Source organism: Oenanthe melanoleuca, chromosome Z (genome assembly GCF_029582105.1).
Source record: "Oenanthe melanoleuca isolate GR-GAL-2019-014 chromosome Z, OMel1.0, whole genome shotgun sequence".
Classification (NCBI taxonomy): domain Eukaryota; kingdom Metazoa; phylum Chordata; class Aves; order Passeriformes; family Muscicapidae; genus Oenanthe; species Oenanthe melanoleuca.
Window position 1 is genome coordinate 43,664,201 of NC_079362.1, and position 288,358 is coordinate 43,952,558.

At 40.2% G+C, this 288,358-nt stretch overlaps 8 protein-coding genes and 1 non-coding gene across 18 annotated transcripts in view; 6 read left to right on the forward strand and 3 right to left on the reverse strand.

Moving 5' to 3' along the window:
• Positions 1–24,318: 24,318 nt before the first annotated feature.
• Positions 24,319–43,559, reverse strand: ACER2 (alkaline ceramidase 2). 4 transcript variants are annotated; one of them, XM_056513272.1, is made up of 7 exons: positions 42,770–42,914; positions 41,949–42,078; positions 37,009–37,123; positions 35,974–36,115; positions 32,188–32,325; positions 28,157–28,294; positions 24,319–27,477 (listed from the first exon to the last, which is right to left on the reverse strand). In XM_056513272.1, the coding sequence occupies exons 3-7, from the start codon at positions 37,082–37,084 to the stop codon at positions 27,291–27,293; spliced, it is 681 nt and encodes a 226-aa protein (XP_056369247.1). In that variant the 5' UTR covers positions 37,085–37,123; positions 41,949–42,078; positions 42,770–42,914; the 3' UTR covers positions 24,319–27,290. The 4 variants fall into 4 exon arrangements, with proteins under 4 accessions (XP_056369247.1, XP_056369248.1, XP_056369246.1 ...); XM_056513273.1 differs by lacking the exons at positions 41,949–42,078; positions 42,770–42,914 and adding an exon at positions 43,462–43,559; XM_056513271.1 differs by lacking the exon at positions 41,949–42,078 and having other exon boundaries at positions 42,770–42,942.
• A 64-nt stretch (positions 43,560–43,623) lies between these two features.
• RPS6 (ribosomal protein S6) lies at positions 43,624–48,649 on the forward strand. Its single transcript, XM_056513275.1, has 6 exons — positions 43,624–44,162; positions 44,890–45,021; positions 45,852–46,062; positions 46,326–46,472; positions 47,564–47,721; positions 48,478–48,649. The coding sequence occupies exons 1-6, from the start codon at positions 44,157–44,159 to the stop codon at positions 48,571–48,573; spliced, it is 750 nt and encodes a 249-aa protein (XP_056369250.1). The 5' UTR covers positions 43,624–44,156; the 3' UTR covers positions 48,574–48,649.
• Positions 48,650–51,213: 2,564 nt separating this feature from the next.
• DENND4C (DENN domain containing 4C) lies at positions 51,214–122,652 on the reverse strand. Of its 3 annotated transcripts, XM_056513478.1 has the most exons (34): positions 122,478–122,652; positions 113,513–113,653; positions 102,759–103,086; positions 96,706–96,958; positions 95,663–95,732; positions 94,319–94,488; positions 92,748–92,989; positions 91,848–91,914; positions 91,150–91,208; positions 89,677–89,821; positions 89,165–89,340; positions 85,554–85,654; positions 82,261–82,479; positions 81,144–81,289; positions 79,928–79,963; positions 79,569–79,699; positions 78,621–78,753; positions 77,956–78,162; positions 77,161–77,289; positions 76,288–76,432; positions 75,808–75,954; positions 73,496–73,621; positions 72,479–72,619; positions 70,061–71,208; positions 68,341–68,521; positions 66,581–66,690; positions 64,539–64,714; positions 63,361–63,543; positions 61,743–61,932; positions 60,554–60,799; positions 59,109–59,226; positions 57,427–57,580; positions 56,285–56,349; positions 51,214–55,629 (listed from the first exon to the last, which is right to left on the reverse strand). In XM_056513478.1, exons 3-34 carry the CDS (start codon positions 103,067–103,069, stop codon positions 55,493–55,495), a joined length of 5,862 nt encoding a protein of 1,953 aa, XP_056369453.1. In that variant the 5' UTR covers positions 103,070–103,086; positions 113,513–113,653; positions 122,478–122,652; the 3' UTR covers positions 51,214–55,492. The 3 variants fall into 3 exon arrangements, with proteins under 3 accessions (XP_056369453.1, XP_056369452.1, XP_056369454.1); XM_056513477.1 differs by lacking the exon at positions 113,513–113,653; XM_056513479.1 differs by lacking the exons at positions 75,808–75,954; positions 113,513–113,653.
• Positions 122,653–147,931: 25,279 nt separating this feature from the next.
• PLIN2 (perilipin 2) lies at positions 147,932–161,041 on the forward strand. 5 transcript variants are annotated; one of them, XM_056513067.1, is made up of 9 exons: positions 147,935–148,077; positions 150,096–150,152; positions 150,233–150,428; positions 151,085–151,167; positions 151,673–151,958; positions 152,277–152,461; positions 153,230–153,364; positions 154,091–154,381; positions 159,819–161,041. In XM_056513067.1, the coding sequence occupies exons 2-9, from the start codon at positions 150,123–150,125 to the stop codon at positions 159,951–159,953; spliced, it is 1,341 nt and encodes a 446-aa protein (XP_056369042.1). In that variant the 5' UTR covers positions 147,935–148,077; positions 150,096–150,122; the 3' UTR covers positions 159,954–161,041. The 5 variants fall into 5 exon arrangements, with proteins under 5 accessions (XP_056369046.1, XP_056369042.1, XP_056369045.1 ...); XM_056513069.1 differs by lacking the exon at positions 147,935–148,077 and adding an exon at positions 148,119–148,373; XM_056513068.1 differs by lacking the exon at positions 147,935–148,077 and adding an exon at positions 148,398–148,960.
• Positions 160,158–175,663, forward strand: HAUS6 (HAUS augmin like complex subunit 6). The gene is given in 21 exon segments (XM_056514571.1): positions 160,158–160,188; positions 160,339–160,385; positions 160,902–161,078; positions 161,423–161,502; positions 162,408–162,503; positions 163,227–163,315; positions 164,291–164,407; positions 164,973–165,120; positions 168,257–168,284; positions 168,286–168,323; positions 168,442–168,493; positions 168,682–168,778; positions 168,781–168,867; positions 169,576–169,666; positions 170,308–170,354; positions 170,927–170,985; positions 171,630–171,809; positions 172,655–172,799; positions 173,111–173,708; positions 173,710–173,936; positions 173,939–175,663. Coding segments are annotated over 21 exon segments (2,544 nt in total). The 3' UTR covers positions 174,049–175,663.
• Positions 170,696–170,827, forward strand: LOC130265663 (small Cajal body-specific RNA 8). The gene has a single exon (XR_008842658.1). It is a non-coding gene; the product is annotated as a small Cajal body-specific RNA 8 (non-coding RNA).
• Positions 175,664–194,945: 19,282 nt separating the features above from the next.
• LOC130265473 (uncharacterized) lies at positions 194,946–196,922 on the forward strand. The gene has a single exon (XM_056514572.1). It carries the CDS (start codon positions 194,946–194,948, stop codon positions 196,920–196,922), a length of 1,977 nt encoding a protein of 658 aa, XP_056370547.1.
• A 16,834-nt stretch (positions 196,923–213,756) lies between these two features.
• Positions 213,757–214,512, forward strand: SAXO1 (stabilizer of axonemal microtubules 1). Its single transcript, XM_056514573.1, is given in 5 exon segments — positions 213,757–213,966; positions 213,969–214,113; positions 214,116–214,248; positions 214,250–214,448; positions 214,450–214,512. Coding segments are annotated over 5 exon segments (750 nt in total).
• A 10,709-nt stretch (positions 214,513–225,221) lies between these two features.
• Positions 225,222–288,358, reverse strand: part of ADAMTSL1 (ADAMTS like 1) — a 176,650-nt gene continuing 113,513 nt past the window's right edge. Inside the window, exons 17-30 of the mRNA XM_056514574.1 lie at positions 276,003–276,213; positions 270,301–270,480; positions 268,668–268,821; positions 266,270–267,410; positions 260,456–260,583; positions 257,162–257,290; positions 252,781–252,960; positions 250,842–250,976; positions 237,863–238,063; positions 236,676–236,856; positions 233,467–233,674; positions 230,157–230,266; positions 229,063–229,283; positions 225,222–227,323 (exon numbers count right to left, since the gene is read on the reverse strand). Of these exons, the coding sequence (XP_056370549.1) occupies positions 227,217–227,323; positions 229,063–229,283; positions 230,157–230,266; positions 233,467–233,674; positions 236,676–236,856; positions 237,863–238,063; positions 250,842–250,976; positions 252,781–252,960; positions 257,162–257,290; positions 260,456–260,583; positions 266,270–267,410; positions 268,668–268,821; positions 270,301–270,480; positions 276,003–276,213 (3,286 nt within the window). The 3' untranslated portion in view covers positions 225,222–227,216. The remainder of the gene's footprint in view (positions 227,324–229,062; positions 229,284–230,156; positions 230,267–233,466; positions 233,675–236,675; positions 236,857–237,862; positions 238,064–250,841; positions 250,977–252,780; positions 252,961–257,161; positions 257,291–260,455; positions 260,584–266,269; positions 267,411–268,667; positions 268,822–270,300; positions 270,481–276,002; positions 276,214–288,358) is intronic.

Sequence of the window (288,358 nt, forward strand, 5' to 3'; positions counted from 1 at the left end):
ATCAAGTTCCCTTACATTTTTTTTACTGATACATTTATCACAAGATGGTTTGAATGCCATTCTTAACTTTGACACCTTGTTTAAGGTGCACAGTCTGTTCTCCTTGCCAGCTAGGCTTTTTCCTTTTTTTTTTCAGTCTGTCCTTGGGTGAATGATGCATTTAAATAAAAGAATGATCTTCAATAAATTTCAACAAAAGAAAGTAAAAAATACTAAAATTTTCCTATAATCAACCAACTTTTCCATCTTCACAAGTTACAAAGCATTGCATTACACATAGACATTATTACTTAATATTTCACTCACAGTAGCCCCAGGAAGTCATAATCCCCAATGAATTAAGGTGGTTTTTGTGAGGTATCCTGCCAACACTGAAGGTGTGAACTCAGAAGAGAGGTTTTTCATTCAACTTTAACCTTACAAAAGCCTTAAAATTTTAGATTGGAAACAAAAGAAATTTGCAGATAGCCTAGAAGCTGAGAATGATGATTGTCCTGAGACATCCATGCCTGCCAAACAACAAAAAAAACAAGGTCAAACACATGCTACAAAAACCAAAGTTGGTGTAGGCTCCAAGTCACAGAGGCACATGTGGAATGTTTTAAAATTTAGGGTGGAGATAGAGTGTTTGTAAAAAGACATTTAGGCTTTATCTGAGAAGTAAACATGCATACGTACACACAGAGGTGTTCATAGTTTAGTTCTATGGGTGTGTTTTCTTACCCTGCTGCTTGCTAACATTTGATCCCTGCCTCAACTGCAGTGACTTTTGTCAAGTGGAAGATTTTAAATTCTTCAGTACCACAGCAGGCCTTGATGGTATATGACTGGGTTGAGCAGAGAGAAAAGGAAAACATATTGTATATCCACCACAATCCTGCCTGGGGGAATGAAGGCAAGTTGCCTTACTATGTGTCCACACGCAAGTGCTTCTCTGCCTTACCAGTGTGCCTAAAAAAACATTTACTATCACTTGTTCCTTTACAAGTAGTTGTATTTGGAGTGTTTATTGACAAGCAGAAAAGCAATATGCATGTTAAAACTGAGTTGGAATTTTCCTTCCCTGGAAAGACTTCAGAATTTCCCTTTAAAATAAGAAATTTCCTCAGAGAAATAAATATTTGTTCCAGAAACTTGCAAAGAATACAGAGAGCTAGACTACAGATTTTAGCCCTGAAGAGATGTTTTTTTCATCCCTTCATCTCTTATTTATGCAAATTTTCACATCATGGTTTGAGCAACATATATATTTTGTGGCCAAAGGGGCGTTTTTTGGCAGGCTGATAAAGTACTGGCAATTAATTGTAAATCTACAGTATTGCCTCTGAAGCATCAAACCCAAACTGAACCATTTTTTGTTAGCTAAATATGAGGATAATCAGAGAAGTTACCAGCATGCTGTAAGTTTAAAGCACTCCAAATAGGATATTTGAACAAGAGTTTTACAATTAGTGAAACTTAGAATGAGTAAGTGGTGTCCCACAAACCTGTGGTTGCCTGCAAACACCTTTTTCCTGTCCACCAGCAATGATGAGCAAATACTGGCCCTCACCTACAGCTTTCCACGAACAGCTGCTAAAAATGTGGAGCTGCATGTGCTGGTTCTGCTGTGTTGGAGTATTGCCTGCAGTGGGGCTGTGTCAGAGTCAGAGAGCAGGTCTGGCTTGGGCTTGCTGTCTGAGGCAGAGGAGGAAGAGGGTGGGAGGGTGTGTTTGTGGGCACTGCCTGGCATGGGAAAACATGCCTCTTCACCAGACCTTGCCTTTGACACCGTGATCCAGAGAGCAGGGCATGAGGGAAGATGTCAGAAAAACTGATATAAAAAATCAGTTATAATTCATGTCTAAAAGGACACGTAACTGATGGTTTTCCCTCCTGCCTCTCTGCAGCCCAGTTTAATTCTGCTGTAAAATGAAGGTATACAACCCTGAGTAACATCCTCTAGGGGACACTGTGGAAGCAGGGAGGCTGGACTCCAACCTTACAAATTCAGTGATTCTGTGAATGGTTCAGCACACTGTATGGTAACCGGGAAAAAAATGCTCCCCTGCCCACTCCTCACCCCCATTCATTACCTATTCTTTGTTACTAACTAGTATGAAGAAAAGGGAAATTACTCCCAGAATTGTCAAATTCCCTGTGAAGATCTGGACCTGCTCTTATCATGTGCTGCTTGCCTGCCTGCCTTGATACCATGCCATATTGCTGGTCAGAATTTGCCTCTGACAGCAGCAACCACTCTTGTCCATTTGGTAGCTGGATTTTCAAGACTAGGAGATTGTAGTCTGATCCTCTGGAACTAGGACATACTGCTAGCCGAAACTAGCTCTAAAGAGTTTCACTAAAGTCCACAAAGCACCAGACTGTTGAAGAAAAATCAATTTGAATGTTGGAAACATTAGCTTGTTCCAGGCTAACGTGCTGTAGAATTCAGCATTTGTGCCTCAGTCAAAAGTATGAGTAAACCCATTTGCTGTTATATTATATAATGAAGTTTTGAAAAATTATTCCTTAAACTTCATTTTGCTTTCAGAAGAATAACTTTCAGCAAAGCTTTTACCAGAAATTGGCTGAAAACAGAAATTGCTAAAGGTTCATGATTGCTAATAGGCAATTTAAAAAAAAGAAAAAAATTTCCTGGACAACTTTTCCCCACCATTATCATCTGTCCTGCTAAAAACCTATTTAAAACATGCCAGAGTGTTGTCCTGAAAAGAGCTGGGGCAAGCATGATGGAGCAAAATCTCCCCTGTCCTCAGGCCTGTTTTTACTGCCCTGACTCCCTTGACATTCCTGTTCTCTCTGTTCCTCTCACTGCCCAGCATCCAAAATAACTCCTGTCACAAATGGTGCCCCAGGAAGTGGAGGCAGCTGATGCTCAGAGCAAGAAGGTCCCAGGCCTTTTGATGCCTCATAAGGCTCAGTCAGCAGAAAGGACCCTCACCAACAACTAAATCCACAGCCCTGGAATCAAACAGCCATGATGTAACTCAGGTTCTTTCTTCGAGACTTTATATATTCCTGGGATTTTTCACCTTTTCTCATCTTAATAAGTGTCTCAGTAAGTCTTTTGTATTTTTGTAACCCATCAGACCCCTGAGAGAAGCGTGGGTTTTGCTCACAGAAGAGAGCAGTGTAAGGGGCTCATGCCCACAAGATGCCCCTTCAGGTGCTCTGCCAGCACAGCCATCCTCCAGGCAAGGCCAGTTTGTCCCAGCTGGCACCCAGCTGAAACCCCTTCCAGCTGTCTGTGGTATCACTTGGCAGCTAAACACAGAGTGGCAAGGTCAGCTCTGCAGGCACCACCAGGCACTGTGGAAGGAGCAGAGAGCAGCTGGCAGGAGCAGAGCATCTTCAGCTGTTTCACAGTGGGTTTGTGCAAAGTGTGGGTACCAACAGAGAGGTGACCCTATGTACATGCACCCACTGCCTCACCTGCCCTGGTGAGCTCCACCATTCCTGCCCTACTGAAAGAAGTTTACTGGCATGAAGGTACTTTGACACCTCTACCATTACTGCTAAAGTAATAAAACCCAACATCACCACCTTGTGAGCAGACATTTCTGGGAAAGGGCAAAAAAAAATAAAATCTCTTAGCCACCAGGTCTGCCACAAAATCAGGCAGAGATGAGCACAGTGATCTCCCAGAGAAACACTAATCTTCCAGAATGTCAGGGGAGGTAGATGGACTGAAATACAAACAGGTCATGTCCTCAGTCCATGAAAGGTGGCTTATCTGGATTAATAACTGGTGCTGGCATGGTTGCTGAAGCTTTCATTTTCTTGGAATTACCTTAATAGCAAAGTGCCTGGTAGCAGGTGTGCTTGCGGACATTTGCAGGCAATTATGTCTGCTGACAAGGAGATATAATAAAACCCTTAATGCAGGAAGAGAGCAAGGCACAGCCAGGCAAGGACATTAAGCAGGGCAGTACATCTCATCGTGTCCTTGTTCCAAATATATACTTAGCATTACAGCAGCTGTTCTCCAGTCAAAACCCCTGCTGGCCTTCATTGCAACAAAAGCATCCTCCTCTGGGCTGATTTCAATGCTGAATGCTGAAGAACAAGGGCAGGGATAGAGATCATAAAGAGTGCAGTAAATAGTTATTATATTTGCCAATTCAGGGCAGCTGCCTGAACAAATCTCTAGGCTCCTGCACCAGCCCAAGGTACAAGAAAGAGCAGCTGGGGTTGAATGGAACTTTGCCTTTCGTCATGGCCCATGTAGGGAATGTCTGCCCACAACACTCCCATGGGGTGAATTTGCTCAGCCCCACCACATGCCTCTGAAGAGCTGTGGATCGTATTTTCCTTCTAGACTGAGATCCAACAGATCTCCTTCTGTTCACTATGTGTTCTGGTTGCCATGCCAAGCAATGGAGTGAATCCCATCATTTCCTGGGGAAGGTCTCTGCCCCTCCAGGAGGGCTCTGGGTGACAGCACACGTCTGCTCAACATTCCTAGCCACAGGAACCCACAGTGCAACACACAGCCTGCCAGCAGGCTGCAGGGAACAGCTCCTCCAGACTGGCTGCATCTGAAGGCCTTGCTGATTTTGATCTGTGGACCACCAATGAGTCAGCAGCCGAGTGAAAATTCCATGTCTTTGAGAAGCTTGTCAAGCTACACAGAGCTAGAAACTGCAAAGGAAGGAAGCTCAATAAACCTATCTCTTTCTCCTATGGGGCTGTCTGGTTTTAATCTCAGTTAATATGCAGCTTATTTGAAAGAAATAAAAACCAGGAAAGTCAAATTAATATAGGAAAATAATTTTTCTACTCTAAACTGTACTTCCTCCTCAATTTCTCATATACTGGGGGCAGAGTTAGTCTGAGAAGATAATATCTTTCTTCAGCACCAGAAAAAGCAGTCTAACCACAACTAGGTGAAATCAAGTGAGTGCATTTAAATTGGCCTTTCTGTGCAATTGGGAGACAATATCTGGGCATGAATCTGTTGCTTGGAAGTTTGGCTTTGCATGCTAATGTGGAGGTATTGTCACTGAAACTGTGACTGTAGCAGAACAACTGTGTTTTTATTAGGCTGGTAGCATTTTTCTACCATAAAAATCAAATGCTGCTGGAAACCACTATATATTTAACTTTTCAGGGCAACATATGGTAAATAGCAGGGCTCCTGCCAAAAGAGGTTTGAGGTAGATGTTGGAAATGATACAACTTTTAATATTTTTTAATGTAACTTTAGTCATGGCTTTGTTCTCCTTTGCCCAGGGGCAGGGGAATTAAAGTTTCTGTACAGAAGATTCTGTTCACAGGGAGCCTGGTGAGCTTAAGATCTATGAATGGGAGTAGGCAGAAGATAGGAATGAACATTAATGAACACTACCCAAACATCACCACCTGGAGAGGTTAGAGACACCTGGTCTGTGTAAAGATTGATGACAGAACCAAAGAATGAGGACCAACGTAGCATTGAAGGTGAAGGGATCAATAACCAATAGGAGATTGAAAACTAAGCACTGTGTGATTTAAGATCAATGTATGAGAATTTCTTTGGGTTTTACCTGTATAGGTACATGAAAAGCCTGGTAAAGAACCATGGAATGATTTCAACTGCACATCCTGGCAAGAATAAAGTAATGCCTTTATTTTCTAATACTGAAAAAATGCTGTTGGAGAATTTGTGTTTTTCCTATGCTTTCAGTGACAATTTGGCTGATAGCATTTCTGCTGCTGACTTTTCTTTAATCTGATCTCACAAGCTCTAACATGCATTTCAGCTTTCTGTCCATAGTAGCGTAACTAAGAACCCACGAGGAATGATGATCTTCCTGAGACACCTAGCTTAAAATGATATTGTACATTTTTGTAATTGACAATGACTGTCTGAAGGAAGGTTTTTCTGCTGTGTATAAACAGTGTTCAGTCCTTGAAGCTGAGAGTTCTCCTAACTGTGAGATGTTATTTGGGTCAAGGGCAATATGGGAATCATAGGATTCACAGAAAGGAGGAGAAAATGCTCCCTGAGCAGCTGCAGAGAACAATATATTCACTTTACCTTCAGAGCTTTTGTCAGGAGGACAACTGGGGAAAGTTCAGGCAGAAGACTTCAATGATAGAGCACTCTAAAGCCCTCAGATCAAAACCACAGACAGCACAGCTGTGCTGCCTGAATTATGATCATCTTGTAGTTGCAAATAGGTCAGGAAGAGAATGCAAAAGGGAAAGAGTTTTCTTCCTGACACAGTCCTTTGTCTTGTTTCTGTCAGGTCTACAGTCCTTTGTTCCTTTTAACTGGTCTGCATTACTCCTACTGGAGTCTGTATTCCCTTAATTTTGTAGTGCAGCCTGAGTTAGCCAAGCTAGCTTATTTCACAGGCTGAACAGTGTCTACTGCCTTTGCCCTCAGTGATTGCAAAATCTCAATGGGCCTCACAGTGGGAGATGAAGTAGATGCATGAAGAGTGAGCCTAAAAGAGTGACTTTATGTCTTACTTGCTGGACTGTTGCTTTCAGAGATTGCATAAAGAGAACTAAAAGCAAGATAAATCCATTAGTGTCAACGAAAGATTAAAACAACACTCAGATGGTTATAATTTGTGCAGTACTTCTTCACGAACAAAAGGCCTAGGGAGATGGTACAGAAGTTCAAATTCATTGTATTGCTGTAGGGAAAAAAAGAGATAAAATGTATCCTGTGGAATGGTAATTGCTGATTTCAGACAATTACCCCAGTCTTCCAAAGTGTAATGAAAAAATATCCAGAATGTATGACGTCTGTTGCAGTCAAAACAACAGGGGATCAACAGAAATAGATTTACCAGTATCTCAGCTGTCCCTCTTTGTTTTAAAAGTCTGGTGTGATTTCCTTACAAAACATGACAGGATACCTGCCTCTTCAGTGATGACATATTCTTCTATTTTACTTATTGTCTAGTTTCACTCAGCTTTGACAGAAAGGTGAAGACCCCAAAGGTACTCCAGTTTCCATGAGCTACATGGAAGCAGCTACCTTAGTGCAGAACACATAGTCACTATCAAGTGTCTCTGCTTAAAAAGAATGACCTGCACTTTTAAGCATAGAGAATTCATGGGAGGGAGAGCCAGAGACATTAAAAATACCTTAACAAATGGAGGCTTTTCAACTGTTTCAATTTGCCTCAATGGAGGCTTGTGTGTGTAAGGCAGAGAACTGTTCTGAGTTCAACTTCTTCAGCTTGTGGAGCTCCCCATGTTCACTTTTCCTGACTGGCTGGCTGGCTTTTACAGCAACTAAAGCCTTTTCTGTAGCAGCAGTCATGCAAGTGTTGGTTGGGCTTAGCAAAACCACAGGGTGTTGGAGGGTATGGTTCTGAAGACACAGACTGCCTGCTACCAGCTCCTGCCAGAGTCCCCAGGCTGGGGCTGAGGTAGGCACAGCCCCGTGGCACTGGCAGGTACAGGCAGGCAGCAAGGAGTGGAGGATGGGTTGTTATCCCAGCATTTGTTCCCCAGCAGGGCTAACAGTTTAGCAGTGCTGCATATGCAGTCAGTCTCCTGGGTGGAAGAACTACATGGATTTTTGAACAAGAGAAACCCAACCTGCATATCATGCATCATGCAAGGGAGTACCAGATTCAGAGCCAGCAAGACATGCTGAGAGCCTTGAGAGGATAGAGGTCAGCAGGGGAGCATCTGAAGGGCAGCTTTAAGAAATTCCAGCCACTCCAGACAGAAAGTCAGCCTCACTGGGGGCCCAATTTAAATGTCCCTATGCCAATGCAGACAACATGTGGAATAAACAGGAGGAACCAGAGACGTGTGCCTGCCCCCTGCGATGCTATGGCTTTATGGCATCACACAAACATGGTGAGATGACTCCTATGACTGCAGTGTTGGAATGAAAGGAACAGGCTCTTTAGGAAGGAGGGGCAGGGGAGGCAGGGAGGCAGTCTTGCCCTCTTTGTCAGTGACCATCTGTAGTGCATGGAGCTCCACCAGGAGCTGGATGAGAGTTAGAGCCTATGGGTCAGGAGTAAAGGGAAGGCAGGTACAGGTGACTTTTTAGTGGAAGTCTGATACAAGCACCTGAGCAGGAAGACTGAGCCAATGAGGCCCTCTAAGACAGAGAGGGGCAGCCATACATTCACAAACCCTGGTCCTCATGTGTAACTTCAACACCCTGACATCTGTCAGAGGGACAGGAGAGAGGGATATGAGCAACTTAGAAGATTTCTGGAACGCCTTGATGACAAATTCCTCCTCCAAGTGACAGAGGAGACAACAAGGAGAGATGCATGCTGAACCTCATTCTCACTAGTGAGGAGGAGCTGGAGGGGAATGTGAAGCTCAAGGGCAGCCTGGGTTACAATGACCATGCAGAGGTGGAGTTTGAGATCCTTGGACAGGGAGGAGGGCACACAGCAAGCGCCCTACCCGGGACATCAGGAGAGCAAGTTTTGGTCTCTTCAGGGATCTCCTTGGTGATGTGGAAAAAACCTCTGCAGGGAAGAAGGGCCAAAGAGATCTGGATGATATTCAAAGATTATCTCCTCCAGGCTAAAGAGCAATGCATCCCTACAGAAAATGAGGGAACAATGCCAATAAACCTGTATGAATAAGCAAGAACCTCCTGGATGAATTAAAACACAAACAAAGCTATAAAGGTTGCTAACAGAGGGTGGATGCAAGGAAAGGTAGCCCGGGAGGAACACATGAAATTGTCCAAACAGGCAGGGATCTGGTTAAGAAAAACTGATGGATGTCTTTCTGGCCAAGGACATCAAGAATAACAAAATCAGCAATAAAAGAAAGACCAAGGAAAATGTGAGTTCTTTCAGAAAGATATGGGAGACTTGGTTACCCAAGACATGGAGACAGCCAAGGTACTTGGCAGCTTTTTTGTCTCAGTCTTCACCAGCAATTGCTCCAGTTGCATAAGGTGAAATCAGAGATTGGGAGAATGAAGAACTGCCTGCTCTAGAGGACTGGGTTTGAGGCCATTTAAGAAAAACAAAGGTTCACAAGTCCATGGGATCTGATGAGATACATCTACAGGTCCTGATGGAACTGGCCAAGGGAGTGGCTAAGCCACTATCCATCACATTTGAGAAGTCACAGCAGTATGGTGAAGTTCCCACTGAATGGAAAAGGGGAAACACCACCTCCTTTTTTAAAGGGTAAAATAGTCATGCATTACATCCTGGTCTCTCAATTGGAAAGACATGGATTTGATACATGGACTACTCAGTGGATAAAGAATTTTCTGGAGTTGCAGTCAATGGCTTCATGTCCTGGTGGAGACCAGAGATGAGTGGTGTTCCTCAGGTGTCACTATTGATAGCAGCTCTGTTTGTTGTGGATGGCAGGATTGAGTGCACTCCCAGCAAGGCTGCTGACAACCCAAGCTGTGTGGTGCAGTCAACATGCTGGAGGGAAGGGAAGCCATCCAGAGGGACCCAGACAGGCCTGAGAAGTGGGCTTGTGTGAACCTCATGAAGTTCAACAAAACAAAATGCAAGGTTCCACACCTGGGTCAGTGCAACACCAGGTACAAACACAGGCAGGGTGGAGAAGGACTCGGGGCTGGTGGTGGATGAGAAGCTCAGTATGACCTGGCAGAGTGTACCTGCAGCCCAGATGTACATCTGCATCCTGGGCTGCATCCAAAGCAACGTGGCCAGCAGGGCAAGGAGGGGATTCTGCCCCTCTGCTCTGCTCTGTGACACCACTGCACACTGCAGTGCTGGACACATACATAAAAAGGTCATGGACCTACAGTAGGAAGCCCAGAGGAGGGGCACAGAGATAATCATGGGGCTGGAGCACCTCTCCTATGAGGACAGGCTGAGAGAGATGGGGGTGTTCAGCTGGAAAAGAGAAAGCTGCAGGGTGACATAACTGTGGCCTTCTAGTACCTAAAAGGGCATGCAAGAAGGCTGAAGAGAGGCTTTTCACAAGGATGTGTAGTGATAGGTGATAGGACCAGGGGGGATCCTTAAACTGAAGGAGTGTAGGTTTAGATTCAATACTAGAAAGAAATTCTTTACTGCAAGGGCTGTGAGGCACTGGAATGAGTTATCCAAAGAAGCTGTGCATTGCTCACTGAGACTGTTCAAGACTGGGTTGGATGGGGCTCTGAGCAACCTGCTTTTGTGGAAGGTGGTTGAGGGTTCTAACTAGAGGATCTTTAATGTCATTCCAAATCCAAACCATTCTATGACTGTGATGATTCTAACATTCCATTCCTCTATGTGTATATACCACATATATCTCCGAGGTGTATCCTGGCTGAATATGTTGGGGGGATTTTGAACACCATTGAGGGCTTATATTTGTCAGAGACTTTAATTTGCTTAACACAGTAGAATTTTTCATCTGGGTACTAAACAACTTCAGACATTCAACTGACTGAGAAATGTTTTACATTTTAGAAAGTTTTTCCACAGTCTTTTTTAAAAAGGCTATCAGGATAATATCAATAAGGAAATTTGACATCTGTCTTCTCCTGTTGAAGACAACTGGAAGGAAACATACAGAAAGACAGCTGACCTTTATATTTGAACTGCAGATCTAATACTGATGGAGGGTAACATTTTTGTAAAGTCTTCTTTCTCCAATGGTTGCCTACTGGATTAACTCCAGTCTTCTGATTAAAGTTCAACTAAGCATGTTTTGAGGAACAGAAGATACAAATTTTCTTTCTCAAGTGATAAACTTCAACAGAAACGTGTGGTAACCTTCCACTTCTTGTGTCTTCTTCATGGATCTCTAGTGGCAAGAGAATTACACTAAGACATTTCCAGAGGCTGACTGAAAGCAGGAGAATCCTTGCAACCTGTCTTCCTCCTAGTATCCAATTAGCAATGGCCTGATTAATTTGCATCATAATCCTTACATATTGAGGTTTTATTTGCTTTTAAAGCCTTCCTTCTTGAAGCAAGCAGTGTCGTGATTTCACAATGGCCAAAAGCCAGGCACCTACAAAAAAATTATTCAATCATTCTCTGCTGCTACAGTTGAACAGAGGAGTGGGAAAGAAAAATCGAAAGACTCATGAGTTGAGATAAGAATTGAGAAGAAACACTCCAAGGGCAAAAAAGACTCAAATTTAAATGGTATAAAGAAAATTTATTCATAGAATTAAAAGAGGATAATGCCAACTAAAATAAACCTTTAGAGCACTTTTTTCCCCAGTCCCTCCCTCTTTTACACCAAAGGCGTAGAGACAAAGCCTGAGATTTTTAGTCAGTTGGTTATTTCTACAAGTCTTTCTTCAGTTTGCTTAGGGAAAGGAGAATTTCTTTCTCCTGTGCTGTGGGGTCCTTCCCACAGGAGACAGTACTCTGTGAGCTGTTCCAGTGTGGTTTTAATTTTCACGAGTAGCAGTCTACCTGCTGCAATATGAGTCCCCCCTCCATGGGCAAACAGTCTTCCCACAATTGTTTTGGTGGGGTGTAGTCCTTTAAGGATGAGCTGCTCTAGTTTGGAAGCAAGGTTTCTCTTTCTGTATCTTCTCTCTCTGTTTGAGTTTCTCTCTAGGTTACAACTTTTCAGCATCCACTTGGTCCAGTGAAAGTACCTTTACTCAAGTAGATTTCTGCATCCCCCCATGCACTTCATGAGCTATAGGAGAACATACTTTGTATTATAGTCCTCACCACAGTTCTTCACAGCAGAAGAATCTCATTTCTAATTTTTGGAGCACCTCCTCTCCCTCCTTCCCCTCACTGACCTTAGTGTCACCATGTTGCTCTCCTCACGTTTCCACTTTTTGTTCTTCTCTGACTCAGGAGAAAATTGTTGTCTGCAAGTTCATTTGTTCTCAAGTTCTATCAATTGAAAAGTCTTCCTAAATATATCATCACAGAGATGTTACCAACTTCTCTAATTGGGCCTGCAACAGGTCCATTGTCAGAACCTTCGAAGATTGGCTCTGCTGGACATGGCAGAAGCTTCGAGCAGCTTTCTCTCTCAGAAGCTGCTTCTGTGGTGTCCTCTGCCCTCACTAAAAGGCAGCACACAAGGAACGAACAATCTGCCTCATAGAGAACCTATCCTGCATGCTTTAACAAGACTTCTCCATCAGCTAGCATGAATTTGGTACTATGGTCTGATTAGGAACGGTGGATAATGCAGCAACACACACAACTTTTTCAAAGTAACAAGAAGAAGGGATTTATTGAAAAGCCATCGCACTTATATAGGATAGATCATGCAAAACAAAATAAAAAAGGCTTATTGGTCCAAGAAGGCTACACTTTTTTGAAAACTTGCTTTCTGCAAACCATCACATCTCTCACGTCTCGAGCAGGTGTTTAATCATTGTTATAATGGTCCTTGAGCAGCCTGAGAAACCCAAGGCTTCAAGGCTGCTTTTTCCCTGGTTCCCAGCAGTATCCAACGACACTATGGTGTGTACAGACTGTCTCACCCATTTTTCATAAAGCTTTCACCTTATAAAAGCAAGGTCCAGGACTGTACAATTTTTTATTTGGACATTTATACAGTCACAAATAATGCCACATATGCTTACATTTTACCTATGCTTTATGTGTATAGTATATGCTTTATATTTATTTTTCTATTGCATGAGTCATCCTTTTCCTAAAACGTACATTTGGGGTCAGAGAAGGGAGGAGCAAGGGGAACAGAGACAAAAATGAGATCACTGCAGAATTTAAAAAATTTCAAAGTTTTTTTTTTCTGTTAGAATGTCTGCTTTTTCCTGACAGTGTAATTACTGCTAGAAACAGTTTAAGGGTCAATCATATCTTTCATTATGAATGAAGGAGCAAAGAGCTGGTTTCTCACAGAGAGAACATGACACGAGGTCTCCTGGAGAACCTAATCTGTCATTCAGCTGCAAACCTGTCAGTGATTTCAAAGCTGTTTCCACAGTCAAGGCATTTTTTTCTGTGTATTTTATTCACACTATCAAGATGCTATCACCCACATATTCCAGTTAAATAATATAAAAAAATGACAGCTCACACTGCAGCTCTGGCTTTTTCCATTTCTGATTCCAGCTGAGATACTAAGTGGGCTGAAATTCCCAAGGTTGCAATTACATCCTAAATGCTGTTTAGGTCCAAGAAATAACATCACTAATACCACATACAGGATATGTGGTACTTTTTTATATGATGCCACAAATGCCACCAGGGGAAAAGATTTCTGGGATTTTCCCTGGTCTAACTTTCACTCTGTGTTAAACTTGCCAATGTCCTGCCTATGCTACAGCTTTGATTCCTGCAGGAATCAGCAAGATCACAGAGTGACTTGTATTACAAATGCCACATCTAACCTTCTCAAAAGAAAATATGAATAACAAAAGATTAGACTCCTCTCTACTGGAAATATGTAAATAAGATGTGGTTAATAAAAGTAAGAACAGTAAGAACTATTTGCTTATCTAAATGCTCAGCTTTATTAGAAACAGTCATAGAGCAAAAACTAATGCTTGCATTCAATTGCTGACCAGGACAAAACATGCAGTTTTAATTTATTATTATTCATTTTGCAGATGCTACAAAACAGCATGCTACAGTCTGAGGACTGACAGATGTTTAGTCCTCAATTTTCCAAGTATAAAAATATTGAATAAAAAAACACTTGTAGAAAGAAATAAACTCTCATGCTTTACAATTAAATTCTGATATTCATAGTCAAAACGTGTATTTGAGGTCAGGCATTCATCACAGTTCAGTAGAGGACTGGCCTTTCATATAATTTACAGCAATGTGCAGTATTAAGATAACATGGTCTTCAGAGAGCAGCTGACCTCCCCCATTGCAAGTGATGTAACACCTTTCACTTCAGGGAGAGCACTGTTTGTGGAAAGGTCTTTATATTATGACTTAAATTAAAATTTATTTTGTATACTTGGGCCCAATGTATACCATGTATTTACACATTTCTATGCTGCTGAACACTCCAGCCACAAAGTACCACCAGTATCAGCAGGTTAGAAGGTATCTAACAGCTCTGCTGTCTGTATTCGTTTTCAGTGCTGCAATCATTAGCAGCGGTTGTGCAGACAGAGAATTAAAGATTTAATAACTCTAGCAGAGGTATGAGTTTGAAAGCCATGACACAGCAGTTTTATTGCTGCAGTGAATAAGAGGAAAAAGGAGAACTACAAAGACACAGAATTGTGAGAGCACACATCAGTTTAACTAGCAAAATAGGTAACTAGAAAGGGAAGATTTGAAGAAAAAATACCAAGCAGTAAGGTCAAAGGCTGCTGTGCCACACAGTCTGCCATTGCAAAACACCATGAAAGTGCTCAACAATATTACTTATGATACCGTTAGTTACTTTCCTTTCCTATGCATTTCACTCCTTGTAGTGTTTCTCCCTTTCTGCAGTCAAGCTAAAACTCGTATTGGCAATGCACATTGTAGCTCTTTTCTGGCACACTAGGCTTCTTCCCCCCCAGGCTATTTATCCCTTTCCCTCAGTGTAAGACATAGTGCTGTCCATCACAGTTCAGGGAGTGACACAAAATCAACTCAGAGCATGAAGCAAGAAGCAAGTGTTTGTTAGACAGACAGCAGATGTAGCCCTGCCTTTGGTGGATGCCTCATGTCATGGTCTACGAGGTGTTACAGTGTCATTAACCCTCTTCCCCTCACCTGTGGAGAAGACACGAGCCACTTAACCAGTTTGTTCCTCACAATCTCAACTGAACAAACTTCCTGTGACTGACAACCAGTGCAAGGATTTTTGTCTTCAAGAGAAGATTCTTTATAAAGACACCTGAGTTTGACAAGGATGCAGCACTAGTGCGAAAAGAAACATTTGATATCCATGCACTGATGTCATGCCACAGTTCCAAGACCAGGAGATCCAAGCAAGAGAAGCTCTGGCTTATTTATCCATTCCCCTGAATGGGCAAAGGACAGGTCACCTTGACCTCTTTATGACAGGCCCCAGTTCTGCATTTGGATTGTGATGTCTGGTTCCATAGAATCAACATGAACTGTTGACTTTAGGCTCAAAGGTGTAGCTCTTATTTAAAACATGAAATGGAAACATTGCATGAGTATGTAAGCTAATACCAGAAAAAAAGTCTTGATTGTCTAAGTTTAAGATAGTGTAGTTTTTGACACAAACTTCATAATCCAGGGAAAGACTCACAATAAACTATATGGAGCCTGATTGGCTTGACTTCATACCTGTTTCTCAGTTGTCTGTGATACAGGAGAGTGTCATTGACTTTAATGGGAATTTCCCTGATCACCTGCAAGCAGAGTTGGACAGCAGCATCTCAGCAAGTCTCTGAAGGTATGGGATATGGTTACAGCAGCATTTAATGGGATTCATGCAAACACATATATGAATATGCCAGAGCAATCCTTTTGAGGTATGTTTTTAAAGGCATTGGAAATTGTTTATGCACTGCCAGAGGAAGGATTTACATTGACTTTCAAAGGTAGGACAGCACCTTAACACAGACACGAAAATCAGTTCAGCAGCTCTTCATAACACTGCAGATTCAGGACTACCAGCAAAACCATGAGTTAGGGCATATAGAGACAGGGGATTTGAGATGGTATAATCACAAGTATCGCAAGTAAAAAAGCTAGAGATCTCTGGGAAAAGTCAGAAGTGCTAAATCCAGTCCATATAATGAGGGGCAAAGAGCAGTGCAGGACAGGTTATGATCCTACTCACAGGTTTAACATTTCATTCTTCCAGAGGCCCTAATAACTGCCAAGAGTTTACAGGAACCAAGATAAACCATACCATTTATAGAACTAATGCAGGCTCTGGAACCAGATTGCATCAGTACAACTTTCATATTAAACTTTTCTTCACATAATCACCTCCTAATTTATTTCAAATGCCATAATAGTATCACAAAGATATTCCAAATTAGGTATTCCATTTTTCAGGATCAGGACTTATCCAGATTACAGAAGTGGATTAGTAAAAGTCATGTTGTGATTACACCTCTCTCTTTCTACAGGAAGGTATAATAGGCATCACTAATGTATTGAGTGATTTTTGCCATGGCTTTTTGTTTGTTTTTTGTATTGTTTCAGTTTGGTTTTGAGTTTTTGGGTGGTTTTTTTTTTTGGGGGGGGGGGGTGGTGTGTGGGGAGGGATTGGTTGGTTGGTTGGTTTTGGGATTTCTTTTACAGCTAAATTCAGAAGGCAAGCCTAAGTTAGCATCTTCTCACCCATTGCCTGATCCATCCCTTTCACTGCAGTTCACAAAGGTGACAAACTAGCCAGCACGTTACCCAGGACTTCTGCACCATCAAAGCCCTGACTCAGCCAGACATGCGAATGCAGGATCAACAGGAAACCTTCCCCCATAATATCCTTCTTCCTCATGCTGCACAAATGTGCTGCTAGTAAGTCTTGCACTCTGTCCACTGGTTGCTACTGTCTGTGTGACTGGGAAAATGTGGCTACTGCAGCACTGGAATTTTTGAACAACTGGCCAGGCAAAAACCTTCCTGAGGCATTTTTGAAGGGGTGAGCCTGCTTGTCAGCTGCTGTTGATATACGTGACTTCCAAGATTTCTAGCCCTATTTTGCCATCATTTCGCGACAGAAGACTTTGTATGTGGATTTTGATGTATTGATCAACTTCTTCCTTTTGGCAAAGCAGCTCAGCAACTAACAAAAGGTGGTCCAGATACTGTGATCAGTGAGACAGACAGCATCACTTCTCTGTGAAGATATTACGTACAGGTGTGACAGCACAATATTGGAATACTGAGTTACCTGTCTGCAATCCTTGCTTGATGCACTCTGCCAGCAGAGAAGCAGACCACAGTTCTGTAGACAGACTTGTAAGGAGTGCATCACTCTAAAATGTGCTCATATGGAGAATCACGTTGCAGAGCTGTATGGGTTTCTACAAAAAATAGGTCATCTTTCCTCCTCTGCAGCCCTCTTACAATGGCCACATTTTGTTTTAAGTTTTTCCCTTCATAGTCTCTCCCTGGCCAGCTGTCTGGTTGTGACTTTTCCCCTCCTGCCTACCAGTAAAGGCCATCATTCACAGCTCTTCCCACTTCTTCATGGACGACTTAGCAGTTTCCTTTTGTCAGGGGAACATCTTCCCTGAACAGACAGCCCTTTTCCCCCCACAGACATCTAATAAGGCACTTGTTTTGCATCCCAGCTGTTAAGTAATTTCTCCAAGTAGTCATTAATGTCAATAACAGGTACCACTTCTATACAAACACAATATTCTACCTTGTGCAGATTTTTCCCTCTGGTTCATTGTTCAAATATGTACTTTTTTTCTTTCCCTCTGGAAACCGGGTTTTTTGAGATCATGTCACTCACTTGTCACTGTAAAGTAGCACCTGCAAGGGCTTCTAACTTCCTTTTTCATGGAGAAAGGGTATCTGACACAACATGGTCACAAAGAATACATCACAGAGTGAAGTCCCACAGCAAATTATGTAAATATTGTAGTGTTTTTTAATAACTTTTATCTTTTTTCATTAAATGTATATTTTTTTATCCAAGTGCTTTTGCTTTCATTTTGTACCTGTGTGGTTGCTGATGATGTGTCTCTCAATACTTGAATTGTTCATGCTGTGACTATTGCACCATTCTTTTTTGATCAAAATATGTTTTACCTTTCATCCAGTCCCATGAAGCTCATCCAGACAAAACTTCCAGACCTCTTATATTCTTTGAACTCTCCATGTTCACCATTGGATACCAAGGTTATTGAGAATATGAAAATCAAAACAGTTCCCTTAGAATTTTGTTCCTGTTTTGTAGGTTGTTGGTATAATCCTTAAGTATTTATTAAACTCATCACTCTGAAATTCTAAGAATGTTTAATATACTCTATGAGATACATGAAAAACAAATTTTACAGACTTAACTGTGTTGGTTTGGCACAGCCTGGTTTTTGGTTACGAGGGGACCACAGGGTTCTGTGAGAAGCTGCTAGAAGCTTCCACCATGTCCAACAGAGCCAATCTCTGATGGCTCTCAAGATGGACATGCTGCTGGCCCAGTTAGAGAGGATGGTAATGCCTCTGTGATGACATATTTAAGAAGAAAATCAAAACAGCGTGGGGGCAGTTTTTTCCCAGGGGTGGCAAAGCGCCACCACCAGGAGCTATCCTGGGCGTGGTGCGTGGCAATGCGCTGCCGCAGCCGCCGCCATCTCGGTGCGGCCCACAGCTTCTGCTTGCCCGCCTGGCTGCCCCTAGCCAACCACGCTGGGGGCAACAGCAGAGGGGTGGTGGCAGCAGCTCCCCTTCCTGGCGCCCTGCATGGCGAGAGGTGTTGAAATAGCACCAGCGCCGCAGCAGCCACCGCTGCTCGTGCGATGGCAGCAGGGCCGCATGGCCAGCCGCAGAAGCATAACAAGCGATTCCCCGATACAGAACCTAGATAAAACCCACTCCTTGTCACCACAGGACCTCACAAGAACCTTGGAATTAGTGGAACTTGCTGACAATGGTGCCGATAAGCAGCAGTTTTTCTTCTAGTCAGAGAAGAGGAGGAAGTGAGGAGACGTGAGGGAAAACAACACGGCGACACCCAGCTCAGTGGAAAAGAAAGAGGGGGAGGAGGTGCTTCAAGTGTCAGAGCCAAGATTCCTCTGCAAGCTGTGGCAAGGACCACGGTGAAACAAACTGTCCCCTTGTAATGCACAAAGTCCACGGGGTATGCAGAGAACCACTCGCAGCCCATGAGGAAAGTGCTCATGCTGGAGCAGGTGCATGCCAGAGGACGCTGTGGTCTAGTGGGAGACCTGAAGAGAAAGAGAGGGCCCCTGCTTCCAAACTAGAGCAACCTATTCTTTGAGGACAGCACCCCATGGACACATGACCCACGCCACAGCAGTTTCAAGAAAAATGTTTGCCTGTGGGAGCAACCCCACAGCATACCAGAGAAAAGACTTGTCTCCTTGAACAAACAGGAAAACATCTTGAGTGACGAACTGACCAAAATCCCCATGCCCTGCCTCCCTGAGCTGTCAGTAGAAAAGTGGGAGGGGCTGGGGGAAAAAAGGTGTTTAAAAGGCTTCTTTTACTTCTCATTATCATCCTCTGACTCTGTTAATAATAAATATACCTTTAAATTTCAACCTATTTTTCCCTTTGAGTGTTTTTTCTCCCAATCTTTATCTCAACTCATGAGCTCAACTCAAAGTTAATCTTTCTTTCCTCTCCTCTGCCCAGCTATAGCAAAAGAGAATGAATGAACAACTGTCATGGGTGTTTAAACCTGGTGTTTAGCCAATACCAAACCACAACACTGACTTAACAGAACCCTTGCAACACAATGAAGTGCTATACTTATTTTGCCATTGCAGTAAGAACCCTGACATAAAGATAATGGGAATAGAGACAGAACTGTACCACTTCTCAAAATGTTTTGTAAGAAGCTTTAGAGAATCATAGATTCACAGAACGACTAGGGTTGGAAGGCACCTTAGGCACCTTAAAGACACCCTAGTTACAGCCTCCCTACCCTGCAGAGGGACTCATCCCACAAGACCAGGTTACTCAGAGCCCCATCCAATCTGGTCTTGAACACTTCCAGAGATGGGGCATCTGCAGCTTCTCTGGGAAACCAGTTGCAGTCTAACTATTCTCACAGTAAAGAATTTCTTCGTAACACCTATGCTAAGTCTATCCTTTTCAGTCCATTCTCCCTTGTCCTGTCACTAAATGCTCTTGTAAATAGTCTCTCTTCATCTTTCTTATAAGTTCCATTCAGGTAGGCCACAATTAGGTCATCCCAAAGCCTTCTCTTCTCCAGCCCAAACAATCCAAATTCTCTCATATAAGAGGTGCCCCATCCCTCTGATTAACTTGTTGACCCTTCTCTGGACATGCTCCTACAGGTTCATGTCCCTCCTGTGCTGGGAACCCAAGAGCTGGACACAGAACTCCCAGCTGGGTGTCAGAGACCAAAATGTTACATTCATGGTTCAAATATTGTCACAAAGATTTTTGCCCATTATGGCAAAACTGTATAACAAAGCTGCACCACTAAAGCTCACCCTGAATGGGTCTCTGTTGGAGTCAGTGAGTCAGGGGTCTCTCTGAATTCTTCAGAAAGAAATCAGAGCGCAGGGATTGAATTAAAGCCTGTGGATGAAGTATATTAAGCCACTCACACATAAAGTAGACATTTAAGTAAAAGTAAGTTAGTAAGGTTTAGGGTGAGCTCTAGTGTTTTTAGGAAGCAAAGGGTCTGGATTCCACAGTAGCAGTTCAAGTTCTAGTGAAGGTTGAAAACATGATATTTTCAGCAAGAGGCTCCAGGCCCACAGTGGTAGACCGGATTTAGTCTTAATAGAGCTATAGTAAGAATATTGCTTACATTTTTTAGATAGAACAAGATAGATTGTATGCATAGTTCTATACGTAACCTGATGTGCTAAGAAACTAGAATTCTAATAGGTTAAGGAGTGGTGGTCTGAGTTTGCATCTTAGCTTGTTGGAAAAATCCTATATAAGAGAATGTATTGGGGAGAGTTGTTGCTTTCAGCCTTTGGCTTTTGCCAGGGCTTTTAGCCATCTGCTCTTGCCATTGCTTTGCTACTGCTTTGCCATTGTTTTTCTGCTTGCCTGTTGTGACTGACGTGCTTTGTAATAAATAACCTTTCTAACTATTAGCTGCTTTGCTTATTTAAGATAACTTGATGAAGTAGGAGCCTAAGAGCTCCAGAGTTGGCGCCTTAGAGCACCAGAGGTCGAGAACTTCACAGGTCTCCTGGATGAAACCCTGATCTGTGAGTTAAACTGCCCAAGGCTATCCCAGATACGAAAAGTGACACTAGTGTTCAAAGCATCTCAGGCCTAGATAAAGCTGGGAGAACATTCATGGAAGCACCAAGCCTAGCAGCTTTGGGGTAGAGGCCATAGCTCTGGGCTTATCTGTTGCCAGGTTTGCACAGACACCCCACCAGGTGTGTGTGGGTGCATGTGAAAACCTGTGGTCAGAAGCAGTGAACACCCATCCTCTGCTGTGCAGACTAGTTCATCTGCTGGACCCCCCACTTCAGGAAAGTCACATCTACACGATATTCACGTGAAGGGTAGCTTCACGGGAGGGGGTGTCATGGCCCATCAAAGGTCCCCCTGAAGGGTTCCCCAGGCCCAGCAACTGCATGTGATGCAAAATAATGCAACTGATCCAAAGTTGAACCTGGCCCTGGCTCCTCTTGACAGACAACTCTTCACACTCGATATACCTAGTGATGCAGAGGGAAATCCCTGTGCCACTCCTTCTGCCCTGTACGTTCTAAACAGTCTACAACCATCCACAGTTGCACTCCAGTCATGGGATTCATCCCACCGACTAATGGCAACAAGGTCATAACTTTCTAGCATCACAGTGGATTCCAATTCCAGCTTATTGCCCATGCTGTGAGGTTTGGTGTAAAGGCAGCTCAGCTGGGTTGTCAGGAGTTCCACCTTCCTAGAGGTGCACTCCTTAATCCTTTTGAGATATTTCCCTGATGTTTCTCTGTTGTCTCCTCTTACCTCAGGAGTCTCTGGCTCATCTCTGTAAGACTGCAAGTATGTTCCAGCACAGTTCAGACTCTGAGGCCCCTTGCCAGCACCCTGTCCCTCTTACCTTTGCCTATCATCCCACACCTTACCAGGGACAAGACTGATATTGTCCCCCTCCCCCAACACATTTAGTTTAAAACTCTGCCAGTGAGCCCCACTAGTTCCCAAGGAGACTCTCCTTTGCTGAGAAGTGAGTTCCATTTGATGCCAGCATATCCAGCGCTGTGTGGACCTTTCTGTTTTTAAAAATTAGCTCAGCTGTTTAGAGTATAGTGTTGATAACACTATGGTAAAGGGTTTGATCCCCATACAGGTCATTTACTTAAGAGCTGGAATCAATGATACTTTTGAGTCCCTTTATAGTCAGAGTATTCTGTGTGATTTTGTGCATTCTGTGCTCTCCAAACAGAGTGGTCTTTGTAAAGTGCCAGTGTCACAGCAGATTTCCCTTAAGCATGATCATGCCTCTACCTTTGTGTTCCTGGATTCTTCCTAACCTAGGAATCTACACGAATTTCAATGACAATTACTTTCCAGTAATGCCCACAATTATGGTCTTATGTACAGGTGGTATTTCTCTGCCAGTGCAATCAGGCCAAGTATTAATCTTTACCTCTGCCCACAATTAATTCTGTCTAGCCCTTGTGCACAGCAATAAGAGGAAAAAAAAATCAGTGCCTGAGTCTTCAGACTGTCAGACTACTACTCCATGTTAGTAGCACTACTCACCAACTATTCCATATCCCTCTCCCAAGGCAGGACCAGCAGTGTCCATGTCCTATACAAATCCTACAGCTTCTCCAATTGCCCCTTAAATATCTATCTCTATGAAGACATAGATACTAATCCTCCACAGTCTACTCCTGTGTTTCCAGAACCTACCGTCTGCTAAATGCCCTGAATCTTTGCACACTTCCTTCTACATATTTGCATCATGTTCATATCTATCTCACACTTTTTTAAGGCTAGTCTCTTTCTCCATATACACCTTCAGTTTTTACCAACTGCTGGTAATCCTCATTGGTACTCTGAAGGAAAAGATTTCTTACAGGGTTTTCTCTTACAGGGTTTTTTCTTTTTAATGAAGTGATGTATTATTGTTTTATATTTGGCTCCTGATCCACACTAATCTAAAGAGTAAGAACTCTTTTCCTAGTTATTCTGCATTCAGCATTGTCAATAAAAACTATACAGGTTTAATATATTGCTCTTACTCAATTTTGTTCTTGGGTTTTTTTACAATTTGGCCAACCACCTTTGGATTTTAGACTTCTCGAGGTATCCACAAATCTTCCCAGACTTTATCAGTAACTTTTATGTGGGCATTGCTGAGCAATTAAACAGAAGGTGACCCAGGAAGGCCTTTTTGCCAAGGTCCACTCTATACCTTTTTCTGATTTTATAATTGATCACCTAAGACAGCTCAGGAACAGCTATACAAAAAATTTTACACAAATCCACAGACAGAACTTCTATCAAACACAGATTTTCTAGCACTTTTACAATAATATCCCTCAAACCATGATTGTAAGTCAACATCTAATAGTACAGTTTCTTCTACAGCCATAGAGACAACAAATACTCTTTTGTAGAAGAAAACTAATCAGGTAGACACAATCTGTTTTTAACCAATACCTACTCACCTCCTCACTACATGCTGGAAATTTATAAGCAGATTTTTATGGTTCCTACATTTGTGGCATGAAGTCACCTTCTTCAAACCGCAGTCTTTCTCAGCTTGCACTGTGTTTAACTGACAGCCTGGAGTACAGCAATACAAGACATTGCCAACCGACCTCTCAGGGGAGTTTCTGCCTTATAAATTTGGAGTGAAATGGTGATCTCTGTGTGTTACACTAATTCCCCTATCTCTGGAACAGAAGTATGCGAAATTCCTTCCATGTGTAAGGAGCTCCGGATGCTGTAGCTGATACAAACCACAGAGAAAGTGAATCCAGAACTTAAGCACTGCTTTATTTTCCTTCCTGGCTAAGTTCTGTATTATTTTAACAATTGTTTGTCTCAGAGGCCTCCCTTTTCTACATGACCATCTTTTGCACAATTTGTAGAAAATTACCTCCATGGCTCTTGACTCTGTCAGATTTGGACAAAATAAGCACAGAGCTCTGAAGCTATCAGGGAAATGCAGTGGTATGATGATGCTCCTCTTGTTTCCATGGGAAACCATGTCCATAAATTCCAGATAAGAGAAGTCTGAGTGACACAACAAAGTATGAGCCAACCCACCAGCTGTTTTTGAATTTTTATCAGCTACAGACATTAATTCTGAGTGAGTAACATTCTTGAATTATAGCTATACTTTCACACAACAGCTATTTCCAGCTTGATTATAATTGCTTATGAGGATCCATGAATGTCTCAAAAATGGTCTTTTATATGAAGTGAGAAGCACCCTGGTAAAAGCGAAGCAGGAGGGGAAGGGCAGGTGCACGGCTACTATATAACCACAATCTCACTCCCTTAAGTTGGAAGCACAGTCTTAGGTAATATACACTGAAGATCCCCACTTTGTTCTCGCAGATGTACTCACTCTGACCCAGTTTTGTCTACTTGTGGAAATACAGGCCACTCATTTTGAACCATTTCTTGTCTTCATTGATTCATGGGCTTGCAATTTTCAAATATTTGTTCTAGTTGCAAAAACCAGTTTGATACACAAAGTAATCGCTATCTCATTAATTAATGGTCTTCTATCTAATGCAGTCTCCCTCCTCCTCACAGAGTCAGAATTGTTGAAAACTGTGTAAGAAAAAAATTATCCTTATGGCTCAAGTCATTATACTTGCAGCTGCATTCTTCTCCACAAACATGGTGTATGAAAAAGCAAACAATATTCACTCCAAATACAGTTTAATGCTGTAAAGTATTACATGTTTTACACAAACATTTAGTACACAGACTTAAATGGAGATGGAAGAAACCCCCAACCCTACACTACTCCTTACATAGTATTTCTTGAGTTAATGACTGTAAATTGAGTGTTTGCTAACACCAAAAACTAACCATCCTTTCTTTAAAAACCTGAAGCTTAACATTAAAGGAATGATGGAAATCCCTTGTCAATATTTACAATATGCTCAACACAGTATTGCATCCCAGTAAATAGACTAAAATACTAACTGAACCTAAAGACTAGGAACTAACTCACTTCCTGCCAGCAGGGAAAGAAAGCATCCTGGGGCTTTGAAACCTGCAGGTGCATATAAATCACTTTCTACTAAAATGTAATACAGCTCTTTGTGCATACTCTATCAATCTGTATGATCCAGTGCAAAGACTATTCCGTATGCCAACCATATACTTCTTTGGGTACTAATATTATTGAGTAGATGCAATTTCTAAAACTCGTAAAAAATGAATGTTTTTTATTTTTTAAATAAGTGTAGCTAATTTCAGTTATATACGTTAATACTAATTTAATGTAACGTGAAATAGCTAAATCTGTAAGTGGTGAGCTGCTGCTACAGAGGAATACTCCAATCAGTTCTACAGTGAAGCTTTGAACAACACATAGTAACCTTTGCTCACAAAATCTCCCACGAAGAGTACAAAGGCTAGAGGTTAGATAATAAAAACACAGGGGATGATTCTTGGCCTTTTATCTGCATTAATATACTTCTTCAATAGCTGAATGCCCTACTGAGACTTTTTAAATTACAAAATTACTTCTTTGTGAGCAGTCAGACTGCAGAGTAGAAGACAGCAACCGACAGCAGATTAAATAGAGCCCTTTGAGTCAGAGGCTGCTTTCAAGCAAAATATTGAGTAAAAAGGCTCCAGTCATTTTGAATAGTACATTATGTCTGCAGTTATTAGGTTCCCAAGCAATACTGAAAATAACTTACTTACCATAACATAATAATTTAGCAAACACTATTGAAAAGTCTTACTCAAAGTAGGGCCATGTTAGGCATCAGAAAACTTAGCTGGGTTCCAGCCAGCAATCCTATCTGTATAAGAATCTAATAGTAATAGAACTTTTAATACCTGAGAAGTGTTTGAAGCTGAGCATTTCATAATCAGGGGGAGAGGAAGGAAAAGGAAAAATAGCTGTTGTTTCAAAGACTAACAAACATCACTACATAAATTTTTCTAAACAGATTTCATACAAAAATTCTATCACTGTGTGTCAAAAAACCAGATATTTCAAATCTACTATCAAGTATTATAAATATGTAGTGTTCCATTTTATGTCTGTCCTGCTTTTAAGATTTGGCAGTCACCTGACAGTAGTCTACTCACCTGTTTTGAAGGCTTCATGAAAAAGGCATATCTCCTGCTTACAGTTTGCTTCAAGAGCATCAGCATACACCTTACTTCCTGCTTTCTAAGCATAAATTTTAATATAAACGTTTTAAAGGTTTTCAAATGCTTAAAAATTAATTCAGCTCGAAGTTCTTGCTAAAAGCCACTTTCATAAAGATGATACTGTAAAGAGTACATTTTTGCATTGATAAAAAACAAGTACATGAGACATATAAGCAAAAGAGAAAATCATATTTTATGGTCTAATACTAAAAAAGGAAATAATACTTAATAATAAAAGTGTACATTCAAAGCCTTATCCCACTTAGAGATCTGTTATTAGAGTTCTGAGGAATGTGAGTAGACCCTTTTTTCTCCAAAACTGCAGCTATTAGCAGCTACAATTGCTCATACTTGAAAAACATGGCTGCACTTTGCACCATTTTTTAAAACAGGCATTGTTGCAAGAACTACAGCCATTCTTGAACCTCAATACCAATAATCTTAAAACTAAATGGACCTAGACATCCCTTATCTTTACAAAATGGGCTGAAAAAACCCAGAAAATTGGAATCTTTTGCAAGAATGCAAGTATCACATCTCATTGCTCACTGAAATCTAGGTCTGCAGTTATCTACTTTTTTCCTATGTATAACCAGCAGAGCACTGGACTATTTTTTACATCACTTTGCACTGGTGAGAAGTCAGGTCTCAAATTAGATGTGCAGCTAGGCACCTATGAGTTTTTATAGTTTAATCACACTGTCAATCAATGCTGACCTGAGATCTTAGTGAAGGTAATGTTCACACTTCTGTGAGCCAAATTCAAAACCAAGCATGTCTCAAGAGGTAGAGAGGGATTTCTGTGACATTTCTGCAAGAAAGAAATATGCAGTATACAAGTATTCACAGGACAGTGGAAATACAATAAAATCCTTGAACTCCTACCTAGTTTTATGGACTTCTGTCAGCTCACTCTTCATTTACGTAGCCTAATTGCATGTACAGAGTAATCCAGCTGCAAACACTCATCTCCTATTGAACTTGGGGAAGCAACCATGCATTCTGTGATCCAAAGCAATGCACAGCCTGGGTGCCATACCAGGCTGGGAACAGCATGGGCTTTGAGCACACTCTTGTGGCCATTTGTAAACACAGCAAAATCAGAGCTAAGAAGGACACAGGATGGTATGTAGGCATCTTGGACTGCTTTCTCTCACAAAGAAAGTTACAAAAGAAGTGGATCAAGCACCAAAGGTGACCTACTACAAAAAGATCATTCCTTGATCCTGGTTTTTGAAAAGAGCTTTTATGCTACATCAAAAACACGGCGCAAAACCAAAGAAGATATTTTGTTACTTTAGTGTTCAAGTGCCCCCATGTTCCTGCTTCCTCTCTCTTCTTCAAAGAGGAATGAACACACTTCCCTTTTCCTATGACACTTGAAGTGCTGCCTATCTTAAGAAGAGACAATACAACAGTAGTCATTTATCATTATATAAATATTGTCTGTGCTGGAATGTAAGTTGAAAATCCATCCCCATTCCATGGCTTCCAACTTCATGTAATCTTCACAGATCTTTTCTTGTGTGCGCAGAGAAGGGTGACATAGGGAACTCCAATGAAGGCCCACCTTTCACTGGGCCAGAACTTTATGACAGGGCCCTGCTCAGGGATCTCAGAGGCAGCATCGAAGTAAGCAAAGCAGACACATCCCAGATATGCCGCAAGGCAAATCAAAATGTGCCTGAGAATAGCCACCCACGCATCAAGAAAGTAAAAAAAAAGGAAAGAAAAAAGTGTCAGTAATATAAACTCAGTAATCAAATCAACTGTATAACCATACTTCTAAGTCAGTCTGTCATTCACCATCTTCCCACAAGCCCCCCATAAGACTGGTGTCTGCCCTTCGCAAGGAGGCAAAATATTTGGAAAGGAAAACTAAAAAACTGTAGTTTATCCCTGATCTAAACAGGCTCCAGCTTTTTGGCTTCTCTGCACCTGTCAGATTTATGCAGAAATGCTGAGATATGGCACCTCAAACAAGTAACTGCGATTTGCTGAGCGGTAAAACAGAAAAGGCATCAAAACCCTTCACTGCTTCTCCACTTCATCATCATTAATTAATCACTAATCCTCATTCATCATGAGGATTACCATCATTATCAATCACAGTTTAAGTTTTCATAGTCACAGCTGTGGCTTTTAGTAACTAGTATGGCAAGGAATTCAGTTACAATTAACGAACCTTAAGAATACGATCAAGCCAAAGAGGCTCCTGAATCTGTCACCCTGAATAGCACGAGACTTGCTCTGGGCTTATAAAATCTTACCATTTCTTCTGTCTAGAACTAACCAGAAATAGCCACCAAGCAGCACAGAAGTACCCTTTGATTTGAATCAAACTCTTCATACATAATACTTACCACACACAGTGCAAATAGGGAAAATTAAATGAGGACCAGATCTCACAAAACGCTTTGTCACTGATCCAGCAGAAAAGTGCTAGCATCCACCAAAGACCTGAAAAGAGACCTAATTTGTATACACGCAGGTTTTCACACCTAAGGAGAAAAACATAAATAAATAGTTATAAACCAATGGCAGACATGTATCATTAAAATGACCACCATAAATGCACTTAGCAGATGAACTTCACTTACAGTAAGTCTGGCTCTGATACAAAGAGGTAAAGTAATAAAACAAACCATTTTACCAGTAGCTATGTTCTGGGTGTTGTCTTAAACACCAGTGTACCAATGGCAAACATCAAACTATTCCTATACCTAGGTAGGGGTATAACATTAGCTACACATGCAGTTCATTAACAAGCAGCCATGCAGCTCGTATTTGTAACTGTATAAAGACTTCTGTTAAATGTTAAGGCATTTATATTCCTCAGTAAGAGGTACTACTGCTCCTAACAGCACTAAACCATACACCTAAGCAGATACGCATATTAATCAAATTTGCCTTATTTGACGGATAAAACTAGACAACTGAGGTGAGTATTTGTGTGTTCTGACAAAGGAAAGGGTGTGTGTATTAAGAATATAAGGCTTTCCTGGACATGTCTGAAGGAGATAAACACATGCAACTGCATCCCATTTAAGGTAAGAGGCCTGGCCTCAGACTTAAGAGCTCCTTTCATCAGGACCTGACTGCCTAAATACCAAGAAGAAAAGGCAATTAACCTGCATGGTTCAACAAATTCAAGTCTGCAAAGGAAAACTGAAGCCTTACTTACCCAGTACAAGATCAGCCATAGCAATGGTACCAACTGTAATGACAGGTTTGCTCAGTACCACCATCACATACTGCAAATTACTTTTATAAACTTAAGACTAGATGTTGTAGCGTGTCCTGCAAAGGACTACTTTAAGGCAGAAAGATCACAATGAGAATAGCACAGTCTGCTAGAGTCTGTAATACTCCTGGGTTTTCTGACATCACCCATCACGGAGTCTTCAGTTTCTGCAGTAACTGTGCTTCAGATGGGGTGAGACACGCTTGCTGAAGAAGCAGGAGACTCAGAGTCACTGCTTTTACCACAATGAAGAGATGTAATGCAAATACCACCTGGACATGTAGCCTTTCTTTTATTTCTCAACAGACATGGACACTGATAAGAACTAAAATAGAACTAGTTAGCTGAAGGTCTAAAAAATAATTTATGCTGCCTGATCCTACCCTACTCTATTCTGAAGGAAACTGGATCCCATAAATCCTGCTCTTCTACTTCCCCTTTCATCTATACAATGCACAATATCCTCTGTTTAACAAAAACCAGTTATTCAAATACCAGCATTTTGGTAAACGCTTGTGAGCTCCAGTCATTTGCTATTTAAGGCACACTTAAATACACACTTCCAGCAGCACTATCTTCTAATGTCTTGAAACACCCAAAAAAGCATTCCAGCTTTTCTTCAAACCAGGGCAATATTGATTGATTGAATGTTACACAGATATCTCCCTTTCTATCCTAACAAATATTTTAAAGTTTTAACTAGCTTAACCTTTTAATCAAGGGAATAAAGGAACCTTTGATAATGAAGCAAGGCTCCTCCCACAGTCAGATTTCTAGAAGAATCAAATAATGGTCAGACCAGAAACCAGGGTAAACCTTCACTGCTCAAGGCTCAGAAGTCAGCTGAGCAACAACATTCTAGCACCTATCTGCACACGGAGGAAGTTATATGCCTGATGGTAACTCGCTAAATGGCTACTAACTTGATGACATTATAATCTCTGGCTTGGGCTAGGCAAATCAAAGGATACACATCCACCTTCCCACAAGATACCATCTTCTAGTAGAGGTTTTTTTTTTTTTGTTTTTTTTTAGAAACACAGGAAGGGATTTGTTGTGACAGAAATTAAAATAAAGTTTAACTATTTGTCTTTCAAGGACACTTGACTACTTTTTGCTCTTTTGATCACCTCCTACCCACAATACTCCCCAGCCCTACATTCTACCTTACCACATCCATATCTAAGAACATAATGCTCTTTTGTGACAGTATTATCTCCTTATCAAAGACAAACATTATACAGAAAATTTTCATTTGAAAACACAGTGGTTCTGATTCCCCAGAATTCTGTACAGAATTGACACAGCCTAGAATAGGAATAACAACAAGGAGTTTTGCTCTAAAATATCAAAAACTTCAGCATGGAACAGAAGCAACTTTTCCTTTCTTCCCCAAGTATCTATTTCACAGAAAAATTTCCACTGCAACCTGCCAGACTTGGATGGGAAAACCCCTCCTGGCTATGGTAGAACAGAACAGAAAAATAGCATATCTTTTAAATAATGCTTAGATTAATCTTCCCCCTGCAGAAGGGGATGAGATGAGTCCTTACATCTCAGTTTACAAGAATGTAACCCTTTAAATTTCAAAAGGATCAGTATAGCTTAAAAATAAAAGCTTTTTATTTGCCTTTTACACTTAGGAATTCATCCACAAATATCAGCAGTATTAAACCATCCCAAATGCACAACCAGAGAGGGCCCTATGTCACTTCTGGTCCCTTTTCATTCACCAGTTGAAAAAGAAGGTCTATGTCCTTAATTTTCTCTCTCAAAAAAAAAAAAAAGCTGGACACTTTAGTAACATATAACTGTCCTGGGGTGACTTTATGATTGATGCTGGATTTCCTCCCAGAAATTGTCCCAAACCAGGACAATGACCCTACAGGAAGAGTTTTAAAAAACAAATACCTGTAGGCATACCAACTCCTAGATTTGAAACAACAGTACTCAAACTGAGGAGACACTAACAACTTGTCCTTTCAAGATTTTCACGAGCTCGTGCCTGAAAGCTGATACTGAATGGACGAAGAATTGAAAGATTATCCAGTGCCACAAACAGATGCCCTTTTGCCCAGTCAGTAGTTCCTTCATGCTGTCATCAAAATGAGACACCATCAATATTGTTTTGCTACTGACCTTGTCCACAACTAACTTGTGTGCTTTTTCCAAGCGTCTTTGACCACAGAAACACACAGAGAAAATGAGAAAAGACTCATGCACACCTTTACAAAACATTGTTTAGAGAGGACTCCATTGTACAGCAGTGGCAGATCAGGGTAATGCAGCAAACAGAAAAATCTCTATTCTAACAGATGAAATCAGAATAAAGACATTTTGTTCTAACTCATTTTGATGGACATATGCAACATATAAGAGCAAGTGTAAGCTGTAAAATCTTTCTCAGACATGGGAGAAGAGGTGAGAAAGGAAAATTTCAAATGCTAGTGCTTCTCTGGTCCTTTCTGCAGTGCGTGAAGAGATAAAAAAAAAGTCTCTGGACAGCTGCTGGTATCACTATAAACAGAAGAACTCTCTAAAATGCAGAAATCGGTCTCAGGTTCTTCTCTATTTGCATTCTAGTTTTATGATTTCTATGGCCTTGACTGACATCTATTCTCCAAAATGTAGTGATTAACCTTATCTTTGTCACTCTGACTCCATCATATTATTCATATCAGATTCAAAGCCATAAAACACTCACAGTACAACTCTAGGAGTTGGAACATCTGCCATATGTGCTTGGGCCTTGCTCCATATTCCCATTAGCATCTACACTGCAACCATGCCATCACCTCATCCTTATGCACACCATACAGAAAAAATGCGGTCCATAAAGTGAAACCCAGGCCCTAATTTCACAATAAATAAACAAATTTGAGTTAAATCAGGTTGCAGCAAGAGGTATGTTGCAAGAACATAGAAAATATCTGAACTACTGTAATGTCCTAGAGACATTTTGACAAGAAGTCCTTGTCAAAAAATGTGTGAACTGCCAAACAAACTTATACTAGATTTGCTCCTGCATGTGGCAGAAGCATTTCTGATCTGCTGTCACAAGCACTGAAGACGGATCTAGTGTTATCATCCCACAGTGTCCTAAGGATCTGAGAAGGCAACGCTGCCTGCATACAGAAGAACTGTACTTACCTCTTCAACTCAGCAATGAGCAAAGCTGTGCAGGGAACTCCCAGTGTCATTAGCGAGATGTTGTTAATGGCAGGCTTAATGAAGGCCAGGCAGGTGGTAACTCCAGACAGGACACCCACAGCAGCTTTAAATCGGCTCCTGAATAGAGTTTACAGGCAGAAAAACTGCTTTTAATTCAAAACTTTTAATTTTTAATTCTAAACCCAGAAATTTCAACATTATTTTAAAAATGTAACAAAATTCAGGTCTACCTCTGCACACAGCACTGTACTTCCTCAAAAATGTTCTGTCTCATCATTCTTCAAGCTTTAAACATAGATTTTCAGGATATTTTCTTATTGTTAATGCCCCAACTTCAACAGCTATGATACAGTCCATTTTGCTTTCCTTTATCTCTTTAGAGCCTCTAAAGATACTGAAACTTACATGTTAAGTTAGAATACTTCCTTAATCAAATTCAACAGTAGGTGAGAAATTCCCAGACTTTTTTATAAGACTAAGATATGGTATATTTTTAGTAAACATGAAACCACTATTGTGCCCTATGTAAACAGCCTGACAACTTTTCAATTAAATATATGTTACCTTTTGTTTAAACTTCAGGTTTGCATTTCAAACAACCTACATCCAGTCTATGGCTGGGCTAGGCAGGAAGAAGGAAGATCACCATGCTGCTTTTAACTACTTTAACTACTGGCTCATAGCTTTTTAAAACAATTGTTGTCCAAGCATAGCCTTCTGTGTTTGAAATAGGGTCTCAATATATTTGCACAGTACATTCCATGGCCACAAGTGTCATTACCTTCACCTAGGCGCATTCCATTTGCCTTTGGCTTTAAAGTTTTTCCTTCTGCTGGAAAGCAACAAGTTACTTAAGTAGGAAGTTCTGTTATGACATGAATGTCTTAATGAATACATCCCAAATTGATCATTACAGATAATAACACTTGCAGCACTGCAAATTCTAAGTGTGATGAGGATGAAGTGAAGAGTACAGCTCTGAGTACATGACAGACATAATACCAGAGGATTAGTTAGGCAAAGCAAAAAACTTAAAAGTATTAATTAAACCATTTCTAGGTTAGGGTTTTGTCTTGGGTTGCGAGGTAAGATATACATTCTATCACCACCTCTAGCACCTTCTGATGAGCTGCTAATGGTCAGTCATTTGCAATAGCTACCCAATGCAGACTCAGCCTAAGGCAGGGCCATGTCTGCTCATGGGCCATCAAAGACACCCCAGAATGAGCCACAGAATTACATCATCCCACTGTGAGACGCCCCACCCCAGGAGCTACCTAACATTCCTACCTGTATATAATCTGGGGCTTGGGACACCAAGATATCACCACTAAATTCCCGAGGACAAGAGCTCTCAATAACTACCACTGGATGTTCAGAGAAGGACCAGACCTTTCTACAGGATCACTGCTTTAACAAGACCACATCCATGACTCCAATGGGACTGCTGCCCACAATCCTGACCAGCAGGGTGTCTGGATGTATTCTGACTTTGTCAGTTTTAGCCAGTGTCTCTGTACTACTGCCGTTATTGTAAATTTTTCCTATTGAATTGTAATTCTTATTTGGAATCCCTCACAACGTATTTGTGTGGAGTTAATTCCTTCTGCTGGTTTGCCTTCAAACCAGCACAGGCTTGTTGCCCAGAGTGTCTGTATACTTCAGAAAGGAATCAAGACCTTCCCTGTCTTGACACATTCTCTGAGAATTGGAAGGATAAGACAGAATCTTTCATCTCAGTATTTAGAGTTTTAACACAGTTAAACAGAAGCAGTATTTCACCCCAAAAGTATTATTATTCCTTTACAACCCAATAGTTTAACATATTGGTCCATACTAGGAACCCACCCTGCAATATCAGAAGACACTAATTCATAAAATGTAACCTCTAAGCTTATGGCTCATGGAGGCTCCTTTACAGAGTTTACAAAAATTATACATATATTTAGGACTCTGAATTCTTCACTTGAACTGAACATCTAAGAGTCACACCATAAACCAAAAGAAACCAGGAAAGCCTGTTACGTTGACAGTGTTCTGTAACAACACTACACTGTAATATGCAGAAGTACTAAATTTACACCAATGCAACAAAGCCATTAAATCACACAGAATCACAGAATATGCTGAGTTGGGAGGCACCCAGAAGGATCAACACCTCCAATTCCTAGCCCGTACAGCACCACCCCCAAGAGACACACCATGTGCCTGAGCACTGTCCAAACACTTCTCAAGCTGGTTCCTGCTCCTTCTATTCCCCTCATCATAGTGTTGAAGAGTGCAGTGAGGTCTCCCCTCAATCTCCTCTTCACCAAACTAAATGAACCAAGTAACCTCAGCCACTTCTCATACAGCTTCCCCTTCAGACCCCTCACCATCCTTGTTACTTTCCTTTGGACACCCTCTAACAGTTTAACATCTTTCTTATATTGCAGTGCCCACACCAGCCCCCAGCACTGGAGGTGAGGCTGCCCCAGCTCAGAGCAGAGCAGGACAATCCCCTCCCTTGCCCAGCTGTGATGCTGTCCCTGATGCCCCCAGGACAGAGCTGCCCCTCCTGCTCCAGGGCACTGCTGACTCATGTTCAGCTTGCCATCAACCAGGACCCCCAGGTCTCTTTCCATGGCACTGCTTTCCAGCATCTCACCTCCCAGTCCATCCATCCATGCAGAGTTGCCTCATCCCAGAATCCAGCACCTCCCCTTGCTGAACTTCATGTGGTTGATGATTGCTCTCATTCGTGGAGGCCTCTCTGCCCTCAAGGGATTTAACAGCTCCTCCCAATTAAGTGTGGTCATCAAACTTACTCAGTATTCCTTCCAGTCCTGTGTCCAAGTCCAAGTCATTTATGAAGACTTTGAAGAGAAGTGGGCCATGCATACAGGCTGGTAATTAAAGGTACAGTCTACCCAGTGAAAGCTATTTTGAGGTAAGGTCACTCTAAGCACCAAACTTCTCTCCATGCATTAGCAATTTCTAATCTGGCATATTGTCAAGAAAACAAACAAACAAACCCCCAACAATCAAACACACGAACTTAAAAATCTCCTGCAAAGAATAACAGCATAAGAGGGCAAAAGTCTTAGCAATCTTCAGAGAGAACAACACTGATGTTGCAATTCAAGCCTTTCCATTACCTCAACTTCTTTACTGCATAAAAGAACAACATAATGGGTTTTTTTTTTGGCAGGGGAGGGGAGTGCAAACCACAACCAAATTATTTAAACCAGCTATAAGGTATTTTTTTAAGCCTGCAAGGAAAAGAAAAAAAAATCCCTTTACAACAATAGGCTTCTAAAGAAACACTTAGGCTTTGAATAGCTAAACACCATCCTTAACCACTGCCTTAAAAATTCAGATGAACATTCACCTAACTTCCATAGGCTCATTTGTAAATACACTTCAGGGTGTACAAAAGGAAGAGTAAAAGATAGCTTCTCCTACATTAGCTGTAAGTTATAGAAACGACTCATCATAAATGTCTCCCTAGAATCAAAAAGAACAGACAATTCCAGAGACAAGTCATCTCATCACCTGAAGTTACAGGACACCCATCCTACTACCAGCAACTGCTGACTCAGGAATTTTTGAACAAAATGGCCTTAATGAAATACAAGCAATGGGAAGAGAATGGAGCAAGAAAAAACAGCAGTGATAGTGGTAACATTGATAACTTGCTGCCATTATGTGCAGGTTTAGGTGTCAGCAGAAGAAATTTCAAAAAACATGAAAGCATATGCTGTACATGCATCATTGTATGATTACCTGTCATTTCGAAAAACTCTGGGCAGGTATCTCCTAGGGAACCACATAGCAAGAGCACACATCAAAACCCAGAGAACAGCCAGCTCATCCAGCATCTGGCCCAAGAAACTGAGGGTGGCATGAAAATAAACAGATCCAATTCCTGGAAGAATTAATCAAGAGACAGTATTATGAACATCTGCAGACTTGAAACACCCTGCTAATGCCCAGAACTTCACAGGAAATGGTAGCTACTATTTGGTGCAGAAAAGGTTATAAAAAACACCAATTTTACTAAAAGACAATCCAAGTCATCATACCCTTGCTAATCATGAAGAAAAGTACGTTACAAAAGTATACTACAAAAGTAGCAGCTAAAAATGTCAGCTCCTACTAGAAAAGATGTGCATGAAGAAACATCAGGTAGAAAATTATAAAAATAAAACAATCAAGTAAAAAATGTCAAATTATGCTTCAGAATTTTCTCAATACCACAAGAATGGAAAAAACAAAGAGAAAAAGCAGTATCTGATGACTACTCCACAATACAGATTTACAGGTGGAAAGTGCCTACTTTCCCCCAGAGGGCTTTGATTATCCCCTTGATGTGCCTCCAAGAATGAACAAACTTCAGAATCTCACATCTATATCTTTGGGCCTTCTCAGTACAATGAAAACCCTATTCCTCTCCTGTAGCTGTTTTTTGGAATTAGGATTTCCTACACTCTCCTGAGTTGCACTGGCACTTCAGCTCTCATTTGAGCAAAGAGAGTCAGCACTACTGTAGAGTAAATCCAAACATACACACAAAAAAGAACATATGCAAGGAAGGATTGGAAGGGAACAGAACTACGGTCAAATTTCACACCAACATCAGTTTGCAAAAGGTATTTTCCCTCCAGAAACTATAGCCACTTTGGCTTTAAGCAAGCACAAGCAAGTTCTTCCATAGATGTCAGGATTGCTTTGCTTTAAAAAACAGTCAAGTACAAGCAGGAAAAACTGATGCCCTCTCTCAGTTCACACGAATTGGCAAACACAGAGTAATCAACTTACCAACCACGACTAGCAGAATCCATATTAAATATATTCCACTGTTGAAGCAGATTGCGTATTGACGAAACAAGCACATACATATGGGTGGCAAAACGAAAAACAAGACGTTGCTTATCTAGAGAAAAGAACCAAACAGTCTCACAAAGACAGAAAATAAACACATTTTAAATATCCACAGGGCTTTCTATAATAACATTTTGTCATTTAGTGAAGCCACAGTTCAACAAATTATGACCCTCTCTTTCTGCCTATGCTGAGCTGTTTTTGTTTAACATAATTAACCAGCACAACAACTTTCAGCAACAAAAAATGTGGCTAGTCACAATTCAAGTCAATTCCCAAAAGAGTTTTATTGAGCATCTACATTTAAGATTTTGGCAATTCATAAAGTGTACAAGATCAAGCTATTGAGCACCAGTGACCTGTCCTCTCAATGGCTATCAAGCCTAGAATGGAAAAAGCACTGGAAGTACTGGCACTGGGCAGAGCTAGAGAAGCTTTGTGGAAGTCCATTTATTGAGCAATAGTTATTGTCTGGAAGGTCTGAAATACAACGCTAGGCTAAAACAGTTAGAACCTTTTTTTGCAGGGTTAAGAGAGCCTGGAGCTTTAAGTCCTTTTCCACTTCAAATGTTTTCCCTTGTTTCTCCACTACAGACGATGATTGAAAACTAGGAAGGTGGAAAGGCTAAAATTCAGACCAATGCCAGAGATTTTACTAATTTAGTACGTATAATTTGTATGAAGACATGTTTTCTGGTATTTTTTTGCTTACAAACAGCCAAAAGCATGATTCTGTAAATACTGATCACACTTTACTATCCATTAGCAGGAACTGCCATTGTAGTAGTGATCACTCGGTCCTTCCTGGGAGCTGCCAATGCTGAGGGCCAACCATGGCACAATAACTGAGCAGTTATGAAAACTTTATTGCTGCTTCACAATGGGCCAAAGGACAGAAGGAGTCTCCAGCTGCAGCTTTCTCATGTTTGCCTGCTTAGCCCAGGCAAAAGAGTAAATCACCCCCAGAAACACTCTTCTGAAGCTGACACAGAAAACAATTTGGGGTCAAGAATATTCCTTTGGACATACTGCATCTTCACAGAAACTTACAAACTTGTACCAACAATAACAAAAATTTAGTGTGGAAATAATTCAAGAATAACAAAGGAATTCTTTCATTCAACTACTGTTGTCAATCTCTTCACACGGTCTGAGAACAGATTTTTAGAGGTAGATCAAGTTGTTTTAACTCATGTAAAGCAAACTACGCATTCAACAAAACAGGTTCACCTGAGCAACTTTCAGTCACAAAAAAACCCACCCAGTAGAGCCTGTCAGCGAAGTTGGGAATACAGTCATGGACCAGTATTCCAGTGCATGATGTGCTGGTACATACAAAGAACAGGAATACTTCCCTCCAAAGCAGGCAGGAACCAAACACAGTGACACCAGGCATATGAATGAATCCTCCGGGTTCTTGCAAGTGCCCTATGAATTTTTGGCTTTTAGACACAAGCCAAAGGGAAGTGTCAAGGGGCAAAAATAGGTGGTTAGAAACCAAGTGGTTTGGAAAATTTCACACCTCTACAGTTGAAACTGACCAATGAAGAAAATCAGAACAGGCAATCAGAGTTTATCAATATTTGTACAGAAAGTCCTTACTCCACCTAGGAACAAGATGACAAAGGACACGCTGGATCTATTTATGACAGCTGTAGCAATGTAGATTTATGCAAATGAGTAGCCAGCAAGGGAGAAGTTCTGTGCTGGTAGTGCTCCTCTGCAATGAACTCCCACTCATGCTAAGGTCCTGCCTGCAAATGCAAGAAACCCCTTGCAAACTGGAGCCTGAGCATGACTTGTACTCTTCGCAGGGGCCATCAGGAGGATTTCCTAACATCTCAGAAGCTGAAATAATTGTAATACTAAAAATTTCAATATTAAAGTATGGCTTCAGAAAGTATGCTGCATGACATTTTTTGTATTAATTTACAATTGGCCTCCATAATTTGGTAATGTACAATTCGAATACTTTGATAGTTGAGATAAGTGCAAAACTTTACATCAGAAGTACAGCATGATTTCCTTTGGCATCTGCAAAAGGTAATGATTAAATGTTATAGTTCTGGAAAATAGGCAAGCAGCCCTTCAGTAACTGTCCATTCATTTGGCTTCATGCAATTCTGGACCTTTAGTTTTAATTTTCAACCAATTAAATAATATATAGAAATTCAGGACATAGGCCTAGAGGACAGAGAGAATAGGCTTGCTTAAATCACAATCATGCAACTTCACTCACATCTGGCCATTGTCTTGACACAGTATGTTTCCTGCAATCCTACCAAAGCTCATGTATTTGTCACTATTGATTTCACCTCCTAGAAAGCAGCTGCAGCACTCAACTACCACAATGTGTCTATTGCATTGTGTCTTTCTGAGCAGAAAGCACAACTGGTCTAAAGTAGCTCCCAGTGACATCAGAGGGTGTGTATCCTCCATACCCTGGTACCTAAACATGATACTCACATATACTAGAACTCTTCTCTCACATATACTAGAACTCTTCTGTGGTAAAAAAAGAAGCTGTAGGGAGAGTACAAGCATTCTCTCACACTCTTAAGACTACCTCATAACTTTTAAAAACTTTTATTTCCATGCCACTAGGGACGGAAAGAAAAGAAGTAGAATAAAACCACAGTAATTCCTTTTGTAAATGAAAATTACAAGCACAATTAAATGCAAGATATTGAATTGCTAGGTACTGACTTTCCTAGCCAACAGGGAAAAAAATACTGTTTTCAGGTATTTAAAACATAAACAATACATTTTATTTTGTAAATACCTCTTCACAGAGAAAATTATTTTGATCATGTGGAGGCATTTGTTATTGTCTGAAGCAGGCTTACACTGCATCAGAACACATTATTCATTTCAGAAGGAAAAAGAAATACATACTTTTTTTATAACTATTCCTTCCATTTGAGCTAGAGCTTTTTATGGTCTCTTTACTGAAAAAGTGTAAGACTGGAATCACTTTAGACAAAAACCATGATAAGTCTAGCTTGTGCATGTTTTAAAAAATTAGTTTGATCAATTTATATAAAACCTCTGAATAGATTTTTCCTACTGATTCTCCTACTAATCCTGTTGAGTGCTTTGGTTTAAGTCCCACCAGAAAATTAATTTTTAAAAAAATTCATTTCAGATAAGCTGCTCTAATTTTGTGCTTACATGATTATTGCGTGAGACCTCAACCACAATTCTGACATCAGCCACGGCAGTTTAAAATGTGGATTAGCAAGGTTTTAATCTAAAGCTTAATGACCCAGATGCCAGGTTCAGGTCTGCTCCCTGGAACTTCAAGGGAGTTTGAAATAGTCAAAACAAACTCCTCCTAAAAGGAATAAAATTTAGATGCCACCTAAGGTACTTTTTAAAGTAGGACCAAAACTTCCTAACTGTTCTGTGAGCAGCTGGCTTTTTGAGGACACAGTTGCACAACCCCATCAATCCACTGCAACTCACTGTTATAATTTTCAGAAGTTGCTAATACAGAAATCAAGCCCTAACAATGACTTGGTATTACTGAAGAGAGCCTAAACCGACTACCCTCAACACTGCCTCTTTTTCTCGTCCCCTTTCAGTGTACAGCTTACTGATTTGTATACAGTTGCCACAACAAAGCAGGCTTCGAGGCAGACTTTCTTCTGTGTCCATCCACCTGTCTGAAGTTATTCATCTGGACACAAGTGCAGTTTACAGCATTTTGGAAAGCTTCTATATCACTGCTAATGAGCTCAGTACAGTGTTGTGATTTAATCCCACCCAGCAACTAAGTACTGACTGCCCAGCTGCTTGCTCACGCCCTTCTCAGCAGGATGGGGGAGAAAATCAGAGGGATAAATGTCGAACAGTTCAATAGGGAAAGCGTAAGCTGTTCGCACAAGAAAAGTGAAATAAGGAATTCATTCAGCACTTCCCATGGACATGCAGATGTTCTCCATCCCCAGGAAAGCAGGACCCCATCACTCATAACAGTGACTTGGGAAGACAAATGACACCACCCTGAAGCCCCAACTGCTTCTTTCTCCTTCCTCCAGCTTTACATGCTGATCATGACACCATACGGCCTGGGAAATCCACTGAGTCAGTCGGAATCAGCTGTCCCAGCTGTGTAGCCTCCAAAAAATTTCTGCACCCCCAACCCACCTGCTGGGTTGGGTGATGTCAGGAGCATAAAAGGTCTGAGTAAGTCCTGCTCAGAAGTAATGAAAACATGCTTGAGTTATCAGCCCTGTTTCCAGCACAAAACATCACCCCAAACCAGTGCCCATGAGGAAAATTCACTCTACCCTAGACTGAACCAGCACATACAGTAGGATACCCATCCCCCTGCATAGTTGGCTACAAAACACATTTGCTGTCTTCGATAACTTGTTTATCCTGACCTTTTCCTCCCTTTGTTTTTGGTTCTTGCACAGTGACATCAGACACACAAAAAAAGCCAACAGTTTCCCTCACACACCCTCAAAATTCTTTAGTGGCACAGACTAGCTACCATCTTTAGTAATTTGGCAGCTAAGTACAAGAAAAAAACAAGTTAGCAATGTATATAGTACACCATGGAATTACTTGCTCTGTATGTGCAGAACCTCCCATGATACAAACTCCAGTAGGGGAAGCCAGACATCTACTACTTCTTCCACTATGTGCTGGCAGTCAAAGAAACATGGCTTGAAAGGGAAAGAAAGTTCACACAAGGATGGAATTTTGGGGGAAAAAAACCTGCCCACTTTAAAGTATAAAAGACAAAGCAAAAGCTCCAGCTTCTCCTCCCCTACAGAACAGAATACAGACAGCATTTTTGCAGGTTTGCTCCTGGACAGGTGATTTTTATAGAAGAGCAAACTACCCGAAAGCCCAATGGATTATCTTACTCTAGTGGATCTGTCACTGTCATTCTTTACATCAACAGGATGTCGGGAGCATTGCTCTCTTTCCAAGGTGCATGGTACCGGGCAGTCTGGCTCTGCTGCTGTGGTTGCTTGTGTAAGTTCTCTCCAGCAGCTGAAAGGTATTGGAAAGGTGTGAGAGGACTTGGGGGTAAACCATGACTAACTGGAAGGAAGCAACAATTACATTATTCCTCTTCCCTCTCCTTCTATTCTTCAGTTGCTTTCTTAAAAAGATATCTCGTCCTCTTCCAAAAATACACTCCTGACTTCATCCTGCAACCTAAAGGCAAACTCTCCATTAAAGTTTTTCCATCTTGGGGATGTTCAGGAGAAACCCAGTTCTGCCTCCAAACACCAAGGTACTTTTTCGTGTTGACCCATCACTGCCGTGCATACCCATCAAGGCGCTGACACCTGTTTGTGCAAACTGGTACTAGACCAGGGAAATCCCCAGCACCAAAAATTCGCTGCTTGGCCACCGCAAGTCTCGACAAAGACAAGGACAGGGCCTGCTGCCCACTACTTACCGGTACTAGTATGACTGGCAAACCTCCCCTTGTTATACCTAAAAAACTAGGTAAAAATTCCCTCACTTTAGGCATGCCAGCGACCGGAGAAGGAAAAGAAACCGACAGCCATAGAATCGCACGCTACAACCTCACGAAAACCCCGCAGGAGACGGAGCCGGCAGGCAGCAGGAGCCCCCCGGGCTGCAGAGGGACCTGCTAGCCGCCGCTCGCTCGCCCACCCGCAGCCCCCCGGCGCCGAGGCAGCCGCCGCTCCCGCTCCGCCGGGCACCGCACCGTGTTGTAGAACTCGGCGATGGCGGGCACGATGGTGTAGTTGTCCTCGCACCAGTCCACCTCGGAGCTGCCGGCCCGCAGCGGGTCCCACCACAGCAGCGCGCCCATCGCGCCCGCCCAGCCGCTCCGGCCCTGCCCGGCGGCGCCGGGGGCGGTGACCGCGCCACCGCCCCCGCCTCGCCCGGCCCCCGCCAGGGGCGGGGCGAGCCCGGGACGGGCCTCCACGGGCACAGCCCGCGGGGCTCGGCACCGCTTGGGTTTCCTGCCCCTGTGCCCGAGGTCTCGGTCAGGCGGGGGTGGGAGCGCCAGTTCCCCGCTCCCCGGCGGCTTTGAGCAGCCGCTGCTCCGCAGGCGTGGGCAGCACGCCCGCCTCCCTCGTACCCTTAGAGATACCTCACACAAATTACAGAACTGCTGGGGTTGGAAAGGACCTCTGGAGATCACCGAGTCCAACCCCCCGCCAAAGTAGGGCCACCTAAAGCGGTGACACAAGAAATGCGTCCAGGTGGGTTTTGAGTGTCTCCAAAGAGGGACACTCCACAACCTCCCCAGGCAGCTATTAAGTGCTCTGCCACCTCAGAGTAAAGAATTTCTTCATGTTAAGGTGAAACTTCCTGTGTTTCAGTTTAGGGCCATTACTCTATGCTGTGCCACCACTGAAATTTGTCTGGCGCCATCCTCTTGGCACCCACCTTCGACGTATTTCTATGTACTGATGAGATCCCCTCTCAGTTTTCTCCAGACCAAACAGGCCCAGCTCCCAGAGTCTCTCCTCACAAGAGAGAAGCTCCAGACCCTGATCATCCTTGTGGCTCTCCACAGTAGCTCCTTGTCTCTCGTGCTGCGGAGGAAGTGGACACAGGACGCAGCGTGTTCCAGCCGCGTGATGGAGAGCGGCTCCCCGCACGCCCCTGCTCCCGTGCGCAGGAAGTGCTGGACACGGCGCCAGCAGGGAACAGGGAAGCGCGTCCCGGCGGGGGCCGCTCATGCCGCACTAACAACTCGCCTTCCCCTGAAAGCCGCTGTGTCGCGTGTTGATGGCGCTTCTTTTTACAGGTGCGAGCGCTCTCAGCCCCGGAGCGCCTGCGTGCTGCTCCACGGGCCGTTCCTAAGGAACAGTTTCTCCCTGGCGAGCGGCACCTCAAGCAACCAGTGACGGGCCCGGGCCTGCCCCGGCAGGAGCCAATTGCCCGAAGCCGGGAGCGCGGGCGGGCCGGGGCCTGGCACGCAGCGAAGCCACGCCCCCTGCGTAATAGCGTCGCTCGCCATTGGGCAGTCGCGGTCACGCGGGGCGCGTGTGGCACTGGTCTCGCGAGAGCTTCTGGGCGTATGTAAGAAGTGCGGGCGGAAGTGCGGCCTTTTCCCGCGGCGTCGAGACGTGGGCAGGATGAAGGTAGGGCCGCGCCGGGCCGGGGCCGCGCTCGGGTAGGGGGCTGGGGCTCCCCCGCCGTAAATGGCCCCGGCGCTGCTCGCAGAGCCGCTCTTGGTGGCCGGTGGTCCGTCGCGGCGGGGCTGGAGCGCAGCGGCGGGGCGGATGGGAGTGGATTGCTGGCGGGCCGCGCTCCCTCGGTCGCGGCTGTGCTGCCGCGGGGTTTGCGGAGCAGCCGCCAGGCTTGGAAGCACTTGCGCGGGAGAGAGGCCTGCGGAGTCACTGCAGGGCCGGTAGAGAGGGGCCGTGTGCGCTGCTCCCGAGGCAGTGGCAGCAGGCGCCCCTTCAGCTCTGCAGCGTCCCCGGGAAGCACAAGTGGTCTCCCCCAGCAGTGCTGTTCCCTTGCGTGTGTGTCTAATGCGGCCTGTGCTGAGAGGGGTTTGGAGGAGGAGGAGAGCACAGGTTTCTGCTGTTCGCGTTCTGTGGCCGACCTCTGACAGCGATAAAGTCAGTTTTCTCTGCGACTCAGTGAGTTGTACAGCCCAGTGTGGCCAAACGTAGTCCTGCCTTGGCTTTCCGAGTGTGGTGGTGACAGGTTTTTCTGGTGAGCATTTGTGTAAGCAGCTGGGGGATTCCAGCTTTGAAATGCCAAGCTCAAATTATCAGGTAAATTCTGACTTTTTTGTTGAAGCATTCCTCAGAAGTTTCAACCAGATTTTTTTTTGTTTTTTTTGTTTTCTTTCGCTTTTAGCTCAACATCTCTTTCCCGGCTACTGGCTGCCAAAAGCTCATTGAAGTAGATGATGAGCGTAAGCTCAGGACATTTTATGAAAAAAGAATGGCCACGGAGGTGCTGGCTGATTCTCTTGGTGAGGAGTGGAAGGTAAGTAGTGCAGAAATTAAGAATTGTATTTGAGAAGCTTAAAACACAGAATTTCTCCAGTATGCACTGTAGTGCTTGTATGATTTGCAGTCAAGTTAAAAGATTCTCCTGGTATATATGTATTGGACTAAGGGTGGCTTCTTCGGGTGCCTGAGTGGGGGGTTTTTGGTTTTTAAAGCCTTGTGTTTAGAGTTTCTTGCTCCCCTTCACAGTAGCTTATTGCTCTTCATTTGAGTGCTGTCTCTTGGTATTCAGGACAAGTTCAATCTGCAGTATAAAACTGCTGTTTCGTTCAAAATTGACTCTGTTTAAACTGCTGCTAATGTACAGGAAAAAACATGTTGGGCCTGGTGGATGAGCTTGGAATAGTAAGTGTTAATGTAGACAGTGCAGCTGAATTTGAGGAGTACAGTCTTTTCTGCTGCCATCTTCAGAAGGAATGTGATCAAACCTATGCTTTTCCTTTTTATCTGTTTATCAGTAGTCTAGGTACTCCTGTGTTCTGTTTCTGTGCAGATTTCCGCTTTGTTAAGATAACTGTAAGATAGTTACATTTTTAATTTCAGGAAAGGTAGACAATAATGGTAAAAGATTTTTGTACTTTCCAGCAAAACTTCAAAGGGGATGTCAATGACACCAAACGTAAATTCTGGTATACGGAGGTATTTTTTACATTTCTTGAGTAAAATTTCTGAAGTGTTCCACAGGTGTTGGTAAAAGTTGTTTACAGTGACTTATGCTGCATCATGCACCTGCAGTGTGCTGAGGTGTCTGCTACTTCTTGAGCTAATAAAGACATGAGTGACTCGGGAGTGTTTGTGTTTTTGTAGGGATATGTTGTCCGGATAAGCGGTGGCAACGACAAGCAAGGCTTCCCCATGAAGCAGGGTGTCCTGACGCACGGACGTGTCCGCCTTCTGCTCAGCAAGGGCCATTCCTGCTACCGCCCCCGGAGAACCGGCGAGAGAAAGCGCAAGTCTGTCCGCGGCTGCATCGTTGATGCCAACTTGAGTGTCCTGAACTTGGTCATAGTGAAAAAGGGTAAGAGTTTGAGTGTGAATGTCTTAAGAGTCCCTCTGAGCGTTGCACTCTTGTAATACTAAAAATGGTCACTAAAATGTGTCTTGTTGCTGCCAGCAGTCTGATCATGTCAAAGCAGCCAGGGGTGATGCTATTGACAGATAAACCCCAGACATTACCAAGCATTACCTTGAAATCTTGAGTATTTTAAACTTAGTGTTTTGCTGCTGCACCTGGTGCTCAGTAGTGTAGTAATTGGCACATTTAAACTTACATTCCCAAAGGTGAAAAGGACATTCCTGGGCTGACTGACACCACTGTGCCCCGTCGTCTTGGTCCCAAGAGAGCCAGCAGGATCCGCAAGCTGTTCAACCTCTCTAAGGAAGATGATGTTCGCCAGTATGTTGTGAGGAAGCCTCTCAACAAAGAGGGTAAGAACTCAAATAGTACAGCTCTGGGTTTCTGTTAATTACTGCCGAGGTGTCCAGCCTACTGCACTGTATAAAGCACAGTTAATAGTGCCTCTGGGACCCTAACTACATTTAAGCTTTGTCAGCTGTAGCTTATAGGAAAAAAGTACACTTTCTTGGTTGCCTCATTTCCTTCACCCCTCTCTGCCATGTTTTGTCACAGTTTCTTAAAACTATGATCAAATCTGGAGAAATTTTTACTAGTATTTCTAAGAATATTCCACCAAGTAGTTGCTAATAAAGTTAAATATAACGTGGAATGTTAAAACTTTTATGGTGTGGGGGAAAAGGCAGTGTAGAGAGAAGGTGCTAAGATTCTTTCTCCCATGCTTATGGCAGGCAGTCTGAAATTAGATTTTATTGTCAGGGCACTGCTTTGCTTACTACCTCTTGCAGTGTAAGATTTTTTTGCTTTTTATTGGTGGGGGAAAGAATATAAGATTTGGGTACTCTGAAGCACATCATAGGAAATAATACTCTCCATTAAAGATTATGATCCTACTGGATATAAGACTGGTACATGACTGCTAAAGTCTTAGCAGGATTGCTTAGTAAAATTTTATTTTACAAGTATGTGTAGTGTGTTTTGTTTGCTCATTGTGGACTATAGATTTGTTTTTTGGGATAAACTGTCAAACATAAGTAAAATTAAAGATGGCTTTTTAATGTTGGAAACAATAGCTTGTTCTGGATATAATGAACTTCAGCTATATAATAGTACATATACTATATGTGGAATAGCTATGTAATGAGTTCCTTTATTGCTAAAAAATCTAGGTCTAGGGGGAATTACAAGAGACAGACCTGCTAAGAAGCTAGGAATTCACACTTCATTTCTAATAACAGATCATGAGATTAAGACAGTCTATTGTCAGTGCTTCCTCTGGTGATAATCAATTGTTTTTCCTGTAAATCTGTGAAGATTTTTGAACTCTGTAGTTGCTGTAATATGTAGTACACTAAGTCAAACTTGCTCTAGAGTTGGCTAGATGAAGCCTCTGGCCTCTTTGGAAGGTGCTCTGCTGCTTGTGCTGATCTGTAATGACTTCTAGGCAAGAAACCCAGAACAAAGGCTCCCAAGATCCAGCGACTGGTGACTCCTAGAGTGCTGCAGCATAAGCGCAGGCGTATTGCCCTCAAGAAGCAGCGCACTCAGAAGAACAAGGAGGAAGCTGCAGAGTACGCGAAGCTGTTGGCCAAGAGGATGAAGGTATGTTTGCCATTTTAGCTCAGCTGTATGGAATATAGCTCATTTCCCAGAATCAAGGGATTTGGTAAGCTGGACTGTACTTCTACAGCTGCTCTGTACCTGGTCATTTTGTGTGTAAGTGCCCAAATGTGAATATAACATAGCTGGTCAGTTGGTGTCTTCTGAATACTGCTTTCTGTTTCTGCCAGTCATAGAGCAATAGAAATTAACCAGGCCCACTAATTTGAGAGCTTTTTTTGAAGGAAATAAAGTTACAGCCTCCAAGGATATTTTGTTCTGTAGCTGTTTTAGTTCAAATTAATTCCGATTTAACTTCAAGATGCCCAGGCATTTGAGTGATTGTGTGGAGAAATGGTATTAAGCTGTTGATTTTGATGGAGCATAAGTTGGCAAGAAGGTATTTGTTAGGATAAGTTTGCTCTTGCTCCTAAAACTGCAGTGACTGATGAAGCAGTACTGTAAGCAGTACAGCTGGAATATTTAGCACAGTAGTACACTTCCTGAATTTCATGACTTGCAGAGAAACAGAGATGCACCTCTGGTTTCTTAACTAAAGTTTTGAGTGCATACTGTGCAAACTCAGTATGCTGGTTTGGCTACTTGCAGAATTCTTCTGACTTGTTAGAGGGGAGATTACTTTGCTCTATTGACTTACAAAATCCATTTCTTCAAGTTTTATTTTCCCTAGTTTGTTCCTTGGTAAATGTTTTGAAGTGCTTGATGACACTTAACATCTTCTTTCTCCATGCCTTTCAGGAAGCCAAGGAGAAACGCCAGGAGCAGATTGCCAAGAGGCGCCGGCTTTCTTCTTTGAGAGCTTCTACATCCAAGTCTGAATCAAGTCAGAAATAAAGATGTCATACACGATACTAAAAAGACATTGTACATTTAATTACCAATAAACTCCTTTGTTGGTGAACTTCCAGTATGAGACTTTGTAGTGTATGTTGTTACTGACAATTTCTTAAACAGGAGTTCAGACTAACTGCATCATGTACACAAGACTGGAACAACAAACTGTGATGTTGATGCAGTTATCTTAAGAGGAGATTGTGTCACTTTTGATCCGGAGTGTAACATTTGGTAGAACTTCAAACCTTCAGCTGATTCTTGGTAGAATTAAATGCAGTTCAGATGCTCACTTGGAGCAGGTTCCCCAGGGAAGTGGCCACAAGCCTGCCAGAGTTGTGGGAACATCTGGATGATGCTCTTGATCAAAATCTTTAGTGGTAGTCTGTTAAGAAGCCCTGGTATTGCTCTTGATCTTTATGGGTTATGGCAAACCTGAGGGGCCGGTGATTCTGTAAGTGTTACAGCTTGAAATTGGTACTGAACATGAGAAGGCACCTTCTAAAAGGCGTGACTTGAAAATTTGATTTGAGGATTAAAACTACAGTAGACTAAAAGTATTCAGTATGTACTGGGTGAGGGTAATGGGAATTTGACTCCCAAGTTAAAAATACGTGTGTTGGATGTTAAAATGGTCTGCAACTAAATAAATTCTTCGTTCTTAAAATAGTAATTTGAATCCACTAATGTTAAGAGAGGTGCTTCTGTTTCCAGTGAATTAAGCTTCATCACAATCTAAGAAGTTGGGAAGCTTTTTTTTCTTCCTGTATGTTTGTGGCAAGACTTTGAAGTTAGGGCCCCACCTGGCTCAAAGCAGGTGAAAAATCTGGACTGAAAAATCAAAAGTTGCAGAAGACAAAACCTGCTCGCAGTACATTAGGGGCATGGAAGGCAAACCTGCAGTTCTTGAACTTGAGGTTTGTGTTAGGATAATGGGATACCCATCTCTGACAAGGACAGAATTTGCCATGAAGTGCTTGCAGGCAGTGGAACTTTGGACCAAGAGATTTTGCCAAAGCAGTTAAAAAGCTTTAAGCCATCTTTCATGGCCTAACAGACTGTTTTTGAAGGACAACTAACTAATCAGGAAAGGTTAAGAGGGCTAGTAAGTGTGGTTATGTACAAGTTAAATAATGCTGGCTAGCTAAATTTTTAAAGGGTACCATTTTACAATGTATTTTTTAATGGAGATCATGTTCATTGCCTGCAGTTAAATAGTGAAGATCCACTGGCCCTGTTTAACCTGAGCGTCACTAAATGTCCCTTTTTAGTCCACAAAAGTCTCAGCTGCAAAAATGGAAGGAAAATGGAGGTAGGAGAGTAGCACTTGCTAAATTCACTATGCTGAGAGTTTTGCAGTCTGCAAAAGGGAAATAAAACTGTCTAGGCTCTTAATCCAAGTAAAATATTCTTGCACATGATTAGGACTAACTGTTTCTCAGCTCCCCATCTAAAAATAGGTCTGGAATTAGGAGTTAATTATGAGTCTTTTAAAAAATATATCAATCTGTGCTACATGTATCAGTGTCATCATGAAGAAAGGTCTTTAGGGTCTGGTATTCTTGTTGCTGTCATATTAATGAATGGGTTTGAAAGATACTCAGTTGTGAAAGTGATGGCCTGAGGAACTGGCCGATTTCTACTACTTAAATTTCATCTCAGCCTCACTCACATCCCTCCCTGCCCCTGCCCTGTAAAAAAAAGAAACAAAAAAACCCCAACCAACCCACAAAACCAAACCAAACAAACCAAAAAAACCAAAAACCCCTGGAAGCTACATGTAACCTGCAACTATGTTATGAGTCAAGAGGTCCACTAATGTTTTTGCAAGCTAGGTTGCATCAAGTGAAAGCATCACTGTGCCTCCATTATGAAGTCTTTAAGAAATTAAAACTCCTGGGAAGTGTTCTCCCACATAAGGCCACAAATATGCTGCAGAGAGCACCAGCTGTTCTCAGGAAGCCAGGGGACTTGTTTTTCCTACAAACAAGAGCTTTACAGATTCTGTCACTGAGTCTGTTTTTCAGTTGTTCTTACCTCTACTGATGCCCAGTGCATGCTGAAGGTGCCACAGAGCCTCCTCTCTAGAAGCCACCTTTCCACAAGTGAATCCCATTTTTTGTTTCACTCTCCCCCTGCCCCTGCTCTTTCTCACCATTCAGAAGCCATTGAGGGACTGTGAAATAATTACCCAAAACAACAAAAGTCTTGCCCAACTATATGCTGAATTTGCACTTTAGATTAAGTTCTGTCAGTCATATAAATTCCAGTGATGAAAAAAGCTGAACAATGACACATTTTTATATAGGATGCATATTTATTTTATTCTGGGAACAACATTAAAAATTGTTTCTTAGTCTAGAATATCTATACAGAATTCAGGATATAGAGTGCCCTTTTAAACTCAAATTTTTGTCAAATGTACAAAAATATTACAGAGAAACAATTGTTAATCAAAGCAACACTAAATGGATGCCATTTTTCAACAGTTCAAAACAGTCTCTAAACCAGTGCAAATTTTATTGCATTAAGCTTCCCAGCTCACTTAATAGATTCATAATTTATTCATACTACATAATTTCATCCTTGTTACAATACAGTTTAAGCTCCTAATAGGAGTTTCATGTGCTTCTAAACAACAGCAAACAATCCCTTTTATTTGCACCATTGGTTGATGCGGACTGAAAGAACAAATTAAAACGCTATCCGATCCTCTCATGTATGCATCACAATATACAACACAGGAGAGTACATAACTGGAGTCCAATTCAGCCATTCAACACTTACAAGTTAAAAGGGTGTTTGTTTTTAAAAAGATCCATAGTGAAAAGTGGATATACAGAATGCATTTTAAGATTTTTATTAGTTAAAGAAAAAAAGAACCCTTTTGTTGAAAATATACAATTATGTGAATAAGATTACCTGCTTACTGTTAATAAAATAGGAGTTATCTGCATTGAAATAATTGCTGAACGAAGAGTTTTACAAAGAGAAAACTACTGAGTGGATTCTTCAGTTCCTTACATTAAAAATTTGTTTTAAAAATAAAATTTCTATGATCTAATTTAATATACATTTTGAAAATATCCCCTATGTTGCAGTTATTCAAAGAAAGCAGTAAACTCAATGAAAGGTATATTCTTTTAGCTGCAGCAATACAAAAAGCCATTAATTCACAGTTATAATAGAATATTACTCATTCACAAGTGCAATGTAGCTTGAGCTTAACCAATGTGAAATTCCACCAGGAACAAGACTAAGTTACTTGCAAAATTAATTTAGTTTGAAACACATAGAGTAAATAAAATATTTTCCATTATAATTGTATTGTCTAAAATTGAGTTATATAAAATGTGAAGACAGGATATGATTATAAGTAACATACAGATGCTTCTAGTAACATGTAAAAGCTGGTACCAATGATGTGCCAATACTAGAGCCACATCAGTCTCCTAGCCCTAAAGGTTTTCAAAGTTGTCAGGTTTTGGTGATGTGCCAGAATATAATTACTAAAGAAAAACTTTGTAACTTAAGAATCCTGATTTTGAACATTTAAGACCTCATTTGTTGTTTCAATTCCACAAAAAACTCAGCTTTTCTCACGTGAGCACACAAGCTGTATACGTAACTGATTTATAGCTGGGTGAAAGGTGCAAGATAGTATCTTAGCACAACTGACTGCAGTTCAACATCCTTAGGGAAACAATTCAAGGAAGCTTCTCTTTTATAATTGTTCTTCCAATACAATCTTTCTAAGTTCTTGGGCGTACCTGAAATCCATTGTTTGCATCCACTTCTGTTATCAGGCTGCTTTACACCCTCATTTTGTGCACCCATTGCATATTTTGAAGTTAATCCTGATCTGCAAATGTTTTCTTCAGGTTGTACAAGGGAGTTACAAAATAGACACAGAAGAATCATCTCCTGAACACTGGCTGTTGGGATACTAGAAAGAGTATGTGGAGGCAAGAGTTTCACAAGTGAGCAAAATGCTACTCCTTCTGTTTATATTGACAGAAGAAGGGAACCAAAATCTAGCTCATCCTCATCCCTCCTTCACAACACTTTGCCCAGATCAGTAATGTATTATGGATTCAGATAAATATGCTTTCCTAGGAGCTAGGTGTGTCAAAAAAGTTAGAAGCATTTGTATGTAACTAAGTCATCCCCATGTAGCCCAAGAAGTTCATCCTGTCAACTAAATTGCAGAAGTGTGCCTTTAGTGCCTAATTTTCAGAAGAACAAAAGTCTTCGCAATGCACTCACAAAAAACTTTTGAATTTTTATCCTGGTTATTTTTGGCCAGATTTTACTTTTTGTCCCCAAAAAAACATCTGAGATGAAAACAAACTGTTTACAGAGATGTCCCTTTTCATCTGAGCTATGGATTACATTAAAAACCCAACTGATTAGTTAGCTACTCAAAAACCTATGCATTAAAAATTAAAAAGGATAAGGTCTTCCTTTTTTATTCTATATTAAATAATCAATTCCAATATGTAGATTCAAGATTTCAAGTAGCTACATGTAGGACTTCTACCACTCTGAAATCCAGGTGCCTAACACCATGAATAGCAGTTACTTTGTAGTGTATAAAAATGCCAGTATGCGAGAGCAAATCAAAGCAAGTTCAATTCTGCACTGGTCCTTTTCTCTTCTGGCTTTACTTTTGTTGGGGTTTTTTTGTTTGTTTAGTGTATATACATGGGAAAGGTTTAACAATTAACATTAGATTGTGACACAATCTCCTTTGCTGTCGTTACCACACTATTACCTTATTAATCTGTATTTTCAGCAACAGATAAGAAAATTGTTTGGAAATGAAAATTATGTGTTTAGGAAAACTAGTTACATTTTAAAACTATTTGGATGTCACATATCTAAAATAGCACTGCACTCACAAGACAGATTTTTCTTGCCATTTAATGAACTGGGAGAATTTAAGTGTAACTAAAATTTGACTCCTTGCAAGCTGCATCACATAATCACATGGTTTGTCCATTCAACACTCAGAAATGGTCTTTGTGTAGCTGTCTGTTGAAAAATAAGGTATAGAGTCATAGAGAAAAATTTGCTGCCTTTGATTCATAGAAATATTAAACTGTTTTGACCAATGCTTTAGATAGAGTTTAATTTTAATTTTAGAAGGATTTAGAAGGATGGAACCATGTCAATTATGTAACTGGAGAAGAGAGGAAAAGATGAAGAATCAAGCACTCTTCTTCAACTGTGATGTAGGTCAGATATCAGCAAGCAACTATGCATAAACTCAAAGAATAAAGAATAAATTTAAAAAAAAAAATCATTGTGTACTTTCTTGCTTTTAGTTGCTAAGAAAGCACAATAGTTTTATCAGGAGAGAATCTGTCCAGGTAATATCCCCATATTAACTTAGGATCAGCACTTTTAGACAAAATACAAGGCATAAGTCTATGATGTAAATGTATTTTGTCATAAATAGTGCAACTCCCTTGTTTTCACCTCATGAAAAAGAAAAAATTGTTTTACTGTTTCATGTAAAAAATTGTTCCAGACAGATCTTCATCCCTCATAATTTTTAAGAATGAAATTTTTTTAAAGTAGTATCAAGTAAATACATTCATATCCAGACGCAATTAATATTTTAAGCTATGCTCCTTTTACATTCTACAAATATGTATTTTCTCTACTAATTATTTCATTGTAAAAGCCACACTACTAACTTTCAGCAAAAACCTGGAATAAAATCTTAATATATTCTTCAAGTAACAGAAGCGCTTAAACTGTTGTCTGGTATCCAGGCTCTCCTTGCCAAGACTATGACTACTGTAGTCAATTAAATACGTGAAGTGAGGAAGTGTCTTATCTAGAAGCAATACAAAAGATGGATACATCTTTTCAGATCATACACATAAGCACTTCATTTCTGCTAATATACACCTTGAAGACCACATTTATAAATACATCTTAATTGAAATATTGAATCTGGACTATCAGTGCAAAATAATTAACCCACAGGCTCGTATGAAACCAAGAGAGAGGGTGATAAAGAATTCGAGGAATATACCTCTTAAGCAGACAAGCAGGAAGTATAAAGCATATTTTTTTTTCATGCAGTATCTGTTGACAATTCTTGTGTGTATTCTAATACTATCTGAGCTTCTTACATGATTTTTAGAAAGCCATCTATTTCTGAGCTGCTTTGTGTAGAAGCCTATCCTTCTTTGGAGAAAGCAGCCAGTACCTTTACAGGATCTTACAGTTTATCAGATAGAGAATACAGGACCGTTGAGCCTAAGTCTCTGTTTTCTCACAGCTGTAGACACACTTTAAAAGGTCAGCAAAGGCAATTCAAAATACCCATTGGGACAAGAGTCAGGAGAAGGGTAGCAATTTAAAGTACTGTGATCTTTTGAAAGCAACTGTATTGCAGCTTCCAATTCAAGGTTTCAAATATTCACACAACCATATCCACATATTCACATTCATACAACCACACCACACACTAACAAAAGGATCCCTCTCTAGGTAAAGGTCATTTTAAAGAAGCATTGAAGAATCTGAGCACTGGAAAAGTACTTCATTAAATGAAACCAGTATTGGTGGCCCTTAAGAAAGTCACCAACTATAGATTGCTGTTTCGTCATCAGCTTTTTGAATAATTGATATTGTGGAGGAAAATTTTGAGGAAATCAAAGAAGATATATGGGGAAAAGCAGATCAACCACTGAAACAAACTCATAGTTTTAAAACATTTTGACATACTTTACAATGTGCCTATAAGATGAATGAGAAGAATATATATATCTTACTGCTCAGAAAACTGGTTTGACAAATTGCTCAGTTAAAACTTTTTGAGACTCAAAAGTGTATATATCACCATGCTCTCGGGTTTGTTCTCCTCTGCTTTTGGCTTTCCAAAGTGTGGTGTGTGTCTTCCTTTTTATATTAAAGGTGCTCCAAAGCATTTCCTGCAACACTCAACCCTGCTGCTTGGTGGAATATCTATTCTCTGCATCTTTTCAAGAACTTCCTTTGGTAGTTTTTTAAGTGCAAGTCTGTATTCACTATCAAAGACCTCTGTAATAGAAAAATCAGTTGAGGTTATTTAAGAAACACTGTATAATGCGCACTACTATTCCTATAAAATGCTTTTGGTGATTTTTATATAGTAACAAAATTATCTTCATTAACTGGAAGCTGGTTTTCTTTTCAAAATGCACCTTCTCAGAGGACCTAAAAAGCATCTCCATAAGATGGTGCAGCACCATAACACATCACAGTGGATGCCCATTGGTCTTTCACAGTTCCACCTGCCTGTTCCCAATGTATTTCCCCTATCACATTCCATAAGAGAATCACTTTGATTGTGTACTACACAAAATAGAAGACAGGATGAATGAAGTGAGGAGAGGGTGGGATATCAGAAGTTTAGATAACATTAGTCTGATATGTGGGTCAGAGAAAGATGGACAAGACTGGAAACAAGCTTTCGGATGTGGAAAACTTCAAGCTCTTCAAATACTTTTTGTTCAAAGTTACTCATTACTGGTTTCAAACAAAGTCTAAATTAATTATTCCATCTGAATTATATTTACATAAAAGCAACACCTAAAGACTGACAGCACAGCAGCTTTCAGTAAAACACTATTGAGTGTTACAAACAAATTTTATACATTAGCTTTCATGTAATATATCCACAGGGACTATGCATTTCACGGTATTTTTTACTTACCAATGTCAATGTTTTCTCTTCCAAGAGACACCAGAGACAGGAAAAGAATTTCCCTGTAAAAACTCCTAGGGGAATATTTTGAAGAGTGAGTTAATGAAAGCATCAACTATCCTGTTTACAAAGTCAGTATTGAAGACCTCCATTATGTAGTTTTTGCAACTGTTCTGTTAACTTTGCTGGTGAAGAAAATGACCAATCTACATGATTACTAGCCTAAGGTTTTCTAATGCCTGAATACTTTAACTTGATGCAGAAAGCCATACTATTGTTAAATCCTAGTAATCACATTTTCTATGAAAATTGCCTCTACCATAGAAATGCCTAACAAACAAGAAATATTAAATTAACCACCACTTTTTAATTTATTATTAATTCATTCCTGCCTGACCAAGAAGCAATGTGTGGGTGTGGGTTTCTTTCAAATCACCCATACTTCTGTTTTTTGTTTCAGAATGTCATAGTCAGTCTCAGAAATAGTTATCATTAAATAATCAGATAACATTTTTTCCCTTTGGAAGTCATAAAGATGCTTTTCTAGACAAATCAGTTTCTTTTTAGTAACTACAAAACACAGAAACAAAGATGACAGCATGACAGACTTCAAACACATCTTGTATCTGCTGTAATTTACTTCAGAGTCTATGCTCTTGCACAAAGCCTTCCTTTAACTGCAGTGCTGGTTACAAAATGTACCATACAAGAATTATTTCACATCTCCCTCTCCCTGTGTCTCATGCTGCATCCACTTAGTGTATAGCCAGTACTCCAGGTTGCTAGAATTTCTGAAGATATAACTAGGGAGAATATTCCACACATTACAACAGGATGCCTTACATTTGTTACATCTGAAGCAATATCAAAATGTGTGTAATTAATACCTGCATTTTTCTTACTCATTGTAAAATGTTTATTTTTATTAAAGGACCACATTCATCCATTTGATCTAGGTAAGTTATGCATCTGAATATAGAGTACATCTGTTCGTAAACATGGGCATAAAAAAATACACATGGCCTTTGGTGGACACAAATGAAACTGAATTTTCCCCAGGGGTCCTTACGAAATTATCACTATGAAATGTATACAGTCTGATCTTATTTAATTTTTAGTGGGGAAAAACTAAGAAAAGGTTACGCCTTTACCTCTGTCGTTTCACATCTGGCTTAACTTTCTGTAGGAGGAGGTTGATTGGCTTAACAACATCATTGTGTTGAATACTTAGTTTGATGTTCTCTATCAAAGTGTTTGTTGCCTGCTGATCTTCTGCCAGTGTAGAGGGTTTCTTTTCGGTAGAATCTGGGAAGTGGAACCGTACAGACTATTACAGCACTAAACATTTTTTTTCACTTTAATAAGCAGAAGTATTCCCAAAGGTGAGATACACATAGAGAACCTCTACTCAATCACCCCGAAGTTACAGGATGCAGCAAGTATCCATCTGCAAGAGGTCCCACATGACAGAGAAATACATGGCACTGAAGAGTACCCAGCATCAAATGTTGCCTGATGTTTGGTTAGCTCAGTTTTATTGCTGTACTTAGCAATTGGGTTCACTGCAAGAAGCTTATTGTTATACAAGGGGAAAGAAATAAAATAGAAGCATCACTTTTTTTAGCAAAGAAACTTTTCTTAGCAAAGCCCTTCTTAAAAGCCACCTATGATTAACTGATAACTTTGGGATACATATCGAAATAGATAATGTAAGTTGAATCAAACAGGAAAGAAAATAACCAAGACATTTACCTTCATCATTTGTTATTTAAAATGCCATGTTCAGAATAACATTGAACTAATATTTTCTGGAAGACAGTGACTCATAAGAGAATAGTAAATCCATGTACTGGCAAAGAAATAAGTTTACAGATTAGGCAGTGAGTACATGGCGTGTAAATGAATTGCAGACCAAGCCTAGTGATCTTCACCACATCAACGTGATATTTTCATAAAATTGATATATATGATGCTTTACAAATGTAATTTATATTTTCTGACACTGCTATATGGCCTGTCTATTCCATATCTAAAACAGGCCCTTTGCTCCTTTGTTAACACAAATAAATACATAAGTAAATCAATCAATCAATCAATCTTCAGTCATGGCTAGATGATTTGGCTTTTATCTATTATGACAGATGCTTGTAGTACCTGAGGGAAATAACACATGTTGTTCTGGTGCTCTTGACTGTAATTTTCTGACCAGTCTCTTTATTTTTAGGACATTTATCAACAAACTCCTTTTAATTCCTTAGAACCAAAATCAGCACACGACATAGTTTTTAACATAGTTTTTAGAAGTTAAAACATAGATTTAGAAGTTTAGGTCAACGAAGTTTTTTTGATGATCAGAAGTAAGGAAATCCTTAAGTTCTTATGGCCAGTCTACCCGTTATTATGCTAGACAAGGTTTTCTTTGTTCTTAATTTTTAACAGTCAAGAGGGGGTGCCAAACGTACAGACTGGTGATTCATTTACAGAAGTAAAAGATACTTTTTTATAAGACAACCTTCAGTAGGTGCCTGCATAGCTATTACCAGATTATGCAGTGAAACATTCAAATGAAGTGAGGTTTATTTAGCACCATGTCTAGAGCAATCAGCAATTCCTCTCATCCTGTAAGCGTATGACATATAATGAGCATATCAAACTTATTTTCACAACTAATTTGATTATATGAAGTACCTAAGGGTACCTAAGGGATTGCAGATGCTTCATATAGAAAAAATTATTAAAAATTGATGGGCTGTGTATACCTCAGCCACTATAAATCAACAGTTTCTTTCAATAGTCTTTTCTTCCTGTTTTCTGTAGCTTTTGTTTTACTTACTGAGATTTCTCCAAGATATATATAGGGGATCCCCTGGCTCTTGGTGAAGGTTGATATTGTCCCATAGAAGATGGATGCATACTAGCTTGCTATCTTGAGCAAGAGATGTCAAAGGAAGCTAAAACACATGAAGAAAGGGAATAGGTTTTAGAAACACCAGTACAGTGTTACATTATTTAAAAATCTTGCTCTTCTATTGTTTTTGCAAACAAAGAAGGTTAACTTCATTTAACTTGAATCTAACAAAGAGTAGCAGATGTTATCTTCTACAGTAAACTGCACTCAATCAGAGCAGTCACAAACACTTCAACATTTAATTTTTTTTTAGTTTATCCTAATGTATAAAGGCCATTTAATTTTCTACAGGCATCTGAAGAAAATATTTATGTGTATATATCTGGAAATATCTTTTGTGCACCAGACACTGTACTTGATCTGTACTACTAATCATACCACATTGCAGTATTTTCTGACCTGATGAGCACTTTGGTATGCATGTCTACATATTGGCCTTCCCAAAAAGCAGAAAGAATCTTCATACGTATACAAATATGGACTATTTATTTCCATTAAAAAATTATGGTAGTCAAAACAACACTTACCTAATTCTTTTATAAAATTAAGTGCCTCTGGAATCACTAATACAATAAGAATTACCAGCCAAGAAAAACTTACCACTTAGTGTGTTTACTTAAATAATAATTACATGATATTATATCCGGTCTTGCTATTTTCCCTGTTAATACATTGTGGTTTCCCAGTATGCTTTAGATTTCATTACTATTGTCTTCAACTACATTTCTTAGAAAATTTTTCTCAGTACTAGATGGGTGTTTTTTTGAAAATTGAGGAAAATAATTTTAAAGTTCTAGTTTGTATGAGTAGATGGGAAAATACTTCTTTTTGGCATGCATTAAGTACAAATGCATATTTAATTTCAATTTGTACCTACACATAAAAATGGTATCAGTTTCAATCTACTCCTTTAAATTAGAAAGGAAAAATACTCAAAAGATAGATCTCTTCTACATTCTTGTGTTCCAGTCATGTAGTAATAAAACTCAATGAAGTTTGAATAGCAAAACCTATTCTTGGAAGAGAACAAAAAATATTTCCAGTAACTTTAAAGATTATAAACTCAAGTGTGTAGCTCACTCTCTGTGTATGCGATATATTACAATTTTTGAGTTCTTCACAGACATATCTTGTCTCCTATTCTTCAATGAACCTTACTCTCTGGCTTTTTAAAGGAGACCATCTTGACTAGAATTTGAATACTGTTCCCACACATCTCCCTTCAAGAACCCTTGTGGGAAACAAACTTATGTTCTTGTATTATAAAAAACCCAAGAACTTTTGTTCAGCTATTCAGGACTTACCTAGTTGTTTTGAACCAACTTTACTCACTGTAATACCTGCTGATCTAACACAAGGAAGCCATTTACCTGCACTCCCTCATTGCAGTGTTCAGATGTTAGAATGAGTCCAGGTAAATTGCTGGGCAGATCCAACCGCTGGAAATACCAGACTAGGTTCCAGAAGATTATTGGGTGTTGATTGATGAATTTGGATGTATGAATCACTTGCTCTCCCTCATTTTCCAACAGTGATTCAAGCTCCTTATGCAGTACCAAAGGGCTCAAATATGGTACAGATACAGGGGCAGGGTTAGGTTGTTTTATTAAAGGATCCTAAAACAGAACATGCAAAAAAAAAATTTGGTTTTTTTGTTTTCTTTATTTGTTTTGGGGTGTTGTTTGTTTTTTGTTTGTTTTTGCTTTTGTTTTTTTTACTAAATCAAAGAAGATATTTATTCTAGAAATACTTTTCAGGATTACTTGCCCTGGAAACCTTCATTGCAGAGTTTCTTTTGACACTTGGAAGAAGTCTCTGGAGCTACACAATAACTTTAATGGCATCAGCAGTTTTGACTGCTGGGGATTTCTTAATTTTAAAGATTGATCACCTGGGCTTTCTCTATTATGTGAACAAGAAAAAAATGCTAATTTGTTATAACTTGCTCCTGATTGTGCAGTTTCAAGCTATCTAAGCTGGTAGCCAGTACCAAGCCTGCAGCAATGGAAATTGAACAGAAATGTCAGTAATTGTATCAGCTGTGGAACTGAATCATGACTTCACATGTTAAGGAAGCCTGTGGAAAATAACAAGTATTGAGAGAGGAGAAACAATTTTTTTCCACAAGAAAGGTAAGAGTCTCAATACTGCCTCAGCTTCTCCCTAACAGAATATACAGATAAGCCTAACAGAATATAGAGGAGTGTAAATAAATGCATAGAAAGAGAACAAACTTTCATTCTTGCAACGTGTTGCACTATTGTGTTTAGTCAGCTGTTGGAGCTGCTTTACTATTGAACTTCCAGATTTAGAAAGACAAAGACTAGCTTCATTCTGTAAGAGAGAACATTTCAAAACAAGTAGCACTATTCATTTGACAGAGTACTGGAAAAGCAATTTTAGATTAACTGAATTAAGATTTTTTTAGTTGTAAGAAGGTGAAAATATGCTTGGCCACTCCTATTCCCCAAATGGACAAGAATGCTAGTAGTAGAATATTATCAAGTTCATTGTCTTCAATATTTTTCTCTCAACTCAATGTGCAGATTCTAGACTTACCACAGCTTCCTGCAAACTATTTGGAAGACTAACAGTTGAAATGCCATGAGATGGTCTCTGTGAGAGATCGATGTTTTGCAGCGGACCTCCCACACTGTGGCTCCGAGTCAAGGACACTCCCCTTTTTGGTGGATTATTGGTATGTGTCTTCAAGGCTGTGGGATCTGTAGTCTGTTCTTTTGTCAAATCACTGTGTGAATTTTAGAAGAAAATATGCTAATATTTCAGCATTTCTATGGCAACAGGAAGGAAGCAGAGAAAGGCTGCCAAGTGAATATCCCAAACCAATTTTCTCTATTAATAAGAAACTGTATTTTCCCGGTTAGCTCCATTGTTTAAGGAACACAGAACAAAATGTCTCTCAGACCAGTGTAAACATCCTTTCAGTAAAGCAGCTAGGTATAAATTAAGATATGAATCTGAAAGCACTGCAGTTCTGTACAGAAACCACTGCTCTTGTACAATGTACTCTTGCTTAAAAAAAACAGCAATCCACAGTTTTCCAATCTATGAAGCTTATCTTCTTTTGACTATGCTCATCTTTACTCCCTCTTCCCTGTATGTTTAAAGTGCAGAAAGTAATTTAAAAACTGCATTCTTAAATAATAAAAAAATTATGCCAAAACTCATCCAGCAAGCTAATTTAAGTAAACTCAGGCTTGTCAGACTTAATGCACACAATCAAGGCATTTGCAGGTCTGGAAATATTCGTTCTGTGCTCCTTATAATTATAATGGATAAAACAACAGCTTCAGCTGCAATACAGAAGAACAAACAAAGTGAAACAGAAATTGTCTGCTTCCATATAATCTGCAGAGAGAGAAGAGATTATTTACAGGGGACTTTCAGTCCTAAATTTTACTTTAGTTAAAAATACACTATCATCAAAATTAAGATATTAACATAAGCAATACCACCTTTAATTTTTTGTGTATTAAGACTAACTGCTATTGCACTGATTTAAGTTTTAGCTGTCTAAAGGCATTAGCTCATTACTTTCAGGCACTTATACTCCAGAATTTCAAACTGAATGATGATTTAAAAAAATCCAATTACAACAAAATGTAACCAAGCCCAGCAAAAAGGTCACAATTCATAGCAGAATTATTTCAGTTTTTCCCTTGTCAAACATGACACCTTCCCCATAATGCTTTTTTTCCTCAAACTGTTTCAAAAGTTATATTGTTTTTCAGAGGTTCAGTTTTACACAGCCCTGCACCAGTCTTGAGTGCTCCCAGAACTTTCACTCAAGCAAAATGTGCCAGCAAATGGACTTATTTTTTCCCATAATGCAGTGTCCTTCTTATTAATCATACATACAAGGAAAGGAGAAGCAATGCTTGAATTTCTGTATGTCTTTAAATGGTGATTGGGTTTTAACCACACTGAGTAGAGGTTTTACCTACTGACCAATAGCAGATGGACATGAAGTTTCATTTCTATAGCTGTATCTCTAGAACCTACTCACTTGGTGGAATGAGTTTACTTCAAACTGATAAAAGCACGCTTAAAACATGCAAAAATGAGACACACATTTGGTATAAAAACCAGTCTTACCCTTACAAGTGTGGAAGTACTGATGCATTTCTGACAGAATGAACAATCCTGTTTTACCTACCCCTGCTCAGCTGCAGAGCTGGTTTCTTCAGCTATGGTGTGGCTGGACTGCAGGTGATCTGAAAAACTGATCAAGTCAGCAACAGCTGGACTGGTCAACAGTTTCTGCTCCAGAGGATCTGTGGTTAATGGAAGGGTGCCACTCTGTAAACTATCTCCTGAGGTACTTTGCTTCAGGAAAAAGCTAGTTACAACATGAATGGGAGGGAGAAAAATACAAAGGCATATAAGCATAAAATCATAAAGTTATTCTTTTCTACATTTACTTTTTAAAAGTTGCAAAAAAAGGTAATACAACATTAAAAAGCTGGACAACAGGACATAAATTTCATCCTACTCTCACCCCTGCAACTCATACAGGCAGAGTGAATTAACACATAGAGGGATTTGATCTGCAAAAGAAGACACCCTACACTGGACATAAATCATTACAAGTGACCTTAGTTTTCATGGTTTTAAATCAGCAACAGTGTATTTATTAATAGGTGACACATCACTGAAAATGGTTGCTATTGTAATGAGACATTACAGACTACACAATCATATAGCATTGTAAGCACATGACAACACAAATGTGTCTTGCTTTGCTAAGCCTCTGAAGTATACACTCTACAGTTAATACAGATGTTTAATTTCTGCATTAGAGAACTAGTGGAACCTCTGTTTCACAGCAATAAGCACCACAGTGAGAACTGAAACTTAACTTCCATTTTTCACAGTGCAACTAAAAGAGGTTAAAAACAGTAAGCAGAGAAGCTTAAAATGGAGAAACAGTAAGGTGGAGAAACTGCAAATAAAAGCTGCTAGCAAATGCGGTCTGGGAAAAATTCTTTGCTGACAGATTTTAAAATCTCTTCATATGCTTTTATAAAGTCCATAGGCTTTGTTTTAAAATCGAAACAAAATGAAAACTGACTTACACCTTCCGTACAGTTGCGCTTACAAAGAAAATACGAAACAAGAAAATGATAAAAAGGCAACCAGTTCTTCGGATTTTGGCTGTTTTACAATGCAACTCAATAGTTTTCACAACTTATGATTTCGTTCAGTACAATCACGACCATTGAATAGGCAGTAACATTCTAGGGTACATACATCTAGACAGGGAAAGATCCTCTTGTGAAAAAAACCATGCATAGTAACAAAGGTAGAAATGGAGTATCTATAAAATGCACTGACCTTGCCGAGCCACGAAGGTCTTTAAATTCAACATTAAGCAAAGGTAGGAAGGTACTTTTACAGAAAGGGCAGGTAGTGTTCAAGTTTGAGTCATCTGCTGTCCACCCGGCCATTATTTCTTCATCATAAACCAAAGCATCACAAGCTCTACATTGAGAGCAGCTTGACATCAAGACCTAGAATAGCAAAGAATTAATATTATCAGGGTTCTTTTGCAATTTCTTTATAGGCTTAGTACCCATAGAAGTTTGACAGGTATCAGAAGGCTAGAGGGGAGAACCACTTCTGTCTTATCACACCACCAGAATTATCTGTATTAATTTTTACCTATGAAATGAAGACATCAGTAATTTAGTTCTGACATGGAAGAAGCATTACTCTAAAAGGCTACTAATTTAACATTTGCAGTTGTTTGCTTCTATGAAGCATATACAAATTATATACAAATTGCTTTGAATTGTATAAGTAAATGCATGTCGACTTATCCAAAAGAGAAAAGAAATCCCACAAAACCAATCAAACACAAAATAAACCTTTATAATAGTGTAGTGGGTTGACCCTGGCTGGATGCCAGGTGCTCACTAAAGCCACTCTAGTAATCTCTCTGTTCAAGTGAATAGGAGAAGAAAAATATGACAAAAGGCTTGTCATTGGCTCTGTCAGACATGGGGGAAAGTTCGGGCAGCTCCTCTACTACCAAATCCTTGCCATGCAAACCCAATACAAGTGGAAAACCAGAATGTTGTGTCCTTACCAAACAGAAGTCTCACCACTGAACTAGATAGAGAACTGGAGAAAAAATGGTAAAATGAATCCTGTACTAACTGAAGAATGGACTATACATATGGACTATGTTTCTCTTACTTCATTTTTTCAGTCACATGGGTGAAAAGCCACCAAAAAAACAGCATCAAACACAGCTTCTAATAAATTTTAGAGCTAATATTGTTTAGATATTCATTATAATGACATTTTTTACTATGCTATACCCTTTATATAATGCAGTACAGAAACTCGACAAGCCTAGATGTCCAGAACACCAAACATAAATGAAAATTACACGGGATCTAGCAAAGTAACAGTGCAGCTGAAAGAAAAACAACCAAAGCAAATGCCGTGACTATTGTCTACTTATCTGAAATCTGAAAGCATCTACAGGTAATAACTGAAACAGAGAACCATACTAAAACATTATTTAATTTTGTTTGGCTGGGATAGAGTTAATTTTCTTGTTAGTATTCTTTATAGTGCTGTGTTTCAGACCAGGTAACCAGCTCCATGTTAATTGATAACACTCCAATACTTTACATATTGTTGCACAGGGCTTTATACATCATCATGAACTTTTTTCATTATGTGCACAACTCAGCCAGGAGGCTGTAAGAAGACACAGCCAGTACAGCTGACCTCAGCTGACAAAATGACACTGGGTAACATCAAGTTCAGATATAAAACTCTGCGAGTTTTTCCAAGGCAGCTCTTCCTTGAGGTGTCAGGGTGCTGACTGATCTCTGCCTAACTAAACTTCTTTTTTGGTTGTGTCTTCCTCTTTTTAGTTTTTCCCCAAAATTAATGTATTAAATTGTCTTTATCTCAACCCTGAAGCTTTTTTGTTTTGTCCTTTCAATTCTGTTGCCCATTTAAAGGGGATTAAGCAAATACCTGTGTGAGGACTTTGGTGCTGGCTGTGGTCAACTCATCACAATTATTTAATAACAACTAATTTTAATAGGGAAAATAAAATCTACAACCCTGCAAAAGATTCTTTTTCATCTCTAACTTCTCTTTCACTTCAAGTGTTGACCCTTCCCTCAGTGTATTTTTCTCTATAGATATGATGGATGCATGAAAGTATTTAAGACACTCTTCTTTTTTTAAAGATGCCATTGCACTCCAAGTTACAAGAATTAAGCACCTCTGAAGAAGAAACAAATAAAAAAATTGTTTTGAAAAAACCAACTGCAATGCAACTAAGCAAGTAATTAATTAATACAGTACTGTTGTCTATCTATAGCTTTCATCTATGAGTTTAATAATCTTACCTCCATTGCATAGTTCTGGAAAATGCTGGATAAACTAGTATTATGTGAAGAGCTGTGCTCTGATTTCTCAGAATCTAGAACTTTCATACTTTTTGGGAATGAAACTTCACCTGTACAAAAAGAGTCATTTGAGTCTTGTATTCAAGCAAAGAATAATTAATCCATTCCCAAAGAAAATAACTGCTGTTCAACCAAGGCAAGAAAATTGTACCAAAACATCTCCAAAGATATGAGTATCTGTAATTCACTGACATTACAGTTACAATATAGATAAATATAATGCTTGCGATTAACATTTCAAGGTTACTTTTCTAACAAAATAAATTACAGATTAGTGAAAGAAAAACACAAAAAATAGAAAAACACAAAAAAATAGACTGGTAAAGAGCTCAATGTATATTGACCAGCTCTAAAAAGTTAGTCATGATTTTTTTAATAATACATCCATATGTAAATAGCAAAAGTAAGGGCAGCACCAGATGAGGCATATAAAAAAATGCCACTGATTGGCACATTGAATGCCACTCAGATTTTCCCTGATTAACACTGCACTAAAACAAATATTCTTTCTTTGGTAATGCTAGGTTTTATGGTTATGAGCCTTGTCCAGGAAAAGGGGAAAAGGAGTTGGAGTACATTCACCAGAAGGAAATGGTTGGAATCACTCCTAGAAGGCAAAATTATCAAAATTATTTTTTTACAAGACCTAATTTTTCTATTAAAAACAACACCAGCAGTATCCTCTCATCATAAAGAAGGCTGCTCTGTTTTTTCAGTTCAAGATGATGTTTGTGAACAAATTTTACATACCCTGTTGGCTGCCACTCTCTACAGTTATCTCTTATAAACCTCCTAATTAACTGGAACTAGAAGATACCTTTTCAAGATTTTGTGACCAATTTTGTGATCAACAGGGCCACCTTATGTCCAGTATGCAAGATAGTTCTTTCTCTCTTGATGCAGATGGCTTTACAATATTTGCACCACTGACGTACTGTATTGTAAAGAGACCTAAATCAACCCCACAGCTGTTCAGAAATACAGTTTTTTTCTCAAAATAAGAATCAAATCTAAATGAATTGAATCTGAACTGAAAATTATTAGATTTATTTAATCCAATATTATATCTGGCAGGGAGGAGGGAAGGACAGTTTGTAATAGGCTCACAGTCATCAACTATTTACCTACGTAAGTTCAAATTAAGTGTGTATCCAACACCTCCTATTCCATGGTAAAGATGAGTAACTTCTGGTGTGTATTGCTTTAGGCTTTTTTTGAGCACATGGAGCTATGGGGCTGTTCTGTTGGTTAGCTTCTTTACTCTCTCATGAGTAATTGAGACTGATCTGTCTCTGTTAGTTATCCAACTATTTGCAGTTCTCAAACTGTTCAACTTTTCTGTATTAATATTTCACTATTAATATTTCCAAGGGTCTGATGACTTTACATGAGCAGGTGTTTCTTGCTATAGCTAGTTAGCAATCTTCCTATCACGTGCACAGGAAGTATTTTTATGGTTAAACTGCATATCGTATCAGCTTTTTATACATTCAAAGAAGAGAGAAGCATTAGCTACTTGCTACAGCAAGAGAAGAATATAGAATGGAAGTAAAAATTTGCTTACAATTCTCTTCAGGACTTGAAATAATTCCACATTACCATAGCTTCCGCTGTTTGGAGTGATTTCACATACAACAGTTTTTCCTGTTTGTTGTATTATAATCAAGTTATCAGCGGAAAACAAAACCAAATCATCTCACCTGTACTGTAATGCTGTCTTCCTACATCTCCACCACTGCTGCTACTGCCAAGACTAGTAGTGCTTTGTGCAAGCTCATTTGTAAGTAGGCCTGGGAGTCCAGTTCTTGATGACAAATTATCTCCTAAAATACTATCTTCAAAGCCCACAGGGAAGTTATAGTTTGGTTGATGGCTTTCTTCCTTTAATGCAAGAAGAAAAAGTAGCGTTTTTGAGTACTTCCACATCCATTATTTGATTTCCATCTTTATCCTAAAGAATAAATAATTAAACTAGCAGATTAAGATAAATCCTGATGTAAAAAAACTATCAGATGTAAGATAAATCTCTGTAGCCTCAAAAAGTGCAGATACTGGACAAAGCCAGAGGATATTGAAAAACTGACAAACCGAGTGACAAAACAATAGGGATACAAATTTCTTCATTACAGGAGAAACACGAAAAATTATGCAGAACAGTGATTTGTCAGACATCATACAAAATGAAGTAACTATCAGAATAAAGGTTCGTGTTAAAGTCTTATTTTTTTTTCAGAATTAAGACAGGAAGAAAACATACCAGCTGAAATGATGCAGCAATAACTCAGTCACCAAAACACAAGATGCAACAAAGTACAACAACTAGGATATTTTAAAAAGATAAGTTAAATAAATAAATTAGGAGAGAATGAAAGGACGCTTGAAGAAAAGTGAAATAAGTCACATCCTTGGAATTATGTGCCATTAAACAAAATTCTACGCAACAGTTTGAATGGAAAGGCACAGAAGAAAACACAGATCATACGAAAAAATCTCAGGAAAGAAAGCAAGGCAACAGGATTTCATTGTCACAGGCAACATCTGGTTTAAAAATAAAAATTTTTATTTATTTATTTATTTATTTATTTAGTATTAGAGATCCCATTAGTAGCATCAGTTAAATTTGTTTCACATTATAGAAATAAAGTCAAAGCTATCTTCCCCTTCTCTACCTTTTATGAAGGCTGGGCAAAGAAAGGAGAATTTGCAAAAGGCAACAAGAAGCTATTTTAATAGCCTGAAGAGGAGAGAAAAAAGATCCTTAAGACAAAACATCAGATTGAGGGATTAACTGGATCAAAGAGTGGCCTTTCTAGCTGAGAAACTGTGTTTGATGGCACAATAACAAGACATAACAAGAAAAGAGTAAGTTACAATATTCATCTCTCTATATCTTCTTTCATTCTTGTCATTATTGTGTGAAATGTTTTACTGAAAAACACTGTTAATCACAGAAGAACCATAACACTTAGTTTCCAAATTCCTGATAAGTAAATTTACTAGATCTCAGGCTGTACCTTATTACTTTCAACTCTGAGCCTCACCAACCTGACTTCCTGGGTTTGTAATTTATTTTCACAACCTAGTTTTCTGAAGTATGTCAGGGCAGTATGGCATTATTTAAGGTGACATAAATTTGTACTTACCAGGGTTTCTTGGTTCAGTTTATTTACATATAAATAAAAAGATAAATAAATGGGAGAAATATTGAGAACAAAGTGCCAGAACTTACTGCATTGATACCATCTAATTTGCTTTTGTCTGAAAAGTGTGGTTTTTAAATGGCAAGATAAAGTGTAATTTTTATTAGCTAATAAAAGCCAATACTTAATAAAAAACACCACCTAGAGAAGCAATCTTGTGGACATAGAAGTTAGCCCTCTAACTTTGTGTTCTAAATTTTTAATATTGAAAAGCACTTACCTCATCATCTGAGTAACTATATGCTGATGTTACAACTTCCCACATCTTACTTGCCACATTGGCAGCCTGCTTCATGCCTGATTTCAAAACATCCATTTTTGGTCCAGACAGTATATTGTCTAACTTCAGATTGGATAAAGTTGTTACAACAGTTCCCAATGAGCCATGTGGAGAAGAACGGCCCAGTCCTGTCAAAGATGAAGATCGCTCCTTTTGAACTTGTGGATGAGTTTGTTGCTTTGATCGTCCAGTGAATGTTTTGGATCTGGAGACAGAAGGACTTCTTCGATTTTCATAACACTTGGAGGATGGTAGGATGGAATCCAAAGGCAGGCTTGACCTCCTTTCTTGGGAGTGACCAAGTGTACCAGAAGCTTCTGCCTCCTTATCCGGCTTGTGCAGTTCCATGCTGGGAAACTTACTACCCAATGGGTTCTTCAAATTCATATAGCTCTCTATTTCATCTGCCAAATTACGTGCTGCAACTGGTGACATCAGCTTTTCCCCAGGTTCTGGATAATCTGGTTGTGTGCTGTCAGTAGCTAGCAAAGACAGAGGGTCCAAGCCTACTTCAACATCTTCCCTTTCAATGGGCTTAACCAGTCCATAAAAGCTATTTCTTTTAGCAGTTGCATCTTTGGATTCTGGTTTCTGGTTTTTAGACTCAGCTGACTGTTCAAGATTCATGTCTTCCACTGTGGTCAGGTTTCCATCTCTTCCATTCTCAAGATGCTCCTGCTCTTCCCCAGGTTCTTCTAGTACTGGTGAAGACCTATGCTCTATGTCCCAATCACTCTCAGTCACACCACTCCAAGTGCCACTTACATCAGAAACCTGCTGGTCAGTGATATTTTCAAAGCTGTGGGATTTATTCATATGAGAGGGTGAAGTTTTGACTCCAGATAAAGCTGCTGTTAGGATCTTGGCATCTGCTCCCATCATTATTGCTATTTCTTTAGAATGCAAGTCCAAGCTGCCTTTTTTCAGCAACATTCCAGCTCTGCTTTCACTGCTGAAACTGCAGCTTCTCTCTGAAAACAGCTTTTGCCTCTTCTGTCTTTTTTCACTTGTTTTCTTAGGAGAAACATTACCAAAGACTGAATCTTCCACTGAATCCTGAGTTATTAACAGTGGGCAAAAAACAGTTTCTAAAAGAGAAAATACATTAATAATATGGTATCTGTAGCCACGAAAAATGTCTATTTCCTGTAACCATGTGAAATCTCCTTAATGTCCTTACACAGAGAAGACTGGGAGTACTACAGTCCTAAGATATCCATTAAGAATTTACACTAACATGAACATGCTATTTCACTGTGAAGACATCCTGCAGATAAAAAGCCAGCTACCCTTTGGAGTCAAAGCTGTTTATGGGCTTGTACCTCCTTTCCCTGTGCCAACACCCAGAGAGTAAGCACTATATCTGTGAACTAAAAGAAACTGCAATTTTAGGTAAAAGTTTCTCTGGTTGATTTTGATTTTTCCCCCCCAAGAGCTACATTCACAGATTTAAATATCAAACTCCACAGTACATTCTGGTTCTGAAAAAAACTATCATGTGTGTCTGCCCAGTACAGATGCATTATTTCATTTATGACACAGATGTATATTTAGAAAATGCTAATTAAGTTTAGCATGTGGAAAGTGTAAACTAATCTTATAAATACTAGCTTAAAATAATTCCTATTTCCTCAGGATAATTTGGAATATTTACTACCTAGATAGCTAGGTTAAATCTTCTGTAAATATGGAAATTCTACTATATTAGGACCTCAAAAGAAGACCTGTTTTACCATATCCATCTGCTGGAGGATGTTTGAGTCTCACACTAATGCTGCGTCTTGGCTATCCATCAGTTCTCATCATTGCCAAAATGTTACAGGCAACTTCTTACCTAGGACTCCATTCTGTGCTATCAAGCCACACTGAAGCTGGACTACCTTGTCTCAGGAAAGGACAGACATAAATGCAGAAAAATAAATTGATGCCCAAGATTTGGCTTTTATGTATTCACAAATCTTCCTCATCACAAGTCTTGAGATAAGCAAATAAATTATATACAGCACAAAGACAATGCACATTATTCCTGCATTACAGCTTGACAATGTAAGCTGCAGGAATAGAGACTTGTCCAAGATCAGCAAGGTTTAGATGACAAAATCAAGAGTGGAGATACAATTTCTGTTTGTTTCCTAGTATATTAGTGAAACACCCTGTGCAACGCTGGGAAAATCTTGATTTTCAACCTTAGAAACCAGAGGTTCTATGTCACCTGCACAGGATAATGGTGGAACGCAAACATTATGCGACACATCTACACCTTGAAGTTTTGTTTCTTTTCATAAAACGAAACAGACTGCAAAACACTACAGCACAAGATCAGGACTTTGGCAAGCTCTGTTTCACCCAGTGACTCACCATCACTGCTCTTCCTTCCACTGCTATCAAAAATGCCTGACGGAACTTTCACAATACTGTTACCCCAAGCAGGTGGATCAGCGGGGCTTGGAGCTTCTATATTCAGCTGCTGCTTTTCGTAAGATTTTTCTGTAGAAATCTCTGCAAGAAAGAGAATGTGAACATTAGCACATATATAGATAGGTACATACATACATACATACATACATACATATATAAAGTTAAGATTTAACTTAGCAATTATTTGCACTGGTATGCAAAATATAAATCCCAACTAACGCCTTATGTAGTAACAAACTAAAGGATCAGTCCTACTAGGTACTGAGCATCTCCTGGAAGCAATGCTCAGAAAGGTTATAGTTGCCAGCATTATGCAAAGAGTGCTTAGCTGTTCACAGGGTTACAGCATTTGCCAATTTCTTCCCATGGTATTTTTTCAGCTAACCAAAGCAGAACAGTAGTTCACAGATTTTCATGCAGGGCTGTTTGTTTAATGAGAGCTTTAAAAGCCCTAACTCACATAAAGGATATCATTACCCAGATATGAAACAAATTCAGAAATTAAAACACAAATACTATGGGCAAAGTTTGAACAGAAGACAGGAGACGACAATAAAGCCGTCTATAGCTGGGAAGAGTTTGTAAGAAAAAGTACTGCCTTTTATCAAGTCAACAGGTACAGCTAAAAAAATTGTCAAGATTTCAAATGGTTAAATGAGAGGAATAGAATGTAAATTACTGTGTACCCAATGAGAGGAATAGAATGTGAATTACTGTGTACCCAATGTTTGTCCAATTTTTCTATCTATATTAAGTTAATCTAATAAAAGGCTATTTTACCTATACACATTCCACTGCTACAATTTAGGGCACACAAGTAAAACAACTAGATTAAATCTGTTGTATTCTGAGCCTTGGAACATTATTAATTCAATACATTGGGTATCTGTGGTAATCTAATGCATGAAACACATTTATTACCAGAAGTCTTCACCACCATAAACACATATACTTAACCTTCTATTAAGTTTTCAATGTTAGAAGAAGTATCTTTCTCTACTTGTGTTCCAGTTGCAGGAAGACTATCATCAACATCTCTCAAAAGTTCATCCTTAGATCTGTAACCCTGGTCTGACAGACCACCTGTTAGAAGAAATACAAACACACACTTCAAGTTAGTTTTTCGTTCCTAAATTTGTTTTTCAATAACAAAATAAAGGATCTGAAATTTGTTTGTTTCACATGTTGTCTCTCCAGAAAAGTTCATAGTAAGATCACCAGAATATTGAATTTGTGGAAAGATCTACTCAGGGATGACAACACCAGAGATAACTAGGCTACACCAATCCAAATTTACTTTTCTAATTATCTTAAATATGAGTTATTCCCATTGAAATACTGTGGTGACTATTTTTAAAGCACTGTATCTGCTCTCATTCCTTTCCTATCGCATTAGCATGAAATATTTAACTGCTGGGTAAGCTAAGCTCTCAAATGCATTAACAAATGAAATTTAGAGAAGCACAGCCATAATTGAGCAAGCTTCTAACAGTGAATACAGAACCAGAAAAAACCTGTACCATAAACTGTGCTATATCTTTGCACTGTATGCATAAGTATAAATTATAATAGAAAAAAGAGTAAAACTATAAACATCTTCTAAAAAGTCTGTTCCTCTGCTATACCAGTTAAACTTGCCAGCTGTAACTCACTAAAAAACCAAAAGTTTACAGTAATCAAAAACGTCTGTCATATAAAAAAATCCAGAAAGTCTTTTTTCTCTGTTTTTTGTATCTGAAGTGCTGCTGCATGTGCATGAAGACAAAAATACTATATGGACATATTTCTCAGCAACAAATGGGATTGTCTATATACTTCAGTACATATTAGCATTTATTATTGTAACGAAAAAGATCAAAGTAAGTTATTGAATGTGAAAGGTGTTAGGAAGCTCCATAAAACTTGGGTGACAGATACAATTAATCTACCATACATATCACTGCTATTTACTTTACCAACAAATAACAGCTATGTTAAAAAGAATTTAAAATTTGAGCAACCATCAATTAAAACATTAGACTACTGTATTAAAAACTTTTTATATAGAAAATTAAGTTCTGACATTCTTTGGTGCTTATTTTCTCTCTATCAGATTTTCAATAATGTTACTATCTCTGCCTTGAGCAGAAGTGCCAATAACCTATCAATAAATGGGTGAATTACCTGCAGGAGTAACATTCAAGGGTAGAAATAATGCATACGTGCATCCAAGGCTTCACACCATAAGTCTGCACCCCACACCGTGAGAGCCAAGGACAAATGCGGCACCCAAGAGACAGCAAAGAGCAAAAAGCAGAGCAACAAAGAGCAGAGAGAAGGGAAGTTCAGTAATCTAGGCAGACATATCAGATGAAGCACAGGAATCAGACTCAAAGTTCTTTTTACAGAAGGGTTCAAGATATTAAAAACATGGAGAGTGTGCAAGAATAATTTTGTACATTAAGTTTTGAAGTACACACAGAAAGGAAGTTTAGTTGAGACTGTACAGGTAGGATGTGATCAGTACTAAAGCAGATAAGAACAACCATGCATTTTGTCTTGCCATCTCAAATTATTAACTTCCTGTGCACTCTTTTTACTTCTGTTTGTCAGGAGGAGTGCACACTATGTTTAATGTGGAGTTTTTCTCCAGCTCATCACCTGTCTTTCCATTCCCATGGTGTCTCCTAAAAACTGTATGACAAGGTTCTGACAATTTCTGTATTTATCTCAAAGTTTAGCAACTACTATTAAGACACTTTATTATGGCCTTTAAAAGCATAGTTTACCATAACCTGACATAACGTACTAATTCCATGAATGCTTATTAGACCTTTCTGAGATATTGCCAAGAAAAAGTATTTTCAAGTGTTACTTTCTAATTACCTCACCAAATATCACTCCTTTCCTTTCACAGAAAGATTTTACTGACATAGACTAACATTTCTGTGAAAAAAAACAACAACATGCAAAAATTAAACAGCCTCATATGCCAGAGGCTTCATACCTGTTCTGAAGATCAACACAAAAAGCAGGGCACATGAGACCACAGCAAAACATTTGTTTTGATGTAACATTATTTCTGCTATGGTACATTCTGACTAAAGTATGATGTGCAGTAAAGGAGAAATGTTCGACAATAGTGTACTTATTTTTCTACACAGGTTAACTACTACTTCTCTACAGCTTCAAGAAGGGAAAGTAGTAGTTGTGAAGGGGAAATCAACAGAAGACTAGAAAATTTAGCCTTTTGGGGAACTGTTAGTAGCAAACCCAGCAGAATCTAGTACCTGTGCTAGAGTGATTATCAACGGAATCAAGCCTGACTAAGTCACTGACGAAGAGGGTGTGCTCCCCACTGTTAGCATCATTAGAACTATCCACGCTACCATGGCTCACCATGTCCCCATCACTTCCACCCGTGGGACTCCGCAGAGCTAAAGACATGAACGAGAGCTGGTTAGTGAGAGAGGACTTAATTGTTCAGGTTTTTAAACAAATCTAACCTCTTCAGACAACAGTAAATACTTCTGCTTGCACATATAAAATAAGAGTATGAAATTCTGGCAACAGAAATCAAGATAATTAATTCTTCAGTATGCAAAAGACATTCTAATCCTGTTACAGCCATCAAGTTTGCAAATACCAATTTTTATACATTTAAGGACAGATTTTCCACTTTCAAAAGACACAATTTTAGCAGCAATCCCTCAGAAAGCATGTCATGCCCTTGCTCACCAGAAATAAATCATTTTCAACTAACTTATTACCTGATACCACAGGCACTCGTGGGCTCTGCGTTGATTTCTTTAAGCACTGCCTAAACTGCGCTGTGCCATGAACTACGTTTCGCACCTTTGTCCACAGGAATATGCCACTGCGGTTACCACTAGGCCAAGAAGACTCTAAAACCGCCTGCAGAAAGACACATTTTTGCAATAACAAAACCAGTAAGGAACTTACATTAAAAAAAAACACAGTATGGTGAGAAGCCTTTTTTCCCCCCCACAATAAAAAAAGGAAGCATTTATTGTAAACCATGTGAAGTAGGACAAATATTTGAATTTTTATGAGCTCTTCCCTTTTATTCCACAGTTCAGTTCACAACAGCTGAGTAACCAGACGATTGATCAAAATTCCTGTAATTAAACAAGTTTTGTTCTTATTGATATGTTTTGATAGCAACAGAAGACCACAGTAGCATCTCATTTATTTTTCCTTTATATAGTTTACCATGTAGTTTCATCGGGATATTACAGCAACTTGGAAACAAGGAAGGAGTGGGAGGCTACTTCAACTAGCCTAATTCCAGCCTTCATATATCTTGGATCTTGCTATCTTAAAGAATACACTTCAGAATAGATTTATTTGACAAGGAAGCACTAGATGGTTCCAAAATTTGCAAATGGAAACAATGTAAATCCATATTTCAATAGAATTTTTGGTTAGCCAAACAGCATGGGAATGTAAATTTAACAAGTGTAAAAACATTTAGTGTAGATTCAGTCATTCTGTAAGCATGTCCACATGGATTGCTTCACCAACAGAATCAGCAAATCCAAGCGAAGAGCTGCAAGAAACAACCTTAAAAACATACTATCACACATTGGGAGTGACAACTGCAAAAGACACTAGACCCTTACCTTATTGTAATAACCATAGGTGATGGCATTTGGCTGTATTCCAGCATTTTTCATTTCAAAAAGGACTCTCACAGCCTGAACAGGCTGACCCCACAGTCCACAGAGCTGCATTACTACTCTGTAACAGACCTGACAAGATACAGAAATGTGTAAATGGAGTAAGGACAAAAATTTTGAAGCATCTTAAGCTCTTTTCTGGTTTCCAACTTTTATACATGTGAAAGGGAAAACTGTGAGAACTAGTTAGTCCATAACATGCTACAGCCAGAAGAGGGAGCAAAAATTAAACAGCAAGTCTCAGAACCTGAAATAACATCAGCAGTCACACTGTTGAGCATTATGATGTTTTTTCACTCAGCTCTTCTATATGAGAAATAAAGGAAGTAAGGTGCCCATGTGAAAAGCAGGATAACTTGCTGTGTATGCCTGTGGATACCACTGTAAGAATAGTATGCTGGATGCAAACCTATCATCCTTACATTGCAGTAAGGCTGCAAAGCATTAATTAAAGTACAATAAAAAACAGGAACATTCAAGAACTTCCTTCTGGAGGTCATCTCTGGGAAGACTAGCAACATTCTGCTGGAGTACTCGACCCAGCATACACTATGCTGGGGATAAAAAAGAAAATTAATTTCCACTTGCCATAGTTAAGCTGATTTGAGATTATTTTAAGGTGGCTTTAACACAGGTCTAACCACAAGTATGCTTAACCTGGTGGTGTCAGCAAAACACACTGTATTTGCACCTTGTCTTCTATCTCACAGTCATGGTAACTATTTGATTTGCACTTGCCTCATCTAGTGGTTCCACATCAGTTTTCCTCATTTTAATCAGAACATCATATGCTTGTTGCAGTGCTTTGACCTTGGGATGTGCAATTCTGACATAGGCTGGCAGACAAATAAACCACAGACTGTAACTATGACTGAAGAGACACTTAGCCCACTGGGAGGGGCTTACGTAATACTTCTTGGCTAATTTATGGGCTGTTTTTATCTCCTGTAAGGGTGAAACAAAACACAAAAGCAGACAAAAGATATAGCATCTTGAATCTAGAAATCTAACTCATATACTAGCTTCTTAAGAGTAAACATTTGGTACTAATAGACATACATTCAGCTGAAGATCCCTTTTTACTTTTTTATCTCTTATTAAGGCTCTGCAAGCAAAAACTAGCATCAGGATCAATCTTTTTTTCCCACAACAAGCATTAATTTTAATTTTATTTTATATTACAGTCTAAAGCTTAAAAATGCATTTGACAATAAACTTTAATCTCAGATTATAATTTTTTAATCTCTTCTGTTTCTTCTATTTGTAAGTGTTCATTCTGAATAGTTACAGAGACCAAACCTCTAACAACATTAACTTATAGTATAAACACACAGTGGCAGTTTTACCAAGAAAATTTGTATCTTTCAGTGATCACACAGTGATTACAGTGAGATTCATCTGACCTGTTTTGTCCTCTTTGCCATGAGGGCTGGACTATTTGAAATGCTGCTTCCAGCTGGGTGTCTGCTGAAGGAGAGCTTGAGCTCCTGTGGCCTGTCAAACAGCTTGAAATCTAGTCGCGGGAAGTTTTTATAGCTAAACAGATGATTTAAAAAAACAGAAAATAAGTTTTTCACATACATGCTCATAGCAGAGACAACTGGTATGGAAAAAATAACAAACAGCAGAATAAAGAACCAGGAGAAAACAAAAGAGAAAGCAGCAAGATCCTTTTAGCTTTATTCACAAAGATACTACAAGAAGATGCCCTGGACATTAAACCTCCAAAGACAATGGAAACAAAAAACAGACTGCTAACCATGTCATGAAGGTCAGGGGAGTACAGGCTATGATTAACAAGGACAACAGCAAAAAACAGAACCTTCACAATCTCCAAGAGAGGCAGGAAGAAACAAATTGTACCCAGAATATCTGAAATGGTACACTTCCTGCACAGGGCTGAAGAAGACTGAATGCAAGAAATCTGAAAAGTGGAGTGCTTTTTTTGTTCTTTAGGTTCATTGTCTGCAGATCAGTAGTACTGGGTAGACTCATAACTCACCCTTCATCATTCTCAACATGGAACAAAGAGCACTGCACTTGCTACAAAATACACACAAATGGCTCAAACAGGAAGAAGGACACTGAATACACACAGAGAAGTATTACTATAAAGGTGGCAAGAAGTTATTGAAAAATTAATACCATAATCCACATGCTTTCACACTGACATATACACACTGACTTCTAGATGTTCAGAAACTTACCAAAATCTGCAGAGTTCGTATCTTTCAAAGAGTTCTTCTGAACAATGTATTAAGACAAGTCTTGCACCAGCCTCGAACATCTGCCTTGCAGATGCAACATCATAAGCACTCTAGTTTCACTCTATGTGACAGTCTAACTTGTACCTGTATTTTGGCACTTGGTCCTGTCCATCATCAGCAGGTGGTTCTGGTGGCATTATGAACACTGTGTGTTCACTTTTTTGTGACTCATCAAGCTCAATCAAGCGTGCATCTTCAACAGAATCGATATCGACCTGAAAACAGAGTTTGTACACTAAGTACAGAGTCTGGCTTTGTAACAAAATGTCCTTTTCACATCAATTATGTTAGAATATGTAAAAAGATATTTAATATATGCTGTATTTGACTGGATATATATAAATTATGCATGTTTTAATTCTTCAAATATCAGGTCCACAGCCTTGTCTTTCCATTTTTATTTCATGATCAGATATTTCTAAACATTTTCAAGGCCAAAGTACCTTCTCTCCTTTTTCTGTTCCTTTGTCTGGAAAGAGCTGGGAAAAGAAAAAACAAATTGAGAGTTTCTTCTCAACTCAAAACCAAAATCCTAAATAATTTTATTAAAGCTGTGTCACTTGCTGAAATATTAAAGAAGAAACAGCAATTTTCTATATTATTGTAGAAGCAATTTAGCACTTTTTCAAATACTTCACTGACGAATTCAGTAATCACCATGCTTTCAGCCTGATGACATAATCTACTAAATACAAAATCATTAATATAGCAAAGGAAAAGTGCTTTCAATTTGTTTAATTGAGAAATTCGCTTTGCAGGTATTTCCAATATGACAACTTGCAGTAATAATTTATTAACAAAGCATTCTCTAGATGAATACCCCACATTTAGCAGAGAAAAGGAAAGGCAAATAAACTTTGTCCATAAAATTTTGTCCATTCACAAATGTTAATCTGATTAAAATCAATACTGAACCAAAGACTCAGTCTATATGAACTTGTTATTAAAATGAAGGTTCTGCCCAGAAAGAATCATACACATATGCTTTAAAAATAAACACATTTCTCTAGCTCCTAACTTTAATATTGTGAACTTGTAGTTTTAAAGATGAAGCTATAAAAGCCATAAGCTATCTAGACCAGAACCATACTGATGTGACATCATTTAAAAAAACAACAAACACCCAAAACCAAAACCAAGCCAAATCAAAAGAAAAACATAACAAAAAAAAAAAAAAAAACACCAAAAAAGAAAAACCACACAAAAAAACCCCACACACAAACTCACAATCTTTCTCCAATAACATGCATATAATGAAAGGGGAACTTATCCACAAAAACCAGTCCTGACCACATCTGAAGCAGTAGGCATGTTCAAACTTGAAATTGTGGGAAAAACTGCAACAATGTTTTTGGTCATGGCAGATGACCACTTTAGAGGGAGAAAATTAACATTTTAACAGGAAGACATGGATGGTATTTTGCCAAAGTGTCAGCTACTGGTAATTTTCACATTATCTTATAGATAGAAATCCTACAGGTCTTTAATTAAACTTTCCTCCAACAACAAAGAAATTATCACCATGCAAGAAGATGAAGAAAACCAAGAATTCCAATCCTTTTGAATACTTCCTGCAGAAGTTATGTACCTTCGCAACTAAAGGACAGAACAGTAATACAAAGTGAATAGAAGAATACTACTTAATAGCATATTTTTCACCTTTTCTATGCAGTCATCAAAAAATGCCAAGCCAGTATCCTTGTCACTCACAAAACTGCACTCTTCAATAAAGCGGCTGAATATCTGTGTTTTGGTGAGATGCGTGTAGAACTTTGTATAGGCACGGTCTCTGCTTTTTAAAAATCCTGGTTATAAAAGGAAATGCACAGTTAGAAGTTCCATAAGAAATTAACACATGAAGTGTGTTAATAAACATAAATCACATAATCAATATGAATTATTTAAGATGCTAATATATGAAGTATTTTCTTTATCAATAACAACAACTACTTATATCTACTTGCATTTGGAAGATTAAAATAAAAGCATTTTAATAGCTATTTTTTAACATCCTTGGCAATCAATCACACCCATGTAATCCCTTCTCATTCTGCTGATTCATTGTGCAAGAAAAAGATGACCCTGTACAAAAGCATCCAACAGCTAAAACAATACTAAAATAAAAATTATGTTATTCTAAAAGGTGATGGGCCTGATAAAATTGAAAACTCTGCTAAAAATCTCTTCTCAAATCTCTTATCCAGTAATTTTAAAAAAACAACCAGCAACTCCAAAAGAAGAAATAAAACCCAAAATACCACCACAGACAAAACCCTTGTGACATTTTATGTGGGGTCCAACTCATGAACAGATCTGCATAGTTAAAACTGATGAGGGAAGTGACATTTGCTGACTTTTGTTGATTGCTTTGCTGTATTTCTGATTTGTGCCCCATTCTCTACTATTTTTCCATTTCTATCAAGACCATTACTTCACTCCTCATTACTGGGCTTTTAGCATTTTTGCCTCACACAAAAGGAGAAATATTTTTTCATTCCCAAGAGATGCCCTTGCAGAATTGCCATGATGAGAGGGCACCATGCTACTAAAAAAAAAAAAAGCTTTTCTAACAGTGATGCTAGTGCAAACCTTCTATGTGTATGTATCTGTGTTCACATCAACTTTGAATAGCTTAGCTTCAGACAACTGAAATTTTAAATACTATCAAGAACTGTAGAACTAAAGGGAACTTCAAACTTTTAAAGTTATGCAGCTCTTCAGCTCTGAAGTTGTAACACTGGCAAAGCTATCAGCAGCTTGTTTGCCCCACCCTCACCTTGATGATCAAACAGGGAATCGGCAGCAGTTGCTTTATTTGAAGGTGCCTGTGTGATTGGCTTGAGGAATGTTCTGTAACCCTTCAAAATAGATGCCATGAAACGAAGAAATGCTTCCTGGATCTGCATCTCAAGTTCTGTCATCTTTTTCTGCCAGGAGAAATCTGCCTCTATAGGAGTCATTTCCACTGCAGAACCTTCTTGAGTTTTCCTGTGAACTAGAAATAAGCAACATATACAATTCTTTAATAAAAATTCAGTGCATTCAAAACTTTTTTTCTATTTTTCCATGTTCAAAAGTGATAAGCACTAGAAATCCTGGGATTATTTTCCAATTGAATTGGATGACATAAAAGGCAGGTGACTGCAAAAGTGTATTTTTCTAACTCATGTAGCAGGCTGTGACATTACAAGGATGTCAGCTCAGTTAATGTTACTTCATGCTCAACCGAATATAGTCTTTCAACAATAAATCAACACAAACACAAAGCATCATGTGTGGTAGTTTTTTCCCCTCCCTGCCCCAGCTCCTTTTGGGCTGCTATACAATCTCCAGTCTCCTTAGGCATTCTCTTTACGCCTTAGCCTTGATTACTGGCTCCTGAGCAGTTAAGGTTGCCTTTATCTTATCAGAAACATTGGCTGTTCTCAGGAACTGCTGCTGCCTAAAGAACAGCTCTTGCCTAATGGATAGCCTTGAAACACTATTTGCCTGAATCATAGCTTGAACAGAACAATAATTATTATTATAACTGGACTTTTGGAGGAAAATTCCAGTAGTTTTCAGTTTACAGGATGAAGACAGACAGATGACCGAACATAATAATTCTGTGACACTATGAAGATTAGTCCTAATCCATCAGGCCCTCTGAGCTCTCCTGAGTAGCTGTGAGTACACTAGTGCCTCATTCTTAGTGTGACCTCTCAAAGACCACCAGCTCTACAGTTTGCCATACTCTTCCATTTGTCCTCATACTCATCAGGACCATTGCTGAAACCTGCTGACTAGATCTGGGCTACCCCCAGTACCACCCAATGCTCAAAGCTCAACTTGTAACCCCTTGAGTATTGTAATGGGATGAGAGTATCTCACCAAACACAAGGTGAATTTTTAACAGGCAGATACACACATCTTTGCATACAATTCTTTGGGTCTGTGTGCATTTATGTGTGAATGGATTTACTCAATGGCAAGTATAGTACAAATATTTTCATCTCAGAACTGTAATGAAGTTACTGTGGTGCTTACAGTAAATCTTATTAAAACATTTTGTTAATGATTTTTTTATCAGTCAATGACTAAGTGCTGCTAAATCCTTTAGAAAAACCTGGACTTGGCCCCTTAGTCTAAGGCTAAGTTTGGATTCAGTCGCACCTAGTCTCCATGAGGAATTCAGATAGCAAGTGGGTCCTCTCTAAAACTCTTTACTGTACAAAACGGTCTCCCCTAGCTCTTTATACCCTTAGCCCCTTTGCATTCCTACACTTTGTAACAATCTTTGTTACAATTCTACCTTGATTCTAATCTTGTTTTCATTTTGTGCCTCATCCATGTAATCACTGATAGAGTGAATCTTGCTACTGAACCTGGTGGTGTTTTTGAAAATTTATATGAAACCTGCTTTTGCTGATACCTTTACTGCTGATTCTTCAAGTGACTAATTTGTTACACCATGTTTTCCCTGTATTCTCTGAATAATACACATAATAATAATGTATTCTCTGAAGAATACACATCTAAAGCTATTTTTCTAACATCAATCCTAACATTTTACATCAAATGGTGGAAACAAGTAAGTGGCATTTAAAGTTTACTCTTGCATTCTTAAGAAAACAGTGGCAGAGATTGCTGAAAATGACAATTCCACACTTACAACAAAAATATAGGTTATAATAATAAAAATACCTCTACATAGATATAAACATTACAACATAGCTATTATAATATTGCCAAAATAGAAAAATTACTTAAGAGAGACCACTGGTTGTGCTCTTGACAGAATTAGGAAGTAGTTCTTAATGAATGATATACAAACAGGTGATAAAAGTAAAAGTTAAGATTTTCTAACAGATGAAGTAAAGGCTATTTGCAAAAAAAAAAAAAAAAATCATAGAAAACTAAGGTAGGAACATCTACCTCTCAATTAACAACAATTTTTGGTTTTGTCATTTGCAAATTTTGTGTATCTTAGGTACACCTATGAGGTCATCATAGTTTCCTTCCCCATAATAATGTAACCTTACATACTGTGAACCATCTTACCTGAAAGAACCTATCTACAGTTAGAAAGAAACAATACCTGAAAACTGTTACTTCAGTTAGAACTTTGTTCTTATCCGTCAAAGACATTAGGCTGAAGATGGCAAGTCTTTATGCCTTTATTGACAAAACAGGTTGTCAAAAATTAGTTACTCCATTATTGTGGTAGAAAAGTCATTATCTGAGATATTCACCAGCACTGGACTCTGGGAACTACCACCCTGTCAGCCTCCCCTCTGTACCTGGGAAGATCTTGGAACAGATCCTCCTAGAAGCTGTGCTAAGGCACAGGGAGGACAGGGAGGTGATTTGATACACCAGCACAGCTTCACCAAAAGCAAGCCCTGCCTGACAACCCAGTGGCTTTCTATGATGGAGTGACTACATCAGTGGACAACGGAAGGGCTACAGATCTCCAGAACCGTGTAAAGTTTTGACACAGACCCCCACAACATCTTCTCTCTAAACTGGAGACAGATGGATTTGACAGGTAGACTGCTAGATGGATAAGAATTTGGCTGGATAGTCCCATCCAGAGGGTAGTGGTGATTAGAACGCTGATGGACATCAGTGAGAAGTAGTGTCCCTCAGGGGTCCGTACTGAGGCCTGCATTATTTAATATCTTCATCAATAACACAGACAAAGAGATCGAGTGCATTCTCAGCAAGTTTGAAAATGACTCTGAGCTGAGTGGGATGCCATCCAGAGGAACTTAGACAAATTCACAAACTGGGCCCATGGAAATCTCATGAGATTTAACAAGACCAAGTGCAAAATGCTGCACCCTGAGTTGGGGAAACCCTCAGTATCAACACAGGCTGAACAGATGAACAGATGAACACATCTCTGCCAAGGACTTGGAAGTGCTGGTGGATGAGAGGCTGGACATGACCATGAGTAAAGACTGAAAAAGAGATTAAATTCTAAGAAGTCACATAAAAAAGTCTAAAAAAACTAATCACATTTCGTGTGATAGGAGGAAATCATTACACTTATATACTAATCAGAAGGTTTTATTTTATCTATTTCACCTGCTGCCAGCTGTGGGTGCAGTTTCTTTAAGGTGCTGAGAAGGTTTTTACATGGCTTTTTAGGAAACTGCTTCCAGTTGGCGCTCTTCTTATCATCGGATCTAAAACACAGAAGAGACAAATAAAAAGACATATGAAATACAGACCGTATAAAAAAGAGTAATGTAAACAGCCTTAAGTCATTTCATTTACGAAGACAGTACCTTCAAATTATTCTGAAATCTTACCACTGTGCCTATTTGTTAAAAATAAAAAAAAATAAAATGGGACTGACATAACTCAGAAATTTCATTTCTTCAGATAAAGAACAGGATAAAGTGAGTACAGAGTTTTCTCCAGTCTGCAAGGAGGATCTGCCTTCAAGATTTGATTTAGACTTTATAGACGCTTCCCCTTACAGATTTTTTATCAGCCTTGGTACAATGATTTAAGCACACTCTTCTATATGCGATTATTATACAAAGTCTATTCTAGCATAAACCTGCCATACCACTGCTGATACAAATAAAGGCAGTTCTGAGTACAACATGTTACTAGTACTTTGCAATATGTCCATAGCAGTCCAGTCTCATCTCCCAGTCTAACAGGTAATAGAAAGACTGGGAATTCAGTTTACAGTTGGAAAAGGATGTGGTTGATAAAGCAGTGAGGTAAATTGCCAAAAGGGATGCTCATCTTCTTTAAGGAGAACAATGGATAGACCTCCAAGCAGTTGGATATAAGTGAAGCGTAGGGAATAAATCCCTAAATAAATTCCCTAGGGAATAAACCTCTTTCTGGAAGGGAGAAGATGGGAGAGAACTGCTCTTACAGAGACTATAACAAACTTCTCTGCCATAAAACCAAACCAGTTATTACTACTCAAGCTGATACTGGCACTAGTTGTTTTTGCACTTTGCATCTGAAATATTTGTTCCATTATTATTTGCTTTATTGGCATAAAGACAGAATTATCTTAGGAAGGAAGCCAAAGTTTCTGAAGTTAAAAGAAAAATTCCATGCTTATGGATGCCTTTGCCCATTCTTCCCCCACAATACTGGCACGCCTATAAACAATATAAATGGTACAATTCAGAAAGTGACAGAAAAAAAAATCCTGTTTAAAAAATAAACAAATGCTCGAATCTTTGCCCTAAAAAGGCTGGTTAACATTGCAAGCTCATTAAGTATCACAGAGAGAGTTAAAAAAATTTTAAAAGCAATAAGGAAGATGGTGAATGAATAAAAGGTCTTTAGTAATTTCTGGTATAGCTTAAGAAAGATAATAGCAGCATATTTGCTTTGAAGAGATACTAGACAGACTAATGTACCAGAAAATATCTAATTTTTCAGAAGTTATTTTTTTATTAAGCAGCCTTTTCAAGCCAGCAACAGTGCTGTTAAATTCTTTTACACCTAAACAAACAAACAAATAAATCCAGCAGTACCACATTGCCATAGAACTAAAAAGGAGCAGAAACTGATGTGGATAAAATGAATGAAAAAAAATCTTCATTCACAAATAACACAGTATTTTCATAATTCTGTACTACCTTCAACACAAAGGGCTTTATGGAAATTTGGGCTTACCAACACACCTCCAAAACTGAAAGACATACTCACTGCCAGGTAAAAAATGCTTTACAATGCAGGTACCAATACCTCACATTTACCAAAGTCAAATGCTACAGATGCCAAACTCCTTTGGAAGTCAAACATTGCACAGATAGGATAAATGTAAAATGGGCTGCAAAACCAGAAGACATCAGTTCACTATTGAAAGAGAAATGGGCTTATAAGACAGTAAAAGAAAGAACAGGAAAGCCTTTCCAGCTGATTGCCTCATAAGAGGTCAGACACTAGGAGATTTTTAGTTCAACAACCAATTCAAGTAATGTTCGTACTTAGTCTTTCTAACAGTCCTAAAAGCATCTTGACATCCTTATCTCCCTGCAAAATCTCCTGGCTTTATTTCTATTTTTCTGCACCACAATCTTCAAGTTCCATTCTACTTATGAACAAGTACCTTCAAATGAGTAAGTTATCTGTCATGACTTTCTTCAATACATTCTTTTTACACACCACCTATAATTTTTCTCTTGATGGCATAATACTTTGTTATAAAATGATGAAAATGCTTTTTGAAGTGTTTTTATGAAGACTTAGGGGAAGGAAGAAAAAAAACTCAGATAAAAAAATAAACACAATTTGCTCTATTGTTTACCATTTCCTGTGATGCTACTAACAAAACAAAGCATGCCGTAATGTAAAGGAAACATTGGCATCAGTAGAGGAAGGGTCATCCTGAGATAGTGAAAATCAAGAACGCATTTCACTGATCCACAGATCAAATTACTAACTCTAACGTGAGTAAAAAAAAAAGTCAAGACTTAAAAAATGACATAATAAGTAAAACTAAATTTTCACAGAGAAAAGATGTGCACTTGATTTAGTGATGATCACCCTCATCTTGAACAAACCTAGATACATCTTTCTATTTATGATCTAGTAAAAATTGAAAGGTAGTTACTAAACATGTGAATAAACTGATTTTTCATTTCCATTATTTGTACTCACACTATAGAAACCCAGAAAAATTATTCTGAAATAGCCCCTCCTCAAGAAGGTACGAAGAAACTGTTCCAGGAATACTTCAATTTAAGAAAAGTACTAAAAATACAATAATTAAAATATTTTAGAATTAATGTAGCGAAGACACCAAATTTTGCTTGGGTGGTCTTATAAAAAATTTGGTCCTTGTAACTTCAGAAAAATTTATTTGTTAACTCTAATATAAAGTAGGCCAAGTGCAAGACAGTATCAAGAGTTACTATGAAAGATCCTGAAGCATTCATGTTCATGTAGACTGGAAAAGACCTTTAAGATCATCAAGTCCAACTGCTTACATAACACTGCCATGACCAGCACAAAACCATGTTCACCACTAAGCAAAGCACTGCATCTACATCTTCTAAATATCCCCTAGGGTCGGTGACTCAACCACTTCTCTGAGCAGTCCATTCCAATGCCTGACCACAAGTCAAGAAAGTTTTCCTGCTATCTAATCTAAAGCTCCCCTGGGGCAACTTGAGGCCATTTCTTTTGTGCTGCTGCTTGTTACCTGGGAGAAGAGATCTACCTCCAGTTGCTACAACCTCCCTTCCTGCATTTGTAGAGAGTGATAGGGTCTCCCTCAGGGTCCTTTTCTACATACTACACAACCCCAGCTCCCTCAGCTGCTCCTCACAACCCTTATGCTTCAGATTCTCCACCACCCTCTCTGGACATGCTCCAGCACCTCAATGTCTTTCTTGTTGTGAAGGGCCCACAACTGAACACAGAATTTGAGACATGGCCTCACCAGCACCCAATACGGGGGACAAGCCTTTCCCCAGTTACTTATCACTGTTACAAAATTTACAGCAAGATCTGCATCATATTTTTATAGGAAGTGCAAAGTGTTGATCCTTGCTGTACTAAGTTTGAATTTACTTTAAAGCTTTAAAAATGAGAAAAAAATGGGACAGTAAGAAAGAAACCACGCTGGATCAAACAGTGTTTAACAATTGTCTCCTAAGCACGTCGGCAATCTCTTCAGCTACAGAAAAATGTAAAATCTCCATAGAACTTACATGTAGACCATGTTTGTGTCTAAGTCAATGCACACAATATCCTGTGGTGGATCATACAGATCAAAGTATCGTGAATCAACTCCAACAATAAATGGAAGAGGTGCACTGAGTACGGTGGCCAGAGACAAAGGACAGAGGGGAATATACGGACACTGCCACTGAAATGGGAATATCATCTGAAGGAAAAATTAAATGAAATAAATGCATTAGAACAAGACAACAGATACTGTACAAGAAAAAACAAGAAGTGACATGTAGCACATCGAAATGAAATTACTAAAAGCTTTATAACAGAAAAAAGTCTCCAAGTTTGTCACTTTAATACAGTATAACTCTCAGTTAGCTATGCAAAATTTGTGATCTAAGAGTTACTAGCTAGGGCAATTGAACTAGATACTATCAGTGGGAAAAGCAACCATTCAGTACATCAGTCATTTTAACGTAAAGCCTTGTTACAAGTGTGGTGTTTAAATCAATTTCTCTCACTGCTGTACAGAACACTTTGTACTTACAGCTACTACAGCTTCAGCAACTCCTGTCAACACAGCTGGTCTAAGGGAATGGAGTAGGATCTTGCCTTCCAATAATACAAAGAGTAACAGAGTCGCACAGTTTTCTGGTCCAAGGTTCATGAGCAGAGTGCTAAAGTTTGCTCCACTAAGGAGTGTGGATGGCAAGGGGGAAGAAAAGAAAAATGTTACAGGGTTTAAAAAAAAAATTCACTAGTATCAAACATCTGACAACTGCTGATGTTTGGGATGTTTAGTTGCATGGTGCTAATACACATCAAATACCTACTTATCTAACTAATAGCTATCATGTAATTTTAAGGCTTGTACGACCCCAAAGAAACCTAAATTTGAATTCCATTGCTAAAGAAACATACACTAAACCATGTTACTGCTAAATTTGTGTTATTTATAGCACTCTCTCTAAGAGATGCTCTGGCATCTTGTCTTCATAAGAGTAAAGCATTTGCTAATTGCTAATTCAAACTAAACTAACACCAGCAGTTTCATGTGATGAGTTACCTCACATAAGAATCATGAACTAGAGTATCCACTTGATCTTAGCATCATAGTATCAAATTCCTGTATGAGTCAAAATTAATTCATCATTCTGATGGCAACATTATTTTAGTTTCTACGGTTTAGCCTCCATTCTATTGTTGGGACTGTACATATTTTGGAATTGTAATGGCATCTATGAGTACAAAGGGGTAAAATCTGTTCTTAAAAAGGTTCTTAGGTGTTGCTTTGCAATTTAGTGCCTGGCTGCAATTTTTCACCTGAGTGCTTGTGTAACAATTGTCATTAAAGATGGGATTCTTCTGCGTAAAAAATATTATATGATAATGTTTTGGGGTGGAGAGAATAAAAAGGTAGAAGATTTTGGTTTTTAACTTGAAACCAAAAATAAACAGAAGTTTTGAAATAAAACCACGTCATGACCATAGGGATGTCTAATCCAGAAGATGCAGGCAGTATCCACAGCGTCTGCATCAACCTTCAAGCACAAATACCAATTTGTAGGTATACCTTTGAATTCCTGAAATGCTTGTACACTTGTGCATTCATGAATTTCACCTAACTGCTTGATAGTATTGTCTCTCTTGGATCCAAAAAGGGAAAAAAAGCAAGATAGCAGTCTCTATGCAATTAAATTTTGCTTACTACAATGGTTCTCAAAAAACAGATCTTTAAACATGGATATATTTTTCTCCTTACAAATGCCTTATTATTCCTTTAGAGTTCCTGTAATAATCTGGCAATTAATCTTTTTTTCAGGATAATTAGTGGTATTATACTTCCACAATGGGCACATGTTTGTCAAGACAAGACTGTGTAACATTATAAATGCACACTGAGCTTCCTGGATGTAATACCTCATGATATTGCACTAATGACTGACTTCCCTCTACGACTGACTCCTTCTCGCCTGTGATTTTTTCAAGTAGCATATATTTAAAGCATTAATAATGATACCTTAATGGCAATGGTGTAGAAACTGGCTGGGACAATATTAATGCATCATGGGCAGAAAGCTGAAACACATAAAGTAGTATGTGATTGACATGAACAACCCCGAAGTTAATACAGTATAACATTCCAATATAAATATATATCCATAGTCTCATAAACTGCCTGGCATAGAGACACAGTATCTTTGGGACTCGGGTTCATTAACTGAACAGAGCTTGTATTAGTCACTGAAACAATTTTGAGAATTACAGGAAATCGCCTGTGACTCAGTGTTGAGCATGTAACTGCTGCTAGGTGATTAAACAGAGAAGCACAAGAGATAGTGCCCCAGGGGACTAACCTCTGACCCACAGTAGTGGGTGGACAAGTGAGAGGAAGACACAAAACAACCCTACCACTGAGGTAATGCAAATGGTGCCTATAAAACGAAAGCACAGTACATGGCAGGTATTTTAAAGTGTAAGTAGGACACTTCTGCCATACACACCAGCTGACAGGTCCTTTCCTTTGCTAGGTTGTCCCAGGTTTATATCAGTGAGAGAGAAGGCCAGCCCATCCATCTCCTCCCCTCCCCTCTCCCTTCCAGGAGGCATGTATTCAAAGCCAAGTAAAAATAAAATAAAGGAAGAAAACAAAGGCAAGAGAGAGTTTGCTGTTGCTGTAGCTTAAAATGGATGAAAATATTTTTCATCACTGCATACCTGCACAAGAATCCTTGGCCTCTGTGGTGAAGGGAAAGGTATATTGTGCATAAAATGGGATATATGCCTGCAAAGAAAACAAGATATCAGGAAAACAGCACCAGGGAGTAATGACGGGCCGAAAACTATGTTACCCACATTTTAGAATTAATATGGAAGCATGTTTTAGAAAGACTGTTAAGATTTCTTTACTGTTTTGATAAGTCTAAAAGCCTATTTATGCAAGCTGAAATGAGAAAGCTTCCTTCACTCAATTGCATGCCTGAAAATTAATAATGGCAGCTTCAGATATGTAAGTAAAAGATAACAACATACTGGCATTTAGGCAAGCCATTTAAAATCCCAGGCAGCCTAACCCTGTTCTATGGTTTTTAAAGAGATTCTGCTAAGATAAAGTACACACTTCACTGCCAGATGTCTTAACAGTTTTGAAGGTAACATTATTTTTTGGCAAACTTTCAGGACCATGACAAGCATCCTCTGCAGAGTTTGCACACATATTCACAGACAATCTGAATTAGCTGCAGTGCTTGGAAACACACATAGATATTTGCTGCTAATGTACAGCATTCCTGAGCTTATATTTATTAAGCTAAAACACATAACTGCAAATGTAGCTCAGCCTGTTCTGTGCTTGATTTGGCTAAAAGAAAGGTAAACAGGCCTGACATATTCTAAAAAAGACCCAGACTAAAATCCAGTTAGCTTTGCTGGCATTGCAAGAGCCAGTACTATTAAACAGAAGCAGCAATGACTTCTATTAGTACAACACAAGCTAAACAGTGCAAACAAGATGATGGATCAACTATACCAGCTAAGCAACTGTGATATGCACAAATCACATGATTTCTTGAGCTTATAACTACATTCCCAACTTAACTTGAAAAATGTTTTACATACTTTTCAATGGGAAGATGATGAGGTCCAGAGACAGAGAGTTTGTAGATGAACATAAGAAATTTTCGAAATGCATCAAAGAAAGGCCAATGTGAGAGAAGACAGATACATTTGTTTGAATTGATGGTCTTGGAAGTAATCACTTTTCTCTCTACAGTCGTCAGAAGGCCCAGCTGCGATTGCTGTTTTTCTGTTAGCAGCTCCCGGGGATAAGGCTCATAAAATTGGATAGCAGCACCATAAACCTACAAGACGAAGACAAACAGCTAAACAGGCACAGTATTTAGCAGGAATGTGGGCTAGAACTTTTGATGCATCTTTAAGTCTTCGGAGTTTGCATGCACTATAGTGCTTTTGCTGATACCTTATGAAATTACTTCTTTTATGTAACATGCACAAAGCAACCCTACAAGCAAAATGCCTTGAACTATCTTCCTCATTTTCACTGCACCTTCCTCAACAAAGTATTCATACTCAATTGAAAGGGGAAGAACCGAACCTTCATTTTGTGGTAATACCTTATCCATTAATCATCTGGATCAAAAACATCCCCCAAAATCTCAATCTCAGACCATCATGAAATGTTTCTGCGCAGTAAATTCGTAAATTCCCCTATCATTACCAAACTAAACAGTAAAACTATTTTAACTTTTACTTTCCTCATTTTATCAAGTCAAAAAGATATAAACTTTTTCTAACATTCCTTCGCTATTTGTCTGTGTTTCATATCCTGGCAAGAGTAGCAAAAATGAGTAAGGAAAGAAAAACAGCAGCAGCTGCTGCATTCTTCCTTGGAAAAGAATGAATAATATTTTGGAAAAATGTGGTTTTTTTCCATTTGGAAATGGAGAAGTATGTAAATTTTTCTGTTAGGGGAGTGAGACAGAGTGGAAGTTGAGTTGCTATCACCAATAGAGCCAAACTCCTGTTTATTAGAGAGCTAATCATACATTTATACACACAGCCAATCACACATTACAATCACTTACTCCCTCATGCAATTCTCACACACACACAGAGTTGGCAAGCTGAAACAACAGCTGGGAGACCAACCCTAAGCAAAGGCTCCCTTGCTTCATCAGGAGTACCTCTACTACCTTCCCACCTGTAACCCAAGTCAAACAACACGATTTTGATGCCTTTGTGTGCTGATGGCCTTATACAGATTCAGCAGCCTGAATGTTTGACAATAGAATTCAGAATTCTGAAATCTATCAGAAAGAGAATTCTGATTCTATCCCTTCATGCAAATTCAACAAGATCACTAAGTTTTGGAAGTTTATTAGAATCTAGATTAGATTAGAATCTAGCTCTCAGTGCACACTTTTCCTCTCTCTGTCTTCCTGCTTTCTGGTAACTAGTTTCAATTCACATGCAGAGATATCTACAGAGCCCTATTACATAAAGTCATGTGCCCTGTAAAGTCACATAGAAATGTCTTTTAAGGTAACCATGTGAAAACTACTAATTTGCTACATCGCTGACATGTGTTCTCTTTAATATACAGACTACACTTCCATTCCCATTACATGAAAGAACAGGGAAAGCCATGTGCTGTGAGTGTGGAGCCATACCTTTTCTGCAGAAGAGCAGGTCAGTACAAATGTTGAGAACACTGGTAGTGGATATTTGGTTTGAGGGTCCCAGCACTCAATAGTAGCTCCCATAGGAAGGCAGAAGAGAGGTACAGAGTCTGACAGTGGAAATGATTCATAGTTCTCTTGAGGATATCTGAAAATTAAGCCTCAAAAACAGAAAAAGGAAAAGTAAGCACATTTGCTGTGTAGGCCCCAAATACTGCAAGTAATATGTTTTCTACAAAATATAACTACATCTGAAGATATAACTTTTTTACCTGAACTTTATAACTGAGAATTATAGCTGTAAAGAGAAAGTATTTCATTTCAGTAAGACTAAGCCATCCAAGTAGCAATCATTTGAATATAGTGTATCAATACTGAAGTTATCCTTTCAGCTATTACACTTTTAGTAAGTGCTCAAAAACAGTACATAGCGAAGATTTTTATATCAAATTAGTTGGGAATTACTTGTGCTATTTAAATGTGCAACTGTAATAGATTTTAATCGAAATTTCTATGAAGAAAATTATAATTTACTGTAAAAACAACAGTAATACCTTCACTGAAAGTAGGATGAACTAGCTGACTGCATTCTCTGCTTCTCTGTATATCTAACTCTTGCTGGTTGAAAAAAAGCACACAACCATGTGTTTACTACTGCTGCTCATCTTGCTTATTCTGTGGTACACCATTATCTATTCCTTCAGCTTCTATTTGGTAATTTACTCCTTTCAAAGGAATTTGGTGCACTTACTGCTCAGCAGAAATGCTTCTGAAAGATTTTTTGGGTTGCGTCAGAAACAAAAATTAAGCTGTAGCATTAAAAAACTTTTAAAAGCCAGACTTGTCATTTATTGTTCAGAATATTTTTCACTCTCCTCAAATAAGGAACAAGAAAATAGTTGCAGAATTGAAGAGAAGAAACATGTTTAACTTTCAAATATAACAGAAGATGTTTAGACATAGAATAAAATACAAGCAAACCTGAACAGGATTTTAATTACTCCTTCTCTGTTATCACCAACACAAGAAATATGAAGCATTTTCTCATATTTGCAATGTTTGCTAAGACAGAAGTTTGCTACAGCTTCTCAATTAGCAAGTCTGTCATAATAATAACTAAAATAATAAAGTTAAATGTAATTCCCCTTTTTTTTCTCTCTCCTGGAAAAAAATAAGGAGAAGAAAGAAGGCATTATAGAAGCTAATTTCAACTGACATGCTCCAGGACCAGTATTCTGACTGACAGCACTTAATTTTTTTAAATTATCATTTTATTTTAACAAGGCATTTGAATCCCTTTGTTAACATGTTAAGACAGTGTCTAAAATTACTTACCAGCTTTATATGCTAAAGAGTTGGAAGCTGGCACAGACTTCTTGTAACAAAGGTATACACTGGAACCCCACTGAAAGACACAAGTTTCATCTCAGAACCAGCAAAGATGACAACAAGCAACAGAAACCAAGCATTTGAATATACATCCTTTACAAACAAATCTGACATTTTAACAAAAAACATTACAGAATAAAATGACCAGCTGGCTGCTGAGTGCATGTAAATGACAAAAATGAGACTTTACCCTTCTCTCATTTTTCCGAGATTACAGAATTTACATAAAATAACCACACCACACACCACCATACTACCCTCTGACCTATTTCAAGAAAAGAACAGGCAAAAGTGAAGCAGATTAATTTCCACCTTCATGTTTCCTTAGTTATTTAAAAGTAGACTCTTATGGGTACCTCATTCTAGGAAGTCAAGCTCTAATCATCATAACTCCTAATTTGAAGCTTTTAATGTACTTCTATAAACTGGTTATTGACATAGTGTTTTAGCAATTCGTCTAAATACATTCTACCACTAAAAAAATTCACTTATTCCACTACAAGTAAACAAAATGCTGAACAGACCAAATAAAAGGGAAGCAATTAAAGCAAAGCACACTGAGAAACTCTAAGCAGCAATTATCATCCTGCCAACACCTTAGTAACACAGGCATTATGAATAACTAAGGAAAACGCACTTCTGATTCATCCCCAGTGTCAGCATCCTCAAAAGGTGTGGGAGAGATAATTAAAAAAAAATAAAATTAAAACTTCATTGCACTACTCGTAAATAACACCTAGACACGAATATGCAAACTGAAGTAGCGAGTAATCAATATGAAACTGTAATTTCCAACATGAAAGGAAATAAAAGCAACAAAACCTACAAAACTGACATCCCACACACAGTATAACAAATGAAGGAATTGTGATGTAGTGACAGAACACAATTACAATAGTGCTAAGGAGAGTTCAAGGAGCTCAGTCTTTAAAAATATGTGTTGGGCTAAAAAAAGAAAGAAAAAGAAACTCAAGCTTAAAGATACTCACCATACCACAATTTAAATTCTTATCCACTTTACAGAATGTGTGAGGAGGGGTTTCCCCTTTGCTGGTAACAATAACACAGATATCGGTCACTGCCAGTGAGTTCTGGGGACGCACGGGAGGGGCCCTGCGGTAGGTGATGAAGATGCGCTGCGAGGAAGCTGAGCTGTTGTTAACGTTGGCACAGCGACCGTACGGAGTGGCCTGAATCACCTCACAGCCCGCAATAACGCGATCCTTCCCTTCATAGAGAACTCTGCACACAGGAAGGAAATGCTGTTATGAGCATTCAAACAGACACAAAGTTATTTGAACGAATTTGGAGAAACTGTCCATCCATTAGCAACTTATGTCATCATTACACCATTTTAACATGCATCTCTGATATTGTTTTTCATCATGCAGCACTTGAGGTTGAAGAAACTGCTCAGAAATACTTAAAATTATACTGAACTCTCTGTGGGAACAAATCAGAGTCACAAAAAATATAATCAAGCTACACTGAAAAGGATTTAGTTATAGAACTAGTTGGAATGCTGCACTGTCAATGAAAAATAAATACAAATTCCACTTTAAATTGCTTGCACACATGACAGTGGATAATTTAATCCTTAAAATGCCTGTGAAGTCTTTTAAAGCTTGTTTTTTTCTGGTTTTTTTGTTAAGTATTTTTTGGCTTTGGGGGTTTATTTGTTTATTTGGGGTTTTCTAATAAATATTTTTGGAAAAGCACAACTGAGGACAGAAGTCTGCTTTCTAGATGAATTTTTACAGAAAAAAGAATTCCAAACTCAGTAATAATTGACATTCAGAGTTTGAGTTACAGCACTTCAGACGATGAGGCAGGAAGACGCACTAATACTTTATTCCATAGTAAAGAAAGAAATAGAAATAGTAAGTACAGTTGACTGTACTCCTAGAAAAGAGAATATATCTTATATGGTTGTACCGCAACATTCATGTGGTGCACAGCTTTTTTTTCTTTTGCAAGATCACTAAATTAGATTATAACATTCTTAGCAAAATATGAAAGATCCTTTACAGCTTCTTTACAGCTGCTTCACAGCAGCTAAATAAGCTATAACATTTCTTTACCTAGCAAAAAGCTATTAGGAAGTCGCCGTGAGAAAATATGTGGAAGTCAAAAAATATACCTGAACATTTTTAATGCACAGATGCCATTACAGGGCAAGCTTTATCTCCCATTTCACACCTAAATAAGCAATGGCTCCTTTTGCTTGGCTCTCTGCAGTAGTACAGAATACTTGTCACCTTCAAATGAGTTTTTATCATAACAAGAATAGGGATAAAGGTGCCACATTACAACTTTGTACTTTGTCATCTCCAGGTTCTCACTCATAGTTCCTCACGATGTTAAAATAAAAAACAACCAGGCAATACATACTTACTGTCCCAAAATACCTTTGGTTAAATGTTTGACAGACTAGTACAAAGTATGTATTTGAAAACTTCAAAAAGTCATGTGTCTAAGCTAAAATAAGAGTCTTAATATCCAACAACCCTCTTACTTAATAAAAAAAGAACTTAAAAAAATATGATTAAACTTCCAAAATTACTTAAGGACTATTTCCCTTATTAAACAGGAATACACAAATATTTCTGTTTATTATGGTTAATAGAAAAAACACGTATCTTGTCATAGTACTGATGACAGACATGAATTACAGTCATAGAATACTTTAAAAAAACCAAAGAAATCACATGAGTTGGCCTATATTGATGTAGCTACCTGGTTGCCAATTTATATAACTAGTTCATAGAGGACAATAATATTCAACAATGGTTTTAGTTGTAAAGACTCTAACTTGGTACATTTAAACAATGTGGACTCTCAGGTCCAAAACCAGCCTAATATCAGCATTTCCAAATTGCAACATTAGTGTTAATATATTACCTACTGGCTCAAGGTATTTATAGAGAAAGTAGGTAATTTAACTACGTCTAAACTAAGTAATGTTCTGGAAGAACACGTATTTTTGTTCTTTTTATTGGGTTACCTCCTCTATACAGTTAAAAAGCCTCAAACAAAACAACCCAAACAGCTACAATGGCAGCAGCTCTCAGGCCACATCCATTGTGCATAAGGAGTTTACATGAATTCATCACTATCTCACACGCAATAGAAAAAAATACTAACAGAGCAGTCTCCAAAAAAAGTTTCATTCCAGTTTTATTTCAGTTTCATGTATTTTAAATAAAAAAAAATTATAAATTTATTCCAGAAACATTTGTCAGCTGTCAGCTTATGAGAAGGAACACAGCATTAATCAGACTGTTCCAGCAGTCCAATTTAATAAGTTTACAAGTATTCTAAGAAAAATACTTAAAGTGTTCAAGACTTTATCAGTGGGGTCACCTCTCACCAAATGAAAAAAGAAAATGAAAGCAACACGCACCTCAATAAGTACACTAGAAAAGTATGATTAAACCCACACCATTTCCTAACCTCATGCATAGTTCTGAACTTACAGTATGATGCTGTATCTGCAAGCAAACAGAAGAAAGCCATCACCCATGAATCACTCAAATTAAACAACAGTTTTAACGATTCAGAGAAAATATTCAGAAGTGATGCATGAAATACTGAACATGACACTCTGTATATTCAATGTCCTCCCTGACAGGCTAAGTTTACTTCCACTTGTTTCAACTTCCAAGTGCCTGACTTTGATTAGTCAGTACACTTTCTTTCCTGCCTTTTTACATTTATAGTTTGGTCCCAATCCTAAGTACACATTATTTGCTACATTATTCTATCAATGTCAATACAGTTTCATTTCAAGCAAAATGTAAAACAGTTTCCTGTAGATGTTAGGTCCTAGGCAAGAAAGACCCAAAGAACCTTAACATCTCATTGTAAAACTGTTTGACACTGCACGTGGAGTTCTCTCATGCCCAGTTTTACTGATTTAAAAGTGAACTTCAATGCATCAGGTAACTTAGCTCAGAAAGAAGAAATACAATATTGTGGCTGTTGAGCTAAAAACCACAGAAAACTTTGCTTCTGGAAATCCATTTCAAAAGAGTCAAATTTTTGTGAATTGCATTTGTCTAAGACTGCTGTCCAGTTTGACTCCTCCTTCTCAAGGTCCAAACACAACTCTCTCACAGCTCCTAGATAAAATATGCCTTTATAACTCCTCTTCCTCTTTCATTTTGAATATTGAATATTGTATTGAACAATAAAAGAACTTACATAAATATTGTGAGGTCAGAAAAGTGATGGATCAAGCAAAGGGAAAGACTGATAGACTGATTTATTTTTTATTTCTACTGCCATCTCTAGCATTATTTTTCTGAACAAACAAATTATTAGTTTCATCATTATTATCCTACATTGTTCTAAACACCCAGCTAGAGTTGTCACAGTGATGGGATTAAGGAACAATTGAAGATGCTGGCTGTTTCATGACCCTTCTTGAAATTTCAGTTCATTTTGTTTTTTGAAATACATGTCTAATGAAGAGGATAATTTATTCAACAGATATGCCTGCAAACATTTTCAGAAATCAGGCAAATAGAATCACAAGGATTCTCAGCACAGAAACCTTAAGCAAACAAATGCCTCCCATATCACTTAAAAAAATTTTTAAAAAATCAGAATTTCTTTACCTAAATAATGCAAGTTACCTAACTTTCGCGTTACTTGGTATTACAAGAACCTCTGCTTCAGATAAGAAGTCTAATATTCTTTCTTTTCTATACTAAGTGTTATGAATTGCAAAACCGCTTATATTTTCAAAAAAGCCATTTTTCTCTCAGGTTTTTCTTCCATGTAAGAAAGATGAGGTGGAGTTCCAACAGATTCCTAACTGAAGTGTAAAACAAAGAGGTAAGACTTTCTTTGACAGTCTCACTGCATTTAAACCAAAACAGATCTCAAATCTCAGTCCTTGTCTGTTTCTGGAACACTAGCAGAAAAACTAGTGAGGAAAGCAACAGAATGGCAGTAACTGAATTACTTCACAGACATACAAGCTTAAGATACTAAATTTTACAGCTACATGTAGGAAAAGGAGATCTTTTATCCTAGGAATGAACCTTTATTTTTCCAACTAATATTTTTTCCAACTAATTAATCTGATTAATCCTGGGAAATGTAACATCCAGAGGCATGGCACATGGCCTAACTATATGCAAATAAGTAACTGCAGCAGAAATTCACTCTAGCAACTTACAGACACTTAGATTCAACAAGCAGCGGACAAATAGATAGGAATGAGGATGGAGGACACAGAAATATCAAACACAAGGACAGCGGCAGGCAAATAGTACAGCATATCCCTATCTCCCTCTTCAACAAGCAGCATTTGTTTAACTACTTTCCATAAATATAACACTGAAAGAAATACACAGACAGACACAAACATTCATCAAGAATCATTTGAATGTTCTGACCATGACATTACTCAATTTTATATGTACACTAACAACCCTGACCTAAGAGTACACATTTCTCCCTTTCAAGGAATATATTCTTCCTGTAGATATTGAGTTCACTCAATGTTAGACAGGCTCAAAGGTAAGATATTATTTCACTCTGGTCCTTTAATAAAATAATAGACAACAGCATAAATTAGCCCTCAGACTGTACATGCGTCTTCTGCCTGAACTCTACTTTTATCTGAACACAATGGAAAAAACAAGAAAAAAAGATTGCTCTAAGCATCTCTTGCACATAGTTGCAAAGCAGGAGGAACAGCAGGGGGAGAATATGCATCATTGCTCAGAGAGAAAAGACTGCCATGATGTGTTAGGTGTGATACCCTAACTAGATCTGTCTACAGCAAAATACAGAATAAATACCATTTTCTAAATGCCATCATCTTAGTTAACTACTTGCCTATTTTGTTTACAAAATCTCCCCAAGCATTAAAGCTTCTAACATCATGGCAGACACAAAACAAATATATACTATCCAAGTTTTTTCCTTAAAGGCACATGCTGAAGACTCATTTTTCAGGAATTCCTTTGAGGAAACACTCCCTATAGAAACTCTTCCTTAATGAAATTTAACAAACCAGTCAAACTATAACTTCACACTGCACTGTCTCTTCTTGCAGTTCAAGCCACACACATAGGAAAAGATTATGTTAAAAATCAGTTTTACTTGATATGATATTAGAGGATCTGGTAACAGAACCAAATTTAATTCAATGCACTGAAGACTACTGGAACACAGGTTAGATGATCAAGATGAACAGAAGTTAGAATTATTAATTATACAGCTTAATTAAACAACTTGAACTATAACCCTTAAGAGTGAACTGTCTTGCCATGAAGCTGCTTTCATTACTCAGATTTCACTATTAGTCTCCCCCTAACTGGACGCTGTTAGTGTGTAAGAATGAAATTGTAAGTCAAAAATGGGGTATGTAAGCTTCATGTCCAAGAATTTAAGCTTATAAATGAAAATAACAAAAAGTATTACAGCATACATATATATATATATATATATATGTATGATTTTTACTCCCTACTATTTATTTAATAACTAAGCAGTAGAAAAATACACACTCTTTGTTTTGCCATCATTGTAACAGCACCACAAAATCAGGCTCTATTTTCTCATTATATCCCCAGTAGTTCTACAATCTTCTTACACATTTTTAAGTTGTATCTTTAACAGAATTCCACAAAGTGATAATTTTTGACTTCTGAAGTAATTTTCAAAGTAAGCATGTTAATGTTTCTGGATTTGGACTACATATTTTCTATAAATTAATTCTGTGTTATTCTATCATCTTTCATAAAACTACAGCAGAGAACTTAATTTCTCATATTTTATCAGTTTTTATCAGTTTCATCTCTCTCTCCCAACATTTAAACTAAAACATTATCATTAATTTAAAAAAGACAAGTTCACTAGACGACTGACACTTTGTTCGACATAGTTTCTTAAAAAGTCCTGTTTGAATCTATATTGCTTATTGTGTGTTTCTGTATAGACTCTCACATCTGTTTTCACCATCATCTATGAGGAGTAAGATTTTATCATTATTGAAGGAAGAACTGAACTGCAATAGAAATCTCACCCGATGTCAGTAAGAGGTGGTTTGTCCCGGCCTCTCTTGTAGCAAAGAAAAAGTTCAGGACTCTTTAGACTTCCATAGTTTAAGTTGGCTTGGAGGGCTGTAGGGGTGGCCTCAACACAGGTATATCCCTCTGGGACAGTTTCACCAGCTGATTTAATTATCACAGCAATGTCAGTAATTGGAGCCTTGGGACCAGCTGACTTTGTTTCATGTCGGCTGATTTCTTGGTCCAGGAGGGTTGCTGTGTCTGTATCAGTGAGCCCTGCCACTACGAAATAGTCAGCCACTCGTGGACCTTTGTCTTCTATCATGGTTATGTCAGTACTTCCTGGGAAAAAGAAAGGAAGAGAAATAAAATGCTCTGCTTTCAAAGTCAAACTCTTATCTCAACAACTATGAGGATTTAGAATTTTTAAAAAAAATTTTTGCAAACAGAAAAACTTTTATATACGGAGTTCATGAAAATTCTATAGAAACTGCAAAACAAAACTTTGACTTTTGCTGCACAAGAAAGATACTGAAAGATATCACAAGTAATCAGATATCAGTTCTAGCACCATAGCAGTAATGTTTTAGCTCAAGGAAGTTTAAGTGAGATATAGGATAACTCAAAGCTCTTAGCATAGCAGCTACACAGAAAATTGTGTTATTTATGATATTGTCCAAGCTCTTCACAGGCTATATGTTGATGTAGGTATCCCAGTATAAAAGCATCCATATTTTTCTGCCACTGCTTGTGAGCAATTTGACCACAGAATCACGTTTTGGGTTTGTTTTTGGGTTTTTTTTTTTCAACACAGAGAGAACAATTGCAAGTACAAACTCAGCACTTTATCTTCTGCATAATTCATCCATTTTGTTTTACAACACAGACCTAACAGTGCAGTCTTGAGACATTCAGCTGACAACTATAACATCTGGAAGTAATTTACAAAAATCACACATCCAAACCCACATTTCGTCAACTGATCAGACAGTACACATCACTGCTCAGCTGCACATTCCAGATCTGGAAAAAGTTGTTCTCCCAACACCACTGATGTTCATTAGGTATATAAATCTTTTATTTTTACAAGATGAGTAAGACAAATTTAAACAGTAGCACTCAAGCAATTAGCCTGAATACTGTTATACCTCTTCAGGAAGCTAAATATCACATTCTTCTAGATCTCCTTGTTTCCATTACCAGATTTCTGGGAATCCCATATAAAAAGCTAATGAGTAATGGAAGTCTGGTTCCCATGTCTGAAAACAAGACTGCCACAGCTACCAAGTTTCCACCTACCAAAGCACTGGTGGTTCATGGGTATTACCACCAAAATAATTAGTGCACCAATATAGAGAAGTTCCTTGTATTCAGAATGTCTCCAAGTCTGGTAACTACATAAACACTGGCCTGTGCAGAAAGAAAGTGGTTTGGTGAAGGCAGTACAATCTGGTTCCCTGCAACCTGATTTATGCTTCTGTTCTTATCTTGCTCTTTCTTACTGACATTATATTCAAAAGGTATTTTTGATCTTCACAACACACAAGACTTCTAAGTGTACTAAATACTCATCTGAGGCAGAAATCAGTTATCTGTCCCGCATATTTAATAAGAAATTTCAGCATAAGATTATGCAACTTGTGTGCCACACACTATATTGCAAGCTACTGCAGCATGAGATCAAAGTAGGGAGGGGAAGGGTAATAATTTCACGTAAATTTGTTGTACCTCTATATTCCAACTACAGCTTTTATTTTCTTACACTGAAATAACAACTTTTCAATCCCTTCAAACCTGAAAGGAGATGTACCTGTACCCTTTAAAATATTACATTTCACACTGTCACTACAACACTCTCTAAACACTTTGGCTAACAGCTTTGTAGAACAATATATATAGATACACAGAAGAGTTTGCCTCCCTTACAAAGGAGAAAGCCATGAGACAGTTATTTACGTGACTGGATTTATGCCTAAAACATGTGGATGCCATATAAACAGGAACAATAAAAGGTTTATTCAGTATGTCAGGTTGTAATTTCCTTGTTCTTCAATTGCCTAAGTCTCCTGAAGAACAGGGAAATTACCCCAGAGCCATAGCTACCTGTGAAACTCCTTTTACCTTTAGGTACAAAACTTGCCTCCGTTTACTTTCACTGTCATAAAAAGCATGAAATCAGCAATAAAGTGCCTTACAGCTAAGCAAGGCAGCAATAAACACAGGGGGAGTGGCTTCAACATCATCTCTATAAACTGGTCTTCAGCTAAAATGTCCCTTCTCACACTGCTCCTTTCCACCTTCGCTTCTGTCCGGAACTATAGTTTGTGCAACCACATAATGAACTGGAACAAGAAATTGCTCCAGCTGAATGCTAACCTGGCAGAGACTTAGTGTTCAACCAGAGCAGCTCTCCAGCGACTGCCTGTGTCAGCACAAAAGCAGTAGCAGTATGACCCTTTCAGCAGCAGCACTGACTTACACTGGATTAATCATGAAATTGCAAAGTCTGAAATGTTTCAGTTTGCCTTTCAGATGCTTAGAATTGTTCACAGAATTATATAAGAGAAGGGAAAGGGAAAGGGAAAGGGGAGAAAGAGAGAAGAAAGAAAGAGAGAGAGAAGAAAGAAAGAGAGAGAGAAGAAAGAAAGAGAGAGAGAAGAAAGAAAGAGAGAGAGAAGAAAGAAAGAGAGAGAGAAGAAAGAAAGAGAGAGAGAAGAAAGAAAGAGAGAAAGAGAGAAGAAAGAAAGAGAGAAAGAGAGAAGAAAGAAAGAGAGAAAGAGAGATCTGTAAAATACCATTTGAATTTAAATCAAATTTCTGGAAAAAGGTGATAAAAGTAGCAAAATGGTTGGCATTCTATAGGTTTTGGGCTTTTTTAACTCAAAACATTTTTTAAATGTTCCTTTTATTAACTGAGCCTTTTATTAACTGAGTCACGTTCACACAGCTCAGTATCATGTTCTCTCAATGCAACACTAAAATCATGGCCTACATTTACTTCTAACACTAGAGCAGGGAAAAAACCAAACAGTAACAATAACAGCATATGTCAAAAACCTCACAAGAGTTCATATTTCTAATCACAGCTCAAATTCCTGGAATTGCACTAATGTTATCCTCAAATGTGCATTAAAGGGAGAACTTACTTTTCCTGGAAAAACAGAGAAAGGAAAATTTAAAAGCACCTGAAAAAGTAAATACTAAGATTTGGAAAGTTAGAATGCCAATGAAGACAATTCATTGCTAAATTTTAATCAGTGGGGATCAATAAAACTGTAGCATTTCATTGCTTAAAAGCATACACTTGCATCTTCTTATGTACATTACACTTTTCTCTTAGCCATGGCTATGTTATACTTCATAGAATATATGTGTGTAATATGTGGCAGGCAAAAGTCAGAGTCACCAGACAATTCAGCTGAGATACTTGGCACAAAAGCTTTGCATGTCAGCACAACATTGAGCAAGTTTTTCAAAATGTTCAGAGTCTCTCAAAACAGTTCCTTTTCCACAAGGATAAGTAAGGTTTCAAATAAGCACTACAAGTCAGCTCTTCAGGAATTCGTTCTCCAGTTTCAGAAAGACTTAAAGAAACAGGATCACTCAAAAGAGACATGAAAGTAATAGCTCTTAATTAAGCCATAGTTATCTTCACTGACACAGTTTTAGAAATATAAATAGACAAAGAATTAGCAGATAGCCAACAGAAATAGAAACAGCAGAATTCATCAAGTCCAAGAATACTCTACCTTCGGAACTATGGGAAAAAAAACCCCATAGGATTTGAGGGGAACAAGATGAATTCACTACTCCATTATTTTTGTCATGACACACAAGAACAAGTACGAACACTGCTCCTCTTAATTTTTCTAAGAGCTCATCTATTTTGAGTTTTATCAAAGCAACTTTTCCCACGAAGCTACTGTGCTCTGTCCATTTTGTATGAGCACAAGACTAAGAGAAAACTCAACATTTAGAAAATTTTGGGATTTCCATTGTAACACACAATAATGTGTTTTCTTGCAGGAAAAAACCCTAAATACAAAAAAAAAAAAAAAAAAAAAAAAAAAAAAAAAATCTAAAATTAAAAACTGCTATCTTCATGTTGGATAATGACAATGCAGGATGTATTGAATAAAAAGTCAACATACAAGTTCCATAAAATATCTTGTTTTTGAAGTCTACAAAGATACTTCATTTTACACCAAACAAACTGAAAACAAAAACTTGGAATTCCACTTTAAGAACATAAACAATACAGTTTGAGGAATTACAAACCCCAATGTCCCTACAGACCCACACAGGTTATAAAAAAACTATTTAAGTGAAGTTAGTTTTCCAAATCATTCATAGTCCACAATAGGAAAGTTTGCAGTGAGTAGTTTAGAAACTTTTTTTTTTTTTTAAATAATGGAAGAGGAAAAAAAAGAAAAATGTATACAGAATAAAAGATGCACTTTTAATCCTCCCCCATGCTTTTCTAAAAGGAATTCCCATGGGCAGTAATTAGTTTTGTAGACAAAAAACAAAACCAGCCAGCAGAGATCACACTTTAAGGCACTTAGTACATCTAGCCTAAGACAAGATTTGTTTAGCAAAAAATATGCAGCAGTGAAGAAAATAACATCTTTTCAATGCTAAATGCCAGAAACATGACAAAGTGTTCTCTCCCACAGTTCACTTAAGGTTAGCTGCCTTAAGAACGTAATGTCTTTCTCAAAATCAAAATGTTATTTTATAATTCTTTATAAAGTTCTGACAAAAATATAGTTAAGTTGCTATTATCTTTACAAACATCACTGACCTTTCTTAAGGAGATGTTTCACAGGGAAACTGCACTGGTTAAAAGAATTCCGTTTTTATAATTTTTGAGAAAAATTATTACATTAGAAATTACTTCAGTTACTTATTAGTCTCTAAAGCTCCAGTTAGATTCTAAAAAGGCGTTAAGTGTCAAATTATCCTCTAAAATTAGGCATAAATCTACAAAAAAATGGTAGTCAAATTCAGTTTTTGACAAGTGTTCCAAAGAAAAGGAAGCATAAGCTTTGTGAAAGTGCGTACAGAAGCAGTTAAGGGAAATGGTTTGTTACAAACACCAATCTGATAATTTGCATGTGAATATTAACACCTTCAAACAACAAGAAGTTTTGGAAAACTGTATTTATATACTTGCTCCAGAGTAAGAATAATACCCGGTTTCAGAAACAGCCATTTTTAAGGCTTAAGTGCAGGCAAATCCTTGAGTATTGTTATTCCTTTCAGCCCTGGGAAAGAAGTGTCACAAATGCTGTTATCTCAATGCACAAAACCAACAAAATAAACTTACATCTAGAATGAGTATTGATACCAATATCTTTTTCAGTTCACTCCTAACTGGAGTGCTACCCTGATGTGTCCTTGAGAAAAACCAGCATAAGGCTCAGGATGCCAACTCAGGATGCCAACAGCCTTACTCAGAAAAATCAAGCTGGTCTTTAAAGTCTTGTATTTCCACTTCAGTAAGCATGCTACTACCTGAAAAGGTAGAAATGGCTGTCAGTGATTAATGGCTAACACATGACATTGTAATTAAACTTGAATCTTCTTTCACATACTGACATTACCCACAAACTGCAATGTGTGGAAACCACTACTTACAAAGTACTTGCTGTGTGGGAGCCTGTAACATGCATACACAGACGACTGAAGAACTGAGATGAGTTCTTTCCTTCATAACTAGAAATATTTTTGTAACCGGCCTGCACAGGAAATGACTATTATTCCAGACTGAGGAATAACTTCAGCACTTTTTGTGCTTTTTCTACTTTTTGTAGAAACATCTATTTTGTAAACAGACTCCATGGTCAGAATTTTAAGAAAGGTGGATGTTAAAATTAACTCAGGACTTCTGTACAAATCTTTAACTTAGCAAGTGAATTATACTTGGCTATTGGCAGCAAAGAAGTTAAAAAAATGTACATGTACTCTGCCCTGATATTTACTTTTAAAATGAACTGACCTGAAGATCACTGAACACACTAAATTTACTATGCTAACTTAAGAGATAAAGACATCACTGGATAGATCGAAAACAGTGCATTAGGAAGCCATCTGCAAGACTCGGAAAACTTATTGGTTACCATCTGAGTAAGAAAGAAGCATTACTATGTTTCTCAAGACCTGCCCTACGAAAAACTTCATAGATAACACAATGACTACCATAGGCACTATTACTTCCAATTAATTAACCAGAAGAGAAAAAGGGTATACAGATTCTGAAAACATAGAAAGTTTCCCCGTTAAGTGCTAAAGATGATCTCATTCTTTATTCACACACACCACTGTTTATCTCGTACTGAGATTAAATAGCACGATTTGTGAAGGAATGGGAAAAACAATGTTTACCCTTTGTTTAAAAGAATCTTTATTTTATAACAAAACACCCAGTGCAGAATTTCTTTTAATCAGTGAATTTGGAAGTGTGCCTTAAAATACATAAAAAGTATTACATAGTATGCACATACACCTTGGACAGGCACATTAAGTAACAAACAAGAGATACTTCTTGAGATAAACAGTACTAGCTATCTGTTTAACCTGAAAAGAAATAAAAAATTAAAACAAGATTTGAAATTACCCTTAAATATATGTTTGAAGAAGTTAAATCACTGTCATATCCAGCAAAGAGATACAGTTGGCTGCATTAAGCCTTCAGCTTGTCACTTTTTCTTCTGCACACATTTCAAATACCAGAATCACAAAATGATTTGGGCTGGGAGCAGAGTGACTCTATACATCATCTAGTTCCAACCTCCCTGCTACAGGCAGGGACACCTCCCATTAGACCAGGCTGCACACAGCCCCATCCAATGTGGCCTTGAACACTTCCAGGGATGTGGCATCCACAGTCTGGATACACTGATTATCTGGGCAAGCTGTGCCTCACCACTCTCACCGTGTCTTATGTACAATCTAAACTCCTCCTTAAGTTTAAAACTGCTGCCCCTTATTCTGTGACCTACAGGTCTTGGTAAAAAAAAAACTCCATGTAGCATTTCATAACAGTGGTAAAGATAGCAGCATGACAAAGAAGATGATGACAAATGATCAAAAAAGACAAATTTTTGTAGAAGCAGTTGATCCTAAATCAGAACAATAAAGTTTAATTACAAAGACAAAGTAGAACCCGAAGGCCTGAACATAGCAAGTTTGGTCAGCAGTGAGGACTTAGACACTAAAAAGTTTTGTCTCCAAGACTGCTCATAAAAATCAAATGCTAAAGGGCTGTGTTACCGGATATAGTGGTAAGTATTAATAGTATGACTACAACTTTTTAAAACTTCACATTAGTGAAATACAGCAACAATAGTGATTCCTTTGGCTTCTTTTATTAACTCTTTCCTAGCTGTATTCCACAGCAACAGAAAGAGCTCAGTGAAGGTGGTTCTCAATGTAAACTGCAGTCAGTAAATCGGCATGATTATTCTTATTCTAGTTGCCTCAATTTTTGTCTCTTTTTAACAAGATTGGGAAGTTGATAGCTGTAATCACTCTGAAAAGCAGTAAGTAATGCAACTGTGGACTAAACCTGGCAATAAAAACTTTATATATTGTTTGGGGGGGCTTTTTTTCCTAGACACGAAATACAGTTATGATTCTAAAACGCTCATGAACCTACACAGGCTTAAATGTACACAGCAAGCGCTTAAATGTACACAGCAAGTGCAAACAGTCCCCACTATTAATTTAACAACCAGAACGTACAACAGCTGGCACTCCAGTTGCTTGTCTGTTTCAGCATACCTCTCACTGCTACTGCTCACACTGCTGTGCTTGTCCATATCACACTCACTTTTAAGCAAACCCACTCCTACTCAGATAAGTGTGCAACTCCAGCTTATGCATTTCACAGCATAAATCAGACCTTACATGCACATTCCAAATAATTTAAAATTACAACAGAATGGATCATTATAAACTAGACTATCCCACAAAGTTAAGTGAGTTCCAGAGTAATCAGTGAGCAAGGAAGTTATCAAGCAGTTAAAATGGCACTTACAGCACACAGAGAAGTCACATGGACATATCTATATATAAGTTCTCTCAAGCACATTTTACAATCTGTAAGAAGATAAAGTGCATCCGTATACACACCTTAACAAAAGACAAGGTAAGGCCGCATTACTTCCAGCATACCATCACCAATGAACAGGATTAAATCAGAAAAAAAAAAGTAGCCCACAAATTATTAGCCAGTCAGGCAATAATAAGAGAAAAAAAAATTACTAGAAATGTTTTTAAAGACTTTCGTTTTTGGATTGCATATCAGATTATAATGAAAATTATTATATGAAGTAACAGTTACAGTCATTTGACTAAATTACATGAGTATTAGAAAAACTAGAATTGCAAAAATAACTTCAGAGATGCACTGCCCATCTTCTACCTATCTTAACGCAACCAGCAGTGGAACAGAAATAGCTAGATGTCACCCACATTTTGGCCTGAATATGCAAATATGCAAATACAGGACCATTCCTTCCAAGGAGTTTTAAAGTAAACATTTGAGAATATTGCAATTGCACAATTAAAATATATTACAACCTATTATCTCATAGGTGATTATTTTATTGAGGCCTCTAACATTGAAAAAATAAACTTAAGGACAAAGTCAAAGATAAAAACCTTGCCAATTTTAATGAAGCATTCCTACAGGATGATTTAGGACTGAGTTAATTGAACTTCATCCAGAAATAACCTGTATCAAGGTCTGGTACTGAAAATAATCTAAACTAGGTTTTTGCATCAGATAGCTAAATTGTTGCAAACTTGAACAACTTGCAAAGAAAAAAAATGTTTACTCTGCAGTTGCTGTTTGTGTACCAGATTGTTTTCTAACTGTGCATAAACACAAAAATCAGGCATAAAATGCATTTAACCAGGCTTGACGGTAAAGTTTTCTAAAGCATTCCAAACGGATCAGGCTACTACACTAGGAAGTATCACACCTCAGGTAAGCAACTCCCATGGAAGTAAAGGCACCAAGCCCGGAAAAAACCTGATGACACAGCAGGGTTTTCTTTCCCTCCACCTCTACAAAAAAAAGTTCTCAGAGCAGCAGAGAATGTTTGAGAACAAAATCACTTCTGCATTAAGCTTTTGGTATGTCAAACATAGTTATACTGTTAATACATTTAATACCGGAAAAACCCCTGTGTTATATAAATTGATTAAATAAATAAATTTTAACATAAAATTACCACAGATAGAACCCAAATAGCAAAGCCTGGAACACCACAGGTGGAAAATGCAAGGATGTTTTTCACTGTTTAACTTTACCTGTTATTCCTAGAACGACCAAAGACAACCATTGTTTTTAAAAACCTGGACAAGTATTTGGTGCCTCTTTTTTGGCAATTTGTTACCAACATTTTCATGAGAGCCACTATAAAATACATCATTCATATACTGGGAAACAGATGTCTGTGTTCTTCCAACATAGACTTCCTTTCCAATTTGTTTGGAGATGATGCAAAAGTGTACACCCCAGGAAGAAGAGATGGAGATGAAATAAACTGACTCTGCAAATCCAGTATCGTAATAAGTGATAATCACACAGCAATAAATACCTAGTTTTCTCAATCATATACAGTTTGCCACTTACGCATCAATTTTGTTACTGAGAAGTCTTACAGCTTTTCAGATGTGTTTTAGAAAAAAGAGGAGAACACATTGGCCTTAACCAGAATATATTATTGTTCCCCATTACCTTGAATTTTCTTTGCACTTGCTAAGTCTTCCTCAAAGATTCCTCAAAGGAAATAGGGCAACTAGCCACAGATTTTCAGGTTTATATTTCATAAATTAAAATTAGTTAGAAAAGCAATCTACTAACAATTTGAAGTTCTGTCTTAAGGAGTAGAACTGTGGTTTTAGTCTGATTTTTTTCCGATTGCCAGCAAAACCAGTTACCACTGCTACAAAACAGCGGAGCAATGATGTGATTATATTAATGCCTGTATTAAAGATAACAAAGCTTTCCGAAGCAAAGTTTTGTGATAGCCAGTTGAATAGCTATTTATTAATTAAAAATGGCTGAAAATATCACTAAGTTACTGGACCCTGTAACCCAGGACACTCAGGAGTCTGAAAATTTGGCCCTCAGAAAAATTCTAAGCTGAGGAGGAAACAAAAAACAAAACAAAACAAAACAAAACAAAACAAACAAACAAAAAAAAAAAAAACCAAAACAAAACAAAAACAAAAAACCAACCAACCAGACAACAAAAAAAAAGTTCCCCTAAATCTAAGAAATATCCAGCCTATTCCAGACCATCCAGGGTACTTCTACCATATTAATATTCAATAGTTTAAGTTTTCCTATTGAACAGTAATTTCAAGTTATCCAATGGTATAAAATTGGAGGAGTTATGTGAGGTCAAAACTCAAATTCTGAACTGACCTATACAGTCTTGAGAAGCAGTCAGAACCAATGAAGGCAAGTTTGGTACCAGTAAATTAAGTTCTACTGCCAAGGACAGAAAACAGAAATGAAAAAGATATGAGACAAGAAGAATGATAACCAGCAAGCAGTTCAGCTACCCTCATTCAATAAACCAGTTTAATCTTGTTTTACCAGTGCTGTATCCAAACTGTTCTTTCACATAACAGAAGATGACAACTTCTCCAGAGACTGCAAAGAAAATAGTTCGAAGGAGAAAATTTAACAACAATAACAGCAACGTAGTTCTCAGAACAACAAAAGTACTTTATAAAATCCACTTACTGCCCCAGTTGAAAGCTTTAAAGGTTAGCCATGCTCAGTATTATGTAATGAGTGAAACATCTGCTGCCCTGGAAACATTCTTTGTTAGAGAACTCTTTCTGTAATTGGAAACTCCTTTGGAAAAAAGCCAAGCATAGTAGCCTGAAACAAAAACAAAATAGCAAAAGAAAAAGTCAAGCGACAAAAAGTCCAGTGGTTAAATTTCTTCTGGGAGCCCAAATCTCCAAGATTGCTTTTTGTAGTTACTTTGATGTCTTTTTTTGGTTTGGGTGAGTGGGGACTATGATTTGGTTTTGAGAGGTCAAAGAAGAGAAGAAACAATGTTGTTCCAGATTCACCTGAGAAGTTACTCCAAGTAAGCTATAAGAATCAGAGATATTCTCTTTCTTATTGCTCTCTCAACTAAGCATTGAAATACTTAAGTATTAACATTAAAATTATTTTGCCAGAATCTCCACAGAGATTTGCCAGATCATAGAATCATGGTTTGACTTGATTTCAGCTAGCCATCTGCAACACAATCAGCCATATGTCACTGGAAATCATAATCTAAGGGCTCTACAAAATCAGAGTGAAAAACCCACTTAATGGTTTTGAAGAACATGATTTTCCTTATTTTTATCTTTAAAAAACACCACTGCAGGAAAGGATCTTTCTTCTCTGTAGCTGTCTTCACTCACAGCTTCACCACACCAAAGACAGGCTGCTCCATGGATATGTTCACAGCGGCCTTTCCCCACCCCACTGAACTCTTCTTGTGCCTACCAAGAGGTATGATTCCCATTTCCGGTTGGCCTACGACAACCAGCCTCAAACCACTTGGCTTCAGCATTTTCATTCTTCCTCAGCTGCTTTTCAAGCTTGGTGGGAACTTATTAACACTTCAGAAGTCTGTCTTTTAATCCTCTTGCCAAGTCCTCATTAAGAAAATCTCATTTGCCAAGTTGACTTAAAATTAAGTCCAAACCACACACTTGACAGCAGTTAGAATATTCATGCTTTTGGTCTTAAGCTGCAGCAGTGTACTACTTATACAGACATATATGTCAATAAATATTTTTCTCAAACATGAAAAAAAGCTATCAAGGGTAGCAAGCTTGAGATTCTCTGTCATGAAGTTGTAACGCACTGGACATGATAAATGTGAAGTCTGACATTAAACCTATTTTGAGCCTTCTCTTAATATCATCATATGATACTCAAAATACCTATTCCATATTTCTTAACACACTGTGGACTTCTCAGGCAAAATAGTCACAGGGAACTTAATTTTCAGGGATAAACTGTACAGATTTTAGGCAGTAGAAGTCAAACAATTGCCAAGAGCATATCATTAGTTTCTCTCATAATTTAATACGTCCTCTTGTCTTTCTATTTAAAATATTCTTCACATTTGTTTTTATGTTTTTGTTTTACATTTTTACTGTTTTGACACATAATATATTTCTGGATTTAGTAATATGCTTAAAATAAAAAAACTCAGTTTCCTAAAGCAGGCTACGACTATCATGAATACAATTCACAATTGTTAACATTCCTATTTCCAATTTAACCATTTAGGAATTAATTAATTTGATTTACTTAGAGAACTGATCTCAGACTTTTCCAAATTTTTTTGAAATCCCAAGATTTGATCCCACATGACTTACAAAACACACAGTCCCAATGCTCATTTGCTATGGCATGCACAAGACATTTGAGGCACCCTACATTCATTTCTCTGCACAGGGTGAACTGGAATTAACAATTTCCTCATTTGCAAAAAAAAAACAAATCAACAAAAAAACCCCTAGCCCCAAAACCACCAAAGCAAACCCTCCCAACCTCCCCCACCAAATCAAAACCCAAAGAAAAAAAACCAAACAAACAAAATGACCAAAAAACCAGACACCTACACCAGCCCTCACAATGTCTTCCCAAGTATTCAGCAGTGGAACACCATCATTTTACTGTAGTGATGCTGCCCCACTGCACACTTTACTATACTGCTGGCTCTTGGAAGGGACAGGCAGGATGACAATTGTGGCATCAGAGGACACACCTTAGAGATGGGCTATCATCATTTTAGTCCCTGCTCAAAAGAGAGAGCATAACCCTGCCCTTTATGATAGCTTTAATCTTTTACACTCTTTTTTTTAACCTCTGCCAGGTCTAGGGCAGTATCAAGGCTCCATGTAGCCAAGAGGAGTAGGAATATATATGGAGTGATATTACTTTTACAGTTAACAACCTGGACCACTCAAATGCAAAATATTTAAACTCAGACATTCAAACCAGAAAGCACGCTGGTTAATGGTGAGAATTTTAAAAAGGTACAACAGACAATTAGACCAAAGGATCAAAGCAGTTTCCCTCCTCAGATCTGTGAATCATCTGGCTACTAATATAACTAGCAAAACAGTTCAAAATAAGAGGAGTGACTGAGTTAATAAGATCTTTTATTCCTAGCAGAATCAATTGGATCAAACAGACTAAGAAGAGGTTTTGAGACGTACAGCGCATACACTGTACATCCAAATCTCACAGAAGAAAAAAGAAAATCTATAAACATATTTGAACAGGATTTGTTCTGTTTTCTTTAAAACAATCTGAAAAGTCACATTAGTCATTACATTCACAGTGAATGAGTCATCATAATCCAAAAGAACTTCAGGCATTCACATATAATTATCTTACAAGTAGATTCCTACAAACAAAGTTGAAAGCAAAAATGCAGTAAAGTATATGTGTCAGAGTTTGAAATGACACTGCCTTTTAAGAAAGTATGAGTTTCTTTTAAGAATTGTGTACCATGCTTTTTTTTCAAAGATGAACTTGTTCTTTCATCTACCCAGTCCTGAACTACATACTTCTCCCTTTATTGTGTGTTAGGTACATCTGGTTTATTGCTAGAATTGTACTAGCATTGCCAGAAGTCCACAAAAGAATTCTGCTCTTCAGAGTGATACAGGTATTCCAATATAAGCCCCTGTGAAAGCAAGCCACCACCAGCAAAACAAATTCTTGGCTCGCAAAATCTGTTCTGCTTATGGCTTGAGCTTTTCTTACACCAATACAACTCCAGGTTTGTGTACATTGTTGACTAGTGTTGGAAAACTTTAGTGGTATGTCTATATACTTTATTCACAAACAAAATGAACAGTCTCACACAGGGAAAATTCCTAATTACTTATTTACTACTAAGACATAACAAAAAATGAAAAGAAAAAAAACTAAGGAAGGATGTATCCCCAAGGTTAAGCAAGAATTTAAGGCCAGAAAAAATTCAGAATTCTTTCACCAATTACTCCAATTGCAATAATTCATTTTGAGGCAAATAAACATTATAGGGGAGACATACACACTTGCTTTTTCTGGTTTCAGCAAAACTTTGAGAAAACAGTAACACTTTTATGCAGTTACAAAGTTTTACCTCTTATGTCCTGCTGACCTTTGAATATTCAGAACTGAAAACAAACCTGGATGTGACCTACAAGAGGCAAACTGCTCCCAAGCACTAGCAAACCACATCACAGTGGTTTCATGACTTTGAAACTAATAACAATACTACTTGTACTCTTCCTCCTCCTGCCAAATCCAAATTTTACTCTTAAATGTTTGTGGTACCTGTTCAGAAAACTAAACCTCATAGGGTTAGCCTTCCCCTATTCCTTCTGCAGGAATTGGAAGAAGAGCTTCAGCTGGCAATTGAGGGCACCTGATGTTAGGCTTTCATTGGGAATTACCCCCCAAAAAGAAGGTGGTGGGTAACAGGGGAAGAAAGAAGCCTAGGAACTTGAGTCTCCTTAGGCTAAAATTAACTTCTGTCAATATTACTCTTAAGTCACACCTTTGGCAGCTTCAGTACCCTAACATATGTTAGCACCTAAAATACGTTTTACATACATTAAATATTTCTCAAGTTATCCATCTCCTTGAAAGCATTTCCTCTGGAAAAGACACAGCTCATTTTATAGGATTTATTTCAAGGAATCCTACAAAAGCTATTGTCTATGCCATGAAAAAATCCACCTCAGTATACCAAAGTTCATATTGCCTGCAAATACAAAAATTTTCTACCACTTCCAATTAGATACCTAGAATTCTACATTCTCTCTAGAATCACTAATTACTTAAAATGTTATTATGAGATTTCATGCTCAGCTGTTAAAGCATAGGTACAAATTACTCTGTAGTATAGACAAGCTACTGCTGCTATTTCCATGGACGGCTGACTGATCAGCAACTGAGAACTGGGCACACCGGTTCCCATATTTTGCAATGGTCCCTTTTGATGATTAGACTAACCAGATGAATATTCTGTAACTGTGACTCAGCATTTTACTTTGTATTTCCTTTCTATAACCTTCTCTTAGACCAAGATGGATATCCTGCAGAAGCTTCAGGGCTTAACTACACAACTAAAGGTGCCTTGAATTCTTGAATTTCCTGAAACATTAAGTCTTTGAACTTCTTTCTCTACGTACACTGCTCATAGGTAGCTGCTCTCTAGCTGTTCTCTTTCTCCCAACCATGTTTTTATTCCTCCCCGAAGCATAAAAATATACATATTATATAGACACAGCAGGAGGATATTTTAATCTGAAGACTTCTGTCTATGTCAGGTTTCTTATTTGGGTAAGAGCTTCTTCCCCAGAGAATAGCAAGGAGGGCTGAAGTCATGCTATGGTGACACCAGGAACAGCAGAACTGGGTTGCTCAATAGGGAAGAGAAAAAAAAATGTCTTGCTCTCAGCAGTCAACTCCTCTACATTACAAAGATTTGCTAAAGGGAAGGGCAACACTGAAGAATGTCTCAGTAGAGAGACTTCAGTTTATACATTACTAATCAAAGGCTGAAATCAATAAAGACAAAAGCTAACACTGAGCTGGTTCAGAGAAAAATCAATCGAAGTTTTTGCCTTTTTGGTGAAAATGGTTACATTTTGTGGTATACCTGCCCTTTGCTCACAACTGAAAAACACTTTCATTTCAGGATGATGAAAGCTTCTATCCATTTGGACACTTGTAATTGTAAACTCAGCTTTTGCTGCTAGAACTGAATAACTTAATTTGCACATCAATCCTTGATTTACACTATTTTTAATATATTTTAGGCAGAGGAACACAGGCTTTTGGTTTTTTACTTGAAAAGCATCAAGTCTCTTTTGAGAATTTAGAGACCTTTGAGAAAAGAAAGGAACTGAAGTGTCTCTAAATACAAAGATGAAAGCAGAGTAAGGCAAAACTGGCCCACTGCATTTAACTGAAACAAAGCAAATGGAATGTTTAGCAACATGCAAGCCAACATTCAGCAAGAAACTGTGGGTACATTTTTACTGTTCTCTTGATCAACAAGTCCGAGATGCTATTAAAAAAAAAAAAAAAAAAAAAAAAACCATAGAAAAAAAGTTGCATGATTAAACAGAGACCATAATCATAATCTTAGTAATTCTAAATACTCAAGTTTCCTGTCTGCCAAAGCAAACAGTACACATCAGGACTGCATTTATAAGCTCAAAAAGTCTGTAAGCAGAAAGAAAGGGCTAGAGTGAGATACTAACCCAGAAAAAACTTTCTTCTCAGGCAGAGCTTGGAATGCAGAGCACAGTGTAACTGTACTCCTGAAACTTTAGAATAAGTAAGCCTTACGCTCACATTTTGCGACAGATGCAAAAGAATTAACTGAACATGAAAAGTAACAGTGCACGAGAAACTATGTTGCACTCCAGAACCTGTCCGGAACTAAGTCACTTTGCTTCTACGAACAGAGAGCAGAACTGAGGGCCTTTACCTCCACAAATTTGCAGAATAAAACACCCTCATTATCATTACAGGAGTGTAGCATTTCCAACAACACTACCTTTTTATCAGATTGGAAAGAAGCAGCATCACATTTCTGTGCAACCACGGGCAACAACTTCAACACAGGGATTATTTTTGTAACAAATCAGAAATTCCAAAGCAGATAAAAAACCCTAAAACATCCAGTTTACTCTTTGAAGCACTACAGGAGGAAAACACGATGCAAAAGCAGCAAACCGATTTTCATTTTACAGATCTGAATAAGCAGTATGGACAACTATCGGGCAAGTCACATGGGAAACAACTTAGTAACTATGATTATGACCCCCAAGAACTATTTTACAGGTCACCTATGCCAAGATTTCCAGTACCTTGAATATCATTCAAGAAAGGATTGCTGAAGGTGGGCAATCCTTGCCTTGTGATGACTAGCAAGCACAGGAAGAAAAAGATAACCTTCAACAGTGCAATGTACCCTTACAACAAAAGGACCTAATTAAGAGTTTACGGGCACTTTTTGTTGTTATTTCAGCCAGAAGACCATGCAACCAGTAAGAAGACCACCAAACATACTAGCCTTTATGCACACTGCTCTAAATCTACAGGTGCCACTGAAATTTATCTGAAAACTTAACAGTAAAATGAAACAGCCAAAAGACTGTCTTACCTTCTTCTTGCAACTTTGTCAATATATCTTCCATACCAAATTCTACTGAGACTTTTCTCCTACTGGCTATTTTTAAGCAAACTCAGATGGTGTGTCAAGATGAACACCTGAACATACTTCTCCTTGAAGCATACGAAGGTTGAATTCTAAAATAAATTCTCCATTGGTCAAACACAGATATAAAGAAGAACTAAGCTTAAAAAGATACCACTGCTAGAACTGTATTTCAACAATATGTAGCACTGTCATTCCAAATGAGAATTTAATACATGTTCAGTCAGAGGGATGTCATACATACCAACATTTAATGCTTCAATTTTGCTCAGGTTGCTTTTGTTTTTTTTTTAATGAAAACCATGTAAAGGTTGATCAGGAAGAGATCTCATACACAATCTTCAAGTAAGAAAACAAATACAAAGGACACAGTCCAAAAAGATGTCATTACTTTACTTTGGGCTTTTACCAATCTTAACTGAAGAACAAACAGCCAAATGTAACATTATATTTATCTGTAAGCATGTACAAAACTGCACATCTTAACTTGTAAGGTATCTTTTTTTTTTTAGAGATTCAAACATTGAGATTTTAGCAGCACTCAGTGTCAAGCAGTACTAGTAACTGTTTTAACATAGAAGCCAAAACTCATGTAGGCAAGCTAATATCTGCATTTCTGGTTTCTACTAAACTTCCTTGCACTGCTCAAGACAGACATACACCATTAGCATTTAATATCCACTGGAATGGTAAAAAGCAGACTGCCAGCCAATACTTAGGAAACAAAATTAAAAATCTTAAAACCCACTTACAGCCACATTTATAATATAAACTTTGACTAACTATCTAACAGTTAAGGATTTTTAGCTGGTGTCCTTTGCGCAAAGAATTTGAAATATACATGCTAGTATGGCTGGTTAGTAGTCTGGTTAATCACTTAACTCTGGTCACGACTGCTTTTCAAAAAAAAAAAAAAAAAAAAAAAAAAAAATTCTTTCATTTCCCAAGCAGATATGAAGTAATTTGCATTCCATCATTATTTTTTTTCCACAAGAACAAAACATCTACTGCCTTAACTCCTGCCATGTCATGTTAAAAAGAGTGATGCAAAAACTTTCATTAACTTTGTGTTTGGTCCACACAAAGAAACAGCCAACAAAACTAGCAAATAATTCTCTTTTTATTAACATGCCCATGTGCAGGCTCAAATTTAACTAAACTTTAAACTATTATGAAGTTTAAAAACTTAATGGGAAGCCAAGAAAATATTAGAGTAAGTCACACTAACACAGCTTACAGGAAAATAAAAGAAAAAATAAAAGTCTAATGAAATGTTGTTTGTTGTTTGTCCTGCCCTCATGCAGATATAAAAGGTTAGCCACAGGCATCGTCTGACAGCAGCACAAGAGTCCATGTCTGCAACGTGTTTGATCTTGACAAGAGGTCTTAACAGCATTAAAAAGGTTGGTACAGAATTGACATTAAGTTTAGAATTAAGATAATGTTGATCAGCTTTCGCATCCCTGCTGAGACTGCAGAAGCAACTACTGAATTGTGCTCCAACACTTTCGAGGACTGTGTTTGTCATTAACAGCACAGTTAATCAGCTTACATCATACTTAAAGCCTCCATTACTATTTTTTCACTATTTGACGCACAAAAGCCCAAGCATATCACCAGATCTTTCCACTCCATAGGCTATCTGGCTGTGCAGAAAAGACACATACGAGATAGCCTCAGATGACAAAACAGATTGATTAAAAGTTATGCATTTAGCTTTTCCTTGTTCTCGTATCTTCAGTACTTTACGTTTCTCACTGATACGCCCAGATTCCAAAATACCAGCGTGACTTAGTCAGGATGATCCCTGTTATCCTAACACCCTCCAACACCCGGTGACGATCTCCAGTTCGGCACAGACCCTCGCATGGGTTAAACGCGCTGACGCCAGGGCTTAGGGGAGGAGTCGGGCATGGAAAAGGAGAGGAAAATGGAGAAATACGGGAGGGAGCTGCCCTGGGACTCACCTGCAGCGCCTGCCACCTGCGCCGCTGGAGAGCCCCGCGCTCCCGTGGGGCGGCCGCGCCCGGCGGGAGCAGGGAAAGTAACAATTATCATGGAAATAACTACAGTGAAAAAGTCCAGAGAGCACCTCCGCCCTCCCGGGCGCGCAGAGCGGGTTAAGTACGAGCCCCGGCGCACAAGCTCTCCCGCGGCAGGTCAGGGCAGGAGCCTTTCCCAGGACCGAGCAGGCGCCGAGGAGCCTCCGAACCTCCCTGCCTGTCCGGCGAGGAGGGGAGTTTCCTCCGGGCGCCTTGGAGGGGAAGGAAGGGGCCGTGTGGGGGGCGCAGGAGAGGGGCTCCCCCGCCGAACGCCGCGCCCCGAGGCGGGAGCGGGCGCCGGACCCGGCGGCTCGCCCGCCTCCCCCCGCACCCGCCTGTCAGGCCGCCTCCTCTCCTCTCCTCTCCTCTCCTCGCCTTTCCTCTCCTCCCTGCCTCCCTCCCTGCCGCGGCCGCTCACCTGCCGCCGGCCCCTGCCCCTCCAGCGCGCCGCCGGCCGCGCCGCCCCTGCCCTGCCGCTTCGCCCCGCGCCCGCCGCTGCCTCAGGAGCCGCCGCACGCGTCACCGCTCCTGTTTGGGGAGGAAGCGGCCACCATGTTACTTTCTCCCCCTCCAACGCCTACAGGCGGGTCTAGGGCCCGCCCCGAAAGGAGGCGGCGGCGGCGGGCCCGGGGAGCGGCGCTGCGGCGGCCAGGGGGCGCCGGCGGGAGCGGCCGGAGCCGCGGCTGAGCCCGCGGCACGGGCACCTGCGGCGGGCGCCCTTCGGGCAGGCCCGGCGCCCCTCGGGCCGGCTCGGCGCCCTTCGGGCAGGCCCGGCGCCCCTCGGGCCGGCTCGGCGCCCCTCAGGCCGGCTCGGTGCCCTTCGGGCAGGCCCGGCGCCCCTCGGGCCGGCTCGGCGCCCCTCAGGCCGGCCGCCGGGCTGCGGGAGTGCTCTTTCCCCGGCTACGGCTTCGGTGAGGCGTTGGGTTGTACCAGGAACAAAGTAGTAAGAAAGGAAACTTGGCGAATGACAGAATACTCGGAGTTGGAAGTGACCGACAAGGATCATCGAGGTTCAGTTCTTAGTCTTACACAGGACAGCCCCAAGAGTCAAACGGAGAGCCTTGTCCAAATGCTTCTTGAGCTCTGTCAGGCTTGGTGCAGGCTCGGGGAGCCTGTTCCAATGCCCAGCCATTCTCGGGGTGAAGAACCTCTTCCTAATAACCAACCTAAACATCATTTGATGCCATATATAGTATCAGTCATATAATAAGTCATAAATCCAATCATATCATCAAATTCCCTCGGGTCCTGTCACTCTTCCCCAGAGATGAGGTCAGTGCCTGCCCCTCCTCTAACTCTCATGAGGAACCTGCAGACTGATGAGGTTTGTCCTCAGTCTTCTCCTGGCTGGACAGACTAAAGGACTTCATCTTATCCTTGTATGGCCGTGATTACTTCAGCTACCTACCCCGCTGAGGTACGCACTTCATAGGTGACTCTCAACCAAATAGTGATTGTCACATTTTCTGAAAGATATAAATGTTGCGGTATAGCAAGGTCAGAGGGCTTACTGTGGGTGAAGGGAAGATGGTAAACATAGTTTTTCTGTGTTTTAGTGAGGACTTTGGTGCGGGAGTCATCTTCTCCAGCACTTTGGTTTTTGTTAACAACCTTCTGGACAAGCTGTCCAGCTGTAAGAAGAGCAGGTTCACAGTGCAGGGGGTGAAGAATTGACTGAAGGGCAGCTCAAAGGGTAGCGGTCAATGTGGCCACATCTGGCTGGCAGTGGCTCATTAGAGGTGTTCCTCAGGGTTCAATTCCTGTTTGATGTTTTTATCTGTGATCAGGAAGCAGTAGTTGAAAGCATGTTTAGTATGTTTGCTGATGATACTACATCATCAGGAGGGTGCTGTTGACTCTCTTGGGGGACTCGGATGCAGAGCAATCTGGATATATCATAGCAATGGAAAATAATCAGTGTAATGATGTCTAACAAGAACACCAGATTCAGCACCTGGGTTGGAGGAACACTGGACACAAATGTAGACTTGGGAGAGGAGTGTGTGTAGAGCAGCCCTAGAAGAGGGATCTGGGGGTGCTGGCTGGCAGCAGCTCAGCGTGATCAGCAGGGAGTGTTGGGCAGCCAGGAGGGCAAACCCCACCCCGGGGTGCATCAGACACAGCATCACCAGCTGTGATTGGGATCATCCTGCTGGATTCAGCCCTGGTGCAGCCTCACCCTGAGTCCTGTGTGCAGTGCTGGGCCCATAGTTTAAAAAGGATGTGAAGGTCCCTAAATGTGTCCAGAGGAGGGAGATAAATCTGATGAAAGGGCTGGAAAGAATGTCCTATGAGGAGCAGCTGAGGATTTGTCTAGTTTAGAGCAAAGGAGGCTGAGGGCTTATTGCCCTGAACAGCTTCCTAAGGAGAGGATGTGGAGAGGGAGTTGCTCATCTCTTCTTCCTGAGACCCAGCAACAGGATGTAAGGGAACAACTCAAAGCAACACTGTGGGAAGTTTAGACTAACACTGGGAAGTATTTCTTTACAAAGATGGTGGTCAAACACTGGAACTGACTTCTTAAAGAAGTGGTCAATGCCCTAAGCCTGTCACTGTTTAAGAGAGTTTTGGATTGTGCCATCAATGAAGTCAGCCTGGGAGTGCTCAGGCAGTTGGACTAAATGATTGCTGTAGGTCCCTTCCAAAGGAAACTATACTATAGTACTCTATTTGGTTCTACCCTAAGTTGTCTTCCTTTCTGGCTGTAGATTTCTACCACCTTCCAGCAACTCTGACATCAGATCAGATGTTCCACTATTCTGGTTTTATTCAATAACTGTCTAGGAAGCTCAAGGGGTGTTTTAATGTGTTCATTTTTTTCTGAATTATTGATTGAATAAACTACCCTAAAAAGTCACTGAGTAGTAGATCTGCCATAAAAAATGAGATGACCATCCTTTTGGTAGCACTTAGTCATGGTGTGGCTTGTGCCATCCTTAAATTCCACCTACACAAAGGAAAGAATGAGGCTTAGAGAAAGGCAGCTAATTTATGTGTTTTTGAACCTGTTTCGCCCAGAGAGGTTAGCTCCAATCCTTACATCTAAAGAAGCATTGTGTTGTTTTGGTTTTTTTTCTGGAATAACATGGGTTTCTGGATCCATTCTGCTCTTTTTGTCCTTTAACCAAGGCAGATGATCTAAGCATCAATGTTTTTTTTACAAAAATAATCACCTAAATCATGCATGTATCAGGCAACTTGTTACTGCCGAAAACAAATAACTAAAGAATTTTATGTTATAGCAAATCATTCTGTTTATTTAACTGAATTAAATTTAATCTGAATAGCAAAAATCCCCCTCTCTTCAATGTAGTTTCAGACAGTTTTCAAAAATTGTCTTGACTTTGTTTAATCACCAATTGCCAGATTTATACTCCAGGTAGGCCTGATCCTTTAAACTCATTGAAGCAAATAATTTGTTTATTTTGAGTCCTTAGAAATAAAGCTATTTCTCTTTTCAGATTTCTGACAGAACAATTGAACATTCCTTCATAACTGCTGGAAGATTTCATTCCTTAATCCTCTAGTTGCCTCAAGTCATACAAATTATGGAAATGACATCAGAGACCACTTCATCTTCTCTGGCTTTTGGAAAGACAGATGGAGTCGGAGTTGGATCTATAAAAGGGGTAGTGAAAATGAATAAAGGGATGGTTGCCTGCTGCCCCAGGGAGTTCTGCTGATTGCAGTCTGTTAAAAATTTTGTGAGGTAATGCTATCACTGTAATATGTGGATGATCTGATCACTGTTTACTTTTGAATTGCAGTATTCTGCAATTCCAAATAAGACAGCAAGCTCTGAAACCAAGTCTTTCTTCTTATTGTGCAGCTGGTTATGGTTTCACAATTTATTTGCTCAGACTGTATGGTATGTGTGGGATCTGAAGATTCTCTGGCTTTAGTCATTTAATCAGAGACATACAGAGATGGGAAAAACATAAAATTATTGTCATATATAGCTTCAGCTTAAAACATGTATCATGTAATTGGCAATTGTATTTCAGGAAACTCGTCTGTTGTAAAACCACCATATTGTCTGAAAGTGTGAGGATTTCAATCTAGTATTATAATTTTTGCTAGTTGTGACTGTGTTATGAGATCAAAACCTAAGTTAGTCAATTCTTGCTGGAAAGGTCTTCTTGCAGGGGAAGATAAGGATCCCTTTCTTTATATAAATTATTTTAAATTAATAATATATGCTGCTTAAAATACTGGCCTAAATTCAAAAATACTTTGAAATTATTATTCTTTAAAAATCTGATTATCTTGATCTTTTCTGCATGAAATGTGGCAGGATTTTTTGAGATATTTATCTTCCAAAGGTTTTCTCAGTATATTTTTCTGAAAAATATCACCCTGCCTTTCCTTGTAAAAGCTTCTGGTTAGAGTCTCTCTGTGTCCAGCTTAGAAGGCAACAGGTCTTAGAATTGTTTTCAAAATGCTTATGATTCCCTGAAGTATTATTCTTATGTTAAGTCCTCAGTAGTTGGAAAAAAGAGGTTATTCCTGCTAAAAAGTATTGAGCATGATATCTCTTGGTTTTGGCTGCACATAGAAAATAGGGGTTTCAGAAAGCACAAGATTGTTGCAAGGTCTGTTTTTGCTAAGACTCACTTTTGTCTGGTTTTTGCTGTTAGGTTTGGCTCTGGATATTTTTTAGCAGGTTCCTAGGTTAGCTGGCATACAACAGTCACTTCTCTATACTTACAGAAGGTTCTGTATGTTGTTGCATGTTGAACCTGGCCGATCAGCCCGTGCAAGTAAAAAGGCACAAAAGGCAATAATTTTTAAAGTACACTCAGATTTGTGATTTATGTGATCTTGATCCACCTGTCATTGCTGAGACAGCTGACCCTATCCTAATAGGAATGTCTCTGAACATAAATTCTGTTTTAAAGTTCCAGTCAGTTTATGCTGACTCACTTTATCCCTCACTTACCTAACCTGACTTAACTGTAAGTACTTACTTAGGTCTTAATGGCTGGATTTAGTAACATAACCTCATTTTTTATTTATTTTTCAAGAAGACTCACTTCTTGGAAATGAGAAACCACTTTTTCTTGAGCAAAAACTTGCTCAGTTTATCTAAAGATCTCAGTTGCCTTGATTGAAATAAATAGGTACCTTCACGAAGATTAAATAGAACCTTTTAATTTAGAGAGAAAAAACAAAAAATGTCTGGAATATAATGCCTTACAACTTGCACCTGGGTTGGGGAAATCCCTGTTATAAATACAGGCTTGAAGATGAACAGATGGAGAGCAGGTGGAAGAGAGGCTGGACATGACTCAGCCATGAGCACCTGCCACCCAGAAAGCCAAATGTGTCCTGGGCTGCATCCAAAGCAGCGTGGGCAGCAGGGGAGGGAGGGGATTCTGCCCCTCTGCTCTGCTCTGCTCTGCTCTGCTCTGTGAGCAGTGCAGTGCTGCATCCATCTCTGGGGTCCCTGTACAGGAGGGACGAGGACCTGTTGGAGACAGTCCAGAAGAGGTATGGAGCACCTCTCCTAAGAGAACAGGCTGAGAGAATTGGGATTGTTCAGCCTGGAGAAGAGAAGGCTTTGGGGTGACCTAGTTGTGGCCTTCCTGTACCTGAAGGGAACTTACAAGAAATATGGAGAGAGTGTTTACAAGAGCATGTAGTAACAGGACAAAGGGGAATGGCTCCATCAGAGTAGATTTAGATAGGTACTAGAAGAAATTCTTTACTGTGAGGGTGGTGAGGCATCCACACAGATTTCCCAGAAAAAATTGTGGATGCCCCATCCCTAGGAATGTTTATGACCAGGCTGGATGGAGCTCTGACCAACCTATTCTAGTGGAAGGTGTTGCTGCCCACAGCAGGGTGTTTGGAAATAAACTATCTTTAAGGTCCCTTCCAACCCAAGACATCCTATGACTCTATGAAACTCAGATGTGAAATAAAACATAGTTTATTAATAGTAATAGTAAGTGATAGAACCCACTGAAAAAAGGTAGCTATTTAATTTCTAGATGCTTTTTGGGGCAGCATATGTAGTCTAAAGAAGGCAATATGAGCTAATAACTTTTCTTGGCTTCAACATGGATTAAATCTAACATTTAGGGCATTTATTTTATAAAATAGATCTTACCCAACTGGTCTTTAATTGGTCCTCTGAGCACTGACTGGAAATGCATGACACTGAGCCTAATTAATTTGTTATTTTATCCATGCTTAACAGAAAGATAGAAGTTTGACCTTGTCAATATCAATAGGATATTCCTTGTTCCTTGTTGAATCTCAGAGATACTGCTGGAAATGGGCATGATCCTAGAAAGCTGAACGCAAGAGAAACAGGACACAAGAGAAAAGGAATTAGAGGCAAGTAAAATAAGCATTATCATTCTATTGCTGTTTTCATTTAAGAATTAGAGAAGCAACATTACTTACACTGGGGGAGTGCAATATGCTTTATGGGAAGGAAGTAGGGACGTGTCTGGTGACTACAGTTGTGAGGGTCTTTGGCTAAGAACCCGCTGTCTGGGAGCTACATGGCATCAGCCTCACTGGGTGTACATGGGGGTGTTTCTTCCTTAAACACAGGTCTCCATTGCTTGACTCTAGCTTTCTCAACACTTTGTCCTCTGACTTTATCCCTCCTTTAGTGATTTCTTCCCTGTTAACTCCTGTTCTGTAATCTCAGTGACAGCTGTATATCCTCAGTAATCCCACTCCATGAGGAACATATGAGGGAGAAAACTCATATGTAAGGTTAAGCAAGGTTGTTGTATAATATCCTTGCTTATCGTATTAAGCAAGGATATTATACAAGAATCCTTGACTATATACTAATGAAGACTAGGTTTTCTATGTCTACAGAGACAGATGTCTTAATGCAGTCTGAGACTTGTTAATTTAGGTTGTGATTCCAAAAAAGCTTCAAGGTAATGGAGAAGGCCAAAAAACACAGTTTCACTTTCTTGTGGCTCCACAAAGGCATTTCCTAGCACAACAAAGACATCAGCAAGAGCACCCCTTTCCCAAGCCACTCAGTCTACTTAAAGAGTTCTTCAGAAAGAACCTTTGAAAAGTGATTGGAGAATCACAGTGGAGAATCAGTGGAAACAGGTACGTACTGTTTGAGGGGTGGGACAGCAGGTAGACTTGCCTTATCCAGACAGTTCGGGTTTCTATAAAAAAAACCTATTTACACTTGGTGTAAGTGAACTTAAAAGCTAAGTAGATTTCGTAAAGGCTACTCTTAAGATTTTAATCCTGGAAGCACTTATCTGAGACCCTATCTCAAGGGGAAAAATAATCACTCAGTGTGACTAATGGAGTTTGGTCCCATGTTCCAGAGCATATGTAAATACAGCAAATGGGTGTGTATGTTTAGTTTTGTTTTTTCCTTTCACAGTTCCTTTTCCATTTATTAGGTGCTTTACAGGGAAAAGGATGGGAAGTGAAATGGGACAATAGACTATGTGCAGAGGCTATTTTGTATAAAGAAATAGAATATTTGATCCTGTTGGAGAGTCCCAGAGTATAGAAGTGATTCTCTTTCAGAACTCTGCAGGTAAACAGTTACCTACATGTATGTTATTTGAACACAAAAGACTTCAGCATTCCCAGAGCTCTCTCTGTTCACATTTTCTATCTCCTGCTTGAGAAAGCTGGAGGGAATGACCTTGTAACGTATTTCTGGCATCAGATGAGTGAGAAATGAGGTAGGATATCTCCCTACGCTACCCTACCCATTTGCTCAGGAGTGACTCAGCCTTTCATCTTTCCGAAGTAAATAAATAGAATTCTCTGCAGCATACCATGGGTGGTGGTTTCAGTCATGACCTTAGAAGTTTGTGTTCTCTTTGCTCCATGTATTTCTCTTCTCTCTTTTCAGAACAGTAACTGCTTATTGCACTTTTTTTTTCCAGAATCTTTGTTATGGTGCTCCACTTCTTTCCTAAATTTGTTACCTATCATATAACAAAGAGGTGTATGATCAAATCATTTGATGCCAATGCCAATTTGCCATTTGCAAATGCCAAATTTGATGCTATTTGATGCCAAAATGTGCAGATATGTTCCAGATGCATGCTGTTCATTTATATCTTTTCAGGAAACAGGAAAATCTAGTAGCTAGAGCATGTCACAAAGGCATAAGTAATACACACAGCCCCAGTATTTCTACTTCTTCCCTGAGGATTTTTAACTACCTTTTATGAATTCCTTAATCTCTCTATGCTAATTATAATATTGTATAAATAATATTTTATGTATAATTGTGTGATAACAGGATAAAAATGCATCAAAAGTGTTAACTATTGTTATAATTTTATATTACCGTTGATTAACTAAAAAAACCTAGTACTCAAACAGAAAAATGTTTCTCTGCTCGAACAATGTTTTCAGACTTAACTGTTCCATAGGTTTATGACTATGGAACATTGCATAACGCTGTGAAAACTTTGTTTCGATCGGAGATAATCCAAACACATACGAACAAGATTTTCCTCAAATTGTCTGAAAGCAACGGCTGTTTTACAAACAGAATGAAGAATAAATGTGTAGTTAGCACTGGGTGAAAAACACTTAAATGAATTTGTTCCAAAACAGTTGCCTGATAAAGTAATCAAGCTTGCTAATGTGTTGCCCAAGCATAACTCGATGTAACTGAAAGCATGACCTGTTTTGCTATGATTTTTGTTATTTTGACTGTATTTAAAACAATAAAGTGATTAATACTTGATTTAGAGCTTTAAAGGCTCATAACTGGAATCTGTTGTATGGCTGTTCCTCTGGTATTGTACATTACAAACATATATAAACAGTTTAATACGTGTATACTAATATTAATATCAATCAATTTCAGGATAGCTCTGTACTGTAGCATAAAGTCTAAAATTGCTTATTCATACACTAAAATATATACATTTCCAAAATAATAAGCTTTCCTATTTGCAAAACCATAGAAATAAAAGGGTTTCTTACCCTGTTAAAAAAAAAAAAAGGTGAAGGAGCTTGACTGTGATTAGAATCTGGATCACTGGATAACAAGTATCTTAATGAAAAATCAGTATTGTGTATTCCATACTTTCATGTATTTCTATTATGAGTTTACTGAGTTTTTCTAAACATGACATTTTGCAGAACAGCCAATTTTTAAAGCCATGTTATAATAAAATGAAAAATTGATAAAACAATAAAAGTAATAAATAAGAAATAACATATTTTTCTTTTAAAATCATATAAAAATTTCGTTTGAGTACCTGATTTAGGCACAGCAAAATTTCTTCTTTATTCTGAGCAAGCTAAGATTTTTTAATGGCCTATTAAATGTAATTAGAACATGTTAATCTACTTTTTAGGATCTTCTCATTCCTCTTGTCTATTTAATGCTGGTTTTCCATTCATCTTTGCGCTTGTGATGGGGGTTTTTATGTTGTTGTTGTTTAGGGGTTTTTATCTGTTTTTACATAAATTCCCAAGGAATTTCCATTTCAGCTGTATTCCGGTCTTTCACAGAAAATTTTTAACTAAGACCAAATCTGCCCATACTTAGTGACTTAGTATCTAGAACAAAAAACACATACTGTAGAATTAAAAGGTGTACTATTGAAGGTAATCTGTATATCTTAGTAAAGGTGTGGATGGTTTGGATATTGTAGGTCTGAAAACAGAATTATCTTTTGGAAAAAGATAATTTTGGAAAAAGCCAAACCTTCTTTATTTCAAACCTTCCTTAGTAATTTATGGTGCTTTGGGAGAGTTTTTTATAACTTAGTTCATTTTGCAACATTCATAGGATTATTCAAACTGGATTACTTGCTATAAGAATCCTTCTTATCCAGCCTAGAGTACCTTCACATTGTTTTTCTCAAAATATGGAAGAAATTTACTCCACTGGAGTAAATACAGAATTTTTGCATATCTACATAAAATTGTAAAAAATCAACAGATCTGCAAGATGTCACTGAATTGGCCTGACGGTCTGTGCTGCAGGTTCAGGTAGTGAAAAAAACCCAAACCTTCAAGTAGATAATGAATTAGCACATAGATCTTTGACACACTTTTGATGTGTGAAGGACTTTGGTTTTATCTGGTGAATGCATGTTACACGAGTAATTGGTATAGTATGGAACAAAGCTTCAGCAAATAAAGCATAATATAAGGACCAGATCTTCACCAGTATAAGTTTGGGTAGTTCACTCAGATGCTGTCAGTCTTTACGCACAAAGGACCTTTCCCATTATTTAATGTGCAAATGCAGCAACAATCAGCACATTCTCTGTTCTTTGGAAACTACCATGATGCCATTCATCTAGTTCCAAGAATACCAAAAATCCATTAGCTGTTGAATGCATGAGGTAAAATTACTGGTGTTTCTTAGCTGTTGCTGCTTTAAGTCCTACTTATAGTGTTATTTTGATACAATTATTTTTATTACTTTGGTGCACCCTATTCAGTTGTGTCTTCAGTGATTGTGTAGCAAATAGGAAGTGTGGAGAAAAGCCTTTTCCTTTCTGACCGTTAGGTGGAGCTAAAAATCTCTTACATGGGAAAGTTATTTAATTTCTTTACGTCAAATTGTCCCCACCTTTATTTGCTTTTGCTGTATTCTCAGTTTTCCCTGACAGAGTGTGGCAGTATTGTATAATCTCCTTTCAGGAAATTTCAGACACTGGAGTTGGTGTTACTTAAAAGCTGAAAATTTCAAAAAGTTCAGCAATAAAATCATCATAATGAAGGCTTCCCTAATTATGGATGTTGTCAAGCTTTTAAGCTAAATGAATGTTGAAGCCTTTACTGGGTTGTATCTTACATATTCCTTATATGTCTGGATTGCTGCACTGAACTATCTGGTGAAATAAGCCTACTTATCACATGGACTCTAAATACCTAATTACCTGTCTTTCTTATGTCAGTTTTTAAAATTGTTAAAACCAGCTCAAATTTGTGATCTGCGAGGTCCTGATACTTAAACATAATTTGAATGGTTTGTGTCCTGCTGGTGTTGCATGGGCTTTGTTTAGGTAGAGTGCTGCTACACACAGATACGGTTAAAACTGGAGTACAAATGTCTTAATTTTATTTGTAATTCAGAGAGCATGCAACTGTCCTGACCTAAGGGAGGAAGTCAACATCTTGTGGTTTATAGGACTTATTCTTCTTTGTAATGAGGGAAGCAAGCACAAGAGGTTCTAAATATGTTAGCAATAGTGTGATTTTTGTAGGAAGAGAAGGAAAAGTATTCCAAATTATAGCTACCCCTTCTGAAAGTCTGTAAATAAGTTTGTGGTTATTATAAATAGACAGAGCTGCTGTTTACTTTTTTTTTTTTAGTTATATGCCACTGAGATAATTTGAAGAATTCCTGCATGTTCCGTCACACTGTCTTTCACATTAAGTATAGCATTCTGTAAAGACTTTGTAATTATGTTTGCAGTATTTATAAAAAGGTTTTAAAATTGTAGTTAATTGTCTAAACTCTAATTTCTGCTATGAAATATGTTTCTTTCCAATTCTGATATAAAACACAGAAGCCAGTATTCTTTTAATGTCTTCAATTAATGGTTTTCATTTTTAATAGTCTGTAAAATGCAAGCCATAAAATTACTGTTGAATAGGCTAGATGATACTTGCATGGCAGAAGCAAATCTTGTAACTGGTTTTATGGAAGAGGAAACACCTTTTTTAGGAAATAAAATAGTATTTCTGTGGTATTTAAGGGACAGAAATCATAACCTATCACTTGCTTTAGTTTTCACTGAGAAGATAATTGCAAGTTTTAATGGTTGCCACTGTTTTGGAAAACTGATTCAGAGAATATTTTCTCCTGAGTGAAACTGCCCTGGTTAATTGTCTCAGTTCATTAAAGGCTCTTGTAGTCTATAAAAGAGTCTCTTCCTGCCTCTTGTCTTAGTAAAATCTAGTGTGTTTGAAAAGTCAGGAGGAATTTTATGTGGTTTAGGTTGATGTTGCTTGACCTCTAAGAATGGGTTTTCACAGTAGCCATGTGACTAGGGCTGGCCATCCTTTAGTATTCAATAAGAATAACCGTGTTTCTTGGATGAAAATGTAGTTACCCAGAGGACATAATTTTTTTACAATTAATATGGTATGTTAATCTTACTGCTAAGCAGATCTGTATAAATGTAACAGGAATGAAGTTTTTCACTTCAATGATTATTTTTGCACTGAACTGGGTAGCACTTTTATCATGTTACTATGGTTGTGGATTTCTTATGTCTTATACAACACAGTATGCTTACTTCTGAATAATTTCTTCTAGAATGATTGTTTCACTCTTGTATAGCTAGTTTATATGTTAATGTATGTAGAATTGCATACCAGATCTCCTATTTCATGTGAATCTTTGATTGGACTCAGATAGTGACTGGTTTTATACTGTGTATCAGTACTGGGTTTGCCTGGCAAGGTTTTGGTAGCAGGGCATCTGCAGGGATGGCTTCTCTGATAAGATCCTGGAAGCTTCCTCGATGTCCAACAGAGCCAATGTCAGAGAAATCCTCTACTAGCCATGGCCAATCCCATCAGCAATAGTGGTAATGCCTCTGGGATAATGTATTAAAGAAGGAAAAAAGGTATTGAGCAGATACAACTGCAGCTAGAGAAGAGCAGGGAGAGAATATGTGAGAGGAACAGCTCTACAAACACCAAGGTCACTGGAAAAGGAGGGGGAAGAGATGCTCCAGGCTCCAGACCTGAGATTCTCCTTCAGCTCATGGTACAGACCATGGTGAGGTGGCTTGCAGTCATTCTGCCACAAGTTACAATGACTAAAGATTGAGAGAAGTCTGTGAAATTTGCTGGTCAACATGGTAAGGACAGTAGAACAGAATGGCATTTTACTCACTTGATAAGAACAGTAGAACAGAACAACATTTGCTCTTATCAAGGACAGTAAAACACAGCAGCACAACTTTGGAGAAATAGATAAAGGATGTAACCTAGGCAAACAGAAGTCATGCAAAACACAAGCAGGATGCCAGCACAGCTCTGCAAGGCTGGCAAAGTAGAAGTTGTACAAAACAATGATACTGCACTTACTCAAAAGCAGAGGTCAAAGAACAGCCACATAGAAAGGACACTGGACATTGAAGACAGACCCCAAATAATTATAAGGACTTCTGATAAGGGGTATGATTATGTCAAATAAAGTCAAGTAAGCGGGAATAGTTAATGAATATAGAGTTTGTGAGTATGATAAAAACTATGTTCACTCAATGCTCAGAGCACTCAAATGGAAGAAGGGTCCCCCGAATGACCAGTATGCTTTCTAATACTAACTGTGTTAGAAAATTTCTATCCAGCCAATTTCAGTATCAAACATACTAAGGAATTGGAAGAATTTGGTGTTCCCCAGGAATTTGTAAATACTTGTTTTTCTGGTCTTCAGAATATTTGTTTGCATCCAGTAATAGAGTTAAAAAGTTAAATTCTAAATTACATGATGTCATCATGATGAAAGTTACCAAAAGTATAGAGTCTGCTTTAAAACTGTTCCTCAAAGTATAGATTTCTTCTTTATTCCTGTTCTTATGATTGGCAAAGACATCTCAAGGATTTGAGAAACTATAAATTCCACTTAAATACAGAAAAATGACCAATAACTTAGTGAGACAAAGTTCATGGCCAACATTTACACTGTTCCTATTCTTTTAAAGCAGACATGGAATGAAATCTAATGCCAAAATCTATTTCTGCTTTTTAAATATTTAGCATAGGACAAAGCTGTCATAAATGATGTGGAACTTATTCAAGGATATGTTAGCTAAGTGTTTGTCCATGAGAAGATACCAAGAATCTTTTTATCAAAAAAATGAATGCATTGCTCACATCCAACTATGAATCTAGTAAATATAAAAATAAAAAATTGCTTTCTTTTGAACAGCCTTGGATTGTGATAGTTCCTCTACCTAAACAATTTGGCTAGCAATGGTACTTATGTACCTTAAATAATGACTAGTGGAGGAAATTCAAATGAAGTTACAACAGTGAGCAAAATTAAGAGGCCAACTGAATTAAAGGCCAGGCACCAGGTCTTTCTCTTGGGGCACAATAACCCCATGTAACACTACAGGCTGGGGGCAGTGTGCCTGGAAAGCTTCCTGGTGGGAAAGCACCTGGGGATGCTGCTGACAGCAGCTGGACATGAGCCAGCAGTGCCCAGGTGGCCAAGAAGGCCAAGGGCATCCTGGCCTGTTCCAGCAACAGTGTGGCCAGCAGGGCCAGGACAGGGATTGTCCCCTGTACCCAGCACTGGGGAGGGCACCCCTCCAATCCTGTGCTCAGTTCTGGGGCTCTCACTCACTATGGGACAGATATTGAGGTGCTGGAGTGTGTCCAGAGAAGGGTAATGAGGCTCATAAAGGATCTGGAGCACAAATTTTATGAGGTTGTTAAACCTGGAGGAAAAGAGGCTCAGGGGAGGCTTTGTCTATGACCATCTGAAAGGGCGTTGTAGCAAGGTGGGAACTGGCCCCTTCCCCCAGGCAGCTAGTGACAGGACAAGGAGAAATGGCCTTAAATTGCACCAGAGGACGTTCTGGTTAGACATGAGAAAGAATTTCTCCCTGAAAGGGTTATCGAGTGTTGGAATGGGCTGCCCAGAGAGGTGGTGGAGTCACCATCTCTGGAAGTGTTCAAGAAATTATTGGAATGGCACTTAGTGCTATGGTTTAGTTGTCATGGTGGTGTTTGGTCAAAGGTTGGACTCAATGATCTTGGTGGTCTTTTCCAACCTTAATGATTTACAATTCTACATCAAAAAGCAAGAAAAAAATTTATTCACATTGAATTATATATGTACTTTGAAGCTTTGTGAGAAAAGCTTGGAAGATCAGTTCTGGGTTAAGACTATCAACAGAAAAATGCTGAAAAGCTGACAAAGCTAAGAAGGAGGAAGATTAGTAGGCTTAAGAATTGTGCACTTAGTGACTGTAATATCCATAGGTCACGCCCACTCAATTTTCATTCAAATATGGAGACTCTAGAGTTTGCCTAGAAGCCAACAAACCTGAGCAAGTAAGTTCAAAAGGATTGTCTTTGAAAAAGGGATGAGAAAGTGAGCATGAAAGTTAAGTCATTCTAAGAAAGCAAATACAAGACTGTGAGGCTGTTCCACCTGAGAGAACAGAGTGCATCAAAGCTATTAAGTTCCATGTACTGTTATGGTTTATACTGATGCTGAGCTTACAAATACCAGCCATTTAACAGCATGATGCTTTATTTTTGTATTTGATCCAGATCTGACTGAACTGTTATCTGCCAATAACATAAGAAAATGAGAACTTTTTTTCAGAAAAAAAGGACTAACATAGAAGAGTGGGCCTCTAAATCCTGTGAGATTTATTCAGTGCCTGTTGAAATCTCTGTCTGCTCATTAAGGGATGTTAGACAGATTCTAATCCAAAGTATAGTGAAGTTTATAAAAAGTTTCTAATGTATTTTTTAAGTCTGAAAATTTGAACTGTCAGAAGTGGAATGCTTGTTCAATAATAGCAATTTTAAAAAGCCCTTTTGCTCGTAATTAGGTTCTTATACACTTTATTAATTATTGGTGCAGAATAATTCTGAATATCATTGTTATTTAGTGTTATTAGCATAATTTCCATGCGAAGCACCATGTTTTATGCTTTAAGTAGTTTATAATACATTTGAGAAGATCATGTGGTTTTGGAAAGTTATTATTTTTTCTTTGGAATTACATATTCAAATGTCAGTGTTCGTGGTTCTTATGAAGCATTAGCACAGAGCTGGGTTGGTTTTTGGTTTTTGTTTGGTTTGAAGGTTTGTTTTTTTTTTTTGTTTTGTTTGTTGGTCTTTTTGGTTTTTGGTTTTTTTGGCTTTCTTTTTCTTAGTTTCGACTGCTATAAGAAATATTACATGTCTGTAAAGGAAGCTATGATGTCTGTTTTTAGACAGAAGCTCCATAATTTTGCAGCTTTATCAGAAAGAGAGCATTGTAAATATGCTATGCTGAAGGGATTTAGCAAATAGCAAGGTACTGACATTAATTATTTAGAGGAATAAATTAATGGATTTCTGCTACCTGACTAGTTCTGTCCTTAATGTTTGTGTAAATGATCAGAGGGATGAGCAAGTTAAAAAATCAGGGAGAAGATATCCTAATTTGTGAATCCCATGTCTTTCCTTATTTATAAAATCAAGGGTGTTGGTTTTGATGCAAAAGACTGTGAATGTACAAAAAGACCAGACAGAGAAACTAGAGGAAAGGTCAAAAATTAACTATTTAATAATTCTGGTAAATACATATAGCAGTCTGGCAATCTTTGTCTGACACATCCCACTGCATTACAGAATAGAGGGGAAATAGGGACTCCTGACTTCACTCAGGAAGCCTGTTGTCTGCTGACTCAATGACTCACTATTGTGCAATTCGAGAAAAAGTGGTTCCATATGAGGACTTCACAATTAGCTGAATAGTTCTGAGAAAAGTCAAGGAGAAAACACCGAGGTTTTGAGTGTAAAGGTATAGGTTTTAACTTTTATATGCTTTTGGTTTTTTTTTTAAGGCAGCTTAGCTAGGACAGAAATGCTGACTAAGCCAAAAGCAGACCTGCTTAGTGCAAATAAAACCTGATTGTGATAAAGTAAGAAAAGTTGAAGAAACACAGGCTTTTGGTAGGTATCAGGAAAAAGACTAGAGATATTTTTTTAAGTAAACCTTAAAGTAGGTTCCACTTCCTTAAGGTACTAATGAGAGATGCCTCCCTTATAGGGAGATGTCTGCAGATGTTCAGAATAAAAGGTTTTCACTAAGTAGTTACCCTGGAACGCTCCCACTGCTGGAGTAGAAAGGGCATGGTTATTCAAATGTCTCTTTGTGTGCCTTTAGATTCAGTGCCTGCTTCCTGGGATTTGAGTGAAAAATCACATGTAGAGGTCTCTAGTTGTTCATTCTTATGTGATGCTACCAGCAATTTCATGAAATAATTGTTTGTGGCTATCCGTCATAATTCATGTTTGAAAGAGCAGTCACAGCCTTAGCCCTGTTTACTTACTAAGCAGCTAAATTGGGGTGAATTTATAAGCCTATTGTCCTAACCTCTTAAAGCAAGAGACATACTATTACCATTTTTTAGCAAGCATGTAGTAGCTTAGAAAACTACTTCAGTTTTCTCTTTATATCATCTTTCTGCTTTTAAGTTTAAATATAGAAAATTTAATTATCTGGCAGAAGAAAGGAAATAACCAAAGAAACCTTGAAGGGCCAAGAAGTTGGCTTGACAGAAATAAGAGTTCTCAGCCCTTGAGTTAGTTTTTTTCTCCTCTCACTGGTTGTTGGTTACTGGAGCTATGAAACAAACTTGTGTGAGACCATCCCTTCTCCTGGGGATTTGGCTGCTTCAGGGCTAATTTAATATCTTTGAGGACTATTCCCTCTCTCTGGTAAGCTTGAAGAGATCCCTCCAAGAGATGTCCCTTGCAGACAGCACTGCAGAAGGTCCTTACTTTCCTGTGGGAACTGACCTAAGGTGCTGATCTAGTGACTGGATCCTATCTGAGCTACAGGTGCTGCTACATCACAATCCTGTCTATGCCTGGCCTTTAGCCTGTTAATTTGGGTCCAGACCCTAGGACACATGATGATGTGCCATCCTGACCTTGGACCTTCCTCATCACTATGGCCCTGTCTGGTGATCACTTGTTATCCTTACAGGGCCTGGTCCTAACAATTGCTGGCTTGTGTTCCTGGCTTTCCGCAGCCCTGTCCATGACCTTGACCTTGCCTGATGTCCTGGGCTCTGGGAAAACTTCAGGGGTCTCCTTCAGCTCCCAGATCCCCTCTCTTATGAGGTAGCCAGCCTGTGCAGCATGGTGACCTCAGACTTTCTTGAACTCACAACCTGGTCAGCCTGTGAGGAGGGATGCATTTACAGTACTTACATTGGCATACATTAGTGTATGAGCTGACAGGCAGGCAGAGGGAACAACCACAAACTTGTGGCTTGAACACAAAGAGCAAATTAATTTCTGTTACCCTGTGAGCGGGGTATCCCCAAAGTAACACCCAGGCAGATGTATACAACTGGACATGCAGGCACTCTTAAACTCAGTCCATACTAGAGGGTCACTGGCCTTCTCATTGCATATGCTTTTCCAGAGTTATTCCCAACCGCAAGGTCACTTGAGCAATTTACAAGTCCTCCTCTCCAGTATTCTGCTTTCTAATCTATTTGCCACAATAATTAGTGTCTATATTACACTAATTAGTGTGTAAAAATTTGATATTTATTTTTGCATTTGAAGCAGTCATACTGATAGGTATCCTGAGAGGAAATTGTGCTTGTGAACATGCCTAGCAGTCAGCACAATGAAAGGTGTCTCTCCAGACCCAGGAAACTAGGAACCAGATTTCAGTCTGGTTATAGAAAGCTGTTGCCCAGAGAGGGGAACTACAACAGTCTGTAATTGGTACCAAAGGCACACATGCCTTCCAGGAGTATCCAAGATTATCTAAGAAAATATATTAAAAAAAAGTCCACCAAAAAAATCCATTTGCAGTTTCATCTGGAAGTAATACACTCCCCAAAAGAGCCTGATGGTCTTGATCACTCCATTACACTCTTCGCTTTTGTAGTCTACCCTGCTTTGTTCTTTACATGTTCCCTTGTAAGAATGGAAGATGGAGTTCCAAAAAATGACCTTGTTTTGTACACATAATTCAAGCTGGCTTTACTTTAGTCCTGGAACCTTTTATGATCACAGTTTCTGCAGAGTTTTTCATTGACTCAGTACCTATTGTTCATTTAGTTGCAGAACAGGGCTTTACAACGAGACTATCAGGGTACAATGCCAAGCCCTCATTCCAGCTGTTTCAAAATTAAATCCTAGGAGACTATTAATGTATGAAATTAAACCTGTTGAGAATGTAATTCTTCCAAGTTCTCTTCTATGATGATTTTACTGCCTGATTACAGTATTGCACAGGGGAAATGCAGCTTTTTGTTTCACCAATGCTGATGGAACAGATTGTTATCCTCTACTAAGTTACAAGAGCTTCAGATCTAGAGGTTGATCTTCTTATGTGAATTATTCATTCATTAACCCATGTGAGGCAATGTGAGATGAGTTAATCTTATTTAAGCTATCTTAAATAACCAGGTGTAATTTGATGGACATGGGTTGGGAAGTATTACACAATTCTCTCCTTTGGCAGATGTGAGAAGGTGCTGACATTTCTACTTACAGAACAGGAGATACCTGGGAAATGTTAGAGTAGCAATTTCTTCTCTATTTCTTTGTATCATTTTGGTTTTGCACTTAGCCTGCCAGGGCATCAGAGGAATAAGAACTTAGTGGTTTTGTTGACCAAAATGCCTTTCCATTTGCCTCTTCAGTACAGGCTTCAGAACACTGTCATCATACCCTCAAACAAATGTGGTTGCTCCTCTCCATAGGGATTATTATCCTTTAATTATTTAATTATTTGTGAACTTGATACAAGTGGATGTTTTAAGATGGGTAATTGATGAGCTATCCAAATTCTGAAGGTTCATGATTGATGGAATCCTGCCCTTGTGAGCACAAGGGAAAGAAGAACAGATTTTTTAACCTTCAGAATATACTTAACACAATAGTCTAAATGCTGAATTTCTGTCACTTTCAGAAAATCAGCTAAGTCTATGGATATACTATTGTTTTATTCTAAATGTTTCCTTCTCCTTCTGGACTCCAGTTTCTGTTGCAGATTTGGACCTTTGTAGGATTGCAGATGTCTGTTCTTCTGTTTTTTTAAGTCGAAACAAAAGCTGGCAAAGAACAGCCTTCAGCATCTGCCTGTTTTATTAGCTTTCCTTGAACTTCAGATGACAAAACATTGAGAAACATCATCCCACATCCTCATGCAAGTTGCTTGTTTTCTGCCTTGAACCTGTCAAGGCGAGCTTAGCTAGATTTATCTTGCCAGAATAAATTAAAAAAGACTCCCAGGAATTCCTTTGCCAATAAATCTAAGGAAGAAGTAATCTCATATAACATTGGGAAAGTCACCTTTTCCACATGCTCTTAAAAAGAAAAGGAAAGAAGTATTCTTAGATTTCTCTACTGAATGTGCAGTTGATGAAGGTATAAGTTACACACAAATTTACAGATTAACTATCAGATTAACTTCATATCCCACTGATATGAAATCTACAAACATTTTTCCTTCCTTAGGACTTTTGGTTAGATCAGATGAAGAATACTTTCTTACTCAGATTAAGAACACTTTTCCCCTTCCAGTTGTAAGATAAAACTGTAAGAGTGCTAAATTAGATCCAGAGCATAAAATCACAGAATCATAGGATCGTTTGGGTTAGAAGGGACCTTAAAGATCATCTAGTTACATAGATATAGGACTATAGATCAAAACTTTCCCAAAGACGGGAGGTCACTGAGTGCATCTCGTATTCATTTGTTAATAATGAAGTGAACTCATCAGTTTAATTTTACAGTTGGGAAAATTAAAAAACTAAGAGAGCTAGAACACAGCTTCTAACACAACTTGATTTTGAATGTCCGAGTTGGACATGCCTTTCAGAGGCAGTGAATATCTGGAAACTCCTGTTAGAGCTGAGGAAAATTTGCCCTTGTTCAAGGCTACATTAGCTACCAGCCCAGGCTTGCCAACTTGAAAGAAAACACTACTACATTATAAATCATAGTAGGATATGAATCTGAAACCAGTTACATTAGCATTTCTGCTGGTTTACTAGGTTCATTTTATGCTGGTTTTGAGCACTGGGGGTGAGTGGCTTTGTTTCTGACTACAAGAATAGCATTCAGAAAGAAGCAATTAAACAGAAGTAAACAGCGACCCTGTGAAGATTTTTTTGAGATGATATGGAGAAACAAAGTAACTAGTTATAAATTCTGTAACTTAGGGTAGGTCAACCCTGCTGAGCTCAGTTTCCACAGCTTTCTGCTCCAGTCAGATGGGAAGCCACACACTCCTGTTAATAAAATATGATACCTAAACTCTGCTTCTTACTGGAGGTGATGAATTTGAAAGTAATGGTATGCTAACATAGCAATAAAAACTTCTGGATCGCCAGTTTTGTGTTTATCGAGTATGGAATCTAGGGGAGACCCTCAATGCTACCAGTGGATTTTGAACCATGGTCTGCTGCTTCTCGTTCTTCTGAATCACTGACCAGAATACATAGTCTTGTGTACACGCATTGCGCAGTACAATTGAGCAAGCACCTAATAGCCTTGTTTAATAGTAGTGTTTGATTTAGCAGGTTGGGGAACTCTGCACTGCAATAAAAGATGAGTCATTTTTATTGATTGTGGCAGAACAGGCAAGTGGGCCTTAACCAGGGTTTGTGAACATTTCTGTGCATGAGCTGCTTATCAGTAGCACGTCTTCAGAGCAAGTATTGTGTCAAGAGGGCAATTTCCAGTGCTACCCAGGGGCACCAAGATTCTTCTAAGAGAAAGACAATTAGCCTTGCTCAAGGAAGAAAAAACTACTAAGGTGAGGAGTTTGTGGAAAATTTATAGTATCAAGAGTATCCTCCACAAACATGGCGGAGTAAGAGCAAGGCTTCTGTGGAAGCCTCCTTGGGTTCCAAAAGAGTAAAGAATGTCTTCCACACTGTCAAACCTGAGACTTGACCTGTCTCCAAAGGCTTTTTCTGTAGGATCTTTTGCAGCTAAATCAGGATAGAACCCATGAAGTCAGTAATGCCAAAATTATTTCCAGCAGCTGTCTGGACTCTCTTTTCTCTTTTTGTATCAGGTCAAAGGAGACATAACCAGAGAAAGCTTGGATGTTTTGTAGTGCATTCGTCTTAGATTCCTATGTAGTGTATAAGAATAAATATACATCTAGTAATGAACTAGATCTTTTGGAACTTAATAAAGGAAACTCTCAGATCCAGATAAAAGGAAACAATTAGTTGCTAATTTGTGGCTTGGTGCTAAAACATATTATAAAAATGTGGTTTAGGTGGAGAATAGCATGAAGTATCTCAGGTTTTGTGGTGGGAAGGTCTTATGGTATAGCCATTATAGTTTTAATAGCTATGTTTTAAAATTAATTTTAATTTGAAGTTGCTTTTTAATTAGTTAATAGTTATATTAATAGTTCCTAGAACTGTTCCTCAGTTCTAGAACAGGGTCTGGACATTTTTGTCCTGTGCATTTTGTATCTACCAACAAAATTACCAATAGCTGCTTCACCTAACTATTAATGAAATACAATTAAACAGTTACAGGATCTTGTTAGCATAAATGCAATACTTGGTGTATTGTTTAACTGATGGTACCTAGATAATTGCCAAACAAGGACATTTTTCTTTCTGATGGTAACTTATTATGAAGTAATTTGTCTTTTGCTTTATTGGTAATTCCTGTCATGGCCTCATCTAGTGTGTTGGGCTACATAAAGGGTGAAAACTAAAGGGGTACACGTGGACTGATGGGCGTTGTATGTCACATGAGATGAAGGCCTGCTGTTATCTTTCTGAAGTGCAGCATGACACCATAACAACTGGTTGTTGCCTAGCCTTCCGATGACATCTGGCAGGGTTATAGATGAATTGTAGCCAAATTAAAAAAAAAAAACCAACACTGTACAACATGTGAATATATATAATTGACTCCCTGTCCTTATCAAGCAGGCATAAATTAGTCTCGTTCCTCCTTCCTCTGTCTTAATTAAACACATAACATCTGTTGAGGGGGTGGGTTTATAGTGCCTGTCTGCCTGTAACTGCTGATACTGTTGCTTGCTTTTGCCTTTCTTCAAGTATTCAGAGGAGAATTAAATTGGACCCAGTTAGTCTCTTTCGAATCAGATGTCAGGTTAACTCTGTTACAGCTGAAGAAGTAAGACGTAATGATCTTTGGACACCTAAAAGAACATAAGACACACTGAAAGTAAGTACATTACAGAAATAAATGGAGTATGTTATAGAGAAAACCTACAGGTTGTGTTAGTCAGAAACAAAAGGTGGAGTGCTTTCCTTCTGGGCAGAGCAGAAAAAGGATGCTATTCTTTCTAAGTACAATTAGTGTGGACTTAAAAAAGGAGGATCAGGCCTCACAAATCTGATATCCTCTTCTGGAGACAGGAAAACTAAGGGAGTCACAGCAGGAAAACTATTAACCTGATTAACCAAGACAAGGGCAAAGCTTTTCACACAGGAACATACAAAAGGCTTAATCCCACACCCAAGGAGTAAAACAAATAAACAGTTTAAGTGAATAAGAAGCTAGTTGCAAGTTCAAAGACAGAATGGTGCAGGACAGGATTACAAAGACTGTAAATTAGTTACTGTGAGACTGGAAAGAAAGGGGAACAGTGAGAAAGCTGTGTGAAGATAGACTTTGACAATTGTGTTATTTCACAATTAACAGTCTCAAGGTATCCAACACAAGTATGTTGATTACTAGTTCAGTAGAGTCACTTGCATTTCACATGATATCTACAAACACATAAAAGAAAAATGTTCTCTGAATATTAGACATCTTTGAGATCAGATGAATGGGTGTAATGAATTGAATTGATTATTTATATTATAAACCCTGAACCATCCATCCTTCACAGCTATGAACACCTTTTTTTCCTTTGTATCCCTACAGCTTTCCTGACTGCTGGAAATACTTCAGTGCTGGTGCTACTGCAAGAACTGTTTTCTTGTGCTTCTAACTCCCTACTGAGAGCCTCAAAATCTGTGTCTGGAGGCAGTCCTTCAAAGCCTGCCAGCTTCCTAAGGATGTGAGTGGACATAATTTGTTGATAGCTCCAAAGGGCCACCCTTCTCTGCTCTCTGTTTGCAGAGAAGATCTATCTAGAAGGCTATCTGTCTGCCAAGCAGATAGTTTTTTGGATAGTTTTGCATAACATGGTTACGAGCATAACACCACTTCACTGTTTGAGCAGTCATCCTAGAGACTGAGAAAAGGTTTAGCTATCTCAATGTGCAAGCATAACTACTTTTAAATAAAAAGTAGCTTCAATATTTTGGAAGGGCTCTCAGAACCCCATTTTTTGAGTTCTCAAGATATCACTTCATCCACCAGCTGTGAGGTCAGATGAAGATCCCTGTATCAGATCTGGTTAATACACTAGCACTCTAGCAGTCAGTCAGCCCTACATCAGCATATTAGACTACACCTGTTCCTAAAGGAGTATTAGCAGACTACTCTGGTCACTTCAGACTTAGCACTGCTCTCCCCTTTGGTCTTTCTGTCAGCTTGTTAAGAAACTGCTGATAACCTGGTCACAAGACAAGTGGAAGTACCTGTCACCAGCTGGAAGTGTTGGTCAGGACCTCAATGGCATGCACAGGGCTTACTGTCCCTGCCCAGCCTTCCCTAGAGCATCCCACATCCTGCCATTTCAGCTTCCTGGGGATGCCAGCCCCTGCCCCAGTGATGCCACAGCAGGAAAGCTCTCTGGCTCCCCTGAGAACTGCTAGGTCCTGGGGTTGATGTTCCAGCAGCTCCTCCACTTGGCTGTACTAGGACGGTAAGAAAAGCTGAAGGACCCATGTTATCCATTGCTGCTTGCTCTGTCAAAGCTGTGTTAAAGAGATAGGAGGCTGAAAATTGAGGTGTTCTGGACATTATAATGAGTTTAAAAGAGATTCACCAAAGGATAGATATTTTGTTAATTGTCTGATCAATTAACTCAGATCTTTATTTTTTTTCTTCATATGGACTTATTTTCTAAAATGTTAATTTAGTGGACTTGGATGGATGAATGTGCTGATGTATTACTTCTTCAAAGAATGAAACTTCTTTCATTAGATGTATTGCATGACTTTAAACATCTGCCCTAGTCTCATGGAAGAGAAGGGTAGGGTATACTGTTTTTGCCTTCCTCTTTTAACAAAGGCTGGTGTGTCATGCTTTTGTGTTACCTTTTACTACTGCTTTTCTTGATGCTCCTATGCCTTCCTCTTCATCATTCTTGACATGTACCACACCACTGCTCTTTCTGTTTTATGATATTTGAGGAACTTGGTCAACCCAGGATGTAATGGCATCCTCTCCCCCTTCCTTCCCCTGCCTTCTTCCTGCCCCGGTAAGAAAAGCAATGGTCTCAAGAGGTAAGGTTGTAGATTTTCAAAACTTCCTCCTCTAAGATAAGCCCCTCTAAGTTTATAAATTACAGAAGGGCATCTAATTGTGAACAAAAACATGACCACAGTTTACATTCTTAGCCTGCCAAGGACTGTAAAGGGGTTGCTACTATCTCTAGTTACTGCATTCTAGCAGAGTGTGTTACTGAGCTGTGCGAGTCTTGGGTGTTTCTGTACTACAAATAATGGTGCTACTTATTAGTAAATAAATCCCTGGAACAGTCTAGAATTCCCAGTGGAGACACTCCTGACAAAGAGCCTTAATTAATTTTGTGGTAGCCATGGGCACGCTGAGTAGTTTACACTTGAGAAGCCGCATGACCGGGAAAACAAAGAAAGAGAGCTCTCAGATGACAGCAATGTAATGAAAAGAGCAGAGTACATGTAAATGTTTGGTATGCATGCTAGCAGCGGTGCAATGAATCTGATCAAAGAAGTGAAAAATTCTGGTTTGTTGCATTTATTCTGCTCTGCTGTCAGGGGAGATTGAGGTTGAATATTAGAAAAAGGTTCTTCACCCCTAGGGTGGTTGGACACGGCAAGTTCCCTGCTCCCCAGGGAACAGGTCAGAGCACCAGCGTGACAGAGTTCAAAAACCGTTTGGACAGTGCTCTCAGGCACACGGTGTGACTCTGCTGGATGTGCAGGGCCAGCAGCTGGACTCGGTGACCCTCGCGAGTCCCTTCCAGCTCGGCCCATTCCCGCCGCAGCGGCGGCCCGGCTCGGCCGGGACAGGGCCGTGCCCTCCCGCTGACCGCCGCCGCGCCCCGCGCGCGCCCGGCCCCGCCCCGCCCCGCGCCGCCGGTGACGCGCGCGCCGGTGACGCCCCATAAATAGCGGGGCGAGCCCGGCGCTCCCACTCAGCGGCGGCGGCGCCCGTGCCCGCGACCCTGCCCGTGCCCCATCGGCGGCGGCTCCGGCTCCTCCACCCGGGTGAGTACGGCCGGCCCGGCGCTGCGGCGCGGCTCTCGGGGCCTGCCCGCCCCGCGGGGCTGACTCCGCAATATGGTGGAGCCCGGCGGCGGAGCGGGCGGGGTGCGGCCCCGCGTGCGGCGCTGACCGCCGGCCGGCCCCGCTGTCCCCGGCCCCGCGGGCCCCGAGCCCGGCGTGTTTCGGTGCGCCGGCCGAGGTTCGCCCGGACCAGAGAGTCCCGGGAGCCTCGTCGGCCCCCGGTAGCGGTGTCGGAATGCCCCATCCCGGAAGCCCCCGTGGAGGCGCTTGGGAAAGCGGTGCGCCTTCCTGCTTTGGGTACCGCGGCGAGCCGGAGCCGGAGCCGGCGCCGCGGCTGATGCGCGCGGCTCATCGCCATCGCTCGTCTGCTTTCCTGCACTTCTTTCCACAGCGAGCGGGGAGGGCGGAATGGAGTTTGTGGCGTAGCTTGTGTGCTGTCCTCTCCAGAACCCCTTGCTGTCTCTGAAATGTGCTTGGACTTGGATTCCAAGCGTCTCGCTCACCTGCGCCGGGGGAGTGGATCCCACTCTTGCCAGGGCTGAACCTATTCAATGGGTCTCTGAAATTGTGCAAGATTCTAGTTATCTTCCTTGTCTTTAGGAGCAGGAATAACATCACAGACTACATGCGCTGGTTTATTGACCGGAATTCAAAGGCATGCCCTGTGTGGATGGATCTTATGAGACACATTGCAAATATGAATAATCCTTAAAGTAACGGCCCTTCTTCCTTCAGAGGCCAGATTCTGTGCCATTAGCATCTTCTCCTGTTCTGTAGCATGCTCTGCAGTACACGGTGAAATTCGGTCGTACTCCAAGTGATCTGACTTGTAATGCTGTGTGAGAAACATAGCACGTTCCTGCGGGTATTTAAATTCTTGCGAAATGAAAGGAGAACTTTTTTGTTACCACTGTAACCATTGTCTGTTACTTGTCTTGCTTGTGTGTTCCTGTACAGTGGTTAATCTCATTACGGGCATTACTTTATGGCATGTGAATGTTAATATGTGCAAATATGCCTGCAAAATATTAACAGGATGCCTTTGTCTTCCTTCCCCATTATGTAGAGGGGAAAAGTTTTATTTTATCTCAGATGGAATATTAACACATTCCTTTTTTGCTCTCATTCATATGAGACAGAAAACTTCTATTGGTCTTTGGCAGGCCTTGTAAACCACAATCCTTTTGAGGGTGGACTCCTAGTTTACCTTTTTTCTGCCTTCATTCATGCAGATTCTTCTGTAACTTAAGCATTATGTGAAATCACTAATGGAAGAGGTGCTTCTTGCAGACTTACTTCATGCATATGTGCATAAGATGACACTGTGCTTCAGTGTGTTCTCCTTATGTGGTACTGCAATACCTTGCCCCTTCTATAAGAGAGCTGTTGGTATTTTCTCCATGGGAATATGTCTTGGAATGCATGTTGAGTACTGTAGATTTATTGAATGACCAATGTTTGCAACTTTTTTCAGTGGGAAATGTGTAATAATTTAGTCTGAGATAAAGGAGATTTATTTTCTGTAGTAGGGAAATCTGATGCTCTCCATGCCAAAGGAATACTAACTCCTTAGCAAGCAGAAGAATGAGCCTTAGGTGGGCTCCCTAGAAGATCTAGTCTTATTGAAGCTATTGGTGATGGCATTCAGACATTCTAAACTAGATTTTTAGTGACTTGCAGGCTGGCTTTTGTTTGTTCTGGCTCAAGAGATATGTCTGTTCTAGATTCTTCTAGAAAAAATAAATTACTCTACCACCTGGTTATTCATCAATGAACTGCTATACCTCAAAGCCTGTCTCATGCACATGCTGTACTTGCATTACCTAAATCAAGTTTTGTGTTTGTAAATTGTTACAATAAAATCTAATTACTGTATGCATGAAATGTGAACATCCTGATCCCAGTAAATGGAGTAGATCACAAGAAGGTTGTTGGTTTCAAAGTTTGGTGCTTAGATGAAGCAGATATGTTGCCATAACTCATACATGCTTCTTTCACAGGCTGTGTAAGGTTCAGGACCTGAAAAAATGGCACTGGCAGCAATTGATCCACAGCAGGTACGTCTGAGTTAGTCCCATAATTTCTTTGTCTAGATCAGAAAAATAGGACTCAACTAACACCTTTCTCTTTTAAACAGAACATTGTATCGAGGGTTGCCAACCTTCCTTTGGTGAGCTCCACCTATGACATGGTGTCCACAGCTTACATCACCACAAAGGATAACCATCCTTATCTGAAGTCAGTATGCGAGATAGCAGAGAAAGGAGTGAAGACGATTACGTCAGTAGCCATGACAAGTGCTATGCCTATCATTCAGAAACTGGAACCACAAAGTAAGGCAAAGATGAAGCTGTTGATAACTTTAGTTCCACTGATTTTTTTTTTTTTTTTTTTAATATCTAGATGCATTTATGGTTTAACATGGCCATGCCGGTCTTGAGTGCTGTTTTGTGGGGCTGACTGAACCTGTTGTCTGACTTGTTGCGTAACTTATTACATATTGATAAGACTTTAAAAAAAAGATAATGATCCAGAGTGAAAGCAGATTCCATCTTTCATAATACTAAATTGATGGATGACTTTTGATATGTGAGATGATTGCACAGTCTCTTGCTCAACACATTCCTCACCTTTCACCTGGTTTCAGATGCTACTGTTGTACTTCCTTACACTGAGAATGGGTTAAATTTGGAAGCTGTGTCACACGGCTGTTGTAACCAGAAGCCTGGTTTCATAGAATGACAGAGGGGCAGATGTTTCAGCTTCTCTACCAGTTGCTTATCAAATTAATTTTCTTTGCCTGCAAGTGAGGATTTGTTTTTTTTCTGGCACTGTAAATCTTTGGCTTTGCTGCCTCAATTATCACTGAGAAGAGGAGGAAACTACTTCAAGGGTGTTGCATGAGTTCTTTTTCAAGAGGAATTTTCAGTTTGAGTTGTTTTACTAGGGCAAAAATAAATAAACTTAAGTCTTGTAATTTCTTTTACAGTTGTAGTTGCCAACAACTATGCTTGTATAGGTCTTGACAAAATTGAAGAGAGACTGCCTATACTGAATCAACCCACTGACAAGGTAAGTTCTTTCCATTTATGTCTGCTCAGCAGAAGAACCATACACCCTTCTTTTCTATTATCACTCCCCAGGGAGACACATTTCAAAAGGCTGTGCCTGAAGCACAGCTTGGAAGCAATGAGAAAGTCAAAGGTGTATCTGTACAATCTGTGTATCTGCAACTGTTTGTTGCCTTTGGGAGACCATTAAGCTTTTTTTAAAAAAAATATTTTAAATTGCCCATCACTTGACAACATCTTTCTATGGATGCAGTTCACTGGTGGGTGTCTTTTAAAACTTGAGTCTGTCTCTTTCTTCATGTGAAGTGCCTAGATTACATTCACTGCAGTTTTTTGAACTGAAAGCTGTGTGGCAGTCATGTTCACTTTTCTCTTGTACATATTTTTTCAGGGCAAATTTTCTTCTCGATATCCAATACTTATACAAACCTAAGTTTATTATTTCCTGTATTATGTAGCTCTTACTAGTTAATGCTTTTAGTAAATCCATGTATGTCCTACTGCAGGTTGTTGCCAATGCCAAGGATGTAGTTGTTGGAGCTAGAGAAGCTGTAACAACTACTGTGACTGGTGCCAAGGAAACTGTTGCTTACACAATCACTGGAGTTGTGGGCAGGACTAAAGAAGCAGTGCAAGACAGTGTAGAAATTACCAAGTCAGTTGTCAATGGCAGCATTAATACGGTCCTGGGAAGTCGTGTGGTGCAGATGGTGAGCAGTGGTGTGGACAGTGCTCTCACAAAATCAGAGACCCTTGTAGACCAGTATCTTCCACTTACAGAAGCAGAACTAGGTAAGACCAACTGAAAGTTTGATTTTGTTGGAATGCTTATATTGGAGAGAAGTCACCCATTTATTGCTTCCTGGTAGTGGGGAACGGGGTGCATGCTTCCCAAACTGCCTTTTGCCTTGCTGATCTTAATAGCAGCATCTTCACAAGGAAGCAAAGTGAAAGTAAGGATTTCTCTGGAAGGTGGTCTATCAGCCTAATCATAGTGCTAAAGGACTACTCAACAAGCCCTGTGTTCAGCTGTTACTAGGGAGATAAAACTGTCTCAGACCTCTTAAGTTCTCCTCTAGTGATCGATCTGCTTCCTTTCTACATACCTAGAGAAAGAAGCTGCAAATGTTGAAGGTTTTGAAGTTGGAGTCCAAAAGCCAAGCTACTATGTTAGACTAGGATCCCTGTCTTCAAAGGTCCGCACACGTGCCTACCAACAAGCCTTAAACAAAGTTAGAGATGCTAAACAGAAAAGCCAGGAGACGATCTCTCAGCTTCACTACACTGTTAATCTGGTAAGTTTAAGCTTTCACTTGATACATAAATCACATATGTTGGCCTTGGTTTCGAGTGAAGAAAACAGCTCAGAGTCACAGGAAAACTGCGATTGCTCCCTGATTAAATGCATAAACACATTATTACATGTATTATGTGTACTACATTAAATACAAATAATTTGCTATTACGAGATTTTCATCACCATTCAGAGAGTTCTAAATCAGGCTAAACTGTGAACTTAGCAATTAATTGCTTACTGAGCAATTGCCTGTAACTGCAAGCACTGCGGAAATAGAAGTGACATGTTTAAATTTATTCCTGTTTTGTAGTGCTGGTTTTGACCCATATTTCATTCAGTGAAGAAATTGTGCAATTTAGAAACACATTGGTCCTTTAAGTCCTTTTTATTGGTAAAATTTCAACTTCTTTTGGGACTTGATCTCTTGCTGTTTCTATCTCTGAGCATTTCTGGTACTTCAGTAGTCTTATCGCAACAAATACCTTTATGTACATGACAAACTAGACATATGGTCATGGCCTTCTGTGCACTTTCAATTCCTCCTATAGAATGCTAGTGGGAGAGGCGGAAATAGTTGAGGCAGAGGGGAACACTACATGACATCTTAAAACTGCTTTCAGTTTTCAATTCTTGGAGATTAAACACACTTTTATACTCACCAAAGTCGCTTATACTGAATTTCTGAAGTATTTTAAGAAGTTACAAAATAGTCAAGGTAGAGAAGTCCTAAAGGAACTGTTTGGACTCTTATTTGGCTGTATTTCAGATCGAGTATGCCAGAAAGAACGTGAATAGTGCCAATAAGAAGCTTCTTGGTGCTCAGGAAAAGCTATATCAATCCTGGGTAGAATGGAAGAAAAATACAGGCCAAAATGATGGTGATGATCTGCGTAGTGCTGAGGTAAATAGATGTAAATGTACCACAAATTAATGTATTGTATCCCATCAAGGTAATGGCAGACTAACTGTCCCTGAAGTGTGCAAGAGAGAGGCTGGATGCTGAAGCTAAGGGACAGCTGACTTCTGAGAAGTAGGGGACCTGAACTCTTTGAAATGAGCCTACTTTCTGCAAACACTCTGGGATTCATTCTCCCCTCTTGAGAATGGTCATCCTATTTAGCTTGTGATATCCTGTTGGGATATCTGTATGTAGATTAGCTAGAAACCATTTATGTGATATGTCCAGACCAGAAATATTGATTTATCAGTTGTCTTAGGCACTGTCACTGAGTCCTACACATAGCTTTCAGGGATAGTTATTGATTAGCATGCACTTACCTGCTGTGACTTGTTATCCAGAGTTGAAACAAGAATCTGCTTGACTGTTACTGGGTAGACGCTATCAGTTTCTTTTCACAAAGTACTTGAGTGTTGAAGAAATATCAAGTACTTCTAAGTCTTTGATGCTTCAGACTAAAACCCTGGTTTATTATCTGCTATAGCTTTATTTCACTTACATCCCCTTTTCTTTGCTTCTTTATGTATCTTGATCAACACAAAGCTGCTGCAGTCTTAAAAAGACATTAATTTAGTCATAAAAACCACTAATGTCATATATTAGTCATAAATGTCGTACATTACAGTAATAAAAAAGACGCTAATGTGCTGTTATGCTTGTTCTTTCTAGCACATTGAGTCAAGAACTCTAGCTATTGCACGGAGCCTCACTCAGCAGCTTCAGACCACCTGCCTCACACTGGTCTCAAGCCTACAGGGGCTGCCACAGAATGTACAGGATCAGGTTTACAGTGTTGGGTCAATGGCAGGTGATGTCTACCAGAGCTTTCGGTCAGCATCCTCCTTCCAAGAATTATCAGACAGCTTTATTGCAGCTAGCAAAGGACAGCTGAAGAAAATGAAGGAGTCTCTGGATGACGTGATGGATTATCTTGTTAACAACACACCGCTCAACTGGCTGGTAGGTCCCTTTTACCCACAACTGCTTGGCATTCAGCATGCTGAAAGCAAAGGTGAAGGGGAGGAAGGTTCCAGCCAGAAAGACAAACAGCCTGAACACACTACTGAATAAGCTGCATAGCATTCACATACTCTGCTGACCAAAGAAGTGGCCTTACTAAGTGTAGCTGTCAAAAAAATCTTATTTTCACCATTTTTTGGTGAACAATATAAATACAGGAATAGGGGAATCTACAGGCCAGGACACATATGCATGGGCTGTATTGTCCTGTGTAGTTAAGCCACGCTTAAAAACTCAAACTAGACTCAAGTGCCTAAGTATTGGCAGCTGATACTTGTTAAGATGCCCTATTTGTCTGTCAAGCACCTCATCATGCTTCAGTGGTATTAATATCATTAGTCTGAGTGAACCCACCATGGCTGAAAGCCTTTGATTTGTTGCTTAATCTCTACCAGAATGATGTAATAGCCTTATATACTGTGAAATACATTTAAAAACTCTACAGTCTAGCTATTAGACTTAAATACTATGTTTGCTGCTGATCGCATATTTGATAATTATGCATCTCAGATTCTACTGCTACATCATTCATGACAAAAGTTCTGTAAGTGCAGAATGCCAAAGCTGAAAGCAGGGTTTCTGAATGAGTCAGCTGGAGTTAAATGCTGTGACAGTGTTAACTGTATAAACTTAACTATTGTATAATACAGTAACTTTACCAAAGAATCATAGAATATCTCAAGCTGGAATGGACCCATAAGCATCATCAAGTTTAACTCCTGCTTCTTGCAGGATTACCTAAAAACTGAACCATGAGTAAGAGCATCATCTAGATGCTTTATGAACACTGTTCCAGTGACTGACTAAATAATTATCAACACATTTTTTTAATATGTAGTATAAAGGGAAGATTCATGCTGTTTGTACCAGGTGCCTGCTGGTGTGTATGTGTGTTTTTGTAGCCATCATTTTGTAACTCATTTTTGTATGTTAGTAATAAATGCTTTAGTAGCCTAAGCCTGTCTCCTTTGTTTTAAAACAATCTAACTTGCTCTTCTGTGACTCCCTCAAACTGGGTCCAACAGAAAGCAAGTTTGACATCCAAATGAAGTAGATGTGAATTGAAAATGTTTGTGTATGTATTGACAGATAGATAAAATACTGCTGCAGCATTTACTTCCTTTTGAATTTCTGTGTATCCGTCCATTGAGTCTTAGCTTTAGTGCTGCTTTTGCTGATCCTTCCTGTTGCCACCTTTAAAGATGACCTAAGCTGTGAGCTGCTGGATATTCTAATATTGAAAAGAGATGGATATGGACAAAAGAACCCTCCCTCCCTTCACAGTAGGTGTTGAGTGTGCATGACATGGCCATCTACCTGCTTTGTCTTCTGACTGTGTAAACAATGTTTACTTCTCAGCTGCATCATCAGTTTTAACTGTATTTATCCACTTGAGCTTGAGTGACAGATGTATGTTAACACTCAACTACTTCAGTGGAATTGTTCTCAGTAAGTCCTGTGAACCCCTCCACTGGAAAAGAAGTAGTTACTAAGAAACAAGTTTTCTTGGGTTAGGGCTGTCCAGGTAAGTTCTGTCTTTTTCCGTGATGCATGCCCTATACAAGTTTGGGTTGCAGTCATCTAGTGTAGCAATGCTAGCCACCATTTTCAAGGAAGTCACCAAATAGTGTTAGGCACAAATGCAGTTCAGGGAAAGCTTATCACATAGTCATTACATGGAAGAAATATCTCCATATGATGTAGGCACTAAAGCAAGTTACATGTTGTCCAGCCTTCTAGTGTGAGAGGATTAATTATTAGATGAGGGTTGGCCTAGAAGTGTGAGAGAGACAGACTGTTTTAAATACAGTATTGAACTAAACTGTAGCAAAACAGGATTGGAGGTAAAGATTCTGTAACTTAGTGCTTTTAATACTCACTTTATATAAGGTAGGAGTTTAATGTGAAATTAACATGGGATGGTGAGACTTCCAGCTAGGGCCTGAGTTAAGACTTCTGGAGACATAGCACTTTCAGGAATTAATTTCTTTTTACTATTGTATACGTCCAGCAAGAATATCCTTTTTATCTCCACTTGAAATAATACTCTCAGAATGCATCCACTATTGTAAATGTGCTCAGGAATTGAATGGAACTAATTAGGTGTGGAAGCAGTGGGCTATTCAAAGAAAGAAATCCCCTTTTTCTGTGTGTCTTTTAAAGTCTCAGTGCTCTGGGATTTCATCCTGAGGTGATCAATCAAGTAAGATATTCGAAATTTTCAGTGTCATTTGAGGACTGAGAAATAAACAGCATCAATCTAGCATTACTGCAGAAGTACATTGTGTCTGTTCTGTCTTGTGTTACTGGTTTGTATTCTTGCATGTCCAGCTTTACTAAATATCAGCAAGCAGATGAAGCAGAAAGCAAGGAAAATTTGTTTCGTGCCTAGACCTTTGAAGCACTTCTTTCTTACCATGCAGTGTTCAAAAGTTACTTGGAATTCTGGTAGCTGACCTATAGCTGGTGGCTGCAAACAGCAAGATCTGGTTAAATGCTTGCCTAATGGTTGGACTCCTATGTCATGCTCTTATCATAGGTGCTTGTTTTGTTGGATGCTGTTCTCCTCCAAAATGGTTTTAAATTTCTGTCCACATACACACACAACCTCCCCCCCATCAGAATTAGGAACTCTTCCCTACTGGAAGAGACAGCTAAGTAATAGCAAATTGGTATGTTCCTGGTTTTTTTTTTTTTTAATATAGAATAAAGTTCTCTCATTAAGATTATTAGATTCTGTTAATAAGGAGAGTATTGAATGTTTAAATTGATTTCCAGCTGTACTTGCATGGATATTCCACACTCAGGCTAACTGCAGCTCTACAGACAGAACTTGGTATTTTTCTTTAGTGCATCTAATGCTAGAGAGAGTGATTATTAATATGTCCACTGGAGGCAAGAATGATGCTTTCCTTCCAGTCTTGTTTTTTTGCCACTGTTTTTGACTGAAGCTGATGTGCTTCCTCACAAATAAAGGAGGGAAAACTGAGATACTGCTAACTTACCTGTTTCTCTCTTACTTCATGTATTAAACAACTCAGCTGCACTGCACAGAAGCTTGCTTCCTCTTAGTCCAAAATCACATTTGAGAATATAGGTTGGGCTAGAAAACTGTGAGGTTTCTCGGAAACTTTTTAAAAAAGGTAAGACCAGGTGTGTTGAAAATGAAAGGAAGTAGGTTCAACTATTTTCAGCAAGGCAGGTAAACTAGGTTAAATGGAAGAATGTAAAAGGCTGCTAGTCACACAAAACCTGGGATGGTAAAGGTTAGAATACTAACATCATAATCACTTTCAAGGTTATTTAGGGTTTATTTAGAATTCAGAAAACTACTTCTTCTCTTTCAGAGATCACTCAAAAATTGTTCGTGCTAGTTGACGCTTCCCAGGTGCATTTAACAGACAACTATTCTATCATTCTGATAATGGTTTTTTAGAAAAGCTTTCAATATAAGCATTTGTAAATAGTTCCATATAGTTTGTAAGTTTTGCAAACATATTTACAGCATTGGTCAAAGCCAAATTACAAGCAGATGTCAGAATATGTGATTCTAATACAATATAGCACAGTCAAAACTGAGGTGAGTCATACTGACATCCAGTCTGTTTTATTCGTACTGAGATACACTCCAATTTTAAGTTCTGTCATGGCTATCAAAATCTTACCATTACATTAAAGGATGCAGGTTCTTCTACTGCATGCATTAAGGAGATGAAGAAAACAGAAACTTAAGTTTGAGCAATTACTCTGTTGTCACTAAGAACAAAATGGATATAAGTAATAAAAACTTCTTAAATCTATGATAGAGAAAATTCTTACTGGTCAGACACACTTATGGAACATGGCCATGTCCTGGTCAGTGTAAATACATACAATGATCTGTTTGGGCATGTTTTTAAAAATTGCATATGGACTACTTAGTCTTGTTAGGATATGTGTATTTATACTGCAGTATGGAATGCAAGATCATGTGCTGGTAATGGGGAAACTTGCTGCTTTCTCTAAGTGCAGTAATGAGAGTTTTAGGAAAACTGCCATAAGCAAAAAGATGAAGGATAATTCTTGCTGGTAGAAAGATGTGTTTCCTGCATTTCTAGTGCCTTTTGATCTTTTGGAAGACAGAAGTTGCTGATCTTACTTTGATCAAGCTTAAGTTTTCAAAGTGGTCCACACAGTTCATGGTATTCACAGTAGTGTCTGGTTAGTCACATGGTGCTTAAGCCTTCTAAAAAATCAGTTTTAATAAATAATTGGTATTTCAAAGATCTCTGGTGTCCAATGACTACAGTACCATGACTGGTCTGTAAGACCAGTAAATTAACTTGCAGTGCTTCTGTGTTCTGTTCAACCTGGTAGCTAAAGCAGTAGTCCCTTTATTTGATATGGCCTGCCCTTCTGACCTGTCTTCATAGCAGGCAAAGCATAGATTTTACTTGCTTAGTGTCTTTCATTAAAGTGTGTCATAAGGTGTTTTGCAGTTAGGGAATGCAATAAAAATGCCACTTCAGTCAGTGCTGAGCTTAAGTTACACAAATGCCTACAAGCTGCTGTTGCTTTGAACATGCAGAACCAAAGTCCTGTCAAAACACAGCAGTAGTTATTTGCTGATACTGTGTCTGGCTCCAAGTATGTCACATCGCCAACATTAAAACTAACCATAAATCATATTACAGATGCATTATTCACTTGAAAAAAAAATTACGAGTAAATTACTTAATTTTATCCCATTTTTCAGAAGTGCCTAAGTAATCTAAGTCCTACTAAGGGGACTTAAGGGTTGGAACTTAAGCTCCTAAGTGTCTTAGCCAACATTTTTAGAAGTCTGTAACATCCATCCACTGATGTCTCTCTGGCAATTCCTGAAGCCCTGTGCTGCTTAGCAGTACAGAATACTATACATGCAGTTAAAAGAGAGGCCAAAGTGAGATTGTAGTTCCAGATATTTGTTTCATCAGAAAAGGCCTGATGGAGTAGGTGGGCAGAGCAGCACAGAAATCTGTATCAATCTCCTCAGGACAGATTACTTTGTATAGTCCATTGCTTCTGTGAAAAGAAGAAAGGCAAAATTTCTTATTTCTCATTTCTTAGTTTTCCAGTCACCAGTTTCACTAAATTCAGTCCACTACATTCTGCTCTTTTCCATCTCTACTATAAAATCCTACCTCCTAAGCAACTGATTTCCATCTTGTGTAGTATTTGATCTGTCTTAATGGTTTATGTTTCCTATGAGTCTCAGCATATTTCACTCTAAAATCCGGATGTTTGGTCTGATTTCTAGAGGTGCTGACCATCTTTATGTCTTGTCTTCAGTGAAGGAGTACTGCACAAATTTATTTAGTTTTACTTTTAAATTGATTGAAGTTTCATTCCTACACAGGTTCCAGATTTCACTATTACAGACCTGTCTTCAGAGTCGGATGATGTCCCAGACATTTTGGATCTGGATGAAGAGGATCAACAGGACTTTTCACGCACAAATGGCCCTTACACTACAGGGCAAAGAGCTGAATAGAGAAGCATAAAAACGTCTTTTTGATACAACGTACCTTTGCCATGATTAATTTAGATTTCTCCTTTTTAAAGATGAACCTGCCTAGTTTAGGGATTATGGGGATACTTTTTTTTTTTTTTTTTTAAATCAGTACTGTTTCACTTAGCTGCATCAAAAATCTGGGTTTTTCAATGTAAGGAATGCATGCTACATTAATTGGTTAGCATGGGTGTCAGGCTCTCATTTTACAAGTCAGGTATAGCCTAACCAGTGTATCCAACTAATTTGATCTTTGTTGATTTGTTCTCCTGCTGGTAGCAGCCATGAGAACACCCCAGTGCTTTGCATAAATGGCTGCCAACAAAAGGAGTTGATGAGGATTTGCCCACAACATTTCCCCTTTCAGTCTATGGGAAAAGCAGTGCTGCATCTACCTCTTCGCTGCTGGAAGGGGTAAGAGACTTTGTCTAAACTCAGATTTTCTCAGGTTCTTTTGTTAGGCTCTGCTCCTACAGAGCTTAGATGCTTAGAGCTTTCCTTTGGCAAGAGTGCTTTATGCACAAAAAGACTTCCTTTCTTTCCACATGCCTTCTGTGTGCAAATATTTTGGCAGTCATGATGCTATCAGTTGTGGTGCCCGAGACTAAAAGGGAGTAAATGCTTCAATATTTAAGTGTTTTGGGTATAAGGATAGCATTTAAGTAAGAAAGGGAAAGAGACTGTAAAAAGAAAGGACAAATAGAGAGTAAAGACTTTGGACAAAAAAAAAAAAAAAAAAAAAAAAAAAAGGGAGTTGAATGTAAGGAAAGTTCTGGCAACAATGATTTTTAAAAAACGTTTTAATAAATCTCAATCAGTTATTTGCTAAAGGCTGGTGAGTCTGCATTTGCTTGCGCACAGTAACTTCTGTAGGAGTTGGGGAGGGTGGTAACGGGACTGCAGGCAGACTTGTTAACATTTCTTTGCGAGGACCAGGCCCATCTGCTGCCCCAGAGGCCTCTCCGTGTCGGTGTGACTGCAGCGCAGTCCCGGGAGCCGCGGCTGGCTCCTGTGGCTGTGAGGGCCTGGAAGTCTGGTCATGAAATGCCTTGGAATAAAAGTTTGAACCGTACAGCCCGCTTGCCGATGGGAGTTTTTCTTGTTAGGGTTTGGGTGGGGTTGTTTTGTTTTGTTTTGTTTTGTTTTGTTTTGTTTTGTTTTGTTTTGTTTTGTTTTGTTTTGTTTTTCCCCCCGCGAAAATTCTGCAATCCGATTACAGAAACCCTATCTAAAGGGCAGGGCCTCCCGGGGGGACACCAGCACCCGGACTACATCTCCCGTGAGGCAGCTCGCCCGGCTCGCCTCGTCTTCGGGCGCAGGGGGCGGCCCGGAAGTCTCGCGAGGGTAGGCGAGTGGTGTGGGCGGGCCCGAGCGCCGGAGTTTTTGGCGGGCTCGGGAAGATGGCGGGGATGGTGGGGCAGGCTGCCAGCCCGCTGCCCAGAGCTGCCTAGTGGGAGAGCGATCACTTCTGGCTCTGTTTACTGGCCTTGGGCTTCCATCCGAAATGCCACGAAGGCGTAAGACTAGGGAGGTTAGTGCTAGGGAGATCCAGGGAGGGCGGAGGCGGGGGATCCCGCTCGGGGGCGCGCGGCGGGAGCGTCTCGGCATGGCCGCCGATGGGCTCGGTGCCCCTGGACACACAGCGCCCGGGAAATGCCCGCAGCGCCGCCGCGGCCCACGCTATCGCAGACTGTCGGAAGAAATGTGACCCAGGAATGGTGAGAACTCCTGCTCATCCGCACGGTCCTGTGGGGAAGGCGAGGCTGGGGCTTCCTAGCGCGTGTTTTGAAAATGGGCCTTGAAAGATAAGGCTCTATCCGGAATTGTTTCGTAGCATCGTAGATTATTAGAGGGCTGGAATAGACCTTAAAACACCACACAGAATTCCGCCCCCATATCCCCGCCGTGGGCCGGGATATCTCGGTATCTCCCACTAGACCAGGTTGCTCAAGGCCTTACCCAGCGTGGCTTTAAACACTGCCACGGTCGGAGCACCTGCAACCTCTCTGGGCAGCCTGTTTCAGTGCCTCACTACTGGAACTGTAAAGATCTTTCCCCAAATATCTAACCTGAATTTTCCTTCCAGTCTGCTTTTCAACTTCGTGCCCCTTCTCTGGCCCTGCTCCATCAGCTCCATGCCCTTGTTGTGTTGGAGGCGCCAGAACTGAATGCAGCGCTTCAGGTGGAGGTCTCACAAGAACAGAACAGAAGCGCAGAATCACCACCTTAGACCTGCTGGCCACACTGTTTTTGTTGCAGCCCTGGATTTTATCTGTGTTAAGTAGGATGAAAGGTGCATACTTCTTTTACATAGGAAATAAAGCAATCAATTACTCTGTAACATAATACTGTTTGTAGTCTTTAGCAGCCAGTAAAAATGTTCTGTTAATTTGTCACCATAACTACTTCTGATGTGTCTGTTCATTTGTGTATTAGGGGTATGTGTGCTAAACCAAATGGCAGAGGGTTTTCTGTCGTCGTCCGCTTCTTGTTTACTCAGCTGGATAAGCACCGTGCAAGACAAGTTTTCAAGTAAGTGTTTGACTTAGGAGGTTACTGCTATGGTCTTAGTTAAGAATATGTTGTATACAATTGCTGGAGGGGAAGGAAGTGGTTTCTTGGGGAATACTTTGAAAGAAGAGCAATCAGAGAATTTGTTTCCTTTTGATCATAACTCAGTCAATCCTCTTTGATCAGTCTGAAACCTTGCCTTAATTAGTTGTTTCTGTTACTCTCGCCTACTTAGAAACTTTGATATAAATTTTAATAGCTGATAAATAATCTACCTGTCCCATTCTTTCTGACCAAACAGAAAATAACATTTGCCATTTATGGATTGTTGCCAGGACCTTCAATGTGGCAAGAACTCTGTGTTCTTAATGGTTTTCTATGTAGAACAGAACTGTTTCAGCTTATGCATTTGAAGATCTGGCAGGAGGAAGACCAGCAATATGAAAATGGTCAGGGTTCTGGCCTTTCTTTTTTTTTTTCTTCCCTTGTCCCGAGTTAGAGCTGCAGACAAATCTCTCTCTAAAATAATTTGTAATTAACTTATGGAAAGAAAACATTATCATTTAACAAACTTTTATCTATTTTTGGTCTAGGGTATATGCCCCTCATTTTCTGGCTTGGCATCAATAAGAAATCTGTGTCTTACTCTTGTTTTTATGATGGTTAATTAGGTATCTGAATATTTGAATGTGTTTTGACATGACTTATTTTTTTCCTTCTTCCTCATTCTTTTTAAATGGAAAGGCAATTTGGACAGAGAAAACTACCGAGTCCTAGATTTAGGAAGCACTGCTGGATCTGGCTAAGAGAAATTTCAGTGAGTATTAGGAAAAGTGGAAGTTGATGCTCTACAGGTTTCTGTGACCTTATTTCTTTGAGGGAACTGTTTTATATCAGAGTTTTAAATAAGGAATTATTTTATCAAAAAATCATTTTTGCCTACTGTATGGAAGTATATTCTTCCATATAGTTTATCTTGGACTTCCTTGAAGAAAAGATGTTGGCATTGGGGAATTTAGAAGACAGAGGCCTGGTTGGGTCCTAAACTGCTGTGGCTTACTTTTGGGTAACAGTATTTGATTAAATAGAAGTATAGAGTGTCTGTTAATCCTGGGTGAGAGTAACTTTCTTCATCTTGAGGGGTGTTTGTTTAAGTTGCCTGGGAAAGTGTTTATTATTGTGAAAGCTGATTCACATGCATGAAAAACTCAATTGGTAGTGTTTTCTTGTATATTGGGAAAGGGGCTAAAATGTAAGGCAAGCTTTTTAAATACAAAGCAAAACTGATTGCTTCAGGTATCTTTGGTTATTATGTTGCTTTCTTATGCTGCCTTTGTTTTAATTATTATTCTAAAAATCTTATCTTTATGTTCTTCAACACTTTAGTATTTTAGTAATAGTGGGTAAGGTGAAACTAAAGATGCAATATCTTTAAATAATATTAACCGATTCATGGCTTTAGTAGAAAATATGAAAGAAAACGTGAATGTGTTTTCAAAGATAGGGATTGCTGTTAGGAATGAGGAGGGCATTAATTTTTTACATTTATCCAACACTGATTTCAGTCTTTGCATTGAAACTGTCTTCTGAACTAGGTCAGTGTTGAGAACATTAAACAAAGTTTTATTCTCTTCTGCTGACTATAGTTGGTGTCAACTGTGGTGGCAAAGTCATTAGCTTTGCATTGGGCTTGCTAGTGGGTAATCTGCAGAATTTTGGTGTGCAAGTCTTTTATAGCTTTACGTTTTAGATTAGTTTTGCGTTTAAAATGATTGTACTTTTCTAGAAGCAAAAGGAAATAGATATAGATCTTCCACAAATTGCCCCTTCTTCACTGCTTTGTCCTGGTGGTGCTGAGTTTGTTCACATGATCTACTATTCTGCAAAATAGGTAATGATTGAGGACATGAAAAAGCTCTCTATAGGTACGCTGTATGGGAAGTATAAACGCTGCATTTGTTATGTTTGTAAATCTGTCAAGTCTTTAATATATGACAGGAGCTTTAAGGACTTCTTAGTTGGATGCTCAAGTCAGAGCCTTTCATAGGGTTCTGTGCATTTGCATAGAACTACTACTGATAGAACAGTGCAGATGGTTTTGCTCTCTATAGCTTTATGGGTCTTGTTCCAAGGTTCACCTGTGTAGTGCTCTGCACTGTTACCCACACAAGGAATGGTTTGGTTCAAAAGAATTGGATGACTACACTGTTTTCTTTTTCGGTGCTTGAGGAATTTTGAAGTATCAGATATGTCTGTTTCAGGCATCTTGTATTATTGTAACCTAAAGAATATAGAAAGGGAGGGAGTGAGTGTGAGGGAATGAAGATGTATACAACAGAAAAAAGAGGCAGTACACTTCACACTATATTTCAGTCCAGGTAAAAATGAGCATCTTGATTAGTGATTATTGCAGTTTGATCTGGATAGATTAGGAAGTTGACCCATTTATTAAAAGCAAATAATTTAATCCAAATGCTGACTTCTGTTTAGGCACTGGTATACCTTTTGATGAAGCTGTAACATGGAGACCTAAGGATATGTCCATAGCAAAAGCAAGACACAGAGTTGCATACAATAAACTGCTGCAAATGCTTCAACAGAAATACTTTCTTTTGAAAGAATATAGGAAAAGAGCAGGGTAAGTAGTGCATTGAAAGAAACTGAGTCTTCTCATAGAAGCTGACTTATGTGTATATGTTTTAAAAGGATTTGGAAAGTCTGTATATACTTTACATCACAGAACTCATTGTGTTGAGCTCCTCCCTTTACCTTCTTTCATCAACAATTCTATTGCTTGTAGATCTTTTGTGAATCATTTAGGAGATGATATATGTTACTTAGGCATAAAAAAAGGGAATTCTACATGCATAGTAGTATTATTTCTTTTGAAGGGTCATATCCTAAAGTATAACATTGTCAGGATTAAACCTTTGGTTTAGTTTATTGCCCGTATTTTATTTACTTAAACCTTAATTATCTCACCAAAAGTATGCTATTCTTAGCTCATGATTATGGCAGACACCCCAGCTTTGAGAGGTGTCAAGAGCTGGAACTTTCTCTGCAAGCATAGTGTTATGTATCAGCGGAATTTACAGAATTAGTGTGGGATAGTTTACATGACTGAAGCACTGTTCCAGACAGTTGTGAGTTGTTTAGTAAATGGCAGAAAACAGCAAGGGGTTGCACTAGGTAAAAGAGCAGTGTCAGCACATGTAGTATACTATAGGATAGTGTATACTATAGCATGTATTGTACAAGAGGACCAGTCATGTTTCATGCCTTTGGATGAGGGTTTAGCATCCAGAGATGCACACCTCATAGTGCGCTTCTGCTAGCCTTGATTCTTACAGAGGACTTCAGCTTACCCTGGTATTTGCTGGGAAAGTAGTTCAGTGGTGCGTTACTGATGTAGGAAATGGGAGTACCTAGAAGATGACTTTGTAATGCAATCCCTGAGTATGCTGAGTAGGAGCAGTACTCTTTTGAACTCACTGCGTGTAAATGAGAGAAACTTTTTCTCTGGAGACGTTACAGGGCTCTTATGGTCACTGCAGCCAAGACTGTAAAACTTTAAATCCAAAGGAATGTGAGGAAGACAAGAAGAAAACTGATAACACTGACCTTATAATTAGTGTGTATTTTCAGTGGCCTGGGAAACCGTAGGAGGTATCTTGTGGAAAGCAGGAAAGCTCATGAGTGATAAAATACTTTCAGAGATCCTTGCTGAAGCTCATGTGTGATCCATCTCCTTAAGTCAAAAAAGAAGCAGGTGCAACAGGAAATCAGCCTAAGACAATGTAGCAGCATATGGAATATAGAAAAGGAAACTGACTCCAAGACACAAATACAGAAATACTTCTCAGGTATGCAGTGATGTAGCTAGGATAGCCACTATGTAATTATGGAATTATTATGCAGTATGTACCCTGCCTCAGGTTGCATGGGTAAGATCAGTAGCCCAGTCTCTTTGCCAAGAAGCAATGGTGAAAGAAGCGACAAAACACTGATAGCAGAAGAGGATAAAGCAAAGGTTTCATTGCTCTCATTGAAGAGTACAGGGATACTTACCTGAGCTAGTTTCAGAACAGATCTGACATATTTGGAAAGATAAAAGGCCAGTTAAAGGGGTGAGCCCAAAGGGTGATAGTGCCTCAAAGTCTTAACTGGTCTATGAATGGAGTTCCTATGAGGCTGGTGCTGTGTCTTCTTAAGGAATATGGATCACAGGCTTGAATACAAACCCATCAAACTTGCAGGTGTGCCAAACTGTGAGGAAGTAAGATACAGTGCAATGGGGAAACATTTCACAGAGAGATCTTGCTGGGTCTGGAGACTTGGAGAACAAAAATTATATGGGGTTTAACAAAGACCATTGTGAGGTCCTGCAACTGAGAGAGAGAATAGTCCCCAACAGCAGTACAAGTTTGTGGGTGATTAGCTGGGGAGTAGCTGTGATAAGAATCAGAAGTGCAAGTACTGTGGGACCACAAGCTGAGCATGAGTCAGCAGTGTGTCCTGGTAATGGAGCAGCAGCATACCATGTTGTATGGGAATGAGCACTGGTCAGCAGATGGTGAGCAATTGTATTATGCATCACCCATTTTTATTCAGTTTTATTCTTTTCTCTCTCCTTTATCATCTGTGTTACAGTATTTTTATTTCAGTTATTAAACTGCCCTTACGTCAGCCCATAAATTTTACCATTTTTCAGATTCTTCCTATTCCACTAAGGCTGAGGAGGTGGGAAGTGAGTGGACAGCTGTGTGGTACTTAGTTGCTGGCTGGGGCTGGCAATTCTAATGCCCCATGTAGAATACTGTGTTCAGTTTTGATCAGCCCACTTGGAGGTTGGGAGTCAAAGATGGGAGAGATACTAGCAGAAGATCACAATGGATTAGAGGGTTGCAGAGTGTGAAATGTGTAAATAAAAGCTGTAGAAATTTAGTTTGTTTAGCTTGAAAAAGGCAATACTAGGGATTTAATCAGAGTTTTAGTATCTAAAAAGTAGTTGTAGAGAACATGGAGGTACTCTTCACAAAAATGTGTCCTGACAAAACAAGGCAATAGGCCAAAGTGTTTAGGGAAAAACTCATCTAGATTAAAAAAAATCTCTTGTAAGGACAATTAAACTGAAAAAGGTTGCCATCAGAATTGGAATCTCAGTTCCTGGAAATATCAAGACTTGGTTTGACAAGACTTTGAGTAGCATAATTAAAGGCTCTGCTTTCAGTGGAAGGCTCAAAAATACAATTTTCAGATGTCAGAGTCTCCTAAATTTCTCTGATTTCTGTAATTCTCTGTCTCATGTGGCCTTGTTTAGGAAATATTACTACTGTTTATTGTTTGAGTGATAGCCTTCAAAAATGTAATTTTATATAGTTTTTTTTCTTATTCTTGACAATGCATCAGAACTCTGAAGATCCTTTTCAGTGCAGCATGATTCAGGCACCCAGTCTTTCTGAAAATACTACTATGTTTTTACATGCTTAAAATGTCAATGAAAGCACTTTGACAAAAGAGGTTCTGTGGTCTAGCTGCTTGTACTTCAGTATTCTCTTCTCTGGTCTTTTGAAAGTGAGGGGTTTGGGTACTGTAGAATTGCTGAATATATTTGTAGTTCATATTGTTAATAGATATTTATAGCAACTTACTTATTGCTGCTGGTTATAAGAAACAACTGCCTCAGTATGTAGATTTTGAAAGAATGGACATGATTGGTTAGTGGCTGTAAGCAATTCTGATAAGCCTGTATCAGCTGTTGAATTTTTTTCTAGGATTTTAATTAGAGAAATACAACAGTCAAAAGTCCGAACATAAAGTTGCGCAGAAGCAGTTATGCAGGTGTTTTTCCTTGTAACTAAGATAGGATGTAAGAAGTAGATTAGATGCTCAGTTTTATGGAATATGAATATAATTTCACTGTAGCCCACTTGAAATTTTGTTTTGCATGTGCATATAGGATGGAATAAAATGGTCAAAACAAAAGTGACACAACTGAGAAAATTCAGAAGGTGAGCATTTTGTTCCTGATGTGGCAGTGTGTTGAATTGTAACATTTTTGCAACATCTACTGTCAGATAATGTTATTTGCATTTGTCCATCCATCATTGTGCTAGCACTTTCGTCTGCCTTCATACTCTGTCATTATAGGTATTACAGAAAACATTTTAACACACAGTTTTTGTCCTTTCCTATTAAGGTCCGCCGTATGTGGACACTTACAGTGGAAATGCTTACATCTCTGAAAAAGGAAAAGGAAGTTGTGGATTCTATACTTGAAGACTGTGTTAACCCATGTTTCTAGATGGAGCTGATGTTTTGAGTGTACCAGTGTTGACTTACACAGTTGAAAGTAATAAATACGGCATAAGTGGTTTTTGTCCTTGCTAAATTGCTAAACTGCTTTCATTAGTCCCCAGGGATGCAATTAAATATCTTAAAAAGTTAAACAAGTACTTAATGGATTATTAGAGATGAATGTAGAAGGATGCATGAAATACGTATAATTTTTATGCAAAAATTTCTTGTTATTATAATGCTATTTTGTATTTGTTACGCCTAACGCATTAACTTTCATTTTAGTAAATACTAAACAAATAGTAAATACATTGATAAGTCTATCTATTTAGAGTATTTGACTTTTTTTGTTGACAAAAAAGACATTAAAATTCTCTTGACTGGTTTAACCGGTGCTTCAGCTAATTGGCTTTTGTTTCCATTCTATAGTATATGGTGGTGTTCAGTTTTGGAGTTGGTGTTATTTGTGCTGTGTCTTTCGGAGCAGTGTTCAGACAGAAGGCCTCATTGGTTGAAGTTTTCCTGGCTTGTATTGCTTTAACATAGAATGGATTTTTTGAAAAATGAAACTTTCAGGACCTGAATCTAAGTATGATTTATACTGTGTCCTGGTTTTGACTACAGAAGACGTAACTTTCTGATATTGGTACTGTTCACTAATTATTTTTTTAATGCTTGCTCTACCTCAATCCATCCAGTGAGTAGTTATAGAAGTAGTGTGAATGAGCTTTGTCACATGGGGAACCTAAGTGAAGAAAATGCAAGCAAAACTAAAACCTTTGAGTTGCTTTTGTAGATAATTATGACTCTTGTCATGAAGAATGCCATGAGAAGAATGATGGGGCTTTAGAAACCATGAAGGATACAGCATTAATACTCTCAAAAAGGTATGCCTAATGAGAATTTGATAAAAAAAGCAGTAGAAAAAGTAGGAGTTCGCTTATTGAACTTGAGTATTTTGCATCTCTTGAGTCTCAGTGAAATATTTCAGTAGCCCACTCCTTACATCACAGCAGCTTGTTTTAGCAATATAGTCCTAAAGTGACCGCTTCATTCTCCAGCTGATGAGACATTGATCAATTGGTTGCTGCTGGATAGGAGGAGCAGCAGTCAAATTGGAAGGTTTTTTCCTTGCTTTTTAACTATATTCTAAGACAGAGAAAACAGGAACTTCTGTTTCTCAGGCTAAATGTTATCTACAAGTTTTTTTTTCACTACTCTTCTTGAGAGTTACAGTCACATTTTTCTGAAGCTACTCTTCCTACAATACCAGCGAAGGGTTAAACACAGAACAATGGTATCCTAGAAAGTTTTTTCCCTTTTGTCATTTGCTTAGTCCAGGAATACTTCATGACCTTTTGAATAATGCTGTCTTTCATAACATGTGTCCTACAAATGCTTCAATATTGCCTACTAAGAGACCAAGGGAGTTGGCAAATTCCATTTCTTAGACGTCAGTATATGTAGTTGCATATAAGTCTCAGAGGCTGACAGAGTAGTTTACAGTTAAATCATAGGTTTTTTTCAGTGACTTCACACAGCATGGAGGTTGGTTTGCTTCTGAGGATACAGACAGGTAACATCAAAAACATTTTAAGGTGTGCTTTTCCTAGCAAATGAGGACTGTGCAGTTTTGAGAGCTATGCAATTGGCATAAAACTTATGAGAAATGATAAGGCTGAAGTTTTTGGTAGCCAGGTGATAGTTAAATATCAACAAGTTTATATAGGAACAGACCTGTATATGCCAGAAATGGTTCAGTCAAAGACTGCACAGGAAAAAGAATGTTGTCACGTCTGCAGAAGACTTTCCAGTTCTCTTTTATAGCAGAATGCAGAAAACTTGTTTACAACAGTATTAAAAAATCTGTTTTTCTGTGTGCTAATCAATAACAGAGTTTATTAATTTACTATTTTTGGGAGGCTGATACACAACTAGGGCTAAAGCTGCTCTAGTTGTCACACTGTTCTCCCTATAGTAAAAATTGCTTTCTGATGACCGGGACGAATTGAGGGAAATCGTAACGGACAGATACGGAGCACACAATATATAACAGCCTTCTAAGATTTGCATTAAAAGTTGTTTAATTTATCTCTAAAATTGTTGGATTTTTTTGTCTAATTACTTCCTCTCTCCCTTCTTGGGGTGCTCATCAGTAGCGTCATCATCAGAAGCATCTGAAAATGGAGACCTGTTAGTTGAAAATGTAACCTATCTTTGAAGTAAGTTAAACTTATGACGTGTCCTTTTTATATGAGTTGAAACTTGGACTTTGGGGTGGTTTTTTGGGGGCTTTGGTTTGTTTTGTGAGCTTTTGGGGATATTTTTGGTTTTTGAGCAATATTCTTACACATTTGAATTAATCTGGCGAAATTGTAATAGCTAATTCTTGGTAACTTTGTTAAGTTTTAGGAAAGAGCAGTAGGAAGGAGGTGCCCTTGTATCTGACTTCCTTATAACATACAGCGTGTGACTGATTCCTGTTTGCTGAAGCAGTCTTTTTGATATAAGCAGTGGTCAGGCTTTATGTTGTAAGTGAAATTTGAGGGTTAAAATGTGGTGTAAAAGCAACTTGGATGTACTTAGTTGTCCATTGCAAAACTGTTCACTGTACTGTGATCAAGGTAGTTGCAAATGAGTCATCTTTTTTATATGTTATATCTATCCTAGTCACTAGTTAGGTCCTATTTTGAATACAGTTGTAAAAATATTTTGTATTTAGTTAGAATTTAAGAAAGAAATATTTTTGTTGACTAAATACTGGGGCCATTGTAGTTCAGAATTTTTACAGCAGTTCATGCTAATATCCTTGATTTTAAAATTACTAATAATTCCTGTGTATTTCCATAGAACTTGAATACTTGTGTGGGAAATAAAAAACCTGTGACTCCAAAAATATTAAAAAATGGAAAGGAAGAATTCCCCACTTCAGAAATGGAGGAGAATGCAGGCAAAAATGTTATCCAGCTGAAGTCTCCTGTGAAAAAAGATGACCTTCTTGAGAAAGCCAGAGATGAACTGGTAGAAGAGGTTAGTGATTTTTTTTGTTTGTTTTTAGCTAAATGGTCACTAAGTTCAGGCAACAAATCACTAATTTTAACAAAAAATGTCTCTTGTAATCCACATACATTGAAAGTTACGTTTTTCTGCTAGATAGTTATCAGAGTCACAGAATTTTAGAGCGAATTGATAAAGTACACACTGAAAGCATGAAGTTTGTGCAGGTATCATGCTTAAAATCATAGTGGAGTGGCTATCATGTTCAGTAGAATCATGGCATGATTACATTTCAGTCTGTAAAGTACACTGCATATATTCAGAAACAAAAATAGCTGTTTAATTCTTAAGTTACATAAGTTAATATTTAACAGGGATTTGGTAATTTTAAGCAGGAATGAAAGTATTTTTCCTTAAAGGTATTCTGTTTAATATTTGATGGAGGAGTTCCTTCACAAGAGTTACTGTAAAATGTGCCACATCTTATTTTGGAAAGTAAATTGCATTTTTCACTGAAATTATAGTTACTTCTCATCTGCTAAAGTTTTTGATATATCTGAATATATCTCTTCATGCTTATGAAGTTCTTGGCTAATATCTTAGAATATATTCTGCTTGAGCACACTTTCTTACTTGAATGGTGGATTCATAGATGATAAGTGAACTGAGAATTGAACCTGATTTCCGTCTATCTTCATTTTGTGTTTGTAGGATACTATGGTCATTGTGAACCTAAGTACTAAATAACAGAAGAGTTATGATATTCCAAATTCTGCAGATGATTTGGAGAATGAAATTTATTTTGAACCATAACTGATAGAAATGAAGAGGTTATAGTTTTGCTTTCTCAGAACTTGCTGTTCTCTAACATCCTACAGATTGCTAAGTCAGTGTGCGAGTCAAGTGACAGTGGTGAAGAAAAAGGAATGGCATTAGATGATCTCATTAGCTCACTGCATTTTAACCCATTTTTAATGAGGAAACAAATACCTCAAACGCCAGAAAATCTGCATGAATCTGACTGTTTTTAAATGCTCATTGATAAAACATGTGGTTAGTTCATTGGCATGGAAAAGATAATTATTTCAGTGATGTTGCGTGTTTTTCTAATGGCTCACTCTGTAACGCAACACAGTAGACCTAGTAAGATGTGAATACTGTAAATTTGATTTAAGATATTTTTTTCTTATGCAGAATCCCCTTTGTGTTGAGGAAACAAACTTTTTAAAGCAGCTATACATATTCCCTCTTGGATTTCTTATGTCACTGAGGGGACAGAATAAAAACAGACTGATTGAAACTACTAAGATTTTGCCTTGGTTTGTTCCATTTAGTTACTGAAATTAGAAGTTCGTGGAGAAAAGCTGTTTAGACTGAGGGCTCATTAGACCTAGTGCTGTCCTTAACTGAAGTGGTGACAGAAGAATCTTCAATGAATGCAGTACCTAGTTTACAGGAGGAGGTGGACTCTACCTCTGTGTGCTCTGAAGATGTATCTCCTGTATCTGACTTGGGTCCTCCTGTGTCAGAAAAGAAGTCTCAGTTAAGTTCTACAGAATCTAGTTCTCAGGAGCAGGTGAGCATAAGTCATGCATTTGAGTCTTCAGATTCAAAAACATCTGGAATTCAAGAAAGTGAGAGAACTGACTCATAGGAACTAGGTTGTTCTGCTTTGAGTGGAAGTTCTGTACAAGATCTAAGCCAGACTTTGCAAAATTTAGAGAAGAGCATGAATATTCCAGATCCTGGTTTGAAAAGTGATAGTACAACAAATACACTACCTTCATACCACTGTCACAGTTTTCTAGTGGATGAGATGCTATGCCAGAATGCATCTGAGTTAAATTCTGTCAGTCATGGAACTACTGACATGAGGTTATTGAATGAGACACTTCCAGAATATGATACAGATTGCAGCATATCTGCATGCTCAGACTTTTTTTTTTAGAATGGACAGTGAAAATTCAATAGATGACTCAGAAAATGATGAGGATATTAAAAAAATGGACTTAGATATACCGTCCCTATCCAACTCATATGAAGTGCTAAAAAATACTGCATTTAAAAGTGAAGTGGAGCTATTTCAAACACATAATAGAGACAAATATGAAAGAGGTGAACTAAGCACGATACCAGAAAAAGGAGAGGAAAATTATGATGATCTTTGATAGATGAAGGATTTATCAAGATGCCATTGCCCAACTCTCCTAATGAAAGCAAATATTCCCTATCATCTTTGCTGGTATTCTTTGAACAGAGGGATGGTATATGAAGTTCCATTAGACCTACTACATAAATTGAAGGGTGTCTGTGTTCTTTATGCATCAAGATTTTGTCCATTCTATCACTGGCTATACTACCATGAATAACCTCTGAGTAGTTGAACTGTGCTGTTGAAGTGGAGGGAAACAAATTATTTATATGCATATTCCTCATAGAGGATGAGATATTAAAATAAAGGAGACATGCTTCCTTTAGTTCTAGAGTTCTACCAGCATCTTTCAAGTACGAGAGAAGATGTTCATCTAACTTTCTGCCATAATCTGGACCGGTTTAAAAAGAAAAAAGCTTTAAGGTGTAGTAGCTGCAATCTACAGTTGGATTTTGAATAATCTGAAGTTATATTTTGAGTTTTCACAAAGGTAGTTTAAAGTTTTGTGTTTACACTGAACAAATTTGGCTATTTAGAAATGTCATGGTCATTGAAACTTCTGTGAGTTCGTTAAGGTGTTGATAGAACTATCCTGCATTCCAGTATGCCTGTCCCCTTATCCCATTTCCAACATAAGTGTCAATTGTTTAACCAGTATTGCAGTATTTAGGTACATGTGAGGTTAAATTATTGACATAGATTGATAAAAATGAACTAGTAATGGAGGAGTTCCATGAAAACAGATGGTATGCAGGGATGTGATGAGGCAGGCCACCACCCACTTGGAATTGACTCTGACAAGGTATGTCAATGATAAATACATCATCAGGAAAAGGAAGATTAGGGAATGTGTGGGGCCATTGTTGAAGGAGATGGGTGTCCTGGTGACAGAAGACACAGTGAAGGTGGAATTAGTGAATGCCTTCTTTGCCTTAGTCTTTACTGCTGAGGCTGTCCTTCAGGAATCCCAGACCTCAGAGGTAAAGAGGAAGGCTGGAGAAAGGAAAACTTGCTGCTGATCATAGAGGGTTCAGTTAAAGGTTAGCTAGACAGACTTAATGCCCATAAACCTGTGGGCTCCAACAGCATCCTCCTGTGGATGCCAAGGGAGCTGGCAGATACTGCTGTTAAGCCATTCTCCATTATGCTTGAAAAATGGAGAACAGGAGGTGTCTGATGACTGGATGAAAGACCGTGTTACATCCCTCTTCCAAAAGGACAGCAAGGAGGAACCAGGAAACCTGGAACAGTGGTGGAACAGATCACTCTGAAGATCATCACCAAGCATGTAGAAGAAATGTAGGTCATCAGGACCAGTCAGGAGGGATTCACCAAATAGGATAGCTATTGGGAGAAGACAGGTGGAAGGAATACTTTACCAATAGTCTGCTGAGGTGACGTGGCAGGATGGGTTGGCTAGGGGAGAGCAGTGGATGTTGTTTGCTGTTAAAGAAACTTCCCAGTCTGGCCATTCATGAGGCTCTCTAGCAGTGACATTCCCAATGTCAGAGACTTTCACTGCTGGGAGTGAAGCTCCTTTGCAGCGGTTGACTCCAGTGCCTGCTTGACTCCTCACACAGCCCACACTCACATGCAGTCAGACCAGGTTTCCCTTAGCAGTGTCTCAGACGTCTCAGTCCCTAAAGCCATTTATTCTTGGTGCAGTAGCACAAAAGCAGCTTGAGCTGGTGGCTCTGAGCAGGACCCCCAGCAAAGGAATCCCAGATCTTTTCATCCTCAGTTGCCTGCATGCAAGTCTTGTTCTTCCTCCTGAGTCTTCAGATTCTCTCCCCACTCTGTCCGTCCATCTAGGTGGTGTCACCAGTCTTCATCTCTTGTTATCCAGAAGGTAGGCAATTCCCAGCTCTTGATGTGTCTCAGTGTCCATTCACCTGGCTGCTGTCACCCATATTCATGCCCCTTGATATCTTACAGTTAGGCAGTTCACAGCCTCTTGTCTCAGGCTCCCACCCAGAGCTCAGATTACATCTCAGTCATCAGCTTGGGTGTCTGTCTTCATGGATCGGATGGTATCAGTACTACCTTAATTTCAGCAAGGGTTTTGATACTGTCTCCCACAACATCCTCATAGGTAAAGCCCAGGAAATGCGGGTTAGAGGAGTGGACAGTGAGGTGGATCAAGAACTGGCTGAATGGCAGAGCTCAGAGAGTCATGATCAGTGGAGCAAAGTCCAGCAGGAGGCCTGCAGTCAGTGGTATTCCCAAGGGATCAATACTGGGACCAATCTTATTCAGCTTGCTTATCAATGACCTGAAGAAGGGATTGAATGCAGCCACAGCAAGTGGTGACACTAAACTGGGGGGAGTGGCTGATCCACCTGAAGGCTCTGCTGCCATTCCATGGGACCTGGATCAGCTGGAGGGTTGGGCAGAGAGAAACCTGATGAGGCTCAACAAGGGCAAGTGCCAGGTCCTGCACCTGGGGAGGAGCAGCCCCAAGTGCCAGCACAGGCTGGGGCTGAGCTCCTGCAGAGCAGCTCTGTGGAGAAGGACCTGGGGCTCCTGGTGCATCACAAGCTGTCCATGAGCTGTCAGTGCCCCTGTGGCCAGGAGGGCCAAGGGGATCCTGGGCTGCTCTGGGAAGAGTGTGGCCAGCAGGAGGAGGGAGGTGATCCCTCCCCTCTACTCAGCCCTGGTGAGGCCACACCTGGAGTGCTGTGACCAGTTCTGGGCTCCTCAGCACAAGAGAGACAAGGAGCTGCTGGAGAGGGTCCAGTGGAGAGCCACGAGGATGATCAGGGGTCTGGAGCTTCTCTCTTGTGAGGAGAGACTCTGGGAGCTGGAGCTGGGTCTGTTTGGTCTGGAGAAGGAAAACTGAGAGGGGATCTCATCAATACATAGAAATATCTCAAAGGTGAGTGTCAGGAGGATGGTGCCAGACTTCTCAGTGGTGCCCAGAAAAGAGACAAGAAGCAGTGGCTGTCGACTAAAGCACAAGAAGTTCCACCATAACTTGAGGCAGAAATTCTTTACACAGAGCACTGAACCAGCTGCCTGGAGAGGTTGTGGAGTCTCCCTCTTTGGAGACACGCAGAACCCACCTGGACACTTTTCTTGTGTCGCCTGCTTTAGGTGACTCTGCCTTGGTGGGGGGGTTGCACTGAATGATCACCAGAGGTCCTTTTCAATGCTAGCTATGCTGTGGTTCTGTGATTTAATGAAGAACTTGGAATTTAATATAAACTGGTCTCAAGGAGTAATGAAATTTATTTCTTTGTGCAAGCTTTCTGCAATAAGGTTTCATTTAGAATTTTAGCTGTGTTGCTAACAACTGATTGGAGCACTTATCAAAATTAGAGTACCATTTCATATATGTTTTAGTAATACATGTGAAATAACTTAAGTATTTCTGTCTCAATAGTTGAATATTACAGAGTGCAAACTGGTATGTTTTCTCTTTCAGATAAGAACAGTTGAGTTAGAAGCTGGGCACGAAGGAACCTTCATCAGGATGGAGTTTGTAAAGCAGCAGCGTAACCATAGCAGTGCATTTATGGTTCACTTGAGCATGTAGCATCTTCTCCAAGCATTGTCTGGATCGGGAAGTTGCACTCCTTTTGGTGGAGACTGTTCCAGTCTCCTTGTTTAAAAGTGTCACTTGCCTTCTCTGGCACTGCCAATTTAATATCATCCACTGTGGCTTTCTATGTACAGCCCATCATTTATATACAGAACTATATTTTCTTTTTCAAGCATATTTTAAACAGCAGATGTTGAGTAAATGGCATAACCCTAGAAAATGAAAAAATGAAATGTCAAAGGCGAAACAGTGAAAATCTGTTAATTTGCTCCTAATCCACATCTCATACCCCATCCTAACCTTTGACTCAACAAATCAAAATTTTATTTGGTGCTCTACATTCCATTTCATTCATCTCTTACTGAAACTTCTGGTCTATATTGCCATCAATTCTACCTGTTGCTACCTGTTGATAGAGGCTGTTCCCTTTTTCTAAACTTTGCTGGAGTGCATATTTCTTCAGATGTATTACCGAATAAATGCTTTACACTAAAGTTATAAAAATTAATTGCTTGTAATAGTGTTAATGTTACTTGATTTTAACAACTGACATGCACTCATTATGTTGTAATAATAATACAGGAAATAGAGCCTGTTGTAAGGTGAGAAAGTACAACTTGAGATTCTATGAGGTAAACTCCTTGTAAAAGTACTGATTCCTAGCCTAATATGTTTAGAGGCATTGTTAAATAAAGTTGTTATTCTGTTCTGGATTGTCTTCCTCCTTTCTTCCAAAACAGTTGCCTTGGATTTTAAGAAGAAACTCAACTTGTATTTGACACCTTCCTTATAAAGCAGAATTTGACAGGCTCTATGAAAGGCATATAGGTGGTTGTAGAAGCTGTAATATGTGTAATGTGGCTGTGTATGTTAGCAGGTAAGAGGGAAGTGCTGCTTTATAGCCAATTTACATGTTGGTCAGACAGTGAATCAGTCAGCTGTTCTCCAGGTTTGACAAGTGGCAGGTGGGCATCAGTCATGGGAGAACATGTAACAAGGGATGGGGGAGAGGAAATGGCCCCAAGTTCTACAGAGAAAGTTTACATATTAAGAAAAATTTCTAAATGGAAAGGGTTATAAAGTACTGATACAGGCTGGCCTGGGAATTGGTGAGGTCACCATCCCTGGAAGTGTTGAAAAAAGTGTGGCTATGGCACTTGACATGGTTTAATGGTGAACATAGTGGTGGTGCTAGGTTGTTTGTTAGACTAGATGACATTAAAGGTCTTTTCCAACCTAAGTACTAGGATCCTGTTACCACCTTAGCTCTGGCAGGCCCAGCTGAGTTCTGTCCAGGCCTGGGCTCTAGAGCTTGGCACTGTGACTTCACAAACATTGCCCTGGTAGCTAGATGGGCTGTAGGCTAGCTACATGTAAGGAGGTGGATAGTAAGACTGTAGCCTATCTTAAGAAACGTTAAACTGCATTTTGTATTGCTCTGCTGCATTGACAGTTTGGGATTAAAAAAAGGCATCTAAAAATTTCAAGTTTCCTGTGAAGACCTGGCTTCACATTTTGAGTTACATATAGAAGCAGAATCTTTCATTCTATCACTTAAATGTAAAAATATGATTTTTGTATTGTAAGTAGCAGCTTTCCTGTCCACTGGTTTTTGTTGGATATTTAGGTCATTTTTGGTTAGGCTTATATTGGAAGTCCATCATAATTTGAAATTCTAGGTAAAATTCTGATTTGAAGCAGAAATTTCCTGATTAGTAAGGGAAAGTTGAGAATAGCAGGGTATTATGAGCAGCCAGAAATACAGCTCTCTCTGTATGATGAATACATCAACAGCTGCTCAAGGTGAGCACAGTATTCCTGATGTACAGTGTTAAATATCTTAATATACCTATCAGAAGTTCTTGCCCGTTAAGCCTGGGGAAATTCAGTTTCTCATGAACTTCGTAATCGAAATATACATCTTAAAAGTATGTAATTTGGGCTTCTGAAGTTAGGTGCACTGTACTATCATTAGCTGAAATACAGAAATACAGTGCAAGGTACAGTACCTTGCTTTCCTCTTGAGAGGACAATGTGCTGTAATTTTGTGCAGCACTGCAGAGCAGCCAGTATTTCACACTTTAGATTTGCCTATTATTACCAGGTAAGCTCCAAAAGGATATCTTTATGAACTTCTATATTCCTTGATTTTTTATTTTTTTTCCCCACTTTGGAAGATTATACTTAGGTTTTCTTGCCAGAGCTTATATGTATTGCTCACAAAGGTTTGAGGAAGTATCTGGAATATCTTTCCTCCAAGTACTATATTGTATCATGAGCAATGTGATATACAGAGAGAATTGGACCTGTTCAGCCTCAAGAAGAGTCAACTGAGAAGGGACCTCATCAGTGTTTGCATCTGAGGGGAGAGTGTCAGTGGATGGATCCAGGCTCTGCTTGGTGGTGCTGAGCAATAGCACAACACCCAGTGGGCAGAAAACGATGCACAGTTATTTCTCCCTGAACATAAGGAGGAACTTCTTTGCTGTGCAGTGACAGAACACTGGAAAAAATTGCATGTACAGGCTGTGGAGTCTTCCTCACTGGAAATACTCAAGACCCATCCAGATGTGATCCTGTGCAATGTGCTCTGCAATGCCCCTGCCCCAGCAGGGAGGTTGGACTGTGTGACCTACTGTGGTCACTTCCAGGCTGACACATTCTGTGATTGTATTAAGTGCCACTGTGTCTGGTAGTGCATATGCAATAATCAATTTGTAGCTGTGGCAAAACATAAATTGCTCTAAAGTTCTGTGCAGGTTAACACATTACTTTGCAGTCTTATGCTTTGTATGTTCTGTCCTGAGCATACATCAGTCTATTTTTATTGAAAAATAAAGCTGAAAGAACATTTGAATGCCACTAATTCACTGAACATTGAAAAACACAAGTACAGGCCTATCGTGAATTTCTGCAAGTAATAGGAGAGAATCAGAAGGGTAAAAACTAAAAAATTAGTGGTTTGAGCCCCATACTAGCCACTGTGAACAAAATCAACTCTACCCCAGCCAAAACAGATTGGGAGAGGATGAGGTGAATAGGGACTTAAAATATGAATACTTCGATCAAGTTCAGACAAAGAATCTTTTAGCAAGCCTGAATTACATTCATGGCTTGATAGTTCTGGCTCAGTCTTCTGTGTTGCATCATTTGGAAAGACTTTGGCAGAAATTAACTCTATTGGTAGCAATGGCAAAGCACTGTAGGAGAGCTCTATCTCACCCCCTGCAGTGCTTAACTTCAGCTGGGTTAACTCCAGGGGGGCACCGTTTGGAGGTAGCTCTTCTGTACCAGAATGCTTTCAGACCAGCTTCCCACACTGCAGTCAATGTGGGCCTGTTCAGCTGTGTCTGCTGGATTGTGCATGGATTTACAGCTGGGGCATTCTGTGTGTAACCGGGGAAAAGCACAACTGCAGAGAGTTTGAGTACCTTTTTGTCTCTATTGTGAGCATTTTATAATTTCTAAAGAAGGTAATTACTTTCGATGGTATTTTGCAGTGGCATGAACACTGGTTTCTGATTCATTTATATGTAGGCAGTCATCCCAAGGTGTGAATCTAATCCATAGTCACTCCTTTATGTATTTCTGGCAGTCTGTCTCCTACAGCTGTATACTTTTACTAGTTTGCATATAGAAATATCATTCAGAGAAAGCTGCAAGAAAGTTTCTCATGTTTATTATAAAGTACTCCAGGGGTCAGTGACAGAATCATTTCACCGGTGTTGGGACATTAGTAATTGTTTAAAGAGTTTTTTTAAAAGGAGTTCAGTAATGACACAAGTAGAAACAAGTCATTGTTGCAAGAGGCTTTCAGACTAAAATCTAGTGAAGAACTCCGTTGACACATTTATTCATCCTGCTGAGATCCCTCTTGATGGCAACATACAACATGGGTGTATCAACCGCTTCTGCCAGTTTTGTATCATTTGCAAACTGCAGACAGAAGGTGCCACGTCTCCCATTATATATGTAATTTATAAAGATATATGATAGTTTTTACCCCATTTCCCAGTCATTGGGATCACAGCTAGTGGCAGCCCTCTGGCTGGGCTTTGTGCCACTGATCACAACTCTTTGAGTCCAGCAGCTCAGAACATTATTTAATTTGCCTCATGGTCCACTTGCCTGGCCTGTATTTCCATCAGTTTTTTGATGAGGTTGTTGTGGGTGACAGGGTCAAAAACCTTACCAAACTCAAGATATGCAATATTTACTGTTCTGTCCCTCATCCTACAGAAGACTGTACCAACCCAGTCTTCTTGTAGAAGGTTCTCAGTATGGTTTAAGCAGGATTTCCCCTTCATGCTGACCACTCCAAATTATCTCCTCCAGCTGACTTGACAGCCAATGTCTGGAACTGATTTTCCAGGATTATTTACTCACCACTTGCCTCTAAGTCCTTTCCCTGCTGCTTAGAAGGTATAAATTTGGAAGCCTGTATTATTCCACAGTTAATATTTCTTGCAGCCATTGTTTTTCAATTAGTGGGAAGTGCTAGCGGTTAAAAATCCTGACTTTATTAAAGACTTACAGTTTAATGCTCTGGCAGTAATTTTAAAACTTATTGCATAAATAGGAGGGCTAAATTAATATTTTTTATGTGTTATTTCAAAATAGAAATTTTAAAAATATTTACTGAATAGAAAAATAAAAACTTACTTAATTGCAGTGTAAGTGGATTAAGAAGGGATGCTGAAGACACCTTGTCCTTCTGACAGTGCAGGTTATTGCATGGCAAAGGGTCACTTAAAGGGGATTTATGAAAATGAGCCTTAATCCCTGTGACATCACTAACCTTCTTGTTTCTCTCTAAGTGATTACTCCACAAGTAATATCACATTGTCTTCCTGTGGGATAAAAGTCCAAAGACAATGGGAACAATTGTACCGGCTGTTGTTTAATGTCCTGAACTTTTCACCAGAAGATGGCAGCAGGCTGATGTTAGTCACAAATACTACCACTTTTTGATAGATAAACGTGGATAATAATAATAATGAAGTTGGATACTGTGCTAGATACTTGAAACCAAATAACTTATCAGACTGATACCAAGAAACCTGGCATGACAAAGTGTGGAATGTCAAGCCTTTTTGTGGGTTTCTAGCTCTGGCTGGCTGCTGGCGTGCAAGTACTCTGCAAGTCCTGGCCATTGTTTAGTGGTGTCCTTTCACTTTTTCAAGAGCATTTATTTTAGAAGAAAAACCAGACCAAGTAGAACTGTTGCTTTAAGTAATTTGAATTGTTACATATTGCGTTTCAGCTCAAGAAAATAATTCATTCTGTTCCTAGAATTAATTTTTCTGGCAATAAGCTTCAGTTAAATGGGAATGCACATTTTCTGTGACAGAAGCAGCAAAAGTGGAGAAAGGACTGGGGCTGATATTGGATGGTGCAGAAAGAAGTACTGTTTTCAGTGAAAAGCCTATGTAAATAATGATAAAATATGTGGAATTCAGCAGCACTCACAAATGTTTTGTGATATCTTTAATGAAAAATAGGCTAGGTTAGCCAGAGAAACAAAGATGGTTTTACCCCCTCGCCATAGATTAATCTTTGCAATAGTATATGTTTAATGTAGTGAAAATGTCAGAGTTAGATACACTTATGAATATTCTATTTTCAATACATTAAAATATTGCAGAATAAATTCACCATTGCGAACCTGTCCTGTTAAAGAACGTAAACACAGGAAAATGCAGGTCTTTTTCTTAGATGAGAAGTAAAATAGCAAATCCAACCGATGTGATCCATTGCACCATGGGTTGATGATGTCTACTGTCAAACCTTTGTATTTCCCTGTGTGCTGAAAGCTGAGTTATATTAACATGTTCAATATGGGCAGGCCTGTATGAAGATGTAACCAGCCTAAGGTCCCTTGATCTTACCCAGACCCACCTGTCTGCTAACAAACTATGGATTGAGTCCAAGATGCTACAATCTAATAATGGCTGCTGCCATTTATTACTACATGTAGATTCCCTATCCACATCCAAAGCAGTGATGTGACTGCAGTTGTCTTTAATGACCTCTTTACAAAAAAACATGGTAGCAGCTCCAAAAACCCCAAGAAAAGTAAAAAATCCAACTGCTTTTAAACTGTGGCTCTCAAGTGGCTCTTCATCTGTGAAAAATTTGATGTTTGTTGTGCAAATTAAATTATACCAAACTCCATATTGACAGCAGACTGACTGCTACAGACAATCTTAAAATCAGTATTTTTTTGCTTCTGGAGCCTACATTTCACACCTGTTCTGTACCTGTTCAGGTTCTGTATTAAAAGGCCCAAGTATTATGTATTGTTGTATTTCGCTGATTTGGTTTATGTTTTGCACTGAGAAAAATGGTTTGTTCTGTACTCCCCTGAAGTTCTGTGAGGTTGGTTCAGCCCTCCCTTAGCCCCTCCCCACTGGTGCAACCCCATTGGCTGCAGCTCAGTTTCCCCTCCCCTGACCCGAGGTTTGAAATTTCCTGTGTTATCCATGCTTGTCCTCTTTTTCCGCTGGACTCTTTTGGGAATAAACCTTGGATTATGCTGGGAAAAGGAGCCTTTGATCTTTTATCTCGTTCCTATGGGACTCCCAGGCCTCCTCCTGGTACTGAGCTAGACAAGGGACCAGAGGGGAGGCACAGGAAATCACCGCAGTTGGCGTCCAAAGTGGTGGCTTTCACTATTAGAGAGCCTCACGCGTGGCTGGAGTCCCATTTAAGGGATTCATTCAGCCTTTTGGACTGTTCAGCTACCTTAGTTGCTCAGAGCTGTTTTCTGTGCAGCCTCGGTGGCTGAGGAACGGGCCGGGAGCTCGCTTCAGTGCCAAAGCGGGTCGGCTTCGGAACAAGAGCTTCTTACGCAGCCTCACAGACAGCCAAGGTCCGTGGGAGAAGCGTAAGGTTCCCTCGTGTTTGGCAGGACCCCTGTAATAGCCCCAGTGACGGGGGGAAGGTTCCCATGTGCAGCAGCGCTGTGGTCACGGGCGGCAGCGTGGCGTGGGGACGCAGCGGCAGTCGCAGCAGCGCGTGGGCACAGCGGCGCGTGCCAAGTAGCAGGGGCACGTGGAAACCCAGAGAGATATTCCCAACTAAGGAATGCAGCCCCTGTTCTGTTCCCTGAGTTAACCCCGTGCCCTCTCCCAGCCTTTCGGTCACTCCCACCCTAATTCCCTCTTGGTCCTCTGTCCTGGCCCCTCCCTTCTGGTACCTCCGTGTCACCTGATAATTGGTCCCTGATGCTCTCCCCGCCCTGCTCGTCCCATGTACTAAACCTGGACTCTCACGGAAGTCCCTGCCTTTGTTCCCCAAACCCTGGATCGATGCGTGGCTGAAATAAACATCTCTGTAAAACCCTGCAAAGGCCTTTCCTGCTGATTTCACCCACAAGCAGCATCTAAATGCAACAAATGGCGCTCCAAACCCGGACTCTTTTCCGTGAATGCATCTACATCAAACAGCCCGAGTCTGTTTTTTAATCTTACTGTGGTGAGTTTGAAAGTCTGCAGCACTCTTTGCTCTTTCTCCTTTTATTTTTGCATGCTGGGAAGAAACTTGGGGTGAAAAATGCCGGTAAGATACATCTCCTCACAGCAGGAAATTTATCTACAATTTAAAAACATTCTTCGTCACAGCAATTTTCAGTTTTTAAAGGGGGATTTGAAGCTTTTAGTTCGCTGGCTGTGAAAATTATCCTGACATTTCACAAAAATAATTTCTAAATAATAACTTTTTAAATGAGGCTGCGGGAAAATTGCAAAGTGAAGACTTTCCAGTAGTAAAAACTCTAGGTTTGTTTATTAGTCTAAGTGTTCAGCTTTCTAATGAATGTTCAAAAAATACTAAACCCCAAACAGCCCCTCTCCTCTTGCAAGAAAACTTTTCTTTTTCACATTCGCCCCTCACCCCTGCTGCACAAAATGGCGACGACCGCATAGCAGGATGCACGGAGCCCCCCTCCTCTCCCCTCTCTGAGCCCGCCTCTCCCCGCCTGTTTGGGACCCTGCCCCCGAGGACACCCCGCTCCCTGAGCAGCCATGCGGAGCTGCTGCTGTGACAGAAAGCCCGCGGCCATCCCGCTGCTGCCGGCTGCGCCAGGGCCGCCGCCGCCCGGGCCATCCCAAAGCCGGGAGCAGCAGCCTGGCCTCAGAAGTTCTGCACCAAAAGCCACGCCCGCAGCAGCAGCAGCAGCACGCTGCATTGCCAGAGCCCCTTCTGTGCTGCCCTCTCGCCTGCGCCGCCGAGAAAGAGAGCAGAAAAAGGGGCCCGCCGCGGGCTGCCCTGCAAGCCAGCCGCCCGCCGCCATGAGCCGCCTGCCCGCTGCAGAGCCCCGCTCACCCAGCACCGCCAGCGCACACCGCACCCCAGCGCAGTGCCACCCGCACCCCTTAATCTTTGCCCTGCCAGTCCGCAACAAAAACAGCCCTGCCAGCACCAGCATGTCCAGCAGAACAACCAAAACCACAAATCTACCAGCAAAAATAAAAACATCATTGCTGAAAAAGTTTTAGGAACTGTCAAATTGTTCAATGTAAAAAACAGATATGGATTTATTACCCGAAATGACACCAATCAAGATGTGTTTGTCCATCAAACTGCAATCAAGAATTATAACACTAAAAAATGTCTCTGCAGTTTAAAAAATAAAGAATTAATAGAATTTGATATAGTACAGGGAAAAAGGGGTCTTCAAGCAGAAAATGTTACCAGACCTAATGAATCTCCAGTAAAAGGAAGCATTTATGCACCAAACTGCAGTTACTTTTCAGCTACTAACAAACCTTGTCCTTTGCACAACAACCAAAGCCAACAGCCTTTAAATCACAGCAGCAACCCAAAAGAAAAAACAGCACAAAAGACCACTCACCTGTCCAACAAAAAGTCTATTCCTCCATTTGCAAAACCTGCCAAACAAACAAGTGCCTTCCCCCAATTCCTATTGCCTCCCGACTTCCCTCCCTCTTTTCCCTTTATTCATCCACAAAATAAGTCCTTCCAAAATTTCCCCAGATCTCATGACTTTTTTTATGTTCCCTCAAATTCCTAACCCCCCTTCCCTTCCAAAGTTTTCCTTCCACTGCCATGCTTTTCCCTGCCTTTGCCACCCAGCCACCAATCCGTTTTCCCGAAATTCCTTTTTAATACAAAGGAGGGGATGATTTGGGAGGAGGGGTGGGGGGGAGAAAGAAGAAAAAAAAAATTCTCAAGGTAATAATTTTTGTTTTTTCTTCAAAATTAATGATCTCTTTTTAGAGTTTCAACAGGTACAGCACTCCCATTCTGCTAACCACATTGCTAACAGCCACCAGAGTGCCAGTCCATGCTGAAAAATCACTTTCCTGCCTCAGTTTCCTGACAAGCCATGCTGAAAAAACTTCACATTTTTCCTACCAGTTTCAAGATGCTTCAAAAATCCCTTTTTACACTAAGAACTCAAAAAATAGCTTGCATTTTAAAAATTGTTTTATTTTGTGCTTTTTACTTATCTCAACCATCTAATTTTAACATCCTTAAAAAAACCTTCTTAATTAATAAAGAAAAGGGGAGTTGTGGAAACCCAGAGAGATTTTCTCAACTACGGAATGGCGCCAGACCATCGGCACTCTGAGCTGTGGTAATGCAGAGTCATTGACGCAGCACCAGAGCCACGTGGCCTCTTCCTGCCAGTCTGGGGTTGGGGGGAGAGGAAAAATTGCCTGCGTTTGTGTTGTTACTGTGGAAGGAGTTAGCCTGTGCACATTGCTTTTAAAACATCAGAATGGGTGCGCAGATTTCTAATCAGCAAAAGAGTATATTTTCCCGACTTAGGGAAAAAATCTAAAATGGTGGAGATGTTATAGTTTCTAAAAAACGATTGAAATACTTTGTCTGCTAGTTGTCTGGTGAAATTTCGGACTTTAACATATGAAATATAGAGTCAATAACGTTCTGGGATAAAATAGGAGAATTATTAAAATTAAAGCAGAAAAGGGGGATGAAGCAGCGTTCCTGTTCATTGCAATATTTTTTGCAACTTCGCAAACGATAACTTAAGACAGAGCTTAACAGACAATAACGGGAGCAAAATATTTCAACTTCCTCTCCCCATTCTCCAAGCCTTTCTATCCTTATGCTGGAAGAGACCCATGGTCCATCCCTGGAATCACAGAGCACCCCGCTTGCCTGTAACTGTTCTGGGCCCCTCGAGTTTCCCCCAGTACCCTGGCTCTGACAATTTTGTGCAGATTGTCAGAGAAACTTTCCAATATCCTTCTATCCCAGCTGTTTTCCCTGAAGAACAGTGTTCTGGTGGCTTTGAAAGTGATCCCCTCCTACCCTCAGACCTGTGGCCACGTGGTCGACCGTGAGTGGGATGGGAAACGTGGCTAAGGCCCAAGATGGCGTTGGCCATGTGGCAGATTCCCTGGCAGTCGCGGTCGTGTGGGGGGGTGGTCTACAATGGCACCAGCCACGTGTTCAGAGCCCTGGGCTTTTTGTCTTCACAACCCCTTCTACCCTCTCTTCCCCACCCTCAACCCTTTCCCCTCCCACAACCCATTCAGCCCTTAGCCGCCCTGCCCCCTCCCTCCTGCAACTGCCCAGCCTGCATGACATCACCCTGCAACCCTGCCCCCACATGTTGCAATCGTGGTTCCCACTGTTTCCCCTCCCGTTCAAGTGTCTCTGCCCCCTCCCCTTCTCCGTTTTCTCAGGGTTGCCACGGGAACAGGGGCAAGGGAGAAGGATCCCATCCTCCAAGCTTCCCTGGGAGCAGGGAGGGGAGTGGACCCCCTGCGAGCTCCAGTGCTGGTGTGGTGGGGATGGGGATGTCCTCTCTCACAGCCCCTGCAGGGGAGGCGGTACCCAAAGCCCCATTCCCCAGCAGGGTGGAGGTGGGGAAGAGGGTGGTTTACCTTCCAGTCCCTGCAAGGCTGGGGGAGGGGAAGGAGGGATTCTCCCTCTGGATTCCCAGCCAGGGGGGTGAGCCCCAGCCCGGTCCCCACAGCAGGGAGGGGTGAGCAGCCTACTGGGCCTGGTGAGGGAGGGAGTGCCCAGCCCTCCCAAAACCCTGGGAGTCTGCGAGGTGGAGGGTGGATTGCCTCCCAGCTCCCAGGTTGGTGGAAACACAGGAGCATCCCCTCGAGGTCAGAACTAGGAAAAGGAAGACATTCCATTAGTAGCCCCTGTCATTTATATTGGTAGGAGAAATGGCAAGAGAAGTTATCAGCCTTTGTCCTATCAAGATAAAAAAGAAATTTGTAAAGTCCAAAGGGAATTTGGCAGAAGCAGTGAAATTTTTAAAGGAATAATGAGAGCCACCTTTAATTCAAATGAGTTAGTACCAACTGATATTAAGGATCTTTTCTGGTGTCTGTTAACCCCCTCAGAGTATGATTTGTGGGAGAACATGTGGAGAAGGTCTCTAAGGGTACTACTACAGAAGCTTCAGCAAAGCTCTGATGATGCACAAGATAGTGATGGGAATGACATTACCTATGAAGTGGTGAAGGAAATTGGCACTGCCCTGAGACACAAACTCGGGTGTTGTCCAAGTCTGTTCTGGATAAGATCTGTAATAATGCAGAAAAGATTTCTAACCTGTTACCAACGGTTGAAGTCAAGGGTAGTTATGTTAACATTAAATAGTTTGCCTCAGAGAATTTCTTGCAGTTTCTAGACCGTCTTCAAACGCAGTGGAGAGGCAAGTGCCCGACTCAACGATACAGGCAGAATTGATTAAGGAGATGGCTCAGTGGAATGCTAATGAAACCTGCTGCAGGGTCATTCTAAGCCTTCTCCTAGAGCCTTCACCTAGTCTTGCACAGATGATAGAAACCTGTGCCAGAAAAGCAGAACTGTTCGGTGCACAGAAGAGGAATCTGGGACTGGCACACTCAAAGACTGCTGCTGCTGTAGCACTAGGAGCGAGGAGGCAACCGATGTCATCAGAGCAGCTGCAACATGTCATCTGCTTCCAGTGCAAAATGCCAGGACACTTCTCCAGAGACTGTCCACAAAGCCAGCAACAGAAGAGGATCAACAAACAAAAAAACTGAGGCCACAGCACGTACCCACCATTATATAAATGCAGCGGGCTCCACACTGGCAAAAGCCTCCCTCTTAATAAAAAAGGGGGAGGAAAGGAAACAGGGTGTAGGGATGCAGGAAAATGAAAATGTCAAATGCCTGATTAACAAGGTTTGTCAGCCTCATGGCCGTTTTAGGCTCGTGACTACCAAAGGCTTTCATTTCAGGTCTACTGACTAGACAATCATTGCAGAGGATCTGCCAAACAACTTACTGGACGTGACGATAAACCACATAGAACTGGACAGTGAGTATTTCGTTACTGGGGACACCTAACACACACCCCTGGATACTGAGATGGCTCCCATGACCATCAAGGGAGACACAACTCGCCTCATTCTCCTGGCGCACTGCCCTCAGCCACCCTTCTAATGGGTGAGGGGCAAATCCTTGCCCAGGCCATTCCCATTCCAAAGGAGGTCCCAGTAGATGAAAAAGCACCTGCCATCTACTGGGCAGAAGTGGTTTGTGAGGATAAACCCTCTATGGAGTGCAACCTAGCCATCTCCATGTGGAAGGGTTGCTTGATGGGGGCAGATGTGACGATCATACCCGAGAGGATGTGGCCGTTGGGAGTTGCAACCCGTGGCTGGCAAAATTCAAGGTGTAGGGGGGGATCAAATTGGCAAAGATCTCAAAAAGCATTGTGCAAATTGAGAGGCCAGATGGAAAATTGACTAGTGTCCATCTATTTGTTACAGGCTATAAGTGCCTCCTACGGGGGAGAGACACGATATCCCAGTGAGGAGTCAAATTAGTTATCCCTAAGACTCCCCAGGATTTTTAGAAGCAGCCACTGTAGAGTGCCCTACGCAAAAATTAACGTGGCTGGATGACACCCCAAAATGGGTAGCACAGTGGCCATTGAGTAAGGAGAAGCTTAAGGCACTTGAGGAGCTCTTGGAGGAACAATTGGCTAAAAACCACATGGAAGAGACGACAAGCCCTTGGAATTCCCCAGTCTTTGTAATAAAGAAACCATGGAAGTAGGTGGCTACTGCTTCACCTCTGGGAAATAAACAAAGTAATTGAGGACATGGGGTCACTCCAACCTGGGATGCCTTTCCCAGCAATGCTTCCCTGAAATTGGCAATTGGCCGTCCTGGACATCAAAGACTGTTTCTTCCAAATTCCCCTACACCCAGAAGATGCCCCACGACTTGCCTTTTTGGTTCCTTCAATCAACCTAAAAGCCCCAATGAAGAGAACTCCAGCAGGGAATGAAGTGCAGTCCCCCCATCGGCCAGTGGTACGTGGCCTCATTGCTGTCCCCTGCGCACGCACAAAGAAGGGATGCCATCATCTTAAACTACATGGATGATGTGCTTGTGTGTGCCCCAACTATACTCCAACACACACCTGACCTAGTGGTTAAAGTTTTAACCTCTGCTGGATTTCAATTGCAGGAGGACAAAGTCCAAAGGATGCCACCCTGGAAATACTTGGATTCGGAGATCACTGCGCAGACCATCATTCCGCAGAAATTGGAAATCAATAGTCATCCCAAACCCTAGCAGATCTCCATTCCATGTGCGGATCTTTGAACTGGGTCAGGCCCTGGCTAGGCCTCACCAATGATGACACAGACCACCTCCTCAATTTATTGAAGGGGAGAGAGACCTGGTTTCTCCCAGGAAGCCGACCCCAGAGGCAAAAGCCGCAATCAAAAAGGCATAAGAGGCTTTGGCCGAGAGGCAGGCTCATCGTTATCAGTCTGAGCTGCCTTCCAAATTCATTGTCCTGGGAAAACTGCCAGACTTGCATGGTTTGATTTTCCCATGGGTCGAGGAGCAGAAAGATCCACTCTTAATCATAGAATGGGTCTTCCTCTCCCACCAAAGATCCAAGACCATCACCAAGCCACAAGAGCTGATAGCTCAGCTGATTCGGAGTGCAAGGATGAGACTGTGTGAGCTGGGTGGTTTTGACTTTACATGTATTCACCTCCTGGTCAAACTTTCTGAGGAGGGAAGGAACTCTGCTGAGAGGTTGACTAAACACATGTTTGAGCCATGCCAACCTCCAGTTATCTCTGGACAGCTACAGTGGACAAATACCAGTCCACTCACCATCTCACAAACTGTTTAATGAGGAGTTCCACTTCATTCCTTGTGAGAAGAGAAGCTGTAGGCCTCTCAAAGCTCACAGATGCAGCTGGGGTACCCCACAACTCAATGATGATTTGAGAAATCCCCAGGCTCAGTATTGGGAAGCTGATGTTGAGTTTGTGGATGGGTCGCCCCAGGTAGCCAAACTGGCCGTAGTCGTGAGAGCCTTTGAGAAGTTCTTGGAGCCAATTTTTTTTGGTAACTGACTCAGCCTGTGTGGTGGGGGTAGTGTCCAGAGCAGAGCAGGCAGTTCTCAAAGACATCAAGAATGAGCATCCCTTCAAGTTGCTTTCAAAACTAATTTACTTAGTTTCACATCATGAGCATCTGTTTTATGTGATGCATGTGAGCTCACACACCAATTTGCCAGGTGAAATTGCAGAAGGAAATCGAGTGGCAGACTCCCTGGCTGCCCCAGCTGAGAAAGCACACCTACCTGACATCTTCCAACAGGCAAAGCTGAGCCACCAGCAATACCATCAAAATGTGCCAGGTCTGATCCATCAGTTTCAGCTTACACGGAGTCAGGCTCGAGCTATTGTGGCCACCTCTCCCAGCTGCCAGCTCCAGGCCATGCCATCGCTGGGTACGGGGGTTAACCCCCGGGGCCTAGGCAGCTGTGAAGTGTGGCAGACAGACATCACACACATTCCTAGTTTTGGTCGCCTCAAATATGTCCATATAAGTATTGACAGATATTCAGGTGCAGTTTATACCTCTGCCCATGCATGAGAAAGGGCTGTGCATGCCAAACAACACCGAGTGCAAGCCTTTTCAGTGCTGGGGATCCCTAGGGAAATCAAAACCAATAATGGCCGAGTGTACACATCCAAGGAGTTTCTAGAGTTTGTCCAGCAGTGGGGAGTGGAACATAAAACTGGCATCCCCACTCCCCCACAGGCCAAGGTGTGATTGAGCTCTGAGGAACACTACTTGTCACTGTTGACCACTACCCTCTGGATGTAACCATCCAATAAACTGCCTATGTATATTCATGATGGTCATGAACCTGATCTTTGCTTACAGTGGGAAGCAGTTTGATTCCCCAGTCCCTATCCTACTCTCTGTCCACTTGAATGCTGTAGGGAAAGAGGTTGCCATTGAAGAATGAGGCAAAATAAACTATCTCAGATTTTTCCTTAAAAGTAAAATTATTACCAGTTCATTACAGTTGTTTATTGGGTGTGGCACTTCCTGAAGGTTGAAATGCCATCTAATCAAAGAATACAGGAACCATAGAAGCACAATCAAGGTCTTGGTTTTTTAGGGAAGGTTTCTGGTACACCAGAAGGAATATTGTCTGGGAAAGTATTTAGGATATTGGAGGAGTATTTTCCTTTTGTCTTGTGTTTTATATGGTACTTTGTGTACTGTAACATTCGTGCCTGATTTTCAGGAAGGTCTGAGTATGGTAGATTTTGATGATTGGGAAGAAGATGTGGATATTTTCCTCAAGGCAGTCACTATGGATTGTTGAGCTGTTTATTTTTTTCAGCTATGTTATTTCTCAGTCTTGATGTTTAGAAATCCTCGTACTTACACTCTGCCCATTTCCCTGATGGAATTTACTTCAGAGGCTTTTCTCTGCTCCTTGGAGAATGATACTCCAAGTAGTTGTGTGTTGGAGAAGATGAAACTGAGGAATCTTGCAAATATGAATGCTCAGATTCTGGGAATTGTTGGAGAAGGTAGAACAGGAAAGCCCTAGTTACTGAATTACCATAAACACAATAGGATGGCTCACCGAAGCTAATCCACTCTTAATTAAACAATGCTTTTGGCCAGAGGGCAAGGCCAAAAGACACAAAAGACTGACCCGCACCCAAAGATTAGATCTTAGAGTTTAGAATGTCACATGCTATGCTAATGTAATTTCCTATAGGTTATATGTAAATGCTATAGAATTAGTATTTTGTATTAGATTGGTTCTTAGGGATTAGAATATTCATGATGGAAGTGGAATTTATTGTGTTACAAACGGGAAGTCTCTTCTCTTCTTCTCTTCTCTTCTCTTCTCTTCTCTTCTCTTCTCTTCTCTTCTCTTCTCTTCTCTTCTCTTCTCTTCTCTTCTCTTCTCTTCTCTTCTCTTCTCTTCTCTTCTCTTCTCTTCTCTTCTCTTCTCTTCTTCTCTCTTTCTCTTCCTATCTTTACTCCTTGCTCTTCTTCTCCCACTTCTCCTCTCCTCTCCCTCTCCCTTTACCCCAATACCCTTTTATCCCATTACTCTTCTCCTCTTCTTCCTCTCTTCTCTCTTTTCTTTTCCTCTTCTCTTCCCCTCTTTACCTTCTTTACTCTCTCTCTATACCCTCCTTCTTCTCTCTTTCTCTCCCCCTTTTTATCTCTTTAATCTGCACGTGGCTGTGCCGAGCAGCTCCTAGCAGACTCCCTTATAATAAACTGCAACTGTAGCTTTTAGCATTTACAGAGCGTCTGAGTCTTGTTCCTCACGTCCACCCTGATTCAAAGAGTCCAGGAGTCCCCCGCAGAGTGGCGCCCAACGTCATTTAAAGAACCAGCTCACCCGTTTTTGGTTGCGGGATGTTTTTTCCTGGACGGTAATTATTAAACCTACTTTTACCTACTTTCCTCGCTTGCCGTGAGCACAGCTTTGCGTTGGTTCAGCAACGTATTGGGCTGGAGCTCTTAAAATATTCTTACTGTCGAGAAAGCTGTGGAGTAAGGGGAGCCAAGCTTTGCACGGACTTTCTGACAGCCCTCGAGCACACAGTTACTGCCGGTCAGTACTGCCTGGAGCTCTCTGAGGGAACCGCCGCCGCACTCCCCGCCGTGGCACCGAGTACAGCCACACGCTGCGTGGCGGTGTGTGAGCTGTAACTCAGTGGAGGGAGGTCCCGAGTCCGCTACGCCGTTGCACAGCGACGCATACAGCGGTGCTCTGAGAGGGGACCGGAAATACAGTGTCTTCCACCCAGAAAGGACGCCTGGCCAGCGCTTTCGTGGGACCCCGGAAATTACGCACTGTATCAGCGGCAAACCGAGGTTAGTAGTTAAAAGTTAATATAAAAGTTAGTAGTTAAAAGTTAATATAAAAGTTAGTAGTTATAAGTTAATATAAAAGTTAATAATGGGACAGACTCATTCCGCTCACGAGAGAGACCTGTATAAGCAGTTGAAACATTTATTAAGTTCTCATCACCATGACCTGCCTAAGCACGAGTTAAAAAATCTTTTGGAGTGGACTTTACTTAATTTTCCTCATGCAGACCGTTCCGTAGTTTTTACCGCAGATTTTTACCGCAGATTTTTGGGAGAAAGTAGGGGTTAAACTTTTTAACCGCATTTCCCGCCGAGATATGGCTGTAGCAGAACTAGTCCCGGCATGTCGCGCGTTGCTTGAGTTGTTTGTGGACAAGTCCTCAGCAGCCACCTCCCCTCATGCCCCCGCGGTTCCCCCCTCCGTTTCTACAACCCCGGTCCCCGCGGCACCGGTTCCCCTGCTACCCCGAGTCCCGGCCGCAGCGCCTCCAACCCACGTGGTCCCGGGACTCGCTCCCCCGGTCCATCCAGCTTCCCCGGACCCCACAGCCTCTCCCGCTGCTCCCGCCGCCCCGGCGGGCGCCATCCCCCACGCCCCCGGGGCCCCTCCCCCCGCGGTTTCCGTAACCCCGGGCCCCGCAGCGCCGGTCTCCCTGCTTCCCCAATCTCCTGCCGCCACGCTTCTGACCCACGTGGCCCCTGCCCCTCCTCCCCCTGTCTCCGCTCCCGTATCCCCAGACTCCGTCCCCGTAAACCCACCCGCCGCGTCCGCACCCAATCTTGCTAATCTCCCTCCCGTCCCCGTAACTACAACCGTTCCTGTCTCTCATGCTTCCTCAGTAACCCCAAATCCCGCCTCTCCTCTCGCAATCTGCACTTTCCCCACCCCCGGTCCTGGCCCGTCCCCGTCCCTTACCCCCGCTCTCCCCGCCCCCGCGCCTGTCACGGCTTTGGCCCCCCCCGTTGGCTCCGCCCCTGCACGCCCATCCTGCACTGCCTCCGCCCCGCCCCTCGCTGATGGCGTCACGCCAACCCCGCCCCCCTCCCTCGCTCCCGCGAGTCCCTCAGCCCCTCCCCCAATACCCGGCGCCGCCGCCATGACGCACGTGGCCGCGGCTCCCTTCGTTCCCACCCCGTTGCAGACACACCAGTCCGCAAAATCCATAGTCCCTGCAGTTACGGCATCGGTGCAGTCCAGCGTCCTGACGGACCGGGCTGCGCCGCTCGGCTCCACACCGGCGCTGCCGGCGGCAGCACAGATGCTCCCCGTTCCCAACCCGGGAGCCGCCTGGCGCGGAGTGAGCCCGCCGTCGGAGCTGGCCCGCGCCGATGCACCGCTGCCTGCGCGCAGCTCCACGGATGCGCGGAGCACAACGTCAGCGCTGACCGCGGTCCCGGAGTGCCGAGACGTGCCTGTCAGTCCCACGCCAGCGCTGCAGGCTCCGGCCAGCCCAGTCCCCGGGCAGGCGGTGGGGGACGCTCAGCCTGGAGCTCCCCCACCTCCTGTGCCGCCTCGAGCCACTGCGTTCCTGCCTCAGTTCTGTCCGGTGACCATCGCAGCTCACCCCCTGAACTCCTGGTGCTCGGCAGAGCCCCACCCCCAGTCGGCAGCATTCACCGACAAGCCGCCGCCCACCCAACCCTCCGTCCGACATACGGCCGCAGCCGCGCCGCCGTTCAGCTGCTCTTCTGTGTCAGCAGTGAAAACTACGTTCCCTATGCACCTCCCCGCCTGCGCCCCGCCTCCTGCCCTGGTCCCGTCGCACACGGCTCCGCCGCCTGCGACCCGCATGGCACCGCCGGCCGCCACCATGCAGCCAAGTCCGCCGGTGGAAGCCCTGACACAGCATCCTGCCCCAGTTCAACTGCTGCCCCCAATCTTGCCTCCTGTTTTAGTCCCATTGAATGCAACTCCGCAGCCCGTGCCCACCAGTGCAACTCAGTCCTTCCCAGCCCCTCCTGATCCACAGCACCCCACCGGAGCCGTCAGCAAGCAGCCTGCCACAGTCACAGATGCCATGGCTGTCCACATAACACTGGACACGAACACCGCCCATGCGCAGAACTCGCCAGCGCCTCCTGCATCTGCGCTGTCCCCGTCTCTCCTATGTCCCAAAGCATCCCTTCAGCAGTACCCCTCCGCAGCCCGCTGTCCAGTACTCTATATGCCTACCGCACCAAAGCCAGATCCACCGCCGGACTTATCCAGTTCAGCCCTGTTATCGCAACCTGGCACACATATTATGCAAAACAGAGGGGGAATTGACGGCATAACACCCCCTGGTTTTGGTTAAAACTCAAAAACACCTCAAGAAAAAAATTGGAATTTTATCGTTTGCTCAAATGCATGTTAATTTTCTTCCTTTGTTTTAGTTTTTATAGTAAAACTTTATCTGTAAATCAACCTAAGATAAATGCCTGAGTTGCTTTAGCCAAATCTGCAAGCTATGATATCATCCGTCTATTTAACACATATAAAAATTTTCACAAATTTGCTGCATAAATTTATAAAAACATTTTGCAGAATTTAAAAAATTTAGCTGACCAAATTATAAAAAGTTACTACCTAGCTAAACAGTTTGTTCAAAGTTAAGGCTTTGCCTCTTGGCTAAAGAAACTCTGTTTAACTCTAAAATAAGTTTGTGTATTCTAGTAGTATTAATTTTAGTTTTAATATTTGTACCCTGCAAATACTAATCAAAGCAATATCCAATATATTAATTGTTGAACAAAACGGGGGAGATGTTGGAGAAGATGATACTGAGGAATCTTGCAAATATGAATGCTCAGATTCTGGGAATTGTTGGAGAAGGTAGAACAGGAAAGCCCTAGTTACTGAATTACCATAAACACAATAGGATGGCTCACCGAAGCTAATCCACTCTTAATTAAACAATGCTTTTGGCCAGAGGGCAAGGCCAAAAGACACAAAAGACTGACCCGCACCCAAAGATTAGATCTTAGAGTTTAGAATGTCACATGCTATGCTAATGTAAGATTTCCTATAGGTTATATGTAAATGCTATAGAATTAGTATTTTGTATTAGATTGGTTCTTAGGGATTAGAATATTCATGATGGAAGTGGAATTTATTGTGTTACAAACGGGAAGTCACTCTCTTCTATTCTCTCTTTCTCTTCCTATCTTTACTCCTTGCTCTTCTTCTCCCACTTCTCCTCTCCTCTCCTCTCCCTTTACCCCAATACCCTTTTATCCCATTACTCTTCTCCTCTTCTTCCTCTCTTCTCTCTTTTCTTTTCCTCTTCTCTTCCCCTCTTTACCTTCTTTACTCTCTCTCTATACCCTCCTTCTTCTCTCTTTCTCTCCCCCTTTTTATCTCTTTAATCAGCACGTGGCTGTGCCGAGCAGCTCCTAGCAGACTCCCTTATAATAAACTGCAACTGTAGCTTTTAGCATTTACAGAGCGTCTGAGTCTTGTTCCTTACGTCCACCCTGATTCAAAGAGTCCAGGAGTCCCCCGCAGTTGTGCACAGAAGGAACTAATGGAAAGTAGGAATCTGATCCTTTAAAACGGATCTGAGAGCTTCCCTTTCCTCAATGGTGGCTGTTGCCTGATCTTGATGTTTACTTCATCATCAGAGGCACAATCTTGACTAATATCACTTTTGCCCTTGCTGAATTTGAGACCAAAGAGAAGACAAAAGCTACTGAAGTCTTACCAGCTAACAGCACCCATTTGTCCTCTGAGAATCCTTTAGGCTGGAAAAACCCTAGTTTTCAAGTCCAGCCATTAACTTCGCAAGTCTACCAGTAAACCATATTCCTAAGTGCCATGTCTACATGGCATTTAAATACCTCCAGGAGTGGGGATTCAACCCTGGGCGGCATGTTCCAATTTTCAACAACCATTTCCATAAAGAGATTCTTCCATTCTAAAACTCCACTGGTGCAACTTGAGGCCATTTCTTGTTATCCTATCAAGGAGAAAATACTGGCCCCCAGCTGGCTACACCCTCCTACCACATCAGGTAGCTGTAGAGAGTGACAGGACTTGTGCTTCAGACTTGTCACCACCTCCACTGTCCTTCTCTGGACATACTCCAGAAATTCAGTGTCTTTCCTGTAGTAAGTGAGAGGCCCAAAAGTGAATACAGTGTGGCCTCACCAGCGATGAGCACAGGGAGATGATCTCTTCCCTGGTCCTGCTAGTCCCACTATTGCTGATCCAGGCCAGGATGTCATTGGCCTTCTTTGCCACCTGGGCACGTGCTGGCTCATGTTCAGCCAATGTTGACCTGCATCCTTGGGTTCTTTGCCTCAGACACCTTTGCAGACACTCAGCCCTAAGCCTGCAGCACTGCCTGGGGATGTTGTAATATGTTGGGTCCCCAAAGGGCAGTCCTGCACCGCCTGCTCTGAGGGAGCCCAGGTTTGAGGCATCCATGGGCTGAATTATGGCAAAACAACACCATGAGACTAATTTAAAAGTTTTATTTATGGTAGGAAAGATTTAAATCTTATGGTAGGTTTAAAGGTCTGTGGCAGCAATGATTTGAATTTTTCTGGATGGCCACAGATTAAACTTTTCTGAACAGCACGTGACAATAGTGATATTTGAACAGCCTGCAGCAGCAGTGATTTGAACTTTTAAGTAGAGATAGAAAGAAAGAAGGAAAGATAGGAAAATAGAGGTAGAGAAAACAGATCTGTGTCACCACCCAGGGCTCCAGTACTGCCCCTGGTCTCTTTCCTCTGGATGGCAGGTGCACAGATGATGAGTGCACACCCTGGCCTCTCTCTGTTGCACTGTTTATAGACTAGTCTTTGCATGTACATTTTGTTATTCTAGAACTTTTCAGAAGGTGTTGTACAGTCTCATAGTTTCAAATTTGTATTTAAAAATAGTTACCCAAGATAAGGAATCTGGTCCCAGAGAAGCACTATGCTGCCTCTGCAAAATCCTCGTTTCTAACCACAACTTTTCTAGTTAGCATGGTAGCATTCCTCTTCTCTTCTGTCAAATATTTGAGGTATTAGCTCTTTCAGGTTTTCCGTGTCTCACAAGATTGAAGGGCAGGACCTGGCATTTGGCCTTGTTGAACCTCACGTCATTGGCCTCAATCCATAGAGCCAGCTAGGCCAGATCCCCCTGCAGAGCCTTTTCACCTTCAGGCAGAATAACACGCCTGCCTAGCTTGGTGTCATCTGCAAACTCAGTAAGGGTGCACTCAATTCCCTTGTTCACATCATTGATAAAGATACTAAACAGGGCTGACCCCAATACTGAGCCCTGGGGAACACCACTGGTCACTGGGCCCCAGGTGGATCTAACTTCATTCACCAACAGTCTCAGACCCAGCCATTTAAGCAGCTCTTTACCCAGTAAAGAGTATCTGATGTTTACCTATCTTGAGCATCTGTTCAAGCCAGGAGCATCCAGTTTGTCAGGAAAAGGCTTTGGGAGATGGTGTTAAAGGCTTTACAAAAGTACAGGTAGACACATCCAGAGCCTTTCCTTCATCAGCTAACCAGGTTACCTTGTCATAGAAAACAATCGGATTGGTCAAGCAAGATCTGAGACCTGTGTTTCACAAATGAATGCCGACTGGGCTTTATCCTCTGGTTGCCTTGCACTTGCCTTATAATGACAGTGCAGATAAACTGCTTCTTGACTTCCTCTGTCACTGAGGTCAGGCTAACAGCCCTGCAGTTCCCCATATCTTCCTCCCAGCCTTTCCTATAGACAGGGGTAATATTTACTAATTTCGAGTCTTTTGTAACCTCCTTGGTTAGCCAGGGCAACTGGTGAATGATGGAGAGTGGCCCAGTGAGGACTTCTCCCAGCTCTCACAGTACCATCCTGCTGCAAAACTCTACTGACTCCTTCCCTTTCTTATACCTACTCCCAGCTCTTCATAGCTCTGGTGAAGGATTGCCTACTTGTGATCTGTTTCTTGGCTCTGATACATACTGTTTCACACTGCAGTGACTGGCTTGGAAAAGACCCTCTCCGTTACAGGGTTCTCCCTGCTGCTGAGGATGCTGAATGTCTGTTGTATTCCAGCTTGTCTTTTCTTAAAAAATACATTGTCTTCAGATTGCTGAAAACAGTATGCCAAGGGGCTGGAACATGTGTGATGTCTACTTAAGCACCCCTTGATTTTCTTGGTTATTTTTTACTTCTGCATTTCTGTTTTTAGCACTGTACCTACACTTTGCAATGTGATTTCTCTTTTCCTCTGCTTTACACAGAGACTTTTCTAGAGCCTTGTGTGTTTTGCTATAAAGGATTTGGGCAGTGAAATAGGTCCAGGACGCTGAATGTTGGATGGTAAAGTTGTGATTCTGCAAGGTTGTCCTAGAGTTAAGTAACACTACCCCAGTATCTTAAGCAGCTCTTTTAAAGCAATAGCTGAGAAAAGCTGACTATCTAGCCATACTGGTGTTTCTTTGCCCAACTGGTGTTTTGCTGTAGAACTGTTCTGATATTACTTCCCCAACCTGGCTAAATGTGTTGTCTGGGAAGGCTGTTGTTGCCTCTCTCCTGTATTTCCTATACACACTAGGTGGGTTGCAATAATTATTGCTCTTTAAAACGAGTTATGTCTTCTGGTGTAATTGCACTGTAGAACAGAGATAGCTCTATGTAAAGCCATTACCCTTGCTGGGTGGAAAGAAGAGGAAACTTGGCCTGACTGCGGTTATTCAAGAGCTGCTTCTGTTCCTTTTGCAGTGTCCATGTTTTCAAATGCAAAAGGCTTGTGTGTTTCACTAACTGCTTGTATCATGTCCAAACTTTCTTAGCTGGTGGAGATAAGGGGAAGTATTAATTTCTTTGTGTGTCCAGAAAAAGTAGCATATTTTTTTTCTTGATCAAAAAAGAAATAATGAAATTATTCTTCACAGGAGAGATTACATAGCTCATAAAGTGTTGCCACAGAAATGTAAACCATCTGAAAAGCAGGTCAAGAGACATGAGAATATGGATTTGACCTCCACTTACCAATATAATTCCTACACTATGTCTCGAGTACCTCCATGTGTCTCCTGGAGGATGAGGAGACATATCCCCAGAACCATGATGGATATAAGAACCACTTACAAAGGTGAGCTGCCCTTGTAGCTGTGTTCAGGACTTCACAGGTAACTTCATTTTTTAGAAGACAGATCAAAACAGTGTGCAGTTTTTATTCCTTCTGTATATGTATGCTAGCAAGCTGTGCAGGAAGCATGCAGACAGAAATAGGTTGTTGGTAATACAGTGCTGCAGTAATGGTAGCATGGAGATCTCTCTGAATTCACCTGTTTTCTGTATCTAACAGGCCTACAGGAATCCTAGGTAGAAGCAGGGCAATGGGAATTCCTGTATGTTGATCCAACAACAGCATCTTTAGGATGTACTGAACATATTCCTCATGTACTGTATAGCTGATCCACACATTCAGTGGATGATACCCATCTAAAATATACAGAATTTCCTAGGTCTGACCAGTTCCTGAAGCATGAGACCCTTTCTCTGTTTGCTGCAGAGTTATTCCGTGAATGTACAAGAGGTGCATGCAGGAAATATAGACACACAATGCACTCCAGCTCTACTGCTGGTAAAACGGGTGAGCTGTGCATCTAACTATGCCCTTGTTTCACAGTTGCACTAACTTGGCGGCTTGTCTTTGTGGGAGCTTTTTTCCCTCCTCATCAGCAGCACAAATTCTCTTCCCTGTGCACTGGGAGAAAACTTATAGTTACACAGCTACAACAACCCTACAAGTTTTGGTAATAAGTCATAAGTAGAAAGTCAGAGGATTTTACCTCCCCTCTGCTCACCTTTCAGCTAGCTGACATGGGTAGGCAGGTAGATAGTTTTTGTGTTTCTGTATTTTATTTCATTATGCTGTGCAAATAAAACAGCTTATGACTGGTGCTTATTATTGCAGATTTGTCCCAATTTACAGAGATAATATTTTTCTTGGAAGTCAAAATGATAAAAGAAGTTGGAGAATAAAAGGCATGTGACTGCATCGTTAAAATCACCACTGAAATGACTGAGAGTTATGCTTCATTCCAGCTGCTGCTTGTTTGCAGCTGCATTTTTGCAGCAGCATAAACTGCAGTTTGTACATCAAACACACAGGCAAAGTCCATTTAGAATGACTTGAGTTGTGAAAACTATGAACCACAGGTGCAAAATATCCATATCTACACACTTTTGAACGCTTTATTTTGCCTAGGCAATGTCACCAGGTGTATTCATTGGAATAGCTTCAGTGAAACCAATGAAAAAAGCTGCTATGTGCAAGTGGAGGATCTGTCCTCCTCTATTTAGATATCCTTAACTTCTCTATATCTGAAACATACGTATATTTTTGTCTTTTTTCACTGTTTAGGTTAGCACCTAAAGTGTAACTCCAGAGCTCTAATAAAAGGTATCTCAGCCACATTTGATTATAATTTACAGAATTTTTCTATACCCTGCAAATGGAAAACTTTGTCCAAATCCCCTCAAAGATGGAGTTTAAGAGAATGAATTCTCTTAAAGACGCAGGTTCAACAAAAAATACAAGTTTTCATTGCGCTGCTCTCTAAGCATTGCTAGGTTTTTAATGTTCCCTACTGTTGTGGTATGACCCCAGCTGACAGCCAAGCCCCATGCAACTTCTTGCTCACTCCCCTACCAGCAGGCTCAGGGAGAGAATCAGAAGGGTAAAAGATAGAGAATTCATAGACAGTTTAATAGGGAAACAAAAGCAGCACACAAAAGCCAAGCAAAACAAGGAACTAATTCACTCATTCCCATGTGCAGACAGGTGTTCAGCCATCTCTAGGAGAGCAGAGCTCCATCACAGGTGACAGTGACTTGGGAAGACAAACACCATTGCTTCAAATGCCTGTCCACAATCTCCTTACCCTCCACTTTATGTACTCAGCATGATGCCATGCTGTCTGGAACATCCCTGTGATCAGTTTGGGCCACCTCTCCTGTCTTTGTCTCCTTCCAGCCTGCCAAGCACCCCCAGCTTCCTCACCAGCATGGAGTACAAAAAGCACAAAAAGCCTTGGCTGTGTGTAAGCCCTGATCAGCAATAACAAAAGCACCTCTGTATTATCAACTCTTGTATTCAGCAGAAATCCAAAACACAGCCCCATACCAGCCACTGTGAAGAAAGTTAACTCCATCTCAGCCAAAACCAGCACACCTACCCAAGTGTGAAATTTTGGAACATTGTATGCAATTAATTATTGTAATTGACATATGTTGGGGGTTGAGTGTTTTTCCTATTGCTGTGTCAATTTAAAGAATTTTTCCCATTGTCATGCCAATGGAGCTGCCGGATACACCGCGGATCTTTGCGGGCTCTGGACAAAAGGGGTAGGTGGGATCGGCTTGGAGAGGGGCTCTCATGCTTCCGGAGGGGACTTGTGTTTCCGGGGGCGGGGAGGAGGATCCTCTCGGTCTTGGATGCCACGCGGCTGAACGGAGGAGAGAGCCAGACCCTCTGCGATCACCTGCCCTGCATCTGCCCTGCTCCAGCCTCCAGCCTCTGCGGACACAGCTGAGCACCAGAACCCAAACGGTGAGCGAGGAGCTGCCCGCTCCAGCCGCTCCCCCCTGAGACCGGCGCGGCTGCGGCCGCCCCTTCCCGCCTCCGCTCCCGCTGAGAGAGAGCGTGCTCACAGCTAAAGAAAGGACTGGAACTGAGTAATCTGTTCTGTTTTGTTAGTAATTTTAACAACTGCTGTTGTTTCTGCTGGTACAGTTGGATATATTAGTAAAAGAGCTGTTATTCCTACCCCCTTATCTCTGCCTCAGAGTCCTTGATTCAAACGTTTATAATATTTTGGGGGAAGTGGAATTCGGGTCTCTGTTTAAAAGGAAAATTTCTGCCTTTCTTGGCAGACCCCTGTCCTTCAAACCAGGACAGATTTTGGCACCCAACGTAGGGCCTGAGGGCATTAAGAGAAGAGTTAAGACAGGAGTAACAGCTCTCTTGAGGGGCAGCATGTTGTCCGGTTTAATCTGGTTTGGGCTCCATGTGGCCACAGATACCTCTCTCCCATTTGTAAGCCCTTTTTTGAATATGGGCCCTCTCACCAAAGTTACTGTAGCTATTATCCGATTAGTTTGGTGGATTGATTATGTCAGGAATTTATGGTTTTTTAATTTTCTCTGGGAAGTGGCCACATGGATCCAGAACTATCATACTCTAACTGCGTGTTTCTGGGGTTATTTCAATAATGGTACTTACTGTGAAGTAATGAACGCAAGGGAAATTTTCTCCCAACCCATCACCCAGTTTTTTGAAGCTACTCCACCAGTTTTCAAGGATTTCAGATCTGTTTTAATTGCTAGTGTTATTATACACTGGCTGGTGTTGTTGATAGGCCTGTTCTACTTAGCATTCAGAAACAAGGGAATATTGGCTTGGTTAACAACCCTGATACCTGCCCCAGGGACTAGGGATGTGGCCCAGAGTCTGCCCCTGCCCCAGGGACTAGGGATGTGGCCCCAGAGTCTTCCCCTGCCCCAGGGACTAGGGATGTGGCCCCAGAGTCTGCCCCTGCCCCAGGGACTAGGGATGTGGCCCCAGAGTCTTCCCCTGCCCCAGGGACTAGGGATGTTGTCCCAAAGTCTGCCCCTGCCCCAGGGACTAGGGATGTTGCCCCAGAGTGTGCCCCTGCCCCAGGGACTAGGGATGTTGCCCCAGAACATGACTCTGCTCCGGAGACTAGGGATGCTGCCCCAGAGCCTGATGCTGCCCCACAGCCCACTGCAGAAATGAACCACCCAGAGTGGGTGGGAGCTCTAGTGAAGGATATTGGCCAGATGTTGAAGGAGCACAGCCAGATGTTGAAGGAGCACTTTTCTTCAGCTGGTGAGAAACCCTCCCCCTGCCCTGAAGAGGGAGAGTCAGATGGTGCTGCAGTGGAACCCGTAGATGTTGTATCTGTCCAGGTTCCAGCTGAACCACAGGGGCAGCCACAGCCAGCAGCAGTTGCCCCTGTGGAAACTAGAAAATCTAAGATCAAAACGAGGCACCTAGATAATGGGGATCAGCCAGGAGGGTCCTCACAACCAGCAAGGGAGCCAGAGATTGAGATTGTCACAGAGTCCCTCTCATACGACAGTCTCCGTAACCTGTGTAAAGACATTGCACGGCGAGGCCGTGAGCCTTTTACAACTTGGTTACTCCGGGTCTGGGACCTTACGGGAACAGGTGTGCAACTGGATGGAACTGAGGCCAGGAATTTGGGATCCTTGGCCCAGGATTCAGGTGTGGACCAGATATTTGTGAGGGAGCAAGGCCTCCTTTCCCTCTGGGACCGGCTTTTAATGAGTGTGAGAGAGAAGTTTGTCCACAAAGAGAGAATGCAGGAGTACCAACGTAGAATGCGCTGGAAAACTCTTGAGGAGGGGATCCAGCAGCTGAGAGAAGTGGCAGTATTAGAGGTACACTTTGGGAGGGATGGACAGCATGACAATGACCCTGACAAGGTCAGGTGCACAGGGCAGATGCTGTGGAATCTGGCAAACCTGGGGCCATCTCAGTATACTACCTTCATTGCAATGATCAATGCTGATGACCACCAAGAGACAGTGGGCTCTGTTGCCAACAGACTCAGAAATTTTGAGAGTATGATGAATGGCCCAATGCAGGCCAATGTCTCTGCCGTGGCCAGGGACCTCCGAGAGGTCCAAAACAGGATGGAGGAGATGAGGGAGGAGATGAGGGAGGAGATGAGGGAGGAGATAAGAAAGATCAGTGCAGCACCAGTGCGAGTCATAGGCCCCAAATCTAGAACCCAACGCCCCCCAGCTAGGGAGAGAGGGTACACCCCACGAGCTGACCTGTGGTTTTTCCTGCGAGACCATGGAGAAGACATGGAAAAATGGGATGGGAAACCCACTTCTGTCCTGGCAGCACGGGTGCGTCAGCTCAGGGAGGGAAATGCTAACCGAGGGAACCGTGCTAAGATGAAGGTAGCCTCAGCCTCCCATGGTAAAGGTGTAGGGTATCACAGAAGGGAGGATGATCTGTCAGATCCCCTGGAAGGAACCTCCACTATGTATGCCCAGGAAAGAAATAACAACCAGGGCTAGAGGGGCCCTGCCTCTAGCCAGGGAGAGGCATGGGATGACAGGATCTATTGGACAGTGTGGGTGCGATGGCCTGGCACATCAAAGCCACAGGAACATAGAGTGCTAGTTGATACTGGTTCACAATGCACCCTGATACCATCGGAACATGTGGGGGAGGTATCTGTTTCTATTGTTGGGGTGACGGGGGGATCACAGGAATACACTTTGCTGGAAGCTGAGATTAGCCTGACAGGGAAGGGATGGCAGAAACATCCTATTGTAACTGGCCCAGGGGCTCCATGTATTCTAGGCATAGACTTCCTCAGGAATGGCTACTACAAAGACCCAAAGGGGTTCAGGTGGGCTTTTGGAATAGCTGCTGTAGCAACAGAGAGCATTAAGCAGTTGAACACTTTGCCTGGACTATCAGAAAACCCATCTGCAGTGGGGCTCCTGAAAGTGACAGAGCAACAGGTACCAATTGCCACCATGACAGTGCACCGCCGGCAGTACCGGACAAATCGAGATGCTGTGATCACCATCCACAAGATGATCCGTGAGCTGGAGAGCCAAGGGGTGGTTAGCAAAGCCCACTCACCCTTCAACAGCCCCATCTGGCCTGTGTGCAAATCTGATGGGGAATGGAGACTGACTGTGGACTATCGTGCCTTAAATGAAGTGACTCCACCGCTGAGCGCTGCCGTGCCGGACATGCTGGAGCTGCAGTACGAGCTGGAGTCCAAGGCAGCAAGGTGGTATGCCACCATTGACATTGCCAATGCGTTTTTCTCCATTCCTTTGGCAGCAGAGTGCAGGCCTCAGTTTGCTTTCACCTGGAGGGGCGTGCAGTACACCTGGAACCGACTGCCCCAGGGGTGGAAACACAGCCCCACCATCTGCCACGGACTGATCCAGGCTGCACTGGAAAAGGGTGAGGCTCCAGAACATTTGCAGTACATCGATGACATCATTGTGTGGGGGAACACGGCAGTGGAGGTATTTGAGAAGGGAGAGAAGATCATCCAGATTTTGCTGGGAGCCGGTTTTGCCATTAAAAAGAGCAAAGTCAAAGGACCTGCCCGAGAGATCCAGTTCCTGGGAGTGAAGTGGCAAGATGGACGGCGCCAGATCCCCACTGAGGTCATCAATAAGATTACTGCAATGTCTCCACCAACAAGCAAGAAGGAAACACAAGCTTTCCTAGGTGCCATAGGCTTTTGGAGAATGCACATCCCTGAGTACAGCCAGATTGTGAGCCCTCTCTACCTGGTCACCCGCAAGAAGAATGATTTCCACTGGGGCCCTGAGCAGCAGCAAGCCTTCGCCCAGATCAAACAGGAGATCGCTCATGCAGTGGCCCTTGGCCCAGTCAGGACGGGGCCAGAGGTAAAGAATGTGCTCTACTCTGCAGCCGGGAACCATGGTCTGTCCTGGAGCCTGTGGCAGAAGGTGCCTGGTGAGACCCGAGGCCGACCCCTGGGATTCTGGAGCCGAAGTTACAAAGGGTCTGAAGCCAATTACACTCCCACAGAGAAGGAAATCCTGGCTGCCTATGAAGGAGTTCAAGCCGCCTCAGAGGTGATTGGCACAGAAGCACAGCTTCTCCTGGCACCCCGACTGCCAGTGCTGGGGTGGATGTTCAAAGGAAAGGTTCCCTCTACCCACCACGCCACCGACGCCACATGGAGCAAGTGGATTGCCCTTATCACGCAGCGCGCCCGTATTGGCAACCTGAATCGCCCTGGGATTTTGGAGATAATTACAAACTAGCCAGAAGGTGAAGATTTTGGTCTCGCTGATGAAGAGGAGCAGGAACGAGTGACCCGGGCTGAAGAAGCCCCACCGTACAACCAACTGCCAGCATATGAAAAATGCTACGTCCTTTTCACCGACGGTTCCTGTCGCATTGTGGGGATGAACCGGAAGTGGAAAGCAGCCGTATGGAGCCCCACACGACAGGTTGCACAAGCTACTGAAGGAGAAGGTGGATCAAGTCAACTTGCTGAGCTCAAAGCTGTTCAGCTGGCCTTGGACATTGCTGAGAGAGAGAAATGGCCAAAGCTCTACCTTTACACTGATTCCTGGACAGTAGCCAATGCTCTGTGGGGGTGGCTGGAGAGGTGGAAAAAGGCTGATTGGCAACGTAGAGGAAAACCAATCTGGGCTGCTGATGAGTGGAAAGACATCGCCACTTGGGTAGAGAAGCTACCTGTGAAAGTCCGTCATGTGGATGCCCATGTTCCCAAGAGTCGGGCTAATGAAGAACACCGCCACAACGAGCAGGTAGATCAGGCTGCACAGATAAAGGTCTCACAGATAGACTTAGATTGGGAACACAAGGGCGAATTGTTCCTGGCTCGATGGGCCCACGATGCCTCAGGTCATCAGGGCAGAGATGCCACCTACAAGTGGGCACGAGACCGAGGGGTGGATCTAACCATGGACAGCATCTCCCAGGTTATCCATGACTGTGACACGTGCGCTGCCATCAAGCAAGCCAAGCTGGTGAAGCCCCTCTGGTATGGGGGGCGGTGGTCCAAGTACAAGTATGGAGAGGCCTGGCAGATTGACCATATCACACTGCCTCAGACCCGCCAAGGCAAGCGCTACGTGCTGACCATGGTGGAAGCCACCACCGGGTGGTTGGAGACCTACCCTGTGCCTCATGCCACTGCTCGGAACACCATCTTGGGCCTGGAAAAACAAGTCCTCTGGAGGCATGGTACCCCTTAGAGAATTGAGTCAGACAACGGGACTCATTTCAAAAATAGCCTTATAAGCACCTGGGCTAGAGAACATGGCATTGAGTGGGTGTATCATATTCCCTACCATGCACCAGCAGCTGGGAAAGTCGAACAGTGCAATGGCCTGCTTAAAACCACCTTAAAGGCACTTGGTGGGGGGACTTTCAAAAACTGGGAGATCAATTTACCAAAGGCCACATGGTTAGTGAATACCCGAGGTTCCACTAACCGAGCAGGCCCTGCCCAATCTGAGCCCCTGGGAACAGCAGATGGAGATAAGGTCCCTGTGGTACACCTGAGAGGCATGTTAGGAAAACCTGTTTGGGTGAACTCTCCCTCCAGCAAAGACAATCCTGTTCGTGGGGTGGTTTTCGCTCAAAGACCAGGTTGCACTTGGTAAGTAATGCAAAAGGATGGACAGACACGATGCATACCCCAAGGAGACCTTGTTCTAGGGTGAACTATCTATGATACTGTGCCTGTAACTGCATGTATGTATATAATATAGAAGTTTTAATTTGCTGTAGCATGTTGGCATGGAAAAAATTCGGGGTGGATAATGTTGGGGGTTGAGTGTTTTTCCTATTGCTGTGTCAATTTAAAGAATTTTTCCCATTGTCATGCCAATGGAGCTGCCGGGTACACCGCGGATCTTTGCGGGCTCTGGACAAAAGGGGTAGGTGGGATCGGCTTGGAGAGGGGCTCTCATGCTTCCGGAGGGGACTTGTGTTTCCGGGGGCGGGGAGGAGGATCCTCTCGGTCTTGGATGCCACGCGGCTGAACGGAGGAGAGAGCCAGACCCTCTGCGATCACCTGCCCTGCATCTGCCCTGCTCCAGCCTCCAGTCTCTGCGGACACAGCTGAGCACCAGAACCCAAACGGTGAGCGAGGAGCTGCCCGCTCCAGCCGCTCCCCCCTGAGACCGGCGCGGCCGCGGCCGCCCCTTCCCGCCTCCGCTCCCGCCGAGAGAGAGCGTGCTCACAGCTAAAGAAAGGACTGGAACCGAGTAATCTGTTCTGTTTTGTTAGTAATTTTAACAACTGCTGTTGTTTCTGCTGGTACAGTTGGATATATTAGTTAAAAGAGCTGTTATTCCTACCCCCTTATCTCTGCCTCAGAGTCCTTGATTCAAACGTTTATAATATTTTGGGGGAAGTGGAATTCGGGTCTCTGTTTAAAAGGAAAATTTCTGCCTTTCTTGACAGACCCCTGTCCTTCAAACAGGACAACATATTGGAACAGCATCTAAATTTTGGTATTAAGTTACCTTTCCTACTGTATTGTCATATTCTTTCCCACTGAACACATCATATACCAAATGACACTGTAGGGTTAAATTGATGCTATTGCTTATCACAGTTCTTGTCAGATGATTTTGCAGAATGAAGTTGAAAAGTTCTCATCTCCTCCTACCCAGGATTGTCTATCTCCAGATATGTAATCTAATTTTAATTTAGTCTTGCTTGGCTGTAGGGAGATGTGCCTAACCCTCCAACGACATATGGTTCATATCCTACATTCCCTCCTGTACCCTCTAATGCTTTCAAGATTGTGCTATATGGGAAACTATTAATATCTATGGTTAAGAATTAGAGTTACAATAAAACTGTAACATATTTTGAAGGAATAGTAGCACTGCTGGCTTACACCCGGTAAAATAAATTCATAATGCCTATGAGGTCTCCAAACGTGTAGAGCTTATAAATTTTAAAAATTGAAGACAGATGGAATTACTTATCATATTTTGAATATTTTGCAAGAGCTGTGGTTACATCCAAAATGCACAGTGTTCTCCAACAAAGATGATGGGAGAACTTGAAAAGTTTTTTAGTAGTTCTTGGCTGGCGGCTGAAATATGAGATCTCTGAACAAACCTCTTCTTGGAGGTGGTCTGAATCTCATTAACTTCTCACTTTTAAACAGTTTATTAATGCATTTCCTGTAAAAACACATCTGTATATGTTCCTGGTTCACTCTGTTGGACTGTTTCTCCAGGAAAATGATGCACCCTAAGCTTGGGCTCAAGGTCAGCATCTCACCAGTGTGGTGCTGCCTGGGCCTCTCCTACTCCCCAAAGGAAACAGGTGTGCCAAATTCTGATTGCATTGAAGAGTTCAAATATCCTAATACAAATATCCTAATTGCATCATTTACTGGATAGTACTTTGACATCTAGACTTCCTTTCTGTGCACAGTCAGCTGGAAGCTTATTTGCCTCATGATTCTTAGTGTTGCTTGAAAGGAAGAAAAATTTTAAAAAGAAAACAAAAAACACCCCTTGGGTTAGCTCTAAGACTATTTAATTTCAACTTCCTAACAGTAACCACAATGGTCTCTAGTGAAAATTGCATGAAATTACTAGTAAGGGGAAAAAACTATGGTCTTCTGGCTGCAGTGCTGGTCAGAGAGTAAGGCAGCTCTGCAATGGGTTCTTTATTTCCCTGATATTCTGTCAAGAAAAGAACATATGAATGTCCCTAAAATGCCACCTAAAATGTTTTCTTCATCATAAATTTGGGTAGCAAGATTTCTGGAATATGGGCTGGTTTTGTAATATAATTCAGTGTTTCACAGTAGTGCAGACTTGTTCTGCAAATTCCAGCACAGTTTTTCTAATAAGGAAGAACTGGGACAGAGTTGCAAGTTCTTTCTCAGTTTCTGTTTGTTCTGACAGTGGGAGCACCATGGAGAGCAAAGCCAAGGGTCGAGGAGATGCCACACAGCACAGCTTGCTAACACCAACATGAGCTGCAAACCTCTGAACTTGGCAAACTATAGGCAGCAACCCAGCTGTGCAGCTGAGGAATCGGGTCAAGACACCGGGCCAAGTGAGAAGGAAGAAGGAGGAAGAATAGCACTGCAGCTTAGCCTTTAGGATGGAACGGTGGACATCTGGTTCTCCTTGTCCTAGAGGTGCTGTGTGAGACATCTGAACAGCCTTCTGCAGACACAGGCATACTCTGTGCTTGGAACCAGCCACAACCCAGCAGCAGGAACGTGTTTGAAACAGATTGAAGGCACTGCCTTGGTGCTACATTCCCGTGATTCCTGGTTTACTGAGCATGAGGACAGCACCCACTCAGTTTCCTGCAGAAAATGTCTCTGTGAGACTGAGAATACTATTTAATCTTCCCTCACGCTCTTTCACCAGTTCTGTAGGCATGAGTGGGTACAGGCCTATTTGATTCAACTTTCTGTGTAGATGCAGAACACTTCCAGGGCTTACCACATTAGTGTATAATGTATTTTACAGTTATCTTTGAATAAGATTTGTGAAACACTACATCATAAATATTTATTGAAGTAGAAAATGTAATAATCATAATATGATATATAGCTAAATTTGTCAAAGAATTTCAGTGGAGCATTTCAGTATGATTCCTCTTTAATTTGAGATGACTGTGTGTTACTGAATGAACCAAAGACAAAACAGATCTGACCAAATAGTAGGTTTGGCCCATAAAAAGAGAAATTTTACCACAAAACAATTGTCCAGAACAACCGTTTCTACAGGGGACTGATTGCCACTCAAAGCTCTGAAATCTGGCCCAGAAAAGCAAGGCTCCCTTTGAGTACATAACCAATTACAGAGTGAATTATGGATGGGCAGAGTCCAATAAGATGAAGTTTAACTAGTCCAAGGGCTGGGTCCTGCATTTTGGCCACAATAACCCCCTGCAGTGCTACAGGCTGGGGACGGTGTGGCTGGACAGTGCCCAGGCAGAAAGGGACCTGGGGGTTCTGGTCAACAGTGACTGAACACGAGCCAGCAGTGTGCCCTGGTGGCCAAGGAGGCCAGTGGCTCCTGGCCTGTGTCAGGAACAGTGTGGCCAGCAGGAGCAGGGAGGTCATTCTTCCCCTGTACTCTGCACTGGTGAGGTCACACCTTGAGTGCTGTGTCCAGTTCTGGCCCCTCAGTTTAGGAAGGATGTTGAGACCCTTGAGCGGGTCCAGAGGAGGGAACGAGGTTGGTGAGGGGCTGGAACACAAACCCTGTGAGGAATGGCTGGGGGAGCTGGGGGTGTTCAGCCTGGAGAAAAGGAGACTCAGGGGTGACCCTATCACTCTCCACAACTCCCTGAAATGTGGCTGTAGGCAGGTGGGGGTTGGTCTCTTTCACCAGAAAACAACTGATGGAACCAGAGGACACAGTCTCAAGCTGCACCAAGGGAAATATAGGTTAGATACTAGGAAAAAATTTTTTGTGGAAAGAGTGATAAGGTAGTGGAATTGTCTGCTTGGGGAAGTGGTGGAGTCACCATCCCTGGATGTGTTTAAAAAAAGACTGGATACGTCACATCATGGTGCCATGGTTTAGTTGAGGTGTTAGGGCATGGGTTGGACTCAATGATCTTAACGGTCTCTTCCAATCTAGTAATTCTGTGGTTCTGTGATGTGCCACCTCCCCTTCTGAACCATTATGCCCATAAAATTCAGAAATACAAGGACAATTATGTTTCGTTTGATGGCTTCACTACACACAAATTTTCTTACCAGGGGTGTGCTGGTCAGCCAACCAAGCTTCCAGAATCATACCAGACAAAGCTTTGCCCTGTCTTCCTTTCTCCACTACAATTGAATTTCAGGAAAAGCACAAAGCTTGACTACAGCCTCCTGTATTCATCAGAAAACCTGATGCATATCTTCCTCCTCTGAAGTAAATGGACATTCATGCCACTACTTGGACAAATTGGAAGCACCCAAATGAAAGCCAGCCAAGATGTACCAAGCTTTGGCCCAGCTTAATAAAATTACTGAACCATTTAATAGCACTTCTGTAGTGAAGGAAGACTATGAGCCTTGGCTATGAGATAGACTATAACCTATCACTCATGCTCCAGACTTTCCCAGCAAAACCAGTAGATTTCTTGACTACATTTTGGATCCATCATGGACCTCATTCACTCACAGTTATGTAAACCCATAAATCTGTCTGGTCAGGCCCAAAGAATGCCACTCTCCTAGATGCTAAAACAACCTACACTGCCAGTTACACACCAAAGGGCATTGTTAGATGCCTGGCCCCTTACAAAAACCCACCCCAGTTACACCTTTGAGAAAACTGATGCTGACAGCTTGATTTTGTTTATAACCTTCTTTTAAACCAGTTCTTGGTTTCATATTTAGAGAACTCTTAACATAAACCTAATTCCCTGGCACTTTTTCTGGTTAATTTGTACAAGTGAAGAACATAAAATCCAGGGAAAAGACATTGATTTATGTTTCTCTGTATTTTTTTTCATTTTTCCCACCTAACTCTTGCTCATTAATTGAGAGATGTTGTCCTCCTGAGACAGTAATAGAAAGATCTCTTAGTAATAAACTTTATTATTGATGTAAAGGGGGTTCAGCTATGTCCATAAAAACAGAGGTAAAACAGGTGAATTGCATGATGCGAAGTCACATGTAAAAGTCATTGCTGGGTAACAAAGTCTGAGATCCAGCCTTTTTCAGTATTCCCATCAAAGACACAAACAAAAGGTACAATTACGAGATAAATATTATTGAATATTGCACTTTCATAAATTGTGTCACTGTGCTGCCCAGAACTAGGTCATAAGATGGGAGGTTTTTGTGCCAAAGATACCATTCTAGGCTGACACTGTGTAAGATAAGTTTTTCAGTGAAAGCTCTTCACTTCAGGGTTCTGGATGGATACCAGAAGCATCAAAGAGTTGAAATTGTCACACGTTGCTACAGGTCAGCCAGCAGCTATAGTTGCATTATGCTTTGAATAAGTATTAAGCTTTTGACCCGAACTATTAATTTCTTTGTTCAAAGTGCTTTCTGTAGGCTTATGAGTGTTCTATTAGCACTATGAAACTTTCTGACTCCTTAAGCACATTCTACTTTCCTAAATCCTCCTCTCCCTTACTCCTGGCAGCTCTGGCTGTTTCCTGAGTATTTAGCTCAAGTGCTAGCTAAAGCTATTGCATGCTTGATGATTCTTGTGGGTCCCTTCCAATTCAGGATATATGATTCTATGATTCTATGAAATGCTTGTGTCTGACCATCAAAGCAGCATTAAAAAGGAAGAAAATTTTCTGAATAAAGGAATTTTAAAATTTTGGAAAAGCTTGGAAGCCTGTTGGGAGAGAAATTCTTCTTAAGTGCTGGCAAGTGAAAGCCAAACATCTGAAAACATGGATGCTTAACCCTGAGGGTGGGAAGCCACTGGAACAATACCTTAGGGGAACAGTGGTTCTGCTTCACTTGAAGGCCTAGAGGCCTTTTCTAAAAATATGTCCCAGTTCAATGAAAAATTATGTTCCTTGGAGCAGGAACACCTAGGTGAATCTCTACAGATTACACTCTACAAAAGGGCCAAACTATGCAGTCACTGATGCAGTCACTTCACATAGACTTCAAAAATTCAGTAATCTGTCACTCGTGTTGGAACCCTGGATACCCTGTGATGAGGTATTGACCTAGAGTAGGTTTGTCATTTTTTTTTTAACTCCTTTTATTTTACCAGCCAGTCTTCCTGAATCTTCACTTCTTTTATACTGAATTTCTACAAAAAAACCCCTTTTTCGTCCCCATCTATTTTTATCTAGTTGTTTTTTCTGATTTTCTCTATTTATATGGAATTTATATGAAAAAAACAGCTGAGGCTTGTGACTGCAGAAAGGATTGTTCTTTTATGCATAAGAGCTTTCCAACTGTTCTTTCAACTCTTTGATATGAGACTAGGAGGGAGTGAAGAACAAGGAGAGTCTAGTGTGTAAATTTATCTTTATTACAGGTTTGTGTGGGTATTTTTGCTGGGTGGAAGTTAGTCTTATCAAGCTCAATAGCAAAGCAGTATGCCACTTAACACTAGTAATTGCTGGGTTTTGAACATTAACAACAGGAATCTTGATTTTCCATGCAGTGAGCCAGCTCACACTAGCAAACGCAACTGATTTAAATCCAACACTTTCGAGCATGAGATACAGGCTTGGTTTGGTTTTTTTTTTTTGGTTTTGTTTTGTTTTTTGTTTGTATGGTTGTTTTGTTTTTTTTTTCTACTTTCTACCCCTATGTGCTAGAAACTCATTAAAACAAATACACGATAACACTAAAGAATGAAGTGATTTCCATTCTGTGACTTAAGCTGTGGTTCCACAGAAGCTAAGGCAAATTAAAGCTTGGGCTGCTGCAGTTTCACATTTTTACAGCTGACCTCACACAGCTGTATGGTTTCCCATTGTCCCTCCTTTGGTAATCACATTAAGGCTATCTGACTGCATGATGGGCTAAATCAGAAGGCTTACCTGGCTGGGTGCAAATCAGTGTTTTAGTAAGATTAAAACCTATTTATTTAATTACCCTGAATGAGTACATGACACAGATATGCAATTATCAACTGAGGTGCAAATGGTCAGTGGAGAATCACATGGCTCAGGTAGCAGAGACTTGACTTGGCAGTCCTCACTTTGCTCAGTAGTGCATTCAAAGTAAAGCAACATCTGCGTCTAGAGTTTAATTTTGTTTGAATTAGGCAGTGTCATTAGAATATCAGCATAAGAGAAATACAGATAATTATATAATTATAATTTTGCATAGCATTGAGGTGTTTAATACAAAAAATAAAGTTGGGCTGCTCTACAGTACACAGGATTTGGTTACTGTTTTCATGCAGAATGAGTTCATATATAACCATGAGAAGTTATTTCTACCTGATGTTCGTGCCAATTAAATTAAATTTTGTCTTAGAGTCATCACATTCTCAGAGAGAGGGAAGTACAAGTCAGACACCCTGAGAAAGAGCTTAAAATGTCACTGAACTGCACTATGGGCTTGTGTAATTGCTTTTGAAGTTACATAGTGGAGGAGGAGGAAAATGATAGTGATACTTGCTAGTGATAGATAAGCAAGCACATGCACAGAAATCTCTCAGATGTTCTGTAGAGATCTTGCCTGTTTTATGGGAGAGTAGGGAGCTAAAGAATACTACCTGGCCTAACTTCTAGTGTTGAGAGCAGCCTTGAGAAGCTGATAGATGTCAACTGGACTCAACCATAGGGAAGTGTGTTGCTTTCCTGGGGCCGAGGTAAGAAACAGCCCAAGAAACTTCCCATGCTGGTATGGCAAACAGATTATCACCTGTTGCTGGCTTTCCAGGTGAGTACTGATGACATCCCAATAAGGCAGCTGTGGGCAGGGCTTTGGGATGTCTGGTCAAGGGATCTGGAGCATAAGTTGTGTTTTCTTCTGTCCTGCCAGTTGCAGGGAATGATGGGGCAAATGCAGGAAAATCACACATGGCTTCAGGAGAGGAAGGAAGGATTCCAGGAAGGAAGGATTCCAGGAAGGAAGGAAGGCAGGCTTTCCCTTGGTTTGGATTGGGGTAGAGAACCCCTAGGTAAACCTGAAATCCACAAATCCATGGGTCCTGAGAAGATACATCCAGAAACACTGAGAGACCTAGCTGAGCCGCTTGTGGTCATCTATGAAACATCATGGAGAATCAGGAGAGACAAATCCATGGGTCCTGAGAAGATATATCCAGAAACACTGAGAGACCTAGCTGAGCTGCTTGTGGTCATCTTTGAAACATCATGGAGAACCAGGAGAGATGCCTGAGGACCGGAAAAAAGCAAATGTCATCCCAGTGTTCACAAAGAGCAAGAAGGGCTCAGGGGACTACCTCACCTCAATCCCTGGAAAGGTGATGGAGCACTTCATTCTGGAGACCATCTCTATCCACATGGATGACTGGAGGGAGATCAGGATGGAGTCAGCACGGATTCAGCAAAGGGACATCGTGTGTGGCCAATCCGATTGCTTTCCACAGTGAAACAACTCCTGGATAGATGGATGTGGGAGGAGCAGTGGATGTTGCTCTGCCTGGACTTCAGCAAGGCTTTTGGCACTGTCTCCCACAAGAACCTCACAGGCAAACCCAGAAGTGTGGCCTGGATGAGGGGACAGTGAGGCAGACTGAGAAGTGTCTGAATGGCAGATCCCAGAGGATTGTTCTCAGGGCACAGGGCCTGGCTGGAGGCCTGTCACAAGTGGTGACCCCAGAGTCAATAGTGGGCTGGTATTGTGTAACTTCTCCACGGGTGAGGTGGCTGAAGGGGCAGGTGGCTCCTCAGCAGGTTCAGGGATGGACAGAGCTGGGAGCAGTGGCCCATAGCCCAGAGGGCCCTGCAGCCCTTCAGAAGGGCCTGGGCAGGCTGGGGACATGGGCACAGAGGAACTGTCTGAAATTCAACCAGGGCAATGCAGGGCCCTGCACCTGGGCAGGAACAGCCCCAGCTACCAGCACAGGCTGGGGCTGACCTGCTGGAAGGCAGCTCTGAGGAGAAGGACCTGGGGTTCCTGGCAGGCAGCAAGCTGTCCATGAGCCAGCAGTGTGTCCTGGTGGCCAAGAAGGCCAATGGTGTCCTGGGGTGACTGGGGAGAGCATTGCCAGCAGGTCACAGGAGGTGATCCTGCCCCTCTCAGCCCTGGTGAGGCACCTCTGGAGTGCTGTGTCCAGTTCTTGTCCTCAGCACAAGAGAGACACAGAGCTGCTGGAGCTGATCCAGCAGAGGGTGACAAAGATGACGAGAGCACAGGAGCATCTCTTGGGAGGAAAGGCAGAGGGAGCTGGGCCTGTTCAGCCTTGAGCAGGGATGACTGAGAGGGGACCTCATCAAAGTCTGTGAGTATCAGAGGGGAGGGTGCCAGTGGATGGATCCAGGCTCTGCTCAGTTGTGCCAGGCAGCAGCATAAAAAGCAACGAGCACAAACTGACACACAGGAAGCTCCACCTGAACATGGGGGAGAAATTCTTTGTTGTGCAGTGATGGAGCACTGGAACAGATTGAACAGAAAGGTTGTGGAGTCTCCCTCACTGGAGATATTTAAGAACTGTCTGGACACAGTTCTGTGCCATGTGTTCTAGGATGGCCCTGCCTGAGCAGGGAGGTTGGACCAGATGACCCCCTGTGGTCTCTACCAACCCAACCTGTGATTATGTGCTTTTGTGATTCTGTGACCTTGCACTCACAATGCAGCACAAGACAACACTTCTCAGTGAACAAATCAGTGGAAAGAAGGAAATAGCTGGAGTCAACATCCTCTTTTTGAAGAATGGATAATGGCATCAATACCTAAACATTGATTCAAGTACAAAACCTACTATCAAAAAGTGTTTCAAAAACCAAAATGAAAGGATGAAAAAAAAGACCAAGGAGGATTTTGCTTAGCAATAATGGATGAAAAACATCACTGTCAAAACCAGTTACTACACTGGAACTGATTACTGTGACTATTGTAAAAGAAAAATGTCACCTATGCACAGGAACAGTGTACTGTATGTACACTGTAGAGGCTGTTTGGAAGGATAGTTTCTACCTACATCCCTGAAAACACACAAGAGCTCACCAGCACTACTGATCTCCAGGCAAAGCACAATCTGTTTGGCAAGTCTTAAGCACAAAACATGAATTAAGGAGACATGCAAACTAAATTTTAGAAGCGTAGCAGCTTAATAGAAGGTTATGAATATTTTCTTAGCCAGGGGGAAGGCAGCGCCTCACTGGGAGAAGGCTGGGCAAAATTACTTAGTCTGTTCTCATTGGGAAATTAAACAACTCCAGAAGAAAGTTACCTGTAATAAGGGGGGGAGATAAATAATCAATTCAGTTTTGACTTGTATTAGATCAGCCTTTCAAGAACCTGTGTCTGCAAGGACTGCCAACCCCAGTCCCTTACTGCAGTAAGTAAATAAGTAATGCAGGAGGCCTTTCATATGGAGAAGGTTTGCAGTTCGCAATAGGTGAGAGGACAAAGAAATCAGTAAATTATATACTTATGGTCTAGAAATATGAACCAGCAGCAAATTTGTAAAAATGTTACCACTACAAATTCTAAAAAGTGCTTCACCCAGGACTACAGATTACAGAGAGAGTCAATTGTCAGCACCTCAAGGGTTTCAGGACTGTGAAGGAAGTGTTGAAAGATAGGTGGTATGCTTCAGCAAGAACTGAGTGTGTTCATATCACAGAATGAAGGAGTATAGATTCTGGGCATGGTATTCAGAAGACAGCAAGCAGCTGAATTTAATGTGTGAAAAAGCAGACCTTTTCTTTGGAAGACAATAAAAAGATTTTTCCTGAGGCATGGATATGATCTCCCTGAGAGATCTGTGTTATCTCAGTTGGAAAGAAGCCTTTGGGCAGAGAACTGAGTTCACTGGAATGGGAAACCTCCATAATGAATATTCTGAACAGAGTTTACTTTTGGCTGATCCCTCTAAAAATCACTCTTCTCCCTTCTGTAGTAGTGTCTCTCTGCCTCCTTTCCACTTTAAAAGCAATGGTTTGATGACCTGTGCCTCTCATCTTTTGGGACAATACTGCTTTGGGTAAATCTGATTTTCACTTCTCTGTCTGCTGCATGTCTATAGCACAGAGGTTTTTGGCTGCATTTGGAAGAGAAGGAATAAAGTAGTTCTAAAAAAGGCAATGCTGTGCTCATTTCTGTGTTCCCTGTTTCCACTAGTTCACTAGTTCTGTGCTTGCTGGTGTGAACTGTCCCCACACTGGTGAGAGGGCTCAAGGCACTGCCAAACACCATTACACAGGCTCAAGCATATTACTCTGCTGGGCAAGCAGGCCCCTGGTCATTTTTGCTCTCTGTTTAAAAAAAAAAGAAAAAAAAAAGTGCCTCTAAGATCCTCCCTGCACAGCTGGGTTTAATCTTCTGTTATTTGTATGAAGTGGGTTAACAGTGAGACTTTTCTTTTTTTGGTAATAAAATCACTAGGTTGTATGCTATTACTTGAAAACTGACTCCATGAGTGTTTCAGAAGGTGAAGTGTTTTAACAAGCATTCACCAACATTATTCGCCATTTATTCAAAGTAATAATTTATGCTTTAAAAAATCCAAACCAACCAGCACGTTGAAAAGGGTGAGGGGAAGTCTGCATATAGCCCAAAATAAACTATTCCTCAGTGCAACCATTAAGCACTTCCTTAAGAGAAGAAATCCATCCTGGCTCCTCACCTGGAGAGCAAGCTGTTCATGGCCTGTCTGGTGAGATTCTTCTGGTTCATTATTGTGCTTTCCCACTCTCCCTAGGGAGTTTGTATACAAACCATGCAAGATCTTGTAGCAGAAGACTATAGTACTAAAAAGTGAAGTAGTAGTAGCAGTAGTAGCAGTAGCAGTAGTAGTAGTAGTAGTAGTAGTAGTAGTAGTTAGTAGTGGAGTGGTGCCCCCATGCCCATGTCATCCTAAGCATGTGTGGATAACTAAATGGTTACTGTGGAATTTTCACATCCTGCCTTTGCTTAAAAAAAGAATATTTATATGTAACCAGAGTGCATCTCTCTTGTATCTCTTTTCCTTTTAGCTGCATAAAACAGCGTTCTTTTATTTATAGCTACACAAATATAAAGCCTAGAAGGCTAGACAAAATTTCTGCTTTTCCCTTTTTTCCCTCTCCTGAGAGGTAAGCAGTGTGTTAGCAGGAAGGATTAGAGAAGTGCAACCCCAACTTGCTCTGCTTGCAGAGAGGAGTCTCCTGCTCAGTCTCTGTTCAGCTCAGGCCTCAGCTAATGCAGTCCTGCCTGCTGTGCTGCACCCCTCCTAAAATCTCATGGATTTAGCCAAAATTAGCCTGGTCTGTCAACTGATACCCTGGATATTTCTGTGTCTGGGCAAGCGTGGAGGCACCCTGTGAGACAAGAATGATGCCTCTGGTGAAGGAGTAAGTATTGTACTTCAGTGAAAAAGCAGGCAAAAATAGAAATAAGTATTTCAAATGGAAAAGTAGGTGCCAGTATGTGTATTTTCCACTTATAAATCTAGATAACTCGGGTTGCAATTACTGAAAAGCCTTAGTGAAAAATTTACATTAAAAATATCAAAATGACTATGTATAAGACCAGATTTTACATTTGAATCTGACTGAGATGTTGGCTGGAGATGATGAAGAGCAATGTAGGTGAAATAATGATCAACCCATATGCTTTTGGTGTGAGAAATGTATAAGATCAGTAGAAGAAGGAGATCTGATTTTCCCCTGCTTCAATTCTGTGCTAACTCAAGTATTTGACAGGTTTTTTGGTTTGCTTTCCACAAAACTGGACAGTTAATACACAACACTATTCATATATATCTATGCCTTTAAAAAAATGGATGAATGGAATGGTTAAATCGATGATCCTCAAGCTGTGGTTTGCAGTTAACATGTACAGCCATAATTAGCATCAGCAGTTCTGAGCTTCCCATCTGCATACACTGGGTCTGAGAGCAAACTTGACATTTAAAGCACTTTGAAAGCATATCTGTTAAAAGTTAGGTGACTGAATGAGTGAAGCTTATTTATTCAACTACTAGCTGAAATGATCAGAGACTTGCTGAAAGCTGCCATTAAAAACGTTCGAGGAATTTTATGGTTCTGATAATCTAGAAAAGATTAAGCTTTTGGTTGACCTTGTACAAATAGAGGTGTCAGATGATGCTGATCTAGAAGAATAGAATCTATGAATCAATGTTGGAGCACCAAGCAAATGGTAAGGCCTTTTTGTTTGGTAAGGTGGGTCACTAGAAAAATCCTAACTTTAAAACTAAACAAGTTCCAACTGCAGTCCATCTAGAGAGCAGGAAAAAGATTTTCCTGCTAGATGTTACTTTGGAAAACTCTGGCTATGGCTTCTATTTTTTGAAATCGTGCATGCAGACAGATGCCTGGAATAGTTCAGTTGTGCTTACCTTGCCACATAAGAGGGGCGGGGAGTAGATCTTCTGTGGGGAACCTTTTAGCAGTGTATTTTTCTGTTTGGTGCAGAATTGTTTTTCTTTTGTGAGGAACATTAGTCAGGAGAACAAAACTGGAAGCTTGCTTTTAAGGTTTTGAATGCTTTTTGACTTGACTAGTAACTAAAGCCATAGGCATAAAAGACAATAATTATTCTTTTGAGAACATATACATTGCTCGTTTTACACACAAAACAGCTTCTACACTTGTTTTACTGAAATGAATCATGAAATTCCTATTGCCTTCAGCACTCTTATTTGGAAGTCCTAGGTCTGGTCTTTGACTTGCTTGTCTGTGTGAGTGTTATTTGCCTGAAGTTTATGCATCTAAAAAACATCTGCAGGACCATCATACAAGAGAAGCTGTCAGCAAATCTGAGCAAAATTCCTGTTCCCTTTCAGCAGAGACATATAATTTGTTTGAAAAGGGTAACAGCTTAGTTTTCAAAACTCAATTTTTTTCTTTGTTAAGAAAAAATGCTTTTGGCTTCATTAATTGTTTTCTTCTTTCCCCTCATAAATCAGACCATTACCATTCCTCCTGCACACACACCTGATGCTTCAAGTAGCTAGCAGCTCCATTACTAAAGGCAGCAGCAACCTGAAAGGAAAGACTGAATTAACAGGTGTTTCTTCAAGCCGTAGATTGCTGAGGAAAATTATGTCCTGAAGCATTGCTACTTAAAAACAACAAGTATACTTTTTTTGATCTTCATGGTCCTTGGACCAGCTTTATACTTCTGCAAGAGCAATAGGAGCAAGCCATTAGCAAATAAGAATAAAGCAAGGCAAATGGAGAATTAAAACTTATCTCTTAATGGCTGGAGACTTTTAAAAGGAGATAAAACATCCTCTTTCCCCAAGGCAGATACATCATGTGTACATGTATAACAGGTGTGTGCTGCTATCATAATACAGAATAGAGACAGAGAACTCCAACAGCTTTTCTACTTTGGCTTTTGTTTTTAAGATTAAAAAACAATACATCAGACAGTTGTAGTTAAATAAGTAACCTGCATTACTTGTACAAAAATTATATAAATACAAATTTGCTGTTTTGTTTTCTCTTTAGAGAAGGAAAGCATCCTTTTAAAAAATAACAGTAATCCTTATATTACTGAGATGCTGCCAAGTCACAATTCAGAAGACAGACATGTGAAAATTAAAACCACACTGTGCAGAGGCAACACAGTGGCCCCTCCAGATCAAATCCTTTCTGTTTATCCTGTGCACAGTTACACAGATACTATGGAACATGTGATAGCTTGAGCATATTTTGCTTTTACACAAAAGAAAATACTTCCCCATGCTGCATTTTGTTAATTAATGTATCAAAAATATCCATCACATCGTCATCATCATCATTGCTATTATTATGTTATTAAGGAATTGTCCTTCATTCCATGCATAATTATAGTTTCACAAGTTAAAAACATTATCCCTCCCTCCTGTCATAATCTATAAAGCACTCTGTGCACAGTGAAGCAGATCCCCAATTAAATGCAAGTGCTATTAAAATTAAGAGAAACACACTATTACTGTTGATTTTAGAGGAACAAAATTCTGGGGAGATTAAAAAAAAAAACAAAATAGTTTTATCTGGACAAAAAATGTACAATTATTAATATTGCACTTTTTATACAAGAAATCCTAATAAATATACAGAAAAGATATACATTTACATACAGAGAAAGTCATTATTATTTTTAAATAAAAAGTTGCACTGCTGTTTTTTTTTTTTGAAGACCCATTTCAACCAAAAACATTCACTCCCAGATGTGTTTTGAAGTAAGCCAGTTTGAGACTGTTTAATGTCATGAACCTGGCACTGACCTCAATAATGGATCTCCCAGTTTTACTGAAAAATCCACATGTCATGAAAGCTGTAGCATGGCAGAACTTGAACAGCATTCATTAATATACCATAAGGCACTAGCCCCTACAGGAGGTACAGGAGAGGCACAACCAAGCCTTTCATTTAGAGAAGGTCTTGAAGCAAAACCTGAGATCAGGCAGTTCTCCTTTAAACTTCCACAATTCTCAAACTCTCTTATTTGCAGATTTCCTCTAATTTTATTTTATTTTTTTTTCTGAGCAGAGAATGCCCAGAAACTAGAATCTTGCATCACTTCACTGGCTGAATATCCACTGCAGCTGGCCAGGAGGAAAGAGTCACAGCCTACATGCAAAATCATGCAGTGAGTGTGATATTTGAGTCTTATTTTTTAGACTGTACCTTTGGGGTGTTATACATGGACTTAAAGATCTGCTTTATAGCACCTGTTTTGTAGTGGGGGGCAGCTGGAGAGGAACAAGTTGTTTACAAATTATTTGCATTAGTCCAGTGGTGTTGGTGCTAAAGCCATTCTGTTTCAACTGAGTAAAAACAACCATGATAAATCAGAATAAAGCTCTTTGCTACCAGTTAACTGAAAGGCTTGGCTGCCAGGAAAGAGAAATTTCATGTTAATAGAATAGGAAAACCCACTACCTCAAGTTCTTTTCCAAAACTCCAAGTCTGAAAGTATGACAACTTTGGGAAGTATTACCTCTTTTTTTCTAAATAATTGTTAGTAGGATGCAGTATGCAAAGTGTCTTCTGTTTATCACACACAATTTCTATCTTTCCTGCCTATGCTCTCTAAAGAACAGTGTTTTTAGGTTTGTAGTAAAGTCTGTCAAGCAGATCATACATGTTCTCTTTTTGCTAACCAATTATTAGCACCACCACTGCACCTCTGTGCTGAGGGCAACCCTTCAATCCCCAATCCTCTCTCACAACCTCCAACTGGAAACATTTTCAGGTGTGTTTTAGACCCACTTATGTTACAGATCATTGTTCAACTTCTCCAGACACCAGATCCTCTAAGGTCACAAGGATGTGCCTTGCCTGGTGCAGGAAGGAGAGAGTGGTTTAGAAATTAAAAAGGCTTCTAATCTTGGATGTAACAAATAAAGCTTAAAAAGCAAAATCACGTGCTTGTGTTTTCAAGGTAGTCTAAGAGAGATATGAGAAGTGCTCAGCAGAAGGAGACTTGGGGGTGCTGGTCAACACCTAAATATAAGCCAGTGAGTGCCTAAGTGCACAAGGTGGCCAATGGCATCCTGGCCTGTTCCAGCAATAGTGTGGCCAGCAGGGCCAGGTCAGGGATTGTCCCTCTGCACTGGGCACAGATGAAACCACACCTCCAATCCTGTGCTCAGTTCTGGGCCCCTCACTGCAGGAAAGACATTGAGGTGCTGGAGCATGTCCGGAGAAGGGCTATGGAACTGGTGAATGATCTAGAAGACATATCCTGTATGGAACAAGTGGGGCAGCTGGTATTGTTTAGCTGGGAGGAGACTCAGGGGTGACCACATTGCTTTCTACAACTGACTGAAAGGAGGTTGTCCTGAGGTGGGGGTCAGTCTCTTCTGCTGTGTTTCAAACAATAGGATGAGAAGAAATGGCCTCAAATTGTGCTGGGGAGGCTCAGATACAATATTGGGAAAAATTATTCACGAAAAAGTGGCTAGGCATTGGACTAATTTGCCCAGGGAGGTAGTGGAGTCACCAACTCAGGCAGTATCTAAAAAGAGTCTGGATGTGGCACCCACAGATAGTTCAGGGGTGGGTCTGGTAGTGATGTTAAAGTGATGTTAATGGTTGGCCTGGATAACACTGAAGATCTCCTTTGATCTTGACGATTCTTTGATTTGATAATATGATGCTAGGTTCTGACTCTGGCCCTCTTCTTCACCTGTCTCTTGAGGTGTCCCTCAGGCATGTACACAGACTGAGGGGAAGCCTCACTCCTCTTATACCCATGGTGTCATGAGTCTCTCTGACTCTTTGTGGTCTACCCTCATGATCATGTTTACCTGCATTCTGTCAGATTCACAGAAGGGAAAACTTGTCAAGTCCCTTTACAACAATGATTTTTAAGGGGATTTTTTTTTTTTTAAGGGAAATAAATAAATAAAATGAAAAAGATCATTCCATCCATCTGTATTTTCTGGAAAAGCCTTTGCTCAGTGAAGAAAAGGCTGCGATCCCCTTGTTCCTCCATTTTCATTTCGTCTGTCTTCAAGATTTTCCACAAGTCCCACAGCAACGTGACTTAAACTGGGAGAGCTGGCAGAGTTTGAGCTGCTTCACTTTCTCACAGTACCTTGTGGTGTCTCTGCACTCCACTGCCAAAGGGGAAACAAAAAGAAATGGTGATGAAGTTATGAACAAAGGATTTCTTACCTGAGAACATTCATCCTTGGGTGGCCAAGAGGACCTTTGTGTTGTGAGGTCTCACTGTGAGCATGAGTTTGACTTGCTGCAAAGACTCAGGATCGGTGAAGAACTGGTGGGCAACATTTACCTTCAGAGCCTGGGGAAAGGGCTTCTGAGGCTGCTCCAACACTGACAGTTTGTCATCTACCAATATTTTAGAGAGGCTTTAGGAGTTTCCTAACAGTTAAACCAAAGATGAAGAACTAAATGAAACTGGATACTTGTTTTAACCGAGTAGCTCAGAGACACTTTGGCCAGCTTTCCATATTTGAAGAGCCAGTGTGTGGGAGTGTTACCCCAGCTGACTGGGAGTTGTGTTGTATTTTTCACAGGTCAGAAACCACCCAGCATGAATATGTTAAGACATCTTTTGAACTCCTTAGGGCTTAGGTTCTGGTATCACTTGTACAGTTTTTGAGGCCCACAGCCTCCTGCTTTTTAGTTTGGAAAACTATCGAGTATCCCTGCAAGAGTCTGGGATTGGGACATTTCTGTATAGCAAAAAGAGGCTGGAGTGTCAGAAAAGGTCCTGCTTGATACCTGTAAACTCCCTTGTTGCTTCCATTAGGGCCCCCCAAAATCATGAGTCTGGACCTATGTAGTCCACTTTGTCTCTGCTGAGAGGGAGCATTAGAGGTGGTGTGAATTTAGGCAAGTGAGTTCTGCTACTGCATCTGCAATGCCTGGAAAGCAATTAGCTTGCAAGATAGAGGATGTGAGCATAATTTCCAAAAAGGCACATAGTCTGTTCTCTTTGTTAATTCAATTTTTTAAAATTAGTAACTTTTTTAGACCCCTGGCAGGCCAAATTCTGTTGCTTGTAAAAGAAAGTACTCTTGCCTACTGGATTGCCCATTATCCACCTACCCATAGGTCTGGCTGTGATTCATGTTTTTTTTTCTCTCTGTACCATTAACTGAAAGTTAATTGTAGAATCACAGATTGGTCTGTTGTAAGAGGTGTTGTAAGGGGATTTTAATATCATCTAGTTCCAACCCTCCTGCTGTGGACTGGGATGCCTTTCACTGGACCACTCAGAGTTGCTCAGAGTCCTATCCAACCTGTTCTAGAAAACCTTCAGGGATGGGGTATCTGCAGTGTCTCTGGGAAACCTGTGCCACTGTCTCATCACCCTCACAGTAAAGAATTTCTTCCTAATATCTAATCGAAAACGACTCTGTTTCAATTTGAAGCCATTCCCCCATGTTCTGCCACTAAATGGCCTTGTAAATAGTCTTGCTCCATCTTTCTTCTAAGTTCCCTTCAAGTACAGGAAAGCCACAAGTAGGTAACCTAAAAACAGGGCTGTACAAACCCATTTCCCTCAGCCTTTTGACATACAACAGGTGCTCCATCCCTTTGGTCAAGTCGGTGGCCTACTACGGACTTGCTCCAGAAGACTGCATGAATTATTTCTCATGCTGCTAGAAAGGGGACACAATCCCAGCACGAGCACCATTGCCAAAAGCCTCCTCAATGGGCAGCAATCCTCTCCGGGATGCTGAGCTTTAGACACTGGGTTTTGCACAGGTCTGGGCTGGAAGTTCCCCAGGATGCCCAGCTGCAAGGTGAAGCTGTGTTTCTGTGAGACACCTCCCCTTCTCTCCTACTCCTGCACCGCTCTGCCTCCCCCCTCTCAGCAAAGTACCGTGTTCACAGGGTGTGATGTTGCAGCGCTGCCAGTTTGCTGGCCTTGGCCTCCAGGAGCAGTGGTGCTCCATCACGGGCTTGTTGGTGCGGATGTGCACGCAGTCCACGCGCCGTGACTGGAAGCCGTAGTTTCCGCAAGTGGCCGTGCAGACGGTCCATAGGCTGACCCTCCAGTGCACACCACAGACATCAGTCCAGCAGTTCTGGGTGCTCAGCGGCCTGTGGGCAGGAGGGACACAGCGAGGGAGGGACAGAAACATTACATATCCCAAAGGTAATTCACTCAGAGCGCTGCATGGATCAGATCTTCAAAAGCTCCCAGGCAGGGCCAGCAGTTTTGAACTGCTCCCAAGGACCAGACCCTCAGTGGGTGCTCACTGGTATACCATCACCAGTTCAATTGACCATTTGAACTGTTTAAGGATTTGGCTGAAATTCCCCCTCCAAGGGCCAGACCAGAGATCTGCTGAAAGGTGAAAGGAGTGGTAACCAATGTGGTCCAGCAGGACTTTGTAACTTTTTTGTGGCTTTACAGCCAGTAGGAACAGAACCAATTCTCTGAAACTCTTCTTTTTCTTTCAAGACAGTCTCACAGAAGATGGTTCATATCTATTTGTCACACAGGTAGTGAAAAGGCATGAGTGAGAGCCAACAAACCAAATACATTAATATTCAGTCATAATCAGTCATGATTTACATACCTGTCTCATGTAAAGTATATGTCTTTACAATGTTGATGGTGGAGTTTATTTGCAAGAAAACAACATCTGTAGAGACCTATTTTTTCTGTTAGAGTTTGTGTTTAAGTAAGTGAGAAGACTGGCTCCTTAAGAAGATATAGCACAGCCTTGAAGTCAGGATTTGGCATGCATAGAAGATTTTCCAGTTTTTGGCCAACTGGCCTGAAGCTCCTAGGAACAAATAGGGAAGTCTGGACTATAAGCCTGATAAGATTTGTTACATATAGCTGTACAGGTTGCAGCATGACCCCTTTGTTACACAGGGGAAACCCGAAGTTTTCAAGTAAGTCACAGTCCACTAAATATCTCTGAAAAGGCTTGTAGGTTCAGACATAAGACATTTCTGTCCTACCTTGGTAAGGAACTGCATTGATCAGATGACACAGAAGTCCCATCTTTGGTCTGGCAAAATACCTGTCGGTGCTGTACAGCCAGTCGTGGTCCAATGCAAGGCCCATTACACTGGGAAAACAGAAGGTTCACTCAGGGGAGGCACAAGACAGGGCAATTTCCATTTTTATACAACTGCTAGTGATAAAAAGTGTATACTGCCATCCTGAGACTGTGAGATTTCAACTGCTTTCTGCATCTCTGTGGCTTTGAAGGCTGACTGTGCAGTCATTTTCTGCTCTACCTCACTCTCCTCCAGCAGCATTTAAACTACATTTTTGTATCTGCACTGTAGAATCATTACCTCTTCTCTTCAATAACTTAATCTTAAATACATGTTAGGGGAAATTAAATGCTCTCATGCCATTAGCCTAGAGCCTATGATCCTTACAGGAAATCTCAAGACATTACTTTTACTGTGCATTCTGCATCATGTGAATTGGCCAAATAGCTAAGAATGCATTGAACCAAGGACATATTGCACTCCATTTAATAATTTAAAAGCACTGAAGGACAATGAACAAAAGCAGGAAGCATGAGAAGCATAAAAGATATGCAAGCTTGCTCCAAAACTGAGGCTCTCCTAACATATTCAAGCTTAATCATTACATTTTAGTTTAACTCTCCTAATCCTCTCCTTTGATTAAAATATAACTTGGTATAGGTATGAAGCATGTATTTGTGCTATTTTAAAATTACATTGACTATTAGGAAAATGTTTTTCTAGGTATCTGGAAATTACATCCAGGAAAACTTGGGTTGAATAAGAGGTCATCAGCGTGAAGCAGGAATATTTGCCGGTGGATGGCTGCTGACCAATCCCTCTGCCACCTCCTCTCCCTCTTCAGTAGGAGCCCTGTTCCATACTACTATGTGCTCCTCAAATAATATGCCCTTCCACCTGCTATTTCTTTCCTCTCTGACAACTGGGAGAGAGAAGCAGTGACTGCTAGGCTTCCAGCTGCTTCCAGCCAAATGTCTTGCTGGAAATGTCATTCACTGGAGTGTATGGAGCATTTCTGTGATATCTGCAGGAGCTAGCAGTCCTCATCACCACGAACATTAAATGCAAGAAAGAAACTAATTCTAGAGATAGGAGTAGAGCAGGTTTAATTTTCTTTGTGAACTGGGGATGTTGATTGCTACACCTGCACAATGGGTGACCTGCTACCCCACAATACTACCAAGCAGGTCATCGACCCACTGAGCCAGTGGTACATTCCTAACTATGTGTAACAGTCTTCTGGCTTGGAGACTGGGCAGTCTGCAACCATGTGCAACTTGACCTTTTTCTCGTAAGCTAGGTAGAATAAATATTATATGATAATGTACAGAGATTAGGTCTAAAATTCAGAAATTAACTGAACTATCTGATTGCCTCAGCTGAGTATGATGTCATGGGGAACAATTTAGCCCATAATGGTTTCTGCAAAAATGATCGAGTCCTTTCCTGAAATTGCATAGGGAGTAAAAATTTTCTTCTTTGATATAAAGTGACAATTCCAAGTTTAACTTGTAATACAATAACTCAGTCACCTTTCAAGATTTAAATGAAGATGCTTTCAAGTAGTGACAATAACACATTCTAGTAGCTGAAGAGACTTTTTACTACCACTACTACCACTTTTTATAAAAAAAGTTGTCTTGGCTTGCAATATAGGACGTAACCAAAAGTATGTATTCTATCACCGTCTGTGGAAGCTGGGTTGGGCAGTGATCCTTATCTCTGTGGGAGACATTCTCTGCTAATGGGCCTTCTGTTAAAACCAAGTGGGGCAATCATCTTTATCTTTTCCACAAGCCATCCCTCCTCCAGGAAGATATCTTCTGCTGCTGGGCCATTAAGTCCCACTGTATGACTGATAAAATTACATCATCCCACTGGGAGATGCTCCAGCCAGAGGGAGGAGTCATGCATTTCCTACCTAGATAAAAACTGATATTTGGAGCACCAAGGCAGCCTTTTCCCACTGGATTCCAGAGGAAAACCGGACCTTTCTACATCATCACTGGACCTTTGGAGGAAAACTGCACCCTTCTATAGGACCACTGCTTCAGCTGAACCACATCTGCCACTGCAGGAGCACCGCAGCCACCATTTAATTGGACTGCTACCAACACCCTGACTGATGGGGAATCAGATTGTATTCTGACTCTGATAGTATTTTGTTGTTTTGTAATACTGTATTTCATTTTAATTTTTTCTAGTAAAGAACTGTTATTCCTATTTCCCATATCTTTGCCTGAGAGCCCCTTAATTTAAAAATTATAATAATTTGAAGGGAGGGGTTTTACACTGTCCATTTCAAGAAAGGCTCCTGCCTTTCTTAGCAAACACCTGCCTTTCAAACCAAGACAAATGTGATGCAATGTAATCTGCTAAGAGAAAATTTGAAGATCTGTAAAGCAGCAGGAAGTAGTTTGAAAATGCTTTTAGCCCTCCATTCTGTCTTTCATCAGAAAGTAAGTCAAGAAAGCTCTCACTTTTTGGTATTGTCAGGCAACATCAGCAACTTTGTAAAACTGAATTATTGTACACTCCTCCTGCCTTGAACCTTATCACAATCATCAATCCTGACTCCAGCCAGCCAAGACTAAAGCACTCTCACTGGCTGGTAAGGGGGATTAAGACTTGAAGAAGGCTATTTCCCAGATGGGTCAGTAATCACTGTAACAAGGAACTGCAGACCTTCCTGCTGGGTGACAGAGGGTCTGCACAAAAACCCTGTTCATGAGCGGCATTTCTAGTCATTGTGAGAAGCTACAGAAATCCAAGCAGGCAGTGCATCATATACAGAAAAAAAATGCTGAACATATTAGTAGCTGCCTCAAATGTCAGCAAAGATAAGATACTAGTTTCAAAAGTCATTTCCTTCATTTTCTGTCTCTTTTTTGTAGCCCACAGTATGGGACCATGTCACAGTACAAGCTGGCTTGTAACTGGGCAACTGTTTTGACCATATAAGAGAAAAGCAGCCTGGCCTGATAGGCCTCCAGGGAACAGTGATAGGACAAGATTCGGAACCAGACAGCGATTTGACCCAATGGGTTCCTGCCTGGGCTGCACGAGCTATTGGTCAGAGAGCTGGGCAGCCTGAATTTTGAACCAATCACAAGTGCTTGCCAAGGAACATTGAGAAAGGTATTTAAGATGAAGTTGAGAACAATAAAGGCCTTTCTGTCACATGGATCACTGAGTGCAGTATCTATGTCTTGGACCTGGCACCATCCATGTCACAGGACTGTCCTCGGAATGCTACTTTGGTCCTTACCTGGCCCCAGGAGGAGGCTGCCCACTCAACACAGAGCTGCCTGTTGCAGTTCTGTGTGTCCACAGGGCGCTTGGACACCAGGGCACAAGCCTCGTTGGACACTGGCACAGAGCTGCCTTTCGCTGTCAGGCGCTGGCACGTCACTCGCCGTGTCTGTATGCCTCCACCACAGCTCCGTGTGCAGGGAGACCAGGATGTGACCATCCACCTGTGAGAGAAAGGAGAGGAGGTCAGGGAGCAGGCACGTGCCACTGTCTGCAGGATCCTTGGCACCAGCTGGTCTTTATCGATTGGAACAAAGACAGGCAACAGTGGGTTGGCTCATTTTAGGGTGTGATCCTGGAACATCTGAGTGTCTTCACTGGAAAGTATTCTGAGGATGAAAACTGCAAATTTTTCATTGATTTGTCTTTCTCGAGGCTCTCTGGGCCCAGAATTAATTTTCTAGCCCCTAAAACAATTTTTAGAGGCTTAGCAAATACTTGTAGCTCTGGCACAGGGGCTGGTGGGCAAGTTTGCTCTTCCACCATGGTGCCATGGAGGTCTTGGTCACAAGCTACAGTCACAATGCTCAGCTAGCCCAGTAGCACTCCTTAGTAAGGAAAACTATCTCTGTGTATTTGCTGGAGTAGCTCACAGGCCACTTCAAACTTGCTGTGAGGGAATAGCCAAAAGCCTGCTGGGTCCTGCTGGTGCCTGTCTGCTCTGTTGTACCCCTGACAGCTGGCATAATCCAAAAAACCTGAACATTGCTCAGAACAGTTAGCCCAGGTAAGGACAGACACTATTCTTATTTCCTCTTGAGCTCAGACCATGCATTCACCAGCTGAGGCTGAGACTCTGAACCCCTGTGTACTGGCATTTAAAAAATCCAGTCCTACTAACTAGAAGTCTGTAAATAACAGAAAACAGTAGTCTAATACATTTTGTCATGGAAAGGATCATTAGGTGAAACACTCATACAGTCAGGTTTGGGAAAGTGTTAGGTAGGAATAGGGAGAATGCAACTGATTGTTAGTTTTCTGAACAGTTTTATGGTCAAGCCAGAATTCTGCTTCACTAAGTTTCTGGATACTTGGTGGTTTTGGGAGTAAAATACCGCCTATCATGTCCCTCACCAGCAGTGTTTATGATTACTTTACAAAATAGGCAATAGGCATTCTCCAGGCCCATGGAGAGACATCCGTTTCTATTTTTCTGTCTTCTGCAGGTGATTAACTCCAGCAGTCACAGAAAAATGTGTAAACAAACATATTCCCAACCTGGAAAATAAGAACACTGGTACTTTTTCATGCAGTTTGGTGAGGTTGAGACTGCAATTTCCGCACTGCTTATAAAGCTCTGGTCTGCATGTCAATCAACTTTTATTTGTAGGCTTACATCTCAGCAGTTTCTCAGGAGCTGAGGGAGGATTTGGGGTTGTGTTACAATTCAGGAAAGTTATAAATAGACATAAACCATTCCCATGGAATTTATTCTCAACAGCAAGGAAAACTGCTGCTAATGAGAATGTTTCATATTTCATCAAATCTCTTTTGGTTTCGTTCTTATGACTCAGCTCAAGCAACTCAGAAAACATTTGCCTGCAAAGAAGAGCAGGAATATATTTTAAAAGGTAATTAAACAGAATCCTGCAATATGCCCAAGACACAGCAGGAGTGGTGAATCTGGCTACTTCTCATCAGCTTGCTTAGCCCCTCTCCTTGCCTCAGCTTAGACTGTCTTTTTTAATACAAGTCTCAAATCACTGTTGAATGAGGGAAGTTGTGCTAAATTTCTCTTGAGATGCTTATTACTTTAAAGTGCTTGTATGCTGAAACTTAACATATCCACCTTGGAAATGAGGGAGAGGAGGGAGTAACACTATGAAAAATATGGAAAAACATGTTTACACATATCAGCTAAGGAGATACTGAATTACAGAAGCAGGACATTTTTAATATGAAGTGAGCAAAACACTACACTGACTCAGGATGCACTCTCTGCACCAAAGGTTGTAAAAAAGAAAAGACTTTGTGTGGGGTGACGTCAGAGAATCATTTATGTTGGAAATGACCTTTACTTATCATCAAGTCAAATCATCAACCCAGGAATGCCAAGTTCACCATTATACCATGCCCCTAAGCACCACATCTACACATCTTTTAAATATGTCCAAGGATGACAATTACATCACTTCCCCTGGCAGACTGTTCCAATGCTTGACAACCCTTTCCATGATGAATTTTCCTCTAATGGCCAATCTAAACCTCTCATGGTGCAGCTTGAAGCAGATTCCTTTTGTCTTGTCACTTGTCATTTGGAAGAGGAGGCTGACCCCCACCTTACTACAGCCTCCTTTCAGGCAATTGTAGAGTGATAAGGTCTCCTGGGCCCCATTTTCTCCAAGGTAAACAACCTCATCTCCCTCAAGCACTTCTCATGGGACTTGTGCTCCAGACCCTTCATCAGCTTCTCTGTCCTTCTTCTTTCTTGTAGTGAGGGGTCAAAAATTGAACATAGTACTTGAGATGCGCCACAGGAAGACCTAGATGTAGCCAGAAGTTTTTTATGCTGTCCTGGCTTATTTGTGTTTAGCAGTAAGTGAAAACCAGGGGACTAGTAGGGTAGAGATTTAAAATTCCAAGGCAACCACAAGCTAGCAAACTCCAAAAAGAGGCAGAACTCAGCCCCCCTCATGCCCAATAGATCTGATAAGATGTGCCCATTTTACAGAAGGTATTTCCACCCTGCTAAGGGAATTCTTTGCAGCTGCAGCTACATCTACAGTCCTGCCCATATTGATGTCAGGCAACAAAAGAACTCATAAATTCACAAAATAGCTGCAAAACTAAGCGTCTTGTCTGTTATGTTGTTGGGGCAAACTGCTATGAAGCCATGTGTAACACAAAAAAGAAATTCATAGTTCATGGGTGACAAAATTTCCATGCATTCCATGCACGATATTTATAAACAACATAGGATGTGACTGGAATCACTCAAGACACTGCAAGCTGTGAATTCTTCTTCTACCTTGTACTGACATAGTTTTCCACAAATATTGCTACAAAATCCCAACTGTCTGGATTAACCACTCAAAAACCCCCTTTTATCCATGTCCCCTCCGAAGAGGCGCCAGAGAAGCTGCAGTGGTATGATGTCCCGCCCAAAGAGCCCTTGCAGGACACCTGGCAGACGCACGCAGGGCATTTTTACAAGGGCAGACGAACCGTGAAGGGCAGTCTCTTCTGTTGCACGCGACGGGCTGCAGGGCTGGCTTGGGTGTGCCAGCGCAGTGGGATGCGTTGACTTCAGCCCCATCCAGCAAGCACCTGAGCTGGGGCAGCTGCAGCCCTCTGTGCCCGCAGGACGCAGAACAAGCCGTCAGTCTGTCCGCCGACCACTGGTACTCTGCCGGGAAGCGTGGGAGAGGCGTGTTAACACCCAAAAACTGGCAGCACGAGTTCAGCTGGAGAACAGGGAGCTGAGGATGTTCTCCAGCATGAAACACAGGGATTCAGTGAAGAGGAGCTACCTACCCCTGCAAGGCACCTGATTCAAGGCGCCCTGACTGCCTCTGGTGTAACAAACCCATTTTTCTGGTGCTTAGAAGTGTCAGGCATGGAAAGTTAATAACATGGTACGGCATTTAAGCAAAGCCAGATGTCTATGAGCATCTATATTTTCAAAGGTGTGTTATTTAATGAAGATACGGTTAGCTGTAGTTCCAGCAGTATCTATGACTCTGTGATCTTGAAACACTGTGTCTTTTACCAGACAGTTCACACAGATCATCATGTCCAGAAGATAAATGTGGGAGTTGCAACACACTCAAAATTTTATAGCAAAATTGAAGGAAAAGTTAAATTTTTCACCTCTCTGTCACTGACAATTGGCGGAATGAAAGCTGCTTATTATGTTCCAGCCCAGCTGCACCACAGTGTTCTGTGGCTTTATTATCTTTGTCTTATTTCTAGAAGATCTCTAACAATAACAGTTCTAGAAATTTTACAAGTGAAGGGTTTTCAAGGAAAAAGAGACTGTGAGACACTGACCTTTGTGTATTTACAGAGGGGCTTCTGGTCTAAGGGGTTTAAACTCTGCTGGCTCTGTCTTGGATTTCTGGACAAGAAAATTGCCCAGGCTCAACATAAGCACAGCTTGAATCTGTAAGGTGTGCCTGATGCTCAGCAGAGCAGAAATATCTGGGGTCATTTTGGTAAAATAAAACCTAGGACACTTTAAGGTACCTAGTAGTCCTGCAAATCTATATCCATGGCAATAAATCATTAAGACATCTTTTTCCTGATATGCGTGGTGATGGTTTCAGAGGGGAGAATCCAGGATGAGAAAAGCAGTGCAGGGAAATGCATGGCAAGAGCTTTTCAGGGTGAAATGACTGAAACAGAAGAGTTACCTTGTATAGCCAGGGACATTACTTGTGTGAGAGAGCCAGCCTCATTCTGAGCAAGGCAGCTGAATTCACCATCAGTGAAATCACTGACATTGAGTATCTGAAGAATCCGTCCTGCAGCCAGGAGCTGATGTCGCAGACTGAGAGGCTCACCAGAGTAAAGCCAGGTGATGTTGGGGGTTGGATGCCCATCGACAGCACAACCTAAAAAACAGGTACATGAGACAAACCTGCTGAGTACTAAACTTGGTACATGCTTTGAAGTGGTCAAAATTAGGGGAAATAGTAGATTCCATCCCATTTTCTCCTCATTTTTTAATAGTAATTCTGTACTAAGGAATACGTTCTCATCATCCAGAATAAAATCCAAAAGCCAGATAATCCACAATATGGAAAATCTCTGATCAGTTTGGAATTATCTATATCAGACCTTCTAAGGTTCCCACTATTTTGATTATCCTCATTTTGGTATTGAAGAATGTGGGATAGGGAGATTATAAATCTGGCACAAACTCAAGGACCATGCTTGAACATGCAATACATACACAACTTGGTCTCCAAATATCCTATGTAAGCCATGAGGCCACCTTCCTCTCTCTCTTTTTTAAGTATTTTTAAATGTTATTTATTGCCACTGTTATTAAAAGTCAGAAATCTTTATTACACAAAAAAGTCTGTTGAAAAACCAGAGATAAAATTGAGCCTTTACAGGGTTGCTTGGGTTGTGGAGGGTTTTTCTGTATGTTTTGTTGTTGTTTTTTGTCACACCAATGGGCAATTCTCTAAGTAATAACCAACCAAAAACAGCAACTGGAAAAACCATGATGTTCTAAAGCATTGTAAGAGATCTATGATCACCATCACAGATGATGAGATTCAAATTCTCAGTGAGTTATTTGCCTGTTGACCTGAAGGAAGTGTACCTACAAGGCGCTTTTTACTATAGTTCTCATATCAGCTGAACTTTGCCAGTTTCATAATCCACTGCAGGAAATTTGTAAGACTTGTTTAACTTGGGAAGGATAGCTAGGTTGTCTTGCCTATTTCTTGGGGAAAAAGTAAAGAACTAGGTGATTTCATTAATGTAACCCATCTCCACCAACTGCAGGCGTGGGGAGGCAGAAATGTTGTATGTGAGGGATGGCATATGTCACCAGGACTGCTTGTGGCTTAGGCTTGTCCTGCACTGCTATTCATGCCACTGAGACATGAAATGTTTCTTAAGTTTCTGCAAATCCATCTATTCTGATGGTTAGCTGGTTATACTGAAGCTTTATATTTTTTGTTTTATATTAATATGTATGTACATGAGTGACTATATCGTATACAAAAGCTCTTCTAAAAGAAGTGTTCTGCATAAACAAACATACCTATATACATCAACTTTCACATGAACATGGTTCAAAATAATGGGATAAAAGAGTACAAATTTAAAATACTAAAAAGAGAAAAGTCTTCTAAGATGAAGGAATAATCCACCAGCTGATATTTTTTCACTGCCATCTACATGTAATTTCATTTCTATTTATTATTCACTGAGACAAACAAAGATGTGAATATGAAGTCTTTGTAGCAGCACTACACACTATAGATGCTGCAACATGACATTTTTATTAGTACTCTCCCTCCCATTCTTGTTTGTCCCCCTGAGGAGAACCTTAACTAACACGCATCAGGCAAATACAGCTCCTACAATGAAATACCATCATCATTAATCTGCTCAGGAAGGTTGAAGAGTTTCATTTTCAAACATCATTAAGGCCAAATCCTTGAGACTTGCTTTGTTGCTTTGTTTAGGAACCCTTGTGTCCCTTTTGAACTTGGTTATACCTGTAAACTAATACTAGGGGACTGGGCTACTGCAGTCTGGTGCCTTTTGCTTAATCATACCTCCAACTACACTATTCCTGTGACAGAAGATACTCTCTTGCCCAACAGAACTGAAGTTCTTTTGCTTACAAAGCAGAAGATCTCACACAAAGATAGAAAAGGCCAGTGATGACCTGTGGTATGCCCCAGCCATTTTCAGGCTGAGGGGCAGATCCAGGCACTGGGAAGAAACTGTCTGCCACTTAGGAGAAAAAATACTGGGGCTCTCACTGATGCAGTGGCTTCATGGGTCTTGTTGCTGTCAAACCCTGTATCCACAGTGGGGAAGGGTGTAGGCTGGATACAACTGCTCATTGGGACTTGCTCACTTTTTTCACTTATAAGGGTGAAGAGTCTGGTATTCACTGTTATTTCTTTGGCAAGATCTAACACAGTTTTATCCTTGGCAGTTATCTCTACCCAGCACTCCCTTCCTGACAACAAAGACACAAAATTCTCCACTGCTCACTCCTTTTCCCTAATTTTGCAAGCTCTCTATTTATTCTTGCTGTTTCATTTTTCTCCCACTCTTATACTGAAAAATACCTCATGCAGCGTCCAAGTTACTCATTCTCAAGTAAATGAGTGACATGAAGGGTTTTAACCTCATAGTTTAAAGACTGTCTAAGTTAAAACCAATAGAAGACAAAGGAATACAGAGGAAATGGACAAGCTTCAAAAGTGGCTCTATGGCTTTTGCCTAGATTATTCCAATTTTTTGAAGTTTACTTGTATTTTGAGATAAGTGTAGTGATTTCCACAGGTCAGCATATAGCCATAACAACTAAAAAAGGCATGCTGTGAAGCCAGTTTTATTGTTTGCATTTGCAAGCAGGCAGCAGAGTGTGAATGCAGAAAGCAGGAAGGTCAGCTTGATGCTACACACAGGGGAGCTGAACCTGAATTTAGCATGCAGATGGTACTGGTTCATGTTGATTTTCTTAAAAAAATATTGTCAGGAAAAACAATATTGTCTTCCTAGTACTGACTATTTTACTAATCTAACGTAACATTTCTTCTTCCAAAGCATATATATATAAAATATTAGTTAAAGAAACAGCCAGTATTCAATAATATGGGGGAAAACTCCCCAAAGCTATTGCCTAGATATGAACTACCAGTGAGTAATTATTACTTAACAGTAAAACTTTACCAGTAGTACCTATCAATCACATTTCACAATATACATTTACCATGTGTATGGATGCATGGGCTGTGGGAAACATGTTTGGTTAATATCTCCTTCTCATCTTCCAGGAATAACTTTAATACCATTTAATGCAGATTACTAACTTAATCTCTATTTCCCCAGTCCCTGTGGACATTGACTCTTTCTTTTATCCTTTTGAAGCTCAAAACCCATTGCTATAATAACTAAGAAGGAAAAACTGGCTTTGTTTCCAGACAGCACAACAATTGTAGAGCTTTTGGGTATTGGAATCCTTGGGAAAATGATCAGGGAACACATTTTTGGGAATGTTTTGAGCAGTCAAAGTTCTGGCATGAGAGGCCTTTCTCCTTCAATCCTTCTCAAGTAGAGAAAGAAAATATTGCCTTCATCCTCCCTTCCAAAGGTTACTGGGACTCTGAATTCATTTAAAGTCAAGATGAGCCACTAATGTGCAAAAGCTGGAGATAGAAACAAAAATCTAATAAAAATGATATCTTCTAGTAGGGAAAATGTTAATATTTCAAGGATAATAGGGGGTATTTGGAAAGGGAAGACTGATGTTCCACAACTCTAACAGTTTCTCTAGAGGAAGGAATAAATGCACAATTCAGGCCAAATTCAGCTCCCTATTAGGCCTTTGCAACAGTTTCTGAATGGTTTTAGCTGCAGAAAGGCTCAGGACTAAGATCCTAATACTAGGAGAACAAAATACAAAACATGCACCACTTTTGCACTTTCAGACCTGATAAAAACAAGCGCAAAGGTTGTTGATTTTAGGATTCCTTTTCTTTTTGGCAGCCTGATACTGTATGGAAAACAATGGTAAAAATGTCAATTGAACTTTACAAGTATTAAATACATTTGAAAATGTAAATGAAAAAAAATACAGAACTGCCTTTAAAATAGATATTATTAAAATATAGATTATTTTCATGTCTTCATATTTGTCTAACAAATAACTCTCTACTTTACTGTTGACATGATTAGCCCCAGAAAATTTTTCTAGTATTTATTAAAGATGGAATGTAAGTGAAGACTTCAGGTCAAAATCAGGTAGTTCCTTTGATTTTGTATTTCTGTGTTATTTTACTGAACTCTGAACAGAAAAGAGTTGTGGACCACAGTACATGATGTTAAAGCAATAAATGTAATGCTCCTACAGGACTTGAAACACTACAGTATTTCGCTCTAAACTCTACATTCAAGGAAATAAAGGATGCTTTCAAAATAGAAATCAGACTAAGGATGAAGTGAAGAACTAAATGCTTAGAACAAATTGTGAGGAAGCCACAGATCAATCTGAAAAGATACAAGTTCTCATTGTTTTCACACACTGAATGAAATAAAATTTATAAAAAGCAATGGAATCTAAAAAACCCCAAAATAAATAAATAGTGTTTGTATAAATACATCTTTTACTTTTAATTTTTAAGGCAATGCAAATAACATGAATTTATGCTAGATAAGGAAAATCATATATTTAGGAATTCCTGAAATAAGCCAATTCAATTGATAACAGTAGCACTTAAACAAAACCAAACCAAACCAAAACAAAACAAAAAAAAAGGAAGGCATTTAAAGTAACTATTTATGGCTGCAAAGGTGTGGTTGAAACATATTATGCTAAACATATGACATGGCTTTTAACAGTTCTCAAAATACCTAAACTGGTTACCCAATGCCACACATGTTGTTGTTATTAGATATCACTTACATAGCATTGCAAATATACATGGTATTCACAAATTGAGTCAGGCTCATTCCCAGCCCCACAGTGGTTGTAAAGAATGTTCCCAAGTACACAGACACATGGTGGGCCATTAAAAAGCAAGAGAATTCTCAAGCTCTGGTAGTTAATGCTGTTTCCTAAAACACTCTGACAACAGAAATCCTACATGCTGAGAATCATGTATTAGTAAGGACTGTTCTGAATAAAATCAGCAATGGCAAATCAAAAATCAAAGCCTACAGTAATCAATAGCAGCATATGAATGACCACCTAAGCTAACTCTGACAGGTTTATTAAATTCATGACAAAAACTGAAAAGGAGTTAAACCGCAAACTTTGCCCTGTGGGAGTCAGCCTGACCTGCATTCCAGGTCAGGAAGGCATTACAAAGGAAGACCTGTACCCCAACCCTAGGCCTTAAGAGGAGTTTGTTTGAGTTGTGGCAATTCCAAAAAAAAAGTTCCAAGGAGTTATGGGATTGCCCTTGTTAATGCCTCATACGCATTCCCAACCCTCATTTTCCAGTTGATCATCACACTCCCAGTCCCTGGAATGTTCTCCCATCCTTGTATCCCCATTGGCCCTCAACTGATGCAGTGTCACACCCAGCCTACCCCACTGGACCCTAACCTCGACTCCACCCTCTCTCCTACCCCACATTTATACCCTGGACCTCCCTACATTCTAGTCTTTGATCACCGACTCCTACAAAGACCTTGTCCCCTTGGTTAGTGTGTTCGGATTTTTGGGCCTCATTCCATATTTACTTTCATTATTATTAAAGTATTTTATGTTGCTAAGTCACGGTTGTTGCACCACTCTTTTTTTATTTTTGCCACAATTGCCCTAATATCAGAAGAACCCTAAAAAGAACTGTTAGGGATCACTCTCACCCCCGACACTACCCCACCACAAAAATGCCTGTCAGATGGGAATCATGGAACAAACACTGAACAACAGTACAGCACAAGGAGTTCAACAAAAGACAGAGTAAGAGCTGGCACATAATGCAATTACCAAGTTCAAATGTCACTGCTGCAGCAAAAGTTTCCATATATTTCACAACCCAATACAAACTTGTAACATTTTGAAAGGTAGAGGGCAGACAGGTTTGGGAAAGGCAGTGATGCTTGCTCCAGAGAGGCTGTGACTTTTGTCCTCTGAGTGATCTGAGGACTATCATAGAGGGAGAGGTTACTTCAAAATTCGTGACTGAGAAGTCCTTTAGTCAACATGTCAGAAATCCCATAGTGTTTCAAACTCCCTTAACACTTACTCTAGAATGAGTCTCAAGTTTTGCAAGATTCTAAAGGATCTTTTATGTGAAGGAAGCTGGCAGAATGAGAGATCTCCACATCAGGACACCTGCAGCAAGCCTTATACTCCTATTCACCCACCAAGGTTTGTTTCAGTGGAGCACTGCATTACTTTCATTAGAAAAAAAATCTAAGTCAGTGATTCAGGTAAAGCTCAGAGACAAAAGTTCAAGGGCTTAAGGTCTTAAAACAAACCCAAAATTCAGCAGATGTTGCCTAGGAAGCCAGTGATATTGTTTTACATGGAAGCATGTTCGACCACTACTGTAGGTAAGTGGTTGTCAGATTAGATTATTCATGGCACAAAACAGCAGGCAGGAAAAAACTAGCAGATTGCCTAAAGAACATAATTCCTTTGACCCTGAGTTTAGAGCTTGGCAGTGGCTGGACTAGTGTGTGATTGCCTGAAAAACAAACACTGTTTTAGTGCAGTCAAAATGTTCAATCATTCAGAGGTATCATCATGTACTTTTTAACCCAAAATGTATGTAGTGTGTATATGAAAAATCCTCACATTTCAATCCAATACTACAGTGTAGTCTGACATTGTCTACTATACTTCAATGTAAAAGGAAAATGCTGCAACACTCTATGAACTTTATACAATATTTAGGATGTAATCAATGTGTCTGATTAGGAAATTAAATGAAAAGATAATGCCATAATATTTATATGAATTTTAATTCTAGTCTTTACAGAAATGTGTCTTAGGTTGCAATGTGATGTGACCAAAAGTATGTATTCCATCATCATCTGCTGGAACCAGGTGGGGCAGTGATCCTTTTCTCCATGGGAGACATTCTCTGCTAATGGGCCTTCTGTTAAAACCAAGTGGGGCAATCATCTTTATCTTTTACAGAACCCATCCTCCCTCCAGGAAGATACCATGTGCTGCTGGGCCATTAAGTCCCACTGAATGACAGATAAAATTACATCATCCCACTGGGAGATGCTCCAGCCAGGGGGAGGAGCCAAGCTTTCCCTACTTAGATAAAAACTGAGATTTGGAGCACCAAGGCAGCCTTTTTGGACTGGATTCCAGAGGAAAGCCAGACCTTTCCACATCATCACTGGACCTTTGGAGGAAAACTGCACCCTTCTATAGTACCACTTCTCCAACAGAACCACCCCTGCCACTGCAGGGGGGCTGTAGCCACCATTTAATTGGCCTGCTACCAACACCCTGACTGACGGGGTGTCAGGCTGTATTCTGACTCTGTCAGTGTTTTGGGTTTGTTCTTTTTAATACTGTATTTCTATTTTAATATTCCTAGTAAAGAACTGTTATTCCTAATTCCCATATCATTGCCTGAGAGCCCCTTAATTTCAAAATTAGAATAATTTGGAGGGAGAGGGTTTACATTCTCAATTTCAAACAGAGGCTCCTGCCTTTCTTAGCAAACACCTGTCCTCCAAACCTAGACAAAAGGTCATGTAACTACCTGGGAATTCTCACAAATACTATGACAAGGCAGACTTTTCACTGAGACAAAAATTAAAAGGAACAAATAACACAATTAAAAGGACAGAGTATCCATGAATGTACCTGGCACTTTATCCTTATCACACTAGACATAATGTTACTATCAAATAAAGTTGCTAAAAATATTCTTTAACATTAGAACTTCTTTTCAAACATGATGACCAATTTATTACAGAGAATGGGGAGAAAAAAAATTACATAGTGCAAAATAACTTCTCAGATAGTCATGATTTTAACTGAATCCTACTGCACAGCTTCTGCAGCTATCTTTCTCCTTAAAGGGAGCATAGACTCCAGTTCAGCTGTAATTACTTATGAATTTTCTTTTTGCTGGCTTTGTGCAGATTGCAAATTATTTTGCATTTCTTCTTCAAATTTTAATACAGCAATAATTCCCAAATATAGGAAAATTTAAAACAGGCTCAACAGGTAGAGATGGAAAGACCAAAGAGGAATTACAAGAAAACATACTTTCAAGAAGATATATTGCTGTCAAATACACCACTAAACATTGAAAGAGATTTATACTGATGAGATCAGTTGTGTTCATTGGGATAATTTATTACTTTTTTTTTCTTAACAAGTGTTGTTCCTAGGAGGGCCAGATGTTATGGAACAGTACTTTGCAAGGAATTGCAGCATTCTCTGGCTCTGATTGAAAGAGTTGGATCCTGACTAAAGTCTGTCTATCTGATCAGGTTCTTCTCCTAAAGTAGTCAGCTGTACATTTGCCCAGCTTGGGTACTATAATGCACCCATGAACATGCAGAAACCTCTAGGCTGATTTTTCTGTCCACTGTTATGCCCAGATAACCCTTAAACCCACTGGCAAGTACTAGTTGTAGCTTGAAGAGATCCCCTCTGAAATAGTAAAAAACCTGACCCCACCCTGAACTTCAGGGCTTTGGCTCCAAGGCCGTTGGATCTTTAAATAAGTAATTTATTCATACTCAAAAGGCTGGCTGTTGCAAGAAAGGTGACTCTTTTTTGATTCTTCCTTCTGGGTGATCTTCTGGGAACATAAGCAGTTCTAGAAAATGACGGATATGCTACTGCCAGTAAAAGAAAAATGAGAGTGAAATACAGTAAATTTGATACAGAAAAATCATTTGTATTTTTAAGTGAAAAGTTTTTTGTTATCACTTTGTCTTAAAACCTGCTGCATTTCAAATATTGGTATTTTCAGAACAAGACTTTGTTGTGCAGCTGGTCATCTTCTACAGCAGTGGTGAAATTGGTAGCAAACCTGGTCTAGTTCTGTGGTTGTTTGGACTAATGTATAAAACCAGGAAGAAACTTAATTTATAGGACTATGTTTGTAGTGCTGAGAGTAAAATCATGTTATGATTTGTGAAGTGAGTAAATAAGGAAGTAATCAAATACAGTGCATATATATATATATATATATATATATATAATTTTTTTTTTAATTGACTGAACTTTCCTGGTCATAGAAAAATATACTTTGTGATCTAACTTCACAGTAATTTTCAGTATCCCTTAAAAGTAAGGAGGCATGAGAACCAGACTTCAAATAATTGCCTAGACTTTCCCCCATTAATTCGTATTATCAGATTCCCTAAAATAACATTTTCCTTCTGCCCTCTTCAGTCTGAAATTTTACAGGGATTACTACATGTTCATATTCCTAGGAGTACTCATTTCTGGACCTTCTTCAAATGTTCCTGCAAAAATTCTCAATAATGTATAAATGTATACATTGTATACATGTATAATGTATAAATTCTCTCTAATGTATGAATGTCAAAGTCATTAAAGCTTCATCTTTCACTGTGCAACACAACTGTAACGCGTTCAGTATTCTTTCAGTCCTGAAACAAGGACATATTTTTAAGTCATATTCTGTGTCTTTTGCCAAGTCTGCTAATTATTGGTCTCCAATAATAATACAATATATATGAGAAACTGTGGTGAACCTCCACAAGGATTTGTAAGATCTTGAGAATTTCCCATTGAACTATATTCAAATACAGGAAATAACAATCTTGAACCCAAGTGAAAACAAATATTCTTGACAGGCCCAAAGCCTTTTCTGCGGAAGTGTCAGAAGTCAGAACACTGGATCCTACAACATTGTTTTTTGCCGATATTAACATTTACAAAGCTGAAGACTCATGGAAATGTGTCTAAGGACTTGTGTAAAAAATTCATTGATACTTGTAGCATAGATAAACTACAGAAAATACATGAGCTTTGGATGTTCCCTTAATTTCAAAAGATAACACCATGAAGTAATCAGAATTGACAGAGGTCAAATTATCATGAATATTTTTAAAACCCAAAAATTCTTATCAGGTGACAAACAAAAGACCTTTTTCAGTGGTGAAAAGTGCAGTGTTTCCTATAACATTTTCATCACCAACATTCAGGAAAACCGTAATTAAAATTTAAAAAGTCCCAAAGAGAGAAACCTTAAAATTAAGATCTAATGTGAAAACTTTCCAGAGAAATGTGTATTTGTGTCACTTCAGAAATCAACTGTGTTTTATCTTCTGTGTAATGTAAAGTCTTTTTTGTGTTTCTGCCATGAACCAAGAATATCAGAATGTGCACGACAGTCTGTGGCTCATCACTGATTGTCAATTTGTGCTATTGTAAAACCCAGAAATATTTCCAAGCTCATGGGTGTTCAGCTTTGCTTTGGGGATAATCCTGTCCTTGAAGTGTGTGACCTTCAAGTGTGTGACACAAGTGTCTACTACACAACTTGACAATGAATGTGAGGACTGGGGAGGACTGCAGTACTCAGCACATATTTTCAACATTTGTAAAGAGCAGGGTAAGCATCAATCTGTGTAAGCCACCATCTATATCATGCTCTTCAAATGGATGATGAGCTGGGCCTAGAAAGCTGGCTGGACTCTCAAAACTTTAGAAACAAAAGAAGCATATAGGATAAAAATGTTGCTGACTCTGTTCAGCAGGGCATGGGTGTTTTAACAGATATTTTCTCCTACTTTTATTATGAAGGCACATAAATGACTGCTCAATGACCCTTGCAAAGAGAAGGAAAACCTCCAAATCAGATATCTGTGTTATGACACTGATCTTTATCTTCTGCAAACTCCCTGACATTTAAGTAGAAGAAACCCACAGTAGATGATTCCAGACAGCAAGTTAATAATTTCACATGATTGAAGTGATGGTGGAAGCATTGCACAAATCCACTTTGTTAAAGACAGTGTATAGCATGTATGATAATCTGGAAGTTCTGTTTCTCTCCTTGCAGCTCAGTTTATCAATTTTTTTTGTGTTGGATGCAGCTTTTAATTTCCAAAGTTCCCATCTTTACCATTGCTGTGTTAATATTTTCTGTTTGCATTTTTTTTTTATCTCCCAAGGCATGAAATCAGTATCTAATGAAGTTTTAACTCCCATTTTTCTTAAACTTTGGAAAACCAATGCATGACTTTATCCAGTTTTCTAACATAATTTTTCACCTTTGTTGTCTTTAACTCCTATAAAATAAAATGTTTACCCAGAGCTTACTTATCACTCCTTTCCTTCACATTTCACTCTGTTCCTTTGCAGATATCCTGTTTCTTTGTTTCCCTCAACAAATCCTCATATGCCTAGATTTCCAAATACATGTCTATTTCAATGCCTTTTGAGTCCCAAGAGATACTGGTGCCTAACAGCAGCATGGAGAAGAGATCTTACACACAGCAATTTGTATACCCAAAGTTCTTAAACAGGACATCCAGAGAATGTAGAGGCAATACCTCAACATAATAAATTATGAAATACTTAGCAGGGTTAAAGCTGATTGGGCGAGTGGCAGAATGGAAAGAATCAATGGACAACTTTCTAGCCCATTCTTATGTGCTTATTTTTTGTTAGAAAAAGTATCTCAGAAGATCCTAGGTTTGAGTAATAACAAGGCTCAAATTCAAACCAGTAAAACTCCGGTGAAGTTGAGGGAACTGCCTCAAGAACGAAACTGGTTTGCTATTTTGCAATTACAATCCGTGGAATTTCCTTGCCCATGAAGTGAAACAGCAGAGTACAGGGCAGTATGGCCAAATGAAATTGATCTGGACATGGCTGTATACAGGCAGTGCAGAACACCCTTTGTCATTCAGTTACTGCTTCTAAACAATAAAAACCTCCTGAAACTCCTAAAGACCTCTTTTTGGAAATCTGAGAGGAAATGGATGAAACAGGAATATGACTCAGTCTTCAATCAGTGAGCACAATAAAACCATACTCAAATGATTGATTCAATGCTAATAAATACCTATGATGTTTTCCCCACTGAGACTATTTCAGTGCAGTTTTTGTGCAAGCAGAAATGTAATCCAGAGCTGCAGGTTAAAAGCCTTTGCAAATGTATGCAGTTGTGTGGAAAAGTAAAACACAAAACTAAAAACATAAATAGAATGTCTCTATTGTGAAAATAAAATCTTAAAATTGTAGTTAAATTTAAGGAGAAAATGCTTTGGAAGGTGCAGAGAGATGTATTAACACTCAGGATACCACATCTGCAGAGCCCTTGCTAAAAGTTTCAGATCCCTACCACTAAAAGGATAAAAGGTAGATCTGAAATTGTAGGGCTTGACAAGTTTTCATGGTATGCAGTATTGTGTTCATTATGGAAGCTGTCTGCCTATCTGAGCCTGACAATAGAATTTTGAAGAAGCCTATTAAATTAAATAATAAAATTAATATACCCTGATATTCAGAAAATAACGAGAATCATTTTGCAAACAAATCACACCTACAGGTCTGAAAGTTCTTTTACAACTTGCTATGTAAAGAGGGTAAAGATCTATGGAAGGCAGAAATGGATGAAAAGAAAAAAGCATTCACTGGGGATGATTTCCTTATATGGCTTAATGCAAATACTGGTTGTGTGAAATAGGAAAGAGGAATAAAATGAACAGATTAAAACAGAGAGCTTACAAGACCAAAACATGAGAGAGGGATAGGCAAAACTATGAAAAAGTTCTGAAGAAGGATATACAACAAGAGCAGCAGGCATATGGCAAGACAACTCCCCAAATGTAGAAGAAAAATTGAAACAGAGCCACCAATGTTTCTTCTTCTAGATCAAATAGCACACCAGTCTGCCATGTCTTTGTGTTGAATAAGACTGACAGCCCCCAGGGCAGGGACTCCTTCTTACAGAGTGCTATATTAAGGGTGGTACCATGGAGTCCTTATTCTGCATGCAGCTTTGGACTAATTAAAAGACCTTTTTTTTAAAAAATTAATTTCTGAGGTCTATTTGGCAGTGATTATGACTCACAATGAACTATTGGTTTGATGTCTTTTGTCTTAATGCCCATGTCTGGATAACCAAATCCTTAATGTAATGGTTAACACCAGATGCATAACTGTAATTAAAACTGTAAAGACTTTAAAATCTAAAAATCTTAAAGCACTTGACTTACCTATGAGAGCAGAGCTCCCTGGACTGACAGTCAGTTTTGTTCCTGAAGGAGAAGTCAGCACTGAATGGGTGCTGGGCCCAGCACTGCTAAGCATTGCTGTCAAGTCATCTAGGTAAGGAAGAGGTCGTGGAGGCTCTGGTAACATTGAGAGAATGAAGTGATGATCAAAACTAGAGCAGAAAACATCTTGGGATATAGACCCCCTCCCCTCCTCTTATCTCCCCTCCAATATATTGTTGCAATTTTCACTGTGCTGCAACATTGCCATTTCAGAGGGGCAGATTAAGCAAGTTTGGGTAACTACTGAAATTTTGCCTCACTTTAGGTAAGGTACTGGAAAAATTATTAAAATAACAACTGGACACAACACCACAAACTAAAAGAAATTATCTTTGAAGGCTACCACAGCATTCTGGTAGATCCTATGCACATGTGACAGAGTTATACGATATCAGGAGATACAGCAGCTTGGAAGAAAAAGTAAATGTATACAAGCATAGAAGTAAAATCAAAAATTCATGACAATTAGTGAAAAATGTTAGCATCAGCTACAACCTGAATCAAGCCCTAATTAAATGTTGTTATAATGCTCCCAGATCCTGTGGCATACTCGGGCAGAACTCCAAAGGACTAAGAATTCAGAGCTCAAGAGGATCAGTCTGTGCTGAGGACTGCAGGATTTAGTTGTTTACTAATCACAATGCTATTTTAAAAATTGAGGTAATGCCTAGCATTCCCAATTCTGTTTGTCATGAAAATGATGTGGTATTTGATTGAAATTAACAGTGGCTTCATCCACTTCAAATTAGATCATAGCATACATGATGCAAGTTTTCTACTGCTGATAGCGTTCAGCACAGGAGTACAGGTCAAGGATGCCTGAACTATTCTGTTCCATCAAGGAGCTAAAAATGTAATTTGATTACAAACATAAGCAGCTTGCATAACGCACAGTAACTTACCATCTTTAAAAGCTAAGCCATTTATAATGATCAGAAAAGGATTTAGAGATCATCTGTGAGTCTTTATTTAAAGGCTGAAACTCAGCTGATTTTTTTTCCAGATTAATTTTTTTAGTCGGAGATTCTAGGCTCAATCTGGATTAGCAAAAGAAGAGTGTGAACCTCCATTTAATATTGTCTGTGAAACTGAGAAATCTCACTGCTATACATCCTCTGGATGCTCACTAGTTATGAAAGATGAGAGCTGTAGTGGATGCTGTAATAGTGTTGCCCCAGCTGTGGGGAGTAGGTTTCAGAATTTCAGACTTCACCACCAAATGCACTACTAAAGTACTTAAAAATTCTGTCTGGATCTTTCATCTGCAAGGCATGCAGAAATGATAGAAGATGAGTCACTTAGAAAGGATATGCCTTTCCCACACTTCCATTTCCCACCAGGTACCACTTCCACTCATATTTCACAGCTGCCACTCTCTTTCAAATCACCCAGATGGGCTTTCTTTAAAAACTCAGGAGAAAGTAAAATTCAGCATTCACTGAACTTGGGATGTACTTTTTAGAAGTGCATTTTTTTTTTTACCTGTTGTGAAGTGGATCAATATCACACAGCCTTCAACAGAAAGACTGCTCAGGCAGAGTCAGAGCACTTCACAGGGAAAAAGTGGCAGCACTCTCATTTTAAAATAGTCACTTTAAGATATGGTTAGTAAGTGCTTTTCTTAGCTAGCAAGTCTGAAGGAGTTATACTGAGTATCTTGGGACTGGGAAGTGCAATCCCTGTCCTTCGATACTTTCCTTTTACCTCCACCTTGCTTCAGCTGATGCTGTCCAGAGTACAAATGGAGACTGATGCTTTTCTTAGAACAGGGCTGTCAGCGTGCCACTTGCTCTTTCCACAACATCTGATTAGTTCTGCCATCTGGATGTGCCACTAGCTACTGCTGCAAGATCAAAATACCAAAATACCCTGGACTTACCAAGAACCAACAGCTGGGAGCTTTCAGTTACTTCCCCATGGAGATTGGCTGCCTTGCAGGAGTACAACCCCTGATCTGATAGAGAAACATTTGCTATTAACAGCAACCCATCACGCAGATGGTGAGTAGAGGACAGCTTGACCTTGTTTTTAAACCAAGTAACTTTTGCTTCAGGAACACCTGGAAAAACATTGGCAAAGTGTAACTAACACAAGTAAGAATTACAAAGGCAAAAATTGAGGCAAATAGTGGAAGAAGAGATGAGAAATTCTGAGTGAAGGCTAAAGAAAAAGGGGAAGAGACAAAGAAGATTTCATATGGCCACAGTCTTTTAGACCAGTGACTCAAATAAAACAACTAAATAAATACACAGACACAATTAATATGCTTCCTGCAGGCAGCTGCTAAGATAGTCCTAGTCTAGAAAAGCAGTTTCCTCTGCACTTCACTAACAGCAGAATAAAGAGGGGTTAAAAGTGAGATCCCCTTAATGCTGAGGTATTGCTGTTGAGTCTAAGAAACATGCACTCTGCCTACAAAATGTCCACCAATGCTACAAAAACATTTTTCTGATTGTATTCTACAAGCATGTCCTTCCCCTGTCTTCAATGTTTCCACACTGACAGGAGATTTGCAGGTACAGCTGTTCCTAGTTTGCCCTGGGCAAGATGAGCAGTGTACATCAAAGAACAGAAGTTTCGTTTTCTTTTGGGCTCTCACCTTCAGTGTCACACGCAGCCTCAGGATGTGAACAGGAGGCAGCCAGCACAGGGATGAGCAAACACAAATCATGTCATGTCACTGCCACAAGGGGTAGCAAGAGCATTTCAATTTGTTGGGTAATGCTGAATGCCAAGGACAGAGGGCTGAGTGTTTCCCTTGCACAAATATCACACAGACTCAAAGTCTGAGAGGTGGCAGCTAGAAACAGAACTCACTTTGCTGGGCAGGCAAAACTTTAGATAGTGAGCAATTACCCAAGTCTGTTCTTCAGCTTTCTCCTCCATCAATGTGCATTTTATCCAGCACAAAAAGCCTACCTGGGATATTAGCAAGCAGAATTGTGTAAGCCAATTGGGATAATTTTGCTAAACCAGTGGCTCTGTGAGAAAGGAGTCATTGCAGTAGAAGTTTCTAACAATGGTGACTACTTTGGAATGCCACAATATTCTTGAAATAGTGAATTATATTTCACAATCTGGTGTAGCTGATGAAAAAACATGGGCCATAAATCCAGGCAAGAGCAAGAAAATAAAACCTCCAGCATGTAAGTTGAATACAGAGGAAAGGACTGTTTAGGAGAACCAAAAGAACTGCAAACTGGAACAACAAAGATACAAAGAGATAAAGGACAGGAAGGTAATATATTTTAAGCCACCCTTCCAAACCTGTTCTGACTTGACAGTCACTAATTGTACATGACATTTTGCAGAATGCCTTATGAACTAGATTTTTAAAACTGGTGTCTTCTTCATACTAAACTGTATTTTCAGTAACAGTCTGGGTCATATTATTTGAATGAGTATCTACACAATTTGAGTGCTGAAATCAATAGAAAGCTCCCTGTTGATACTGATGTGACCCATATTGCTCTCACTTCCTATCTTAAAGTGAAATGGTGCACAGTGGTCAAGTTACCTACACCAAAAATGCTGCTGGCTTTCTGAAGCTTGGAGCAAATCCTCCAGCTGGAAGTCACAGGCATCTGCAGGACTCCTGAGTGACTTTTGGGTGGGAGTTCCCCTAAGATTAGTTTTGGAGAAGTCTGGAATTGACTACAATCACCTAAAAATAGTTAAAAAACATATTCCTTCACCTCTATGGATAAAGCAGTGAAGTTATGTCTAGCGAAATAATGTTGGGTTTCAATCTTGATCAAAACCACAACACTGTCTTCAAGGTAAAACTGAAATAGAGTTTCATCTTGACATAAATCACATCAGGTGCCAATTAAACTCTAATGCATCCAGAATGATTCTCTTTTCCCTTGTCTTTTAGTTAATATCTGTGGAACTCAACTCAGAAGACAGACTTTGACAGTGCTTATGCCTTTCTTAAGAAGTTGAAAAGCAATATAAAATTACTCCCTAGGCCTTGTTGCATACTCTTCAACTAGTTCTTATTTTTAAGAAACCTTCTCCAGGTGTATCAACATCTGTCAGCAGCAAGTATATATTTTTGGCCCCTTGACAGAAAATGCAGCTCTGGAAAATATCATAACTGATCTTTAATATTTCTCTTGTAACAATCTGTTCTGCTGTCTTGCTGACCCTAAGTAAAGATGTGTCCTTACATGAGCTGAGATATCCAGATCCAGTACACAGATGACTGTACAGCACAGTGATAAAAACACAGCTTATATTAATGGGATTAACTGTCACTGAACTCTGACCTAGAACAACTCTCCTTAGTTGTGCTGGTTCAGGACATCCTGACATGATTAGAGAGAAAGTACTAGAAGGAAAAAACTATAGCTTTACAAGACTGTGTGAAAAACTGTTTTCATCCAGACAAGTCTCCACAGAATTTCTGGATATGCTAGTTTGCTTTCTAACTGTCTTAACTTTGTTCTTACATTCTAATATATTTTTTATTGCAAGCTGTTATTGCACTGTTACATGCTAATTTGCTATTTTTTAGTAGCCATTTCATTGTTAATGTTTTCTGGGAGCTTTGGCAAACTGTACAGATGTAAAGGTCATCTACTCTGAAGAAGTCACTAGGATACAACACATTTTCTGACTGCAGAAATAATGCAAGTTACTCTTATCCTTAGAATTGATTGTTCTAAGGATGATCAAAAATACGTAAAAGGCTGGATGATCATAAAGCTGAGGCTAAAACAAAAGGTTGTGTTTACATAAGAAGAAAGTTGCATTTATTCTCATACTATGTTTTATGGTTTTATGAGGTGGTTCATTTTCCAGATGTAGGTGGGGCAGCTGATAGAAATTGCTGTTCTTGGATCATTTCTCAAGGTAGCTTTTTTCGTAATTGCTGTTGAATTATTAGCACTATTTTTATGAAATTAGGATTCTAGTGCCCATAAAACATATCTGCCCTCACTCTCTTATTCCCTTTGTAATATCCCAGCTTGTGGTTTATGATTTTATGATAACTTCAAGACCATTAATCTTGGTGTTAACATAGTTAACATTTTCTCTGGAGGCAGTAGCAGAAGGTTTTTTTTTTTTCAACCATGGAAAAAATTAGGATTTAAGAAAATTTCTTCTGTGTCACAGAAGATTCCAATATACAGATACTAGATAGCAGAAAGCCTTGTCCTAGATGAGAAGACACTGCTAATATTTTCCATTTTGGATGTTGTGAGTTTCACAAAATTGCTAGAGATTATTTTCCTTCCAGAAAAGACTTTGAATCTGTGCCTCTGACCTCTTTGTGCTTCCCTCCTGTAGTTTTCTGATATTATAAGTACTGTGGCAACTTTATTTAGTCACATCCTGTTGTTTACTTGGTGCTTTTATACTGAAGAGAAATGGCTACACTTCTTAGATCAGCAGTAACAGTCTGAATCTGTGGGTTATGTGTCTGGGTAGCTAAGAGAACTCAGAGAGAGAAATCCAAAATAATTCGTGTTAATGTAATTTTTAGTCTCCTTCACACAGTGAGAGACACACCATGCTGGTGAGCATGGTAAGGCCTGAGGAAAAAAACCAAGTATCACTTTAATCTTCTTCCTTGAAAGTCACTGGACATCAGACTGGTTCATTCCCACCAACAGGAATAGGGCTGCCACACACAGACAAGGTCAGCCTATTTTGGTTACCATTTGGAAGAGGCTAACACTGTAAGACTTGTATATATTCAGTCTCCAACTGGACAAGTTTTAGGGCAAAGCCTGTTTCAGTAGAATTCTTCTGAATTCCTGCACTTCCAAGATGAAAAAAAAAGAAGGAAAAAACAGAAAAAAAGAGCACTAACATTCCTTTAATGTAAAATAAGTTTGGCAGGAAAAGACAAAACTAGCTGGAGCGATTTTTAAAAACACCACCAGCAATGCAATTAGTCAGTCCATGCTTGTATCTTGTTACCAAACATCCCCAACAGGTAGCCTTGTGTATCAGTTTTGTTACATCCACACCATACCATGTGTAGGTCTTATGATGAGGTCTGTCACATTGACTCAAAATTTTTTTTTTTTTTGAGCTCAATTTTCTTAAGCCACTATACTTGCCTTGTTTGATATGGATAAAAGGAGGACAAATTCTGTGATAAGAATTAATGGAAGCAATGAAGTTTGCCAGAGACCTAGGAAAACCTTGCAATTTCACTCAGCTGCAACTGGAGATACCAATTTAACAGAAAATCCCACAGAAATTTGTAGCCAAAGGTACCCACACAGGAGATAATAATTTTTTACCTGCTACCTGGCAGTTAATGCTAACATTTGCTTTCTGGATGGTTTTCAGCATGCTTCCAATATCAACAGTGACAGCGGGCGATTCAGTGTTGATCACAGTAGCTCTTGATGTCTTTATCAGTGGCTTTCCTGCATAAAAGAAGCACCACATTTTACCATCCCAAGCACATTGGACTCACAGTGGGATAGATGGGCTGGAACACTCCTTGTGAAGGTACACACACCAGAACGGTGGATAAGGGAAAATGAAGTGTGAGGCCACCCGCTTTTTATAATATTTCAGTGCCACCAAATTCCATGGGTAAAGCTGCCTTGAAAAAAGAAAAATCACACTTGAAGCAGAGGAAGAATAACATTAAAGTCATATGGACATACAGGAGAAGCAGCTGAGTCAATAAACACCAGCACGAATGGAGCTGCAGAAGATGTTTGGCTGGCACGGCCACTGCACTACCACTCTTTGGTAAAGACCAAACACAGGAGCCTGAGTGATGGCTGCAGGCACAGTGGAGGAAGTTTAGAGCAACATGTAAGCTGTTTCTACACATTGATCATGGTTTCCTTAACCTACAGGGGTAACACTGGCGTGGGGAAGACCAGATCATAACCAGAAAGTTTTCTAATAATGGCCAGCACAAGAAGATGAGGGATATAAACTGTGTTAATGCAATTCACTGTTACTACACCTTTTAGATAAAACAAAACTGGTTATCCAATGGGAAGGGGTTTATCTCTAATAGACCTACTGCTTTGCCCACAATAAAGTGTACTTTCAACACTGGTGGCAGCAAGTCGTTTCGCTGCTGTTGTGTCTTTGAGAGATTACTTACAAAGTTATCCACCATCAATGGCTCAAGAAGCCTTCTGCAAATCCTTTTGTAAGGCTACAAAACAGGTTAGATGCACCCAAGCTTAGTTTTGAGAAAGAGGACTAATGCAGCAGAGCTGACAAGAGCCGAATTCAGGTGCTGCCCTGTTTCAGAGAAAGTTCTTTGTAGTCAGGATATTGCAGAAGTAGCAGAACATAACACAATGGCTTTAAACGGCATGAGACTTGGGTGGTTTTGAATTAGTGTTGCATTTTCAAACACATAATTTTCCAAAAATCTAGAAACACCTTTTTCCCCCCCATTTTAAATAAATGATCAGATACAAACCCAGATATCATCATTTGCCTCCAAAAGTTGCAGTTTTAGGCTAATAATGCCTATCACTAGCTTTATTTGTATATTAAATTGGCGCTGAAGAAAAGATGGATATAAGAAAAAGAATTTGATTTCACTGAGCTCATGGAGAGTTCTGAAAATTTAATTCAGTCTTGAATGTAAATTGCTCCATATAATTGTATTTTCAGGGCTTTTAAAATATACTATTCATCTGATACTCCTGTCATATCTGATTGTTTTTTTGGTCTTTTTTTGCACTTTAAATTTTTTTTTTTTTTTTGGTGATTTTAATGCCCAAGAATAACTAAGTAAAATACTACATTTTATTGTTGAAATACCTCCAAAAGTTTTGATAGTTTTTGGCAAAGTATAAAGAAAAGAAAAATTCTTCAGCTATCCATCAGCCTTTTATTTTCCTGATTGGTTTCCATAACCTCACCACAAGATTAAAAATCTTTTAGGTGTTCAAACCATAAATGAGTAGGAAACCATTGAGAAAACAAAAAGTAGCATATTTCTCTGTCTTTTTTTTTCCATGCATGTGTTAAATGAATCAGAAATTCTTCAATGAAATACGCTTTCAGCCCCACTCTTGATTCCTCTAAAGATTATCTCAGCTTTCCAGGTTTTTTGGGAAAATACTTCCATTATGCCAAAAAGACTGTTACTTTGTTCCAAAAACTGCTCAGTATTTCACTTTGATATTTATGGCCTCATTTTATAGGCTGTTCAGCTCTTTGCCTTGGATGTGAGATGCAAAAGTATACCAGCTCCTAAGAGGAGTTCTACTTGAGTCTGGGAAGCATGAATGTTGATTCACCTAATGGTTTAAATTATAGCTTTGATAATTAATTATAATCAAAAATCTAAAAGTCTTCTTGTGCCACTGCTACCCTGCTGCCTGGGGTCCAGCAAAGGCATTTCTGATAGCAGTAGTGTAAAATCTCTTCAGTTTTGCCTACTGAATTTGTAGCTCTGATGCAGATCTTTCTTTTTTGCATCTGTTCTGATAAAGGAGAAGACAAAGTCTCTTTCTAGTTGATTTACTGGTCTAAGCTTCACTGTTATCCACTGTTTCCTTCTTACATAGTCCTCATGTTTCTCTTAACTGAAATTTTCTCTGCGCTTGGTGTAAAAAATATTTTCAAAAATTAAAGTTTATCAACAGCTATCCTTACTCTAGTCACACATGGTACAATGGCAGCTGGTGCTTGCTGCCTATGCATTGAAAGCCACCAAGCATTTCCACAGGCTGAAGCAGTGAAATGGGTAAGTCTGCAAAACCAATGAGTTTTCCAGTATTCCTAGCATGTTTACTTTTGCCTTGGTGATAAATGGGATCCTCCTCCTGCAACACTTCTCTGCCCTGTCACAGTCATTAGCTGTCACTGTTCTGTTCCTATATCTTTCTAACAGCTCTTCGTTCATGTTTGCTGCTCCACCCTTCTGCTTGTCCTGATGTGGTTGTGAGCCTGCTGAACATGTCTGCTAGGGAACCTGGAAGAAGCTGGATTCATACTTTTAACTCCCTTTGCCATTGGTTTTTATCTGAATCTTTAGAATTAGCACAGGATATTTATTCTGCTTTAGAACTTGTTAGTAGAGGAATAGAAACACAGAATCTAATTTTTTGAGACTTCTGTTTGCTACAATTGAAACTGCGTCAGCCACACTTGTGATTGAATGTGATACAGTGTTTGATCTTGTAAAAGATAACTGTTCAGTTCTGAAAGTTTTCTGGCTTGCCTAAGTAAATCCTGCAATCCATCTGTTGTATTTGAAGAGGTCAGTGCTAGGTTTAAATTGAAGCACAGAAGTTGGGAGGCTTGGACCGCATTGCCCCTACAGGCTGCAAATAACCAGGATAAGCACTGTTTTAAGAGCATGTCAGATGCAAGTGAGAAAAAGCATGGATGTCTTCCAGAGACACATAAACTTCACAAACTATCTATGAAAGCTGGACTATGCCTCAGACTTTTGCAGAGCTCACACCCTGTGCTCTCACCAGTGTACTTCTGTTGAAGCATGTTACACAGCTTTAGTAGCCACCTGTTTCCCCAAACAGCTTCTGTCCAGGTTCACACAAGTAACATGGACCATCCTGCAATCACAGAGATGGAGCTATTACCTGCTAGGGTGACAGCAATGGACACAGAGTCAGATCCCAGGGCATTGGATGCATTGCAAGCATAGAAACCCACATCAGCTTCCACGGGTGCTAGAATCTGCAAGGAGTCATCAGGCTGAAGGAGCAACCTGGCATAAAGCAGAAAGAAATACATAGTAGTCTCTTAGTCCATGTGAACATGAACATATTTACTGGAAATTTTCAGGCTTAGGTAATATTTTTAAGGTTATATTGTAGTTTATATTCAAAAATCTACAAAGAAACTTAAATTCTTACATTGAAACTGTAAATTGTGATTACTTAAATTAAATTTTAGTCTCATTCCTAGTTCCTCTACTGCTGGTATGTGTATTAAAGAAAGATTCTCGAGTAATTAGGACATATGCCCAGTGAAACCTCCTCCTCTGCTGTACCACTTCTGCATAATGCTGAGTGAGTTCCCTAGCATTCCTGTCTTCCAGTTCTGCAACACAGGAATAGCAACAGTAAGAAAAAGCTAAATTATTGCAAGGGAAAAATCATGAAACATGCCAAAGCTGTGCAGAAAGAAAGTGAAGTGAATATAGGGTCAGTGTTAAAGCCTGAAAAAGGTTCAGATACTTTTACTGAGGGGAAGCTTGTGCAAACTCAACAGGTTTGATTCTTCCACTGAAGACAGAGAGGAGTTCTCAGCTCCTCCTTGTCCTGAACCCACTGTTTCTTTCCTCTGCCAGTAAGAGGAGCCTACCATGTGCTCAGTGTACTGCCTATGGTTAAATGGAATTAATATGGTCTTAGTGCTTTTATGAACTACTTCTTTTCCCTGTCTGGTTTTGCAGTGGTATAACTCATGAGGTCCTGACATACACCTATTTCAGCAGGAATTCAGTCCACAGGTTTGTGTCAATGCTTTTGTACCCTTATTTTCATAACACTGTGTTTCATGGTTACTGCTCCTTTCTCTGAGTTTTCATTTTAGCGGAAACTCTTGAAAAAATTGAATCACACTGTTCTCATCAGCAACTTTCAGCAGCTGTTGCTTGTAAACTCTTAGCTGAGGCTGTGATTGACAGTGACAAGGGTGAAACTGAGGGAGGGATATGCTTGTAAAACACATGCAATAAAAGTCTGATCACAGATCCTGGAACTGATGAATTTCTTTACACTCCCATCCCCACAGTAAAAACTGTTGTCTCATGGACCAAAAAGCCACAGATACTCAATTCTGTACAACACTGTGGGTGGTAGATCTCTAAAACAAACCAGATTAGGGCCACCCAGCAAAATCTATTATAGCAAAAAAACTCCAGACTTAACTTTTTTTTTTTACCCTTTTGTGAGTAATAATAAAAATAGTCATTATCAATAAAAAAGCTGCCTGTTGTTAAACAAATTTTCAGCTGCTTAGAAAAATGCACATTTGCAAAACAAACAATAATGTTTTTAAAATTACATCTGTTCTTGCACAGCCAAAAAATCACCAATGGCTGCAATAATTCCCTTCCCACTTTTGCTGTCAAGGATGTTTTTCTTACCTCTTAGTCATAAGCAGGGATGACTAGACAGCCACTGCTAATAGTGACAGTAACTAACAGATTTTTTTACTTGCAGAACTGATGTTAGCATGCATCAGTATCTCACACATATATTTTTAGTTTAACACTGAATGCTTCAACCATTACATGGAATTCATTAAATCTTCTGAAGCTGTCCCAAATTATAACAGCCTGTAACATTTAAAAATTCTGTGTGTTCTGTCTGCATGTCTGCAAATATAGTATGTAGGCAGATCTTGCAGTCTACACATAAACTAATGCTTACAAGATTCCTAAAATAATTTTAATTAATGTTTCTGACATCTTCAGGCTGAGGAAAGATCTTGCCTAATATTACACCTTATAAAACACAAGGATGCATAATTTGTTTGTTGTTAATCACCTCTCCTGACACAAACTCTTCTCTGTCAGCTTAAGTCACCTCAACATCCAGCACAAATGTTTTTAGAAACAGAAGTAATCCAGGTAGATACTTGGCTTTTAAAGAAATAAACTCCAACACAGCTCCATCCTCCTATTCTCTCAACCCAAGTTTTAATGTCCTTGTTCAGAAACAAACAAAATGTCCTCTTCTTTTCAATAATTCTGTTATTTGTGCATCAAAATTTGGCGTAGCTGCTTTTCTTGAAAGCAGATCCTTTTATATTCCTCTTAGTTTATAATTATTTTGGCTGAATTCCTTATTTGCTCATAGATTGCTATTTTTATTAGGTACTGAGTTGCTTGTCAGGGTGGAAAAAACCCCAAAACAGCTGTAGCAATTCTTTATGTCAGCAGCATTTCTTCAGAATCTCATTTATGGACTGAAAATAATACAGCTTAATATTTAATTAGTCTCATCTCAGTTGCTCCAACTGTACTGCCTCTAAGACAGAAACATATTTTGCAGGACATATATCAATGATTAAATCAGACAGCACCTCTAACACCTTAACTCCATATCACTTACTGTTCACATGCTGCTTCATGTCCTTTTATAAAAGTTTGTCTGTTTTAGAGAACTTGAATTATTAAGTACCAGTGGATCCCCAGTGACAAATTACAGTATACTGGCAAGGCTTACTAAACAATACATAAATTTGTCAAAGATTTTTTACTTTTAAAACTGATTTGTATTTTTAATCTGAATTTTCTCTAAAATAAAACATTTTCCAACATATACAGCAGTCTAAAAACTTTGGTACACTCGTTCAGAGCCATACTAGTAGGCTGTGAAATGGCATTCAGAACCCATGCTAGTGTTTGCTTGACACTTCAACCTTAGGAGAGAGAATGGACACTTCTGTTAAATAAGCACTCAGGCTGCATATGCAGGGACAAGTTGGGGATCTTTTACTGAAACCACAGATATTTCAACTGTTGCAGCTATTTGTGTCATATGCTTTCATTCTATTGAGTAACTGAAAACCAGCACTTTTTGGGGGCCTATGCTATATCTTTTTGTGACTGTACCTAGACTAAAGCTAAAGACAATTAATTTTTTCAAGGACAGCTGTGCAGTAGGAGTCATACTTTTAGGTGGATGAAACAGCTCATGGAATGGGGCAATGAGAACAGAGCCATACATCAACCATCACTGCTGGACATCACTGGCTCAGACAAAATCCATGGCCACAACTTGTGAAAATGAATGCCTGTATCTCAGAGGTTTGCATACACAAAACAGGTAGCTGTCACCCAATCTAAAACCAGCAGCCTGTACTCTAAGAATTGCAATTCCAACTAAGTACTTCTGAAAACTCAGTATATTCAGTAGGATGTGACCTGAGGAACTTCAGCATTCCTCTCTGGCCATTCTCAGCAGAATTGTCACTCTCTGATACTGGTACAGGAAAGCCCACCTCTATTTATTTTCTTATTCCTATTAAGACAGAGGTGGGCTGAAAAATCCTCTTCTCCATTCAATGGCTGGCAAAATACAAAGAAAACAAACTGCAGAGCTGAAGGACAGTTCAAGCATACCAGACACAACCACGTGTTGACATCTGTGGCCTTGCAGTTTACAGCAAGTAAAGTTTACAAGCAGTTTACACCTGTGGCCTTGTAAGACTGCTTAAACTGCAGGTTCCATTGACACAGCTGACTGACAGGCAGCAAGAGCATTCTGAGCCAAAACCAGAATACTGCTCTTAAAGAGCCCAGCAAAAAAAAAAAAAAAAAAAATCCTCAAAACAATTTTTTTACAGACCACATTTTCTAAACTTCCATTAACTCCAAAGATGTAGGTGTTGAGTTATGTCTGAAGCTCAGAGCATGGTCATTTCTTCCCCCACACACCAGCCTGAGGGAACTACAAATGATGTGTCCGGAAGAAAGTTCATGAGGTGGAAACTGCCTCAACGTTTAATGAAGAGCTCTCAATTACTTATGCCACTAACTGGAAAAGAAATGATACTTTCCTGAGACTTTCTAATAGAAATTTTGAGCACACACACACTGATTGATAATTCAGAGAAATCCCACAACATTTAAGGCTATTTCAGCCAAACTGAATAGGAAAAAAACAGATTGAAAAGGAATTGTGAAATTATATATTAAAAAATCTGAAGTAAAATTTCAGGAATCATGTGTCTTTTATTTCAGCTAAATTAATCTACTTGTTGTGATAACATGACAGCTTATAGGGTGTGAAATAAACTTTCAATAAACTTTGTACTGTCTAGCGTTCCTCATGTGTGAACTTTATGAAACGTCCCTCTCCTTTCATGGATATCACAAAGTTACAGTCATTTCAAGCAGAGAAAAGCCCCAAATTAATGGCCAAATTTTAATGGGATATAACCACTGGAACAAAATTTATATATGAGACTTGTTTTGGGGGCAGCCTACAGGTATATTTCACAGGAATATGTCCAAATGAAGGGATTCCGTATGCCCAAGTCGTGATTATGACTGCATGTGATTTCCACCAGAGGTACATTCTTGTTCTCAGTGATCTCTACCCCTTCAAAAGTTACCTTTTTATTTTTGTGTTAAATTTAATATACTTATTAGCCTTCAGACAGAGAGGCAAGAACCAGGAAACTCAGATCATTATAGAAAGCAATTATTTTTTCATTGATTCAATAGTTAAAGAAGAAGCTAATAAAATAATTTCTTCTGAATAGAAGGGGCAGTTTTACCTAAGTCAAAGAATTTACTGGATGATCCAAGGGCACCACACTGGAAGTTAATTTTTGTCTTGACTCTATCTTTTCTCATGACCTTATGACTAAATGTATATGTCCTTTCTGAGGTCAGTATCTTGTGCAGAATGAATTTCTGGCAGTGCTGAATGAGTTGCTAGCAGATCCCTGGACACCTTTTGCACTATACTGCTCATTATTACTGCCGACTGCAGTCTTTTCCTGTTCTTATATACTGATTTCCCACAGAACAGGACCAAACTATAAAATCCCAAGCATACACATGAGAAGAACGTATGTTATCAACACAGTTAAGAACTTAACTTGTACTGAAAATAACCTCTTTCTGTGTGCTCTTCCACAGAAATTAATAATGTGGAGTGATCAGAAAGTAAAGAATACCTGAAGGAAAAGCAGCATAATTTTTGTGGTGTACCAATAAAAGCATTTTGCTATGTCAACTCATCAGGTTACACCTGGGACCAGCATTCTGGAGTTCAAACAGACGAGGATTCACCAACTCACATGAACAGACAAATGTTAAGTGATTGGTCTGTTGAGATGAAGAAAAGCTGCACACAGCCATGAAGTGTGATTCCACAGTTTACAGCCTCCATCAGAACATACACAGTAAGTGGTGATTGTAATGCCCTTTGAGTTTTATCCTGGGGCAGTTTAATGCATGGATGCATATGTGGAATCCTCATCTCCTCCATCTTCTCTTACCACAATCTGTCAGGCCCTCCTGGAGCACTAGGAGAAATGCAATTTCAGCTCCAACAGAGGATAATAGTAACAACCAATGACCAGTTCTCATAACTCAATATCAATCTTTATAGCAAAAATCTCCACCTTCAGATAGGAAAATAAGCTCTGGATGACTCTGGTGACTGTATTAGGTACTTACGTCCTTTAGTACTTTACAATCCCATTTTTTCCACTTACTCAAACAGAAGTAAAGTTCCTGTCTCACACCACTCTGACCCACCATACAGACCTTGCTGAAGAGTTACAGTGCTCTTTTTACCCCATTTACCACTTCACATGCACTTGCCCTTCTTTCTGTTATGAAATCAGACTACAGCAAAGTATGTTTTTTGTCCATGGGACTGACAGGCAGTAAAACACAGAAAGTGATGAGTGAAAATATTTACCTATCATTGTATTTCACTTCCTCTCCATTCTTAGCCCAGCTGATGGTGGGCTTTGGGTTTCCCACTGCTTCACAGTGAAGCAGCACACTCAGTGTGCCACTTGCTAGGACCACTGTCTGTCCTAGGTGGGTGACGACCTCGGAAGCAGAAAGCTGTTGTGCTGCTGAAATCTTTCGGAGGATGGCAGGCTTTTGATGAGGCCTGTGCAAGCCATTTGCCAGATCTACAGAGGTGGGAATGAATGTTTCAGCAGATGATGTTCTCAGGGAGCTGGTAAATCCAGAAACACGTCTGTGGAAAGGGTACTGCACTGAGGCTGAATCAACTTTTCGCTTTGATGCTTTGAGGACAAATTCCTGGCGTTCCAAGGAGCTCTTGAAAACCTCCTGAGCCAGCTGCACAACAAGATGCTCAGTGTAGATATCTCTAAGCTCCTCAGGCTGTTGTGACAAATTCCTTATGATATCATCCAGGCGTTTCTGCTCTGTGACCACAGTAAATGGCAGGCTATGGTCCCGGCTCTGGTCCTCTTCTGAGGATGCGTTTCTCTCCATGGACTCCTGGGCTTCCCAGGACTCCAGATTTTCCCCTGGCCAGCCCCTGAGCTGTAGCAGCCTCGAGATAATATTGTCATACCATCTGCTGGGGGTAGCAAGGTGCCCTCGGTTTTCAGCCTTGCTCCCATTGAAGAAAATCCCATTGAGATGTTTATCCTCTGCTCGCAAGGCATCATTTGAGCCGGCCTTTCTCATGACTTCTTCCTGCCCATTACCAGCTGGCTGCCCAGCAATGATCTTCTTGTTGCTTCCAATCAGTTTAATTATGAAATGCTCCCGGGCTGGCCCTGCTGTGCAGGTGTATGTCCCAGTGTCTGAAGGCTTCAGGTGATGGATTTTCATGTATCCGAAGGGCGCAATGGTGATGTGAGCTGAACTGACAAGCCTCTTGTCATCCTTCTCCCAAGTGATCATTGATTTCCGGAACCTCCTGGTAGGGCATCGGAGGACAACCGAAGTTTTGGGCAGCAGGTAGGCATATCCTCCCACAGTGAAGTGCAGCTTCTTCTGCTTCCTTGTCTGGACGTAAACGTGCTTTACAGCCATAATATGGGGGCTTTGCTTATGAGCTGGTCTGTTGTGCCCTGAAATACCATTCTATAATTAGTATTTGATACCATTAAACAAAACAAGTACTTTACATTGTTGTGGGCAGCATTTGACCCATTAGACAGTAATGGGAGAAACTGACCACCAGTTGAAGGACATTAAACTAGAGCAATAAAAATAAGAGGAATAACAAGACACACTTCAGGAATGCAAAAGTAGCCTAGAGTATATGCAGAAACCAAATAGCCAGGGATAAAAGCTTTACCAGAGAAAGAAGACTTGAGTTTCTTATTCTTAAAGTACTTTAAAAAAGACTGTTATTTTAGAAATGCACTGAATAGACAAGTTTACCCTCCAAACCTTCAAAGACAACATGGTCTTGTAGCTCACAACAGTAAGAAAGAGTAACAGTCTTGCTACCTCAAGGAGTAATGTTGAACAGGACAAGACTCTCGGGGCTAGGCTTAAAAACATGGTTAAAGTATTTAAGTGCACTAGTTCAGTGTATCCTTCAGTTTCATGATCTCTGTGTCAGAGATCTTTATTACAAAGTATTGAATTAAGCTGCATAGGCATATTATTAATATATATCATGCAACATTTGGCCCAAGCTTTAGTTCTAAACATCAGATCTTTTTTCCCCACACACCCAGCATTCAGCAGGTTCAGAGTCAAGCTGAAGCTAGGCTGACTTTCACATATCCAGCTGGCTTACTGCAAACTAGGGAAGAGTATACAGTGGGGCTGTATAGTCTTGTATATTCTTGTATATTCTTGTGTTGGGGAAAAACAAACGCATGAACTACCAACATAAAATACATCTAAATTGTGTTCTATAGTTCATTAGAAATCTCAGGTCATAGAGGATTTGGAGTGACATAATGAAATAATAAGTTCCTAAATGGTTTTCAGCAAAATCCCTTACCAACCATTTTCCTTGCAGCTGTTTCAGCAGACAGCTTATTTGCTCCAGCCCTCAGGCTGCTGGGCTGTATCTCTGAGCCTCTACATTCCAGCTGTGAAATTCAGATCTAGATTTTGGTCAGAATTTTGAGCCAGTTTTTCCAGAAACTAGTAATCTTCCAGCACACTGGCTCACATCCAGCTCTATTGGTAAAATCTGTAGTGCTCCTCCACTGGCTTGACTTGTTCACAGACAGAAAAACCCGCTCCACAAGACTGAGTAATACTAGCCTGAAAGAAGGCTGTGGAGCAGGAAATAGCATGGACTTCTTAGTGAAGGACTTTCAGCCCCTTTTCCCTAGACACTGCCAAACATCTTTTCCACTTACTTGCACAAGGACCTAGTGAACAGGGCCTGATCAAGGACGGGAATGGCAAAGGGAGGCAGAGTGAGGAATTGAGGATAACAAAGCCCCCGGTTTTCAGCATCTTTCTGCAAATGGCATATCGACTCTGCGTGCCTTCTCCACAGCTCACTGAACACTAGGAACAGGAAAAGAAACATTAGGAGAAATGGAAAAGCTGCTCCTGGTCGCACACTCCCTTCTCACCTCCTGTATCCACACTGCATACACACGCCACAGAGCAGTTTTCAAAATATTGCAGCAGAGTAAAGCAGAGCAGCATCTGACCATGCAGCTACAAACCGTGCAGGCACAGTAAGGAGATAAAATACTTGTTACTTTCTGTCCTGTAAGGCTTAGATACTTTCCATGCTCCCATTTCCACTTCTTTTCTGTCAGTGTCCCTTGTTTTAATGACACTATGCTACAGTTCAAAGCCAGTTTTTGAACTTCGTTTCTGTGTGTCTGTGTCTGCTGGCTGGAAAAACTCCGGCTCCCGTCCAAGAGCACACCTCATGGAGTTGCAAATCACAGTGGCATTCTGGTGTGATAAAATCTGGCCTAAGCTTAATCTTTGAGGAATCTTAAATCTGCAAATCTATTTAGGAATTATAAAGGGATGAATATTTTAGTCACCAATTAATTACCTTGGCCTTGTAGTTACTACACATGGCTTACACAGAATAGTATAAACCCTCTACTACCAGACCACAATGCTTGTTGCACAGGTGGACATTGTTTGATAGACTCCATCATGACTATTTAGTTTCATATGTATATGTGGAAAATGAAATATAGGCAGTGCCTTTGATCTGGAACCGAAGTAGCAGTCTGTAAAAAGAGCTAGAAAATGGGTACTGTAGTTACCCTCTTCATTACCAGAATGTCTATGCATCTCCTGGCAGAAGACTTTATGAAAACATCCACTAAATGCCCAGACAGATCCCCATAAGAAGGGTGCAGATGGGACAGCTCTGTAGGATGATTGACATTTCTTTTACAATTCCCACAAGACAACTTCCACTACCTCCCATGAAAGAGGACTGGAAGAGTGGTGACAGAGACTGCAAGATGATTTTCATTCTTACTTGAATGAACCTTTGCCTTTGCTTTGACCTTATAAAGTAAAATTGTATTTTTATAATATCTCTTCTCCCTTCCCCTTTCAATTCCCCTCTTTTCCTTCCCTTCCTTTCCCTTCCTCTTCTTTTCTATTCTCTTTGTGATAGGAAAGGACTGGGGTGGCCTCAAGAGGAAAAGACTATTGACATCAGAATGGCCAGGTTTTTGGCAACAAAGAGCATACAGCCTGATGAAATAATAAGCATAGTCATGTACAGAGGCAGGGATTTATTGCTTTGAGCATGACTTGTGTTTGCACCAGAAGGGTCTTTATGGTTTGGCCAGATGGCTAAAACAAATCTGTGGAGATGGTCATCAAAGAGGAACATGGAGCTAGTGATAGCATCCCCAACCAGGATGGTAAGGACAGATTACAGGACAAAACTGGCATTAACAAGCTTCGTGGAGTCTGACCTTATTTGGCTCCTCTATCCCAACTGGCTTAGGAACTTCATCTCCAGGGTCTGTACAATTCTCATGCGTACAAATTGCATACCTGTGTCCAATCAGAGAGAAGCCACTCACTGGGACAGTCCTCATTTCTGCAGGCTTGTTGTGTGACAGTCCTTGGCATGGAGCAGAAGGTTTCTGGCAGGTCTAACAAGCTCCCATCTGCCAGGCGCTGCTTGCAAAGCGTTTCTCGCTTCTGGACACCACCACCACAGGTCTGTGAACACTGAGAGAAAAGAGAGAAAGCCACCTCTTACCACACCTGCATCGTCCCACTGGCTGCAAAAATTACTTGTGAATCAGGATAGAAATCAGCACCTGTCTTGGCCAAATAGAAAATAAAAAACAAAAATTTCAGAGACCTCAAAGTAGACTGCTTTCAAAATATCAAAATTATTTTGGAAAAGGGGAGCAGCTTTAGCTAGCTTGCTAATATTTAGAAAAACTGTCTCAGTATTTCTGAAGTGTTCTGTTTCAAGGTATTGGTTCAAAAGACATGGGAACAGTGAGTCAGTGTTGCAGTATGGAGGTGGGAAATTGGTGCTCTCTACTTGGAAAATGAGACACTTGCATGTGATGTGGAGAATCTAAATACTAATATCTCTGTCTGAGTTCTGACACTAACATGTCAGAAACAGTGGAAGAGTCTTGTCCAGCAGTAGGTAAGTAAGTTGAGATGAATAATATCCAGAGAACAAACCTCCCTTCTGTCTTTAATGTAAATACCCTCTTCTGTATCAACTTTTCTAGTCAAGTAGGGCAGGAAATTTTGAGTAACCAAATTCAGTAGCTTTCCTGAATATTTTTTGTAAATTTAGTTGCTCAGCTGTTTTTCAGGAGGATCCTTTTCACAAGGCTGGTAGCAAGCTCCCAGCTCTGCTCAGTTCAGCCAGCTCAACTCCTTTTCTCCTTTCTTCTAGCAAAGGAAAGGGTAAGCTTACATTACACTGACATGACCAGGAGCTGCTTATAGCTTGTGACATGGCAATTATTCAAGAGAAGTGGACAATAATATGGAGAAGTGTTAAAGAATATACTTAAGCAGTTAGAAAGGGAGAGTTTTAAAAAGTCTTGCAGTCATAAAAGGCCCTTCTCTGTTAGATAAAGAGCTGCATAAACTTTAATGCTAGCATGAATATTTAGCAGAAACATTTTCTTTGAGAGACAGAAAGGAAGTGCAGAAAGACAGTTTTATATTTGGTTTCCTTTAATGTATAAAATTAGCCTTTGTCCTACTTATTTAGAGTATCACAAAGCTCAAAGGCTGACAAAAAATTAAGCAAGAAAAAACATTAGTTTTCGACAGAAGAAAATGTCTATCAGCCTCTCATTTTAGGAAAATAAATTCCTGAGGATGAAGAAAAATATGATTAAAAGTATTATTCCAACATTGCCTAAACACTTTTACCATGTACAAGATACAAAATGGGTTAAACACTATGAATATCACAGAGTATGTTCCTACTGTCAATCAGTCAAATCTCAGGAAGTCTCTTCGCTCTTTCAACTCTACCAAAGATAAGACAAAACATATATTTTCTTGCTTCTTGGATTTTATTCACTTACATAGTGCTGTCCCTGCACAGGACAGCCCCAAGAGTCACCCCATGTGCCTGAGAGCACTGTCCAAACGCTTCCTGAACTCTTGTCAGGCTGGTGCTGAGACCAGTTCCCTGGGGAGCTGCTCCAGTGCCCAGCCACCCTCTGGGTGAAGAAGTTTTCCTGATATCCAGCTTAAACCTCCCCTGACTCAGCTTCAGGCCATTCCCTCAGGTCCTGTCACTGTCACCACAGAGCGGAGATCAGTGCCTGTCCCTCCTTGTCCCCTCATGAGGAATTTGTGACTGCAGTGAGGTCTCCTCTCAGTCTCCTCCAGGCTGAACAGACCAAGTGACCTCAGCTGCTCCTCACGCAGTTTCCCCTCAAGACCCCTCACCATCCTTGCCACTCTCCTTTGGATGCTCTCCAACAGTTTCACATCTTTCTCATGTTGTGTCACCCAAACTGCCCCAGCACTGGGGGTGAGGCTGCCCCAGCTCAGAGCAGAGCAGGACAATCCCCTCCCTTGCCCAGCTGTGATGCTGTCCCTGATGCCCCCAGGACAGAGCTGCCCCTCCTGGCTCCAGGGCACTGCTGGCTCAGGTTCAGCTTGCCACTGACCAGGACCCATTCCATGGTCTCCCTATGATTTAATTTTACACTGCTCTCTACTCAAGGTGTGCAACAATACAGGTTTTTTCTTACTTTCAAAAACTAATTCTCTTCTAAGACTTCACAGTAAGATAAAGGGCCTGCAAAAGGAGTAAACAGTTTTTTTCTCACAAGGTCTCTTGATTTTTTTTAAGGCCTGATACTTGAAGATTTCGAAGAGACGTTTTAAGGTATGGATTAAAAACAGATAGGACAGATAGGAAAAAATAAGAAAATATTACCAGTTTTCCCATGCTGTCTTTGTTTTAAAGTTGTTGCAATTGTCTTGGAGCAAAGACAGCACTCAAGCAAATAAAGAATCCTGAGACTGAGACTACAGCACTTATTCAGTAATAAAACAAAGGTGGATGAAGATTTACTAATGGATGTCTCCCATTTCAGGTATACAGAACAGATATTTATAGGGCCTTGTAAAATGAAAGCTTAAACTTTACTCCAGAAGAGCACCACTGAAAATGAGAAAGATCCTAATGTATTTAATTGAGACACGGAAATATTTAAAAATAAATAGTCTGAAATACGTAAAGATATGTTTTAAAAATTGTTTGCATTGTTATAACACTGATAATTACTGTGTGTTTATCTGCCGGGAACTCTGGGGCTTCAAATGGCATTTAATTCAGACAATCCTTCCTTACAAGCTTAAAAGACTCAGAAAAAAAACAGTGGTAATGACAGTTTAAATCTTCTGTTTGTAATTTTTTGTGTGTGTGTGTGTTTGCATTAAACCAGAGTGAATGAGTGTTCTGAAAAGCACCACAAACTCCACTGATGTACAAAGGAATGTACTGATATCAGGCTATGTGGAGAATAGATTTTACACTTTCACTTTGGTGAAGCTTTAAAGGACCTTCCCTAGGGTGAGGAAGGCACCTTCCTGAAGGGTCCTTCATCTTCCTCTAGGGGGGGAATCCTCCCAGGAGCCTAGGGAAAGGGGAGGTGGTGTTGGTCCCTTAATGCAAGTAAAGAAATCCTTCTTTAGATTCTCTTCTGCAGGAGGTTCTACAGCAGTTTTGCTGCTTAACTGCAGGTCATCTCCAGAGGTTGTCTCAGCCACTCACATCCTTTCCAAATGTTTTTTTTTTTTTTTTTTCTTTGCACATCTCAGAAGCCAAGAGCTGTAATAATCCCTAAGTGTAATGCACAAGCCTCATGGTGCAGGTTTTCAGATGGGAAACCTGTGTGAGACAGAGCTGCAAGGTCTGGCTTTCCTGCAGGGTGGAAATATCTGTAAAGATGATGGTGTTGCAAAGAAGGAACACAGACAACCTTAAAAAATGAGAGAATGGAAATTGATTTTGATGGGTTCAAGGTTTTTTTTTTTTCCCCTGGCACAGTACTCATCTCAGCACAAGCGGAAGAGAGTAGGTAGAGAAGCACATTTTTTGTGCTGTTTTTCTCTGGTGAAAGTTAAACACAGGAAATAGTCAGTGCTCAGCCTGAAAAGTCTGTGGAAGTAAGGCAGAAGAGCTATAATATGACCTTTGTTTAACTGTAGCAAAGAATCACAGCACAGGCTCTCTCTCAGCCCAGAGAAGATACCTGCTACCAGAACCTGTGAATAGTTTGTTTCATTTTCTTATTAACCTAGTTGTTAAAGCCTTTATACTTAATCAAGCTTCCTCTCCCCAAGATCTGCCAAACCTTTCAAAGACAAAGCATTTGGGAACCCTTGAATGGTGGAAAAATTAGTTTAGACAGGTGACCATATGCATGTTTAAACTGTAGAGGAAGATGTTACAATCTTGAAAAAATCTGTCTGGACATAGCTCTAGCAGAAACAATTTGATACCAATCTAGTGTGGCCTATCATTAGTGGCTAATGGTCACTGTTAGCAGGAAATACATTTTTCCACATACTGTAACATATATCTCTTCTAATTGTTCACATACACTTACAGAAAATTTCTTTCTGTAAGGACTGTGGCCAATTACAGGACTTAGACAAGTATATGCATTACTTTTAGAATATGATAATTTTAGAACACTTGACTTCTGTTATTATATTATGAACTAGTAGAATACTATTTGTTTTTTGCAAATATAACATTCATTATACTATGGTTAAGAAATTTTCAGAAGTACAACTAAGTAGATACATATGTGTGAGTATCAGTAGGCAAATTAAAGCATGAAGTACCACTGAATTGTTTTATACAGAGGACTAGAGCCATAGGCTCATTACCCAGCTTTGACAGACCATCAGACTGGAATAAATATTTTTACTGCGTTGGTTGCCCAAATCCAAAGCTTCATGCACTTACTAAGTTCAATAGGTGAGTATGTTAATGTTTTCCTGGCTGTTACATGAATATCAGATTTTATACACAGACACTGAACAGGCACATGCAAGCACTATGCAAAATGCTCATAGTTTTCACACAGGATAGAAGGAAGACTTGCATGCATCAAAAATGAAAACTAACAGGTGTTTTGCTTACACATATACTACACAGCAAATTTTTCCTTTAGTCTTGACAACAGTGCAGAATCCTTTCTTCCTGCAGTAGCATTACTAAAAATGTAGTATTACAACCATTTAAAGAAGCATCTTTAAGTCTTCTGAATTACACAAGTATTTCAATTTGCAGTCTGATTTCAGCAAATAAACTAATTTCAGAGTGCTTTCTAAAGATGGAAAGCCTTGTACAGACCCATTGTGTAGACAGGAATTTTTATAATTAGTGTAATAAAGCATCCATCTCCCAAAGGAAAGTGTTTAACACACGTTTCTTAATCTGAAGCATGAGGAAGGTTTTTTATACTAAACAAAATTATTATTTGAGAATATATGAATATATGATTTAAAGACTCTTTTATCCTCAATCCTTCTAGTTTAGCATTCCTAGAAACTTCAACATCATCCAAGTCCACTCACTGCAGCTGACCAATATTTTCCAGATATTTTTGTCTGAAACCTATAGCCAGCTGTCATTGCATTAGAAATAGCTACAGTCATTATTTACCTCTGGAAACATTAATGCATTTTTAAGAGCAAAAATGCACACTTTGCAGTTTTTTAATGGCTTGTTGGAAAGATAAATTATTCCTGTTGATGGGCTGAGGCAAGACCATAGAATCATAGCATGGTTTCTGTTGGAAGAAACCTGTAAGTTCTTCTAGTTGCACCCCACCCCATCCCTTCTCTGGGCAGGGACAGCTTCCATTAGACCATGTTGCTCAAAGTTACATCCAACCTGGCCTTGAACAATTACAGGAATGGGGTATCCACATCTCCCCTGGGAAATCTGTTTTAGTGCCTCCATATCCTCACACTAAAATTCTTTTTCCTCGTATCTAAACTGAATCTCCCCTCTTTCAGTTTAAACTCTTTGCCCCATCACTACATGCCCTTGTCAAAAGTCCTCCTTTAGCTTTCTTGTGGGCATACTTGATGAACTGTAAGGCTGCTCTATGGTCTCCCTGGAGACTCCTCCACTGTCTTCACTGGGGAGGTGCTCCAGCCCTCTGACCACTGAAATACATGCAGTGAGGACTTTAAGAAGTCATAAAATGAGGTTACACATAAATTCTTACCTCTTGCCATTCCGTAGGATACCAGGAGGGTGGGCAGTCAAAGCGATTACAGGCTTGCACGAGGGATGGCTTGGGTTTAGAGCACAACTCATCTGCCAAAATCACAGTCTCGTTGGTCTCTCTTGATAGTAGATGAGAACAGAAGACATCTCGTGTCTGCAAACCAACCCCACAGGTAAGACTGCAAGTGCTCCAATTCCCAATCTCCCATCTGTGAAGGGGTCAGCAGAGAAAATCTTAAGCACAGAATAAATTCACCTTAATTTTTCTCTTATAATGACAGATGGAGTGAAGAAACAGTAAATGAAAGGGCATTTTCCTTCTTTGATCAATGTCACTATGGTAGCTGGAGGATGAGGCTAAGATGAATATTTGCAGTTCTGTATTTTCATCTCTTGTCAGAAGTTCTTGGACTGCAAGTCTCTGGGATTCCTGCAATATCACAGAAAATGTTTTGGGTCCTACAGTAGGATTTTTTTTTGTCTGTAGGAGCATTTACAATGTATTTCAAAATACAGTGGATTTAATTAACTGTTTTTCTCCCCCTATCTTAAACAAAAAATAAAGGAAGATATTAACAAAAGTTTAATTAAAATAATGTGAAACTGAAATGCTGAGCACAAATTTCTTTGGTATTCCTAACTGACTTTTCTGTGCTGTTGAGATGTACAATGAGAGATGCAATGGGAGAGCAGGGGATCACCTTCCACCCCTGGATGAACACCTGTCACTAAGCTGGATCTTCTCTGATCTAGCTATGTAAATCCTGCATCAACAGGATTTTTGATAACTGTTTTTCAGTGTTCATCACCTTAAAACCAGACTTCTGCTATTTGAACTGTACAACCACTAATTCTGTCAGCTAAGCACAAAATTTAAAAATTATGTAAAATACTAGGCCTTCCACTCAGGTATCAGCTAGAAAGTACTTCAGATATGTAGAAATGCATACACAAAAAAATCAGCCTTATATGCTGTTCTAGAAGGAAAATACAAGAAAATAGCCTCCCCAACAAATTCACACAAGACTGTATGCTGATTTGGATATACTCCCACATCCAAAATGAAAGCATGAAGGCCAGATAGTTCCATGTTTTCTAAATCTGAAGAGTAGCTTCCTTTCCAGCATGACATTATTGATTGCTGAGAGAATAAATTAAAAATTCGGGAAAAGGAAGGCTCAGAGAACCTGTCTTTGAGAAAAACAAATCCAGGCAGAAGTTTAAAGAGAGTGATTATGAAGGAGAATACCCTCAGGCTCCAGACAGGATGGGGGCAGATAATGGAGAAAAGTTAAGAAGCAATGTCAGCAGAATGAAGCAGATTTTGTGGAAGAAGCAGAGAAATACCACTCTGATGCTCTGAGATCTGCAATCAAAAGAAATAGCTTGGTGCATGTAAAACATACCATGTTAGCAAACATATTACTCAAATAAGATTGTCCTAGCCTACAATCACAGAACAATTCTAACCTCTTTTTATTTTATAAGGTTATTTTTTGAGCATGTTTCCTCCCTTTCAAGGGAGGAAATTTAAAAAGCTAGAACATAAGAATTTTTTATCATCAGATGATATCCTGATGGACCAAAGGCACCAAGTTGTTCTCCTGCTGTGCTCCATCTGCTGGTGACATTCTCTGCTTTTATGAAAGGATGCATCCTGAGCCTCACTATAAGCATAATAATGGTGTAGCTTGCTTTTAGACAATACTCTTGGTGTTGTTAGCAGCAATAACAACAATATGTTTAACCCTTTCTAATAAATGCATCTTTCATACTTAGTTAGAAGCTCTCATGGTCACTTTCCAGGCCATATCACACTGAAGGACACTAATCTGTGCACGTGTACTGGGAGCTATAATCAGTGGAATAGGAATGACATATGGCAGCCAGTTAAGCTAAACTGGAGTATGTTCTCCATATGAATGATCTGGGGGAAGAGGTCTTCCCATGAAATTGTCAGAATTAATGGGAATATCATCTACTCCTCAGTTTTAGCACAATCTAAAATAAAACATTTGAGTAGGTGGTGAAAAGAAAGCATTTTGTTACTTCAGAATCTATTTTGATACATGGTTAGTTGCCAGAGTTTCTTTTTTTCAAGTGCTGGCAGTAGCTGTTGCCTCCAGCAACATTTTGTTTGTTATTGGTATAAGCGCAAAGTATTTCTGTTGGCAATCCACATCTCGGTGGCTAGCAAGCCACATAAACCCTTCGGACATCCTGGCTTCTTCAGAAGAGGGTATCTGTTTCTTCTCCCAGAAAGAAATGCTGTGTTTCCATGAAGAGAAACGACTGGTTTTTCCTGTTTGAAATTTCTGAATGCTGCAGGTTGCATCTGTTGCCTACTCATAATTAACACTGGTTTGTTCACAATTCTTTCCAGCTGCATTAAGGAAGAGTTTCCTCTGAGGAGCTCATGAACTGTGAGGTCAAATACCTCTTGCCCTAGTACCTTCATATTCCCAAGAGACTTTCATGGGCTTTCACAGATGGAAAGTAAAGAATGAAGAGTAGAGAAGACGTGGAAATTGGATTAGGGAGTAGAGATGTGCAGATAACTAAACCCACAAATGATATACATGAATTTCAAAGTCTTAAGAAGCACAGAGAAAACTCAGCAATAATCTTACTGAATTAAAAGGCTATAGAATTATTTTATAACAGCTAAAGGTGCTTGCAACACTTTGAATTAATATTACCCTATTAGATTTACCAATTGGTTTCTAGAGTACTTGTACTGTCGAAAATAATAATCTTAAAAAAAAAAATATATAAAACACTAGATTTTTTGTAGTAATGCTGTTTGACCCGTCCTAGGTTACAATGTAAAGATATGTCCAAAGGTATGTATTCTATCACCTTCTGCTGAAACCAGGTGGGGCAGTGATCCTTGTCTCTGTGAGAGATATCCTCTGCTAATGGGCCATCTGTTAAAACCAGCTGGGGCAGTGTTCTTTATCTTTTCCACAACCCATCCTTCCTCCAGGGAGATATCTTCTGTTAATGGGCCATTGAGTCTCACTGCATGACTGATAAAATCACATCATACCACTGGGAGATGCTCCAGCCAGGGGGAGGAGCTAAGCCTTTCCTACTTCGATAAAAACTGAGATTTGGAACACCAATGCAGCCCTTACACATTGGTTTCCAGAGGACAAGAGCTACCAGGGTCACTGCCAGGATTTCTACAGGATCACTGCTTTGAGAAGATGACTTCATCTGGATTGCTACCACCACCTTAACTAGTGGGGTGTCAGGTTGTATTCTGACTCTGTCACTGGTTTTCTTCTGTACTATGGCATGTATTTTATTTTCCTCTTTTTTTTTTTTTTTTTCCTATTAAACCGTACTTCTGACTTGGAGTCTCTCCCTGGTTTTGATTTCAAAACCATTACAGCTCTTGCTGTAGAGTGTTATGTTATGCTAGCTGAAATATGTCCTGTCTTATTTCATATGGTACTTAGCTGTGAATTCCTCTGCCTACTTTTTCTTCTGGGTGTTTTGGCCATACTGGCTCTTCCAATGCACAGGGCATACAAAAGATAGTGTCTTACATGCACCTGTCAATACCAGAATTAAAATTCAAGATGAAGAAAGAATCTTACACTTTAAAGGATGAATGTAGTAGTTACAGAATCAGGCTAAAGGAATCTTGCACGAGTGGAACTGGTATCTTTGTAAGCTGAATGTGGCTGCTGTTAAGGTATAGACTTTTAGAACCATCTGTGTATTTGCTGGTTTATAGAACAGCTGAAAGTCATCTGCTTGGTACTTCCCATATTATTTTTCAGAGTCTGGTGAAAAGATTGCATAGTTTTGGTCCAAAATATACATTTTATCCTTTCTCCTTCATTACTGCCCAAAGCTGTACTAACCTGGTAACAGAGAAACAACCTATTTTTAACCTTTAGGACTTTGATGCATCTATGCTCCTAAACCTCTGGCTTGTCCTAGCTCTAGGTTTATTACTTCACCAGTTGTCCATCTCCACCTCCAAAATATAGTACAGGTTATGTATGTAAGCACAAACTAGACTTTAAAAATATTTCAACAACTGTATTTAATATAAAGCAGATTTCAAAACGTTTTCATCCTTTGCAGGATATAGATACCTAACTCTACTGATATACATAAATTACACCAAATATTTGAACTGATTGAACAAAAGCTATATTAATTTAACACCAGTGGGACACTTAGAGATGGCTAGCAAAGAGAAGTGTAAGATGAAAGGCAATTCATAGGGCTGGATGTGCTGAAATACATGTATCACTGAGATGCATTTATCCCTGATACATGTATCACATGTGTCACACACACGTGAACATTTTCCAAATGAACGTAGATGAAAACAGATTTCTACTGGAAATATATTAGGAGCAGAGGACGGTCTGAAAATATAACACATTTCAAGTACCATCAAAATTTCAAAACCAAAACTGATCACAGAAACTTAGCTTTCTGAATGAACACTTTCCTTCTTCCATAAGAATATCACTATAGTTTTTTTTAGAGTTGGTCACATATGAAAATAGGCAGACTCAGTTTCTGAAGTAGTTTCAGAAGTACTAGACCTGACTGCTCAAGACAATTGTTTCTCTTTAGCTTCTCTTACACACAATGATAAGGGAAAGGTGTAGTCTAAAAACTAGACAAAATTTAATGAAAACTCCAGCAAACCAAAACACTGAATTTCTTGAATTTGCAGGAATTAGAAGCTAACAAAGTGAATTAATAATGGACAGATTTTATGAACAAGAAATCACAACTTGGGAAATTTATCAGCCAATATAGAGCATGAATTAGACTAACAATCTGATCTATCATCAGTTTTAGGAATTATAAGTCTAACTGGTAAAGGAACAACAATAAATTGCTATTTTCTGAAACATTCTCATTAAATAAATTTAACTTATCTAAGGAATGCTTGTGCATATGCTTAATTCCACTTCAACAGTTTCTGCAATTATCATGGTCAGTGCATTTTAAAATGTAAATACTCACAGTGCCCCTGAATAAAAGAAAAACTTTGAAGCTGCAATGGCCAAAAAATGCTCAATAATCTGAAAAACCTGGTTACCACCACAGGATGATTATTCCATACTATTAATGTACATCTAAAAATGTTAGTGATTTTCTCAAAAACCAGTTTAACTATGCCATTTATAATAGGTAAATGATCTTGACATAGTAAACAAAAATCTTTTCTGTGGTCTTTGAATTAAACTTGGGCATTTGTTATCAGCTTCAGGGTGTCTTAAAAATTTCAACATGTGACATGAACATGTAAACCTGTAAAGTCCTGAACATCTAATTTTTAATTAGAAAGGAATTTTCCTTCTTTCTTTCAACAGAAGAATAAAGGTATCAAGATCATATTGTGCTCTAACAGTTCAGGTGAAGAACTGGAGAATCAAGAGAGCAGGATCTTGTTCCTGGTTCTTTGCTGAACTCCAGACGTGAGTGACACCAGAACTGCTGAAACATGGGCGACATGAGTATGAGTATATTCCCTTTGAGTCCAAAGTGGATAGCCAAGCACTGGGCTGGATCATGCCATTCTCCCATGTCTCAACTTCCTATTCACAAAATCACAACAATATTTTTGTGTGGTGTTTTTTTCTGTTTCTTTTTTTTTTTTTTTTTTGGTTTTTTTTTTTTTTTTTTGGTTTTTTTTTTTGGTTTTTTTTTGTTTTTTGTTTTTTTTCTGTCCATGTTGAGATATTCTGTCCTTCTACACCAACTAGCACAATGGGGGACTCAGCTTCACAGGAGCCTCAAGGCATCATTGTGTCACAAATAACAACAGTGACAATAATGCAGTTACCTTAGTTTTGAAATGTCCCTCTCATAGCCACAGGAACTGGAGATCAGACAATACTTCTGCTAGCTAGAGAGAACAGAAAGTGGCACTGGCTTGGCAAGACAAGCTGCTAGAATTATTTGTTGCCCTGGCAGGGTTACAAGCCTTCAGAACAAAACATCCTCTCAACCCCTATAAGCAGTCTGGAAAAAGTAAATGATGTAGGTAGAACTTGTAGTCTTGTGCCAAAGTGCTATGTAGGTGACAACTTTGGATTAGCTCCCACACGCACAACATATATGGTAAACTCCAAATTGTTCTAAGGTGTTAGGTGTTGTAAGAAAATTATCTAGGGATGCAGTTTAATGCTGACAGAGTCCCTTCCACCCCTGCCACAACTGAACATTGCAGAGGAAAAGTAAACACTCCTAGAAAAAGACCTCCCAAACTAGTAAAAAAAAAAAAAGAAATTATTGTCATTTTTATGTGGTTAAACCAAACGAAAGTTATACAAAATATTTTTTTTAAAATTTATTTCTAAAGTACACATTCATCCGTGTGGAAGCATCTCACAACATCTGACACCTGCTTGCACAAAGGGCTGTGAGGCAGCTGTTTATATGTGCCTACAACAGGTTGAATAAATCACATATTACATCAATACTGGCTTCCTCTTTTCCTCTGTCAACCTGTGCATTCTCCACTTGGCTGTAAAGACTGAGAAGTCTGCTCACAGCCCATATATTTCCTCCCTTCCTCTTCCCTTATGAACCTGGAACAGTGCTTGTGGCAAAATTTCCTGTTTCAGGTGTGAAAGGCTTTCTTGAGGCTCATTTAACAAACATGTATTTGGTTGAGTAAATATGCTCAGGATCACATCTTAAATATGTCAGAATGATCTTATGCTCTGAACAGCAGGAAATGATACCATCCACTCTGTCTGGGTAGTACACTTTCTTGCATGAAGCTACAGGACTGAGATGAGAACTCCACAGTCAGTCCTTGACTTATAATCAAAGTCTCAAAGAAAGTGGCACAAAAGCCAAGAATTTAACTACAAGTGATTTTTCATCCAGATTTTAAATTACTCACAGTAAAATGTGACTGCTCCTTTGAAACGAAGTATGAGAGCAAAGACTTCAACCCTGGTGTCGAAACACAGATCTGAGGTCTCTAGAAAGTGATCTCTCTCCTGCTGTGGTTCAATTTGTAATAGAGAGAACATTACAAATACACATATGGTATTCACACACCTCAGAAGAAAAGTGAGATTTAACTAAGCTCTGAAAAAATTAATGCTCTTTATAAAATAAAAAATGAAAATGCAAACTACTTTTAAGTCATCACCAGCAAAACCAGAAAAACAATTCATACTTAAATTGTTCAGTGCCAGCCTGACAAAATCCACTGTACAGTACCCATTGCACAGCATTGCCACTGAGACAAGGGAACTGAACAGGAAAAGTTCCAGAGGACTGTTGTGCACAAGGGAGAATGAGGTGCTTTCTTCAAAAAGTATCTTCCTTAAAGTGAAGGAAGTCCATTAAAGATATGCAGACAACATACATAAGCAGATCAAAGGCTCAGTGGAAGTGCTCTGGCAGGTGACAGAAATGGTCTGCACTCTGTAAATTTACTCATATCAATTAACATTGCAGCTCATTATAGCTGATTGTAGCAGGGATCCAGTATTTATATAATAGAGTTAAACAAAGGAACACAGAGAAGGAACTCAAAAGTCAGAGTACAGAGGGTAAAGGAATTTTCAGCAACTCTACAACCAACAATTCTGATTGCTAGAGTAACCTTATGACAGGCTTCAAGCAATATTTATAATGTTCTGCCTTTTAAAAAACTCTTGCTGTCCCTTGAGTCGGAGTTAGAGAACATAAGTTATTCAGGCAGGACAGAGAAGAGAGTTTGTGTACCTCTGTCAACATTTTGAACAGTGGGAGGATGTGCAGTGGGTCTTTCAGGAGACTTTTGCAGATACATATTATAAAAACCACACAGGAACATGAAAAGGCAGCTTCAGGTTTAGCAGAGAACTTGTTCAAGAATTTGAATACTGGTTAGATTTGGGCTTATGCTTAAAGCAGCAACTTCTTACAAGGATGTTGTTTAATATATTATGTGAGGTAGAAAAATACATCCTTGGTAGGCCTTTCAAGAATGAAACAGTTAACAGGTGAGGAAAAGAGTAAATTGGTGTAAAGGTGGAAAGCTGGTTAAGAAATAATATCGGGAGGTTTGAAGACTAGAACACAAATTGCACAAATTGTACTTGCATTGTATTAAATTGTAACAGGAGATGGCAGAAGCTGAATGATTCAAGTGGAAGAAACACACTGGAAACTAAACCAGAGTGAGTTTGAACTGTACATTGCCCTAAACCTACACTGAAGCAATGCAGAACACAAGAACCACAAATACAATAAATTTTGCAGATCAGTCTAAATGATTGCTTTGCAAAGAAGCAAAGATAAAAATGTCCTGGTTTCTGCTCAGGTAGAGTTAATTTCTTCTCTATAGTTGGTCAGATTCAGTGTGGGAATAAACTGATAACATACTGATATTTTGTTTGCTGCTAAGTAGTGTTCATACCAGCTTAAGGACTTTATTTTGTCTTATGCTCTGCCAATGAGGCAGATCCAAAAATAAATACAAACTGTGAAGGACCATAGCCAGGACAGGTGACCCAAAGTGGCCAAATAGATATTGGACACTGCAGAATGTCATGCCTAATACATAAACTGGAGAAGTTACCTGGGAGGAGGGTTGTTTGGGATGTAGAGATGGGGCTGAGCAGTAGTCAGAAAGTGAGAAATAGTATTGTGCATCTCTTGCTCTTTCTTATTTTTTTTTCCTCCATTCTCATTCTCATTCTCATTCTCATTCTCATTCTCATTCTCATTCTCATTCTCATTCTCATTCTCATTCTCATTCTCATTCTCATTCTCATTCTCATTCTCTTCTATAATTATTATATGTTATTTATGTTTCAATTATTAAACCCTTCTTCTTCTTCCACCCTACAAATCTTAGTTTTGATTATCTTTCCTGTTCCACTGAGGTGAGGGGGTGAGTAAAAAGCTTCATTGTGCTGAGCTGCCATCTGAGCTTAAATCACAACAGACAGTTTAACACAGAGCTTCTTTATGTTGAAAGCTCCCTAGCTCTTTTCACACTGATGCTTTCCATGCAGGACTATGTCATAAGCCAAAACTTTTTTTTTCAGACCTACCTTTACATCAAATGGAAAAACATAGCTATTCCTGAGGAAGACATCAACAACCTTACAGACACCAGAAGACAAAGAAAGAAAAAGCTCACAGGTGAGAAAGATGTGCAGTCAACTGACAATTTTTTATCTGAAATTTCTTCTAAAACTAAACTTTAAAAAATTATATAGTTGGAAATAGATGGCACAGAAATAATATACAAAAGCCTGACTTCACAAATTATAAGATCAATATTCATGAACCATGTGATTTTGTCCCACAGAGTAGCAAGACTCTCCCTAAATCTAAAGAAGCCTTTGCTGAAATGATAAGGACAGGAAAGAAGTAAAGATGTCACTGGACTGGATGGACAAAGCAAGCATATTCATGAATGAAAGAGTGTTCAGATAACAGTGACTGGGTTTCAGTGACTTTGACTCTAGCAAGCCCAAGTTTTATTAGCAGTACTGCCACAAAAACAGCAGATAACATGAGCTTCTTGCTGACCTGGCTGGCAGCATTACAGTGATAATATTTTCCACAGGATGAACTGTTCCTGAACCATTTCACCAGGGCAGAAGATACAAACAGACTGTCTCTCAAAATCAGGCACACACAGTGTTTCTCTAGCTTTTTTTAGCAGGGGAAAGGCTGAACAGTAGAACTTTAGAATATATATATATAACTATACGGCATTGTGATTGAACTCAGGAAACTCACGTCTGCTTACATTCCCTTATGTTCTGCTTTGAATTCCCTTCAATGTCCTTCTTGCAACATACTGTTTAAAAGGCAGTAAGAGTTTTGTTACAAGGCTGTATCCAGAATAAGTATTTTACACTGAATTTTACATTTTGTATTTATAATGAGGGACCATTAAAAAAGACCAAAATATGTGTCCACAGCAATCTCATACAGGGCAACCCCTGGTGCCAACACAGCCTGGGGGATGAGCAGATGGAGAGCAGCTCTGCTGAGGACTTGGGGCGCTGCTGGAGGAAAGGCTGGACATGACCCAACAATGAGAACTCACAGCCCTGAAAGCCAAGTATGTCCTGGGTTGCATCCAAAGAAGGGATGTCTTTGTGTGGGCAGCAGGGGAGGGAGGGGATTCTGCCCCTCTGCTCTGCTCTGGTGAGACCCCAGATGCAGTGCTGCATCCAGCTCTGGGGTCCCTGCACAGGAGGGACATGTTGGAGACAGTCCAGAGGAGGCCATGAAGATGACTGCAGGAATGCAAAAATTCTACCATGAGGGAAGGCTGAGAGAATTAGAACTATTCAGCCTGGAGAAGAGAAGGCTTTGGTGTGACCTAATCACAGCCTTCCTAGTACCTGAAGAGGGCCTACAAGAAAGATGGAGAGAGACTGTTTACAAGAGCATGTAGTGACAGGAAAAGGGAATTGGCTTCAAACTGAGAGTAGGTGTAGATTAGATATTAGGAAGAAATTCTTTACTGAGGGTGGTGAGACACTGGCACAGATTTCCCAGAGAAACTGAGGATGCCCCATCTCTGCAAGTGTTCAAGACCAGGTTGGATGAGCAACTTGGTCAAATGGAAGTTGTCCCTGCCCATGGCAAGGAAATACATGATCTTTAAGGTCTTTCCTTTTTACTTTGTTTTTTGAGATCCTGAAACTGTGACCAATAATATATTTATTAGCTCACTCACTCTTCTCTATTAAAAGATGTTTTTTTCATATTGACTTTCAAAGATCCAAACATGCAGGTGCACCTTACTTAGAGTGAGTAGACTCTAAACTCATGTTATAGCCCCATATTAAAGTAGTCAGATTCATGGAAGTATCAAATGGTTCTGACTCGATGGAAGGAAAAATTCTATTCAAACTGTTGGTATCATAGAAGTTATAATGTAGGCAAACTTAAAGGTATTAAAACAGGTAGCATCTCCATCCTAACTGCTATATCTACATAGATTTGTGTGTAGAATCCACATACTGCAGAATGGCTACTTAACACACTTCTCCAAATTTTCCTGAGTGAGAAACTGGCTTCTTAGAACTTGAAGAAAATAATGACTTAAGACAATACAGTTTACTTCCTCATGGGAAGGGAAATGAACTTGTTTGATGCACCTGAAAATCTCTGTTCAGATCAGAACAATATAAGCATTATAATTAAACAAACAAACAAACACACTTCCATACAATATAGTTACAATATTACAAATCTGTGGATCCATTGTGTGGTAATTAAATGCACAACAGACCTCTGTGTAAGTGCTTCAAGTGTCTCCCAAAGCTGTGAATGACTAAGACTACTACTACTAACAGCTGGTTAGAATATACATCATCTTAGTCACAATTCTAATAGATAATTGCACATTGAAGATGGAAGTTTAAGGACACAAATAGGTCTTGCTGTGCTTCAGGAGATGTGACAGACCTACTTGGCAGACAGAGAATTCATACTTTAATCAGTCTGACTCCTTTAATAGTTGCTTAATGCACTCGAAACTGAATGGAAGTGAGGGCACCTTCTTCATTCATTTCATGTGTGAATCTTTCTGATGACAAACTATGTCACAAAACTGTACAATATATTTGCAAGAAATAGGACCATTTTCTTAAACATATCTTTTAGTCCATAAAGGTTTATTGGTTGAAAGCACTGGGTATTCCTCAGACTCCCACAAATTACTTCAGCCATACTGTAAGTGGAAGATATAATGGTGTTGTTAATGTCACTCCTTTTTAAAGGAAGTAAAGATGCACTGTAAAATCAGCCATTTATAAGACCCTGTAGCTTGTTTCATATGTTAATGCTGGAGTGAAAAAGTTAATCCTCCTCATTATGCTACAAAATGTTTGACTTCATATGTGGCAGACAATGAAAGACACACCTCTTTTGCTGCTGTTGGGAAAGCTTTTTTGGGGAACAAAATCCTGCTGCTCAGGCAGTAAATTAATACTCAAGAAGACTGAATTTAGAGAAAAAATGAGGAGTAGAAGCTAACATAAGAAACACTTGAGTAAGATGGTATTTGGTCAAAATACTGAAAAATATCAGGTGGCAGTGAGTCCTAAATTCTGGCATAAGTGAAGTGAAAGGCTAGGAGAAGAGGACTGTCCTAAAGTGATGAAACACACAAAATTGACTGTGCTAGAAAAAAAAAGAGAAGAGTAAGTCTGCTCTGCAGAGGAACTCAGTAAGTCCCTAGCATGAGTTAAGCTAATGCTCATTCCAAACCAAGCTATAACAAAAATGTGTTAGGGCATGGCAAATTTGCTTCAACACAAGGTGTACTAACTTGGAGAAAATTGTGAACTGGAGATCTGTGTAGAGAAAAATAATCTATCTAGCTATACA

Bases quoted from the DNA above. Each gene is read 5' to 3' on its own strand.
- ACER2 (XM_056513270.1), bottom strand. From the start codon at position 38,467: ATGCCTGGTGTCACTGTGTTTGGTTCCTGCCTGCTTTGGAGGGAAGTA. The intron at 37,124-38,332 runs GTGGGTTTTTTT...TCTTTTCTCTAG, and splicing joins TCGCTGACAGGCTCTACTGG to ATAAGCAACGTCTTGTTTTT. The intron at 36,116-37,008 runs GTAAGTTGATTA...TAATTCTTCCAG, and splicing joins GATTCTGCTAGTCGTGGTTG to GAATTGGATCTGTTTATTTT.
- RPS6 (XM_056513275.1), top strand. The intron at 45,022-45,851 runs GTAAGTAGTGCA...GTGTTTTTGTAG, and splicing joins CTCTTGGTGAGGAGTGGAAG to GGATATGTTGTCCGGATAAG. The intron at 46,063-46,325 runs GTAAGAGTTTGA...ACATTCCCAAAG, and splicing joins CTTGGTCATAGTGAAAAAGG to GTGAAAAGGACATTCCTGGG.
- DENND4C (XM_056513477.1), bottom strand. From the start codon at position 103,069: ATGATAGAAGACAAAGGTCCACGAGTGGCTGACTATTTCGTAGTGGCA. The intron at 78,754-79,568 runs GTACAAGTTAGA...TCATCTGTTTAG, and splicing joins GACCAAGTGCCAAAATACAG to CTATAAAAACTTCCCGCGAC. The intron at 56,350-57,426 runs GTAAAGGCGTAA...ATATTCCCCTAG, and splicing joins CCAGATGTGAAACGACAGAG to GAGTTTTTACAGGGAAATTC.
- PLIN2 (XM_056513067.1), top strand. From the start codon at position 150,123: ATGGCACTGGCAGCAATTGATCCACAGCAG. The intron at 151,959-152,276 runs GTAAGACCAACT...CTACATACCTAG, and splicing joins ACTTACAGAAGCAGAACTAG to AGAAAGAAGCTGCAAATGTT. The intron at 152,462-153,229 runs GTAAGTTTAAGC...GCTGTATTTCAG, and splicing joins TTCACTACACTGTTAATCTG to ATCGAGTATGCCAGAAAGAA.
- LOC130265473 (XM_056514572.1), top strand. From the start codon at position 194,946: ATGGCTGTAGCAGAACTAGTCCCGGCATGTCGCGCGTTGCTTGAGTTG.